The sequence below is a fragment of the Homo sapiens genome, chromosome 12 (assembly GCF_000001405.40).
Source record: "Homo sapiens chromosome 12, GRCh38.p14 Primary Assembly".
NCBI classification, from domain to species: Eukaryota; Metazoa; Chordata; class Mammalia; order Primates; family Hominidae; genus Homo; species Homo sapiens.
The window spans coordinates 87969899-88225995 of NC_000012.12; the positions used below are offsets into that span (position 1 = coordinate 87969899).

The 256097-nt window shown below is 35.5% G+C and overlaps 4 protein-coding genes, 2 long non-coding RNA genes and 2 pseudogenes across 42 annotated transcripts, besides 6 other annotated features; 4 read left to right on the forward strand and 4 right to left on the reverse strand.

The window, feature by feature from the left end:
- Nucleotides 1-10136: 10136 nt before the first annotated feature.
- Nucleotides 10137-60334, reverse strand: C12orf50 (chromosome 12 open reading frame 50). Of its 9 annotated transcripts, none has more exons than XM_017018886.3 (13): nucleotides 60280-60334; nucleotides 57053-57172; nucleotides 56590-56710; nucleotides 28137-28292; nucleotides 26671-26748; nucleotides 26476-26589; nucleotides 24735-24845; nucleotides 19366-19473; nucleotides 17952-18068; nucleotides 16414-16518; nucleotides 15952-16152; nucleotides 13205-13297; nucleotides 10137-10458 (listed from the first exon to the last, which is right to left on the reverse strand). In XM_017018886.3, the coding sequence occupies exons 1-13, from the start codon at nucleotides 60310-60312 to the stop codon at nucleotides 10433-10435; spliced, it is 1383 nt and encodes a 460-aa protein (XP_016874375.2). In that variant the 5' UTR covers nucleotides 60313-60334; the 3' UTR covers nucleotides 10137-10432. The 9 variants fall into 9 exon arrangements, with proteins under 9 accessions (XP_016874375.2, XP_024304633.2, XP_024304634.1 ...); XM_024448865.2 differs by having other exon boundaries at nucleotides 15952-16155; XM_024448866.2 differs by lacking the exon at nucleotides 60280-60334 and adding an exon at nucleotides 59944-60025 and having other exon boundaries at nucleotides 15952-16155.
- Nucleotides 25928-25987: an enhancer, noted in NCBI's record as "active region_6698". NCBI's record gives its function as "activates an Ori minimal core promoter by ATAC-STARR-seq in GM12878 lymphoblastoid cells {active_cell/tissue: GM12878}" and the evidence as "EXISTENCE:reporter gene assay evidence [ECO:0000049][PMID:35858748]".
- Nucleotides 60335-63194: 2860 nt separating the features above from the next.
- On the reverse strand, nucleotides 63195-65598 carry LOC107984542 (uncharacterized). Of its 2 annotated transcripts, none has more exons than XR_007063394.1 (3): nucleotides 65516-65598; nucleotides 63842-64449; nucleotides 63195-63370 (listed from the first exon to the last, which is right to left on the reverse strand). It is a non-coding gene; the product is annotated as an uncharacterized LOC107984542 (long non-coding RNA). The 2 variants fall into 2 exon arrangements; XR_007063395.1 differs by having other exon boundaries at nucleotides 63813-64449.
- Nucleotides 65599-65637: 39 nt separating this feature from the next.
- On the forward strand, nucleotides 65638-80262 carry RLIG1 (RNA 5'-phosphate and 3'-OH ligase 1). Its single transcript, NM_001009894.3, has 7 exons — nucleotides 65638-65840; nucleotides 70250-70367; nucleotides 72927-73022; nucleotides 73701-73817; nucleotides 75684-75881; nucleotides 76909-77078; nucleotides 78336-80262. Exons 1-7 carry the CDS (start codon nucleotides 65751-65753, stop codon nucleotides 78522-78524), a joined length of 978 nt encoding a protein of 325 aa, NP_001009894.2. The 5' UTR covers nucleotides 65638-65750; the 3' UTR covers nucleotides 78525-80262.
- On the reverse strand, nucleotides 79118-172190 carry CEP290 (centrosomal protein 290). Of its 22 annotated transcripts, none has more exons than XM_011538758.4 (57): nucleotides 172002-172190; nucleotides 171308-171436; nucleotides 171058-171135; nucleotides 169597-169666; nucleotides 169247-169293; nucleotides 166745-166888; nucleotides 161267-161320; nucleotides 160647-160667; nucleotides 160370-160522; nucleotides 159796-159978; nucleotides 159048-159137; nucleotides 156418-156540; nucleotides 155348-155471; nucleotides 151099-151268; nucleotides 150216-150378; nucleotides 148745-148845; nucleotides 148585-148672; nucleotides 147135-147247; nucleotides 145868-146635; nucleotides 145580-145672; nucleotides 145200-145284; nucleotides 144522-144664; nucleotides 141796-141960; nucleotides 141304-141453; nucleotides 139168-139283; nucleotides 137098-137200; nucleotides 136777-137007; nucleotides 132940-133113; nucleotides 126990-127101; nucleotides 123872-124077; nucleotides 122783-122934; nucleotides 120830-120941; nucleotides 119134-119589; nucleotides 117882-118046; nucleotides 116493-116600; nucleotides 116141-116275; nucleotides 114688-114954; nucleotides 113949-114056; nucleotides 113133-113332; nucleotides 110284-110497; nucleotides 109194-109331; nucleotides 107799-108020; nucleotides 107324-107446; nucleotides 101883-102028; nucleotides 101396-101551; nucleotides 98624-98747; nucleotides 98140-98145; nucleotides 94083-94217; nucleotides 92794-92880; nucleotides 90932-91096; nucleotides 90000-90122; nucleotides 88950-89122; nucleotides 85678-85819; nucleotides 84442-84515; nucleotides 83754-83848; nucleotides 80456-80535; nucleotides 79118-79516 (listed from the first exon to the last, which is right to left on the reverse strand). In XM_011538758.4, exons 2-57 carry the CDS (start codon nucleotides 171407-171409, stop codon nucleotides 79286-79288), a joined length of 8307 nt encoding a protein of 2768 aa, XP_011537060.1. In that variant the 5' UTR covers nucleotides 171410-171436; nucleotides 172002-172190; the 3' UTR covers nucleotides 79118-79285. The 22 variants fall into 22 exon arrangements, with proteins under 22 accessions (XP_011537060.1, XP_011537058.1, XP_011537059.1 ...); XM_011538756.4 differs by having other exon boundaries at nucleotides 98140-98148; XM_011538757.4 differs by lacking the exon at nucleotides 172002-172190 and adding an exon at nucleotides 171835-171961 and having other exon boundaries at nucleotides 98140-98148.
- On the forward strand, nucleotides 81803-81880 carry RNA5SP364 (RNA, 5S ribosomal pseudogene 364; annotated as a pseudogene).
- On the forward strand, nucleotides 84603-112478 carry LOC124902977 (uncharacterized). Of its 2 annotated transcripts, XR_007063393.1 has the most exons (3): nucleotides 84603-85374; nucleotides 87009-87122; nucleotides 112415-112478. It is a non-coding gene; the product is annotated as an uncharacterized LOC124902977 (long non-coding RNA). The 2 variants fall into 2 exon arrangements; XR_007063392.1 differs by lacking the exon at nucleotides 112415-112478 and having other exon boundaries at nucleotides 87009-88937.
- On the reverse strand, nucleotides 87902-88678 carry LOC100420011 (transmembrane protein 38A pseudogene; annotated as a pseudogene).
- Nucleotides 92741-92941: a silencer, noted in NCBI's record as "peak1864 fragment used in MPRA reporter construct". NCBI's record gives its function as "represses an SCP1 promoter by STARR-seq MPRAs in K562 erythroleukemia cells {active_cell/tissue: K562}" and the evidence as "EXISTENCE:reporter gene assay evidence [ECO:0000049][PMID:32103011]".
- Nucleotides 93730-93789: an enhancer, noted in NCBI's record as "active region_6699". NCBI's record gives its function as "activates an Ori minimal core promoter by ATAC-STARR-seq in GM12878 lymphoblastoid cells {active_cell/tissue: GM12878}" and the evidence as "EXISTENCE:reporter gene assay evidence [ECO:0000049][PMID:35858748]".
- Nucleotides 172030-172469: an enhancer, noted in NCBI's record as "active region_6700". NCBI's record gives its function as "activates an Ori minimal core promoter by ATAC-STARR-seq in GM12878 lymphoblastoid cells {active_cell/tissue: GM12878}" and the evidence as "EXISTENCE:reporter gene assay evidence [ECO:0000049][PMID:35858748]".
- Nucleotides 172030-172779: a biological region, named in NCBI's record as "H3K27ac hESC enhancer GRCh37_chr12:88535951-88536454".
- Nucleotides 172276-172779: an enhancer, noted in NCBI's record as "H3K27ac hESC enhancer chr12:88535951-88536454 (GRCh37/hg19 assembly coordinates)". NCBI's record gives its function as "activates a minimal SCP1, AML or CMV promoter by ChIP-STARR-seq in naive H9 embryonic stem cells {active_cell/tissue: H9 hESC(naive)}" and the evidence as "EXISTENCE:reporter gene assay evidence [ECO:0000049][PMID:30033119]".
- Nucleotides 172409-229989, forward strand: TMTC3 (transmembrane O-mannosyltransferase targeting cadherins 3). Of its 6 annotated transcripts, NR_159381.1 has the most exons (15): nucleotides 172409-172589; nucleotides 178390-178606; nucleotides 183393-183611; nucleotides 184390-184489; nucleotides 190216-190331; nucleotides 190781-190953; nucleotides 196432-196684; nucleotides 202699-202847; nucleotides 203068-203191; nucleotides 204709-204829; nucleotides 206310-206421; nucleotides 218945-219048; nucleotides 220555-220724; nucleotides 222706-222932; nucleotides 224940-229989. NR_159381.1 is itself a non-coding variant. In NM_181783.4 (14 exons), exons 2-14 carry the CDS (start codon nucleotides 178418-178420, stop codon nucleotides 225749-225751), a joined length of 2745 nt encoding a protein of 914 aa, NP_861448.2. In that variant the 5' UTR covers nucleotides 172409-172589; nucleotides 178390-178417; the 3' UTR covers nucleotides 225752-229989. The 6 variants fall into 6 exon arrangements, 5 of the variants coding, with proteins under 5 accessions (NP_861448.2, NP_001353503.1, NP_001353508.1 ...); NM_181783.4 differs by lacking the exon at nucleotides 203068-203191; NM_001366574.1 differs by lacking the exon at nucleotides 203068-203191 and having other exon boundaries at nucleotides 178521-178606.

Genomic DNA, 256097 nt, shown 5'->3' on the forward strand with positions numbered 1-256097 from the left:
ATCCCTTCCCGCTCCCCCCACCCCACAACAGTCCCCAGAGTGTGATGTTCCCCTTCCTGTGTCCATGTGTTCTCATTGTTCAATTCCCACCTATGAGTGAGAATACGCGGTGTTTGGTTTTTTGTTCTTGCGATAGTTTACTGAGAATGATGATTTCCAATTTCATCCATGTCCCTACAAAGGACATGAACTCATCATTTTTTATGGCTGCATAGTATTCCATGGTGTATATGTGCCACATTTTCTTAATCCAGTCTATCATTGTTGGACATTTGGGTCGGTTCCAAGTCTTTGCTATTGTGAATAATGCCGCAATAAACATACGTGTGCATGTGTGTTTATAGCAGCATGATTTATAGTCCTTTGGGTATATACCCAGTAATGGGATGGCTGGGTCAAATGGTATTTCTAGTTCTAGATCCCTGAGGAATCGCCACACTGACTTTCACAATGGTTGAACTAGTTTACAGTCCCACCAACAGTGTAAAAGTGTTCCTATTTCTCCACATCCTCTCCAGCACCTGTTGTTTCCTGACTTTTTAATGATCGCCATTTTAACTGGTGTGAGATGGTATCTCATTGTGGTTTTGATTTGCATTTCTCTGATGGCCAGTGATGATGAGCATTTTTTCATGTGTTTTCTGGCTGCATAAATGTCTTCTTTTGAGAAGTGTCTGTTCATGTCCTTCGCCCACTTTTTGATGGGGTTGTTTGTTTTTTTCTTGTAAATTTGTTGGAGTTCATTGTAGATTCTGGATATTAGCCCTTTGTCAGATGAGTAGGTTGCGAAAATTTTCTCCCATTTTGTAGGTTGCCTGTTCACTCTGATGGTAGTTTCTTTTGCTGTGCAGAAGCTCTTTAGTTTAATTAGATCCCATTTGTCAATTTTGGCTGTGGTTGCCATTGCTTTTGGTGTTTTAGACATGAAGTCCTTGCCCATGCCTATGTCCTGAATGGTAATGCCTAGGTTTTCTTCTAGGGTTTTTATGGTTTTAGGTCTAACGTTTAAGTCTTTAATCCATCTTGAATTGATTTTTGTATAAGGTGTAAGGAAGGGATCCAGTTTCAGCTTTCTACATAGGGCTAGCCAGTTTTCCCAGCACCATTTATTAAATAGGGAATCCTTTCCCCATTGCTTGTTTTTCTCAGGTTTGTCAAAGATCAGATAGTTGTAGATATGCGGCATTATTTCTGAGGGCTCTGTTCTGTTCCATTGATCTATATCTCTGTTTTGGTACCAGTACCATGCTGTTTTGGTTACTGTAGCCTTGTAGTATAGTTTGAAGTCAGGTAGTGTGATGCCTCCAGCTTTGTTCTTTTGGCTGAGGATTGACTTGGCGATGCGGGCTCTTTTTTGGTTCCATATGAACTTTAAAGTAGTTTTTTCCAATTCTGTGAAGAAAGTCATTGGTAGCTTGATGGGGATGGCATTGAATCTGTAAATTACCTTGGGCAGTATGGCCATTTTCACGATATTGATTCTTCCTACACATGAGCATGGAATGATCTTCCATTTATTTGTGTCCTCTTTTATTTCCTTGAGCAGTGGTTTGTAGTTCTCGTTGAAGAGGTCCTTCACATCCCTTGTAAGTTGGATTCCTAGGTATTTTATTCTCTTTGAAGCAACTGTGAATGGGAGTTCTCTCATGATTTGGCTCTCTGTTTGTCTGTTGTTGGTGTATAAGAATGCTTGTGATTTTTGCACATTGATTTTGTATCCTGAGACTTTGCTGAAGTTGCCTATCAGCTTAAGGAGATTTTGGGCTGAGACAATGGGGTTTTCTAGATATACAGTCATGTCGTCTGCAAACAGGGACAATTTGACTTCCTCTTTTCCTAATTGAATACCCTTTATTTCCTTCTCCTGCCTAATTGCCCTGGCCAGAACTTCCAACACTATGTTGAATAGGAGTGGTGAGAGAGGACATCCCTGTCTTGTGCCAGTTTTCAAAGGGAATGCTTCCAGTTTTTGCCCATTCGTTATGATATTGGCTGTGGGTTTGTCATAGATAGCTCTTATTATTTTGAGATACGTCCCATCAATACCTAATTTATTGAGAGTTTTTAGCATGAAGCATTGTTGAATTTTGTCAAAGGCCTGTTCGGCATCTATTGAGATAATCATGTGGTTTTTGTCTTTGGTTCTGTTTATATGCTGGATTACATTTATTGATTTGCATATATTGAACCAGCTTTGCATCCCAGGGAAGAAGCCCACTTGATCATGGTGGATAAGCTTTTTGATGTGCTGCTGGATTTGGTTTGCCAGTATTTTATTGAGGAATTTTGCATCTATGTTCATCAAGGATATTGGTCTAAAATTCTCTTTTTTTGGTTGTGTCTCTGCCCGGCTTTGGTATCAGGATGCTGCTGGCCTCATAAAATGAGTTAGGGAGGATTCCCTCTTTTTCTATTGATTGGAATAGTTTCAGAAGGAATGGTACCAGTTCCTCCTTGTACCTCTGATAGAATTCGGCTGTGAATCCATCTGGTCCTGGACTCTTTTTGGTTGGTAAGCTATTGATTATTGCCACAATTTCAGCTCCTGTTATTGGTCTATTCAGAGATTCAACTTCTTCCTGGTTTAGTCTTGGGAGAGTGTATGTGTCGAGGAATTTATCCATTTCTTCTAGATTTTCTAGTGTATTTGCGTAGAGTTGTTTGTAGTATTCTCTGATGGTAGTTTGTATTTCTGTGGGATTGGTGGTGATATCCCCTTTATCATTTTTTATTGCATCTATTTGATTCTTCTCTCTTTTTTTCTTTATTAGTCTTGCTAGCAGTCTATCAATTTTGTTGATCCTTTCAAAAAACCAGCTCCTGGATTCATTAATTTTTGAAGGGTTTTTTGTGTCTCTATTTACTTCAGTTGTGTTCTGATTTTAGTTATTTCTTGCCTTCTGCTAGCTTTTGAATATGTTTGCTCTTGCTTTTCTAGTTCTTTTAATTGTGATGTTAGGGTGTCAATTTTGGATCTTTCCTGCTTTCTCTTGTGGGCATTTAGTGCTATAAATTTCCCTCTACATACTGCTTTGAATGCATCCCAGAGATTCTGGTATGTTGTGTCTTTGTTCTCATTGGTTTCAAAGAACATCTTTTTTTCTGCCTTCATTTTGTTATGTACCCAGTAGTCATTCAGGAGCAGGTTGTTCAGTTTCCATGTAGTTGAGCGGTTTTGAGTGAGATTCTTAATCCTGAGTTCTAGTTTGATTGCACTGTGGTCTGAGAGACAGTTTGTTATAATTTCTGCTGCTTTACATTTGCTGAGGAGAGCTTTACTTCCAAGTATGTGGTCAATTTTGGAATAGGTATGGTGTGGTGCTGAAAAAATGTATATTCTGTTGATTTGGGGTGGAGAGTTCTGTAGATGTCTATTAGGTCCACTTGGTGCAGAGCTGAGTTCAATTCCTGGGTATCCTTATTGACTTTCTGTCTCGTTGATCTGTCTAATGTTGACAGTGGGGTGTTAAAGTCTCCCATTATTAATGTGTGGGAGTCTAAGTCTCTTTGTAGGTCACTCAGGACTTGCTTTATGAATCTGGGTGCTCCTGTATTGGGTGCATATATATTTAGGATAGTTAGCTCTTCTTGTTGAATTGATCCCTTTACCATTATGTAATGGCCTTCTTTGTCTCTTTTGATCTTTGTTGGTTTAAAGTCTGTTTTATCAGGGACTAGGATTGCAACACCTGCCTTTTTTTGTTTTCCATTTGCTTGGTAGATCTTCCTCCATCCTTTTATTTTGAGCCTATGTGTGTCTCTGCACGTGAGATGGGTTTCCTGAATACAGCACACTGATGGGTCTTGACTCTTTATCCAATTTGCCAGTCTGTGTCTTTTAATTGGAGCATTTAGTCCATTTACATTTAAAGTTAATATTGTTATGTGTGAATTTGATCCTGTCATTATGATGTTGGCTGGTGATTTTGCTCATTAGTTGATGCAGTTTCTTCCTAGCCTCGATGGTCTTTACATTTTGGCATGATTTTGCAGTGGCTGGTACCAGTTGTTCCTTTCCATGTTTAGCGCTTCCTTCAGGAGCTCTTTTAGGGCAGGCCTGGTGGTGACAAAATCTCTCAGCATTTGCTTGTCTGTAAAGTATTTGATTTCTCCTTCATTTATGAAGCTTAGTTTGGCTGGATATGAAATTCTGGGTTGAAAATTCTTTTCTTTAAGAATGTTGAATATTGGCCCCCACTCTCTTCTGGCTTGTAGAGTTTCTGCCGAGAGATCCGCCATTAGTCTGATGGGCTTCCCTTTGAGGGTAACCCGACCTTTCTCTCTGGCTGCCCTTAACATTTTTTCCTTCATTTCAACTTTGGTGAATCTGACAATTGTGTGTCTTCGAGTTACTCTTCTCAAGGAGTATCTTTGCGGCATTCTCTGTATTTCCTGAATCTGAGTGTTGGCCTGCCTTGCTAGATTGGGGAAGTTCTCCTGGATAATATCCTGCAGAGTGTTTTCCACCTTGGTTCCATTCTCCCCGTCTCTTTCAGGTATACCAATCAGACGTAGATTTGGTCTTTTCACATAGTCCCATATTTCTTGGAGGCTTTGCTCGTTTCTTTTTATTCTTTTTTCTCTAAACTTCCCTTCTCGATTCATTTCATTCATTTCATCTTCCATCGCTGATACCCTTTCTTCCATTTGATCACATCGGCTCCGGAGGCTTCTGCATTCTTCAAGTAGTTCTCGAGCCTTGGTTTTCAGCTCCATCAGCTCCTTTAAGCACTTCTCTGTATTGGTTATTCTAGTTATACATTCTTCTAAATTTTTTTCAAAGTTTTCAACTTCTTTGCCTTTGGTTTGAATGTCCTCCCGTAGCTCGGAGTAATTTGATCGTCTGAAGCCTTCTTCTCTCAGCTCGTCAAAGTCATTCTCCGTCCAACTTTGTTCCGTTGCTGGTGAGGAACTGCGTTCCTTTGGAGGAGGAGAGGCGCTCTGCTTTTTAGAGTTTCCAGTTTTTCTGCTCTGTTTTTTCCCCATCTTTGTGGTTTTATCTACTTTTGGTCTTTGATGATGGTGATGTACAGATGGGTTTTTGGTGTGGATGTCCTTTCTGTTTGTTAGTTTTCCTTCTAACAGACAGGATGCTCAGCTGCAGGTCTGTTGGAGTACCTGGCCATGTGAGGTGTCAGTCTGCCCCTGCTCGGGGGTGCCTCCTAGTTAGGCTGCTCGGGGGTCAGGGGTCAGGGGTCAGGGACCCACTTGAGGAGGCAGTCTGCCCGTTCTCAGATCTCCAGCTGCATGCTGGGAGAACCACTGCTCTCTTCAAAGCTGCACCCACTATCTGGCACTCCCTAGTGAGATGAACCTGGTACCTCAGATGGAAATGCAGATATCACCCATCTTCTGCGTCACTCACGCTGGGAGCTGTAGACCTGAACTGTTCCTATTCAGCCATCTTGGCTCCTTCCCCCAGGGAAGAAAACTTGATGAGGAAACTTACCATGATGGTGCCAAGATTGACATCTCTAGCCCAGGGTGGCCCAGGGTGGCTTCTTCCTATCTCATTGTTTGTTTAGGTGAAGAAGAGATTTAATTTTTTAGTGAGTTATTTGATGTAGTATAGTTTCTGCTACATAGTAACAACTATTTTTTATTACGCATATGAAAGGTAGTCGTGTTAGGCAGAAAAAAATGGCTCCCCAAAGATGTCCACATCCTGATCCACAGAACCTGTGAATATATTAGGTTATTTGGCAAAGGGAAACTAAGTTTGCTAACCACCTGCCCTTATATAGTGAAAATACCCTGGATTATCCAGGTCCAATGTGATGGTTAATTTTATGTGCCAACTTGCCTGAGCCATGATGCCCATATATTTAGTCAAACATTATTCTGGATGTTTCTGTGAGGGTGATTTTGGATGTGATTTACATTTAAATTGGTGGGCTTTGAGTAAAGCAGCCCACCTTCCATAATGTGGGTAGGCCTCAACCAGTCAGTTGAAGGCCTGATTAGAATAAAAGACTTGACTTCTCCCCAGCAAGAAGGAAGTTTCCAGCAGACTGCCTTCAGATCTGGACTACAACTATCTTCTGATTCTCCAGCCTGTTGGCCTTCCCCATGAGATTTTAGACTCACTAAGCCTCCACAATCGCACAAGCCCATTTCTTAAAGTGAATTTCTTCCTATACATGTACACACATCCTATTGGTTGCATTTCTCTGGATAATGCTGACTAATACAGATTTTCGTACCAAGTGTAGTTCTAGTGGAGTATAATCCTAAGGATGAGTTTTCTGAATCGGTTCTAGGGTTTCTGGAATTGGCTCTATAATCTGATTAAACACACTAATAACTCTATTTCCAGTTGTAGAAAGAAGATTACTAGTTCATGACATGATGTGGCAATAGAAATAGGCAAAATATCACCACTGGAAACTCCTAATCAACCACTTATAAGAGGCAAGGATCTGTTGACATGTTTACGATACCTTTGAATATTTTTGTCAAACGAACAAGTATAATGAGCTTTGCTGCTTGCCGCTAGTACCCCTGAAGACAGTGGAGAAAGAAAAAGATGAGCTCAAGGATTTGAATTTCCAGTTCAGGTCATTTCCATTCCATAAATGACCTGAAAGTTACATGCCTACCCTGAAAAGAGAGTGTTATTTCCTGTAGCCACAAGGCTGGAATTGCTGAAAACCAAACCCAGGATTTCCTCTTGCAAGTGACTAACTTACAATGCAAATAGAATTCCCAGGCTTGCAGGGGGTGTCAACTAGTGAGGACATTGATTGGGAAGGAATGTGATCCTGAAAGTTGAAATAGGGATATTTAGCAAGACTCTGATAAAGATGGGGACGTTCTGAGTCTTCTTCACCATTAAAAATAGTAGATCCACTCCCAGTAGAAGCAACCTCTCCACCCCTATCTGAGATTAACCCTGAAAGTTGCCTTAAAAGATGCTAATTCCCCTCAAGATCCACCCCACCATCCTTCTTTGATACTAGACTCAGCACCCTAAAGATGAGGTACAAAGTGTGATCCATGAGGAAGTATGCTACACTCCAAAAGAAGTACTTGAGTTTTCTAATTTATACAGATTGAAATACAGAGAATATGTCTGAGAATGGATACTAAAGGTGGTGAATAGTGATGGAAAGAAAATAAAGTTGGACCAAACCAAATTTGTTGACATAGACCCATTGTGCAAAGATTCTGCATTTAATGTGGCAGCTTGGGGAGTTAAAAGGAACTCTAATTGGCTGGGCATGGTGGCCCATCTCTGTCATCCCAGCAGTCTGGGAGGACAAGGTGGGTAGATTTCTTGAGCTCAGAAGTTCAAGACCAGCTTGGACAACACGTTGAAAACCTGTCTCTACAGAAAATACCAAAATTAGCCAGGTGTGGTGGCACATGTCTGTAGCCCCAGCTACTCAGGAGGTGCAGGTAGGAGGATCACTTGGGTCCAGAAGGCCAAGGCTGCAATGAGCCATGAACCTGCCACCGCATTCTAGCCTGAGTGGCAGAGCAAGATGCTGTCTCAAATTTTACAAAAAGAAAAAGGTAGAAAGAAAGAAAGAGTTCTGTTTGGTTTGTTGGCTTAAACATGGGCCCAAAACATGACCAAGAGTGAATGAGTTAGAAATGCCAGATCTGCTTTGTTTACTGTAGATGAAAGGATTTAAAGGCATAGGGAGACTGGAATGTTAACAGTGAATTTGTCTAAGATCTACTCAAAACTATGTCCCCCTCAAAACTCATATGTTGAAGTTCTAATCCTTGTTACCTAAGAATGTGACATTTGGAGACAGGGTCTTTAACAGAGACAAGTTCAAATGGGGTCATTAGGATGGGCCCTAATACAATATACTGGTGTCTCTATGACAAGGGGAAATTTGGACACAGAGACATATATAGAGGGATGATCATGTGAAGAGACACAGGGAAAAGACAGCAATCTACAAGCCAAGGAGAGAGGCCTGGAACAGATCCTTCCCTCACAGCCCTCAGAAAAGAACAACCCTACTAGCAACTTGATTTCAGACTTCTAGCCTCTAGAACTGTTGCTTAAGACACTCAATTTGTGGTACTTTGTTACAGCTGTCTTAGCCAATTAATATACTAAGCATTTAACAGATGCTACCTTTATTATCATTTTTATCAATGCTGCATGTTGAAGAGTAGAGTCATGGAACTCTAGTGAAATGTATCAAAAGCTTTTAGATGTGACACAAAAGCAATTATCCACCCACTGGCATTGTGAAACTTAACTTTAAATGCACTATTTGCATGTTCAGGAATCAGCAAGAATAGGTTTTTGCTAACTAATTTTTTGGTTGTTCACTTATTTTGTTGTCTCCTATATATTCTTACTTTGGGGTTTGCTACCTTCTTCCTCCCTGGTTTGTAATTTACCCCCATTTAAACCAATTGCCTTTTTCCTAAATCACACATATAGAAACACAGTTCGCTAATGCTGTCATCTATGTGTTCCTTTAGACAAAGCTTACCATAATGAACATTTCCATTTATTCAGGAACAACATGTGTACAATCACGTTCAGGACTTCCTTCAGATTTTTCTCATTCCCCATTGATTCTTCAGCATTTAATATACAATAAAGATACACACTAAGAATTTGTACTTCAGGAAGGTCTTTTGGATTATCTTCCTAAGAACTTTTCCTCTTCATAACTAGTTGAAGTTTTAGAAGGACAGAGATCTGTTCATTAAATAGAATTATGTCTCCCATCAGCTTCAATCTAGACAGCCTGTCAACTCAGCTATTTTCTTACATCCCTCTCAAATCTATCTCACAAAGATATTTTGCTGGCAAAGTTTTCATTTATTTTATTTATTTATTTATTTTGTTTTTTGAGACAGGGTCTCACTCTGTCACCTAGGCAGGAGTATAACGGCACAATCTTGGCTCACTGCAACCTCTGGCTGAAGTGATCCTCCCACCCCAGCCTCCCGAGTAGCTAGGGCCACAGGTGTGCACTAACACACCCAGCTAATTTTTGTATTTTTGGTAGAGACGGGGTTTCACCATGTTTCCAAGGTTGGTCTCAAACTCCTGAGCTCAAGCCATCCACCTGCCTCGGCCTCCCAAAGTGCTCTGATTGCAGGCATAAGCCGCTGCACTCAGCCCACAGTTTTCATTTCTATCTGCTCCCTTGTTAAAAAATAAATGACTATATCCCCATTTTCTTGAAAGTGTGTACACAGAGCACCATTAGAAGCCAAAACCTAGGCTTTATTACTCCACATATTATAAAGATACTCTAAAATAAAGTATTTCTAAGAACCCTGATTCCTTCCCTCCAATAAATATTGAAAAAGATGGTATCGATAACCACAAAATTCATGCAAATATAAATATGAGATATCCCAAAGTCTTAGTGAATTTCTAAGCTTTAATAAACTCAGAAGTATAAATACTACACTTACAAAGACATCATTTTAAATGTTACATCATTTTAAATATTAATTACTTATATTGCTTTCAAACATGTTTTTCAATTTAAAGAATAAATTTTTAAGTTTTTGTTTCAGTCACTGCGGGTGGTTCACTTTGATGAAAATTTTAAAAATTAAATTTAAAAGTACTATTCAAAACACAATTCTAAAAAGGGCAGAAAGAAATCAAAATTAGTTTTCAAATGATGTCTCTCTTTCACTTGTAAATATTTATGCTTCTGGAGTTACTAATGCCTTAAAATATCACTAAGACATTTGGAACACCATGTTATTAATACACTTTTTTCTTAAACATGTCCTTTTCTCCAATATAATCATATAATTTTTATTTTCATGGTAGGAAAATGTTTATTTTTCAGTTTGAATCTAGCAAACCTCAGCAGACCGATTTTGTAGCTGCCAATTAAAACATTGTTCAACAACTGCCCTGAATAATAGGCCAATCTTTGTCTCTTTCTACCATGCATTAAAGTGTATTTCTATTGGAATTCCTCTAACATATTCATCACCAAACTGTAATGCTGAAACTTCATTCAATGTATTTACATTTTATATGTTATCATTGCTGAGGGCCCAGCTTAAAATCCAGGTAAAGAAATAAGAAGTGAGGTTTCTTCCATAAGGAATATTGCAAAACAGAAATTAAAGGCACAATTTTACTTCTCAATCTGTGTAATCTAACTTGGTTTACAATTAAAGAATGATTTTAATTGTCAAACTTTTAAATTTTATTAAAATGTTTGGAGTAATGCACGGAATGAATTCCAGACCTACATAAATACACTGGCAGCTGTTGGTAATTTGCATTTTTATCAGTTTTGAAAGAGCACAATGTACTTCCTGCATCTTATTTTCAGAATTTGCATTTTTATCATCTTTGGCTATCCACTACATAACATGGAGTACTTGAGTATCTCATTCTTTGAATTTTCATTTTTGATTGTAAATCAGATGATGTCTGGCAATTTTTTCTCATTTTTCTCTCTCTCAACCTCCAGGTTTACTTGCTCCCATTTCTTCTTGGCTCTAATAATAAAATACACAAAATATTTCAATTATTTTCTTGTTTAGCGCACTGATATTTTGTTCTTCTTTTGCTAATTACTTGCCGTAAATCTAAAGGCAAAGAAAAACTAATCTTACTGTTTTAACTTATAAATTTTCAAAATGCCATTCAAATAGTCCACTTCTTTTTGATTCTTACTATGTTTTGCATTTGGATGGAGGGGTGGAAAAGAATGGAAGTGACACCGTATATAAGGCTGTGCTATGGGACATGCAGAATGAACAGAACGAAGGCTCCATCATATGGAGACAAGCACCTTCACTCGCACCAGCAATATCCCTATTACAAAGGACTTGTGGCCTCAAGAGAAGGTCACCAATGAGAATGACATCTCCAGTTGCCTTCAGCTTCTGCCCCTAATTCCCACAGACATGTGCATTCTCCTCTATTATTGCATTATCCCCACAGTATCCAACAACATTTTTCCAAAAGGCTTCTCCTGTCCGCCAGTGCCCTAGAGGAACAGACTCATGGCAGCTTGTGTTTTCTGCCTCCTTTCCTCCAGTAGTCCATCTGTCCACTGGGAAATGTTGAAAATGTTGCTCTGTGACCTAGCAGGAATATGTGCAGGAAGAAACATAAGCTAATCTTTCTCTTCCTATTCTGGTGATGACAACAATTGGGAAGGATAAGCATTGTGAGGTTATGCATTTCCCAATCAAAAGAAAATAAGAAAACAAACTATTTCATTATAAAATCTAATTTCTTAAGTCCTCATTCTTCCTCTGCATGTAAATTTAGTCCAATTCAGTGATTTATTAGGCATCTCACTTTTACATTTCAGTCACATTCAGATTTAAAATTTTTTCTCAGGGTGTTCTCTGTACCCCACCTCCCTGCTACTGATCCTAATTTCTGGGAATTGGAACAGGAGAGAATGGTTGTGGTTGTGAGAGAGCTAGTAAGAGAATATAATTTCAACAGTCCTGACATGGATGGGTCCTGTGCTGGGCTCTTATTTTTCTTTAATGGTGGCCTAGATACCCAGTCTAAGGTTTCTTGAAATTTAATGTGTATCTTAATCACCTGGGAATGTTGTTAAAATGCAGATTCTGATTCAGCAGGTCTGAGATGGAGATCCTACATTTTAAAAAAGCTCCCAGGTGATGTCATTGCAGCTAGTCCTCAGACCATAGTTTAGTTAACAAGGATTTGGTCAGTGGATGCTGGCTCAGTTTCTCCTTGGCTCTCTGACAGAAGCAATCTGTCAAGATTACAGCTAAATACTGACCCACCCCAATATGGCTCAACAAAGTCCTCTTTCTGGTGCTTATCCTTTTAATCCCAGCCAGAAGACTTCATTTGGACCCACTGTTCCTCTCTCCCATGAACCTTCTCCCACTTGAGGCTCACAGGAATGTGAGATGCCCTCCCACGCAACCTTAGCACTTGAAAAATCTCAAGAAGCTGTCTCCAGTCCTCTCATATTAGACATGGCTTGTCTTCCCCCTAACCCAGATAACAGCAAAAAATTTCTCTTCAAAGCTTTTCTCCCTAGATTGCATCTGGGAACTGCAACACAGCCATACCTCTATGCATTGATTCAGTGCTACACATAGATGGTACATGTATTATGTGCTGAAGTGACCCTTCCTTTCCTAAATGTCTTCTGTAATTCATATTTAACTATCTGGTATGGGAGGTGAGAAGGCTACTGAAAGACAAGAGAAGTCATTAAGACAGGGATAAGGGAGGAGCACATCCCTTAATACTCCAAATATCACTTCACCCATAGGAGGATCATAGGAGAAAAGGCTATAGAGCTCAACAATTTCAAGTTTCACCCAGGATTTTCATCAACTCTTCACCTCTTTCCCCACCCCCCAAATTCAGTGCTATCACATGTGAAAATTCACACAAAGTTAAAAGAAAGTATGATCAATTAAATAGCACTGCAGCAGGGTTCTCTTGCAGCACAGTATGATTTGGGAAAGATGGGGGGAAAATGGAAAACAGTTATCCCCAGTATATAAACATATAACACATATCTGTGCCTTGAGTCACAGTTGTAGTCAGTAGGAGTTCCCTAACTGGAAATTTTTCTGAAATGTTCAGTTGTCTGAGAAGTAATCGAAAGCATTTTATCCCCTGTAGATTTCCAAACCTACTGAACCAGCCCAGGAGAGTCTGGGAAAAGACACCAAGCTGTTTAGCAAAAGAAAAACCTGAGGTCAGGGATACAACAAACCTCTACCCTGAGGAGGTTCCAAGGAACCCCAGTCTCCCAGAGCGCAGAGTTCCACAAGGAGGAGACCACAGTCCCTCAGAAACTACTGGCTGAGAAATTTCATCTTGGATGTCCTGTCAGCCTATACCAGCCAATATTTGTCTATGGTAGATATAGTAAAGCTTTAATGTCTTGTGTTAAAATACAGTTTTACACATTTGCTTCGCAGCACAGCAAAAAAAAAAAAAAATGCATCTTAACGTATTACATGATTGCTGCAATTACTGTTTATTGTCCAGGAAAGAACTGTATAAAAACGTTTTTGGGTAACACATAAAAATAGGCAAAGAGGAACACAGTAAAACAGTAAAATTACATTACTAGTAGACAAGATATCTACTAAACTCCAAGTAATTAAGTGTGCATGTATATCTTGAAATTTTTATTTATCTTCATGTTTTCTAAAACACTCCTTGCACTTGAAAACTTATTCATTTTCAGAATTGCATGATACATTAAAACCACTTATAAATAGTTACCTGGATATATCTTTTCACTTTTTGAATATGTTTTTGAAAAAGGAATTCGTTTTCGCCAGGCTGAATCATTATATGATGTTGACGTATATTTGTCTGAGGGAAAAAAATCCAGAATTAAATATTTTATAACTTTAAAATCATATTCCAAGGGTGTTTCAAAGTTATAAACATCTCAGGGGTGAAGCTATTCTCTAAGTAATTCATTTTACCATTTCAAAGCTAAGGCATCAGGGATACAAGTGAGTTTATTAAGACCATTTAAGTTATAAGTGAGCATGTTTTTTTTTGTTTTTTTTATTATTATTATACTTTAAGTTTTAGGGTACATGTGCACAATGTGCAGGTTAGTTACATATGTATACATGTGCCATGCTGGTGTGCTGCACCCATTAACTCGTCATTTAGCATTGGGATATCTCCTAATGCTATCCCTCCCCCTTCCCCCACCCCACAACAGTCCCCAGAGTGTGGTGTTCCCCTTCCTGTGTCCATGTGTTCTCATTGTTCAATTCCCATCTATGAGTGAGAACATGCGGTGTTTGGTTTTTTGTCCTTGCGATAGTTTACTGAGAATGATGATTTCCAGTTTCATCCATGTCCCTACAAAGGACATGAACTCATCATTTTTTATGGCTGCATAGTATTCCATGGTGTATATGTGCCACATTTTCTTAATCCAGTCTATCATTGTTGGACATTTGGGTCGGTTCCAAGTCTTTGCTATTGTGAATAGTGCCACAATAAACATACGTGTGCATGTGTCTTTATAACAGCATGATTTATAGTCCTTTGGTATATACCCAGTAATGGGATGGCTGGGTCAAATGGTATTTCTAGTTCTAGATCCCTGAGGAATCGCCACACTGACTTCCACAATGGTTGAACTAGTTTACAGTCCCACCAACAGTGTAAAAGTGTTCCTATTTCTCCACATCCTCTCCAGCACCTGTTGTTTCCTGACTTTTTAATGATTGCCATTCTAACTGGTGTGAGATGGTATCTCGTTGTGGTTTTGATTTGCATTTCTCTGATGGCCAGTGATGATGAGCATTTTTTCATGTGTCTTTTGGATGCATAAATGTCTTCTTTTGAGAAGTGTCTGTTCATATACTTTGCCCACTTTTTGATGGGGTTGTTTGTTTGTTTCTTGTAAATTTGTTGGAGTTCACTGTAGATTCTGGATATTAGCCCTTTGTCAGATGAGTAGGTTGCATGGTGACAGATTCTTAATTGGCTGTTCAATGCTTCAAATAAGGGTAAGCTACAGGAGGGTATGATATCTAAATGTAATAAAAATTTTGACTGCATCACTTCATCATAGTTTTGCATAAATTCTGCTAATGTTTATTAGAGCTTTTATTTAAAAACTGTGAAACTATGAGGTACAGCCCAAGTCCCATGTCCTTCCATGAAGTGACTTCCATGTTCGCAGTAATTGGTGTGATGCAATACCGACCTCACTGCCCCAGATAGCCGAAGCATTTATATCCTCACCTGGTCCTTAAATACTTATTTTTCTCTGACATATCTACATTTCTGCTACTGTCTAACAATGTTATATTTGTGTTTTCAAATATTACTATGCAGCTGTGTTCTCAAAGCATGATCCGTAATACCAATAATTTGCATTTCTCTTGTGTTGACATTTGCACTAATGGTGCAAAAGCAATATAGAGTATGAATTCTGGCACCTTCACACAAACCTAGACATTGGCAGCTCTTCTAGTACTCATTGTATTCTTCACAGACATCCAGTTGCAGTAAAATGATAATAACAATAACAATATCAGTAAATAAGATAATAGTAATAAATAAAATTAAAAGCACGTTTCACCTAAGAATATCCTTATTTACAAATACACATCCATATATCATTCTATTTTAAAGCAAAAAGAAAAATAATTTAAATAAGCTAATGTATATTTAAATTGTAAAAGAAATATATATACCTACTGTGTACTCATAATTTTAAAAAATTTATTAAATTATAAAAGAAACTTAGAAAGATATAGTCTTATGTTTCCATAAGTTCAAAATATTCAGAACTCCACTAACTAAACCGTGAACTTAGAAAAATACAAACATGAAATCATATAGAATTGAGCAGCATTTTGTTAAGTTTAGAGAACTGAAACCCAACTTCAAAAGAACAAAATCCATCTGAGACATAGGAAGAAAAAGAGATAAAGAGATTCGGTTCTCTTCTCCCCTGTAACCTTGTACTTCCTGACATATACTATGACTTTGCCTATTACATGATGAAATGATTTAGAAGCAATCTATCCATGGTGAGAGAGATGAGAGGTTGTCAAAAATATGGCAGTTAATCCCCAAACCAACCCTTTCAGAAAATAATCATGAAGGCCTACAGAAAAGTCAAGGCACTAGCCTGACAGTGAAAATTGAACAATGCAGTTAGTGGAACAAGAAAATGTCAGCCATTCAAAAACAGTCCTCCTGAGTGACATGAAGCTGTCCTGGAGGAACAAAGTGCAGTGCTCTGAGAAAAAAACTCTAGGGAGGTGCAATCTGAAGTCATCTGCACACAACATGAGTTTTCTTCCATATCCTTTAAATCATGTGCAGGACTGCACATGGAAGAAATCCTCTCACTAGTTTCTATGGTGGTGATGGCCAGGGTAAAGAAGAGGGGAGTAAGTAGTAGTGAAGTTTAGCCAAGCTGTCAAGAAATTCCATGGGAATGCAAACCACAGACAAGAGTAAACCACATCAACAAAGGACCTCACCTGGACTGAGGTTGGGTTTGGGTTCCCTGTTAGCATGGACTTTATTGTAGGACCCATGCGTGGGCCTGCTGCGGGAAGGTGCATTCAACGCGACAGTCCTGACAGCATCTCTTTGAACGTGGATATAGGATGCATTCTCCGCATTTCGATTTTTATTATTGCGGTGATAACTCATTTTATTTTGGGGTCTTGGGGCCTGTACTGCTGTAAAGAAAGGTGGGAGGGAGTGAGGAATAAAACAGGCTGGTTTCACACCCATAAATAACATATTGCACTGCAAATACTTCATAGCATAATGGAAGCCAATAGAAGCCAAAATAATTAAGTTTAGAGAAGTTGAGTTGACCCCTAAAGTAACATTTACGTCACATGACAGTAATTTGTTTTTCAGGTAGAAGATATTTGATATTTAATCTCTTTTAAAATTACAATTTAGAAATATCAAATATATAGACACCTTACCTCTCTGCATTCCAGAGTTAGGAAAGTTCTGTGGTTCATCATAAATCCATTTTCTTTTCTTCACACCTTTAAAATGAGGCTTCTTCACTGGCTGGACATCATTCACTTAGAAAAGATACAAATTTTACAATTTTTTAAGAGATGCTTTCATCTCTGAAATTACTGTAGGTGATAATTACATATCTGTGCATTCACATGTCAAGCAAGAGGAAAAAATAAATGCACCATCCTAACACTTTACTTTTTAGAACAAAAGGTGATTTATTTTTAAGTGCCAAAAAAATCTATCTTGGAAATAGATTGATGAAATAACTTTCAATAAGTAGCTTTCCTCAAAGAAAAACACTTTCCTCCAAAGGAATGTGTGGATTCTTTTAAAGGAACATAAAATTGCATTCAAAATATAATTATAAATCTCATTATAATGCTATTGTTAAATAGTTTTAGAACTCTTATTTTCAACATGAATTTTTTGTACTTTTTTAGCCAAAACTACTACTTCTTAAGAAGTTGGATTAATGTAAAATACTTTCAGTGAACTTTACCTTATTATTTTAAGCTCTTAAATTGGGTGTACAGATAGTTTGGTCAAGATTGAGCAATCAGAATTTATAAGTTCTAAGAATATTAAATTTTTCACTTTGTATATTTTTACATCAATATTTTATATGTATTCTCAATTTTTCAGGAATTTCTATGGTACATATCTCCAGAGAATCTTAAAACAATTTTGTAGAGGGGGCATTCTGTTACTTCACTGTGCAAGGCTCCTGAAAATTCACAAGTGACCGCTGCACAGAGAAACTGAACATCAAGTGTACAGTGTAGACTACATTAGTTCTCTACAGTAAACTAATTAATCTTTCTGTGCCCTAACTTTCAGCTTTAGCTTTAAGCCCTCAATAAAGCTCTGATTCACTGTCTCCTCCTCAAACATCATGCCCCTGATCCACTCCCAAGCTCCCAGTGCAAGGATTTGGAATCCATATTTTTAACAAGTGCCACTGAACTGGGCTTCTTGAGGGCAAATCACAAGTATTCCCATCAGTGCCAGGCTGCGATCCAAGAATATTATAGGGGTTCAATAAATAAAACAAGGAACAGAAGGAAGAAGGGAAGGGATCAGGAAGATTCACAAGTCTTAACTGTATCAAGAGAAGTAGCTCACTGAACCGAATGTCAGTGAGAAGCCAAACTAATAAAAAATAATCCAAAACATAATAAAAAGCTGCCAATGTATTATTCCACTATGGGCGCAATTTAAAAGGTTATGCTAGTGAATCTTCCAAAAAGGTAGTGTATTATTCATTTTAATACCAAAATTAAACTAGTGGGAGAGCATATAATTTACTAGGACCTACATCACAGCTCATTGTCAGAGTTAGTTAGTAGAGGATATTGTGTCTTTAATTCTTAGTTCTGAATAATTTTTAAACCTTTTTTCTTTCTTTTTTAAAATTCTATTTTAAATAAGCAAAACAAATCCATGGTAAGACAAATATATCTGAGGCCAAAAAGTGATAGAGCTAATGTCTCACTTGAAGAGGGGTCCTCTCTGCACTTCATACTGATATTCTCAGTAGCATTTAATACATGCGTTGTAGGTACTAGTCGGGTAGTTAGGGAATGCTTTGGATGAGGACTGTCCTTGTTATCTTTTAAAGCAAATTAAGAAAATAAAATGTCAATATTAGTTTTTAAAAAAAGCATTTCAGTTGTTATTTCACTATTCAAACATTACATAATGGGAACACCTCTTTAAAATAATATATATATTTATGAATTGAGAGAAAAGCATCATTAACATTCCCTAGTTGCCACGTGGATTTCAAAATGTCATGAGTAACAAAACAAAACTCGGAAACTATAGCCATTATTTTCAATATGTAAATAAAAAATCGTGGCAGTATTTTTACTATCTCCATACAAAAGATTTAAAAGGTTTTACATTTTTACATTGAATGGTCCCATTTAAATTGGGGTTCTGAAAATATTTCAAATGTAACAACTTTAACTTGCTATATGCTTTGGAGCAGGACTCCTTAGTAGGGCTTTCCACAATGATGAAAATGTTCTAAATCTGTGCTGTTCAATATGGCAGCCACTAGCCTCCTGTGACTATTGAGCGCATGGAATGTGGCTAGTGCCAATGAAACACTGAATTTTTTATTTTATTCAGCTTTAACTTAAATTCAAAGAGTCATAAATAGCTGGTGGCTACCATATTAGTATAGCTTTAAGAGTTTCTTTGATGGACTGGGGAAAACCTTTCCATCTCTGACTGAGAAAATGAGAGAAAGATTTACAATTTTCCACGAAAATGATTTGATCACAGGCAACCTTTCCTATGCTTGAGATATTTAATGGTAGAGATGGTAGATAAAATGGGTTTACATTTTGATTGAAAGTATGTGAAGCCCCCTAATTACAGGACAGCTGTACTTTTAGTCTGCGACTGAGAGGCACTCAGCAGAGAGATAACAGCTGGTGGATTTTAAGTACAGTTAAGGGCAGTGTAAAACTATAGAGGATGTATTTTATCATATCTCTTGATTATTCACAGACTAGTGTTAGCAACAATTATAAAATACAAAAGTCTTTTTGAGATTAAACTCTTCACAATGTTCACAAACAACGTTTTCTAACAAAATTCATTTATACTGATATTATAAATTAAAGGACTTGGTATTGCCATTTAAGAGAACCAGTAACTTTAGAACTAGCAATACTAGAAATTATACAGTCCAACAGGCTATTTTTCAGGTAAGAAAACAAAAAAATGGTCATACAGTTAGGGGCAGAGCCAGGACTGGAACCTTAGAGCTCTTGACTCCTATTCAGTGTATATTTTGATTTATTACCATTCCTCTATTGGTTTTTATAACAAGCAAGCTTGTCTTTAACTTGCCTAGCCAAATTACAAATGAATCAAAATTATATAATATTCATTACCTTTAGTATTTGAACATTTTGATATGGTGATTTCTTTCTCTTCAGTTAAAGCTTCACTTTCATCGACTCCAAGAAATATGACCCTCTGTGGAACATAACAGTCACCTCCTATGACAAAACCTTACTGTCAGTGGCAACAATGGCAGAAAGTGATACAAACTAGCTTTCAATACAGGAACATTTTCTACAATACCCCTTTTGTTCACCTTTCTTTGGACACTTCTCAGTGATACCATATCCATCTCCATACATTTATATGCTTAGATTAATACATGAGTATTAATATATATGTATATGAATATGCAGTATGTAAACTTACATATAGATAATTGCAAGAAAATTCAGAGTCAACAAAATTTTCCTTAATGTATAATAATCTTTAGTCCCACCCTTTAGAGATACTCAGAGTAAATGTAATTTATCTTCCATATAACATCTTCAGATATATTAAAGCAGTTTCCATATTTCCCCAAGAACTTCTATTTTCCAGGATAAATATCCATAGTTGCTTTAAATGTTACATACAAAATTCCAAAATTCTTCACCATACATTACCTTTTCTTAACATATTTGTTTCAAATAACCTTATTTTAAAATGACACCCAAATGTGAACTAAGCTGTGGAGAAATCAGCAGAACTAGTAAAATAATACTTGCCATTCATGGAGTAATTTTCTAGGAATCTGACCCTTTACTGAGTACTTTAAATCACATTTAACTATCTTTCTATACTGCCTCTAATAATCCAATGTGACTTTACCATCGCTATTTGGTAGTGAAAACACACGCCTAAATTGTTGTAAAACATTGTGGCCAAAAAAACTCACTCTATTTTCCCCTCAAAAACGCCATCATACTGGGTTTTTCCCAAATTAAAGAAAAGCCACTATTTAATGTTTTGTACCTAAATGTAAGAATGTATGTTTATCATTGCTTGAAGTTACCCTGTAAGATTTGGCTCATTGTTCCAACAGATTAACCTCCAGTTAACTGTAAATTTTATAAACATGTCTACATTCACCCAGTCATTCAATGCATTTGAACATATCATCCTTTATTCTACAAGTATTTACTGAGTGCACATAATGTGCCAGGCATTCTACTACAGAGATTTATCTATAGTGATTGATTATACACAGTTCCTAGCCTCAAGGAGCTTACACAAAACCAGTGATAAAAATGTCAAAAAGATTTTTGGTTTCTACCATGACCAAAATGGCTTTTATTAGAATAACTTTCATCCCAAAAACAACTATAAAATACCAAAACAAACTGATTGGAAAACAACCCAATGCATGTGACTGCAATGCCTGAGAGCAATGGAAGGACACAAAGTCAATTGTATGTTCACATTCACCCTGGCTTTTTTCCCTGAAGGAGTTACGCTCCACACTTACTACGGATTTTTCCCTGAAAGCATGTCTAATTCATCATGTAAGGAAATAACAAGCAGAAAGCGACACCAAGGAGGTGAAAAAGAAAGAGCCGAAAGTCTGGGACTATCTAATTGGTTTGAAATTGAGGGGGAAATGAAAAAAGAAGAACAACAAAGAAGTTCCTCTGAAATAGGCATAAAACTCCCTTTAAACTGTTATCTGACTCCCATACTTTTCAGGTACAGTGTGGAACCCTAGGAAATAAGCAAAAACTGCATCTGGGAGGCTAAAAACTGGTCAGAGATTTCAGCATCTACATACTGCTTGGGAGGTAAAATTTGGCATTCGAGCTTTGCCAGAGTAGAGGTATCTTGGTGAACATCCCATGTCTCAGTTGATAACCCAGTAAAGCAATGCTTTAGGGGTAAGGGTCTTGTCCGAGGAATAAGGACTATACCTTCAAAGAAAGGAAAAATAATGTATCATCTACGGCATCATCCCTAATAAAGCCCAAAGCTAGTCCTTCACAGAATCAAGGTGGTCTGCTGATAGTCTAGCTGCCTGCCAGGAGAAAAGTTTCTCTGTGGAGAAATAACATCATTCATACACTATGTAATTTTTATCCATATTGTTCAGCATCAAATAAAATATTAGAAGGCATAGTAAGACAGGACAATTGAGCAAAAACCTGAGGAAAATGAAAGATATCCAAGCGTAATCAAACAGGAAGTTGCAAAAAATAACAAGAACATTATCAAAATAGAGAACTGATGGAGAATTTAAGTAGAAAATCAATAAGAAGGTCAAATAGAAATTTAGAATTTAAAATACGGATTAAAGAGCAGAGAGGAAGAGAATTAGTGAACAGGACAGTAGGTTGTCAGAAAGTATCCAGATTTATCTAGAGAAGTCAATAAGAAAAAAATATTTTAAATGGGCTAGAGACTTAAAAATGCACCAGACAAAAGAGAAAGTCAAAATGGCCAATAAGTTTATGAAAAGGTGCTAACATTATGAGTCATCAAGGAAATACAAATTAAAACTACAATGATGTACCACTAGCCACTCACCAGAAAGGCTAAAGTTAAAGGACTGAAAATACTAATTGTGGGTAAGGATACAGAGCAAGCTAATCTCAAAGAAAAGGTGTGCATATGGCCTTTAGAAGACATGTACAAGAATGTTAATAATAGTCCCAAACTGGAAATATTGTCTGTCAAATCCCAATATCAATACTCATGGTGCTTTCATGCATTGTTTTTATGTTTGTTTGTTGTTTGCAAACGTACGCAGAGTGGTGAAAATTTTGAGTTGCTGGACCCGCACATTCCTAGCTGAGGTCTAACAATGGCAGTGCTCAGCATTCTCATTTCAGTTCATACAGAGATGATCAGAGAATGGCTGGAGACAGGAGAGGGCAGCACAGCATGGTGGAAGAAGCTCTGGCTCTGGGGAGAGGTGGAAGGGGTTTGAGTCCCAGTTCTGAGGCTTGTTAGTGAGGCAACCTCAAGAGAGTCACTTAAGACTTCTGAACTTTGTTTTCTCTTTTGTAAAATAAGGAAAACAGAATATACCAGGATGAGTAATTTCTACGATTTAAGATTATAATCTGTGTGAGATGTAGGTATATGTGTGTGTGTACATAGTTCCCCGAGGAGCAATGGTTCAGTGTTTGCTAATTCAGTGTTCATGTCAGCTTTATATATAGCAACCAGGAATAACAAGAATCAATTGTGTGTGTGTTTGTGTGTGTATCAACTGTGTGTATATATATACTATATACATAGAGAGAGAAATGCCCACGTTTGTTTTCATATATATGTACACATATACAGTATATGTCTTACATGTAGATATGTGTGTATATATGTGGTATATATCTATCTATCTATAGAGATTTACTGCTACAATCAACATCATGGATCAGTCTAATACAAAGAGCATTAAGTAAAAGAATCCAAACTAAGAGTTCAAACTGTATATTTCCACTTATATAAAGGTCAAAAAATGCAAAATTAGCCTATAGTAATAGCGACCAGAGTACTGGTTACCACTGGGAGAAGACTATTGACTTGGAGAGAAAGAGCCATCTGGAGTACCATAAATATGGTTATATTGATACATACACAAGTAAAATTTTAACAAGCTATTCACTTCAGATCTGTGAACTTTATTAAAGTGCAATAACACATTAAAATAATATTAAGACAAGACAATGCCTCAAGTATTTTTCTTGAAATGAATACTAATTCATTAATTATAATTTCAGTTTTGATCATCTTCATTTCAAAGATGTCTTATGAATGCAGGAGCCTAAATATGTTTAGATATATCTATCATATACACATACCCAGAAGATTATTTTATCTAGTGACACAGAGAACATTATGATGCCTGGAAAATCAATAAGCTTGACTATACCAGAACTTAGTATACCAGATAATGGAATTTTTTAAATATTCTTTTAGTATGGTTTTTCAACTAGTTCATTACTCTAACAATATTATTAATATTAGGCTAATGACAGTATAATGACATTCTCACATTTTCTAACTCCCAACAAAGTAGGTAATATATTATTAATGTTACAACGTGAAGGAAAGTTTATTTTTATATGAAACCATTAGTCTATCAATGGTTAAAAATAACCTTTTATTAACCAAAAAAGCTATCTGATTTAATGATATTTCAACAAACTGTTCGATTAGAACTGCTCGGGTTAAGTGGATCCCACTTATATAGGTTAAATAGACAGTGGGAACTCCGTTAGGAGAGACTGCCAGTGTTTCTAATTTGTAGCTAAAACTTATTGCTTCAAGGCAACCAAACAATTACAGCTAGACTAAAACAATTACAGCTAGACTAAAACAGCTAGACTAAAACTGCTGCAGATGTAAGAAAGGAGAAAAAATAATCAAATTACCTTAGCACCAAAAAAAAAGGGCAGTGGGGGGCACACAGAAGAAAATGGCTGACACCAGGACAGCAGAAAGTATCACCAATATGCCTAAGAGATACTGGTACTTACTGATACCTGCTCTCAACCTCCTTCCTACTCTTCACACACATTCTTCCCATCAGCCACACCTTTCAACCTCCCCACAAAATCTCTATATATTTTCAAAACAAACGCTTGGAATTTTCAGTCAAAGGACAGATTTTCCAACATGTTTATGCTAAAAAGCAGTTCCAAAATATTTAAGCTATAATACACAGTTAGAATGTGATGACAAATGATATATATTTGAATATAGCTCCTTTAAAGTAGACTTTAAGTCCACTGGGCTCGGTGGCTCGTGCCTGTAATCCCAGCACTTTGGGAGGCCAAGGCGGGCAAATCACCTGAGGTAAGGAGTTTGAGGCCAGCCTGACCAACATGGTGAAACCCCGTCTCTACTAAAAATACAAAAATTAGCCGGGTGTGGTGGCACGCACCTGTAGTGCCAGCTACTTAGGAGGCTGAGGCAGGAGAATAGCTTGAACTCGGGAGATGGAGGTTGCAGTGAGCCGAGATCGCACCACTGCACTCCAGCCTAGGTGACAAAGTGAGACTTCCATCTCATAAATAAATAAATAAATAAATAAATAAGTAGATAAATAAAAAGTAGACTTAATCAAATGATTTATTAAGTGCCTCCTTCATTTATAGCTCTGTTATAGTATATTACAGCACATACATAACACCTGAATTCATTATAGTCTGGAGTTGAGCCTACACACAGACACACACACACACACATACATGCACACACACACACAGGTTTCTCATTAAAATATGAAAAATGGAATGTCTTATACACTGAACACAAATTCGCACAAGGTATTTGGCAGAGATTTTGGTCTCTGAAAGCAACTGATTTTGTGATATACCTCCAAACTCTTGTGTTAAACATGACATGGACAAAAAAAGAAAATTAGTTGTAAAAGATAAAATTCAGACTCATTTATTATGTGGTGATATATTCAGGGTCAATCAGTAATAAATTAACTCACCTCCATTTTCAAAAGCAGCAATGTCAGTCTTTGGTTTCCCATGCAATGATGTTTTTATTTCACCTTGCCTTTCATATTGGCTAAGTTTTGTCGGAACTGTAAGACTATCTCCTAGAAATAAGAAGAAAAAAAAGTCACCCCAGAAATTATTAGATGCTTAAATAAGAAATTTATGATAGAATGCATGATGAAAGTAAAAAAGCTTTAAAGTTAATGCAAGTATTGTTTGCACAGTGATCTGATAAACAATAAATTAATAAATACATGAGTTTTAAATTCTGTGTCAACAAAGAAGTAAGCAAGTATATTCTCCTATTTGGATTATTTATTCAATGGCAATTAAAAATTGTAAGCAATCTAACACTATTGTATATACATAATATATCTAGTTTGATATGTTTCTCATATAAGGAATTTTGTAATATTACTTTTGATTTTATCTGTTCACCATGAACAATCAGATAAAAAGTATTAGAGTCACTATTGACTACAAAATGCTAACTACACTGATAATTAAATAATACTCTCAGCTTTCCCCATGCATTTCTGGATAATTTTCTTCTAAAATAAACTATTAAAAGCAAAATAAAAGAGACATGACAACCTAATGCAATGTGTGATTCTGGATTGGATCCTAGACTAGGGGAAAAAATTTATTTTACTATAAAGCACATTAATGGCATAATTGGTAAAATTTGTGGGAAAAGAAGGTTATAAATGATATTCTATCAGTGGTTATTTTCTGATTTTTATATTTATACTACAGTTAATGTAAAAGCAAAGAGGTATCATGTCTGTAACTTATTCTCTCGAACAATTCAGAAGATTATAATAACAATGTGTATATTTAGAGAGAGTGAAAATTCAAATGTGGTAAAATGCTAACGTTTGAAGGAAATCTAGGTGAAGGGTATATAGGAATTAACCAAAACTATTTAAAAATAAACAGCCTTTTAAAGCATAATATAAAGCAAAAGTACATATAATTGTCTTTATAATCTGCCCTTTTTAATGTTCATTGCTAACTTGTTTTCTTCTTTTGTTTTTGTTTCCTTTTGTTTTTTCTTCTCTGAGCAGTGCTGGCCTGCAATCTGTCCTTCCCTATATGGTTCCCAAGGTTTGCGGGCTCTTCTCCGTCTGATGGTGTGTTGCTGCCACCTATCGCCACGTTTGAATAGTTCGCTACAAAACAGACTTGCACAACATATTGCAGATGTTCATCCACAGTAAATCAGATTCTCCAAAGGTAAGCGCCATAAAAAGCAGAGCCTTCGATTTGTTCTCCAGCATGGCCTCTGAAATAGTCTGGTCCACAGAAGACTTTCATTCAATGACCAAATAATCTCTGTTCTGCCACTAGTGTCATTCTGTGATCTCTCTTTTGTTCTTCTTGGGCTAGTCTTACTTTTCTATTCAGAAAGAAAAATCTAGACCTCTTTGGCAGGGGGATTTATTTCAAAGACAAATAAAATGGTAAAAGCAAATTATTTACAGCATTACCCCATGGAGTGTGTAGTGTCATTACGTGTTAATGAAGTCTATTCATTCTGTCACCTCTCTAGGATAACATAATCCCATTAATAGCAGCTTTGGGTCATCCAATACAAACACTTTCTTCTAGTGCTCAATTACGATGTATTATTTATCACTTTATTCTTCTGTACATCATACTAAATAATTCAGTCTATCACACCAAGTATATGTTATAGATCACTATGAATGCTGCCTTTTCATTTCTTACCTTCTTGCAATTCACTGCCATTTTCCAAAGGCTTTTCTAACTGTTTTTCTGCTGTAGGTGTCATGCTTTTTGATGACAAAATATCTGGAGGAGTATGAAATCTGTAGTATTCCCCTAATCAACCATAAGAAAAGTAATGGTTAGTATATTTATCACATCAAGTATTAGAAAATACAAAAATGTTTGATTTCTTACCAGATTTATAACACATCTCCTTTATTGCTCTTTTTTCTTCAATTTCTTCAGGGGTCTTTGTCCATAAACTAGAAGCATCTATAGGATATAGATTTTTTAAATTAAATTGTCCCAAAGCCAATTAATCTGAAAATTTATAAACCAGAAAGGAAAACCCCAAATACTGTTCTCATGGATAGATTACTTTTTTATATTTCTAAAATCAATAATTTTACATACTAGTACATGTTTCAAATTGCTACATTTTAAGTATTCAAAACAATGTCAAGAGAAAACAAAGGGCTATGTATTATGTACTTTGAAATGAGACGCTGAATGTACAGACTCAATGTTGAGATGGTGTATGTTTATTTCGAGGTTGATGTAGGCATGAGAGACATGGAGCTGCAGCACACAGAAATAGTAATAAATAGCTCAGTGTACTCCTAAGCACAGAAACTATGGTGTCCCGTAGTCCATAGAAGGACATATTCCAGCACAAAGACAGATCGAGAGTTTTTCTTCATGTTTATCTTGTATATACACACTTTCTGGCACCACTGTGCTGGGTTGATATGGGAGGCAAAGGATGAACTAAAATGCAAAAGACATGGGTCCTAAGCCTGTTCATACTCTTGTGAGGATGACTTAGAATAATGCAGATGACAGTGATTTATAGATTATTAACTACTACATAGATCTCTATAACTTCCAGGATTAAATGTGAAACTGATATATTATTAATACATATGTAGATAAACAGATACACTTGTGCATCAATGTTTTAGAAACATATATAAAAAACATAGCTTATTAGTATCTCTATAAGCATCTGTAGATATATAAATATCTATATATATACATTTATATAGATATACATTTTACTTTAAGTTCTGGGATACATGTACAGAACGTGCAGGTTTGTTACATAGGTAAACACATGCCATGGTGGTTTGCTGCACCCATCAACCCGTCATCTACATTAGGTATCACTCCTGATGTTATCCCTCCCCTGGCCCTCCACCCCACAACAGGCCCTAGTGTGTGACATTCCCCTCCCTGTGTCCATGTGTTCTCATTGTTCAACTCCCACCTATGAGTGAGAACATGTGGTGTTTGGTTTTCCATTCTTGTGTTAGTTTGCTGAGAATGATGGTTTCCAGCTTCATCCATGTCCCTGCAAAGGACATGAACTCATCCTTTTTATGACTGCATAGTATTCCATGGTGTATATGAAGCACCTAAATATACTTAAGCATCAGATCTGTCTCCCAGCTATCGTACAACAAAAACTTTCCAATCCAAAAGATCATAAATATGTAGCAAATTAGAACATAATGAATTAAATTAGTTTAATACAATTATAGTTATTTTCTCAGCAAAATCTGCCTTATATATTACATCATAAACCTTTACAGTTAAACACATATGTAAAAAATGTGAGGTTTTTGAATGTGTATTGTAAACCTGAAAAAAGTTCTACTAACCATTTTGTTCATCTACTTCCTCTTCTTCCTCAAAATTAGTTTTTAAAACTAAAGGATGGTGGATGGGTCGTGATATATTTTCCTGAGGTTTCAGAGGTTCTTGACTCTGGGACTGGAGTGGAATTCCTTCCTGAATTTCTTTCTGTAGTGTGATATCTGCAGAGAAAATGCAACATTTCAGTCTGTTCAAGATATATGTGATGATAAGTAGATGTAACAATCAATCATTGCCCTCCTAATTAACTATATATTATTTTAAAATGTGTACAATAATAATACATTAATGGATTGTGTTTCTACACACTAGCAATGATTAAACTGAAAATGAAATGAAAAATAATCCCACTTACAATAGCATCAAAGAGAAAAAAGTATTTAGGAATTAATTTTAACATAAGATGTGCAAAATTTATATTCTGAAAAAGATTCTGAAAATATATATATTGAAAAAGATTTTTATCTTATTTCAATAAAATAAAAATATTGTTGAAAGAAGTTAAAGAAATGTTGAAATGGAAAGATATCCTTGTTTATGGACTGATTTGTATTTGGTATGGCAATATTTTCCGAATTAATCTATAGGTATGATACAACTCTTATCAAAATCCCAATGGACTTATTTGCAAAAATTGAGAAGCTGATTCTAAAATTTATATGGACATTACTACAAAACTAAAGTAATCAAGACTATCTGGACTAGCATAAAAATAAAAGTAGATCGATGTATCATTGGAATAGGACTGCAAGACCAGAACTAAATCTTTATATGAATCAATTTATGCTCAGCTGATTTTCAAAAAGGGTACATAGACCATTCAATGGGGGAAAAAATAGTATTTTCAACAAATGTTGCCGGGACGACTAGATTGCCACATGCAAAGTAATTAAGTTGCACAACTTCATCACATTAGAAACAAAAATTCATGCAAAGTGGATGTAAGAACAAAATGAAAGATCTGACACTATAAAACTCATAGAAGAACCCTTAGGTCATGAAAAGTTTTTTAGATATGACACCAAAAGAAAAAGCAGTCAATGAAAAGTAGCCAGCCCCCTGGCACATGGGGGTGAGCCATGATAACACCTGCCAACAAGTCCCAGATTTTGCTGGAAAGCAGTTCCCAGCCCTCTCAGCCAGATAATGAAGAAACACTCAGAACCCCAAGGTGACACAGAAAGAATAAATAAGATCCAGCCTGGGCAACATGGCTAAACCCTATCTCCACAAAAAAATACAAAAATTAGCCAAGTGTGATGGCGCACACCTGTAGTCCCAGCTACTCAGGAGGCTGAGGTGGAAGCATCACTTAAGCCTGAGAGGTTAAGGCTGCATTTAGCCGAGATCATGCCACTGCACTCTAGCCTCAGCAACAGAGCAAGACTCTGTTTCAAAACAAAAACAAAAACAAACAAAACCAAATGAGATATCACTTCATACTACAACGATTACAATGATTAATTTCTTTACTAAAAAGACAATAACAAGTGTTGTCAAGGATGTGAAGAAACTAGAATCTTTGTACACTGCAGTTGGGAATGAAAAATGCTGCAGCTACTTTAGAAAACAATTAGGCAGTTCCTCAAAAGGTTAAATATGGAGTCATCACATGTCCCATCTATTCCATTTTTAGCTACATACCAAGAGGTGTGAAAATATATGTCTATATTATACAAATGTAATCATTTGTACACAAATGTTTATATCAACATTATTTATAATAGTCAAAAAGTGGAAACAACCTAAATTTCCATTGTCTGATAAATGGATAAATAAAATGTGGCATATCCATAGAATGGAGTGCTATCTGGCTATAAAAAGTAATAAAGTACTGTTGCATGTGAGAGCATGGATGAATTTTGAAAACATGCTAAGAGGAAAAAGTCATTCACAAAAAATAATATATTATATGATTCCATTTATACAAAATATCAAAAATAGATATATTTATAGAAACAAGAAGTAAAGTAGTGACTGTGTAGGTTTTGGGAATTGGAAAAAAATGAGGAGTAACTGTTAATGAATGTGAGTTTGTTTTTTGGAGTGATCCAATGTTTCATTGGAAAGAAATGAGAGGTAACCGTTAATGGGTGTGGATTTCCTTTTTAAAGTGATCCAATGTTCCAAAATGGAATATTGTTCTTTGATCCATTTTGAGTTAATTTTTGTTTATGATGTGATGCAGTTGTGCTACTTAATTACTTTGCATGTGACTATCTAGTTGTCTTAGCACCATTTGTCGAAAATACTATTCTTTTCCCCATTGAATGATCTATATGCCCTTGTTGAAAATCAATTGAGCATAAACTGATTGATATAAAAGTTTATTTCTGGTCTTACAATCCTGTCTCAATGACATATAGATCAATTTTTATGCTAGTCCATATAGTCTTGATTACTTCAGTTTTGTAGTAACTTGTAGATTTTGAAATCAGGAAGTGTAAGTCCTCCAAATTTGGTTTCCATTTTCCTGATTTTTTTTCACTATTCTGGGTCCCTTAAATTTCCATATAAATTTTAGAATCAGCTTCTCAATTTCTGCAAATAGGTCCATTGGGATTTTGATAAATTCTACATTAAACCTGTGGATCAATTTGGAGAATACTGGCATACCAACCACAAAGTCAGTCTATGAACAAGGATATCTCTGTTTTTCAAGGTTTTCTTTAATTTCTTTCAACAATCTTTTGTAGTTTTCGAATATAAACTTTGCACATCTTATGTTAAATTAATTCCTAAATATTTTTTCCTCTTTGATGCTATTGTAAGTGGGATTTTTCTCATTTCACTTTCAGTTTGTTCACTGCTACTGTAAAGAAACACAATCCATTACTGTATATTAATATTGTATCCTGCAATGTTGCTAAATTTATTTCTAATAATTTTTAGATTTCTAGAATTTTCTAAATAAAAGATCATGCCATATGCAAATAGAGATAATGTTGCTCTTTCTTTCCAATACAGAAGCCTTTTAGCTGATGATGTTGCAACAATTTCCCTGTCTTGACTGCAAATGACAAGAATGAACAACCTTGTCTTCTTCCCAATCTTAGGGGTAAAGCTTTCAGTATTTCATCAAGTATGCTATCAGCTGTGGATTTTTCATATATATTCTTTATCAGGTTGAAGAAGTTTTCTTCTGTTTCTAGCTTGTGGAATATTTTTTATAACGTATGTGTGTCAAATTTTTATCAACTGTTTTTTATTCATCTGTTAAGATGATCATGTGTCTTTTGCTCTTTATTATATTATTGTGGGTATATTATTATTATTATTATTATTACAGAAATTGATTTTGGGAAGTTAAACCAACCTTGTTTCTGAGTTAATCTCACTTAGTTATGGAATATAATCCCATTTTAAAGCTGTCAGATTTAGTGTAATCGAATTTTGTTGAGTATTTTTCAGTGTCTATATTCATAGGAAAAGTTTGGTCTGCAGTTTTCGTCTGATGTCTTAGAACATCTCATAGACATGAGTTGGAAAGTGTTGCATCATCTTTTTTTTTTTTTGGAAGAATTTATGACAAATTAGTACTAATTTTTCTTTAAATGTTGGTTACAATTCAGTATTGGAGCCATCTGAGCCCAGATTTTAATTGTGGCAATGTTTTCAAATACCCAATCAATCTCTTTATTCCTATAGATGTATTCAATTTTTTTCTTTTTTTCTAGAGTCAGTGATGGTAGTTTGTGTCTTTCTAGAAATTTGTCTATTTTATATAAGTTATCTAATTTGTTGAAATATAGTTGTCCACATTATTCCCTTTTAATTCTTTTTATTTTCATAATATTGGGAGTGATGTCTCATTTTTTATTTCTGATTTTAGTAATTTCAACCTATCTCTTTTTTTCTTGGTCAGTCAAGTTAAAGATTTTTAATTTTCCTGATTTTATCAAATAACCAACTTTTGATTTCCCTGATTTTCTCTATTGGTTTTCTTTATTCATATTCTCTAGTTCATTAATTCCTGCTTTAATTTTTATTATGTGCTTCATTCTGTTTGCTTTAGGTTTAATGTGCTTTTCTTTTTCCAGTGTCTTAAGGTATAAGTCTAGGTTATCTATTCGAGATTTTTAAAAAATATATAGGCATTTACAACTTATATTCTTCTAAGCACTGCTTTACTTCATGTCATGAGTTTTGGTATGCTATGTTTTACTTTTACTAAACACAAAGTATTGGCTGATTACCCTTGTAATTTTCTTGTGATTTCTTGGTTATTTACATGTGTGCTATTTAATTTCCATATATTTGTAAATGTCTCAATTTTTTTCTCTCAACTTTTAAAACCATTATATTCAGAAGACATACACAGCACAATTTCAATCATTTTAAATTTATTCAGGCTTACCTTATCACCTAGAATGTGATCTATACTGGAAAATGTTTCTTGTGCACTAGAGAAAAATGTGTATTTTACAATTGTTAAATGGAGTGTTTTGCTGATGTCTGTTAGGTCTAGTTGCTTTACAGTTGTTCGAGTCTTTTATTTTCTTGTTTATAATTGTTTGCATGGTATATATTTTCCATTCTTTTATTTTCAGCTTGTTTGGGCTATTGAATTTAAAAAGTGTTTTCTGTAGACAGCATATAGTTTTATCTTTAATTTTATTTTCACAATCTCTGCCTTTTGATTGAATTTTTTACCCATTCACATTTAATATAATTATTGATATAGTTGGATTTAGGTACACTATTTTACTTTGTTTTCTATATGTTTCATGTTCTGCTGTTTCTCTTTCTTTTACACTGATGAATATTTTCTAGTATAATATTAAATTCCTTTAATTCTTCATTTTTATAATATTTTCTTAGGTTGCTCTATGGCTTACTATATGCTTCTTAACATCAGAATCTATTTCACTTTTATACTAATTTAACATCAGTGAGATAGATATAAGAGGTTACTCCTATATAGCTCTATGCCCTCTTCCTCCTTTCTGTGCTACTATTGTAACATATATTACATTTCTATACATGACAAACCCAGTAATACATTGTTATAATTATTACTTAAGATAATTGTATGTTTCTTAAAGGAGCTAAGAGGGGAAAAAGATCAAGTAGGTATTTATAGTTTGTTCTATAAACAGAGACTATTAACCTTTTTATTTATAATTTCTAATTCTCATCATTTGTTCCTATGGATTTGTGTTACTATCTGGTGTCATTTCTTTGTCATCATACAGTTTTGCTTCCATCTGCCTCTTTTGTGTGGCTATTATTAAATATATTACATTTCTAAATGTAACAGACTAAAAAAAATTGTATGTATTGTTTTATAAAATTTTAAAATCAGATTATAGAAGGAAAAGAAATATGCCCTTATGATAGTTTTATACTTACACAACTACCTTTATCAGCATACTTTGTTTCTTCATATGGATTTGAAATACTGACTCAGGTCACTTGCTTTCCACCTGAAAGTTTTCCTTTAGTATTTCTTTTAAGGTAGACAAACTGGCAACAAATTCTCTCAGTTTTTGTTTTCTTTGAATGTCTTTGTTTGCCTTTTTATTTTTGAAATACAGCATTTAAAACTAGTTTTCTGGACAAAGATTCTCGATTGCCACAATTTTTTTTCTTTCAGTCTACAGTGATTACTGCCTGTATTGTTTCTGACGGGAAGGTAGCTGTTAATCATACTGGGGTTCTATTATATGCAATAAAACATTTTTATCTTGTTGTTCTCCAGAATTTGCCTTTATCACTGGTATTTATCTTTTTTCATATGATGTGTCTGGCTGCAGGTATATTTGTGTATATCCAACTTAGAGTTTGTTGAGCTTCTTGTATATGCAGATTAATTTTTTAATTAAATCTGGGGAATTTCAGCCATTATTTTTTCTTTCCTTACATTTTGGTAAAATGCCTCATATTTCTCTTAGGCTTTGTTCATCTTTTTTTTCATTTATTTTTCTCTTGATTTTTCAGATTGTATAATCTCCGTTGATTTATCTTCAAATCTACTGGTTCTTTCTTTTGCAGTTCTCAAATCTACCCTTGATCCCTTATAGTATTTTTTTCCCATTTCAGATATTGTGTGTTCAACTCCAAAATTTCAATTTGTTAGGGTTTTTTCGTAGTTTTTACCCATTGATAGTCTCTATTGTTGAGATGTTGTCATAATACCGTTCTTTACTTCTTTATGCAGGAGTTTAGGTCTTTGGACATATTATAATTACTGCTTTAAATCATTGTCTGCTCATGAACACTTTTCAAAAGAAGACATATACGCAGCCAACAAGCATATGAAAAAATGCTCATAGTCACTAATCATTAGAGAAATGCAACTCAAAACCACAATGAGATACTATCTCACACTAATCAGAATGGCTATTATTAAAAAGCTAAAAAAATAGCAGATGCTGGCAAGGCTGCAGAAAAAAAGGAATGCTTATACACTGCTAGTGGGAATGTAAAATTAGTTCAGCCATTGTGGAGAGCAGTTTGGCAATTTCTCAAAGAACTTAAAACAGAAATACCATTTGACCCAGCAATCCCATTATTGGGTATATACAGTCTACCATGAAGACACATGCATGTGTATGTTCATCACAGCACTATTCACAATAGCAAAGACATGGAGTCAACCTAAATGCCCAACAATGGTAGACTGGATAAAGAAAATGTGGCACATATACACCATGAAATACTACATAGCCATAAAAGAGAATGAGATAATGTCCTTTGCAGCAACATGAACGGAGCTGGAGGCCATTATCCTAAGCGAACTGACACAGTAATAGAAAACAAAACACTGCACCTTCTCACTTACAAGTGGGAGCTGAACATTGAGTACACATGGACACAAACAAGGGAAGAACAGACACTGGGTCCAACTTGAGGGTGGAGGGTGAGAGGAGGGTGAGGATTGAAAAACTACCTATCAGGTACTATGCTTATAACCTGGGTGACGAAATAATATGTACATCAAACCCCAGGACATGCAATTTATCTTTAGAACCAACTTGCACAAACAAACCTGTACCCCTGAAGTCAAAATAAAAGTTAAAAAAAAAATCAATGCATAGTTGAACATCACAATCCTCTCATAAGCATTCTGTTGCCTCCTTTATTTCTGTATGTGGATTATAATTTTCTGTTTCTTTGCATGTCTTATAATTTTTATTGAAAGCTCAACATGTGTGATAATACATTGTAGCAACTCTGAATATTGACTTCTCATCCTAAACCTGAAGCTTGTTGTTTGCTTTTTAATTTTTGAGTGACTTTGTTGGAATATTTTAGTAAAATTTATTTTCTCCCACAATATGCAGCCTCTGTTGTCATTCCTCAGAGGATGTAGCCTTGGCATGTCCACAGTTAACAGGGATAACACGGACTTTAGCAGGGCTCATTTTGCTCCATTCCCTGGTTTCTCTGTTAAGCTGTCCACCTCTGTTGGTATCACACTGAGATGTTAGCTTCCATTCATTGCTGGTGTAATGCCCCATTGTTTTCATCAATGCACTAGGGCATAAATTGCTCCACAGTTTAACCCAAGTAAATTGACTCCTTTGCAGAGCTAAGCTTTGAGCCCAATCTTTCAAGTTTGTTCCAATCCCAAAAGAACTCTTTTTATTTTATGTTATTTATTTTATTTATTTATTTATTTTTTGGAGACGGAGTCTCGCTCTGTCGCCCAGGCTGGAGTGCAGTGGCGCTATCTTGGCTCACTGCAAGCTCCGCCTCCCCGGTTCAAGCGAGAATCCATGTTTTTAAACACCAGGCGAAATTGCCTGCCCAGTAGTTACCTGCAAGGTGTTCCAGTATCCCCTTCTGGGATAACTAGAAATGGAAGGCCAGGAGCTGTTAATAGATCAGAAGTAGTAGACTAAAGATTGACAAAGGACTATGTTTTTTTGTTTTTTTGGTTTTTTTTTTTTTTTTTTTTTTGAGACGGAGTCTTGCTCAGTCGCCCAGGCTGGAGTGCAGTGGCGCAATCTCGGCTCACTGCAAGCTCCGCCTCCCGGGTTCACGCCATTCTCCTGCCTCAGCCTCCCTAGTAGTTGGGACTACAGGCGCCCGCCACCACGCCCCGCTAATTTTTTGTATTTTTAGTAGAGACAGGGTTTCACCGTGTTAGCTGGGATGGTCTCGATCTCCTGACCTCGTGATCCGCCCACATCGGCCTCCCAAAGTGCTGGGATTACAGGCGTGAGCCACCGCGCCTGGCCCAAAAGAACTCTTTTTAACTGTGTCTTTACCGGGTTGTCTTTGGTAAACTTCTAGCTGGTTTACAGTTTAGTTTGCTGCTCTCATGGAGCTACTAGCCTCCTCTTAATTGCTTATCCCCAATCACCATTGTTTTCAGAGCGTCCCTAATCTTAAACTTCCCCACACTATGTTCTATTCCAAATAAATTCAGTTCTCTTTCCGAGAGCTTCAGAGTTTTCTACTCTCTGCCTGCACAAAATCTCAGTGCTAATGCTAAGAGCAAGGACAGTCACTTAATTCTTTTGGAGTGACGCCCTGTTTTAAAATTGGGGCACAAAGCAGGGGTGGTAATTTCTGGTGTTTACAACTTGTGCCTCCTGGCATGGGACCTCTATCCATGCTCCAACTGAGGCAAAGGTAATTGAGGTCCTGTTATTCCTAGCCTGCTGCACGTGGGATAGAACTTTTGCTTTATGCTTGGGGCTGGATGAAAACAAGATTCAGGCCTGAAAAATAGAGCTCTAGCAACATGGAGTTGGGAATTGGAGAGGATGAGAAATGTTAGCAGCTTTCTCCCCCCAGAAAGGTACTATAGTTCTTGACTGGAAGCTGGACGTAGAAAGAGCTCTGTGTTCTTGGCTGTATCCATTCAGAGTAGAGCTTCTGTCACACTAAACAGAGAGGTGGTGAAAGGAGTGGGTGGTGGTTCCAATACAACTGACTTGCCATTTTTACTGGCTTTAGTATATTTTATTGAATTAATACGATTTCATTTGCTGTATGCCCTTAGGACAATTTCTTAACACTTGGAAACATTTTTAACATATAATTTTCATCAACCATTGAAATCAATTGTTATTTCACTAGGGAACAGGTTCATGGAATTCTTCGCAACATCATTCTGAAAGTAATCTAGTCATCACAATTTTTTAAATGCAAGTAGAATTATTTACAAGTTTGCCAAATTGTTCACAATATCTTAGAAAAAAACCCATAGATACAATTTTCAAATAAAATCTTCCAATTGAGATAGTTAAGATCTCTTTTATAATATTGTGAAATCTTCTAATTGAAGTGAGTCCTCATCTTATTTAAGTTTATAAAATGTTTACTATATTGTAACTGACTTAGCAAATATTAGAACAACCTGCTCGTTCTGAATATTAGTTTTTAGCAAGTGTCTTAGTCCATTTGTGCTGCTGTAACAAAATATCTGGGTAATTTATAAACAACAGAAATTTATTTATCACAGTACTGGAGGTTGAGAAGTCTAAGGTCAAGGCACTGGCAGGCTTGGTCTCTATTGAGGACTCCCTGCTTCCAAGATGGTGCCTCGTTACTGTGCCCTCTGGAGGGGATAAATGCTGTGTCCTCACACAGAAGAAGGCAGAAGGGCAAAAGGGCAAAAAGGGCCAAGCCCTGTGTGAAGCCTCTTTTATGAAGGCCTTAATCCTATTCATATTCAACATGGATTTTGGAGAAATACAAACAAGCCATGGCAGCAATATATACCTTTTTTTGTTTTATAAACAGATAAGAATAATTTTGATCATTAATTCACCTAATGAAGAGGTAATTTTCTTATATAATTGTACTTTGATATGCAATAATTATCAATATTTGTAATGTAATTGTTGTTTTAATAAATTAAATGCCAGTGATAATTGTAATAATAATTCAATCCTAAAGGCATGTTAAAGACCATATGGCTTTAAAAGTGGAACTTTATCATCGTTTAAAAAAATGAAAATTTAAATTTATATATATTTTTGTTATATTAATTTTAATAGGTGATCAATAAACTCAAGCATAAAAATATTAGGTTAGGGTAAAGATATGTGAAGAAAGTTAAACAGCAATAGCTTTTTTTTTTATCTTTTCTTTTCAGTTCAGGGGTACACGTGCAGGTTTGTTATATAGGTAAACTTGTACCATGGGGGTTTGTTGTACAAATTATTTCATCACCCAGGTATTAAGCCTAGTACTCATTAGTTATTTTTCCTGATCCTCTCCCTCCTCCAACCCTCTACCCTCTGGTAGACCCCAGTGTGTGTTGTTCTCCTCTATGTGTCCATTTTTCTCATCATTTAGCTCCCATTTGTAAGTCAGAACATGCAGTATTTGTTTTTCTGTTACTGCATTAGTTTGCTAAGGATGATGGCCTCCAACTCCATCCGTGTCCCTGCAAAGAATATGATCTCATTCTTTTTTATGGCTGCATGGTATTCTATGGTGTATATGTATTAATACCACATTTTCTTTATCCAGTCTATCATTGTTGGGCATGTAGCTTGATTCCCATGTCTTTGCTATTGTGAATAGTCCTAAGTGGCAATAGTTTTAACAGAAGGAAATAAAGAATTGTTTCTTAATATAAAGAATTATTTATATAATTCTTAAATAAAGAATTGTTTGCTTAAGCATTTTTTACCTATTTAAAACTGTGAAATATAACACATACACAGAAAAGTACAGAAACTATAAAATATATATTGTAACAAGTATCACAAAGCCAACACCTAAGTCATGTAATAATAGCCTCCTAAACATCCTCTTCATTCACACAATTTTCCTTCCCCATACCCACAATAGGTATCTTCATCCTAACCTATTGTAATCACTTTTTGTTTGTCCTTATGATCTCACTACCAAGTATGCATCCCTAAACATAAAGTTTAATTTTGCTTATGTTTGAACATTTTATAAATAGAGTTAAGCCATATCTATTCTTTCTTGCCTTCTTTCATTTAATTTTATCTGTTAAATACATCCTTACTCACCTGTTTCTCCTATTTTCATCACTGTCTAGTATTGAATGAATGTACCACACTTTATTTATGCATTCCACTGTTGTTGCACATTTGACGGTTTCTAGCCTTTGGCCATTACAAACTGCTGTTACGTGCATTCTTGTATTTAATACATGTATCCAGATGTACACAGTAATGGATTTCTCTAGGATATATGCTTCAAAAGTGGAATTGCTTGGTCCTAAGTTATGCATAATTTTAACTGGACAAGATAATGTTAGGCTGTTTTCCAAAGTACTCGTATCCGTTTATATATCCTTCTACAGTGCACAATAATTCCTAATGTTCTTTGTCTTCACCAAGAATTGATAGAATTTTTGATATTTGCCAATAATATGGGTATATTATATCTCAAAGTGCTTTCTGTTTGGATTTCCCTAACTATTAATAAGACTGATCATCTTGTTTGTTTACATTTTAATTTCTTCCTTTTCAAATGCCTGTTTATAAGCTTTCTGTTTATTGTTCTATGATAGCAGTTCTCAAGCAGAGACAATTTTACTCCCTACGTACTAGGAAATATTTGACAATGTCTGGATATATTTTTGGTTGTTACAACGAGGAGATTTCTATTAGAATCTAGTAGGTAGAAGCTAAAGATGCTGCTAAACAATCTACAATACATAAGATAGGTTCCAACAACAAAGAACTATCCAGTCCAAAATCTCAATAGTGGTAAAACAGAAAAACCTATTCCATTAGGTTCTCTGGCCTTTCTTGTTGATTTGTATTCAAGTATTGACTTCAGGTCTTTCCTTGGAGTCACATAAGCACACATGCTGCAAATATTATCTTATTTGGTGGTTTATCTTTTTACTTTTTTATGGTGTTTTTGATAAATACAAATTTTAATTTCAGTGCAGCCAAATTTATTCATATTCTCTGAAATGGTCAATATTTTGTGACCTTATTATCTTTTGAAGTATTCAAATATTGGCCTTTTACATTTTGATCAATAATTGACTCAAATTGATTTGTATCTATTGTGTGAGAGAGAAGTCCATTTTTCCCTCATTAACTGAAAAGACCACCCATTACTCATCCATGCTACCTACTACAAATCAAGTGTCCAATCCGTTTCCATAATGTAGTGGTTATCATGTTCACCTAACAAATCAAGTGTCCATCTATGGAAAGGTCTGTTTCCATCTACTCTGTCCCACTCACCAATTTGTTTATCCTGTGGCCAGTGCTAGACTGTCCTAATCTCTATCACTTCATAGGCCTTGAAATCTGGTTGAACAAGTTCTATTATTTTGCTCTTCTTCAAGCATCTCTTGACTATTTCTGGCTCTTTGCACTTCCATGTAAGTCTTAGAACCTGTTTAGTTGTAATTGAGATTATTATTCTTGTATTTTTTAAATAGATTATAAGATTAAAATTATTATAATCTTATAATAAGATTATAAGATTAAAATTATTATAATCTTATAATAAGATTATAAGATTAAAATTATTATAATCTTATAATAAGATTATAAGATTATTCCATTTATAAGATTATAAATGGAATCATTACGGCAAGATGTCATTAGATACATTTATAATGAGAAAATTTTTACTTTTAAAGCCAATATTGATAAAATGTTGAAAGTTACACCATTTCAACTAAACTTATAATGAAAAAATTTAATCAAAAATGTTGTAGTGGATATTTCATCAAAAATAAAGACCACTGCTCATCACACCTTTCTATTTAATGTGTTTAAATACATATCAGAAGGAGAAAGAGATAGGATGGGAAAGAGCACATATAGTTAACAGAAACTACCCAATTAGAAATATGAAATAAATAATTCAAGTGCATTACTTGACAACCAAGTAATGCAGTAAAACTTCAGACACTGGTTAAGTTTACCTCTCTACAATGGTTGAAACAAAAGGGTGCTGAATTTGACATGTATTATTATATCTTCATTGATTTGAGCAACTTTCCTATGAGATCACAAATACTAATGGTCTTTGCATTTTAAGAAACTACTATAATGTACTTTACATGAATTTACACATAGATAATTTTTGTCACCTTGATTTTTCTACCAAAAGCATAACTTCATGTCACTATGATCAACTTTGGGGTGATCACATATATTTCATATGATTCTTCTGAAAGACATATTTTTTATATATTATGTAGTGATTACCTATTATTTTTGCTTGTCCTGTAATCATTTTATTTCTCTTAGGTAAAGTGTATCAGAGTTTTTTTTAAGGGAATAACCTTTTTCCCATTTTCAATCAACTTAGTGTGAGTGAGGATGACCCCTGGGACCCAAAGATTAGCTCATCCCCTAGCTTGAACAACTATTAGGGATGAGCACATTTTCTACACCATTAGATGACATTCAATAATTGGGCTTTAGTTGCAGAAGGACTTACTTCTTCTGAGATTAATTTAGAATGATGATGATAATGATAACACTGATTACTCACTCTTTGCCAAGAATTCTAAACAATTGATAATGATAACACTGATTACTCACTCTTTGCCAAGAATTCTAAACAATTGAGTATTAATCTGTTAAATGTCTAAAACCCAATGCAGGTACTATTACTATCTCTACCATACAGATGAAGAAATTGGGCCAGAGAGACATTAAGTTGCCCATGTTTACAGTGGCAAATATGTGGTAGGTTGATATTTCAAACTAATCTGAGCTAGAGCTACTATTCTTAATATTTGCCTATTCTGCTTCCAAAATCTAGTTCTGGAGCTTCTGGAGTAACTGTAGTACATAGAGAAGGACACCTAGCTCAGAACTAAGGGTTGGTGAAGGAAACACGGATCCAGCTGGGTCTGAGGTCAGTTCTGTCCCTAATCTCTTTAATTATATAAGCCAAGAATTCCAGTTTTCCCTTAAATCAAATTGAGTTGGGTTTCTCTCCTTAAAACCGGTAATATACTGGAGTGGGCTCAGATAAGCACGTAGAATTGGCAAATTTTCAGGAATTTTGCAAGAATACTGACGTCACATTTATAGTTTGAAATTGGCCGTAGAGAAAATATTTGCTTCACAGCAAATGACAAATGTGAACCAACAGAGCTGTTTTGTTTTGCATTTTTTCCCATTTGTTTTTTGGGGTAGGGGAACAAGGTGGGGGAAAGGAGCCAGTTAAAACATTTAGCACTACTCCACTCTTTATGACCAAGGGAGTCGGAGTCTCTACAAGGGAGTACTTATGAGAGACTACTATATCGCATCATGCCAGGGCATTTCATACATGAACATCTACTTTCTATGCTTTGTCAATTTTCAAAACAAATTCAGTTTTTTTTAAACAGATGTCATAAATGCAATCATAATGCAGTATTTCCTACTCCCATAAATACCTCCATAGCTAGAACACACATGCAGTACAAAACACATAGGTTAAAAGAGCCTTTTGTATAAACGAATTATTTATAACTAAACAAATTGTTTTCATTTAGACTCACAGGAATTGGGCACTGTTCTTCTCTTGTCCTTCAAAGAGTACAAGAAATGCTAATTTTTGTAAAATTCACAGAGCAGAGGTTCTTCGCAAATTATTTTTCTTCCCTTTTCACTAATTCTTTAAGAGCACCTCCATGGAATAGTTTGGTTAGGGCATTAGGGCAAATCTATACAACACTTGTGTAAATTTTAAAATAACTGACTGATCTTCTTTGTACTATTTTTGCAAAACAAAAGTTTAATCTAAAAGTAATTAGGAGGAAATAAATGAACAAATCCCCAATTTAAAAGATATCCTACAAAGCAACTAACCTGAACTCTTTTAAAATGTATATGACATGGGGAAGGGTGCAGTGGTTCATGCCTGTAATCCTAGCACTTTGGGAGGCCAAGGTGAGTGAATTGCTTGAATCCAGGAGTTGAGACCGGCCTACATAATATGGTGAGATACCATCTCTACCAAAAATTACAAAATTAGTCGGGCATGGCGTCATGAGCCTGTGGTCCCAGCTACTCAGGAGGCTGAGGTGAGAGGATCACTTGGGCCCAGGAGGAAAAGGAAGCAGTGAGCTGTGTTCACACCACTGCACTCTGGCCTGGGCAACAGAGCAAGATCCTGTCTCCAAAAAATACACATGTATATGACAAGGAAGAAAAAAAAATCCTGGGATTTTTTTTAAAGAGACATCAGATTTTTAAAAAGAGATTAAATAAAGAGACATGACAACCAATTGCAATGAATGATGCTTAATTGTAAATTGGATGGGGGAAAAAAAATAAAACTAACAATTTTAAGGCTGCTCTACCCAACACTTGGTCCCAAGAACCTATGAGCTTATTAGAAATTCAGAACCTCAGGCTCCAGCCCAGATATACTGAATCAGACAGCAGTTTAAACAAGATTGTCAGGTGATTCCTATACGTACTAAATTTTGAGGAAGCATTGCTATTACAAGTATTATTGGACAATTAGGAAAATTTGATACAGACTGAATATTACACATTGTTGATTCTATCATGTTAAATTCCCTACATATGATAGTCATGTGCAGTTATATAGGAGAATGCTCTTGAACTTAGAAGGTACATGCTGAAGTATTTAGCAATGAAGTGTGAGGATATTTGCAACTAACTCCCAAATGGTTCCAAAAAAACAAAAATAAAGAAATGTATATTTATACCTTATATGCAGATATGTAAATACAGTAAAGAAAAAAGAGAAAGTAAATGTGACAAAATGTTAATTGGTGAAGATAGGTGAAGAATACATGGACAGCTGGTGTTCACTGAACTATTCTTGCAAATTTTCTGTAAGTTACAAAATGTCTTAAAAAGTTGGGGGGAAAACAAAAGTATAATGAAGCATCAGTTTAATTGGTGGTTTAGGTGGTGGCTGAGAACTGTTTGGTTTTTGGTGGTTGTTGTTTTAAGCTCCCCAGGTAATTCTAACGTGGAGCCAGAACTGAGAGCCTGTGGGTGAGACAAACTTCAGATTGGGTATCCGGGCTTCTGAGCTTCACGTGATATAAGAGAACAAGTTTCAGAAAAGACAGGGAAATATAAATTGAGAAAGAGAAAAGAAGCCTTATTCAATGGAAGTACACATAACTCAGAAGTGCTAGAATATCTCACTCTAATACTGTAAATTAAAGGGGAAAGGCAGTCTTCTATAAAATATAAAAAACTTTAATAGCTTTGAAAAGAAGTCTATGGGGTAGAGTGGAATAGAATTAGCCCCTCAGAAGGCAGAAGACAGATCAGGAGGTCTGATGCATGGGTCATTCAAATGACAAAAAGCATTGGAGTATACTTTAAATGTTACGTCTGATTTTTGTGAGATACTTTTTTTAATTTTTATTTATTATTTATTTATTTTTTAGAGACAGAGTCTCGCTCTGTTGCCCAGGCTGGAGTGCAGTGGCGCGATTTCGGCTCACTGCAAGCTCTGCCTCCCAGGTTCATGCCATTCTCCTGCCTCAGCCTCCTGAGTAGCTGGGACTACAGGCATCTGCCACTACGTCCGGCTAATTTTTGTATTTTTAGTAGAGACGGGTTTCACCGTATGAGCCAGGATGGTCTCGATCTCCTGACCTCATGATCCGCCCGCCTCGGCCTCCCAAAGTGCTGGGATTGCAGGCGTGAGCCACCGCGCCTGGCTGAGATACTTCTAGAGTCAGACAGCACTATGTTTGAATTCAGAAACTGCCACTTATTGAGAGGTATTATCTTGCCTAAGATATCTGGCCTCTGTGGACCTCATTGTCTTCATCTGTAAAATCGGGAGATTAACTGTATCTATTCGGCCAGTTTTTATGATGATTAAATAAAATCAGGCACGAAAATTATCCAGCATAGCGCTGCCACACGTAATACACTTAACAGATTATTCTAAAACACTGGGTATGTGATTTTCTAATCTCTTATAACTCCACTTCATTTTTAAAAGCCATAATTAAACTGCAAGTTTATAAGTCCTAAAAAGCAAGATGTGGAGTTCTTAAACATGACTAACAAATGTTAAGCCTGAAGAAGTAATATTTGAGTTCCTGCCTTTATTTTTTTGCATGTTTTGATGCTCTTTGGACCTTGGATGAGAACAGAAGCAGTATGTAGTCAGGATAAAGAATCTGCCATCCAACACAAATTATCTCGGGGGCTACCATTTGATGTGCTATGGCATTTTCTTATCCCCTCTCTTCCTTCCCCAGAGAGGAAAGAACTAAGCTGAAGAACTTTTATCCTTATAACCATTATGAATTGTCTTCTTTTCTAAAACACACACGCACAAAAATTAGTGTGTGTGTACTGACTGAAATATTCAAGTCAAAGTGTTTATTAAATTATTTAAAAACAATTTATTAGCAAGTGGCTTTTCAAAACTTTAACTAAAAGGCAGATAATAAACACAGAGGCTAGACATTCTAAAGAAAGCTGACCAAAGTTTAATTTAAAGTGGCCAAATCAGTTGTCCAAGGCATCACTGGACACTGACCTAGAATAAATAAAAATCAAATGATCCTATTCAATTGTTCATTACAGAATAAAGTGGCAACTAGCCAAGGAAAGATGAGCAATTTCCATGTTCAAGCTAGCTACTGTGTTTGGAACAAATTTTTCTTCAGCAAAATATAAGAACTTTTTTAAAACAAGTTTGTCTAAGAGATTACACTAACTTCTAGTGCATACCATAGGAGAAAGAATAAGTGCCTACCAGGCTTGCAAAAAAGTACGAACTGTACTCAGAAAATGTCTAGGGAATTTTTATGGTAAATATTAACAGAATTATGTTTTCTTAGCATTCTCAATTGGTTTAGCAGCTATTTGCTTTTAAACTTAGAAATGATAACCAGAGAGATTATGTCTTTTAAAATTCCATGGTTTATAAACATGTAAATAAAATATATTTTAAAAGAGTCCAAAACCTTTTAAAATTCACTAGCAGGTTGAAGTTTAAATTGCAAAGAGAGTAACTGGCAGTTTTATACCCCTAGACAAAAAAATGTAGGACTCCTGATAATTGCACTTAGTGCTTAAAGATAACAACATACAATGGCAAATCATCTAATAGGAAATTGCCTTTGGCAAGTGCCTCATACTGGAAGAACACAGCCGGTGATTTAGATAGCACTGCTGTGGCTCCAACTCATCTACTTAATATGGACTATGTGACAGGTCTCAATTCATCAAGCAGAAGCCCTAAAGTTTCACAGGTTGCACATTTAAATATCTAAATTTTATCTTATTTTAACCTGAGACAAAATTACACACATTTGTACAATGCTCTGTATGAACCTATACTTAGCCAGTTACAGTTTGCTATGAAATGGTTTGTAATAACCTCACCCTAAATTTATCAATTAATCATATGCATTTACCGACACTCATAAAGGTAGATATTCACAAAGGTATTACTTTATAATTTAATCTTTGTCTAAGGTGAAAAGATTTATGGCCCCAGTTTTGGTTATTATGGGCATTGGTAGATAGAAGTTCCTGGAAATATCATAGGAAATATTAGGTCTGCCAGGAATCAAATTATTACTTCTGAGGTATTGAAATATTTCCAAATAAAGAAGCAATGCAGTAGTTCAATACATATTTCAGCTGAGCTTGTTAGTTTATCTACAGTCTGGAAATTGAATCCTTTTTCCTAGAGTACAGAAATGTGTCAAGCAGCGGGAAAATAGTTAACAGATTTAACATAAATAAATGCTGTTCATGGATTCCCGGAGTAGAACTGGCCACTATGTGAGAGCCAGTACTATGTGGCTATGTTAGGTGCTTGAGATTCATCAGTGAACAAAATAAAGATTCTTGCTCTTATGGTACTTTCATTCTATAGGGAGGAGTCACACAACAAATAGACATATTAAACCAGTAAATTATATTGTATCTGAGAAATCATAGGGAGTATGGCAATAAGAAAGTAGAACAAGGCAAGGAAGTTTGGAAGTGTGTAAGGCATGCTTGGGAAGGCTGACTACATTTCAAATACAGTGTTCAGAATAGTGTTATGTAAAACATATTTTAGCAAGGCTGTGAAGAAATGATGGAATTAGCCATGAAGATATTGAGGGAAGAGTGTTTTGCACAAAGCCCCTAAAGCAGGAACATGCTAATATGCACTAGGAAAAGCAAGTATACAGTATGATTTGAGTAGAGCAAGCAAGCATACGGGTGTGTGATATAGTTTGACTATGTCCCTACCCAAATCTCATCTTGAATTGTAACTTCCCAAATTCCCACATATCATGGAAGGAACCTGGTGAGAGGTAATTGAATCATGGGGGCGGGTCTTTTCTGTGCCGTTCTCATGATAGTGAATAAGTCTCATGAGACCTGACAGTTTTAAAAACAAGAGTTTCCCTACACAAGCTCTCTCTCTTTGCCTGCTGCCATACATGTAAGATGTGACTTGCTCCTCCTTGCCTTCCACCATGATTGTGAGGCCTCCCCAGCCATGTGGAACTGTAAGTCCATTAAATCTCTTTCTTTTGTAAATTGCTCAGTCTCAAGTATGTCTTTATCTGCAGCATGTCTTTATCTGCAGAATAAAAACAGACTAATACAGTAAACTGGTGCCAGTAGAGTGGAGCACTGCTGGAAAGATACCCAAAAATGTGGAAGCAACTTTGGAACTGGGTAACAGGCAGAGGTTGGAACAGTTTGAAGGGCTCAGAATAACACAGAAAAATGTGGGAAAGTTTGGAACCTCCTAGATACTTGTTGAATGGCTTTGACCAAAATGCTGATAATGATATGGACAATGAAATCCAGGCTGAGGTATTCTCAGTTAGAGATGAGGAACTTGTTGGGAACTGGAGCAAAGGTGACTCTTATTAAGTTTTAGCAAAGAGACTGGCAGCACTTTGCCCCTTCCCTAGAGATTTGTGGAACTTTGAATTTAAGAGAGATAATTTAAGGTATCTGGCAGAAGAAATTTCTAAGCAGCAAAGCATTCAAGAGGTGACTTGGGTGCTGCTAAAGGCATTCAGTTCTAAAAAGAAAACAGCATAAAAGTTTGGAAAATTTGCAGCCTGACAATAAGATACAAAAGAAAATCCTATTTTCTGAGGGGAAATTCAAGCTGGCTGCAGAAATTTTCATAATTAACAATAAGCCGAATGTTAATCCCCAAGATAATGGGGAAAATGTCTCCAATGTATGTCAGGGACCTTCTTGGCAGCCCCTCCTATCACAGGCCCAGAGACCTAGGAGGACAAAATGGTTTCATGGGCTAGGCCCAGGGTCCCCATGCTGTGTGCAGCCTATGGACTTGGTGCCCTGTGTCCCAGTCACTCCAATCACGGCTGAAAGGGGCCAAGATACAGCTCAGGCCGTGGTTTCAGAGGGTGCAGACCCCAAGCCTTGACAGCTTCCATGTGGTGTTGAGACTGCAAGAGCACAGAATTTAAGAATTGGGGTTTGGGAACCTCTGCCTAGATTTCAGAGGGCGTGTGGAAATGCCTGGATGCCCAGGCAAAAGTTTGTTGCAGGGGCAGGGCCCTCATGAAGAACCTCTGCTAGGGCAGTGTGGAAGGGAAATGTGGGGCCAGAGCTGCTACACAAAGTCCCTACTGGAGCACTGCTTAGTGGAGCTGTGAGAAGAGGGCCACTGTCCTCTAGACCCCAGAATGGGTAGATTCACTGACAGCTTGCACCGTGTGCCTGGAAAAGCCACAGACACTTAACACCAGCCAGTGAAAGCAGCCAGGAGCAGGGGCTCTACCCTGCAAAGCCACAGGGGCAGAGCAACCCAAGACCATGGGACCCCACCTTTTGCCTCAGTGGGACCTGGATGTGAGACCTGGAGTCAAAGGAGATCATTTTGAGCTTTAAGATTTGTCTGCCCTGCTGGATTTTGGACTTGCATAGGGCCTGTAGCCCCTTTGTTTTGCCCAGTTTCTCCCATTTCGAATGGCTGTACCTACCCAATGCCTGTAACCCCATTGTATGTAGGAAGTAACTAACTTGTTTTTGATTTTACAGGATCACAGGCAGAAGGGACTTGCCTTGTCTCAGATGAGACTTTGGACTGTGGACTTTTAAGTTAATGTTAAAATGAGTTAAGACTTTTGGGGAATGTTGGGAAAGCATGATTGGTTTTAAATGTGAGGACATGAGATTTGGGAGGGGCCAGGGATGGAATGATATGGTTTGGCTCTTTCCCCACCCAAATCTCATCTTGAATTGTAACTCCCACAATTCCCATATGTTGTGGGAGGAATTCGATGGGAGGTAATTGAATCATGGGGCAGGTATTTCCCATGCTGTTCTCGTGATAGTGAGTAAGTCTCATGAGATCTGACGATTTCAAAAAGGGGACTTTCCCTGCACAAACTCTCTTTCTTTGCTGCTGCCATCCATGTAAGACGTGACTTTCTCCTCCTAGCCTTCCTCAATGATTTGGAGGCCTCCCCAGACATGTGGAACTATAAGTCCATTAAACTTCCTTCTTGTAAATTGCCCAGTCTTGGGTATGTCTTTTGTAAATTGCCCAGTCTTGGGTATCTCTTTATCAGCAGTGCAAAAGAAGTGTAAAAGCAGACTAATATAGTGTGGTAGAAAACTTCAGAGAGCTAACAGGGCACTAGATCAAATAGAGTCTCTTGTTACATTTGGGAGTCACTGACATGTGGATCATATTCAAAATCATAAGGCTAGATGAGACTACCAAGAAAGTAAACAGAGAAAAAAAAAACCAAGAACTAACTCTGCACATGTAAGAGATTGGGGAAAAGAGGAAGAACAATCCAGGGAGAGTGATAACAAAGCACTAGGAAGGTAGAAGAAAAACAAAGAAACCAAGTTTGAAACAAAAGAAAAAAAATGTTAAAGACAGCTGGAGAGAAGGGTAGGTTACCTACAAAGCGAAGTCCATCAGGCTAACAGTGAACCTTTCAGAAGAAACCCTACAAGCCAGAAAAGATTGGAAGCCTACATTCAGCATTCTTAGAGAAAAAAAAATTCCAACCAAGAATATCACATCCAGGCAAACTAAACTGCATAAGTGAAGGATAAATAAGATCCTTTTCAGACAAGCAAGTGCTGAGGGAATTTTTTACCACCAGACATGCCTTACAAGAGGTCCTGAAAGATACACTAAATACGGAAAGGAAAGACAGTTACCAGTCACTACAAAAACACACTTAAGAATGCAGACCAGTGACACTATAAAGTAACCACACAAACAAGTGTGCACACAAACCAGCTAACAACATGATGACAGGATCAAATCCACACATATCAATGTAACCTTGAATGTAAAGGAGCTAAATGCACCAATTAAAAGGCACAGAGTTGCAAGCTCGATAAAGAAGCAAGACCCACTAACATGCTGTCTTCAAGACACCCATTGCACATATTATACAATGATACCCATAGGCTCAAAATAAAGAAATTGTGAAAAATCTACCAAGCAAATGGAAAACAAAAAATATCAGGGGTTGCAATCCTAATTTCAGGCCAAAAAGACTTAAACCAACAAGATTAAAAAACATAAACACATTATACAATGGTAAAGGGTTCAATTCAACAAGAAGACCTTACTATCCTAAATATATACACATCCAACACAGGAGCACCCAGATCCATAAAGCAAGTTCTTAGAGACCTACAAAAAGACTTAGATTCCCATACCATAATAGTGGGAGACTTCAACACTCCACTGACAGCATTACACAGATTGTCAATGCAGAAAAGCAAAGATATTAAGGACCTAAACTCAAAACTTGACCAAATGGATTTAATAAACATCTACAGAACTCTCCACCCCAAAACAACAGAATATACATTCTTCTCATCATCACATGACACATCCTCCAAAACTGACCATACATTTGGACATAAAACAATACTCAGCAAATTAAAAAAAAAAAATACATCATACCAACCATGCCCTCAGGCCACAGCACAATAAATATAGGAATCAATACTAAGAAAATCACTCACTACCATACAATTACATGGAAATTAAACAACCTGCTCCTGAATGACTTTTGGGTAAACAATGAAATTATGGCAGAAATCAAGAAATTCTTTGAAACTTTTGAGAACAGATACAACATACCAGATTCTCTGAGATACAGCTAACTCAGTATTAAGAGGGAAGTTTATAGCACTAAATGACCACATCAGAAAGAAAGATCTCAAATTAACAACTTAACATCACAACTAGAAGAACTAGAGAAGTAAGAGAAAACCAACCCTAAAGCTGGCAGAAGACAAGAAATTACCAAAATTAGGGCTGAACTGAAGGAAATGGAGACACAAAAAGCCATACAAAAGACCAGCAAACCCAGGAGTTGATTTTTTGAAAAAATTAATAAGAAAGATAGACTGCTACCTAGACTAATAAAGACAAAAAAAAAAAAAGAGAAGATCCAAGTAAACACAATTAGAAATGACAAAGGGAGGCCAGCTTCAGTGGCTCACGCCTATAATCCCAGCACTTTGGGAGGGCCAAGGCAGGCAGATCACTTGAGGCCAGGAGTTCGAGACCAGCCTGGCCAACATGGTGAAACCCAGTCTCTACTAAAAATACAAAAATTAGTCAGGCATGGTGGTGCATGCCTGTTATCCCAGCTACTTGGGAGGCTGAAGGAGGAGAATCACTTGAACCCTGGAACCAGAGGTTGCAGTGAGCCAAGATCGCACCACTGCATTCCAGTCTGGGTGACAGAGTGAGACTCTGTTTCAAAAAAAAAAGACAAAAGGGACATTACCACTGACCCCACAGAAATACAAAAACCTATCAGACACTACTATAAACACCTCTATGGGTACAAACTAGAAAATTTAGAAGAAATGAATATATTCCTAAACACATGCAACCTCCCAAGACTGAACAAGGAAGAAACTGAATCCCTGAAGAGACCAATACTGAGTTCTATAACTGTATAAGTAAGAAAAAGCCTACCAACCAAAAAAAACCCAGGGCCAGATAGATTCATAGCCGAGTTATATCAGATTTATAAAGAAGAGCTGGTGCCATTCCTACTGAGACTATTTCAAAAAATTGAGGATGAAGGACTCCTCCCTAACTCATTCTATGAGGCCAGCATCATTCTGATACCAAAATGTGGCAGAAAGAAAACCAAAAAAAAAAAAATTTCAGGCCAATATTCTCAGTGAACACAGATGTCAAAATCCTCAACAAAATACTAGCAAATCAAATTCAGCAGCACATCAAAAAGCTAATCCATCATGATCAAGTATGCCATATCCTTGGGATGCAAGGTTGGTTCAACATATACAAATCAATAAATGTGACTGACTACATAAACAGAACTAAAAGTAAAAACCATATTGAGATATGATTACCTCAATAGATGCAGAAAAGGCTTTTAATAAAATTCAACATCCCTTCATGCTAAAAACCCTCAATAAGCTAGGAATTGAAGAAACGTACTTCAAAATAATAAGACCCATCTATGTAAAACCCACAGCCTACATCAGACTGAATAAGCAAAAACTGGAAGCATTCCCCCTTGAAAACTGGAAGAAGACAAGTATACCCTCTGTCACCACTCCTACTCACCATAGTATTGAAAAGTCCTGGCCAGAGCAAACAGGCAAGAGAAAGAAAGAAAAGACATCCAAATAGGAATCAAGGAAGTCAAATTATCCCTGTTTGCAGATGACATAATTCTATATCTAGAAAACCTCATAATCTCTGCCCAAAAGTGCTTTGATCTGATAAACAATTTCAGCAAAGTTTCAGGATACAAAATTAACATACAAATATCAGTAGCATTCCTATACAACAACAACATCCAAGCCAAGAGTCAAATCAGGAATGCAATTCCATTAATAACTGCCACAAAAAGAATAATATATCTAGGAATACAGCTAACCAGAGAGGTGAAAGATCTTTACAATGAGAATTACAAAACACTGCCCAAAGAAAGCAGAGATGATGCAAACAAATGGAAAAACATTCCATGCTCATGGATAGGAAGAATCAACACCATGAAAATGGCAATGATGCCCAAAGAAATTCACAGATTCGAAGTTATTTCTATCAAACTACCAATAACATTCTTCACAGAATTAGAAAAATATATTTTAAAATTAATGTGGAACCCAAAAGGAGCCTAAAGAGCCAAGGCAATCTTAAAGCAAAAAGTTCAAAAAGGGAGGCATCATGTTACCCAACTTCAAACTATACTACAGGTCTACGGTAACCAAAACAGCATGATACTGGCACAAAAAAACACACATAGACCAATGGAATAGAATAGAAAGTCTAGAAATAAAAGCCTCATGCCTGCAACCATCTAATCTTTGACAAAGGTGACAAAAATAAGAAACAGGGAGAGGACTCCCCTTTCAATAAATGATGCTGGAATAACTGGCTTGCCATATGTAGAAAATGGAAACTGAACCCCTACCTTATACCACATACAAAAATTCACTCAAGATAGATTAAAGACTTAAATGTAGGCCAGGCACGGTGGCTCATGCCTATAATCCCAGCACTTTGGGAGGTTGAGGTGGGTGGATCACAAGGTCAGGAGATTGTACCGTCCTGGCCAACATGGTGAAACTTCGTCTCTACTAAAAAAAAAAAAAAAAATTTAGCCTGGCATGGTGGCACGTGCCTGTGGTCTCAGCTACTTGGGAGGCTGGGGCAGGGGAATCACTTGAACCCAGGAGGCGGAGGTTGTAGTGGGCGGAGATCACACCGTTGCACTCCAGCCTGGCAACAGAGTGAGACTCCATCTCAAAAAAAAAAAAAAAGACTTAAAAAACCCTGGAAGATAACCTAGGAAATACCATTCTGGATATAGGACATGACAAAGATTTCATGACAAAGATGCCAAAAGCATACAACAAAAAAGTTAACAAAAAGGATTTAATTAAACTAAAGAGTTTCTGCACAGCAAAAGAAACTACCAACAGAGTAAACAGACAATCTACAGAATGAGAAAAAATATTTGCAAACTATATATCCAACAAAGGTCTAATATCCAGAATTTATAAGGGACTTAACAAGCAAAAACTAACAACTTCATTAAAAAGTGGGAAAAGCACGTGAACGCTTTTCAAAAGAAGACATAAATGTGGCCAAAGCATAGGAAAAAATGCTCAACATCACTAATCATCACAGAACCACAAATCAAAACCATAATGAAATACCACCTCATACCAATAAGAATGGCTATTTATTAAAAAGTCAAAAAATAACAGATGCTGATGAGGTTACAGAGAAAAGGGAACACTTATATACTGCTGGTAGGAATGTAAATTGGTCCAGCCACTGTGCAAAGCAATGTAGCAATTATTTGAAGAACTTAGAAGAGAATTACCATTTGACCCAGCAACCCTATTATTGGGTATATACACACAGGAATATAAATCATTCTACCATAAAGACACATGTACCTGCATGTTCATCACAGCACTATTCACAATAGCAAAGACATGAAATTAACCTAAATGCCCATCAATGGTAGAACGAATAAGGAAAATGTGGTATATATATGCCATGGATTACTACACGCCATAAAACAAGAATGACATCATGTCCTTTGCAAGAACATTGATGGAGCTGGAGGCCATCATCCTTAGCAAACTAATGCAGGAACAAAATCCAAATGCCACATGTTCTAACTTATAAGTGAGAGCTAAATGATAACCCAAAGAGAGGGACAACAGATACTGTGGCCTATTTGAGGGTGGAGGCTGGTAGAAGGGAGAGGATCAGAAAAAATATCTATCAGATAGTATGCTTATTACCCAGGTGATGAAATTATCTGTCCACCAAATCTCCATGACACACAGTTTACCTATATAACAATCCTGCACATGTACCCCAGAACCTAAAATAAAAGTTAAAGAAAAAAAAGAAAGATAAATGAAGAGAATGTGTCCTGCAAGCTAGATAGGAAAATTATGTCAAGAAGGAAGGGGTGATTAAATGTGTCAAATCCTGCTCGTGGTTCAAGTTACATAAGGACTGGAAATTGGCCACTGGATTTAATAATGTGTATGTGACAGGTGAAAGGAGTGAATAAGCCTGATTTGCATGGGATTAAGAAAGAATGGGGGAAGGATTTGGTGACAGCAATAATAAATAACCACTTTGAAGAGAATTATTGCAACGGGAAAAAAACATGGGGTGGTAGCTTGTGAGAGAATAGATCAAAATGGAGAATTCCATAAATAAATAAATACATGTTTGTATACTGATAGAAATGATTCAGTAAGAGTGAATAATGTTTATGTAGAAAAAGAGGGAAGAATCATTAACTCAATGTCTTAGAGTAGACAAGAGAAGGCAATGTCTAGTTACCAAGTGGAAGGATAGGCTTAGATAGGAGTATGGATGATTCATGGTAAGAGCAGGGAAGAAGTTAAGTACCAATGCTACTAGGTGGGTGGATGTGGTGACAGAAATATGCAGAAGTTCTCTTCTTATTAAAAGTTTCTCAGTTCGTAAGACATAAAGTCATCATCAAAGAGGAGGTGGCAATGGAGGTTTAAGGAGAGGGAAGGAGGTATAAAAAGCAGTCTGGGAGAATAGGAATGAACTGGGGGAGTACCATGTAGTGTTATTGGCAGTCAGCAGTAAGGGCTCATTTGAGATTTGTGATCATGAATTTAACCCAACCAGCATGGTTGTATATTTTTCTGCAAATACAAAAATTAGCTGGGTGTGGCGGTGCGTGCCTGTAGTCCCAGCTACTCAGGAGGCTGAGGCATGAGAATTGCTTGAACCCGGGAGGTGGAGGCTGCAATGAGCTGAGAGCGCACCACTGCACTCCAGCCTGGGTGACAGAGCGAGACTCCGTCTCAAAAAACAAACAAACAAACAAACAAAAAACCATTCCATCAGAGAAACTTGGTGGCCATAGAAGGAAAGTAGAGTAGTTACAAGCATCAGGGAAACCTAATAGCCCAACCTTCTTCAGCAAGGTTCTTACCATTCACTGGTTTACACTGTGGTGTCTTCTGTATCCACTTCCCAGAACCAACTTTAAGGTACATCACATGGTAGAGTCTCAGTACCATTTAGTTAGACTGAATTGTGCCACGGCTTTTGTAGCAATGGCATTGCATTTTTTCCACAATTAAAGTGTTAGAAAGAACCATCACACATAGCTGTTCTGCTAGAAACAGAAGTGTGTAACCCAGATCCTGCCCTTGCTCTCTCCACCTACGAGATAGCTTTCCGCACATTCACAGAGACCACCAGTGAAGGTATGACCTCTAAGCTTGGCTTCAGTTGTGCGATACTTTGCTGAGACACAGCCTCCTTCTATTTAGTGAGGTCAGTAGCTGTCTTACTTTTCATATGAATAAAATCCATTTTAGATACACATAGAGAAAGTTTAACTTGCTCTTTGTTCATTTCATCTTGTTAGTTACTTAATGGTTCATTCTAAGCTTTCTCTTGTCTCATGTAGAATCATTCCAAATTACCCATTGGCTATTAAATTGCATTGCTCACCTTGTCATACTTTTTAAATGTGTCATTCTATGCTGCTAGTCCAAAACCAGATTAGAATATGGTAAGTCTATGTTATTCAAAAAATGTACTCACTGCTACTTGGTGGCAAAAATAATCCATTGATATTTCGAGGTTTGCTGTGATAAAAGATACAGCTGATCTTCACACAACCAAGAGGCTGAGTTTCCCAGAAGCATGAAATGCTGCAGTTTTGCTAGATAAAAGGAGATTGGGGGAAATGTAATGATTAGATGCCATATTTACAACAAATACAATGTGCTACAATACAGCACAAGGACACAAAAACAATTATAGTTAACTGATTTAGGATCATGTGTGTCTTCCAGCTTTCAGTGTTTCTAAGCCCTGCTATTCAAAAGATGGAATGGGTATTTCTAAAACATGTTCCTCCATTAAGTTGAAAAAATTGCAAAATGCCTAAAATCAAATAGTAGAAGGAAGAATGATTTCTTCCATATTGTTTTGAAAAAGTATAATTCAGCATTATTGAAGGGAAATACTTTTTGACAAAAATGATGACGCCAAGTAATTCTACCTGCATTTCCATGTGTCTAAATCTGCAAAGTGGATCTAAACATTTCCTCTCTCTCCATAATGAGCACACAGTGTCACTGCCAAGGGCCTCTTCACAGTGTCGGAATCGGCACTGGGAACCCTAAAAGAAAAAGTAAACAGTGTAGAAAGCTCAATATGTTGACATTAGTGTTCAACAACAATAGGTTGCTAATTAGTTAAACGAAATATGAGTAGATTACACTAGAATCACAAAGATATACACTATCAATTTTAGGCCATAAGTCTAAATTTTAGCAAATTAGTCTAACTTTAGTGAGAAAGCAACAAGATAGTCTAATGGTTACATAGTACAACATGCCACAAATCACTGATAAAATGCTACCTTTTGTTATTCGTTAATCCATATGGTTCACTAGGAATAGAGATATAAGAATCCAGTGACACTTTGATCACAATTCAATGACAGAACAACTTAATTTCTCTTTTGGAAGAAAGCCAGATGAAATTTTTAAGAATCTCTACCTACATTCTAATTGTGAAAATGATTTCTATTAATCAATCCTTTTATTAGATAATCTATTTTCTCAGTCTATGGAGATACTGTTAAGTTTTTATGGAGCTTAAAATTTATGTTATTGTGGAATTTTAATTATTGTATTATGATATACTACATTAAATATATGTGCTTTGTGCCTTTGGCTTAGAAAGATAAACAATTGCCTATACATATACTCACTGACTTGTTAATATGCCAACAAAAGTAGATGTGGATTGTTTTAATGGGCCGCTATTACTTCTTAAAAATTCTATGTTCTTTTAAATGTAAATGCACATTTGGTAAAAACTACAAGCCCCTGTTGTGTGGGAAGAGAGGTGGATAACATTCTTCCCTCTTTTGACACATGTTCCATGGTTGTTCTTTATCTTTTATCTCTCTCCTACTTCCATCTTCACTCTCTCCCCCTTGTTAAAGTAGATCCATATACTCTCATAGCACGGGTTAGTAGGCAGGGGTTTTCAAGTCAATAAACTGGTATTTGAAACCCTGGGCGCCACCACTTGCCCATTGTCACAAAGTTAATACTTAACTCATACTCTCTGTGCTTCAGTTTTCTCATCTGTATACAGGAAATAAAAACTACTTTCCTTACAGGTTAGCTGTAAAAATGATGTGATATAAGGTATTGTGAGCTATTATTATTATTTATTCATTTAATTATTTACTGGTAACTTACTCATTAGCCACTCTGCTAAGTACTTGGGGATACAGCAGTGAAATAGACAAAACACTCTGCCCACCTGGGACATGAAATCTGTTATTATTCTTTATTATCCTAGCATTTAATCTAACAGGTAATAGAAGTGAATCCAATTTCTGTGGTCAGAGAGGTTGACTCCATTCAGGTTTCCTAACAGAGAGGAAACACTTGAAACCAGACATATCATCTTTTTCACTGGATTATTTCTTGCATGAGCACAAAGCTCCAAATATTGAGTTTCTACCTTTATCTGGTTTTACTAAGATCTATACATCCTAATACATTGGAGGAATTCTCAGTTTTTCCCATTTAACTTTATAAAGTTTAATTTATATGTGGCCAATTTGTTTATATTAATTTTCTTTTTTAATGATATTTAAATATTTGTTATTACTTAGACTTTTGACAGAGGAAAATTCAGTAATTGGGTTAATAAATTTCAAATAGGAAAACAGATTTATTACACTAAGATTGACACTTACCTGAATTCAACTATTTGAATTATAATGACTGGAATCATATTAACTAAAACAATATCTTGTAACCTATGATGTTTTAATATTAGGAATTTAATGTCTCAAGGTGTCATAATATAGGCAAAAGTGCCACATGAAGATTCAAAAGCTATAGACATATAACTGGTATATATAAGGGTAGTTTCAAACAAATAATAATTTTAAATTATCTCAGATTTCTTCAGAGAAATTCAGTATGTCAAAAATACATGATAAGCTGTTACTCCAGATTTTACAAATATAAGATATCTTGCAAGAAAATAGTAAATTTTTGTTCAGCAATACAAGTTATTGCCATATCTCCCTTCATTCTACTAAAAAGATTAAGCATGTGAAGTACTGTCAATTGTACAATATTTACCTTTATGCATGTGGAATTAAAAAAGAAATAGCAGTCATTCCCAACTTCTGCCATTTTCAACTCTCTTGCTGCTAATCCAATGGTTTTTTTTTTTTGAAAAATATATATGAATTTCAGGAATGCAAATACAAGAACTATCAGTGTGTAAGGGGGAAAAATAATTTCTTTTCCACAGTCTTTCAGGCTATCAGTAGTATTCCTTTAAAACTGACCTCCTGTTGACAGTATATTACGCAATAGATAATTCTTAAAGACATTTAAATTAGAAGATACCTTCTCTAGCTTTGCAGAAACGCTGAAAGTGGTTGCTAGTAAGCACACAAACTCAAACTTCTAGAATTTTCCTCATTGTTACCTAATCCATTGTTTGCTCATCATAAATGACCTCACATGTAACTGCAGGCCAATGTTCACTCAGGTAAACTACAGTTTACCTGAGTGAACACTGTATTTCCCTTACTCAGTTTTAGCATATTAACTACAAAGGACTAGCAAAAATAAAATAGCATACTTTAATCTTTCAATGTTCTCGTTGAATATGGACTATAAACTAGTTTATACTTTTATAATAGAAAGTGATAAGTATTTCACAAGTAAACAGCTATTTCTAAATCTTCGTTTCTATAGAGGTTTTGGGAATAACACTAAAAATTTGCCATAGGTAAATGAGCTACTCATATTCTAAGATAATAAAAACAATTATTTAAATATGTACTCTCTACTATCCATTGATTTGGGAAAAATCATATTCAAATTGTGATATATTAATAGGTACCTGAAAATATATTGGGCTACTTATTCATCTTGTGGCTATATTCCATTTATTTTTCATCCATCATAAAAAGAGGAATATCTTCTTCCTATAGCAGAAAGTTTCCAGAGTGCTTGAAGGCTTTGAGAATTTGTTGAAAACAAGGGAAATACTCTGATTTCCAGAATGAAACATTTCAATCAGCAGTTATTTATATCTTCCTCTTAGTATCTTTAATCAAATAATTAAAACCCAGCAGAAATTAATAAAAAATATTCCTCATAAATGTATTAGTCCGTTTTCATGCTGCTGATAAAAGCATACCCAACTGGGAAGAAAAAGAGGTTTAATTGGACTTACAGTTCCACATGGCTGGGGAGGCCTCAGAATCATGGCAGGAGGTGAAAGGCACTTCTTACACTGCGGTGGCAAGAGAAAATGAGGAGAAAGTAAAGGTAGAATCCCCTGATAAACTGATCAGATCTTATGAGACTTATTCACTATCATGAGATTAGCATGGGAAAAACCCGTACCCATGATTCAATTACCTCCCCCTGAATCCCTCCCACAACATGTGGGAATTCTGGGAGATACAATTCAAGTTGATATTTGGGTGGAGACAGAGCCAAACCATATCATTCCACCACTTGTCCCTCCAAACTTCATGTCCTCACATTTCAAAACCAATCATGCCTTTCCAATAGTCCCCCAAAGTCTTAACTCATTTCAGTATTAATCCAAAAGTCCACAGTCCAGTGTCTCATCTGAGACAAGGCAAATCCCTTCCACCTATGAGTCTGTAAAATCAAAAACAAGCTAGTTACTTCCTAGATACAATGGGGATACTGGTATTGGGCAAAGCCACTGCAAGTGGGATAAGTTGGCCAAAACAAAGGAGTTACAGGACCCCTGCATGTCCTAATTCCAGCAGGGCAGTCAAATTTTAAAGCTCCAAAATGATGTCCTTTGACTCCAGGTCTCACATCCAGGTCATGTGGATGCAAAAGGTGGGTTCCCATGGTCTTGGGCACTCTGACCCTGTGGCTTTGCAGGGTACAGCCTCCCTCCTGGCTGCTTTCACAGGCTGGCATTAAGTGTCTGTGGCTTTTCCAGGTGCATGGCACAAGCTGTCAGTGGAGCTACCATTCTGGGGTTTGGAGGATGGTGGCTCTCTTCTAAAAGCTCCACTAGGCAGTGCCCCAGGAGGGACTCTGTGTGGGGGCTCCAGCCCACATTTCCCTTCCACACTGCCCTAGCAGGGGTTCTCCATGAGGTCCTTACTTCTGCAGCAAACTTTTACCTAAGCATCCAGGTGTTTCCATACATCTTCTGAAATCTAAGTGGAGGTTTCCAAACCTCAATTCTTGCCTTCTGTGCTCCTGCAGGCTCAACAGCAATGTGGAAGCTGCCAAGGCTTGGGGCCTGCACCCTCTGAAGCCACAGCTCGAGCTCTATGTTGGCCCCTTTCAGTCATGGCTAGATTGGCTGAGACACAGGGCACCAAGTCCCTAGGCTACAGATGGCACGGGGACCCTGGGCCTAGCCCATAAAACCACTTTTTCCTCCTGGGCCTCTGGGCCTGTGATGGGAGGGGCTGCCGTGAAGGTCTCTGACATACCCTGGAGACATTTTCCCCATGGTCTTGGGGATCAACATTAGGCTCCTTGCTACTTATACAAATTTCTGCAGCTGGCTTGAATTTCTCCTCAAAAAATGGGTTTTTCTTTTCTACTGCATCATCAGGCTGCAAATTTCTAAACTTTCATGCTCTGTTTCCCTTTTAAAATGGAATGCTTTTAACAGCACCCAAGTCACCTTTTGAATGCTTTGCTAAGCATTCAATCTTCCAGATTCAGCAATACCAGATACCTGAAATCATCTCTCAGGTACTTTGTTCAAAGTTCCACAAATCTCTAGGGCAGGGGCAAAATGCTGCCAGTCTCTTTGCTAAAATATAACGAGAATCACCTTTGCTCCAGTTCCCAACAAGTTCCTCATCTCTGTCTGAGACCACCTCAGCCTGGACCTTATTGTTCATATCACTATCAGCATTTTTGTCAAAGCCATTCAACAAGTCTCTAGGAGGTTCAAACTTTCTCACATTTTCCTGTCTCTTCTGAGCCCTCCAAACTGTTCCAACCTCTGCCTGTTACCCAGTTCTGAAGTCACTTCCACATTTTTGGGTATCTTTTCAGCAACACCCCACTCTACTAGTACCAATTTACTGTATTAGTCTGCTTTCACACTGCTGATAAAGACTGGGAAGAAAAAGAGGTTTAATTGGACTTACAGTTCCACATGGCTAGAGAGGCCTCAGAATCATGGTGGGAGGTAAAAGGCACTTCTTACATGGTGGCAGCAAGATAAAATGAGGAGGAAGCAGAAGTGGAAACCCCTGAGAAAACTATCAGATCTTGTGAGACTTATTCACTACCATGAGATTAGCATGGGAAAGACCCACCCCCATGATTCAATTACTTCCCCTGGGTCCCTCCCACAACACATAGGAATTCTGGTGGATATGATTCAAGTTGAGATTTGGGTGGGGACACAGCCAAGTCATATCAATAAATAACATAAAAGGTGCCATGAAAATCACACATTACTCTAGATAAAAACGTATTTTTAAATTGTCATGTATGTTTAATTAGAAATGTAAAAGACTAAGACAAATATGAATTCCCACTTCGGTTATGTAAAACAAGCTAAGCTGCTGGGAACTTTTGGAAGACAATGTTTTAGGATAAAAATCTGATATGTAAAATAAAATAAAATATAGAAAAAAGTTTTTAAATGTAAATTGAACATAATTAAAAAAACGAGGTAGTGTGAGAGGTAAATGAAGTAGAGAATAAAGATTTGGCTAAACCCTTGAAAATACTGGCAAAGATACATAGAAAAATATAACTACATTTTGTTTTGCCCTATCTTCTAACTCTAGAACAAAGCACCCATGAAGTAAGCACTTAAGCTACTGGGAGAAACATCCCTAAGAAATATTTTAAGTGTGTTTTGCCTCCAGATAAACACTGTCTACACCTGCGAACTTGTAGCTTCATTGGACTGTTTTCAAATATTCTTACCAAACACTATTATTGCATGTTACATGTAACATCATGATTAAAGTCATTGTGAGAATTCCTGTTTTACAAAGGAGAAAGTCTGAAAAAAAGTGTTTACTTCTTGAAGTTAGGTGCAAACAGCTACATTCCAGTAGACACAGCAAAAACAGGTCAAACTCACATGGGATTTTTTTTTTTTTTTTTTTTTTTTTTTGTCATTGCAGAGCACATAAAATAGATCTGTACATTTTGGTAGTGTTTAGAATGCCTGGAGTCTTACCTTCTCTACCTTTTTAAACTCTCTTTTCTTTTCCTTCTCCCTCAGCCCCTTTTTTCTTTTCCTTATTCTCTTCAGTTCTATTCTTTACTGTTGTGAATTTCATTCTGGTCTTAAAAAAAAAAAAAGCTGTTACGGCCAGGCGTGGTGGCTCACACCTGTAATCCTAGCACTTTGGGAGGCAGAGGTGGGCAGATCATGAGGTCAGGGGTTCAAGACCAGCCTGACCAACATGATGAAACACTGTCTCTACTAAAAAAAATACAAAACCTAGCTGGGCGTGGTGGCACACGCCTGTAATCCCAGCTACTCAGGAGACTGAGGCGGGAGAATCGCTTGAACCCAAGCCGTGGAGATTGCAGTGAGCCAAGATTGAGCCACTGCACTCCAGCTTGGGTGATAGAGCGAGACTCCATCTAAAAAAAAAAAAAAGCTATTACAGCCCTATGAGGATGATTACTCCTGTAATGAAGAATGATGGGAAATTTGTCTCCAGGGCTGGAAGTAGGCCTGAAAATTCTGTAAGTACTTTGTGTTGGCCAAAGCAGGCTCACATTGTGTGTCTTTCATCTTTGATGCTTACTAGAGCACTAACATATTAGTCAGAGAAGAAAGACTTTCTTCTATTTTGTAATCCTGTGACACCACTTTAAGTACAGTGGCTGGTAGCAACTCCTTGGTGACCCTTCAGAATTATGAGAATCGGGCAAAGTTGATGGCTGCTACCCGTCAGAGCAGGAGTCCAGTTTATAACCGTGAGTTGATCCTGTGCCTCTCCCCTGATGAGGATTTGTGTTTCTGCCAGAAGCTTTGCTCCAGGTACTGATGAAACCAAAGTTTTGGAAATAGAAAGTGCTTCCTGAGAGATGACTAGCTTTGCAACTACTATTCAAAGAATAAGTAGAGTGTGTTTTAGAAGATGAGTATTTCCCACAAATGACAGAATGTTGGACTTAAAAGGTTCTGTGGCAGTTTGGGAGGTGACAGTTGATAGTTGTGAAAGTTGTTGTCTCTGAGATTCGTGAAACACGCCGCTTTTTAGAATGCCTCTGAAAGAACAAAGAAGTCACTGGCACTCGACTATAATATGCTAAAAAGTTTCTGGTTCCAACAGCACACAGCCAGCATCAGGTGTTTTCTTTTTTGATAAATGCAGGCGGGGTGTGATGTGGGAGAACATTTTGTGTTTTCCTGTGAGAAAAAGATAGTAGAAAAGAAAGTAAACACTTTGAAATGGCAAATCTCTTTCTTCCTCCCTCCCCTCTGAATCCAGTAATCAAAAAACTGTGAACTTTTTTTAAATTTTATTTTTTTTCACTGTCAGTATTCAATATAACTGTGAACTTTTTAAAGGAAGATGTTTTATTCTTTGAGAACCCCCTTACTAGTTAGATACCTCTAAGTGAGATATAGTTGTTTAATTTTTCCAAGGGCTAAGTCAGTAACATGCTGGACAGTTGAGTACATGCAGATAAGACAAAGAAATGAGACCTGGGCCTAGTCCAAGCCCATAAAGGATGGCAGTAAAGTCAAAATTCCCCTACAACTTCAGGCTAGGAACTACTACATTCAATGAGATGGAAAGGCTACTATTCCTAAATATTTAGTATTTATTTTATTTAGTCATTGTCCATCTTATCACTTACCCTCAAAATATTCTTTTGAGCAGTAAGTTAAGGCTGTTTTTAGCTCGCAGTTGATTGACTACCATTACTCAAGCCATTTGGGCTGTTGGAGCTCACCTTTAATTAAACAAGATTCTTATGAAAAACTTGAGAATGAAATCTGGTTGTAGGTATTCCTGTACTTTTGGATTAGTCTAAGGCTGAAATTTCGCACTCACTCCGAAAAGAACATCAGAATCATTTCGACCATGCTATGCTGCACAATAAGGAGTAGTTCAAACGACAACTTTTTTTGATCCCAGGTGTTTTATTATAGGGTTTTCTGATAGTCTTACCGGAAAGGAAGTTTTCATTCTGCTTGGGAATCTGGGGATGTCTCTAGCCATTTCTAAACTTCTACAGTGCTTCCCCCACGAACTAAAGATAACAGGCAAGCAGTTTCCATTGGAACTGTGTTAAATCGACATCTGAAATGTTCATTGCTTATAATTTGATCTTATTTAATTTCCCAAAAAATCATTAGTTACTAGGTATTGCTAAGTACCCACGTTCGGGAAACGCATCTTTTTTTTTTTTTTTTCACGGTTATTAAAACCGAGGGTGGGGGGCGGAGGACGCACGTGGGAACCCACCAGGCGCCTCAGCTTCTGCACTACAACTCCCAGAAGGCGCCGCGGCCAGGAAGCCGCTTCTGGACGGGCGTTCCCGCCCCTCGCTGGGCTTGGTAGTTGGGGCGCAGCCGCGGTGGCTGGGCGCGGAGTGTGCGTGGCCTGAGCCGTGCGGGTGACTGCTTCAGGGCTTCTCCGCGACTGGACCGGGCGCCGCTCGAAAGCACGCCCTCCATTCGCACTGCTTGTTGGGCTCATCATGAAGCGCTTGGGCTCCGTGCAGCGGAAAATGCCGTGTGTGTTTGTGACGGAGGTGAAAGAGGAGCCTTCCTCCAAAAGGGAGCATCAGGTACGGAGGAGCGCCGGGCAGGCTTGGCGGCCCGCGTGGGCTCCTCCCCGCGGCGCTGGCTCAGTGCGAACCCGGCGAGGGCGGCTGGGCGCTTTAGAACTGCCCTGCAGGCCAGGAACCTCTGTAGGTTTCCCTGGGGAGGTCTGGGGTGGGAGTTCCGTACGCCCTGAGCTCCAGGTTCTTGTACTTTTCTTAGTTGTGAGGGAGGGAATTTGCGAAAGAATTTTCCTTATCAGGAGATTCAAACTTGTCCTCGCAAGGAAATGGATAACTCACATCCACAGCATGTCCCTTCCTTTTCAGGTCAGCACCTTTTGGGGAAACCCCCTAATCAGGTAATTGCCACAGTCCAAGCTTTACTACTTTTCAAGAGTGCAGTAAGAAAGGGTGGATATTAGAAGACTTGCTTTACCTGTTCTGTCCGAACCAGTGGCGGTGTTGACAGTAGCCTAATTAGGTCACTGAAGTTCACACCTCATATTACCAGTAATTACTTAATTTATTCTAACTTTGGTGTTCTCAAGGTTTTCTGTTGCAGCAACGTGTTTTCCATAGTGTGCCCTCGGTAAATGCTAGTGAGTAACCTATATTTGGGTAATTTTTTCATATTGTACTATAAAACGTTGTAGTCTTTGATCAGTAGAATCCCCAGTGATTAGTTGGGTGCTTCCCAACTTTGCTGATTTCAAACAAAACCAACATGTCCATTGGAAATCCACCTCACTTGAGTTTCATCATTGGCACTGGCTTTCTCGTCTTCTGGACTAAAACTTGTTTAAGGCAAAGATTGCCCTGTTATCTTTAGTCCCAGCTTCTAGGACCTGGCACGTGGTAGGCACTGGATAAATATTTGTTGAATTAAAGAATGAACCCTGGAATCATTTCATGCCAGTTTTCCATTCACCTTGATGCTTTTTACCTTATAGCATCTGATCTTTTCCTGCTTTCTAGTGCTGTCACAGCTGTTACAGTTAATATTTCATGTCCTGCTCATTGCACCACCTAACTGGTCTTACTTGCCACTCAGACTGATCATCACCATGTTCTTTCCTCGTCAGAATACCACAGTTATTACTCAATGTTTGTAGCAGTAATTGGCTTTTTTTTTTAGCTGTAACAAATGTAATCCATATGAAACATTATCATCTGTTTTAGTATTTCACTCTACTGTGATTTTCAACTTCGTATGTTTGAGGGGAGTAGTTTGTGAAAGTATTCTCCACCAGGGAAAATAAGCAGCCCCTTCTCTTACCTCTCTGCAGTTAAGAACAGCTTACAGTATCGTTTATAGCATAGCATCCACATTCTTAATTATAATTCAGGGCCTCCCACTAATGAGGCTCAATCTACCTTCCATCGTCCTTAAAGTGGATTCTGTTTTAACCATCTATTTCATCCTGTGAACATATCAACCACAATCCTGTCTCATATTTTTGCTCAGACTGTTCACTCTGGATCACCTCTAGAGTGTTTTTAATTTTTCAAGTCAGTTCTTCTCCATAAAATCTTATCAATTTAGCCATTTCAGTGATTTCCCCTACCCAGAAATTGTAGAGGGCCACTCAATTGATATTCACTATTTTAATACACGTACCTTGTTTTTCCGGTAATAGTCTAAAGCCTTTTATGACAGGTGGAGAAGGAGAACTTTGTGTACCCCTCAGTGTCTCGTGTTGTCCTTTGGATATGTCGATAGCAAAGAGCAGATGATTGATTTTTATGGAAGGAATGTTTATACTCATCAGGAGCTCCATGGGGCAGAGTAATCTTCCCCCCCACATAGGATCTTTGATAAATTTAGATACACACACACTGCTATTGGACCAGACCCTGTGGCTCTACCACCCTGGGTTAAATTGATATCCTTTGAAACCAGCATCATAAGTTAGTGAAAACCAGTTGTATTTTTAAAGTACTGAATCCCTACTAGACGATTATATTTTAAAAGTATTGAATCAGTACTAGAAGGGGCTAATTTCTTAGTTTACCTGTTTGCAATAGTGCATAAGTCTTAAGCTCACACACAGCAGTATGTTTATATTGTACAGTGTTGTTTCACTTTGTAAGATGATGCTACTTCAGATACAGACTATAGAAGTGGCATAAGTCTTTTTCAGAAATGAAAATAAATTATAGATAAAAAGTTAGTAGGAACCCAAGAAACTGCCTTTTCCTCATCCTTGGTGCCCTTCTTCTTCCTGACAGTAGAAAAACCATAAATTAAATATGTAAACAGCTGACTACTGATAAAGCTGAAAGGGACAAAAAGTGAGTACTCTCAAAGCAAACAAACTCAAAGGAAAAACAAAAGGCAAGTGATTCTTACTAGTTTTAACGGTGAAAATTGTTAGGGGAAAAACATGAAAAAAACAAAATCAACTTCAAATCTTGAGTACTCATGGTGCAAAGACATAGAACTAAAATGGTTCTGAAGTATACGGTATAACATCTCTAAGATGGCATAGTGGGCCAGCTTGTGCTATCAGTGGGGCTGTATTTACAGGAGTGCTAATATGAGGTCTCGTCTAAGAGGTGATGCCAGCGGGTTTTACTCCTTTTTTTATATTCTGCCTGCATAGTCTAGGACAAGGCCGTTCACAAACTAGATGCTCAAGCTTTGTTGAATGAGTTACCACAAAGATTTTTAGATCAACATAGACTCCTAAATACAACTTTCAAAGTAAACAATTCATCAGACTACATGGGGATGTCAGGTAACTGTGAAGAAAACTGTTGTCAAAGTGAAGCCTAACTCAAGAGTCAAGAGATTTGTTTTATAGAGGCAATTTTTCTTTTGCCATCTTGAACATTTTTTAAGTAAATAAACCATAGCTGATACAGCTCAGAAATTTAAGTTTGTAGTACTGTCATGTCTAATATAAATCACTATTAATGGTAGGAAACCATCGGGGTGAACTTTCCTTTCAGGCAGATAATATATTTTCCTAAGAGTATTTGTTGAACTTTATGATGATACATCTGAAGATTTTTAGGATATAAAACTGAATCAAGGATAGAATAGTTCTGAAAATTAAGATGCTTTTAAAGTCTGTGATCTGTTATGTTTAGACAGAGATGCAAGCTCTGTGACAATGAAGGTATACTAATGATAATTGCTTCATGAAAAGGATGAAGATCATTAGTTTTTCAGCCTGTGCTTATAATAGCACTTGTTTATCATGCAGTTGAGGAGGAAAAACATGAAAAAAGTAAATCCAGAAACCATTTGATTTTGGCTCTTAAAGAAACTTCTTGGTAGCAAATAGAAACTGATGTCAATTATATTGAGAAAAATGCACTGAAAAAGAGACAAGAAGTATGCCAAAACGTTCTTTGTGATACATCTGAAGGGTGATGACGTGGGTGATTCATTTATGCCTTTGTATATTTCATTTACAAATTTTCTATAATGAGCATCTATTAGCTTTGCAAGGAAAAAAAGGTTAAAAAAGGCAAAAACAAAGTATGAACTATCTTCCGTCTCTTTTGCCTGCTCCCTGAGAATGTGACCTGAGACAGGAGTACATTACCACATCCTTGCTAAGACTCCTTATGAACCAAGTCTTAATTAAAAAACAAGTTTTGTAAATCACAAAAATGTTTGTGCTTATAAAACAGGGGGAAAGTCTCATGTACTGAAGAGTAGATTGACTCTTGGGAAAACTGAAAATTACAATTGAAAGATACTTGTATTGAACTACCAGAAGCACTTATGAAGTTTAAGTTAATTAAGCATACAATCTAGTTTTACTTCACGCAGATCCAGACTCAATGTCTGCCTTGCATTCTTCAGACACATCAAGAAACCTTACCTTTTGTTTTTTTCCTCAGATATTTACATGGTATTCCTTTGCTTCAAATTTGGTTAAAGGTTGCCTCCTCAAAGTTTCCCTTTCCACCGTATCCAAAATAGCACCTCATCCCTCTTTCCTTTACCCATTTGTTTTTAGCACTTGCTTGTCATAGCTAACATTATATTATGCATTGTGCTTCTTTTGTCTCCCTCATTAAAATGCAAGTTTCACCCAAGGCAGGTACTTTTTTGTTCACCTCTGTATTTCCAGTGCTGAAGACAATGCTTAATCTTAGGCATTTAGTAAATAATTGCAGGTATATGATTAAATATACTGAATGCCTTTGCTAGGGATGCAGCATTGCAAAGAACAAAGGTGGATAAAGAAACGTAAATAACTACAGAATTGTGTAGAAAATCAGGTGTTGCTGTGATAGTACAGAAGGGAGCAAACAATTCGGAACTTCACAGAATAAATATTTTTAAATCATTCTGAAAGATGAACTGGAGATCATTCCTTAAAACTAATGAAATTAAGAAGATTTCAGGTGAGCATGTGTGCAAAGACATAGAGGCTATCTATCTTAAACCGGTTTTCTCTCTCTCTTTTTTTAAGCCATTTAAAGTTTTGGCAACTGAAACTGTAAGTCACAAGGCATTAGATGCAGATATATACAGTGCAATTCCAACAGAAAAAGTGGATGGAACATGTTGTTATGTTACTACCTATAAAGGTAAAATAAAACTATAATATTTACTACAAATATTACTTATTTTTCTTAATCACTTTACAGTCTATCTGAAATGAGGCATTTGCTCTTCATAAACACTTGGAAACCTAAGTATAGTAGCAAAACAAAAAGGTCACAATTGTTATAGTTCACTTATGTTACTGTATTTTCTTCCTGGTGGAAAAAAGAAAGGTAACTAAAATATTTACTTAATACCCTTAAGGGCTCAGGCAGTATGGTGCTTGACATATATTATCTCCAATTTGTACAAGTAGCCTCTCCATTTCACAGACAATAAAAATGAGGTTTAGCAAACTTAAATAATTTGTCCAAGACCCAATAGTGACTGAATGGCTGAACTGGCAATGGGACCTATGTTCGTGTGACCCTTAAGCTTGTTCTTCCTGCACTGATTCCAGGGGCTTTATTCCTCTTGGCAGTGTCTCTAATTAATTTCACTTTAATGTAGTTTAAAAGGTAGAAATGCAAATAGAAATTGTCAGTCATTTTAAGAAGAAATGTACGGAAAAGAGATTTTTTTTTTTGCAATTATTTTTGGACGGTGAGATTACCTCTCACTTCCAGAAAAAAATAGCATCTGGACACATTCCTGGGGCATTAAATGGACATCTGGACACATTCCTTGTATCAGGAAATTTATTCTGAAATGCAGTAAAATAACTGGGCTAAAGCATACATAATATTTGCCATCTTAACCATTTTTAAGTATGCAGTTCAGTGGCATTAAGTATGTTTACATTGTTGTGCTACTATCATCACCTTCCATCTCAAGAATTGTTTTCATTTTATAAAACTGAAATGCTACCCATGAAACAACTCCTTATTCTCCCACCACCAGCCCCTTGTAACCAGCATTCTCCTGTCTCTATGAATTTGACTACTCTAGGTATTTCATATAAGTAGAATCATACAGTGTTTATTTTTTGTGACTGGCTTATTTCACTTAGCATAATGTCCTTAAGGTTCATTCATGTTGGTTGCATGTATCAGAATTTTATTCCTTTTTAAAGCTGAGTAATATTCCATTGCATGTATCTAGCACATCTTGTTTATCCAGTCAACCATTGCTGGACAGTTGGGTTGCTTTCATCTTTTGACTATTGCGAATAATGCCACTGTAAACAGGCATGAACAGATATCTGAGGCTGTGCTTCCACAGAAGTGGAATTACTGGATGATATGGAAATTCTGATTTTTTGAGGAGCCACTATACTGTTTTGCATAGTGGCTGCAGACATTTACCTTTCTACCAACAGTGCACAAAGGTTCCAGTTTTTCAATTTCCTCACCAGCACTTATTTTCTGCTTTTTTCTGTTTGGATTTTTGTTTTTGTTTTTGGATAGTAGCCATTCTAATGGATGTAAATAAATTGCATTTTTTATGTTTACTGGTAAAAAAGAAACAAAAGGTCCATTGAACCAGAAACGATAATACAGTTTTAATCTGGTTCTTCATATTATTTATCTGGATAGCTAATAAGTAGTACAGAATATTTGGACCACTGTGCAGCAGTTTCTTTATAAACCTTGGATTTGTATACTTGAGAAAACTGTAAAAGATTTTTTAGACTTTGATGTCTATTAAGAAACTATAGTGTGTATCATTATGCGTGAGGACGGCAAACTGGGTTAGAATTTAACTGCTAAACTCAAGTCACAGAACCCAAAGTGACAATGCTTACAAATCCACATTTATTACTACTAAAGAATTACTACTAAATTATTACTACTAAGGCATTAAAAGTAAAGATGTGTATTATAGCCAAGGACTGTCTCACAGTAAGGAGTATGGAGAGGCCAAGTAAAAGCTACTATTGTTCCCTGCTTTAGAGCCTTGGCAGGACACATTTTCTTAGATCAGGAACCACTTATGTGTGCAGGCAAACAGCTTGGAACCAGGGAATGCAAAATGGACTCACAGCTGGAGATTTTTATATTTTTGCTGGTCACGTAGGTAGGCAGCTGATGCTCAGCTTCAACAGCAGAGCCCTCCAGGGTTCTCAGACCAAGCTATCAGTCTCACTCCTACCAATAAAGAATACTAGCACAGTGCCCTGCAACTCCTCAGATCCATGAGTACAAATCAACATTATTAGTATTTTCATGCCTTGATCAGGGGTCAGTGCCATGCAGAACAGCTCAGCCTGATTCCAGATGTGTCAGAATTAACCCTTACAGCACAGTGTTATGTTTGGGGGGAAGGGGTGGGGTAAATACAGTTATCTGGTTATGTTTCCATTTTGAAGAGGTAGCTTCAGTTGTCCATAAATGCTGCTAACTCATACAATATGACTATGCAGTGTCCTTATAAAAAAGATCATATATTTACTTTTTGTCTCATCCCCCTCATTCTTTAACCAGAGAAATAAGTCTTCTCATAGCATCAGGTACTGCTAGGAGGTATATATTCTTAGACTCCATATTTCCCTTTGTCTTCTTTGAGAAATTAGCCTCCTGTTTGTTGACAAACTGTATTCTGAAATGTCTTTCAAGATAAGTTTTGTTTGCATCATACTTTTCCTTTTGTTATTACTTTTTTAGATCAGCCATACCTTTGGGCTCGACTAGATAGAAAACCCAACAAACAAGCTGAAAAAAGATTTAAAAATTTTCTACATTCAAAAGAAAACCCAAAAGGTTAGTTTTTTTTTAACTTTTCATGTTTAAATAGCTGAAATTTGTGGCATATTTATTGCTGTGGTATTTCTATACATTATATCCTTCTGTGTAATTTAAGCAATTTAGGAAAACTATAATTGAATACTTTTATATATAAAAGGATATTATTGAAAAATATTGTAAAATATTTTTGTAATATTTGTCACTTCTTTATAGTATGAGTCTATTAAAACATACAAATTACTGCATATTGAAATGAGTGACATTTTGTGTAAGAGACAAATACGTAATTTTATAAATCAAGTACAAATCTCAGGAAATTAATATTTTTAATTATTAAAATGCTTTTAAATATCTGTAGTAGATACTCATTGTATATCTATGCATTCATGTATTTATGTTTATATTTGTATTCATAGTATATTAAAAATTCATAAATCTAATACTTAATGGAATATGATTACTTTAGTTTGACTGTTAAATACTGTATACAAATGGCGTATATGAAATTGAATATTTAAATTGTTAGTACCCTAATCTTAAGTACAGTCATGTTGTGGTGATAATGAATGGAGAATAATTGTATCACACCTGATATTATGAGGTTTTAGTAGCTGTTCCCATTTTGAGTCTGTTTAGTATTTTACGTTTTTTAAGTATCACCACATACAATATTATCTTTTTAATATTTTTTAGAATTTTTTTGGAACGTTGAGGAGGACTTCAAACCAGCTCCGGAGTGCTGGATACCAGCAAAGGAGACAGAACAAATAAATGGGAACCCAGTGCCTGATGAAAATGGACACATTCCTGGTATCATGATATCTCTTCTAGTGCAGTTTTGTGTTTACTAGTAAAATGATCAAAATATCCATTCAATCAGAAATTACAGAATTTTAATCTGGGTCTTCATTAATATGTATAGCACAGAATTTCTGAATCAAATTTATGTAAAGTCCTACATACATTTTATATCAAAGATGTTTCATATCAAGAATGTCCTCTTAGGTTTAGAATCTTTTCTAAGATGGGCATTTTTTACTAGCTGTAGTCTGTGACAATAAAGCGTCAAAAGAGAATAGCCTTGAGGCCAGGTGCAGTGGTCACACCTGTAATCCCAGCACTTTGGGAGGCTGAGGTGGGTGGATTGCTTGAGCCTAGGAGTTTTAAGACTAACCTGGGCAACATGGCAAAACCCTGTCTCTACCAAAAATACAAAAAATTAGTTGGGCATGGCATTGTGCGCCTGTAGTCTCAGCTACTCGGGAGACTAATGTGGGAAACACCTAAGCCCCGGAAGTTGAGACTGCAGTGAACCATGATCGTGCCACTGCACTCTAGCCTGAGAGTTGGACTGTGACCTTGTCTCAAAAAAACAACAAAAGAAGAGGGAATAGCTTCCAAGTTCTTGTCAGGATAGATGAGATGATCTAGTCTGAAATGAGATTTCAAGAAGTGGCTATACCTTTAGATTAGGGATGGGAAAATTTTGCGAAGGTATGCTGAATAGGAAGATATCCCAGATTAAGGTTATAGGTTCTCAACCGGCATGTCTTGAGTGCCCATTATGTGCAAAGTCCTCTTAGTTTCTGGTAATACAAAAATGAAGGTCAGAACCCTTGTCCTCAATGATCTTTAATTAGACATTGGGAGAAATTAACCAATAATAGTATGATTTAAGAACTAACAGGAATGAATACATCAGGTGCCACTGGAGAAAAGAGGAATTCCTCATTCAGCTTGTGGTTAGTGGAGGCTCCCAAGAGGAGTAGACATCTGTACTGAAGCTTAAGGACCAGGAAGTCAGCTGACAAGGAAGAGGGAAGATCAGCTTAGGCAAACTCCCAGGAAGAGGGAATATCAGCTTAGGCAAACTCCCAGGAAGAGGAGAGGGCATGGGGTATTTTGAATATTTTATGTAACACTTTATTGCAGCTAGAATGTTCAGGGTATATGACATCATGAAGTGGCTGTAAAAGTTGAGGCTAGAAGTGTGGTGGGCTCAGATCGGAAAGGCCCTTTTATTCCATCTAAAGGAGTTTGAAGTTTATCCTGAAGATAATGGTTTTTAATCAGTGGTACAGCAAAAGCAAATTTAAGTTTTAGAAATAGAACTATGATAAAAGTGGGTTGGATTTCACTGGAGGCTAGGTGACCAGCAAAGAAGTTATTACAGTAATCTAGTGTGAGTAATGAAGGAATTCTGGCAATAAGAATGAGAAGGGTAATAGCAATAACATTCAATAAACGTGGCATCAGTAAATTGTTCGGTATATATTGGAACATTTTAATAAACTTGGAACACTTAACTGCATTATGTCCATTGTCCCTGAAGCTTGAGAGAAGGCAGAGAGAAAACTTATTTTATATAAAAAATTTTGAGTGCTGTGTCTTAGAATAATGTTCAGTTCTTAATGAATAAGGGTGAATTTTCTAGTAAGAGAATGCTAGGTGCTGTGTAGTGAATAATAGGTTAATTCTACAGAATAAAAAATGAACCCTTATGATTTTTTAAAAAGTAATAAACTGTTAACTTTCCCACTGAATTTTAAAGTAATATCTCTTTGCGATAGACACCCAGAAAACATGAGAAATTTACAACAAAAATATAAATTACCTGTAGTGTCAGTCCAAAGAAAAACGATCTAATAACAAATAATTTTCTTCTTTATATGATAGGTTGGGTACCAGTAGAGAAAAACAACAAACAGTATTGCTGGCATTCCTCTGTAGTTAATTATGAATTTGAAATTGCCCTGGTACTAAAACATCATCCTGATGATTCTGGACTTTTGGAAATTAGTGCAGTGCCACTTTCAGATCTCTTAGAACAAACACTGGAACTCATAGGAACAAATATCAATGGAAACCCATATGGTGAGTGAAGACTTTTTCTTGTTCAGTTATTGTAACTGACATTTATAAAGAGAACTTTCTAGGTCAACTTAAAAAACATACACACACTAAAGAAATGACTAACAAATTTGAGTTAGTTTCCTAGGATTATATCCATTTCTGTTAACTTTACATTCACAGAGAAATGAAACCATTTTATTAATCCAAAAGGTTGATTTTTATCCTCATTCTTTCCTGTAATAACATTACACAACTATATATGAAAAGTAATGACTCAGTTGTAACCCCCTTGCTTTTAAAAATTCAGGTGAGTTGAGTCGATTGATGAAAATGCACTTTTCATGGTTATTATAGCATCAATTTAAATAGCCAACGGTATAAAGAATTGGCAATGAATAATACCATGTTAAGTATCAAAATATATATCATGATGAATTGAGTGCAAGTACTGAGAGCACTATGGGTTACACCTTGCTGACAAGGGGATGGGAAGACAGACCTAAGGATGCTAAAGCTATAATAGGAAAATCCTATATGGAGATCAAAAGAAGACTGCCAGGTGTAAAGAAGCTAAGATGGTAGTTAGACAAGTTATCAGAGATACAGTGCAGCTGTTTGGCAAACGTTGAAGAATAGTTGAATGTGGCCAGTGCCACACTGGTACCAAAGGTTGGTAGACTTTTTCTGCCAAATGCCAGAGTAGGTATTTTAAGTTTTGTAGGCCACTCTTCTGAAAGGAGCTACAGACAGTACTTACATGAGTGGGTGCGGCTGTGTTCATGGAAAACTATTTACAAAAAAAGTATCTGTCCAGACTTGACCTGCAGGTCATAGTTTGCTGAACCGTGGTGGAGAGTACACCAAGGTGGAATTTAGAGTTATTGGAATAAGGTGCCAGTGCACTGGGTTATATTCTTTTTAAGGAAACCAACCAGCCTTTCTACCTTTATTCCTAAGTGTTTCAAAAGACTTTATTTGAAGAGGTACGTTTTCTAGTTCTGAAAGTTCCTTTAAATGAATATGGCTAATGGCAAATTTTCCCACTTAGGGTTAGGGAGCAAGAAACATCCATTACATCTTCTTATACCACATGGAGCATTTCAAATAAGAAATCTACCTTCATTGAAGCACAATGATCTCGTGTCCTGGTTTGAAGATTGCAAAGAGGGTAAAATTGAAGGAATAGTGTGGCATTGCAGTGATGGCTGTTTAATAAAGGTAATGGCAAAAATAGCTCCGGTGGGGTTATGTCATCTTATATTCCTACAATAGAGTAGAAGTGACACTAAAATTCTCTCTACAAATGGCAGCAATTCTTATTTGCAGTAAAGAAATTTAATTTTCTCATCCCATGTACCACCATTTTTTAAGAGGTAAAACAGTGCTTCCCAGTGTGTATTGTGTGGGGCATCGATCATAACAGGTGTGCTTCAGAATTAAAGTGATAACTATATATCCCCTGCGTGGAAATTCATGTTGCACAGTAGTGCTCTCAGAGACATCTTGTACTAACTTAACTCAGCATCTCCCAGACTTGAGTGTAGAATCTGTTGAGTAAAAAGAGTGCCAAGGTAGCAGTTGATATATACAGAATGAATTATCTTATACTTTGTTCCCTTTCTGTCTCCTGGACTTGTCTGTTTGATTTCTCACAGGTACCTGAAATTCATAATATTCAAAACTGGGCCTAGTTGTAACTCTCTGAGTCCACATAATTCACTGAAGTAAAAACTTGGATATTAATTTTAACCCCTCTTTTCATTACTTCATACATCCAGTTATCAATTCCTAACAGTTCTAATCTATGTACTTCTTCCCAACTGTTAATTTTAATTTAAGCCAAGATTCATGCTTTAACTATCATATCACCCTCCAAAAATAGTATCTTTCAGTTTTAGCCCTGTCCTCTCCATTCTTCACAAATGAATGAGCATATTACTTTCCTGCATAAATCTGTTCAGTTACATTAAACATTCATGATCTGGCCCCTACTTAATTTCCCAGAACTGCTCTCCACCTCTGCCCCCGCAAACACACTCACACTGTGTTTGCTGTAACCATATTTACATGATTGCAATTAGAGCAAAAAACTCCATTCTATCATATAACATTCCTTTCAATTAGAATGCCTCCTTGCCCACATTTTTCAGGTAGCTAGTCTGTACTCAGCAACAGGCTCTATGATTCATAACATTTTATGGAGCCCCTGATAATGTTCCTGGCATGTTTCCAGGTGCTGGACATACACAGTCAACAAAACAAGGTGTCTGCCTTCATGAAGCTCACATTCTAATGGGGAAGATAGACAATAAACAAATATGTAATATGTCAGGAGAAGACCAGCTATAAAAAAAAAAACAGTAAGATAAAGTGGAGTCTTACCCAGTACCTGGCAGACAGTGGGCACTCAAATATTTCTAAGTGAATGAAGATAGTATCTGTATGCTAAAGCTAATACCTTTTTTCTCTTTCCAGGTCCATCGCCATCATCTTGGCTTATGCTGGCCAATTCCAGATACTTACATGAATTCAAGACCAGTTATTATCAACATGAACCTGAACAAATGTGACTCTGCCTTTGATATTAAGTGTTTGTTTAATCATTTTTTAAAAATAGATAATCAGAAATTTGTTAGACTCAAAGATATAATATTTGATGTATAAAATGCAAATAAAATTAGTTTATCATTATATTCTAATCTTGAATATTCTACCATATTTAAAAATATCTCAAGGTTTCTGTTCATTATGAAACATCAATATGTTTTCTACCATTTGTGAAGAAATGAATTTTCCAGTTTCAAGTACCTATTCAAAATTTTATTAAAAACCAGCAAATTAATTTTAATCTCTAGCCATAAAAACATAAGTAATAGTAAGCTCCTAAGCTTGGACAAAGGCTGGATTCTCTTCACTATAACTGAGTGGTAATTTAAAGACAACAATTTAATGTCACTAATTTTCAAAATTAAATAGTTTAAGCTCAATTTAATTTTGCTAGATATTTAACAAAACATACGGCTCAACCTCATAACCTATATGTGTGTATGTCTACATCTGTGTATATATCATAGGATTTGAGAATCTTAACACATGTATAAATAAGTATATATAAACTCCAATTTTAAATCTTAAAATTGCTGAATTTACCCTCATATTCTTTAAAAAACTTAAAGCATTATGAATGTAGAGAAATTCACCAGAGCTCACTGCCTATTTGATGGCTGTAACAAGTCTTCAAGTATATACTTTTATAATAAGTTGAAAATTTCATATAATTTTATTTATTAAGAATTCCAATCTAAGTATAAAGGTACAAGGTAGTGAGAAGGAAATACTACAGTTCGGAGAACTGCTTATTTCCAAGTATATTTAACTTATAAAGTTAATAAATAGTTAAATGAAACAAAGTTTATAGGTGACCTTTAGTAAATGGGGAAATTAACAGGACTTTCTTCTTCATCTTCAAACTCTTCAGAAGCAGCAACAGGGCTAGTTAATTCAACTCCCAATTGTTCTGAAAGTTTTTTTACCTTCTCTTCTAAGAGAATATTCTTCTTCACTTCTTCCTTGTAATTATACTTAAGATCTTCAATTTCTTCAAAAAATGAAGGATCAAAATTTTCCAGTTCTTTTTTCAGCTTCTTTATTTCCTCCTAATGGAAACATTATCTTTAAAAGTTGCATATAGGAAATATACATATTTTACGTTTGAACAAGGAGATTTAATTGTAAATATGAAAGCCAAAGTATTCCTGAATGGTCAAATACAGCAATAAAGGCAGAAGAATTAAGATTTTTCTTTGTTCCATTGTACAGTGTAAATAACTAAGTTGTTAACTGTCAAGTCCAGTTATGTATTCTGTAAGTTGTGTTCTAGTCTTTGACTAAAATTTATCATCTCTTATAATGGGACTTAATCTTTCTCTAAAAGCATATAAGAGCTTGTCAATAGAGCAATCAATCAAAAAGATTTTGTGATTCATAACATTGAAGTTAGTCTGGTTAAGAGTTTTGGTTTAGACTTCATTTATATTTTCCTTACTAATATCTAATATTTAATGAATAATGATCAATTTTTTATAAAGTTATTAATATGATCAGGGAAACCTTTGGGACTTCTGACAGGCATCTGGTGAAGAGACAATTCAAGCCTTAGTGACTATTTAGAATAGCCAGTGATCACTAGCTAATTCTCATATCCATGCCTTTTTGTCCTGTTTACAGTCTTAAAAGAGGTAAAACAGCAAATATTTTTTTAAGGGAACTATAACCTTAGGATTCCTGAAAAGAATTTCAAAAAAAAAATAAAGACACTGTTGCCAATGTGACCCAAAACTTAAGAACATACTAATGGCATATATTTGTTACAATTAAAAAATAAATTTACTACTTAATCCTATGTTGAGTCTGAATTTTTTGTTAACTCTAATATGTTAGGAATAGTCAGATGAACATAATTAACTTTGCAATATAAAGGTCAAATATAAGATGTTATTACTGAATTTTTTAGGATACGTAGTTAAAGATGGTAATGAAAATAGTTTTCAACAGCTGTTTTCACAAAACGATACTAAAATATAATTAAATATTACCTTCAAATGCTGCTTTTCTAGATCTGACATTTTGAGCTGTGTCTCTAGATCTTTTATTTTTTCCTTTAGTTGATCAGCATCTGTTGAAAAAGTCATACAAATTAGACTCAGCTTTTTCCCACTACGAATGAGTTCAAGGTAATGGATTTGTTCTAGAGAACAGAGATACATTTTATGAAACCTAGAACCTGGAAAACACTGGATGTTATGGCTGAAATACTTCAGGATGTAAACACTTAATGCTGCCTCCCTCCATCAAGTATTATAATTTCATAGCAGGCAGAAAGAGGTATGTGCTAGGTATTAGAAGTGTAGGCCAAGTTATTTTTTCTTCACATGATAGAAATTTTACATGGAAAAAATCCTAAAGCCAGGGAAACTTGTTAGGTACTAAAAGTACAACAGAAGAAAAGCAGACTGTTGGGTAAGGGACTATAACCATAAGCTAGCCAAATGCTCCCGCTATCCAACACAACACTGGCTATTCCATGTAGGTTATTACACATTTACTGTGCAATTACTATGTGCAAAACGTGTCATGCAGGCTGTGTAATACAAAGATAAGTAAGACATAGCCCTGATACTTTGGTAGGAAAACAAAAGTCTCCAAATATAGCACAAAAGTTCTAATTTATTGGATTCACCCTCCAAGTTAACACCTCTAACTTTATCAGCAGGCAAATAGGATTTTTGCTTTAATGCTATCTTTGCTAGATATCTCTTTTCTTTATATTATACTACATTTAATAAGTCATATTTTACAGCCATTGAAAAATAATAAAATACTAAAAGTTTGCGAAAGTAAGGGGCAGCAAACATTTTCATGGCTGGGACAAGTATCTTTTTTTTTTTTTTTTTTTTTGAGACAGTCTCACTCTGTCGCCCAGGCTAGAGTGCAGTGGTGCAATCTTGGCTCACTGCAACAACCACTGCCTCCCAGGTTAAAGCGATTCTCCTGCCTTAGCCTCCCTTGTAGCTGGGATAACAGGCAAGTGCCACCATGCCTGGCTAATTTTTATATTTTTAGTAGAGACAGGGTTTCACCATGTTGGCCAGAGTGGTCTCGAACTCCTGACCTCATGTGATCCACCCACTTCAGCCTCCCAAAGTGCTGGGATTACAGGTGTGGTGTGCTACTGTACTGGGCTTGGTATAAATATCTTAAAAGTTATCTTGCCATTTATATAGACAGTGATTTAGAATTTCCAAAACAGTTCTGGTTTGATCTTAAGCCTTAATCTTTGAAAAATGACAGGTAATCTGTCTACTTAGGAAATAAGGAATTTTGAGGGTTCAGAAATTCCCTTAAGAAACTGAGGAATGGAAAGATTAGAGAACTATCTATGGCCATATGACCCTTAATGCACATGCACCTGATCTCTGATCTCAGAAGCTAAGCACTGTTGGGCCTGGTTAGTATATGGATGGAAGGAAAATTATAAAATTTTCCTCACATCAACAGCATTAATACTGTGTCTAGTGTACATACCAAGCTGGCTGCTATGAGACATATTTTGAGAGTATTTAATATGTACTTTTAGTTACCAAGACGTAGCATAGCATAGCGGGTTAAGGACTAGGAATGCCAAGGAGCTGTGGAGTTTCATACATTTAGATTTTAATCCTGCCTCTATTTCCTAGCTGGCTTAGGGAATGGTTACTTAACCACTTTGAATTTGTTTATCACATAAAATGGAGACAGTAATACCTATCATATATGGTTGTAAATATAGAATGCTTGTAAGGCAATTAGCATAGTGTCTAGTACAACTCACACATGATGGCTTTTATTACAAATTAGTAATAGGACTACATAGCATACTGAAAAAGCTACAAGAGATAGTCAAAGATAGTTCAGATATAAATTGGTATAATCCTTTGGAGAGAATGGCATCTCTATCATCCTATCACAATGGCATAATTAGGTCAATAGATTAATCATATTTTATAGAAGCAGAAACTTGGAAGCAAACTAAATATCCATCAAAACATAAATGGTTCGATGTGCTTATACATGCAATAATACACTATGGAATTATTAAATGGATGAGATAATTTATGAACAGACCTCAAAAGATGTCCATGATAAACTGTTAAAGGCAAATATGCTAGAAATGTGTATAGTATTAGTTCAATTTTATGTTACTTGCCAAGAAAATATATATACGTAAATGCAAACAAAGTATTCTCTATCCATAGTAGTTTTGGTCTATAAAGTTAGCCCAATTAGTGAATATCAAACCACTGCTGCTACGGGAAATATGTACAGACATGCATATATATACATACACGCATATATATACATACACGCATATATATACATACACCTACATATCTCACACAGATGATAATCTTAAATCCTAAAGATAACTCATCCTGGTAAATTCTATTTATTTACATAAGAAAACAAGATTCAGAAGTGTTACATGACTCTCCTAAGGCTAGAGCAGTAACAAGCCTCAGAATTGGGATTCAAATCCCTTCCACCAGGCCCCAGAGCCACAGCTTCTTGCACTATGCTGTGCTGCCCTCTACTGTCTCCATCCTCTGCTCATTTCTCTATGAAAACTGAAATGAGGATACTGAGCACTGCCTTGTTGGACTTCTGCTGGGGACATGTAGGTTGGATTATTCAAACTTTCCAAGGCTCTGTGGATGTTTGCAAATGTGCTGCGAGTGTTGATTTGGGATTACATACACACTTTAGTGAGGAGGTGATTTAGAAAATACAGAATCCACAAATAATGAGGATATGTACATTGTACATATGAACATACAAACACATGTATGCATATGTGTGATATATATGTATACAAAATATGTGTGTATGTATATGCAGGAATGAGGAATGATTAGTAATCACTTTTGAATGGGAATGGAAGGGAGCAGAAAGATTTTCTTTTTACTTTGTAAACGGAAAAAAATATAGGCAGTATTTACTTATTTGCAGTTTTTAAAAATGTTCAGAGGACTTGAAAGAGCCTATACTTAGAAACTGGAAGCAACAGATTTAGTATTCATTGCTTAGCACTGTATTGTGATTAAATCTGTAACACCCAGATGGAGAACAAAGAGAAGAACACTTGGGTACTTGCTACTCTATAGTATAAACAACACAAAGAGAAAAATGGGAATATTTTTATATTAATAGCACAGAGAGACAAAAGACCCAAAGCTTATCAGGAATTCGATTTTACAGGGAGACAATGATCAGAAATCTGAGCCAAAAAAAAAAAAAAAAGGCAAACCCAAATTCAAAAACTTGGGGGTAGCTAACATGTTTTTTAAAATACATTACCAGGTATGGTGCTTTCAGCTCCACTTTGGTCCTTGTTAGCTTCTATCTGATGGATTAATTCTGCTTTCTCTTTATCCAGCTGATGATTAGCTAATCTAGAACACAATGATAATGTGTTAAAAAAATAAAGCAGATATTGCTTCATAAAATATATGGGCATTTCTTATGAACTAGTGATGTACAGTAATCAGAACAAGCTAGCCTTTATCGAAGTAAACATTTACTCTCAATGCTACAATGTCACCATTCTCAAACAAAAAGCCTGGAATACAAAAGCCTTCACGTTTTTCTTAATATCTGACCTGATGGCATTTGCAAGTGTGGTTTCGTTATAAGAGGAGCTTAATGAAAGCAGGCTACAGAGACCCCTGAAAGTAAAAAAATTACTTGTTCTCTTTCATTAGTATTTTCCTCTGGGAAGCTAAGGTTTAACTCATTCTATGCTCTTAGAAAAGTTTAAACTAAATTACAAACTGGAAACTTAGAGTTGGGTTTATCCTTTTTTTCTAGTGTGTATTATGAAAAAGAGTGATTAGCATTAGAGGGAAGAAATAAGGACCTAATAAGCCTGTTAGGCAGTAAAGTCGAAAAATGCTTGTCTCTAGTTGTAGCAATTCGGAGTATATAAAAACTAATAATTTTTTTTTTAAAGAAAAAAACAAAGTAGTCATATGAATACATGATGTACCTAAGAACTTGAAGCTCCCGTTTAAGGCCTTGCTCTGTCTCAGCACCTTCAGGAACATGTTTAAGAATCTTAATCTTTGAGGACAATGAAAAGTTAGAAGATAAGGTTTGCCATGGAAATATGAGGATTTATAAAGATACACATTTTTAACAAAGCGTAATATTAAAATATGGTTTTCAAAAGCACGCATAGGCAAATTTCTATGTTCTATTCACCATTCATTCAACAAGTATTGAGTAACTACTGCATAACTGGCATTGTCCTAGGCACAGAGGCTAACAGCAGTGAACAAAATGGCAATGTTCCATCTTGCATGGTCCTTGTTTAGTGGGGAAGCACAAAGAATGTGTGTTTAATATGATATGATGTAATATAGTGCCAGATGGTAGGAAGAGCTATCAAGAAAAAATAATCCAGGGTAAGAGGATAAAGAGTGATGGCAAGTAGTATAGGGTTAGGGTTAGGGTTAGGGAAGGTCTCTCTAAGGAGCCTCTATTTCAGCAGAGACATGAAGTCTGGGAGCAAGCTATGAGAATATTTGGGTGAACAGTATTCTAAACAAAGGAAACAAGTATAAGGACTTGACGCTTAAACGAGTTTGGATTGTTTAAAGTACTGAAAGAAGGTTACTGTGGTTAAAACATTGTGAATGAAATGAAGGGAAAAGTAGTAGAAGATGAGATTGGGAAGAAAACTGGGTGCCAGACCTCATATGTTGTTTTGGGATATGAAAAGAACTTTTAAGTTTTATTTTAGGGTGATGGAGAACCACTGGAAGATTCTGAGGATAGGACTTTGTGCTTTGTGATGTGCTTTATGTTTTAAAAGGGTTACCTGGCAACTGTGTGGAGACAGCCCAGAAATAGAAATAGGGTGAAATAATCCAAGAGTGGAAGCTGAGATACCAGCTTGGAAATTATTGCAGTTATTCAGGTATAAAACAATAGCTTGGACAAGACTGGTAGTGATGTCTCAAGATACCAAGAAGTGGTCATATTTAGGATATAGTTTGAAAATAGAGCTGACATGATTTAATGATAGAAAATGTGGAGAATGAAAAGAATGAAGTCGTTGATGATCCAAAGTTTCTGGCTTAAGCAAATGGGTGAATGGGGTGCCCTTCAGTTAGATGGGTCTTCTTAATAGAGTCCATTTTTATCTATATAAGACAATGCAAGGAACATCTTGCGATATTATGCATTATTTTATCATGTAAAGAAAAATTACGTTACTTACCTGTTGTTCAAGGTCTTCATTGTATTTGTTAACTTTTTGTTCTCTCTCTGTTGCTTCTTTTACAAGCTGTTTAAGGTCAGTAATGCTTTGATTTTTTTTGGCAATATCAGTTTCCAATTCTTTTAACTTGGTTTCATACATTCTAAAAGTATAAGGAAAAAAAGTATAGACATGGCAAATAATTTATGTCACTGATTTAAAAGTCAGTTCAAATAACTGTACTAAAAATAAGCAAGAATATCTTATTTTACTGTTTCTTCTAGTCAAAGTTTTAGCTACATATTTATTTAGCATTAAAAAGTGGTGGCAAGAGATAAGGTATCCCTAATTAACAGATGGCCCAATCAAAATAAAGGATTTGGGTATTTTCCAAGGATGGAGCCTGATTTGACCATTTTAAAATTAATACCTTTTTTCAATCACAAAATAAGAAAATGCAAAGTAAAATTCTTCAGAATATAAAATTCTGTATTACTAGATATTCTTAGAAATATAAAGATGGCAAATAAAAAGCTTTTCTCACATACACAGACACACATAGGAGGTATCTAGGTAGGAAAACACTAAGGGAGAGGAAAAAATTGTGCAAAAGCATGGGTAAGAAAAATAGTGTATGATGGGAGAGGGATAAAGCTTGTAAAAATCTGAATAGATTTATAATCATTAAAGAAATGATTAATAGTTCAAAAAAATACAGACTCCAGAAAAAAAAAATTCATAATTGAACCAAACAGTTCTGCAGGTTCATCATACCTAAAGAAAAATAATGCTTACAATATCCAAACTTTTCCAGAGAAATGAATAGAAAGACTGCATTCTAAGTTAAAATGGCCAGTATAGCTTTGGCAACAAAATCTGCTAGGATAATACAAGAAAGGAAAATTATGATTGTCTAAATATATTCAAACAGCTTTTGATAGATCTTAGAAACTTAGATTAGAAGGGAATGTTTTTAACCTGACAGAGATTATCACAGATCTACCACAAGTAAACAGTGAAATATCAGAAGCTTACTCCTTCACTTCATCTAATTTTCTATTCAAAAGCCACCCAAACAGAGAGGCCTCCTCTGATCACCCTATCTAAAACAGCCCCCACATCACCCTGGTTTGTCCCAGTAGTCAGGAAAAGGCCTGACATAGAATACGTGTTACTAAGTTTGTTGAATAAATAATAAAGCAACTATAAAGATGTCAGCATGAGCAAGACCTGTGTCATGGGTCCCAAAAGAGATCTCTCTAAACTGCTTTATTGAGAAGGGTATATAATCCTCCCAGATTTAAACTTTAGTAACTTTTTTTCTTTTTCTTTCTCTTTTTTAATGGATTTAGGGAACCTAAATTTGAGGTCAAGGATCAAAACGAGCCTTCTCTCTGTCAAGAGATTTCTACTTAGACTTATGTCTTCTGCAATGTCTTCTGCAAATGATTTACTGAAGGCTTATGGTATGCTCAGTGACCTGTATCGTTCTCAGACGAAAAACACGTATATGATCTAAAATGCAAAGTCATCTTCAATTATGGTTAAATATCATCATCACCTCTACTAACCATTTATAAACCTTATAAACTCTTTTTGCACTAACAATTTCTTTTGTAGCCCCAAAGAGCCCTCTTAGAAAGAACTTGAGCCCACAGAAAGGATATAATTTACTTAAGATCATAGTAAGAATTAGGGTCTTTCAAAACCAGGGAAGCCACCTGGTCCTTTGAGGAAATCTAGGCAAGGTGGGCTTTTAAAAAATAATATCCAACATAAAGCAGAGTCTGGCAATAGGAGGTACTAAGTAAATATCTGTTGAATAAATAGATTTCAGAGTAACTCAAAATTCATTCTGAGTCCACATGTGATTATAGAAGAAAACAAAGGAACGACCAAGAAATCAACTGACAGGACTGCTGGCTCAGAGCCACTGCTAGGGTCCAATAAGACAGTAGAAGAGACCCCTTCTCCCACTCCATATCATCACATTTGTTATTTGTTCTCACCTTGACACTGGCTTTCTGACAGAATAATTTTTCCCAGTGTGTAGATGGGAAAAGTGAGAGCTAGAGTGGAGAAGTGTGGATTCTGGGTACTCTAGGTTTAGTATTAGGACAGGAACCAAGGCCTCCTCCAGGACTTCATGTCCATCTGGGCTGTCCTTTAATATGCCTGCTTAATCTTTCTCCTTAGACTTGGTTGACAGAGGCAAGTACAGTGCAGCAGGCCCTCTGTGGGACTTGCTGTAGCCTCACGGTACTAAGACTCCCATCCTAGTTGTAGTGATCACTATCTTGCCTCCCATCAAGACCATTCCAAATAGCAGACATGGAAGATGAAAACCTCAAAGACATCAAAGGGGACATTGGAGGTGCATGGACATAAGGAACTGTATGAGAATGTTGAGATAAAGATGAGTATGCCTTTTGAAATGGGGGCGGCAGATGTGCTAGATGGTAAAGGATACCACTTCATACAGGATGGCTTTAATGGGAAAAGACACAGGCAGGATCCCACTGGTCAATGACTTCCAGACTCCTTGAAGCAGCTGCTTAAAATTGGAAATGAGAATGACACAAAGAGCCTTTTACCTACTCATCACAGTCATGATGAACCACACATGATGATAGTGGCAACAGACTGAATGTTTACTCATAAACTACCACTACCTCTTTCATAGCCACAAAAATTAGTTTCACAGGTTGGAATCCCATGTGTTCGGGGTGGGAGAAAATCAAGTACCAGAAAGCAGAAGCTAGTAAAACATCAAAGCTGGTGCTGAATTCATCTCTTGGGGCTATCTGAAGAGAAAGTTGCCCAGGATATAACTCTAAAAGCATTGCAGCACAGCCTAGATCCAGTATGCCACACATTGTGACAAGACAGCTCAATTATTCCTGGCTCATACTTGAGGAAGCAAATTATACAATCAAGAAGCTGAAGCTGCAGTTGGAGAAAAATAGCACCCAGGAGAAGCTGAGCAGCCTCAGCCCAGGCTCATAGCTGATGACAGCTTCATGACGCACACACAGCTCCAACTCCTTCGCCCAGCCCCAGCTCTACACTGTTCCATGCCCTGCCACCCAAACAAGGTTAAACAAGTTAAACATTTCAAGGAAGAAAAAGTCTCCAACAATACTACAACAGAAAAAAAGTATTATGTTAAAACAACAACCAAACAAACTGTTCATCAGGAAGAAACCAGGTTATCCAGAATAGTGTTGTCTTTTAAAACAATGCCAAAATTTGAAATGATTAAACTTTGTACAAGTTTAAAACTCTGTTCCTACCTTGTAACCACAATGGATTTCCAGCTCTTACTGTCAGCACCTTCAAGCTGTGGACCTCTGCTTTCTGCAAACTGCAATCTCTTACCAGTCTCTTCTAGTTGAACTGTCATCTTCTCATTTAATATCTCTAAATTATTCTTTGCTATCCGTAATTTCTCTGCAGCATCAGTTTCCTATCATTAAATGCTAATTAGTATTTTATGAGAAAACATAATACTGTTCTCATAGATTCAGTGTATTCAAAATTATCATTACAAATTGGAAAACAAAAATAACCTGGGGCTCTAAATGCTGATTAAAATTTCAACAAATTCAACATCTCTCCTTTAAAGCAGCAATATGGCCAATAATAATTAGAACAACAGATCACGAAAATGAGGTCAGAGGAATATATTTAGTTACTAGTGATTACTTTAAATTTGACACTTTGTTCCTCTATATTTTTAGAAAAATGGGATAGTTTATACCTTTACACATGTAAAAGATTCTTTGTTTTGACTTCCTAATGCTTACGAGACCTAGCTATAAGCATAAGGTATGTGTAAGCAACGTAGATCATTTCTTTTTTTTGTTTGTTTGAGATGGAGTCTCGCTCTGTTGCCCAGGCTGGAGTGTAGTGGTGCGATCTCGGCTCACTGCAACCTCTGCCTCCCGGGTTCAAGCGATTCTCCTGCCTCAGCTTCCCGAGTAGCTGGGACTACAGGCGCCCGCCACCACGCCCGGCTAATTTTTTGTATTTTTAGTAGAGACGGGGTTTCACCGTGTTAGCCAGGATGGTCTCGATCTCCTGACCTCGTGATCCACCCGCCTTGGCCTCCCAAAGTGCTGGGATTACAGGCGTGAGCCACCGTGCCCAGCCTAAATGTATTAACTTTTATTATCAATGTTTTTCATGGTGGAATGTGATGACAGCAGGCATAGAAACACAATTCCTCAATCTCTTAATATCTACCTTTACAGACACTCTCATCAAGGATCTACTTCCAGTTTTTCCAAGAGGTATTAAGTAAAATAAAAATCAAAAGTTATAATCAGTCATAAAAGTCATACTTTTTTAAGTTCTTTACGAAGCCTTTCATTTTCAGCAATAATTTTTTCTGTGCCTTTGGTCTTGGATTCATAGTGCATGCTCAACTGATGCCCAAGATGAGCTTTAAGTTTTTCTAATTCAGCCTAGTAAAAAAACAAACAAAATAAAAAGTATACATTATCAAAACAAGGAAATAAAAGATAATCTTATAAACTCATAAATCTTCAAAGTAGTTTTAGAAACCATATTTGATATGATTAGAATTAAAGTCTTCATTTGAATATTAGTGAGAACGAAGTTCCCAACGTTGGCTACATATTAGAATAAATTGATGACTTAAAATAACAACAACATACATATCTGTGTCAGGACCCACCCTAAAATAATTAAATCAATTTCAGGGATGGGAGCTTGGGCATCTGTATTTTCACAAAGAGACACAGAGGCCGCAGTGGGCGGATCACGAGGTCAGGAGATCGAGACAGTCCTGGTTAACATGGTGAAACCCCATCTCTACTAAAAATACGAAAAGTTAGCCAGGCGTGGTGGTGGGCACCTGTAGTCCCAGCTACTGGGGGAGGCTGAGGCAGGAGAATGGCATGAACCCGGGAGGCAGAGCTTGCAGTGAGTCAAGATTGCACCACTGCATTCCAGCCTGGGTGACAAAGCAGTACTCCATCTCAAAAGAAAAAAAAAAGAGAGACACAGGTAATTAATCTATGCTGTCAGAGAGAAAAGTGAAAAGTATTGGTCTTGAAATAACAAGAAAGATCAGGTAGACCTACTCTATAACCCTTAGCCTTGCCTCTCATAAGTTTTTTTCTATATTTATAAAATATGTATTGTATTCATTAAAGCCATTTTATATAGTAATGAGCATATTTGAAATTTTCCTAAATAGTAACAAAACGTAAAATATTCCCCTAAAAATGATCACATTAAAAAAAATTACCTTCAATTTTTCATTTTCCTGCTCAATATTAGCCATTTTTTCACTAGTCAATATTCCTGATGCTTTTTTCAACTGTTCATTTTCTCTCTGGACTTTTTCAACTACTTTTTTCATTAAACCAATGGTTTTTTCCAGTTCTGGGATTGTCTTTCCACTTCTACCAGACTACGAAAGAATATGTTAAATCTTTAATCAAATATTTTAGTAAGTATAATACGAAGTACCAACAATACAACAGGCTTATTATACTCAATAATTCCTAATATTTGAAGTCAAAACTGTATTAATTCAATTCATCCTTAAAACAATTCTATGAGATAGGAATTATAATTTCCATTTTAAATACAAGAAAACCAAGACTTAGGAAATTTGACATTCCTAAAATCATGCAGCTAATAAGTAACAGCTTAAATAGTCTAGCCTTGATGTCTGATCAAAATGATTAAGTCTAAATAGTCTATTTAGCTAATGTTCTCTCCAGTATATCAGAGTTTTTCTTTATATGAAATAAAACCACACAAGAGAAATTGTGTCTTTAAAGAGCTCATGAGTAATTAAATTTTAATTGCAACATAATAGAGGCAATTTTCTCTAAGAAATGCTATTGCTTAGAAATACAGTTTCTGTTTAATATAAATAGAAGAGTTATCTGAAATAAAAAACCTTGCATAAATATATCAGCAGAGATGAGTCATCACTTAATAAGTTTAACTGCTTATCATTTAAAATAAAAATAATTTTTAACAGTTTAGCCAAACAGTATGCTTAATTTCTTTTTGCATTTTAGTTAATCATCCATGAATAAGAATAATCCTGAAATATAAACTTTTACATCATTTTAGTATGCACTTTCATAATTAACTTAGATAGAAAAGGTCAAATTAACACATATTTTCATTGATGAAACAAATGTTGCTGCCAGCAAGATACTGTTCTGAATATTTTTCCTTTTTTTTTTTTGTTTTAAAAGATGGAGTCTCGCTCTGTCGCCCAGGCTGGAGTACAGTTGTGTGACCATGGCTCACTGTAACCTCCGCCTGCCAGGTTCAAGCAATTCTCCTGCCTCAACCTCCTGAGTAGCTAGGATTACAGGCATGAGCCACCATGCCCAGCTAATTTTCATATTTTTAGTAGAGATGGGGTTTCACCATGTCGGCCAGGCTGGTCTTGAACTCCTGACTTCCAGTGATCTGCCCGCCTCGGCCTCCCAAATTGCTGGGATTACAGGTGTGAGCCACTGCCCCCGGCCTGTTCTGAATATTTTTCTAATAACACATAATATTTTCACTGAATCCATCATATATTTAATATTACTACCAGAATGACTCTGCATTATGATTGCTTCCATTTATGACACTCAGCAACATGAAATCAACAGGAGCTTAAGTCTTTGGCCTTGACCTCATAAGCAACATTTATTCATTATATAAAATGAATACAAAATAACATAGGGAGAAAATTACAAGAACACAAAAAAAGAGGGGGAGGAACAATGTAATTATAAAACATTATACCAAGCTGGGAAGATATCATAACAAATGGTTACAAAATGGCAGCATTGGACCAAGGACCAGTTAGCAGTTACCTCCATAAACAAAAGGATTCCTGGAAGTTAAATGTTTTCAAGGTATGGAGGCATATTCAATAAAAAGAGAGATGAAAGTATGTAAGGTATAACAGATGATAAAATACTTTGAGACACATAGAAATGCTTACTGTTTTATATTACAGATGCAGAATAAACACTGAAACTACAGGGCACTTGTAGAGGCATATCAGTACTTTTACAACATATCTAAACTTTTCATTTCTGGCTTATCACTGCTGAAACCAAAACAAATGTATGGTAAATTCTCACATACCCCTCTAACATGGCCAAGTTTCCGCTGAACTTCTGCTTTTTCTTTCTTAAGAAATTCACACATTTCCTTCAAATCTCTGACTTGATTCTGAAAGATAACAAGCAAACATGTAATAATTTAACATAGCTACAGCCATTGAAAAGAAAAGGCAAACAATTCATAAGAACCATCAATCTCTTCAACTGTATTGCCAAACCAAATAATAGGGTCTCTATATTAACAAGGAAGATTTTGAACTAAGACGTTAAATTAATACAAGAATATTGTGTATATGAAATGTCAAGGTATTTCCCACATTATTGCCTGATGCAATAATACAAATTTAGAATTCTGATTTTAACTGTCCCATATATTGCACATATAGATCCTTACCCAAATATACACAGCAAAAGGCAAATGAACGTCTAACATTGGTTCTATCAATGTAAAAACCAGAATAAGAAGCAGTACCAAAAAAAAAAAAAAGGAAAAAAAGTGCGAAAAAATGGCAGATTAGTGCCCTGAGTAAATAAATAAATAAAGTGTGAGAAGCAAGACATAGCTTAACTATATCATTACCAGTGGAATTAACAGATTGCTAACATTCTAGATTAGAAAACAAAACTGAAGCAATTAGCTAGCCAAAAGAAAAAAAAGATTCCCATAAATAGGGTAAGACTTGGAAAACCAAAGATTAAAAAATCATTATTAATATCAGAATAAAGTAAAATTTCTAAAAGAAACAAATTATTCTTATATTTTACAGTGTGATAATTTTTAATGAAATATACCACGCATCCTCCCACCTTAGGACATCTGAACTTGCTATTTCTGTTGTCTGTAATTATTTTTCTAGTATCTGTATGACTCACTTCCTTTACCCCTCCTTAGCTCTCTGTTCATATATCATCTTATTAAGGAAGACCTCCCTTACTACTCTATTTTCAGTTACACCCCTTCTCTCTCCCCATACTCTTTACACCAATCATGCTTTATTTCTCTCCTTAGCACTAACATCAGATGACATACTATTTAGTGACTTGTTTATTGTCAGTCTTCTCCACTAGAACGTAAGTCCTATGAGTATAAGGAATTTTTTGACTGCTGTTTCCCAGCATCTGGAGGAGTGTTTAATATAAAGTAGGCCTTCAACAAATAAATGCTAAAGAGCAAATGTATAAAGTATACCATCACCATGATATATTAGGAATATGCATTTTTGACTTCTTAATAAGCTAATAAAAGTAAACATAACAACTAAGGAAGGAGTTTTAGGCATTAGATTTCCTAATAAAAAACATTAAATTCACCTTTAATCTTGGCAAATCTTTATTTGCTTGTTCAAGCTGAAATTTCAGTTCAATATTTTCAGATGACAACTTCAAGTTTTCCTTCTGAAGCTCCTGTTCTCTCTGACAATGATCATCTGACTCTATTCCTGAAATCTTCAGGGAAATGAAATTAGGAATATTTTTAAAGTTTAATAAATAAAAGCCATAAAAGACATACTGGATAAGAAAATACTGTCAAAAGGTAACTTTTTTTCCTCAAAGGAATATGAGAAAATCGGAGTGTTCTGGTGAAAGCCAAAAATAAATAAGTTAGAATACAAAACTTGCAGAACAAAGGTAGTATGGTTTGTTTTAATTACAATGGAAGCAAAGCAAGTATGACTTAATAATGTCCATACATATAATGCCTTCATGTATAATTTCATAATGGTTAAACTGATCTATGGTGGTTTTACTAGTCCAAAATAAAGCACGATTGTTATCTAACCGTTATGGGTTGAACTGTGTTCCCCTTACCCTCCACATTTATATATTAAAGTCATAATTTCCAGTACCTCAGAATGTGACTTTATTTGGAGACTGGGTCTTTACAGAGGTATTCAAGTTAAAATGAGATTTCAGGGTAAACCCTATTCGACTGTGACTGGTATCCTTATGAAAAGAGAAAATTTGGGGATTTAGACACAGAGACATGTACAGAAGGAAGATGATAAAAAGAAACAGGGAAAACATGGACATTTATAAGCCAAGGAGAGAGGATTGGGAAAGATCTTTCCCTCTGATTGTGCAGAGGAAATCAACCCTGCTGATGTCTTGATTTTGGACTTCTAGGTCTCCAGAACTAAGACCATAAATTTCTATTGTTTAAGCCACCAAATCTGTAGTAGTCTGTTACAGCCACCTTAGCAAATGAATACACTAGGCTACAAAAGAACTGCCATAATTCTTTACTCCTTCGGAAAGCCCTCCTTCATTCTTTGAGCTAAAGTAATGGTTCCCTCTTTGAAAACCATTAATATTATATTTTCATTTCTTTTGACCTGAATCTACATTGGGTCATTATTTATGTTGTTACTTCTCATTCTAAACTTTATTTTTTTTAACTGTGCTTAATTATATTTTTCTATGCATTTTTTCTATAAATTAGAATACCACCTACCTCATAGGACTGTTATAAGCATCATAGGAAATAATTTTTTTTAATTATTCAGCACAACTTTCATTTTTTTCTCCTTTCTCTCTCTATTGGCTTGATGGGCTGTAAAGTCAGTTACTCCACCGACATTATGGGTCTTAAAATATATTATTATAAAATACCTATTATACACAACTTTATAACATCTTTTAGATCCAATGACTGCATGTGTCCATCTGATTTTTGTTTGAGGAGATGTGTGTGCACATGCACATATGTCGTAGCAAAAAAAAGAAGACAAACATTTTTGTTGATATATGTAAATCACAGGAATACATTTCCACTTAATAAGAAAGCCCAAGTATACATTCAAATCTACCACTATTAGGTTAATACTAGGCAAATTCTACCACTACAGTTTATAAGTGAAGGCATTAGACAGGATAACTTTTAAGGTTATTTCAGATATGGACATCTGTGATTTCCTGTCCCTGAGCTCTTCTATCTCCCAAACTTCCTGTCTTCTGTTGTACCTATTTGATTCAGCAAATGATAAACACCTATTAATATCACTGATTGGTAGATATAAAATATATTAAATATTAGAGTAGAGGGTAATTCTATCTAAGGAAGATCTCACATGAGGATATTTTTAACACATTTCTCACTAAAATATGATGCAGTTACTATTAGTGATTATGGCTCATTTTTTCCCTTGCATTTTGAAATAATAAAACTAAAGGTATTCGTTGAGATAGTCCAAATTTCTGAAAAACAAATTCTAATGTAATGCTCTCTTGTAAACAGAATTCTTGTATAACGAACTTCACGAGACTTCCAAACTCTTACAGAAGAATAATCCGGTTAAAAGCCATCAACTACTTAAAATCAAATTCTTAGTGGATAGGAGTTAGAGATAATGCCTAGTGGAAGTCTCAAACTCTTATTTATTAGCATGTGAAAAAAAGTGTTATGAATTAAATCACTTTCAGCCATTTTCTCTTAACATAGATATTTAATTTTAGTTGATGTTTCCATGACTTAGGTGACTGGAATATCTCAGGTGGACAGTATAAAGAAAAAAACGATAAATGCTATGAACAAACTTTTATTCTGTATCTCAATGTAAGCTAGCCAAAAGTAGTACGTACATAAAAAGTCCATAAACTGTAGAGTTAGACTGATATTCTGCAAAGTGCTTTTTGTTTGTTTGTTTTTGTTTGAGACAGTCTTGCTCTGTTGCCCAGTCTGGAGTGCAGTGGCACAATCTTAGCTCACTATAACCTCAAACTCCTGGGCTCAAGTGATCTGCCCACCTCTGCCTCCCGAGTAGCTAGGACTACAGGTGTGCACAATCACACCCAGCTAATTGTTTCTTTTTTTTTTTTTTTCTGGTAGAGATGGGGTCTCTCAAGGCTGGTCTTTGACTCCTGGCCTCAAATGCTCCTGCTGCCTTGGCCTCCCAAAGTGCTGGGATTGCAGGCATGAGCCACTTTACCCAGCCTATGTGAAAAATATACTTAGGCACAGAGCCTAACACCATTTATCATTATCATTATTATTATTTTAGAGACAGGTCTCACTCTGTTGCCCAGTCTGGAGTGCAATAGGGCAATGTAACATCAAACTCCTGGGCTCAAATGATCCTCCCACCACAGCCTCCCTAATAGCTAGGACTACAAATGTGTTCCACCACATCTGTCTAAATTTTTTGTAGAGACAGGGTCTGGCTATGCTGCCCAAGCTGATCTCAAACTCTTGGCCTCAAGCAATCTTCCTGCCCCTGCCTCCCAAAGTGATTAAATGAGTAAGCCACAGCATCCTGCCTGAGCCTAACACAATATAGACAGCAACACATCCAAGTTTCCTTTTCTCATTATAACAAAATTATCTGTTATAAAACATGGCAAAAAAAGCCACTGAAGGAACTTAGTATACATCTTAGGACACTGCACAACACTGTAACAAAATTTTACTGATATAATTCGCTGTAGTGAGATCTTACTTCTAAATACAGCTGGATGGATTAGAAGTTTGTAAGGCAAAACAATCAACTCTAAAGTACCTTATTTTTGCTATTCATTTATCTAATATAACATTAAGTGAACACCAATTGTAAAAAAAAAAAAAGCACTAAATTAGAAAATGCATATTCACTAATTTTTGTAGGAACTAATCAAAAGTTAGAGCTTAAGATAAAGTTTACTAATAGTTAATGCTTTTTCTAAATCTTACACACTTTCCCATTTGCACTATATATGTACGTAAGCTACTTACTATAAGAAAATTCAGTTAACAAAGAAATAAAGGACGGCCACGTAGCCAAACCAGGGACGCGTCCTTTCTTGGCTGGACTGACGCATCAGTTACATCGCCTGCCTGTGCATCACCCTCAGCTCACTAAGCCACGGCATCAGCAACTGTCACATAATCACAGTCCTCCATAGCAGATTCTACGGATCTATGTAGTTGTTGTGACTCACATTTTCAGCTATGTGTCTCTTTCCTTTCTCACTCTTGCCTATCTTATTCTCTTCCTCATTTTTATCTTTATCATTTTGACAACATTCTTGATTAATTTTACCAACCTTAGGATCATGGTTCATTTTCAAAAAGGGAGTTAAAATCTGCCAACTTACCATTTGTTGACGTAAATTGACTTTATTTATTGTTTGGTCTTGACTCTGATTTATTTAACTCAATAGGATCTAAAATGTGTTCTAATTTGTATTTTTCATCATTACTGTAATACCATAGAATATTTCTAGGTACCCAATTATGTAAGTCATCTTTGGCACCTAGTCTTTTACCATTTTTAATTCTGACTGTTGCCATGATCTTTTTTGGTTCTGAACAAAGTGTTTCTTTTGTGAAAAATATCATGCCCTTGTATTTATTAATAATGGTAACAAGGATAGAAAACATAGTTGTGTCACACACCTGATTCTGCTTAAGGTGGAAGAATGAAGAAACATGGAAAGAAAAAAGAAACAAAAATAATACACTAAATATTTAAAAAATCCAACAAATAATTTTACATTAATGATTAATGAGTTTTTATAAGCTAAAAATATAGCATAAATATTTGAATGAAAACAGTCTTGGAACATGTTTTCCTATTTTATTTAACTGTATACTGCTGCTACAGCAAAATACATAATGATAACTACATATTTAAAATTTCTAGAAATCATTTATGAGCTTTATGAAAAGCTTAAGAATCTTAAGTTTACTGTTATTATGTTAAAAAGGATTAAATAAATTATTACACATCACTACCTGTTAAAAATAAAAGTTGAATTTACTGTATTACTATTAATGAGAAAGATGTAATGCTTTTGGCCAGATTAAGAAAGAAGTTGATTTCACTTTCATGCATTTTAACATGGAAAAAAGAAAAAAATAATAAAAGATATACACTTACTGAAGGCTTAGAATATGTATCCTTTGAAAACTGTTTTTCTAAAGCATGAAGTTTTTCTTGGAGGTATCTATTTTGTAAATGTAAATCTTCTACAACAGAATCTCGAGGAAGAGCTTGGTGGGCCCTATGAACAACAATCACAGACTCTTTACTATTCACATTTCATCTTTTTTCTGTTGTACTATATAAAAATACAAGATAAAAAAAGAAAAGTTCAGTGTGTTTATTAACACTATATTTTAAATTCTTCAAACCTTCTAAACTTTATAACAAATAAATTAGGATATCAAAATTAGTATTATAAAATAATCCTCTACAGAGCATTCACTGAAGGCCTCCTTTAAATGATGAGTCAAAAAGTATATTTTGATTTACTGAAATACATTAACATTTTTAAAGAACATGCATCCATTTATATGGAATTACATAAGACAGTTAAACTAAAATACTTACTATTTTAAAACATTATATAATAACTGCATAATATCCATGGTCTTCTCAAGAAGCTCAAGGATCTAAAAAGACTCTTAATGATTTCAGATAATAATTTAACACTTCAAGTCTAAAAACATCCACTTGACCTACAAGACCCTCCATGGTTTGCCACCTCCACATCTATCCAACCTTATTGTCCAGGGTCTACCTTTACTTAGGTAAATACAAATCCACTCTTACCCATACATGAAACATTTACTCTTGCCTCTTATCTCTGCTAGGGTTCTCCTCTTTGATATGCCCCTCCTCTTTAATATCTAGATGATTCATAAAATTTAGAAATTCAAACTAGAGTTCAGAGAGAAGACAAATTCAATCTTTTCTATAAAGTATTCCAATTACTTCAGCCCGCATGAACTCACATTATTAGAGAAAAAAAAAATGGCCTCTAAAAGTAATAGCAGGTTTCAAAACTAAAAGTTGATCCTTGTAAAACCTGCAAAGAAGAATAAAAGTGTTTTGTTTTGAACATATGTTTAGACAAAGAAAAACATGGAGGGGAAATATCCACTGCTGGAACAAGAGAGTAACTATAAACAGATGTCAAGAGAAAGAAAAATTCCTCAATAATTTGTGTTTTCCCTATCAAGGAAACTTCTAAAAGATTTTTAAGAAATGGTAACTTAGAAGGAAAAGGAAGGAATGTGGATTAGAAGCTCATGAGAGTGTTCGTTTAAATAAGTTCAACTTCGTATGTTCACATCACATTCATAATGACACAATAGTAAACAGACATTAACACAGACTAATGAATGGTAATTTTTGAAGATAAATAGAAAATGTGTATTTACAAAGGGTAAATACTGTCATATCCAAATGTTGCAGGTAGATATTAGCCCTTTACAAAGATCAGTAATATGATCACAGATCATTTGTAAATGCAAAGAAGAAGAAATAGCAAATCACGTAAAACCAACTGAAGTTTACCTTGGAAGAAATGAGCGAAACAGAAGATTAAATAGTTTTAGCTGTTGTCAGAATAAAATTAAAAAGTTTTAAATGTTAACACATGATTTTATTTTGCTTTTCACGACCATGACTGTATCAGAAGATATAACTTGGAAAGAGATTGTAAAGCACACACACACAAAAATCTCAAAGGCTCTGCTAAGAAATGACATGGGGTGATGCAGGGCAAGGGCATCTGGTTCCAGGTACAATGGAGTAAATACATTCAATCTTCTCTCTCCTAAATGCATGGAGCAACCATTTGAGGACTTTGCAAAGGAGTAGAAGGCAGATTACAATAGAATACCAGGACTTAAAGTAGCAGCAAACAGGTGATGAATTTACCTTTTCTTTTATTCTGTTACTGCCTGCCCTGAAGACAACATTATTTGAAACCTGAAGATGGGTGTCTGCACTGACAGAGAGAGCTCCAGGTAAACCTTCTAATTCTAGCTCGAGTAAAGAGAAAGGGAATCTTTTAACACTCAAGAGACAATATGAAAACACCTCACTTTTTTTTTCTTCTATCTGTTCTTTCATGCCCCAACCCTTAAGCCATCCCATAGCAGTGGTAATAGAGGCTGCAATGGGAACTCACAGAAGCTAATATTTTTTGGGAGGGAAATCTCCAATTGGTAGAGCTATGATACTAAGAGGGTAAGGTAAAAGTCGTTTTTTTCTTCCTCTTTCTACTCTCCTCTTGCTTGCTTGGCTGCAGAAGTGTGCAATTCCTGAAGTACATGGCATCACTGGGTAACTAAAGCCCCAAATGGAAATCCCTAGGGAAACAAAGTATCAGAGAGATGGCAAAGAGGGAGGAGCTCAAGAAAGGGACCCTATAAAGTTGTTTATGAACTTCTGGGCTCACTCTTGAGCTGCAAATGTATGGATCGATCCTAATCAGAATACCAAAGTTTCTAAGAACTGAACTAATGGTACATAGCTCACATACCAGATCACCTATTGTGAGGTACACAGGCAGGACAGATCTGAAGAGTATTGAAAAGGCTTTGAAAAATGGAACCACAGCCCAAGAAATGAGGTTGGAACTTGTGGCCTGAACCTAATTAGACCGATTGCATGCTAAAACAAAAGTATCTACATTTTCCCATAGAATTTAAACAAGAACCAGAGTCTCACAATATAATATTCAAAAGATCAAAAATACACCAAAATTATGTGGCATATGAAGAACCAGGAATATCTCAATTCACATGGGAAAAGAAAACATAACCCAAGCTTAAGACAACACACATTTATTATTTCAATTTCTAGGGGTCAACCAGTTTTTCATTACAATGGGTGGCACATTTCCACATAATAGCTTACCTCATATACAATATATCATTTTCTAAGTCAAGATTTCTCTTTTTTAATTCTTCCAATTCTTTTTCTGACTCCAAAGCTCGTATTCCCAAAACCTGATCAACAGTCATGCCAGTTGTTTTTAGTTTCCTCTGCAAAGTAAGTTTCTCTTTATCGGCTCTGTGGAATTTAATATAGAATCATGAAATATACCATTCAGTGTTTGGCTTTTCAATTGCATACTCATTACCAAACCAAATTACAATAATTGTAACACCCTATATTTGTCATAAGCTAATTTACAACGAGATCACAGGAAAATCCATCTATAATTGTTACAATATATTTAAAACAGATTTTAAAGAAAATAAAAAGTAAGTAAATCATAGATAATAAATGATCATTTAAACTAGACCATTTCTCATATTATCAACTATGATAAAGCTATATAATTTCCAGGTCACTAAAGGATTTTACACATAATTAGTTTTATAATGATATTTAAACTCACTTGGCAAAAAGATCCTTCAAAGTATTCAACTGCTTTGTTAAAGTAAAGACTTCCCCCTCTTTCTCTTTTAACTTGTTTCGAATTCCTTCTATTTTGGCTTGCCACTTTTTACCTTCTTCCCACCTAATTAATTCTTCTTTAGCATTCTGTAACAATAACGAAGGAGGTAGGAAAATTACCAGTGTTATTTTAAATTTTCTTTATGATTTATCAATTATAATTTGCCTAGAAAAATTGTAAACTAATATTTCCTAGAGAATATGTAAATATGTTCATTTTGCTATACAGGTTGAGTATCCCTTACGAAACGCTTGGAACCAGCCGTGTTTTAGAATTTGGATTTTTTTAAAAAATATTTTTGGAATATTTGCATATACATAATGAGATATCTTAGGGATGGGTCCCAAGTCCAAACACAAAATTCACTTATGTTTCACATACACCTTCTACACATAGCTTGGAGGTAGTATTATACAATATTTTTTAATAATTTTGTACATGAAACAAAGTTTTGACTGTGTTTTGACTGTGACTCATCATATGAGGTCACATCAGAATTTTCCACTTGTGGCATCATATTGGTGCTCAAAAAATTTTGTATCTTGGAGCATTTCAGATTTTTGGATTAGATGTTCAACCTGTATAACTCCTAGAATCTTTGGGCATGCCGAGCTATTAGGAAAACTGCTCTTTAGGCTAACTATGCTTTATTCTATCACAAGACAAATAAAATTCTGGGAGACAGTTCTGACTAATGCCAACACCCTTCAGGAGCCTTTAAATGAAGATTCTAATACAATCATGACTAGAGTAAGCTTCTAACAAGAATCCTCTGTACAAACGACCAACCTCATCTATTATCCCATGACAATTTCCTAGCATCAGAGCCCCTTCAAGTCTTCAATGCACATTACTTCACTCATTTGACAGGTACTTATTTAGTGCTAACCATGTGCCAAGTACTACTCTAGAGGCAATAGGAATAGAACAAATGAATAAAATCAGATAAAAAAGTGTATCTTCATGAATCTTACTATCTAGTTTATACTAGTTGGTTAGATAGATTGGGGAGAAGGGAGCAAACGATACAGATAACAAAACAAGAAATAAATCTAAATCTATTTTGTAGTAAGTTAGCTAGTTTTAAGTGCTAAAAAGAAAAAAGAAAAAGAAACGGAAGGGAATTAGGGCATTTCAGGGGTAGGTGTCATGGTTTATTATAACTATGATAAAGGAGCCAAAGAAAGCCTATCCAATGCAGAATAGTCTCATGCACTGAACAACTTTCAAATGTTCTACTGGATATTAATACAGTAAAAAATTCTGCTTACACTGGTCTGAGCTAAGAATTTATCTCCAACTAACATATTCACACTAAGTAATTTTTTAATGGTTTTACTATACACTAAGTTTTCTAGGAATACAACAGTCTTATAAAAGGTAAGATTATAGACATTGTTTTGCTGAGAACTGCACCAACAATTTGTTTACCATTTTGGAAATCAAATTACAAATGGCAATACCATCATGACCCATCAGTTGCCAATAGAACACATTTGTGTCAGTCTGCAATCGTAGCTTTGAACTCACATTAATGAAGGTGCAAGCACATGACTAGTTCATTATATTTTCCAATGGAGTCATGCCAAAGCATTTACATGTTGAAATATGAATATTCCTTTTATGTTCCCCCTATATATTTCATTTAGGACATTCATAATGACATTTTTGAAATTATGTAAGTAGGTAGAGTTTATGTTAACTATGCATTTCAATTATAATAGTAAAGGGGAAATTATGAAACATTATATTTTTTATTAAAGGGAATGTTGAATCTGAAAGGGTTGAGAACCATGGTTTAAAGTCAAATTCCTGGGGAGATGGCTCATGCTTATAATCTCAGCACTTTGGGAGGCCGAGGCAGGAAGATTGTTTGAGCCCAGAGTTCAAAGACCAGCCAGGGCAACATAGTAAGACGTCATCTCAAAAAATTAAAAAAATATGAAATAAAGCCAAATTCTCACTAAGATTAGTTGTCCTATCAAAACGACTTTCTCGAATACTAGAGAACTATATTCTCCAATTCTTGTCTCTAATACTAGTCAATTTTTTACCTTATTTAATTCAGCTAATAAGTGCCCTTTAAAAAATGTAAAAACTTCAGTCTGGGTGTGGTGGCTCATACCTGTAATCCAGCACTTTGGGGGGCCAAGGCGGGCAGATCACCTGAGGTCAGGAGTTTGAGACTAGCCTGGCCAACATGGTGAAACCCCATCTTTACTAAAAATTCAAAAATTAGCCAGTCGTGGTGCCAGGCACCTGTAATCCCAGCTACTTGGGAGGTTGATGCAGGAGAATCACTTGAACCCAGGAGGCGGAGGTTGCAGTGAGCTGAGATTGCGCCATTGCACTCCAGCCTGGGTGACAAGAATAAAACTCCATCTCAAAAAAAAAAGTAAAAACTTCACTAAGTGGTTGATAGTTATTAATTTCATTTTTTCTGAAATATGTACAAGAATTTTTCTGTACTCCCAGAAATGTAAATACTAGTGGGGGACATAAGGTATGTCATTAAATAATCCTGCAGCACACAGTACTTTGTTGGGTTTGGGCAATTTTATCCCACCTGGCATTACTTGCTAAATTAAGATTAAGGGAACCAAGACTGAAAGAACAATTGAAAAACAGAAAAACAACAAACGTGAATGGTACCATGGGTATTGTGGTGTTATTACATATAGGCTTTTTTCCATGGTTCCTGGCTTATAACTCTCATAGCCCTTGTCCTCATCTTTAGTTATAATATTGAGTGTGTTAGGCCTTCCGAGCACACCTCAGAAAAGAGTCTCTCTGACCTTCTCCCATCCTCCTTTCACCTGCCCTAAGGCAGGACTGTAATCTTCCCCTGCCTTTCTGACTGTGGGTCTTAAAACCCTAATACGAGGGGGTCCTGCCCCATACCCTAGGAGAAGAAATACTGATGTCATGAAGCTTCCCTAAAAACCAAGAGGACTGGGTTCAGAGAGGTTCTGGAGAACTGAACATGTGGAGGTTTCTAGAGGAAGGTGGCACCCCAGAAAGGCATGGAAGGTCCACACCCCTTCCCCCATATCTCTTCTTACACATCTCTTAACCTGTATCCTTTGTAATAACCTTTATTATAAACTGGTAAATGTAAGTAAATGTTTCCCTGAGTTCTGTGAGCCACTCCAGGAAATTAATCAAACCCAAAGCTGGGGGCTGGGGATGTGGGAACTTCGGAAGTCACGGAGGCCTGGACTTGTGATTTGATCGAAGTAAGATATCTGTGGGATCTGACACTATCTCCAGGTAGATGATGAATTGAATTGGACGACACCCAGTTGGTGTCTGCTACAAAACCAACTGCTTGCTTGCTGATGTGGAGAAATCCCCACATATTCTGGGGGTCACAGAAGTCTTTTGCATTGATTGTTGTTATGGTTTGAGGGCAAGATAAACATATGGTTTGAGAACTTTTTCCAAAACAGGTTATGTTCTAGACTGAATGAGAAGAGGGAAGAAGACTGGATGATAAGGCAGTAGTTCTCTTTTCATGTTTTCTGTACCAAAAGCTTCGTATGCATAGATTTCAGAATAATATTATTATAACATTTAAAAATTTATATTCATTCAACAAATACTGAGCATCTACTATGTGCCAGCGATTGTTCTAGGTGCTGGGAATACAATAATAAATAAAATAGGCAAAGTTCCTGCCATCAAAGTTTATGGTCTAATAAAAAAAGAAAAAAAAAAGATGAACAAAAGACAAGTACATGTCTAGTATGTTAAGATAGTAATAAATGCTAAGGAGAATGAAATGCAAGGCACAGGGGTGGGTTTTGTTACATAGGTAGACTACAAATTCTGTTTACAGAGAAAAGGGTACTAAAATTTCCAAACAATATGAAAGCATTTCTTGAGTATAAATTAGAAATGCCCAAGCAATGAACCTGAAAAAATATTCTCACTAGATTCCTGAATGCCAATTTTAATACTGGGCATAGACCCCTGTTTTCTCTTTCTAGTTAGTAGTAATATCTTATACTGCTATGGATGTGATGGCTTACAAAAGACTTCCGCATATCATATCATTTTATGTAAAATAATCCTGAGAAACTGGCAATACAGATAGTATTATTCCCACTTTAAGGAGGAATAAACTGAATAAATAAACTAAATAAACTGTAGCATAGAAGAGTCCAGGCAAAGCCACAAGGCTCTTAAAACATTCTGATAGGAATCAGGTTAGAAACTGGTATAGAAACACACCAGTTAGGAACAAACATACCAGTTTCTAACCTATCCCCATTTAGGGATAAGATCAGGCCTATCCCCAATTAGGGAGTTAGAAAGATGGAAATCCAAAAGATTAAGGACACTTTGATCTTACAGTTTTCACCAGCAAAGCTTCTGACAGCAAGCATGTTGTGACTCCACGCAAATAGTGTCAATAAATTACACTGACATTAATGAATTTTCATAGAAAATAATTTTGGGAGCATACTCTATTAAGAAATTTGAATTCCATTACCTATTTTCTATTCAATGCCTTTAAAGACAGAATTTTCTTTTCCATTTTCATGTGATTGAAATTATTTTATAGACATTAAATATTTTCTGGGTAAATTTTATAATAAAAATTTTCCTAACCATAGCTCCTCCATACTGATTTTCTTCAATGGCAAATATTACTGCTAACATCAACATTTCCCAGTTCACTTTCGATATTTTGAATGTTACCAACAAGTTATCTCCAATTTATTGTCCATAACAAATTTAATTACACGCATTTTAGCCAATTTTAGTTTTTTTTGGGGTTATTTCAATCAGTAATTTTTATTACAAAACAGTTTACTATGAACTATAAAATTTTAAGCAATTTCTCCCACAGAATTAATCTATGAGCAGATTGGTTACTGATTATTACTGCAAATACTGAAGATATTCCAAATAACTTTGCTATCTGAAATAACAGCCTAGTCTCCTGAAGGATTAAAAAGGACCTATTTGGGTCAAAGTGGGGTATCTTAAAATGTCTATCTTTCTGTCCCAAAAGTCAAAAGCACCAACCTGTGTAAATGATTACTTTGGAGAGAAATGATACACAGTTGAATATGTTAAGGTGTGAAGGAACTTCAGAGGTACTCTAATGTCAGAAAGATGAATGAAATTGATGTAGTAATTTCCAAATAAGAGTTACATTATAGGTATCTCCTCAAGTAGACTCTAAATTCCTACAGAACAGAAACTTAGACTTTTCTACGTTATTCAATACTGCTTATAGTCCTCAAAATTAATACAGAATTAATACAGCCAGGTCATCAAATTAAGGCAGTATATTAACTGTTAATCAGCTATGTATTTAACTTACTCTGTCACTACCTTAAGCATATAAGTCAGTATGTTTCTTCACATACCTTTTCTTTCATAGGTTTTAGGTCTACTTCCTCCACCTTTCCCTCTAATTGGTTCTCTAGTTTTTTAACTTTCCTTTGGAGTTCTTCAATTAGACTTTGTTTATTATCTGTCAGGGGTTTGCCCTAAAAAATAAAATGTAACTTTATATTTTTACAAATAAATGTAAAACAAAATAGACAGTAAATATTTCAATTATATAATAGCAACTTTCTGAAGCTATCACTGACCATACTTTCTAAATGACACTTAATACATAAGATAATCTGGTAGCTGCTTCTGCATTTTAATACAACATACTAATATGCTACTCTAGAACTATAAACACAATAGAAGTCACAAAAGAAATTAATTACATTAATCAAAGTGATTTGAAAGTCAGTTTTAACAAATACCATAGATAAAATGATAAAGTAGAAATAAACTACTACCTCTATATTGTAAATCAGACATTATCAGAGTTAAATATAAAATTACCTGTAATCCACTGGTTAGTCTTTTAATTTGCCTTTTCAGTTCATCATTCTCTTGATCAATTTCCTCTTTCTCTCTAAGTATTTTATTATAGGCTTTTTGTTTCTTTTGCAGTTCATTATTTAAGTCATTCAAATTATCAGTTAGTGAGTTTTCTCTGTTTTTACTTGTTTTAAGTGCTTCTTTCAATTTTAAAAGATTTTCATTTAAATCTTCAACTTGTGTCTAATAAGAGAAAAAGAAAGGTATTATTCATGACTCTTCAAGAAGTATCAATGATAAAAGGAACATAAAACAGAAAATATACCATTATAAGAAAAATTCAGTCTGAATTTTTAAGTACACAAGAGAAAAAAAATAACCACAAACTACATATATTTTTCCATATTCATGTCAAGTCTACCTTGAGGAAAAAAGTCGACTTTGAGAAAAAAAAAAAAAACTAGTGTAAAGCAATTCATCTTCAACAAACACCCACAAACAAAATTTTATCAAATATGCACGTTTCATTTTGGCTGAATTAATTAAACAAACAAGTATATAACAATATATATGACAACGTTTTAAACACTATGAAGCATAAGAGTAGTACAGAACAAATCTCTGACTTGAAGTAATTTCTAACCTAGTTTACAAAGATAAGATATAAAAGGGTAACTTACAATACTAGACAATATGTATGCCACTAGAAAGGAGTTCCTAGCTGTCCTATGGTGAGAATGATGGGGACACACTGTATGTTTCCATCTATAACATATTCTGGAAAAGGTGAAACTATGGAGACAGTAAAAAGATCACTGGTTGCCAGGGGTTTGGTGAGGTGCAGAGGAAGGAATGAAGAAGAGAGGCACAGAAGATTTTTAGGGCAGTGAAAATACCCTGTATAATACTATAATGATGGATACATATCATTATACATTTGTCTAAACACACAGAGTGTAAAATACCAAGAGCTAAAATAGAGGTAAACTTGGACTTTGGGTGATTATGATGTATCAATATAGGTTCATCAATTTTAACAAATGTACCACTTTCAGGGTAGGAGATATACAGGAAATCTCTGTACCTTCCTCTCAATTTTGCTGTGAACCTAAAATTGCTCTAAAAAAATAATAAAGTCTTAAAAAAAATCCTAAGTAAAATATTTCTTAAATTTAATTTCATTAGAAACAGTAGTTCATAATGGCCTATCCTTTCCTAATCCCCAAGATGATAATCAGTAAATGAGTATCATAAAGAGACTTATTGTTGAAAAATGCATGTGTGTGTCTATGTCTAGCCACCAACAGTGCATTATAAATTCCCTATTCATCAACAAAATTACTATATATCATAGTGAATTCTCTTCCAATAGGAATTATCAGAAATTTTGTTACATTAACACGTGTTGATGTTCACCTTTAGCTCTCTAGTATGTCGATCAACGATTTGTTGAACATTGAGATGGGCCTCTTTTTGAGAAGTTGCAGAAATAATACGTTCTTCAGCAGCTGCTGTCATTTCTGCCCGGAGTTCTAAAAGTGCCCGACTAAGTGCCTAAAAATTAACCAAAAAAAAAATGTAATTTTTAAAGGAAAACTGACATTTTATATGAATATATGATATAAAAAATAAACAAGCTTTATTACTTCCTACTATTTTTCTAAAATATTATGAGTTTAATGGAACATATTTCACAAATTAACAACTCAACTTTTTCAAATAAATCTTTTGTAATTACACTCAATTCTTTCCACATTGAATGTGAAAGTTCAAAATCTTAATAATGATTTTGAGAACTCAGCATTAAATCAAGCTATTACAAAAAACAGGTATGTTTTGTTTTCAAACATCCAATTTTAGATATTTATATTACTCACTTACTACATCCTTCCATATGAAATTAATTGAATTTAGGTAGACAACAAAAGGACTAGGAAAGGCTTAAAGTTTACCCATAAATTTCATAGCTAGCACAGAAAAACACCAGCATCTTCTAAAACAATTTAAATAGATCAAATCTGAGATAAACTAAAAAAAACCCTAATAAATCAGAATACACTGACCAACTCCTTCTCACAAAAACATCTCTATGACCCCCTTTTTTCATCCCTTTTTGTCATTATCATACTTCCCTCAATCCCTCAAATTGTTCAAAATTGTTCATTTGTTAAAAATAGCCTCAGTAGCATAAAATTCCAGTAGAAAAAAAGAAAATACAATGTAATATATATTATATTTTTGTAATGTACATTAAGATTTTTCCTAACTTCATATAGATAATTCACAAATCAGATTGACGAAAACATAAAAAGATAAATTGGACTATATCTGCCCACAAAAACAGCATTGTCTAAAATACCTTGTTTAACAGCATAAGATAAAGCTCATACTTTTTATTACAACACGGAGATTTATACTACCATCTTTTATAAATTTACAAATCTTCTCTAAAAGCAATCTACCACATATTTTTCCTAAATGTTGATAATTTTCTGTTGTTACTTACTTTCTGTTGTTTCTCCTTCAAGGCTAATTGGCTCTTTAGCCGTTCTACTAGATTTCTCATTGTAGTTGTTGGAGCTCTTGAATTTGCTTCTTTTTGAGCCTGAAGTTCAGATTTTAAACACTGTGACTCCTTTTGTGACTGGTCCAGAAGATACTTTAAATCCTCTACTTCCGCTTTTACTTTTTTCACTTCATCTTCATGGTTTTCTTGAAGCCTGATGTAAATAAACATATGTGTGTGTGTGTTTTTTAATTTTTAATTTTTTTGAGACCCAGTCTCACTCTGTCACCCAGGCTGGAGTGCAGCAGCGCAATCTCGGCTGACTGCAACCTCTGCCTCCCAGATTCAAGTGATTTTTTTGCCTCAACTTCCTGAGTAGCTGGGACTACGGGCGTGCACCATCAGGCCCAGCTAATTTTTGTATTTTTAGTAGAGATGGGGTTTCACCATGTTGGCCAGGCCAGTTTGAACGCATGACCTCAGGTGATAAGCCCGCTTTGGCATCCCAAATTGCTGGGATTACAGGTGTGAGCCACCACACCTGGCCAAACATATGTAATTAATAGAGTGGTTGCTGCAATTCATACCTTGATTAATACAAATTTCATATAGAGCAAATGTTCAGTCCTAAGTATCCTTACAATCTAAATCTTGATGCAGGCATCCAAATCCAAAGAAGAATAATTCTTTATTTCATTTAACTACTCTTAGACTTAACAACACATTTTTCTTCTAGTTTCTAATATTTTTGGCAACAATCTTATCAAGTTATTTTGTGACTCTAGTCAAATATACAGAGAATGAACAAAAAGGCATTTTAAATATTATGGCTCTTGTAAAATGTGATTGCTTCCTCTATATGATAGTTTCCTAACCATACTACTAGTAACATTTTTGACTGGATAATTCTTTGTTGGTGGTGGGGCTGCCTTGTGCATGATAGGATGTTTAGCAGCATCTTTTGATTCTACCCACTGGATACCAGTAGCACCCCCGAGCCATGACAATCAAAAATGTCTCCAGACATCGCCAAATGTCCCCAAGAGGGACAATGGTGAAAAACTGATCCTCTATATTTGAGAAATACTGCCCTATATTGACATATTGAAAAGACTAATATAAATTTTCACAGAAATCACATGTATTATTAATTTGTTTATGGTTCAAATTCACTAGCATTATATCTATAACTATATATATGGAAGTGGATACTATCAAAAGATTTAGTTAATTCAATTAATCTTATTGCTTATTCAGCATTAAGTCTGTTAAACTGAATTAATATATTGTTGTGCATATGGACACTGCATCCATACTGAGATTCTGACCAATAAGAGGGAGATAGTGTTAAGACATGAACAAATGTTACTCTTTGAGGCTTCTTGCTTTTGGCAAAACTTAAGTCTAACTTTAAAGAGTCATCATCAAATTGTGAAAATATCAGGATTTACTTAAGAAATCACACAGATCCATAATCTCCTAATACATATCAAAATATGCACACAGAGAACACAAGTATAATTTTGGACTAAAATGACGTAAGGTACACAACAATAACTTCAAGTATTTCCTGTGGCAAAAAAATGTATTATATAAGGTATTTCAAAAGATTATGATTTTCTACACCCACAAATTAGATGCAAAAGCACAAGTAATTTTATACTCCAAAACATGACAGAAATTTACTAGACCAAAAATAACATCTCTTGTACAAAATTTAATAGAGTGAGGAAAAGAGACTGAAAATACACATATGCTGTTGCCAATTTTCTTTCTTTTAGAGAGTAATTTCTTAACAGTGGCAGCTCCTTAGCAAAGCAAAAATAGTGTTAATTCTGTCAGAGGCATTTGAATAAGTGAGTAAAGAATCAAAGACTCTAGCAGGGGCTTGAGAGCTGAAATGGAATTATAAGTCAAGCAGTTCAATTTTCTCATGTTTTTTCAGATAATAAAATTTAGGCCCATAGAGATAATATTATAATGATTAGAAACTACCTAACTATAAACCTATTTTGAGTTTAAAATCTACGTTCTGATAAAGTGGTTGAACAATGTTTAGAATCTCTATTATATGACAGACACTCTTATAAGTGTGTAATCAAAAGTTTTCTATCTGTATGTTATTTTACAGTTTTCAAATTACTTTCATACACGGTATAATTTGACCTTCATATAACCACCCTGAAAGGGCCAGGGTAAGTATTATTATTTCCATTTTAAAGATGATGAGGCTGGGTGCAATGGCTCAGGCCTGTAATCCCAGCACTTTGGGAGGCCGAAGTGGGCGGATCACTTGAGCTCACGAGTTCAAGACCAGCCTGGGCAACATGGAGAAACCTTGTCTCTACAAAAATACAAAAAAACTACCCAGGTGTGGTGGCACCTGCCTGTAGTGCCAGCTACTCTGCAGGCTGAGGTGGGAAGATGGTTTGAGCCTGGAAGGTCAAGGTTGCAGTGAGCTGAGATTATGTCACTGCACTCCAGCCTAGGAAATAGAGCCAGACCTTGTCTCAAAAATAAAAATAAATAAATAAGATGAAACTGAGGCTCAAAGAAGGTAAAAATGAGATTCTGGAAAAGAATTTGTATTGGCTTTTGAGTCAGACTGACTAGTTTCAAATTATGGCTTTCCCATCTACCCCCAGACATGCTATTAAGCATTCCTGAGGCCATATCCTCTCTTTAAAATGGGGAAAATGATAACATATGTAACCAGCAGTCCTGAGGATAAAAATGAGACAATATACTTAAAAGTCTTAGAACAGTGCCTGGCATAGCAAACACTTATGTTTATCTTCATTATATCACTTATCATTTGCCTATTTTTACAATACATTTCGAAGACTTACTGTAATTTGATATTTTCAAATTCTTTTACTTTTAATTCAGTGATTTCTCTTTGTCTCTCCAAATCTTGTGATACTTTCTTTAGTTTGACCAAGAGTGAGGAAAGAGAGTCATCTTGTTCTGCTACTGTCTGTTCCATCTCAGCCAGACGAATAAAATGCTTGTTGGTAGGAACTGGAGTGGGAGACTGTTTCATTAAATCCTATAAAATATGAATATATTAGCAATAGGCATGTATAATTCAATGCCATACTTATTCCATATTTTTAATTTGGTTCCTCAAATGATCAAAATATAATATCTAATCTAAAATGTAATGATTTAATAGGCAATGAAGGCTTAAAGAAGACAGGAAATGCAGACTTTATTATTTGTATTTACAATAGCTAGCAAAATGTCTGCACGTAGCAGGAGATCAATAAGTGTTGACCGAATTAACGAGGTAATGCTCAAATATGCTAAGGTTACACATTAAAAGATGAAAGACATGTCATTTCATACATATGGAACAGAATGGTCAAAAGAGGCAAATATGAGCTGAATTCTGGAAGTTAGATATAGCTAAACTCACAGTGAGTAGAATTTGAAAAGAAAGGCAGGTAGGTTCATAGCAGATTGAGTACATGGCTAAGAATTATAAATATAATTTTGTGAACAGCGGTGAGCTACAGGAGGAAGAATGATCAGAGCTATGTTTTCAGAAGATTATTTTGGCAACAAAAAGGGTAACTTCCATTCCAAAAAAGAAGAGAGCTGAATTTTAATTTACATGGTCACAAAAATCAATAAAGAATGGAACAAAGTTCTTAGAATCTTACCCAAGCCGTTTGTTTGAATTTATTTAGTGAACTATCAGCCTGTAGTTCTAATCTGTGATGAAGAATATGAAGGTCTTCCTCATGTTTCTTCACAATTTCTCTTTGCTCCTGTTTTACAGAAAATCGAAACTATATCTTAAATTGTGATTAAAACAAATTCACATTTTGAAGACCTTATATATTTTCTCTTCAATCTTCTAAAATTCCTTTGAGATGAGGAAGAAACAGTATCTCCATATATGTATGTATCTAGACTGGTATGCATGTCCCCTCAGACAATGTTCAAGTTGACAAGCCCAGCCTCAGTTCATAATTTATTCTTAACATTAGAATGACATGTATCTATCATCTTTTAACTTACTTCTAGAAAAAATTAAATGTTAGCTTTCCCCCACGAAGTTCTAACAAATCTGATTTCTACTGATTACCGGTGTGATATATTTCATTCCACCCTATTGCCTCAATCCTCACCTATAAACTCAATTAAAATATTTTTCAAAATCATATGATTTCACCATGATAGCTACTCGTGGTTTAGTCAGTGTATAATAGAAAGATACATGTACACAAACTTCCAGTTTTACTGACAGAGGTGTAATCCAATCACATGCAAGTAACAATTCTTAAATAGAATCATTTGAAAGCAAGAAAAGAAATACCACTTTAGGGTAAAATAATATTTAGCATTTGCTTAAAAAAACTAATGGATAACAGCATAACTCATAATATAATAAAATACCTCTCTGGCTTTTTCTAGAAGACGTTGATACTTCTTTAATACTTCTTCTTTTTGATTTAACCTTGCTTGCATGTTTGCAATGGTTTGATGAGCAATTTTCAATGTGTGGTGAGATTTTGGTTCCATCTCTTTTCTGCCTAGCTCAGCTATGAGCTTTTCTCTTTCTGCAGTGGCAGGCAATCGAAGCCTCAGTTCATTGATTACTTTGTCTCTTGACAGTATATTTTGTTCTGCTAACCTTAAAGCAGATTCTTTCTCTTTTAGTTTCTGCAATGATTAAATTATAATAAATCATTAAAGTATCTTTTTCCCTTTAAAATGCTTCATCTGAATTTTAGATTAGTTATTAGCCAAAAAAAATTCACTTTATTTTTCACATCATATGTACAATAGCCATTTGATACTTAATAAGGTTAAACTGACTAATTCTAATTGACAGCAGTTATTTGCATGCTTATTTATAAGACTATTACATATGCTAGAAACTTCATTGTTATGATGAACATAAAATTTAATTAAGGTACTTTATTGAGATATTACAGTTTAGAATTATACATGTATGGTGGTACTAGATTTAGGAAGAATATGTAATAAATTATTTCTTTTATTTTGGTCCATTGACTAGCAGAGCATTAGGAGACTAATCTATAAGTCAGTTAAGTACAAAACTGGAATTTTAGAGGCCCAACTCAATAAATTACGAATATAAAATCCGCAGCTTATTAAAACAAAGAGAAAAAAACAGAAAAATTTTTACTCTTCAAGAGGATTAAGGTGAGTATTTTAAATTAAGTAATTCAATGGCAATTCACATAAATGACAAATCTTAAAATTACTGAAGAAAATCTACGTTTCCTGAAATGATTAAAAATGTACAGTTTTACTTGAAAAACTTCTTTATGTATATTTTAAATGTATTTGCAGTTTATTTAGATGAAAACTAAAATGAAAACACATTCAGTTTACATTATTTTCTGAATAATTTAATGAAGATGACAGATTTGATCACCTACTAATCAAATTCAAGATCTAGGTTAAAACAGAAAGTAATTTCTAATTTACCTTCAACCCTTTAACCATGCATTAAAGGCAATGAACTGAAAATTGATTCATAGATTATGTAACATGCACTTCAAAATAAAACCAAAAAAGTAAGAATAAAGAGATCATATAAGAGAATATATTGCTCATAGAACTACAATTAAATGCTTTTTATTTCCTTTCATATTCAGTGTACCGAAAGGTACCAACTAATAATTAAATAGTGAATTCAAATTAACTATATCTGCTGTTCATTATTGGCTATTAGAAACATTATAGGAGAATAGAAAAATAGTGAAATTAGCAATAGATTCATCATTCTATGCATTGCCCTCATAAAGAAATATTATTTAGAAAGCCCCCCAAACATACCAAATAATACACTAATCAAAATGCAAATTCTTCTAATTACCTCTTCTAGTGATTTGCAAGTTGCCCGTGTTTCTAGAATTATTCGAATGTTCTCCTTAATTTTCCTTAGAGCGATCTCAAGTTGATTTGGAAGGGGCAAACTAGGGTCAGGGATTGATCCTGTAGCTTCTTCAAACTATTAAGAAATAGTATGTTTTTTAAAAAAGCAGTTGCAGCATTGAGAGTAACTATTAATTTTTACAGCTGTATGATAAAACATAGATTAAACCCCTCTTATATTTTAAATATACAATATAACATCAATTAAAATTACATCTGATACAGGAAATATTTCTGTGAGTTAACACTCTAGACTATGCTACAGAGTAACAAACAAGATTAATCATTCATACCTTTTGTGCCGCATTTAGTATTTCATTTTGCTGACGGTCAAAAATGTCTAGTTGGCGTTCCAGGTCAACTTCTCTTTGATCCCAGGCCATTTGTCTTTCTTCATGAAACTAAAAAAAGGACAATTTGTGTCAGACACATACACGAAGACATCAGGCACATAACAGGCATTTTATATATATTTTCTTATCTAATCCTCACAACACATTGAAGAAACTGTAATTATTTTCCTTTTATGGAAAAAAATACAAACTCAGAGAGGTGAAGTAACTTGTGTAAGATCACAAAGGCAGATGTGAAGTAAGGATTTCAGTCTATCCATCCATCCATCCATCCATCCATCCATCCGTTCAGCTATACGAAAGATATTTGATGACATATATTATGTGCCAAGCATCATTCTAGGAAATACAAACATGGCAGTAAACAAAACCAAGTCCGTGTCACCACGGAACTTGCATTCTGGCGAAGGAAAGACAGTCAATAATAAACCAGTAAGTATGTAATACGTCAGAAGGTTACAAGCACTTTGGAGAAAAATTAAGTTAATTAATCTCTATTTAGGAATCTGGATAGTAGGATTTACTGTTGTATATTAGGTGGCTGGTGAAGGATACACTGATAAGGTAAGACATTTGAGCTAAGACCTGCAGGCACTGACAGTGTAAATACCAAAGGTATCTAGGGTAAGAACAATTTAAGCAGGGGGAACAATCTCTGAGACAGTCATATGTTTGACGAATTTCATCTGTCTCTGAAGTATATACTTTATTCTATAAGAAGCTGACTTCTTACTCTATCAGTGAGAGCCAGTAGAAACGTGGAACTGTGAAAAGTCAAATAACCAATATCAAAATAAAAATTAACTTACCAAATGAGGTTGCTTATGTATTGCCGTTTTTAAGATTAAGACTACTGTTATAAAAGCTAAATAAATATGAATTTTTAGAATAGTTTAGAAAATAAAAAACAAATTATTATATAATCAATTAGTAATGGAAGGTGCACTTAATTAGAAGGATAACATAGTCATTTGTGCAATATTCTTGTTTAAAATCTTAGGGGCTCACGCCTGTAATCCCAGCACTTTGGGAGGCCGAGGCGGGCGGATCATGAGGTCAGGAGATCAAGACCATCCTGGCTAATATGGTGAAACCCCGTCTCTACTAAAAATACAAAAAATTAGCCAGGCACGGTGGCGGGTGCCTGTAGTCCCAGCTACTTGGGAGGCTGAGGCAGGAGAATGGCATGAACCCGGGAGGCAGAGCTTGCAGTGAGCCGAGATCACGCCACTGCACTCCAGTCTGGGCGACAGAGTGAGACTCCATCTCAAAAAAAAAAAAAAAAAAAAAAAACTTAGGGAAAAAAATGAAATAAATATAAAATAAAACCTTGTTCTGTTGCACAATTTCTTCTTCAAGACTGCTGATTGTACGTTCATATTCAGAAATTATGTTATTCAAATATTTTATTTCTTCTTTATCCTTGACTAATTCCCGATTTAGTTTAAGTTCTTGAAGACGAAGTTCTTCTATTTTCATATGCCAGTTGATTACCTAAGATTTACAATTTATATACACAAATATAAATGCTATATTAACAAATAACATTCCTCCATTGATGATAATGATTTTAATTGAAAGTAATGGCCATTCTAAAATAAAATAAGACACAATGTTATCTTTTGTCAAACTACATGACAAAATCTTATTTAGGATTTCCATAGACTTTTCTACAAATATGTGGGATTTTACAATAAAAATCTTCAAATTATGTTGGAATGGACATCACTAATATTCACTTTCATTTGTTATACGTTTATTGAACACTGACTATAAGCAGGTCATTGGAACTTTGGTATTACTTTCAAAAACAGAAATCCTAAATGTTTCTAGCCTAGAGAACAGGATGTAGTTGCAAGATAATTATTTTTCATTTAATTCTTTCTAAATGAAGATTAAACCATATTAAAAGTAAATGTGGGCCCACTACTTGTAGATCAAAGATAATTATGAACAGTAGAAATCAACTGATAACTACTACAATGTTTAAATATAATAATTAGTGTTTAATTAATATAAATTTTCCTATAGTAATTAAAATTCTTTGCTATTATACAATCTGAACATTCCCACTAAAATCTTTGGTTAGAAAAGCCTAATTTTATTTTTACGTATAATAGACATTCAAATAGCCAACACTGCTAAGTTATAAAATCTAAATTAATGAATCATAATTGGAATTTGTATCTTAAGCATTTTTCATATAGGCATATATTAAGAAATTATCATGTAACTCTTTTGAAGATAATGAATTTAAAATTGGCTGGGCACAGTGGCTCATGCCTGTAATCTCAGCACTTTTGAGAGACCAAAGCAGGAGGATTACTTGAAGCCAGGAGTTCAAGGCCAGCCTGGGTGACAAAGTGAGACCTTGTCTCTACAAAAAAATTTAAAAATTTTAAAAAATTAGGTAGGTATGGTGGTGTGCACCTGTACTGCCAGCTACAACTACTCAGGAGGCTGAGGCTAGAGAGTCCCTTGAGCCCAGGAGTTCCAGCTATGTTTGCACCACTGAACTCCAGCCTGGGAAACAGATCAAGATACTGTCTCTTAAAAAAAAAAATCAAGTTTAAATGTTTACCTTTTGGGCTCCTTTGGTATCCTTTAAAGTGCTTATTAACTCTTCCAGGCCCTTTAATTTTAATTCCATCTCCAATGTTTTGTTCTCCATATTTCTATGTTCTTGTTGAGAATTTTTCATTTCTTGCATTATCTTAAGTTTGTCATTTTGTAGTTGAATCATTGTTTTGGAGAACTTTTCCTGTTGTGCCAAGGGTAAAGCTCCACTAAACTGTCGTCGTAGAGACTGAATTGTTTGGCGCAGATGTTTTGCTCTGTTTCTTCCCTCCAAACGAGCATAATAGAGAGCCTGTTCTTTTTCATCAAGTTTCTGCTCTAAGCGCAAGTTGTAGGCCTCCATCTTCTGCAGTTTAGATGTAATTGACTCCAACTTACCAAGAGCAGTAGCCTCACTCAGTTGAAGAGAGACATTATGTTGGTGCAACTTGGCAATGAGCGACTTTTCATCAGACTGTGCCTGATATTAAAAAAAATATATATTTGTAGTAAGTTTCAAATTTTTCCAGTGAAAGTTATCACAGATTTAAAATTCACAATTTACTAAGCAAAGTTTTAACACAGTGGCACATGAGATCTACAAAAATGTAACTTTGCTTTAATACAAATAATTACCAAAGAACTGTAAAAGAAAAAACCTAGAATCAAACAAACTTAAAATCCAAATGTAACTGAATAACAGTGGGTATGTTACTGGTGTTTTTTTTTTTTTTTTTTGAGACAGAGTTTCACTCTGTCACCCAAGCTGGAGTGCAATGGCGTGATTTTGGCTCACTGCAACCTCCACCTCCCGGGTTCAAGCAATTCTCCTGCCTCAGCCTCCTGGGTAGCTGGGATTACAGGCACATGCCACCACGCCTGGCTAACTTTTGTATTTTTAGTAGGGACGGGGTTTCACCATATTGGTCAGGCTGGTCTCGAACTCCTGACCTCGTGATCCGCCTGCCTCGGCCTCCCAGAGTGCTGGGATTACAGGCGTGAGCCACCATGCCTGACTGTTACAGTTTTTTTTTAACCTCCATTGCAAGTAACATAATACTGATCAGGACAATGTGTATGTTTTTATAATTCCCAACATATATAACGTAAGAATATGTAAAAAGTTACATATAAATACAAGAGAAAATATTGTTATTAAAGATTTACTAACTACAATTCTCAGTGTCCTAATTTTGATCAGCAGCATAATTCATCTATAGGCATTTAAATGCTGTACTGGATTACTGAACAATATTTCAAATTAAAGAGCTTTCTAATCAGGTTCCAACTAACAAGAATAACAGCCTCTGGTTGGTATATCTTTTGATTAAAAATGTAACAATGGCCCAGCATGGTGGCTCATACCTGTAATCCCAGCATTCTGGGAAGTCAAGGTGGGCAGATCATTTTAACCCAGGAGTTTGGGACCAGCCTAGGCAACATGGTGAAACCCTGTCTCTACAAAAAATGCAAAAAAATTAGGTGTGGTGGCACGTGCCTGTAGTCCCAGCTGTCTAAGAGGCTGAGGTGGGAGGATCACCTGAACCCAGGTGGTGAAGGCTGCAATGAGCCTTGAATGTACCACTGCACTCCACCCTGGGCAACAGAATGAGACCCTATCTCGAAACAAACAAAAAGTATAACATATCCCACTCCCAACATCTAATGTAAATTTAGGGAAAAAAGTGGATTCTATGTAGAAGAGCCAATACTGCACATACCTGATAGTCTAGCAGTTGCATTCTGAGGGACTCTACTTCCTTGTCCCTAGATTGTTGTTGTGCATTCAAAATTTCAACTTGTCTTCTGGCAATATCAGAAATCTCTCTCAGTCTAGGAAATGATAAGGTATTTCAGGAACAATTAAGTACACTTTCTAAGTAAATGCCAAAATTCAAAATTTCTAGACCCTTTTTCAAAAAGCCATTCGTTTTCAGCATCTATCTCTTCTTTGTATGAAATATTAAAACAGGATTTCCTAAACTGTTTCATGAAACATAATTCCATCAGAGGTTATCATGTTTGCTATATAAAAAAAACTTCATTCTCAACATCCCTCCTCCCTCTTGAATATTCCTAACATATATTCAGTGCTCCCAGAGGTTCTATCATATATAATTATCTCAAATCATACTTACTATATAGTATTTTCCAAATGTATATAGCCAAAGAACTTCTGTTCCCATACTTTTTTCCATAAAACATTTATTGTCATAATTTGGAATATGCTAGGATAAGGTATTTAGTACATTTATCTAAGACCATCACACAGTTAAGAACACAGAAATGTAAAATTTCTAGGATCCTTAGATGGATTAATGCATGTTTTGATTTGTTTTAATCTACAAGTTATCAGTAATGTGAAAAGAAACAAAACATGCATTTAATAAAATTACAAAAAAAAAAAAAAAGAGATAGCCTAATGGTAATAAGTCCTTCAAATTCCCTCATGAATACTGTGATAAGCTAATACAGGCAAAGCAAAATGTAAAGTTTCTTTGCTTTGGGTTAGAATAATTTTAGTTCAGTATTATAGATAAGGCAGGTTTCCTCATACTGATGAGAGGCTCTCATTGCCAGTTGCATGATTAACAAAATATGATTAAAATGAACTATTATAAGTTAGTTTATATCAAAAGAGGTCCATGAGAAGAAAGGATCAATTTTTTTAAAAAAAAGGGTCTTTCATAGTGAAAAAGATGTCAAAAACTGATATTCCCAAGAGAACTATCAAGGCTCCAAAGGAATGGTTATATTTTTATGAGTAGGCCATAAAATATTTTTACTATTTATGCTTGACAGATTAACTAAGTGCTCCTTATACTTTTCTACTGAAATATCACCTAATTACAAAAGAGAATGAAAATACAGCATATAGCTGGCACACGGTTTTTTTGTTTTGTTTTTCTTTGTTTGTTTGTTTGTTTGACAGAGTCTCGCTCTGTCACCAGGCAGGAGTGCAGTGGCGCGATCTCGGCTCACTGCAACCTCCACCTCCCGGGATCAAGCGATTCTCCTGCCTCTGCCTCCCGAGTAGCTGGGGCTACAGGCACATGTCACCACGCCCAGCCAGCACGCAGTATTTACTCCTTATATATATTTTGTGTTCTAAACTAGCTGGGCATATTTCTTCATGTAAAATGAAAACAAAAATATAACCTCAAGGTTAAGTATAATTGTACAAGTCAATATATGTTTAATACCTTGCACCGTGACTAGTACATAGTAGATGCCCGATAAATGTAAACTAAATCAAAATCTGAATTTTTTATTATATTCTTACAGCAACCTTATGAAACAGGTAGAAGAGGTACTATTACTCCCTTATTAAAATGAAGAAACTTAAGTTTAAATACAATAAACAACCATTCCTCCTCCATCACCCCTTCCCCAAAAAATCAATATGTGGAGGAACTGGACCTTTCTGCAATAATATTCCTGAACTCTAAAAAATGCAAATCTTGAGAGGTCACTTCCTCTTTAACAATATTATTCTCGTCAATATTATTATTTAACCCTGTTAAAACCGATCTTAATATTACTTAATCCTGTTCTTATAAAAAGAAATCAGTATCAATTACTACTAAGAATTGTATACCTGTAATTGGGTTTCTTAAAGACAAATTAAAGAAGATACATCTAGTCAAATGGCTAAAATGCTTATATGCACTTACTTTGACACTTCAACTTTTAGTTCCATTTCATTCTTCTCTAATTCTAGAATCCGTTGCCTATCAGCATCACTTACTGCCTTGCTCACACTATCAGCTAATTCATCTCTTAACATCTGTTCCACCTTCTGTGCATCCAAATTGATTTTGGTAAGCTAAGGAAATGTAACAAAAAATGTTCAGATACATCAATTTTTGGTGAGGTTTTCTTTGTAATTTAGCTTTTAAAGTACTGCAATCCTCTTTACTTGGCCTTAGTTCACATATTATATTAAGTGTGAAGTGTTAAGAACAGACTGAAGGAGGGTAAAAAATATGAAAGAATCAGAAACAAACTATGGAAACTCTGGTTATATTCCAATCCACCAAAAGTCATTTTTATTAGGCAACTCATTATCTAATAATATCTGAACTTGCAATATTCTTACTTTGCTTAGAATGCAATCTGCTCATTATATTTTACTTCAATTGTATCATCTATAAATAAATCCAAATGAGTTAATAAAATCTTACTCATATAGATTTAGTGACATAGTTAAAACAAAAATGATATAAATGCTTTGAAAATATATTAAATCTCAAGGTAAGCAAACACTGTAAGAGTTGTGTTTAATCATAAATTGTTAAATACTTGCAAACTATATTTACTGCCACACAGTTTAATGATTCTGACCACATCAAAAATATATAAAACCACCAATTAGAATGTAAAGTCCCTGAAAGTAGAGATTATTGTCTATTTTGTTTCTTGCTATACTGCCAGTCCCAACACAGGGTCTGACATGTAATAGGCAATGAATAAATATTTGTTAAATGAAGGGATGGTGGTGAAAGGCAATTCCATTGTTTAGTAAATAACATTTCATAAATTAAATCTAATAATATAACATTGGTGAGAAAAACTTACAGAAATATCTGCTTTCCTTTTAAACAATTCAGATTTAAATCTTTTATTTATTTATTACACAAAACATAGGCACTATATTAATAAGATATTTCAGAGATCCAGACAAACCACTTAACAATAATACAATGTCTACCAAAACTAATTCTTTATTCTATAATTGTATGATAAAACTTATAATATCAAACCTCAGCAAATTTGGTTTCCAATTCAAAATTACGTTCCTCCATTTGCTTTAACGAAGTCCGTAAGTGTTCATACATTTTTTGACAATGTTCAGCCCGCTGCCTTTCATTTAATTCCTTCATTTCCAGCATAGTTATTTTTTTTGAAATGGAAACAATGTCACTGTTGGTTATTGATTTCTTTGCCTTATCCATGCTAGATTCATTACCTACATGCAATAATATTTAAGTCAATCTCATGCTGTTTATATTAAAATTACCTCAGATATTTTAGATGCTGTATATTAGAAAGCATTATAGTTCCATGGAAAGCACATTAGCTTTCTGAATTCCATCAGACCTGGACTCTAATCTTAGCTCTGTTACTTCCTGCCTGTGTGATGCCTGTACCATTTAATCTCTGTGGAACTTAATGTTCTTCATCAATCAAATGATTAAAAAAAAAAACCTATTCCTCACAGAATTGTGGAACTAACAACATAAAGGACTTAGTGTAGAAGTGTCACATATAAGAAATTTTAAAAATGGCAAGTAAACATTTTACTGAAAGGAGATAAACTGTATGAGAAGCAATGCAGTAAAGCAATGTGACTTTGTGAATATAAGTGCAATGACTTGATTTTTAAAGTCTCACAAAGCCAAGCTGAAAAGTAAAATCTGAAGCCATATGATGGATAGATTCTACCAAATATAATCTTGTCTAATCATGAGTATTATTTGGTCTTTGTACAGACCTAATATCAAATATTTTACATTCTTTTATTAGTAGTTATGCCTTAACCTTATATATGCAGTTACGCAGCTTGTCTTTGGACACAAAAGTCTGTGGCTAAATGGAAAGAGAACTAAAAGCCTCAATTTACCATAAAAAGGCATCGCATAGGAGTGTCATTAGTCATTTTTTGAGGGGGGGGGAAGAAAACATACTTTTGCTTTGTAAACATGGTCTAGAAAAAAAACAAAATTTGGTAGAGTGTTTTGCTTTTCAGCAACTTAAAACTGATGTGTTTAGGGTAGCCAATTACTTAAAGGAACTAAGCAGCAACTCACTTTGTAAACAGCCTTTTACAATACCAATAATGCCCCCTCCTGTTTTTCCAGCTTCATAAGTTCAAGTTTTATAACTGAGTTTTCTCAAAGTAATATACATTTCCTGAAAAAAAAATTGGTCTCTATCTCAGTTTTAAAAAGTACTTCATTATGTTCTGTATTTATCTTTAAAATGTATTATTTTAGAATAGCTGTGGCAAGCAGTAATCAAGTAACTAACAATAATGGATCACTAACAGGTGCTAAAAGCATTAGTAAATCAGTTCATTATGGAATAAAGACTCATTCAAGTAACCTTAGGCACCATGTAGAAAAATACTGCAATAAATACCAATATATAAAGGAGTCCTTCTCCATTCTGTATTGTGCTAAACTCTGATTAGAAGAGAAAAGCACATCACAAAGGCTGAAGCAGACTAGCCATCTTGTATGTTTTTGGGTTTGGAGTTTTCTTAAAGAGAGGGTAGAGCACAACAGCCCAACACTAACAAATTCCTAGATGAAAAAAAGCTAATGATGTGACATTTTTAAACAAAGATATAAGGGCAACAGGGAATAGGGAAACACTCTTAAAACTTCGGTGATATAAATCCATATATGAAAGAGATCAAGATATGTAAAAATTAAAGAATTTCTGTAGGGAATTCAGCATTTATTAAAAATAAAGATGATAAAATAAAAAGAACCTACTAAAATTGTACGTAATACTCTCATGTCTTCATTTAAATGGTACCTTCTTCCATGCAAATACTACACAAAAGTCAATTCATATTTAATCTCTTATTGAGCTAAAAATTACATTTCTAAAAGTAGCTTATGTAAGATTTCCCAGTGTTAGGCTTCTCTAAACCAAGTATCTCATTACCAATTTAAGAGAACAGCTCTATTTAGTAATAAAAACCTTGAATAGCTCTAACGTCTAGGAAACAAATACATGAAAATACATTATCGAAAGCAGCAAATTTATTTGAAAATTATGAAGCACAATATATGAGATAAAATTATGAAAATCTTATAAACTATATAACTGTTTGAAAAATTAATATGGAAAACTCTAATGAGAGCAACAAAGATTTCAATACCTTCTGAGACAGTAATATCTCTGTTAGATATACATGAAAATGTTCACTGTGGCACTATAAGCAATAGCAAAAATATAAAAAGCTAGTGATTTAATCACTCAAACACATTAGGCTATTGTATAAGTATTTATAAGTATGATGAATAAAACAAATTTTTTTTTTTTTTTGAGACGGAGTCTCACTCTTATCGCCTAGGCTGGAGTGCTGTGGTATGATCTTGGCTCACTGCAACCTCTGACTCCTAGGTTCAAGCAATTCTCCTGCCTCAGCCTCCTGAGTAGATGGAATTACAGGCAACTGCCACCACGCCTGGCTAATTTTTGTACTTTTAGTAGAGATGGGGTTTTGCCATGTTGGCCAGGCTGGTCTCGAACTCCTGACCCCAGGGGATCTGCTCTCCTCAGCCTCCCAAGTGCTGGAATTACAGGTGTGAGCCACTGCGCCGGCCATAAAAATATTTTTGATATTACTATCTAAATACAGTATAAAACCATGTTTATAATAATTTAAAATATATAAAATATGTAAGCATATAGGAGCAAAAATATACAGTAATATAGTAGTAAAACTATGAGAAATACAACTTCTTTTCACATTTTCTTTGCTGTTTCCTGGTATCTTTTAATTTAAAAATATCAAGTGATATATAACTAATATAACTTGCACTCAGTGAAAGAACTCATAATACCATTAATAAAATATCATCAGTTTTAATTGTTAAACGGTTCAAAGTAGCTAATACTTAGTCATAAATTTTTAACATATATGATTTCATTAGAAACAAATCTAACTTAAGGACTGAAAACTAAACTTTGGTGGGGTTAAGTACAGGATTATTCATCTGCCTAAGTTAAATTATTAGGCAGAAAGTTCTTTCTTTTTTTAGTCAAAATACTTCCTTTTAATCTAGCATAAAAAAGGAACTTTAAATAAGAAATATTCATTATTAGATGTTAATCATTTTATATTATCAGAGTCATAAAACTTACCTAATTTAGTTTCCTGTTCCCAGGCTTGTTCAATAGTGTGAAGTTTTTCCTTGGTAATCTCCAGTTCTTTATTTATAGACTCCACTTGTTCTTTTAAGGAGATGTTTTCACACTGAATAAAGGAAAAATATCACTAAGAAACTACATTGTAATTCAGACCAATACCACAAAATGACATTGTCTTAACTTTATATAACATCTCCTTAAAACTCACAATCCAGTTTTTTACAAAATTAGAATTTCCTCCATATATAATACATGTATGCATACAAACACATACATATATATATAATACTTGTATACATATACATACTGATATGGTTTGGCTGTGTCCCTACCCAAATCTCATCTTGAATCATAGTTCCCATAATCCTCATATGTCATGGGAGGGATTTGGTGGGAGGTAATTGAATCGTGGGGGTGGTTTCCCCCACGCTATTCTCATAATAGTAAGTTCTCACGATGTCTGATGGTTTTATAAGGGGCTTTCCCCTTTGCTCGGCTCACATTCTTCTAATTCCGGCCACCATGTGAAGAAAAATGTGTTTGCTTCCCCTTCTGCCATAACTGTTAAGTTTTCTGAGGCCTCCCCAGCTCTGTGGAACTGTGAGTCAATTAAACCTCTTTCCTTTATAAATTACCCAGTCTCAGGTATTTCTTCATAGCAGCATGAGAACGGACTAATACACATACATACATATATATATACACACACACACACATACACACACACACACACACACACACACACATATATACAATGTAAAATATTATTTTAAAATAATCATCCAAATCCTGTGTTATCCAATATACGGCCTCAATTTCTGAGTATTAGCTTCTGCCACTAAAGCTGTACATTCATTTTGGCCAAAACTCTTAGAATACTCAAGAGTTTTGCAGCCTTCACAAACTAGTGCTTACTTCCTTCATGCACACAGTTGCTGAGCATCCTAGTGTGCCATCAGTGACAGATGATGATGTTTACAGTGAAAAGAAATATAAAATTCTGGCCTTCAGAGTTCTGCCCATTCAGTGCCTATGTGTGTGTGGGTGGGTGGCAGGATTTCGCCAGAGTGTGGAAGGCAGCAGATAATAAGCAAGTAAACAAACAAAAAGTCTACTAAAAATGTCAATGTTGGCCGATTACGGTGGCTCACACCTGTAATCCCAGCACTTTGGGAGGCTGAGGTGGGTGGATCACTTGAGGTCAGGAGTTCGAGACAAGCCTGGCCAACACAGTACTAAACATAGTGCTAAAAATACAAAAATTAGCCAGTCATGATGGCACTTGCCTGTAATCCCAGCTACTCAGGAGACTGAGGCAGAAGAATCCCTTTAACCTGGGAGGTGGAGGTTGCAGTGAGCTGAGATCACACCACTGCGCTCTAGCCTGGGCAACAGAGCAAAACTCCATCTCAAAAAAAAAAAAAAGTCAGTATCGACCAGGTGCAGTGGCTCACACCTGTAACCCCAGCACTTTGGGAGGCTGAGGTGGGAGAATCACTTGAGTCCAGGAGTTTGAGACCAGCCTGGGCAACAAAGTGAGACCTCATCTCTACAAAAAAACACAAAAAATTAGCTGAGCATGGTGATGCATACCTGTAATCCCAGCTATTTTGGAGGCTGAGGTGGGAGAATTACTTGATCCCAGGAGGGCAAGGCTGCAATGAGCTATGATTGTGCAACTGCACTCGAGCCTGGGCAACAGTGAGACCCTGACTCAAAAAAAAAAAAGTTGACATTTAGAAAGAAAATAAAAACAGAGTACTGAGCCAGTGAATAATAGAAAGGAACATTTAGATAGAGCGGTTGAAGGATGTCTTAACCACCAAATAATTGATATTTAAGCTGAACTGTGAGGTACGAAGTATTTATTAGTAAACCCAGATGCTCCAAAGGAAGAAAGCATTTGGAATACTATAAGATCTGAGAGGAAAAAATGATTGAAATGATTGGAGCAGGAAATGATTTGGAGGACTGGAGCACCCAAGCAGAGTAAGCAAAAATAAGAGTCAATAGTAGTAAAACATGAAGTTGGAGAGACCATCAGGGGCCACACCAGGCAGGGCATGGCATGCCAAGACAAGGAACTGGAATTTAACTTAACGTATAAAAGAAAACAATTTAAAGATTTTAAGGAGGAAGTTTTAAACAATCATTCTGGCTGCACTGTGGAGAATAAAGGGGTCAATAGAGAAATCAGGGAAACTAGCCAGAAAGACATTGTGGAACTCCAGATGAGTGATGATGCTGGTTTGGACAAGGGTTAGAGCTGCGAGGATGAAGAAGACACACATAAATTACATTTGGAAAACAAAAATGGTAGGGAAAAAGAATGACTACAGAATAACTCTAAAGTATCTGCCTTGACTAGCTGGTTAGGTAACTGAACATATATTGAAATAAGAATGACTAGGAGAGAAACAGAAATCAGGAGTTCATTGTGGACACGTTAAATTTGAGATCCCCTTGAAACACAGGAATTGTAAAGTAGGTAATTCTGTACAACAGAATAGAGCTGTGAGGAAAAAGGCTGGCGATATAACATAAATATATATCTTAAGTTCCTTTATTTTTTATTTGAAAAAACAGAATGCCTATTTACTACATGCCAGGTACTCTAAGCAATGGATTTCAGTGATAAATAAATTATATCCTAGAACTTATATTTGAGTGGAGTACCTGGAAAATAAGCCAATATATAATACAATGTCAGGTATTAAGTGTTATGAAGAATAATACAAACAGGGTAATGAGACTAAAAAGAGGACATGCTATGATTAAATAAGCACGATAAGGTAATAATAATATATTTTTTAAGTAAAGTACATAATTATAGTTTTATATACTATGAATACACAGGAGGGAAAACAGGAGGCTGAGGGTGTTTTAAATATCTTTCTATCCATTTTTTTCTTCCTTTCATCCTTTTTCACAGGATAATCCTATTGTTTGTTACAAATCTCTTTTTCTCCCACCTACCCTGATATTTTGCTATTTCCCTTATTACCACTTTCATCTCTTATCTTCATCACTCTCTCCCTAGTAACTCTAAATTTTCTTTCCCTCCTCCTGAAACTTCACTGGTCTCCTTTAAAAAAAAAAAAACAGGCTGGGCACAGTGGCTCATGCCTGTAATCCCAGCACTTTGGGAAGTTGAGGCTGGCGGATTACCTGAGATCCAAAGTTTGAGACCAGCCCGGCCAACATGGCAAAACCCTGTCTCTACTAAATTAGCCGGCCGTGCTGGTGGGCACCTGTAATTCCAGCTACTCGGGAGACTGAAGCAGAAGAATCGCTTGAACCTGGGAGGCAGAGGTTGCAGTAAGCCAAGATCACTCCACTGCACTCCAGCCTGGGCAACACAGTGAGACTCTGTTTCAAAAAAAAAAACAACAAAAAAAGAATCCTCTTCTTGATTCTACCTCAATCTACATCTATTTCTTTTTTCTTCTACTATCAAATTTCAAGTTTTTCTTTTGCTTTATTACCCATCCAGTTTTTGTATTTCCTTATTATCTATTCCATTCTTCACACATGAAATCTGATTTTCGTGACCTCTAGTCTCATGAACCTTTACCTCTCAAAAAGCAACAATAATTTCCTAAGCACCATATTTGACACCACATGCACTGTGGCTCTCCACCACTAATCACTCTCATGTATTAGCTTGAACTCTGTGCCAAACAGGAGATACTCAACACACAGAAACAAATTAAATAGTTCCTTATATCAAAAGACTTATATTCCATTAAGGAAGACAGATATGTAAACACATATAATTTGATGTGATATAAATATGTACTATGTACAAAACCTATGTATAAGATGCAGAACTAGTGTAGACAGGAGTGACTTTGTTCCATTAAAAAAAGTATGCTTAAGAAAAAAAAGGTAATGCCTGAACAAGTTTTGAAACAGGAATAGAAATTCACTGAGCAAAACAACTGGAAGAGAGAAATGGTTCCCTATATATAGAAAAGAGCACGTACAAAAGAACATACATAAGAAAGAACACTGTGGTCAGAAAACTCAGCTAGTTCATCTCTTGCTCTAGATGACATGAGGTAAGTAGGGGACTTGACTTTTACCCTTCAGGTAACCGGTAGCTTTTGACAGTTTTTAAGGCGGGGAGTCACATGGGAGTCACAGGGTAGGATTCATGTTTAGAATGATCATTCTTGTGGCAGTAAGGAGGATGTAAGACTGGAGATAGAGACAGGAATAATGGCTGCCACAATAAAGATAATAAAAAATAAAACTAAGACACTGCCAATAGGGATAGGTATGAGATATTCACAATTACAACTGGGGCCAGGTGCGGTGGCTCACATCTGTAATCCCAGCACTTTAGGAGGCCGAGGCGGGTGGATCACGAGTTCAGGAGATCGACACCATCCTGGCTAACAAGGTGAAACCCCATCTCTACTAAAAATACAAAAAATTAGCCGGGCATGATGGTGGGTGCCTGTGGTACCAGCTACTCAGGAGGCTGAGGCAGGAGAACGGCCTGAACCCGGGAGGTGGAGCTTGCAGTGAGCCAAGATGGCGCCACTGCACTCCAGCCTGGGTGACAGAGCGAGACTCTGCCTCAAAAAAAAAAAAAAAAAAAAAAAAATTAGCTGGTGTGGTGGTGCACACCTGTAATCCCAGCTACTCAGAGGCTGAGGCAGGAGAACTGCTTGAATCTGGGAGGCAGAGGATGCAGTAAGCGTTAAGCCGAGATCGTGCCACTGCACTCAGCCTGGGTGACAGAATGAAACTCCATCTCAAAAAAAAAAAAAAAAAATCTTTAGGAAAGATGAAAAATACTCTTTGGGAAAATGATAACGTTAAACATCACTCATTGATACATTATCCACAAGATGTCTCTTGCCTAGGACTTTCTAATGCTGGAGAGGATAGGACAGAGGACATGGAGAATGGAAAAAAATAAATTATCACCACACTAAATAGGCATAATTTTCTATAAAAAGTAACATAATCACCTCTCTTTGGCAAAAGCAGCAGAAAGCAAACTGATTATGATTACTTCTAAATAATATTGATAAACATGACTCATAATTTAGTAGGAATCCTGAAAGCTACTCAGAACAACGTTTTCATTTACTGAATGTGTCTCTATGAGCCAGCAAAAGCTTTTGAGCTAATAGAATTAGATCTTATTCTACTCCTGTGAAAGGATCTTAGATAAGAATAATCCAAAATCCATAAGCCTCTATTTCTGATGAGGAAGATGAACAAATCAGGAGCTTGTTCTGTCCTCAGTAAAAGGTATAGAGTTCAAGTGGCTGTAAGATAACTACAAAGGGTCTGGTCCATATTCACAGATTGTAACTTATGATATTCTACTCTAGTTTTTTTATTTTTTATTCTACATTAAATAAATTTATTCTACATTAAAATTCTACATTTATTCTACAATAAAAAATGATGAGAATTTACAGAGTGCATCCATGGTCCAGGAAGAGCCCTTAATATTTCAGCTACTGTTGGCTACATCCATTCCAAGGAACAAAAGCCAGGGACCATGGGAGAATAGTTTGTTCTGGGTACAGGGGTAAGAGAAAGGGATGGGCACTTAATGAGTGCTTCCCTCCTTTGATTACAATATTCTACCTGTTTCATGCTCCTTTTTCTCTTAGATGTCTGGTTAAAAGAGGTTTGATTCAGCTAAATCATGCAAGTGACCTAAGGAGAATGATCTAGATAATCATTCAGAAGTCATTCAGCCACTATAAATAGATAATATATTGTGTGTGTGTGTGTGTGTTATGTGGGAACAAAATATTTATAACTAAACTGAATGAATAATATGGATAATTATATCTCTGTTAAATTTATATAAATGCAGGCAAACTTTAATTAAAATCTGCCAAATCCCCCCAAACACAAAAATATTGAAGAAAAATGGCTAATTTCACAAGGTTCAAGAATCACACAAACTTACCTCCAGGTGTTCCAAGTTACTTGTTCTTTGAACAAGCATATTATCTTTTTGCAAGATGTCCCTGTACTTAGCAGTCAGTTCATTGTACTGTTTATTAGCCAGTTCTAGTTCAGACAAAGAAACACTATTATCTACAACTTTTTGGAGAGCTGCAATCTTGAAAATGGCCATTTCCTATGTAAATAAAGATACACTGAGTTATGCTGGTGTCTTTTTTTCTGGTCAAGCACTAGCCACTTTTGAGAAAGATAATACAACTTAAAGTAAAACGAATTTTAAAATCATTTTTAAAATATATGATTTCCCATGTAAGAAAAACATGCATTAACATAATTTCTTTCATATAAGAAATGTTACTTTGAAAATCTTAATCATAATAAAAATAAAATACTTTAATAACTCCTGTCATTGTAAAATAAAACTCAATTAATTTGAGAAAACATAACAAACAGCAGGAATATATCACTCGGAATTTATCTTTGGATGGCTTTTCTAAATTTCTTATGATCGGAAAACAACTTGCCTTTTAATAAATGGGAAAATTAGCATTATCACAGGTAACTTTCACAGCTTAGCTATTTATGCTTATTGTAAGTTAAACGGACTAGCTTTAATAACAAGAAAACTTTTTGTACACATGATGGAAACATTAGCGGGAGAGCTTCTATTATAGTTCTCTGTAATAAATAACATCAAGGACTTTAAGTTACTTGGTTCATGGTTCTACTCATCAACTATAGAACTATTCAAAGATATTCTATTATCAACACCAAAATGAAATGTCCAAACTTACAGTTCTCTTAAGTTGCTGTATAATAGGCAAACATTACATAGAAAAGTACAATAAAGAATGATGAAAGCTGAGAAGTGGTATAAGGAATAATCAAATTTATGAATGAGGAAGTAAAAAAACTTACGGTTGTAATTCATTCTGAAGTACAGTAACGATGGAAATATTTGTAATAGCGCTTCAGATCTCATTTTGGCAGCCTTTCTTCTCCATCTAAGTTAAGTACACACTATTCTATCTTACCCTTAAGATTCAGTTTCACTGTTCTGGGGGAAACAGGGGTAGATGAGATTCTATTTCCCATCTCTTAAGAATCTCCCTTTTTCTTGGCTCTTCAATTGTTGGGAGAAAAAAATCAAGTTCATGAGCAGGTAGAAGAGGAAGAAAACTAATTCTTTTCTCTTTCTATCTCAAACACTAACTGTATTTATAAAACTCTAACAAAAGTAGATTCTAAAAAAATCTAACACAAAAATAAGACATGAACATTTCCTTATTACATGTCTGAATAAATATCACTTATATTTATTAAAGAATTTCTTGATGCTCAGTATTAAGCTTTAGATCAAGCTGAAAATAGGTTTATTAGCCTGACATCACCCATTACAACCTTTAAAGTGGAAAGTAAAGAACCCAAGCCCATTTTAATTTCACTTTGAATTCTGTGTTCCTATGATCCTGTCCAAATTTAGTCATGAACATTGAACATTTACATGCTTAAAAATAAACTACAAGGTAAGGTATAAAACTAGGTGCAGAAGGGTATACATGTCATGTAACCTGTCTTGTCTTTGTTTATGTTTCCAAAAAGGAAACATGAGAAAGATAATAAGTTACCTACAGAGGGTGGAGCAGAATAATATGAAAGGCGTAAGACCAGAATTAAGATTTCTCTGATTAAATATTTTGCATATATAAATATTGTATATATTAAAATTCAATAAAGGAAAAAAATCCCTAAAATAAAAAAAATGAAAAACAAATGAGCCTAACTATATATCAAATGTATAACATAACCGCATGAAGACAATTATTTCAAGTAAGTGTAGAATACTTTGCCTATACATTCTCAGCAAGATATATTCTGAAGAAAATAAGACCTGAAATAAAACTTTAAACTATGTTTGGCAGCAGTGCTGTTGTTGTTACTATTAATATCAATTCAAGTATTATTTTTCAAATTATTGTATGTATATTGTAGGATAAAACAAATATTTTAATGTTAATAATAAAGGTTTTCTATGTAAGAAAAAAATACAAGTGCAAAATCAAAGAAGCTTAGTAAAAATCCGATACTATTTACTTACCCCATAATGTTATAATTAAACTGGAAATAACAATATGAACTCATGGTTTAAATATATACATATTTTTCTAACTTGTCTACTGAGAGACTAGTGGCAATGATACTCTGAGAGCAATGATGCCCAGTGGCCAGTTTTTGGTATCTAAATGCCTTCCCCACTAAAAGGAACCTGGGCTCTTTAAAGAAATGGTTTATTCCAAGTATGGGCATGAAGTATGTAGGTAAGTCTAAGACATCTTATGCTAGAAAACAAGTCAAGCTTTGAGGCTTCGTTCAAAAGACTAATGAATTTTTGTCAAGACAATATAAGAGTCAACTTTAAAGGACTCTCTTTGGCTAAAGTTGAGACAAAAGAATATGACTCCAACTAAAACACATGGAATATTTAAAAATCTGTGAGTCTAATCTGATACTTAAAAAAGAGAAAGCGGAGGGGACAAAAAAAGCAGGTAGTGCAGAGTACACCAAGTGTGTATTCTGAAAACTGGTAATTAAAGAGAAAAGCATTTATCTTGCCTTTGTAGTAGGAGCTAAACTTCAAGATAAACAAATAGCCTGGGCTAATGAGGAAACGCTATTTATTTTACAAAAGCATGTCTGTTAATAAATGTAAGTGCATAATATAACTAGAAAATTATGATGTTTGCAACTTTTAATAATTGGGTTAGGCAACAATCATCAGCAGATGCTAAAATCATTAGGACTGACAAATAATTTGTTATTTGTATGGTACCAAAATATCACCAGTTAGCTAAATTGCTTAATAATGGAGGTATATGGTTATCTTTTCTTCTTCTTCTTCTTCTTTTTTTCTTTTAAGAGAGAGACTCGCTCTGTTATACAGGCACATAGGCTGGAGATCAGTGGCACATGATCACAGCTCACTGCAGCCCCCAACTTCCTGGGCTCAAGCGATCCTCCCACCTCAATGTCCCAGGTAGCTGGGATTACAAGCATGTGCCACTACACCAAGCTAATTAAAAACAAACAAACAAAAAAAAAAACATTTTTTGTAGAGACGGAGTCTCACTATATTGCCTAGGCTGGTCTGGGCTCAGGAAATTTTCCTGCCTGGGCCTTCCAAAATGTTGGAATTATAGGCATGAGCCACCATACTTGGTCTGCTTGTCTTTTCCTTAACAGAGTAATCAATTACAAAACATGGAACAACCAGATACTCTTGAAGTGATGCAATATAAAGTATAGAACACTACTTATGAAGTATTCTTGCCAAAAATGTTTAAACCTGAATGTAACTTAGGGTTCTGACCTAACTTTTAGTAATACAAGGGACACAGGAACAAGTAAAATGACACACACACAAAAGTTAGATACATCTTCAAACATTTTTTGGAGAAAAAGAAAACCAAGGGGATTCTATATTAAAAAGATTTATGAGATGTAACATCCAAATGCTTATTCTTTGATCAAAAAATGTAAAAAATGTGACTATAATCAGGGTATTAGGCGATATTAGAAAATTACTGTCATTTTGTTAGGTATAATAAAGTTACTATGGTTAGTTAAAGAAAAAAGCCTTTTTCAAAAGGGTACATTAAATATTTAGGGGAGGAATGTCTGCAATTCAAACATCCCACAAAAATCAGAAGAAGCAATTATGACAAAATGTTAATAAATGTTAACTATTAATTCAGGTGATGAGCATTATTGATACCATCCTATCTTCTGCATATTTGAAATTTTTCATAGTCAGAAAAAGCAAAATAAGAATCAGATGTACCTTAAATCTTTGCAAACACCCAATTTTTTCACAAACTTCAGCCTCCATTGACAACAATTCATTCTTTTGCTTCTCATTTTCTTTTCTAAGTTGTCGCTCCAATTCTACTAAGGTTGTATATTGCCTTATAAGTGATTTTTCATTCACTTGCAAAACAGTAATTTTCCTACTATTTTCTGCAAGTATTTTTTTCATTTCATCCGAATCCATCTGAAGAGCATTGAGCAAATTCTGCACAAAGACACATCCATATTACTTGTTGAATCTAGCTATCCTACTTTGTACAATATTGCATACTAATGTTAAAAATGTTTTACTTACATTATATTCTTTTACTTTTATAGCATCTTGTTGGACTTGATCCTCAAGTTTTCTCTTTTCCTCTTTTATTGTTTTAGATTCTGTTTTCCAGGTCTCCTTTTCACTAAAAACAAAACAAAACAAAAAGACAATACTGTAAACCTAATAAAATGTTTATAAGAAAAGATAACTTCAGATTATGCAAATTTAAAGTTTTCTCAACACAAGAGGTATCATAGCTATTCAGTATCTGAAAACACAAGAAGTTAAACTTTCATTTAAAAAGGGTTTAGCCTAGAATTAAAAATTTTTTAAATAAATGCAAGGCAACAAAGTTATCAAATTATTTTCATTCTTCCCTGATTCACCACTAAATGGGTTATAATATAATTGAAGCTGAATCTTATAAACATTTTATTGAACACAGAAAAAAAGTAGGAAAATAATACCCTATACTAATTCTAGAAATCAAATTCCAACATTCTGACCCCACTCTCAAATTTGGGTGTTAAATGCTTACAAAATAATTTGAATACAAACACATCTTAAGTCTAATTAAAATAGTGACCAAAGTTAATAACAGTATATTATATACTTTAAAATTGCTAAGAGAGTAAATTTTAAGTGTTCTTAGTGCAAAAAAAAAAAAAAATAAGAAGAAGTATGCTGTAATCCCAGCACTTTGGGAGGCCAAGGTGGGCAGATTGCTTGAGGCTAGGAATTTTGAGACTAGCGTGGACAATATGGCAAAACTCCGTCTTTACCAAAAATACAAAAATTAGCCAGGCGTGGTGGCACATGCCTGTAATCTCAGCTACTTGGGAGGCTGAGGCAAGAAAATAACTTGGACCCAGGAGGCAGAGGTTGCAGTGAGCCAAGATAGCGCCACTGCACTCCAGCCTGGGTGACAGAGCAAGACTCTGTCTCAAGGAAAAAAAAAAAAAAGTATGCGAGGTAATACATATGTTAAGTAGCTTGATTTAGCCATTCCACAGTATATACATATATAGAACACCATGTTGTATAGCATAGTATATACATATATAGAACACCATGTTGTATAGCATAGTATATACATATATAGAACACCATGTTGTATACCATAAATTCTTGTGAATTTAAAAAGTAATTTAAAACATATTTATATATAAATTATTTTTTTGAAGTTGTGTAAGACACTGTTGTCTACACATGAGCATTCCACAAACATGTGTAATGTTCTTGGCATAAACCCAGTATAGCGGTATCATTCTCTTTGCAACTGAATGGTTCAGACTTGGACATGTGATCCAATTCTAGCAAATGAGATCGGAGTCAATGTCTGCCAGGTATCACCAGAAAAAAATGTTTATTTAAAAATAAAAGCTATGTAGAAAAAAATGCTCCTCTTCTTCAATGGGCACATCATCTTTCTTGAATTCATGCAGCTATTTTACAACCATCATAGGCGATAACAACAACCTTCAAATATGACCTGCCCTACAACTAGCTTTGTGGTTCTGGTTAGGTCAGATAATAATTATTCTTAGTGTTTAAATCACCTTTGATTAGGTATTCTAATTCCTATTAAGGAAATCATTCTATTGATTTAGATGAGATGACAGAAATAAGGAGAAATATGTTAGTTCCCTATAAACATATATGAACAATGATGATTGTGATGATGATGAATGATGCTAACAACAGCTAACATTTACAAACTGTTCATATGTGCCACACACTAGTCCGAGCATTTTCATCTAATAATTCATTTACGTTTTACAATAATCCTATGAAAAGGGTATTACTTACAAAGTAACTTACAGATAAGGAAACTGAGACACAGATAGGTAAGATGACTTGCTCAAGCTCTTACAAAAAGCAAACGTTAAATGACTCAAACCCAGGCAGGATAATCCCAGGCTTAATGTAATCATTAAGCTACACTGTCTCCATAAATAAGTTCCTAACAGTAGTTACCAGAGTAAAAAAAAATACAATTGCAAAGGAAGAAGAAGAAGGGAAGAACAAAACATAAATTATTCTTACGTTACTTTCACAATTAACAAGAATATACTGCAATTATATTTATAGTTTTGCTAATACCTATACCTTAGGTATTCTTTATACAACAAACTTTGTTGATGACGAATTACAGCAAATTTTCTGTTGTAATCTTCAAGAGAATCTTCTAAATTCTTTAACTTTTTTTCTTTATTTTCTAGTTCCTGAAAAGTGGTTTAGAAATAAGAATGCAAAAAAAAACACAATAGAATAAATGCTGAATTTGAAAGTATAAATTCATATTCTGACAACATTATAGGAAAGTTAAAAGTCACCAAATCTGTAAGCAACACAGATCATTTTTCCATGATATTTTGAACACTTTAGTTTAAGGCATAAAAAAAGAGTACTATACAACAGGTAAAGTTATTTTTAGCACACAAATTACCAGATTACAAAGTTTTATTAGATAGAATAGTTATAAACTCGCCTCTAGTCACTCGGCCACATACCCTCTCTTATGAACACATAATTTCATACCCTCACTCAAATTATCCTTTCCAATTATTTCATTTTAAAGATGAAATTGAAATTTAAATAACTTACTCAATATCCAAAAACTCATTAACACTACACTTGGCAATCATTTTTACCAAGTACATATGCTAGGCTTGTTGTCAGGTGCTTTCCATATACATGGATCCAACATTTGAGTTTGGGTCTGTCTGACTCCAAAGGTCTTGCCACGTTTATAGCTCTATACAGCCTTAGGATTGAGAGTCTAAGTACCTGTTTTGCCACTTTGGACAGCTTTTCAGACTCCCAGTTGGTACTCTCTAATCTACTACAAACTTCTGATATATTTCTTATACAAAGATTAAAAATCATGAATTTTATCTCAAAAAATACGACAATGCCATACTACCAATATTTGCTGATAGTGTTCCTATACCTCAGGTAAATAAGAGAAATAATAATGTTAAAATTATACATTTAAAAATAATAATATCACATACAAAGCAATATTCTAATAAGTAGTTAAGGCTGTCCTTAGACAACATAAAATAATAATAAAAATCCCAATATTGAGAAAAAGATGAATTACTGTAATTTCCAAAATAAAAATGAGTACTTAATAATTATAACTCAAGTATACTCACAAATGGATCACCTAGCAGAGAGAAATAGTGGCCCATATAATCAAAAATATATTTTCATTGATTCTGAACATATATTTGTAATTATATTTATAATGTATGTGATGTTATAGATAGTCAAATTTCAAATAAAATAATGAAAAGGATCTGTCATTAGGACATTCATAACGACCATTATATAGACAGCAAAACTGAGAAACCCAGGGCAGGTAGTATAGTAGAGTACCCTTTCCTCTTTGGTGGTAGATTAACATTTTATTGCGTAAAGGGAAGACAAAGATGAAGAATAATTTGGTTTAGAAGTTTTTGCTTATGGCTGTGTGCAGTGGCTCACGTCTGTAACCCTAGCACCTTGGGAGGCCAAGGCAGGCGAATCACTTGAGACCAGGAGTTTGAGACCAGCCTGGCCAATATGACGACACACCATCTCTACTAAAAAAAAATACAAAAATTAGCCAGGGATGCATGCCTGTAGTCCCAGCTACTCAGGAGGCTGAGGCATGAGAATCACTTAAACTCAGGAGGTGGAAGTTGCAGTGAGCCAAGATAGCGCAACTGCACTCCAGCCTGAGTGACAGAGTGAGGCTCTGTCTCAAAAAAAAAGTAGTTTTTACTTGTGAATGCAAAAAGGGGAACAATTCTATCATGACACTAAAAAGCCTTGACAGACTTTATTCTTTTGTTTTCCACCCAGCAAGAAATAAAAGTGCTCATTTACTTAACACTGCTTTATAATAGCTGCTTGTTGTTCTGCTTGTGAACCATATATTTCACATGAATGACAGGTGTGCGAACAAGATGTATGAACATGCTGCTCATGCAGATGAATGGAATGAATGGTATAAATTGCTTTTATTTATAATCCATCTAACATCAAAATCCATAAAAAATATATTTCACTGTTACTATTTTGAGAACTCAGGAATACATGAAGACTAAATATTGAGAAAAGTACTATCTGCATGCTTTGGTGATGGAAAAATTAAAATAAAGTAAAATAAAAATAAAAACATAAAGAAACATACTACCAATGATTTTTGTTATTCACATGTAAAATTTTCAATACCTGTAACAAAATTTTCAATACCTGTAACAAATGTATTAAATATTCATTCTGAGAATTAATGATACTGGCACTAGATGGTGCTATCCCATCAGGTAAGTCAATTCCTTTAAAAACAACATTTGATCCTTCTGATTGTCGTAAAAGACTAGTTTCTTTTTCAAGATGGTCTATCTGGAAAAAAAAATCCAGCAATGAGAATCACAACTCTTACACCCAAAGAAAGACAAATTGACAGATATGTGAATGCCCTGCCAGGAATTTTACCTCAACCATACTTCAGTTTCTGCTTAGAAATGCCTAGGTATGAGATTTAGAATTTTTGTATTCTTTTCAATCTTATAAGGCACTTATTTTCCACTTATAATTTTATAAGAGAAATCCAGTTTCTTAATATTGAAAGAATTAATTCAAGGGGCATTTTCTCATAAAGCATTCTTTTTAAAAAATTAAAAATTTCCTATTAAATCTACATTCTTATGTTTAGCATTTTCTTTTATTTAATAAAATTCTCACCTTTAAATTAGCTTTTGCCAACTGCTGTGAATAATTTATAGCCTCTTTCCGAGATTCCCTGAGCTCCTGTCTTAATTCTTCATTTCTTCCGGTAAGCTGATCAACTTGGGCTTTCAAATGCAGACTCGCATCAAAGATTCCTTCTGCATTCTTTGATTCTATAGCCTAGCAAATTTATATTATATATTAGAAATGTGGAGAAAAACAGTAAAATCATAGTAAAAAACAGTCTGTCTTTAAATAAAATGGACATTTAAGCATTTTCCTATTTTCATTGCCAAGCATGATAATAAAGTATGCCAATTCAAATTCTTATTTATGAATCTATAAAACTTTCATTTACATTACCAAGCATAGTAATTACTTCATTAAAACAATTAAAAAACACCTAGCTAATCTTAATAGACTGGTAGACTAGAAAAACAACCAGACGGGAATAAGATGACCAGGGTTCAAATTTTAATCAGTCACTTAACAGCTGGGCAAGTGACTTAAATTCTCTGTATCTTAGTTTTCTTGTCTCTAAAAGGGGAAAACAATGTGAGCTCTGCTCCCTACATGGGGTTTTTGTACAGTCAAAATGAGGTATTTTTCTCTGAAATTATATAGCACCTGCATTCAAAGCATGCGCAAAGGAATGGAATACAATATTGAACAATTGATCAATACAACATTCAATTAAGTGAATTTTTCAGTGCTTCCTCTCCACATAGTTGAAGCATAAATAAAAATAAAGGCAAGGTATCATAACATGATATTATCTAAGAATAATGAGTAAGCAAAAATAATATGTCAAATATTAAAATATTATCAGAGTGGCATCACTGGCCCGAAATCTCCAACAGTGGCATATCTAAGTATATACACACAATGCACACATCTAATAAATATATTTGGACTTTAGATGAACTGTATGGAAAAAACTGTTAAAGGCAAAGTAAGTCTTAAAAAGTGAAGGTAGAAGCCAAATAAGGTAAAATGAATAGAACCAAATGCAATCTCCTACTCAGGAAGGTGATCTGGGGTTTAACTCTAGGTAGTAGATTTGTAAAAGCCTTCCCCTGAAGGAGATTAGAGCAGGTCATGCAGAGTAATAACTTATACTAACTCAAAGAGGATATAAGGAAGATAAAAGTAGGTAGAGGAAGGTACTCTGACTGACAACAAGGTGGTCTAGTTAGTTGTCTCATTGAGGAATAGTGCCGTGTCTACATGGACTTTGGTAAAATGAGAATGAGTTAAGATAGCTGTTGGGGGCACTGAAAAATACCTTGTAGTAACAAAAAGTGAACTGAAGTGCATAATCCAGCATTGTCTGGTCTAAATTGTCATGGATTCTGAAGATTTCTTAGAGAAGTATTGCTAGGTGATTTGTGAATTTCAGATAGGGCCTATGAATCTGAAAAAACAATGACAATCCCGGATAAAAGTAAATGAAGTCTATGCAAACAGTGGCTTCAGGAAGGTCCAGAGATTGTCAACATAAATAGAAGTTAGGATTTCTTGGGCTATTCACTGTGTTTTCATTTGGTCACTAAGTAGAGCTGCCCTTGGAAAATTAAGTTTGATCTGGGACACAGTATCAGTAGTGGGCATCATCACGGACAAAAGATGTTCACATAAAAAAAGCATAAAGAATCATTTTAGACATTCAAAGTGGCAGAGGCAAAACAAAATCACCAATCAGAGAAGGAAAGTCAGTATGAGAAAGATATAATGGGAATCAAATTATTTTCTTGCCTCAGGAAGTTTTTAACATACCAGTATCACTCTCATTCTCTGTTAACAATTATAGTGTTATTTTAAAAAGTATCCAATTACTGATTAATCATGATTTTTTTAAAAAAACAATTCAATAAATAATAAGAATTTTTTTCCCATTTGAAATCAAGCACAAATTTGGGAAATAATATGACAATGTACGCTAAATATGTTCAGATAACATAAATGACATATACTTAAATATTAACAATCTAAAATGTGTATATTATTCAAGTTTATATACAGATACTGAATCCTGTGAAATTCTCAAGTCCCTATATGGTAAATATATATAGAATATTAGTGATGGCTAAATCTTTCTTGTAGCAATGAGTAAATCTTTAAACATTTAGAATAAAGCCATTTCATAATACTTCTGATGGCATAAGTTCCTAAGAGATCTACACTCCCATAAATAAAAAATGAATGAAAAAAAACTACCTAGATGTTCTAGAAAATGAACAAAAGCAAGCAGATTTTGGGAAAAAACCCCTCAAATACGGAAGACAGGACCAGCAAAGATTGACTTTGCCATTTTTAAAGATTTAGTCATAGGGCAGGGTGCAATTGCAGAGATCTATCATCTTTCTCATCTAGAAAACCACAGGATACAGCCCAAAGCCATGGGATAAGTGAAAGGAAAATCCCAATAAGAAAAGAGTCAGCAAAAACGAGCTCCAAAGTCGGTGTAAAAAACTCCTCAAGGTCTCAAGCTGACCCTTGAACCAAAAGAACACAGATAAAGAGGAAAATGTCAGTGAACTTGAAGACAGATTAATAACAATTATCCAATTGGTAGAAGAAAAGTATTGAAAGCAGCTCAAGAAAAACTACACTTTACATACAGGGAAACAATGATTCAAATGACTAAAAATATCTCATCAGAAACTATGGAGATCTGTACACAGCAGAAAATCTCTCTAAAGTGATAGGGGAAAAACATTAACATGAAAAAAATAACTTACATTAACTAGTCTTTCAAGGCTAGGGATAATTAGAGATGTTTCTCCTCCTTTAACATCAGGATCTTTCTGCATTTCCTTAATTGCTTGCAATATTTCTTTCATACCTTCTTCAAGTTGCTTATTTTCTTCAACTAATTCTTTTACTGTAATTACACAGTTTTCTCATTGGATGATCAGATCTTTTTCACAATTTACACTATGCTATACAGATGACAAATATTTCACATATACCAAAGACATCATTGGAAAAATCCAAATGTAAATAAACATACAAAAAAATTCAACTATAAATCCAACGTGAATAGTTGAGTTAAATGACAGACCTATTTATATCACGTGCATATACACACGTATATAAGGCATACTTCTGCCTTAACTTAAACTATGCTTTATATTAAAGTATTTTAAATTTGGTGTTCTAACTTCATTTTGATTGAAGAACACACAAGAAAAAGGAGTTATATATTCTCACAAAAAATTCATATTAGTAACATTCTCTCACAATGAAAACAGCAAGGCAAATCAACTGGATAGTGACAGACTGAAGTATATACAGTACAGAGGTAATTAGGAGTAAAGCAGATTAGAAAACAGAGAATGTGTTAACGCCCTTTTAGGCCCATGATTTTAAGTATAGGAAAAATAAGAACAGAAAAGTAAAAGATAATTGTAACTTACATTTATTCTGAAATTTGGCTATCACTGTCCTACTCCTTTCTAAATCTCTTTCTTTTTCAATTAGTTCTCTTGAAAGAAATTCATTCTGAAAAAAGCAGAGAGAATAAAATTGATTTTTTTCAACAAAATATCACAAGTCTATAATTTTCAAGTTAAGAAAAGTTTGATCAATTAAGTATAACAAAACAAAACAAAAAAAACGAGCTATGAAGACATAGCAGCAATCATAAAAATAAACTAAAATCTAAACAGTAAAGCAGATGGTGATCTTAATCCCACTTTCTCCCTCTCCCAACATCCATGGTAAGAGGCAAAAAGATATAACGGTTTTTGTCTTTAGTACCACAATCATCTCTTTTAATGTTCTGCCTTTACACTACCTGTTCTGCCTGGCTTCTGTGATGTTCAAGCTCTATATCTGCATTTCTACACTCTGCTTCTTTGATCAAGAATTCCTGTGCTATGATTTCATTCTAAAGAAAAATTTAATAAATTAGACAAGTCAATGAGTTCATATCAATGTACTGCATTTTAGATTTTAAAAAGTACAATGTGTATAACTGATGTTAAAGTGCAAACAAAAATATTCTAACTATAATTGTTACAGAACTTTGTTAGAGACGTCATAAAAGAACAACCACAGAAATATAATTTGGAGAAAAACTCACCTGAGATCTAAGAAATACTAGCTCTCTCCGTAACTGTTCTATAAGATTTTCAAGAGAATTTATCTGAGATAATTTTGATTGTGCAGTAATAGACACAGGGTCTGGAAGATTAACCTTAAGCTTATTTTTCAATATCTCTGTCTGTAAGGGTACTTCACTTTTTATTATATCTTCTTTCAAATTGATATCAGCATACTTTACTTGGGAATGAACCTGTTCTTCTTCTAATGTTGCTACTTGTGATTTATCCATGTCAGCTCTATTTTCATGAATTTGTTGACAAAATATTGCAGATTTTTGCCTAAGTGATAACTTCTGCATTATGTCTGAAGCTGTTGATAAGCCATGAAAAGATGAATTGCTTTTTTGTACAAAACTAGTCTTCTCTAGTGCTTGATGGCTTCTTGACACCTTCTTCATACAGTCATCAGAAAAAAGGCATATGTCATTTATTTCTTCATGGCTTTCCCTACTAAAGGTGCTGACTAACGATTCTAGATTTCTTGAAGACTGCAGACATGGTGCTTTAAAAATCTCTCTTATTGTAATAGTTTCTGGAGTTGAATTCTCTTTAACTTGCATGGATGAAGAAAGTCTAGTTAAAGGGACAAAAGGATGCATTCCACTTTCTACACTATGGTGAATTTCAGATAACATTCTTGATAATGATCCTATGGTCATATTCTCTTCTGTCTCATTCTGATCTGACTGTGGGGTATTGAATGATGATCTCCTATGCAGCAGCTCTGCTTTATCTGAACTCCTAATCTGTATTCAGAGTAAATAATGTCTCATTAATCAATCTTTGAATCAACAGGTTAAATAAGCAAATATTTCCCTCTACTTATTTAACAACAATAATAAGATTAGATGTTCAAGAATGAGATAAAGGGGGAAGAAATGAAAACACAATAAAAATATTTTCCTGGCCGGGCGCGGTGGCTCACGCCTGTAATCCCAGCACTTTGGGAGGCCGAGGCGGGCGGATCACGAGGTCAGAAGATCGAGACCATCCCGGCTAAAACGGTGAAACCCCGTCTCTACTAAAAATACAAAAAATTAGCCGGGCGTGGTGGCGGGCGCCTGTAGTCCCAGCTACTTGGGAGGCTGAGGCAGGAGAATGGCATGAACCCGGGAGGCGGAGCTTGCAGTGAGCCGAGATCGCGCCACTGCACTCCAGCCTGGGAGACAGAGCGAGACTCCGTCTCAAAAAAAAAAAAAAAAAAAAATATTTTCCTTTACTCTCTTTGCAATACTTTACTATTACCTTTGATTGTGCTTCACTCATATTTTTGAGGCTCAATAAATCCAATTTTCTTTCACTTATTCTATCTCCTTGAGAAATGTTTTCAGTTAGGTTCAGGTCCTCAGTGGTTAATCCTATATATAAGAGAATTAACAAACTAAAAACATTAAAATAACCCTCCTACTATTCCAACACTTTAATTCTTAAAACCTACAATCAAGTTTTAATGCAAAGGTAGAATAATTGTTTCCAAAATCCCTCCAAAATTCTACATAGCCAATACAAGCTTCTCATTTAGCTCACTTTTAATGAACTATTAATAATGTGAGAACCTAATTTTTGAATTTCATCTTCTCTACCATTCTTTGCCTATTCTATATTAAAGTGCTACTTAATAAGCACCAGTTAAAAGACATATAAAGTAAATATAAATGATGAGTAATGAGTAAACTGATTATTGTACTAATAAATCATGAAGTTTTTTCTTGAGAAAGTTTTGGATGTATTATAGAAATCATAATGCTAAAAAGAACCACTCTGCTATTACTCATATACGTGCTTGGGGATTTGGGGCAAGTGAAAAAGACAGTCCTTCTGTGTGGTCTTCTTACAAAAAAGCACTGCAATGGCTATTATAAAACTTAACCAACTGTTCTCTTTAGCTCAAGTAAAATAAACCCAAGAAAGATGTTAATTTATATTCAATAAAACATTACTTTCACTTAGAAAAGAATAATTTAAGGCCAGGCATGGTGGCTCACGCCTATAATTCCAGCACTTTGGGGAGCCAAAGTGGATGGATCACTTGAGGTCAGGAGTTCAAGACCAGCCTGGGCCAACATGGTGAAACCCTGTTTCTACTAAAAATACAAAAATAAGTCAGGCGTGGTGGCTCACGCCTGTAGTCTCAACTACTCAGGAGGCTGAAGCACAAGAATCACTAGAACCCGGGAGGCGGAGGTTGCAATGAGCAAGATCGCACCAGTGCACTCCAGCCTGGGCAATAGAACAAGACAGACTCCATCTCAAATATTAATAATAATAATAATAATAATAACTTACAAGAAAAGCTTTTCAATGCATAGTCCTTAAGGAAAGGGAAAATGTTGAGTAACATATATTAACATAAAAACTACTAAGTTTTATTATTATTAATAACAACATATTGGTGCTGTCTAGAAATTAAAATACTATACTATAAAACTTTTCAAAAATTCCATAATTCTAAGGTTTTTTTCTTTTTTGTTTGCTTGGTTTTTGTTATTTTGTTTTGTTTTGTTTTTGTCTATTTCAGATTCAGGACTGAACCCACTGACACTCACTTATCTCCTTCAGGTTATTATTGTCATTTATTAAATTTGTAGCAGATCCACAATAGAACAGCAAAAACAGCTAAGACACAAATAATTTCATATCCAGACAACTCACTTATCAATAATTCTTTTTAAAGGTTTAGAATAACTGAGTATACCTGAAGTTGCACTTCTTTTTCCTCTTTCTTGAGCCATTTGACGAATTTTTTTTTTCAGATCAAGTCGTTCTTCCTCTAGACTTTCAATCTGCAAAGTATAAATTATTAGTATTTCTCTATAGTTCAGCCAAGAAAATAATCAACTGACTACCACACTTGCCTCTTTCAAAAGAATCTGGTTTTCAGCTCTGTACTGCTGCTGTTTTAAGTGTTTGCTATTTCTAAATTCAGTTAAATCAATCATTGTCTTTGGTTCAAGGCCTACAATAGAAAGCAATATAATTAAAAACTTAAAAACATTCAAATAAGCTGCAAAAATGTCATATACCATCAAGCAACTGGTTATAATTCACTTAGCCAGTATCACTGAAGAATGAGGTAACTTTCTGTGAAAGAATTTTCCAGATATTTAAACTGTAACCCAAGTTAAAATTTTATCACAATTATTAATGGAAATCCTAACAAAAACCTAAATGAAATTATAAACCAAGATTTGGAGCTTTTTAAGCACAGAAAATATGATGTCTATGACAGCTACCTAGACGGGCCAGAAGTCATCTTTAGGAACTTCCAGATTCTTGGCTGTGATCTGATAGTCCAAGTTGATCAGAAGGCTGTGATCTGATAGTCCAAGTTGATCAGAAGTCTAATTTGGGGTCCTAGCACAACTACGGATCCAAGTTAGATACTTTTCACACATATATATCTGTATAAAATACTTATTTGTCTATTTGTCTTTTCTTTAGATAATAGTTTTTACAAATGATCATTTTTAACTAAGAAAGCATTAAATGAAATTTAGCAATAATGAAATTGATATTTAGATATTTATTTTCATTTTAAAGCAGCAACTTAGTCTGCACTATCATAACACTCAAATTAGTAATATTAACTAATAGGCTATTTATTAAAATAAATATATAAACTCTCAAGCTATATTACTAATTACTCCTTAAAATACTCGAACAAAGTAAAACGTAAGTAGTCTAAATTATAAAAATCAAGTACTTAAAAATCTTTAAAAGATTTTAACAGGCCAGGCGCGGTGGCTCATGCCTATTATCCCAGCACTTTGGGAGGCCAAGGCGGGTGGATCACTTAAGGTCAGGAGTTGGAGACCAGCCTAGCCAACATGGTGAAATCCCATCTCTACCAAAAATACAAAAATTAGCCGGGCATAGTGGTGCACACCTGTAATCCCAGCTACTCAGGAGGCAGAGGCAGGAGAATCACAACACAGAGCAAGAAGTTTAAATATCTCATCTGTTACAAGAGCATTTTGCAAACAAACATGGGTAATACAGACCCTACTTTTGTTGGGAAAAAAAAAGGTTAATCTCTGATATGTGGTATTAATAAACTTTCATCTTTTTAAACAAGCAGCTATTACTGAGGAGATGCTAGACCAAATAAAGCAATGTTCCAGCCCTGCCCACCCACCACTCCAACCCCATAAAATCTGATTCCACTTCAATCAGGTTAGCTCCACTTTTATTTGTATTAAATGTTTTATAAAAGCATTTGAAAAAAGCATTAAACTACTTAATAAATAATAATAAACAAAATTTAAATTAAAAAAAAAGACTTGTAAATCAGGTTGCGCAAACTATGTAACTTAAAACATGGCTTACCCACACGCTCTCTAAGTGCCTCATTTTCATCAAGGAAATCACTGATCTTCAATTCAAGTTTATTGATTTCCTTTGTTAATATTTCAATCTCTCGATCTCTTATTTTAATTTGGTTTTTACAATTCTTTATTTCAACGACAGCATCTTCTAAACCATATACTCCCTGAAAAATATCCAATTTAATTTAAAATATAACATGGTTTACTTGAATAAATTTATCAAGTTCATGATTTTTTTTTTACTAAGTCTAAAGGAAAATGTACATATGCCTATAATTTATATCATTACACTGGTTTTTTATTGTGCTTTTATAAACCAAATCCAGTAATAATAATGATGTAATATGCAACAGTTAAAACTTTCCAGTATAATATCCTAAAGGCAAAGTGACTCTGAATATGCATTACATATAAAAAACACTTACCAAAATACTAAAAGAATTAGTAAAAGCAAATCAGCAATACCAGTAGAATAAGTAAGTCATTAGTTGCTTGAATTAGTTGTAACCAATGAAAAAGTATAAAAAGTGGAGAGCAGGTTGTATTGACACAGTATGTTCCTGTCATAAATTCTGTCAAATTGGCCAGTGGTGTCACATCTACATGGTGGCCCAATGAACACAGATAATAAAAAAAAGTAATCCTGCTGCTTCACCAAAACTGATTATTTGGACAAATCACTGTGATCAAAAGTTTGAAAACAATTCTGGCAAAAAGTAAATGCTCAAAGGTTTCAATAGTTTAGTATAAATTAATGAGGATAATCTTTATCAAAAGATACTTATGGAATGTTTTTTAAATGGTATGCAGTAAATAGCACAGAATAGTCTGTGAATGGCAAGAATAATTCTAAGCTCCTTGAATGACAAGATAAAAATACATACCGATTCATAATCTTTTAACCTCTTCAGAGCCTCAACTAATTCTTTATCCTTTTCCCTAGCATCAGCCTCAGCCAGTTCAGCTGTTCTCTCAGCCTCTTTAGTTTTCTCTTTTAAAATGTCTAACGTTGACTGAATTTTCATATGAGTCTGTTGAGAAAGGGTTGAAGCACCTACAGAGTAAAAACAAAAATCATGAATTGAATTGACTACTTATTCCTTCAAATCAGTGATCCCAACATGGTGGCAAGAAAAGTGGTATGCCATTAAAAAAAAATCCTTTAAAGTTGTCATTTTATATTTGTAAGATGAAAGTTTTGTTTTGGTTTTACTAATACAATTTACTAAAAAACTGAAGTTCAGTAAAACCTTCTTAGCTGAAGGGGTATGGATTTTAAAAGGTTGCAAAATACTGCTTTACAAAAAATGATCATTGTGATACAGACTGCTAGCTGTTCCTAATATTTAACCTCCCTTTTGTCCACTGTACTAAAACTATGGATTTTTAGCTTGACACGTGGCCATTTGAAATAAAGAACTAAATTTCCACTTACACACAAGCAGCTATGTGTGGTCATGTCAGTAATGGAATATAAACGCAAAGTTCATATGTGAATTTCAAAAAAAAAAAAAAAAATGTTTTTAAAATAAAGGAGTAATCTCTCTTCTCTTTCCTCCTTCCTGCTAGCTGAAATCCACATGGATATGAGGGTGGCAACTTCACATGAGTTAGAAACCACATGTTGAGATAGGCACAGCAACAAGAGACAGGGTTCCTGATAGGGGATATTTGAGCATCTGTCACACAAATCCTGCCCTAGTTGCTTCAACTTTGTCTATATTATAGAGAAATAAATTTCTATCTTGTTTAAATTATTGTATTATGCTTGATTTTTCTGTCACTTGCAGCTAAATTTAATCCAAACTAAGCTAAAAACTTCCTAAATGCCTACTTGTAATATCTTACTAAATTGTTAAAAGACCAAAACATAATATTGCTATCATTCCAAAATTGATTGACAGATCATTCTCACACTCATTCATTATAAGCATTTACTAATATATAGGTTATATATTTAATATTGGACTTAGGCATAAAACTAGTACGTTTGAGATCACAAAAGTTTTTAAGAAATGAGCACAGCTGTCTGGAGCTAACATCTAAGCTGTGGAACATGACACAGGCTGAGTTGTCCCCCAGTATCTATTCTCCCTTCCATCCACATATCTATTCTCCTATCATTCTTCCACATGGCCCTACACAATAAACACTATATTTACCTGCCTATCCTTCAGCACATGCTTTTAACTCTTGCCCCTCTTCCTCTGTCTTGCTGTTTGGGACACAGACATGAGATAAAGCTGCATTCCATCCATTTTGGATGGGGCAGATGAAGGCAACACCCTGGAATGCTTAATTCTAGGCCATTACATAGATGAGAAATAAATGTCTATCTTGATTTTGCCATTATTCTTCAGCTCTCTGTTCCTGATAACTAAACCTAATCCTAATCTTATGAAGGAAGAATACCATTAGCCATTACGTTTTACAAGTTAAGTTCAAGATGTAGAGTACAGTCTAGTACACACACCTTCTGTGAGCTTTAGGGATTATATAACTACGGACTGACTAAAGTGTTATCAGATAAGTCCTTTTCCTTATTTGACAGCAGAGATCAATTGCCACTTTTTCTCCTAGTAATTAGAATACGCACAATCCATACTATTAGTCATCCTTTTAAAGCAGTTTAAACTACTTTCAAAGTGTTCTGATACAAATATAATAAACACATAAATAGAAATACATATATATATCGTGGGCTCTTGAAGTTACTCAACAGTCATACCACATTCTCCACGTCTTCAATCTTTCAGATGACCATTTTATACTTTCACTTCTCTTCTTTCTCCTCAAACTTATGAAACATCTTCTCCTATCCTCACCTTCAGCTAAGAACCTTGCTCCCTTGTTCACTGAGAAAAAAGCAGCAACCAGTTTAGAACTTCCACAAATTCCCATTACCAGGATGTCTACCAAGCCACCTACATCGATATCTATACACTCTACCTTCTTTTCTACAATTATGGATGAACTCTGTGTTCCTAGTTAAGGCCAACCTCTTCACTGGCACACTAGGATCCCATCCCATTGCATTCTTAAAAATATTATTGTTCCAGAAGTTCTCTCTCTCCACTTCATTGATTCATTAATGTTTCTTCTTTAATGGAGCTCTCCTATTAACCTAAAATCATGAGTTATTTCTTCCATCTTAAAGAGAAAAATGTTTTCTTAATCCCTCTTTCCCCTCAAGCTACCACCTTGTTTTCTCCTTCTCTTTATAGAAACAGTCCTGGAAAAGGGTTCCTATATTTCTTTATTACATTTCCTCTCTACCCATTTTCTCTTGAACCAAAAATGACCATTGCTAAGTCCAATAGTCAACTTTTAGTGATCATCTTGACCTATCAGCAGCAATGAACACAGCTCTGAAAGCAGTTGTTTCTTCTTCCTTGGTTACATTCCTCATGTGGTTTTCAGGGCTCTCCATACTCCTGCTTTTCCTCCTAGCTCTCTGGGCTTTCCTTTTCAGTCTCCTTTGGTAGCTCCTTTTTATCTCCCCAGCTGCTAAAGTAGAAGCTCTTTAGATTTTTCTTCTTAACCTACATTTACTCCCTTGGTGATCTTAGCCAGCCTCATTATTTCAATTACTTTTACAGAGACAGTTACCAAACATATCTTTAGCCTAGATTGTTGTCCTAAACCTTAAACTTTTATATACAAGTGCCTACTTAACACCTTCACTTGAATGTCTAATAAGCATCTCAAACCTAACATGTCTAAAATTAAGTACCTGATTATCTCTCAACCTGCTCTTCCCACAACCCCACCATGACCAAAACTTTTGGTTCAGACCAAGAGTTCTCTCTCTCTCACATCCTACATCTGATCTGTTAGCAAATTCCATTTTTATCACTTTCAAAATACATCCAGAACTGCTGCATCCAGTAACTCCACTGCTACCACCATGCCCCAAACCACCATCACTTTTCTCCAGATTATTGCAATAGTCTTCTAACAGGTCTCCCTGATTCTTATTTACCACTCCTACAGTCTACTGCAAACACAGCCTAAGTCAAATTATATCATTTCTATCTTCAGAAACTTTCCCCGGTGTCCCTTCTCACTTAAAAGCCAAGTCTGCACAATGAACTATAAGGCCCCATATGATATGGCCTCTGTTTACCTCTCTGGTCTTATCACTGCCTCACTTGCTGACTCTACTCCAGCCAAAAAGACTTCTTTGTTGTTCTCAGACATGATTGGTACACTCCTGCTTTACTGCCTTTGAACTTATTCCCACTGCTTAGAGCCATCTGCATGTTTCACTCCTTTACTTCCTTTAAGTATTGGTTCAATTATCTCCTGAGCAAGGCTTTTGCTTCATTTTTGAAATTACAACCGTACCTGCAAACACATCACTACACTTACACACACATATGTGCACGGAATCACTATTTCTTCTTCATGTCATATATACAAATATATATATATACACACACACATATGACATGTATATATATGTGTATATATGTATATATATATGACATGAAGAAGAAATAGTGATTCCATGCGCGTGTGTATAAATGTAGTGTATACATATATACATAGTCACCAATTATAATAAACATGTCCATGAATTTCCCATGAACAGTTCGCACTAGTGTGCCCTGGCATAACTATAGTATGTAGTGCTATGGAAATATAACAACACAGATATTGTAAGAACTTATATTCATAGAATTTGATGTGTTAAAAAAGGTAATATGGCTCAGGGTAAGGAGAATATGATGAAACATTAATTTGGGTAAGATTAATGTGAAATTACCTCTGAAAACTATCTGCAATGCTGTTACACTGGTCAAAATTTTATTATCTTCCATTCTTTGTTAATTATAAAAAGTTAAATAAAAATAATTGTATCACAATTTTTCATTTCTTTCATACCAGTGACCTGGTAATAAACGTTAATGTAATTTTCACCAGAGGAGAAAAATAATAGAAAATGCATCCATCATTTACAAATGTAAGCACTAGTAATATAAGTATAATAATAAATATCTTGTACAATTTTTTGAAAATATAAAATTCAAATGGAGAAAACTCAATATTGACTTGACATTTTATTTTAATAAAAATAAAGTCGTTAAAAACATAATTGTATATAAAATAACTATATATTTATAAAAATACCTTTGTTTCTTTGGAGCTCATTTTTCAAATCTTCAATAATACAAGTATTCTTTTCCATTTCTTTTGTATATTGTTCTACTTGTTCGGTGAGCATCTTAATTTGACTGTCTCGTTCCTGTATACCCTATAAAATATTTTAAAACAATATATATCCCTTCATGAATATTAACCTAAAAAGGTAAGGAAAAAAGTACGTCTGATTTTTTTCAACAAGACTGTAGAACATATTTTCTTGTGGGTACAAGTATGCCTTTTACCATTTTGTACACTTCAACTGTAATACACAATGATAGGTACACTGCTGTTACTCCAATACTGAAAGATGGATATAATGGCTAACACTCTGGAAAATAGGATTTCCAGAACTCCCTAATGTTTATGGCTTCTATACTTCCTTATATGTTACTTTCCTCATCCTCCATTCAATTCCACCTTTTTACCATTTTGTATGTTTCTGTTTTGCTCTGTGCTTTCTCTTTTATTCAACTTAGCTTTTTCCCCTTTCGTACTTTATTAAAAAATGTTGTCCCCTGTAATTGTTCTTATTCAGCATACACTTTTCAAATCATCTTCTTACTTGTGGACTATAACTACAGCACAAATAATAAAAGTATTACTTCCTTTTATTTGGGTTATTTTCACTAAAAATAAAATAGGTAGCACAGTCAAATTATAACCATGCTTTTAGCTTATTTCACATTGTATAGGGTATGTTAGGACTAAGATACAGTAAAATAAACCTTAAAAGAGTATAAAATTATTTTAAATTTCTAAAAGTTTTTAATCATTTCTTGTTAAATAATTTCTAACCAAAACAATGTGTGTACTATCCACATAAACATAGAAAAATAAACACAGTAACTCTAGTTCTAAGTCTAATCCGTGATCTAAACTTAATTCTAATTTTTTATTGGGACCAGGTGGTAGAAGAAATTTCAAAAGACATTATTATACACTTGGTAGTACCAGCCGCTACACTAGGCACTGATGATATAATAAATAAAAGACATCGTTCAGAGTTCCAACTGTAATAAAACTGGTTGATAAACAAAATTCTGTTAAGATTTTACCTGCTGTAGAGCCATAACATTACTTTTATCAGCATCAAGCTGAGCATTCTTAAGTTTCTCCCTTAGGTTATGTAACATTTGCTGATACTCAATAATTTCATCATCTTTAGAAGACAAAATTAGCTAGAAATAAACACAATAGAATCTGTTATGCAAAAGGAAAGTTAATAAAACATTCTTCATTATCATAAATAATAAACACCGTTAGTAGATTTATGATACAGAAAATAAAAATTATTTGAAATGAGAAAGTATGAGCAACTACTGGCATAATCTCTGTTCCTTTTGTATATACAACCTGAAATTCAAATAGAAAATGATTTTAAAATATATACCGAATTTTCTTTTTTTATAATTCAATCTTTAAAAATATTTCAACCTTTCAAAACTCATTTATAAACAAGAAGTACTTCCATACAACTGTGAAAAGTTTTATACAATTGATCTTTATGAAGTATGCATTAAAATGCAACCAAGAGGCATAAAATATCTTGAATGAATGAAAGAAAAGGTATCTTGTGTTCTTTAGCTAGAAGGACCAAATAACATAAAAAGGTTTATCCTAAATCAATCTATAAAACAATTTATAACTTTAACACATACCCAATAAAAATCCACAAGATATTTTTTAAGAACTGGACAAGCCAGTTCTATAATTCACATTAAAAATATTCATAAAGAAGTCTAAAAGCAGAAAAATAATAACGTTTTTAGATATTAAAACATACACAAATTAAAACAAGTATACACTGCTAGAAAATAGATCAATCAATTCAATAAAAGATGAAATAATCAATAAAAGATGTTTGGACAACAGAGTAGCTCTGTTGAATCCACATGATACTCCTTACATCAAAATGAATTATATGTTTCGAAGATTTAAATGTAAAAAAAGGCCAGGCAGAGTCACACCTGTAATTCCAGCACTTTGGGAGGCCCAGGCAGGAGGATCACTTGAGGCCAGGGGTTCAAGACCAGCCTGGCCAACACAGTGTGACCCCATGTCTACTAAAACTACAAAAATTAGCTGCGCATGGCGGCACATGCCTGTAATCCCAGCTACTCAGGAGGCTGAGGCACAAGAACCACCTGAACCCAGGAGGTGGCATTTGCAGTGAGCTGAGATTGTACCATTGCACTCCAGCCTAAGCAACTGAGTGAGACTCTGTCTCAAAAACAAAAACAAAAACAAAAACAAAACAAGATATTAGGAGAAAAGATGAGAAAACAAGTTTATACTCAGAAGCCTTTCTCATTATAACAAATGTCAAAAGTCATTAAAAAATAATAAATTTAACTAAGCATAAAAAGAAATATTTCACAGCAAAAAATGCCATAAAGCAAAAAAAGTGACAAACTGTTAGAATGTATTTGCAACATACATGACAATTACAACACTTGCAGCAATTTATTCCACAGATATACTTGTACATTTGCAAAATAACATATATAAGGATATTCATTAAAACAGTTTACAACCCCAAAATTGGAAACTTCATAAACTTCACAAATTATCAAATTAACACCTGTATAAAAAGAAAAATTACATAGCCTTTAAAAAGAACAGCAATACTATACGTACTGATATAAAATAATTATGAAATGGTATTAAGTCAAAACAAAGTACAGAATACATATAACATGTCACCATTTACCCTGCCAACATTCAATCTGGTAAAGACAACTGTTTTTTCCAGGGGTTGGTAGACTATGGCCCAAAGGTCAAATCTGGCCTCCCATCTGCTTTTGTAAATAAAATTTTACCGGAAAACCACCTTGCTCACTCATTTACGTATTGTCAATGGCTGCTTTCATGCTATAAGCAGAGTTTAGTTATAGCAGAGACCAGGTGGTCTAAAATATTCACTGTCTGGCCCTTTATATAAAGTTTATGGAGACATGACTGATTCTATAGGCCTTATTTCCATTGCTAATGCTTTTGTTTAAAATATAGGTTATCTGAGCTCCCTAGATGCTAACCAGTTCCAAACTGCCCACAAGATTTATGTGAACCATACTAGAAAGCAATGACTCTAGAAGTGATAGTTTTTAAAATTAGAATTATTCATTCAGAATAATCTCTGATGTTTTTCAAGTATACAACCATCATAATCCCAGCTTCTAATATGGTAAGGCCTGACAATTTGGTTAAGGTTGGAGAGTGGTGGTGAGGAAGAAAAGTGTATTTTGAAAAGGCTTCCCAAGTTATTCTGATCCCTTTGCTTATTCCCATTCCCACTGATGAACCTGACATTTAGTTAGAAAAACTAAAATTAAACCTGCAACTATTTAACTAATGTATATAAGGTAACTATGAGTTAAGTAAAAAAATTTAAATTATATTTCGAATTATATATTTTAGATGCCAAATATATTTTGGAGTTAGACTTCTATCAAAAAGTTTAAAGTTAAACTCATTGATGTGAAAGAGGTCATTCAATAACAAATTAGCTAGAGATCAAAAAGGACAGTTCTAGAGCTTTTCTAACCAATAAATAAAATAAACTTATGTTTAAAAACCCTAATAAACGTGTTATAAACCAGTATAAGACATTTAAAGAAAAATAAGACTAAAATTTAAATCTAAAATACAAAAAGAAAAAGTTATTATGTCAATTGAAAAAAAATACCTTCCATTCTTCTACTTTTGCATTGACAGCTACCATAATTGGATCATCTTCTTCATTTTTTGATTTCAGAAGATCTGTAAGCTCCTGCACCTAAAAGACAAAGTTATTTCAAGAGTTGTTGCAAACTGATGTAACATATATTTACACCTGTGCATATTTACATATACATTATATATATAAATATATCTACATACACACACATACGTATTCATACTTATATACACATACATACGGATACATTACATTACATATGTGTATTTATCATTGAAGTCATCCTGGAATTATAGGTGACATTTAATAGTTTCTGCATCTTATAATTGCATAATTATCTTTCATTACTAGAAAATTTTATTTTTAAACATTATTCTACCTTTTAAACAAATTTAATCCACATAAATACTGAACAATGTATTGGTTTCTAATACATTTATAATGTATTTATTTTAAGATAAAATGAAATGTTATGATCCACAGGATTTTCAGTAGTCTTTTATAGAAAACCCCATAATGACTGCTATCTACACATTCATTCAAGTATCATTTATATATCCTAAATTGCAAAAATTAGTGTTTGTGAGGTGATTGGAGAAACACATATGGACAAATATACCAACATGACAAGATATTACACTATTAAAAAGACAGACAAAAATTCACATCCTAGAAAAAGTACTTTCTAGTGTCAAATAAATAGTAATGAGATAATATGAAGTCTGAATAAATAAGTTATTCTAAAAGTAATTCTTACTTGAAGTTGATAATGATCGTTTTCTTTTTTTAACTGATCTATTACATTATCTGTCTGATGCACAATAGCTTTCATTCTATTATATTCATCAGTCATCTTCTCCATTTCCTGTACAGACTCTTCTAAATTTTTTCTCATTTCTTGATTCTGAACTTCAATTTTCTCATTAGCTTCTGTTAAAGTCTAAAAAAGTTAAAGACACTATAATTAAAAAGTAATTTTAAAAAAACTGAAATTTAAACCAAATTAAAATTAAACGCAGCCATAAGTGTCCTCTAGAAAAAAAGAGAATTCTTTATAGACCTTTACTAATTGGCATTGACCAATTAAATCAAATTGAATCAAGAAAATAGTACATAAGGACCTCAATTGTTCTTAATGACCAAGACAGGCAAATATAAAAATGGCTAAAAAGTTGCAACTTCAAAGATGTAATTTATTTCACATTTTACAAGTACATAGTGACAGATTTATACCAGGGAATTTACATGTAGGGCTAAATATTATATTTACATTGTAATGAAATTAAAGTTTTTAGGAACCATTGCTCTGAATTGACTTCTAGCCATTTTACCTGAATTTCATCAAGATATTGGATAAGCTCATAGTTTTTTTTAGACAACTGTGATCGGTAGTCACTGTCTTCCCCTCTTCTTGATAAAAGTGTTTCTTTCTGTGAATCTATTTGTTTCTGGTAGTCAATAATATCCTGACAAAGTTGTTCATTCTGAAGGTAACCAAACACAACATTCAATTACAAAACTATTCAGAATAACAAAATCATATCCTCTAAATAGTGCTCTCACAACATATTTTAAATTCCCAAGATTTCACCACACTTAAAGCCTCACCTTTTTCTTTAGACGTTTGTTCTACAGAAAAGGACAGGAAAACGGTAATTAGAAATGAGAAAGGTAATACATAATTAAAAATAATAATCAGAAACTAAAGAAAACAAAAAAATTTTGGGAAAATGATGCATATTATCTTGAATAACCAAAGAAAGAATACTAATTATCTACCAAAACAAATAATATTTCAATTATGTTAGAAACTTAAGAACTTCTATCAGAATAAACAATGTACAAACATTATTTGGCTCAGTAGAACCAAATGATAATCAGAATTTATAAGATTCCACAAGTAACAAAAAATTTTAAAGGATTCTGGGTAAGAGAAATAAGAATAGAAATCCAGTCATCTATTCAATTAGAAAACTAGCAAAGAATGGCTTATAAAACAACAAAAAAAGATTTACCCGCATAGACCTGAGATGAATGTAATACTTAATGGCCTCACATTTTGCTTTGTTTTCTATTTCCCTGAGACAAAGTCATACCATAAAATCAGTCTGAAAACATCAGTTACTTAGAAGACTCCAGTCCTGGTTAAAATATAAATTTATGTAAACTTAGGTACTTATTTTAATAAGTACCTTTGTTGAACCACCACAACTACTAAAATTTTTTACCTCTCTTCTTAATTTGCTGTTTTCATTTTCTGCCTCCTCATTTCGAAGAGCCAACTAAAATAGTAAAAAAAAAAAATAAATAAGAAGAAGATAAAATTCAGCAGTAATTTTTTTTTTTTTTGAGACAAAGTCTTTGTCGCCTAGGCTGGAGTACAGTGGTGCGATCTCGGCTCACTGCAACCTCTGCCTCCCGGTTCAAGCAATTCTCCCACCTCAGCCTACCGAGTAGCTGGAATTACTGGCATGCATTACCATAACTGGCTAATTTTTGTATTTTTAGTAGAGACGGGGTTTCACTGTGTTAGCCAGGCTGGTCTTGAACTCCTGGCCTCAAGTGATCCATCTGCCTCAACCTCCCAAAGTGCTAGGATTTCAGACATGAGCCACTGTGCCTGGCCATCAGCAGTAATTTAATATAAAGCCAGATATTCAGCTTATCTACTTAAATTTTAAATCCTCTCTAACAAAGTAGAAAATGTTAAAGCTATTAAGGATTTAATATCAACCTAACACATAAATAATAGGCCAAAATTTTCAAAACTTAAGGATTTAAGGATTAAACAGTTTCATTTTAAAGAATTAAAAAGAACACACACACAAACTAACCAAAGAATACAGAAACAAATTAATCTGCTCCTCCAAAAAAACCCCTAATAAAATGGTTTTCTGCCCAACATCTTTATTTTACTTTTCTAAGTCATAGCTAGACTATTATTTGCTCTCAGTGAACATAAATTACTTAGAAATATAAGGCAATACAACACAATGGTTAAAAGAAGCAATCTAAAATCACACCGGCCTAGGTTTATGTCCCTCATCAACCAATTTCTAGTAAAGCATGAATGAGTTACTTAACATCTCTTTAACTCAGTTTTCTCATACATGCTGACATAAGAGTTAAACAAGAAGCATACAGAGTTCTTAGAAAAATGATCAGTGAATAGAATAGCAAAAAGTAATACAGCATTCTCTTATCTACATATAAGTGACTTTATCTGTGATTCTTGTTTCTCTGAACAGGCAAACATTATTATAAACATTATGATGCCTTTTTTCACCTATTCTCCAAACCTCATTCCTCTTATGACCTTTCATTTTTCTGGTTCTCCTCTTTATTAAAGGAGACGATAGAATCACAATGGTATACAACGATATTTAAAAAGTCTATAATAAAGAACCAAATGTAGTATGTGATCCTTGACAGAACTTTGGATATTGGAGGTGGGGAGACTGAAGGATATTATTGGGCCATTAGAAGAAATCTCATTATGGACTAGATAATGGTGTTGAATCAATATTAAAATTCCTGAGCATGACAATTATATTGTGTTCATTGTAGGAGAACATCTTTCTTTTTCAAACAGACAAGCTGAAATATTTAAGTGCAAAGTATCATATCTGCAATTAGCTCTTAAATGACTCAGCAAAAAATGTGATTGAACAAACAAGAGACAGAGAAATACATGTGTGTGTAAAAATACTGACAAAAAGATAAAGCAAAGTTGGCACAACATTAAGAACTGGTGAATCTATATGAAGGGTATGTGGGTGGTTATTGTTTTTCTTTTTCCCATCAACTTTTAAGTTCTGGGGTACATGTGTAAGATGTGCAGGTTTGTTACTTAGGTAAATGTGTACAATGGTGGCTTGCTGCACAGATCAACCCATAACCTAGATATTAAGCCCAGCATCCATTAGCTATTCTTCCTGATGTTCTCCCACCCCGACCCCTTGACGGGTCCCAGTGTGTGTTGTTCCCCACCATGTGTCCATGTGTTCTCATTGTTCAGCTCCCACTTATAAGTGAGAACATGCAGTGTTTGGTTTTCTGTTCCTGTGTGAGTTTGCTGAGGATAATGGCTTCCACCTCCATCCCATGTCCCTGCAAAGGACATGATCTTGTTCCGGTTTTTTTTTTTTTTTTTTTTTGAGACAAACTCTAGTTTTGTTGCTAAGGCTAGAGTCCAGTGGTGCGATCTCAGCTCACTGCAACCTCTGCCTTCTGGGTTCAAGTCATTCTCCTGCCTCAGCCTCCCAAGTAGCTGGGACTGCAGGCATACAGTACCATGACCAGTTAATTTTTGTTTGTTTTGTTTTGTTTTTGTAGAGATGGGGTTTCACCATACTGGCCAGGCTGGTCTTGAACTCCTGACCTCAAGTGATCTGCCTGCCTCGGCCTCCCAAAGTGCTGGGACTGTAGGCATGAGTCACCACGCTTGACCTCTCATTCTCTTTTGATGGCTGCATAGTATTCTATGATGTATATGTTCCACATTTTCATTATCCAGTCTATCATTGATGAGCATTTGGGTTGATTCCATGTCTTTGCTATTGTGAATAGTGCTGCAATGAACATATGTGTGCAAGTATCTTTATAAGAAAATGATTTATATTCTTTTGGGTATATACCCAGTAATGGGATTGCTGGGTCAAGTGGTATTTCTGCTTCTAGATCTTCGAGGAATTGCCACACTGTCTCCCACAATGGTTGAACTAATTTACATTAACACCAACAGTGTGTTTCTTACAATCTTTATGAAGATATGACATTTTTCAAAATAAAAATTTAAAGAAAGTTTATAATAAAATGCAAACTACAATACAAATTTTAGAAGTTTGCCTATCATTATTATTATCAATTGAAAGTTAATAATCCCACTGTGTTCTGAATTGGGAAATTTTTACAAGAAGAGAAGCCAAGAACTTAATGCTAAAGCATTTAATGCTATTAATGTTTTTTTCCCTTGTCTTCTCAAACATCACACTCTGTTTCTCCTTTCTTGAGCTTTTCCTTGAAGCACTCTTCCTATTTCATTGCTTTATTAGACATTTCTCAGAGACGTGCCTTACAATCACTTCTCTGGCTTCAATAATGTCTACATTGATGATTCATAAATCCTCATCATCTGTACAGGGTCTCTTGTGAATTCCATATCCACAGATACCCTTTTTGAATATGCCCAGAAGAACCTCAAACTCAACATCTACAAAACTGAAATAATCTCAAGCTTTCCAAATTCCTCTTGTGTTCCTCCTTAATGAATGGCACTATCTACCTATTTAGTGGCCCAACCCACAAAATTAGGCAGACTCTCCATCCTCCCTCTCCTCCAACAACCAATTACATTCACCACATCCAATTACATCTACTTCTCTCACACTTGTCTTTCTCAGGCAAATGCCATCATTAGCACTTCCCTGAATTAACACAAATGTTTCCTTACTAGTCTTGGCCCTTTTCAATCCACTCTCTACAAAGTACAGTAAACTTTTAAAGTATAGATCTGATCATGATATCCTGTGCTCAAAACTCTTCACTGGCTCCTTTCAGGAAAAGAACCAAATTCATTAGGAACTGGCCCTTGCTTATCTCTCCAGAGGATCATAAAAAATAAAACTGGGAAGGCAAGATAGCACAGACTCTTGAGTAAGACTGTTTTCAAATCCTACCTTTACCATTTATAAGCTGTGCAACCATGGGCAATTACTCTTTCTGTGTCTCCATTTCTTCATCTGTATCATGGCAGAAATGACAACTATCTCATATGACAAGTATCAAATAAGCAATAATGAATTAATGCATATGAAGTGCCTGGCACATAGTAAGGACTCTATGAAAGCTATTTTCACTTATATTTCAGTCAAAATGAATAACTGTAGTTTCCTAAATACTCCATAACATCTCTTACCTCTAGGTCTTAGCAAATGCTATATCTTCTACCCAGAATGTTCTTTTATTAACCACCATATATATCCTCATTCCTCTTACCAGTCTAACTATACTTCAGGTCTCAGTTTACAGATCACATCCTGCACCTCAAGGCTGATTACGGTATCTCTCTCCAGAGTATGCCAGAATATGACCTTATGTATCTCCCTAAGTATCATATTATCACTATGTTATGCTTATTATTGACTATGAATATTCTTGAGAACCAGAACATAGTTGCCCACTATATCACTAGTAACTAGCAGCCTCTGGTATGCTGTAAAGACTCAATAAAACTGAATGACTGGTTAACGGCAAAGAAGTAATTGCCAAAGCAACCCATACCCATATTTCATCTCAAGGAATTGAGCAGCCAAAAAGGAACACAGGCCATATATTCAAGTTTTCTCTGTGTGTGACTATGAAAAAAGACAATAGTCTAAGATATAAATGGACAAGGTAGTTCTGATTAGCTAAGGGTGTGTGGTATGAATGATAAGTCAACTGATACAGGTCTATATAGAAGAACAAAAGTCCAGAAAACCACAGACATCCCCCTAAGCAATTCTACCAGTGTATATTATAAGTTAGATCCTTGATGACTATTAAAAAATCCACATGTCTGCTATGTTTTGCAGTTAGCTAAACAGATAATGCTCTAAGAGCTTCTTCCTAACATTTAAGTGGCATCGATCCATACTTTCTCTACCACATTGTTTTCATAGCTAACTTCTATATGATTCTTCAACATTTTAGAGTAAAATACATACATGAAGAATGGGGATACTTTTCCTTACAAATCAATTTATGATACATTCTCTTAAATAGCATATCATTGTTTTCTTAAAATGTATGACCCTCAATTTCTGAGAGAACAATGGACAAAATAAAATAAATGGAATATAACACAACAATGACCTAAAGGACACAAAGGTGGAAAACGTTTCTGAGTATAAGGGACAGGACAGTTACCACATGTAGGCACCAAATTTTACTAAGTTTACTAACAGTTCAGGTGAAATAAAAAACAAATAAATGTTAAGTAAATAAATAAATAATACATTAAATAGGAAGCTGAGGTAAAATAGGAAATTTTCTTCCAGGAAATACAAGTTGATCTGCAAAAAACTTTTTTCCTAAAACTAAATTCAAGTGAACACTGCAAGAATTATTAGTTTATAACAAGGAATAACGAGGTAATAAAAACTATGCATTAAAAATGTTATTTTAAATATGTGATTTATAAACTGCTGACATGAACACAACTTTTCAAAAACTATACATATATATATATATCTCACATAAAATAAGGTACAACCAAAAACAAGATATTTAATTAACCATTATTGAATATATCGAAAGATTCATTTGCGAATCTACTAATCATATAAATACATTGAAATGAACAAATATAACTTTTACCCAAAATAAACTATGGCACTAGAAAGATCACTTCTTTATGAAAATCTATTAGTTACTTGATACCAATCTTCCAGACAAAAGCATTAATTTTAGGTAACAAGTTTGATGTCCTGAGAAAAATGTACTTCCAAATATAAAGAATTAATCTTCAAGTCATATTCACTAGAAGTACCATTATATTTTAAAATTGGTGATGACAAAATGAACAGTGATATAAAACCTTAGAGATAAGTGTACATCATTTTTCAAATATAACATACAATATAAAAATTGATATTGTTACCAATAATAATAAAAAGCCAGGTAACTTGAACAGTGAAGATTCATGGAAAAAAAAAGTGCTTTACTTGCTCATTAACTTTCTTCTCTTTCTCCAACTCCTTTTCCATGTCCTCCAATTCTCTATCTTTTTGTTCTAATTGTTTTTCAAGTTGGCAAATTTCATTACGTAAAAACCGAGTATCTCGTCCACCTGCAGACTGCTGAGCCATCTTAAAGTAATAAACCCAAAGTATAAATTAATCCCATTATATTTTGAGGTTCAAATGAGTCAACAACAAGCAAATAATTATGCTGAATTTAAATTTGCATTATACTTCAGTGCAGATATTTAAAATCATATTAGCTTAAGAACTTTTTTTTTTTTAATTTAACTTACTTAAGGTTAGTTCACAGCTAATAACTCCTTAAATTTTTCCTGAGCCACCCAGAGATGCAAAGAATTGACTGTTAATCATTCTGTTGTAACCACTGGGCCACAGGTAACCAGACTAAACTGCAAAGGTTCCTGAGCCTCAGGGATCTGGAACCTGAGTACAAACCATCAGAATCTCCACCCCAGTCAGTGAAGCTGAGTGCCTTAACCTGCCCTTTCTCTCATACCATGCACTGTTTAGACCAGTGCTGTCCCATAGGACTTTCTAGCATAATGGACATGCTGTCAGTGCTGTCCAGTTCAATAGCCACTCGCTACATGTAGCTATGTTCGGGCATTTGAAGTGTGGCTAGTGCAACTGAAGAACTAAATTTTTCATTTTAATTTTAACCAATGTAAATATAAATAGCTACAAGTGGTTAGTGCTAGTGCTACCATATTAAACAGCTCAGGTTTTGGTTATCTTAAGATTTGTAGCCGATTAAATCCATTTTACCTCACAGTCTTGTTAATTCAGGTCATGGCCAAGAACATCAAATCATTTGGTCATCTAATGTGTCTCACATTCATTTCTTCACCTTATAGTTCTGTTATTCCTCTACCTTAACCAAATTGTTCTTACTCTTTCTCTCCTCCAAAAAGCATTCCATTGTGCTCTCTAAAATTCTCTTCCAAGATAAATTAATATTTCACATCCTCAGATTCTTTACTGAATCCTCCTTTCCATCTCCTTGGCTTAGCTGCAATTTGGATCCTTTAGTATACTAATGCCCTTGGAACTCTTTCAATTGGAAGGTGCTCATTCTTTCAGATTCCAAATACATGAGGGTCAGAAGAAGGTGTTGGTGCTTCTAGGTTTACCCCACCCTGCAACTTCAGGTGATCATTCCTATCATTCCTCCATCATCCTATAGAAACTTCAGCTGCTTTCTCACAAAATATCCTGCTCTCCATCTTTACCTACTCATGGTAGAAACAAGCCACCAACCTTCCAGTAACTCCGCAAAATGCACTGGGAATTTAAGCATGTGGCCCACAGATGTCTATCAAATGCCCACTAAGCAATCTCCACATAACTTTTGTTCTAGTCTATTTTTTTCTTGAATTCACTATAGTCTCTCACTCCCACACCCACATCAGATCCTTGTCCAACCAGAACATTCTTTCAATTATTCCCACTATGCCTGTCCTTCGACCTCACAGGACACTCTAACCCCTCATCTTCTCCCTCCATATCCCTACCCTTCTGCCCACCCAACCCCAATCTTGATTTTATCTATTCAGTTAAGACTTCATAATCATCACTTCAACCACTTTCCTACCAATATCTTCAACTGTGCTACCCTTCTATTCTACAGCAGCTACCTAGCTAAACACTAACACAGAACTGATCCAACTCCATAATTCATTTAGTATTTATTGAAAGTGCTTGGCATTTTCCCAGGAGCTGGATATACAATCAAAAACAATAGGTCATCCAAGTTCAGAGAGTTAACGAGTAGAAGAATCAGGACTAGAACTCAAATCTGTCTGACTCCAGATCCCCAACTCTCCAGTCCTGTCTCCAATATATTTCAAATTTTACCTAATTTCCTTAAAATGTGACCACACCATTTCCCACTCTTTTTAACAGAAGATGTCATCACCAACCCCTCAACTTCCAAGCATTATGCCTACAAACATAAAAGCCTCTATACACATCCACTCTTCCCACGCTCATCCACTCATCCTCCTCTCCTAACACAAAGGAAAAGGGTATTCCTCCTTTCAAAGGCTGATCCATTTGTATCACATTCCTACCTTCTCAGGAATCTCAATGTATTTTGTTCTTCAACAATACATTCATATTTTAGCCTTCAGCTTTGTCAAAAATTACTTCTATAACACCCTTTCGTCACTATTCCTCAAATCCCCACCCACCCTCCACCTCAGTTACTAGTAATCTTTCTGTATATTTCCCAAGACTATAAGCTCCATCCAGCAGTTAACTTCTTATTTTGTTCACAACCATATGCTCAGTCCTTAGTACTATATAAGGCACATAATAGGCATGTAGAACATATACAGAATAAACAAATAACCATGATTACAATCATCCTTATAATTTTTCCAGCCAACAATAATTTTAAAATTTGAAAACAATTCAAAATAAAATTAATGACAATTACATCCTAGGGAATACAAAAAGACATACCTCCAGTTCATTTTCCAGTTTCATTACTTTAGTTTTTAATTGATTTTCTATTTTTTTAAAAAAAAAGAAAAACGTTTTAATTGATTAGTTACCACAAAACAAACTTTTAAATAAATTTCAATAACAAAATTAATTCTTTTAAAAGAGTCCATCATGATTATAAGGTAACAAAAAGTATTATATGGCAGATCCATAAAATAGGAGTCTAGAAATATTTATTATTAAATGTTATATATTAAAAATAAACTGAATATATATATTTTATAGAATATAATTTAATTTTCTACAGTTTAATGAACAAATGGAATTCATTATTTAATACCATAATAAACTTTTTCCAAGGTGCTTACCAAATTTTGCTTGTTCTTCTCCAGCTTTTTCTACTTCTTCCAAAGCCAGCTCCACTTCTTGAGCTTTCATCTAAACATTAAAAAAAGGTTATTTCAATATGCCTTTATACTGGAATGTAAGCACTGAAAATAAAAATTCTGTTTTATTTGTTATGATCCTTAGTGCCAGCAATGGCTGGCACATGGAGACGTTCAGTAAATATTTGCTGAATAAATAGTTTTTGGTTTTTGTTTTTGTTTTTTTTGCTTTTGAGATAGGGCCTCACTTTGTCACCCAGGCTGGAGTGCAGTGGCACAATCTCAGCTCACTGCAACCTCCTGCCTCCTGGGCTCAAGCAATCTTCCCATCTCAGTCTCCTGAGTAGCTGGGACTACAGGTGCATGCCATCATGCTTGGCGTGCCATCATGCTTGGTGTGCCATCATGCTCGGCAAATTTTTTCGTACAGGCAAGGACTCACTATATTATCCAGGCTAGTCTTGAACTCCCAGGCTCAAGCAATCCTCCTGCCTTGGCCTCCCAAAGTGCTGGGATTACAGACGTGAGCCACCATGCCAGGCAATTTTCTTACTTAAGACTACAATTTCTAGATTTTTAATAGCATGAAACATTTTTGATTCTCCTTTTTACCTCAAGTCCTCAAGTCTTATATCCAGTAATGCAACATCTCCCTTTGTAATGTCTTTCCACTACTTTTTTTCTGTTCCAATTGCTATTATTCTAATCCATAATTTCAGGTTTAAACTCCGCTATAATGTGATGTCTACAAAGCTCCAATTTCCTTCAGTTTGTCCTACATAATATACTCAGTTTTGCCTTCTTAAGGTGTATTTTTGTACCTATCAATTGTGTTTCGAAAACCTTTACTGCCTTCTCAATTGCTGATAGCATAAAATACACCTTTAAGGCCCTCAACAACCTATCTCAAAGTACTTACCCAAGATTTGTTTTCTCTACAGTCTGCTACAAACTTGCTGCACCTTGTTTCCTCAAATATAAAGAATAAACATATTTCCTGTTCTCAGTATTTATTTATGGTAACCAACAGCTCTAGAATTCCCTTACTATCTTACCACTGCATTGCCTTCCACTTATCTAACACTACTCCTCAGTATTGATCCTTTGTGAAGTCTTCTGACATCTCTTAAATCATTTCCCCTCTTAACAAATCCCTATAGCAGTCATTGTCTGCATTTGTCATTTGGACCTCAAGATATATTTCCTTATGTTACTTTTCAACATACTCATTCTATTTCCCCTACACACCCTTTTAGAAACTTTAAGTAGAAACTAGCAATGTTTTATACACTAAAATACTTAATTCACATTTAAATATATTGCATTTTTTAGTGGTGATGTAGATATTACCAGGTATTTTCACAAAGATTACCTTATATAAGAACAGATTTTTATAGTTCCACTAATAGCCAAACCTATAGTTAAAACCTACTACATACAAACCTTCATTAGTGACTGAGTAATTCTGAAAAGGTGTATCACATTTTCTTGCTTTTCACTTTTTAGCTCATTTACTTCCACCTAAGTAAACAGAAAAGCAACTGTTTTATATTTTATAACCTTCAAGCAAAATATAAGAACACTTCCAGATTGTGACAATTATAGTTGTCCCTGAAAAAAATAAATTCATATTTTATTAATAAATTAATCATAAGTTAATGTATATATCTATTATTATTGACCAATTAAGCACCTTGGATAAGGAAATCAATAAATTATCTGCCAGTTCTTCTTGACGGGGCAGGTCATCTGGGTCAACTTTCATTATTTCTTTCCAGTTTATATTAGGTGGCATCTTGAATTCTTTCACTGTGCTCCACCTCTGTAACAAAACAGGTGTATATTAGCATTTTCAAGGTACACAGTATTATTGGTTTTCTAGCACCTTACATTTTTTGCAGATTATTTCATTATAACTTTCTGATGTTAGCAAAACAGACAATTGGGCCACAAAATAGACAAGTGGGCAAAATAGCCTTGATCAAAAATAGCAGTCGGCACAAACTGTCAGAGTGTCCCGGCTAAATAAAATGTGACGGCTTCCTTGCTAACACTAATCTAAGTTAATACTTAAGATTTCTGGATCCCTTCCTCCACACCCCTACCCACAATGCGCGCGAACACCCTAATCCTGGCAAGCGCGAGGGTCTGTGGAAGGCCGACAATCATCCCTGATTTGGAGAAACAGAATTGGGGCTGAAAAAAAACGCAGAAATTAACATTTGGAATGAGTGAAGTTGTGCGGCGGAAACTGGAACCGAAGCAAGGCAGTATTAGGGACCCGAGGCTGGAAGGGCGGGGTAGCTATGCTGTGGCACACGGGCCCTCAGGCTAAAGAACCTGAGCGTGGAGTGACTCGCTAATCCTGCTTACAAGGATCCACCCACCTAGACCAAGCCTGGCAACCAGCGGAGGCCTCTCACTACCGCAACCACCAAGCTGGACCCGGCCGCGGGCCCTGACAGATCCCTATCGCGGTTCCACGCGGACTCTGGGTCCAGCCAAATGGTCCCGAGCAAGCCAAAGCGGCAGCGGCTGCTAGGCGACACCATCCCCAACTCCGCCAAGGCCAGAATAAGATCCCGGATGCCAGGAGAGCCTACAGTTCACGACCGTGGGTGATGCTTTACGTTTAGATTCTCCGCCGGAGTCCCAGAGCTCGGTGTTCAGGATGATGAGAAGGCGTGGAACGAGGACTTCAAATCCCAGAGTGCAGTTCTGCCTGAGGCTTCTGCATGCTGGGAACTGAAGTCCCTGAGAAGAGGAGGTAAGGCGCTCCCGGCATGCAACGCGTAAGACTGCGACGGTACCGGGGCGGCGGGGAAGGACCGAGAGGCGGGAGGAGCAGCGGCTCAGGCGCCTGCAAACTGGTGGCCTGAACGAGGTAGACCATGACTGTGGTTTCAGTGGCGTCACTCGCTGGGCTGCTCTTCCTGAGGTTTTCCTAAGCCATCCCCTGGCGGAACCGCCCCCAGGTGAGGTCGAGCTGTCGGTCAGCATATTGGGAGGAATTGAGGGGAGCAGTCCTGGGTTAGAGAAGCTTCTGCTATTGGGGCCGTAGGGCCTGGTCCCATTCTGAAAAAGTGGGAACACCCTGCCTTCTCTTCAGGCGTTTGCAAGCGGCGTCCAGGGTAGTGCCTTCTGTAAGAAGGAAAAAACAAAAAGTTTTAGCCTTGTTTAGTATCAGAATCTGTCTTGATAGTTAGAGTGAGAGCCGCGCAGCCGTGATCCTCGTTTGGGGGCGAGCGAAGAATTGACAAGAGGTCTCGGCATCCCGACCCCGCCCGCCTTACCTGTAGCACCATTCCTTTCGCGGATCGTGGGGCTTGATGGTTGTGGAGCTAGTATAAAGTCAAGGCTCTAGAGAGGAGAGGTTAGTACTTGTCCGGACCACTGCCGGGGGTGGAGAGAGAAGGGATCCAAGGACTCACCTGTACTATTGTTGCCACTTGCTTGGTTACCTAGGGTGCCCTTCCATGAAAGCGCCTTCTCTGGTGTTTACCACTCTTACTCGTGCAAGTTTTGCTCATCCTGCTCGTCTGCTCACAATCATGCTGGAGTATGATACATCTCTACCTAACTTTCCTAAGAAGCTGTAGACTTAAATCTAAATGACATTTCCAACTATCTGGACCAGTGCTTTGTCTTTTTTTTTTTTTAAACGCTGCTTTAAAAAAAAAATTACTGTACTTGACAGTAAATTTTCCTTTCGAAAATAAGTAATGAGTTTCTTTTTAAACCCCCAATTTGGGTAAAATAAGTAGCTCAGTACAAAATAAAAAGATACTGATTTTGTGAGATGAATTTTAAAGACATTAGTTAGATTTATAGGAATGACAATTTTACTACTTTTCTGAAAGATTATATGCCAAATACTATTCATTATCTTGTTTATTCTTCCTTACAATCCAGTGAAATAGGTGCTTACATTGTCCTCATTTTCCATCTGAGTTAAGAAACTGAGGCTTGGAGAAGCTAAGTAACTTAAATAGTGTGATTGAACACAGATCTCTCTGGCTGGAGGACATATTCTTAACTTCTATACACCTCCTCAGACATTCTGGGAAACCAATATTTGTGAAGTGCTTGTTCCTCAATCTTGCTATTTTTATTAAATGTTATATTTTAATTTTGTAAGTGTTTACTCAATAATTTGAATTAAACATTCTTCATGTTCAGTGTTCTTAATTCATAATTTAACATGGGATGGTGTTTCTGGAAAGGTGTTCTGATCTGGACCCCAGGAGAGGGCTCCTGGATCTCGCCAAGAAAGAATTGGAGGTGCATACACCCCCATTGGAGGTGGTAGACTAAGGATTGTTATAGTTATTTCTTGATTATATGCTAAACAAGGGGTGGGTTATTCATGAGTTTTCTGGGAAGAGGGTAGGCCATTCCTAGATCTGAGTGTTCCTCCCCTTTTTAGACTATATAGAGTAACTTCTTCACATTGCCATGGCATCTGTAAACTGTCATAGCACTGGTGGGAGTGTCTTTTAGGATGCTAATGCATTATAATTAGTGTATAATGAGCAGTGAGAACGAGCAGACGTCCCACCTTTCTCGCCATCTTGGATTTGGTGGGATTTGGCTGGCTTCTTTACTGCATGCTGTTTTATCAGCAAAGTCTTTATGATCAGTATCTTGTGCCCACCTCCTATCTCATCCTGTGACTTAGAATGACTGACAGACATCCTGAGAATGCAGCCCAGTAGGTCTCACCCTTATTTTACCCAGCCCCTATTCAAGATGGAGTTGTTGTGATTCAAATACCTCTGACAATGGTAGGAATGAAATTTAATAGTTACTGAGCACATGTTATGTCATACACTATGCTGACTACTGCGTGTTTGTTTTCATAATAGAAGTCTGTTTTCTCTAACACCTTTTCTTCTGTTTTTTTTTTCATTCGTTATAACTTATTTTTATGTATTCACTTACAAGTTTCGTTTGTCTGTATTACTCTTTTCTACCCTTCTGCCACCACCCTCTTGCTCACATTCATAAACTCAAGGTGCCTGGTCTCTAATGGTAAATTTTATTCTAATTTTTCAGAAGTGAGAACAAGTTCATAGAAGTTAAGTAATAATTGATGAAGCTAAGATTGTAACCTAGATCTCAGTGACAATTGTAACTAAAAGCAAAATCTTACCTAAATTTTATTCTTTAACTCATTCTAACAGTATTTTTTATCCTGTTTCCTGTGCTAGGCACTGGGGATACAGCAGTGAACAAGTCAGCTCTGGCTTGAACAAGTCAACTAAGTTTTTATGCATTGTCGTCTGTACCTAAGTGTGAGTCAGGAAATTTAACTCAGGTTCTAGTTCAATAACTCACTGTATATTTTTGAGGAAAATTGGCAAAACTATTATTTTTCGTCAGATTTTCTGCACCTGTCAGTTTTCATCAAGAAATGGGACTTATGTGACAATGTTGTAAGTGGCCTTGTTATAAGAACACTTGTCTGGACCTGCCTTCTTTCTGCCCTAGGCTTTTGTGAACAGTTTTATCTGACCAAAATCACTTCACAAGAAGGCCTCACCTTTTATTATTGCTTACCTTTGTTCTCTGTAGCAATGAATTTATATTCCTTGGATGTTACTTCTAGTTCCTTTTTGCTGACTTACCAAGAAAAGTCATAGTAGCTTACTTCTCCGATCTCTAAAACAAAGCATGGCCATTTTGTATCCATTGTGTGTCCTAAACATTTTGTTTTGCCTTATCTTCATGGCAAATTAAGCCATGGTTAATGGCTTAATTCACACTGACTCCCTACTGATCTTTCCAGTTTCCTCATGTTGAAGGAAGACAAGTATCTGCTTGCTGCACACTCATTCTTGTCCATGAAATTAAGGCAAAACAATTTGCCTTAATACAATTTACAGTTTTATTGAAGGGATTGTATTTAGTTTTGTATATCTATAATGTAGCTCATGAGAAGTCTTTGTGAACCAAAAAGTGTCTAAGACGGGTCTCAATCAATTTAGAAGTTTATTTTGCCAAGGTTAGGGACATGCCGAAAAGAAATAAACACTGAATCACAGAAACAGTCTGTAGTCTCTTCCTTTCTCTAAGATGATTTTGAGGGCTTCAGTATTTAAAGGGGAAAAATCCATTGGAAGAGAAAAAGGGTAGATATGGTAATCTATGTGTTGCAAGAGAAAAAGAGCAGAGAGGGAAATAGATATTATGTATTCACGTGGGGTGGTAAATCAGCACTTTACGTGAGATAAGATGAATGTCCTAAAGTAGCTACCTGTGGAGATATTTAACATTTGATGTGTAGCTGTCTGCTAAGAACAAAAGGAGAGCAGTTTCTTGCATGACTCAGCTTTCACCCTAATTTTTTCTTATAGACATAATGAATTGAGATCCCAAGTTTTATTTTCCTTTCACATTTCCAATTGCACTTGGATTTTGTGCACATATATAGTAACACCCCATTTTTGTAAGCAAACAGAAATCAGTCATCCCATCCACTTAAACTGCATCTGTAAGTCTGCTTCTGTGCCTAGGAAAAATTAGAAGTTCTCACAACTAACAAGAATAGTGTGTTACATGTTTGCAATAATGGCCCCCAGTGAGTCAGGTCCCCGTCTGCCTATGCCTTTGTGTAAATCTGTCCCTTCCCTGCAACCTCTACTTTGCAGGTGGCTCTTGGAAGTAACCTAAGATGACTCCACAACTGAGCTCGTAACATGCTCTCTCTCCCTTTCTCTCATACTATGCTCCCTTGGGGAATCTTAAAAATTCTGTTATCTTGGCCCTTTTATAACTTCTTCCCCATTGATTCAGGATGTACCTTGCTTGAATAATAATTTTTAAAATACGCACTAAATAGAGCCTTATAAAGAGCTTGTGCATTGAACCTTGCCCTCCTGTTGTCCTGAGATCATCATTTAAGAAGCCTAAGATAACCTATTAGAGGATGTGTTAATAAGTAGCAGAGACTAGTTTTCAAAGCTGAGAAATCTACCCTTTAAAAGCCATCCAGCCCTAATCAAGCCACTGGATAACTATAAGCACATGAGTGACCCCAGGCACAACTAACAGAAGAACCATATACATACCTATATATTTGTGTGTGTGTGTGTGTGTGTATATATATATATACATATATATGTATATATATGTAAAATAAAGATATATTGAAGAATTGAATTATTTTGAATGTATTCATTTTTAAGTACTTCAGATGCCTAACTTAACAAAGAAAACTTTCTCAGTACTTAAATAACTGATTAAATTTAGGAAATAAAACTTGAAACTATAGCAAATCCCAAGTTCTTATAAAAATTCCAATACTATTTGTGTATTTAGCTAATTATTATACTTTTCAACTATAGTTGTGAATCCAGAAACTACATAGTCAGTAGTTTAATATGTTTATTATGTTTAATATGTTTATTATACGTATTATTGTATATTTTAAAATTATAGTTATGCAGCTAATATATCAAAGTCTCCAGGATGTCAGATTCTCTTAAAGGTTGCAGTTACTCTAAAAAATCAGATGCATAATTTAATATTGTTTATTATGCATATTATTGTATATTTTTATATATTTTTAAATTATTTAATTTATTTTAAATTATTTAATTTAACAATAATTTAACAGCTAATGTATCAAGTCTCCAGGATGTTAGATTCTCTTAAACATTGCAAGTACTCTAAAAATTAGATACATAAGTTGTTCCCAAGTATAACTTTAAAGCACTGAAACCACAGGTTTAATTTACTTTTTTCTTCTATTAATTTTAAACTTTCCTGTGGTTAGAACATTTAACCAAACAACAGTTTGTCACCCCAAGTGAATTGATGTTACCAAGCCAGTGGCCTGAGGTTATTTATGGGAAGAGAGGTTTCTGACCTGTACACAAAACTTGATTTTTACCTACCCAAAGGTAGATATCCTGAGTTGTTTCATTCGGTTTTTCTAAATTACAACATGTATATATAGCTGTCCTATATTGGATCCCATTTCCTGATTTCTGTATCTTTGTTTCTTAATATACTGTTTCATTTTACTAGTGTACCTTTTCTCCTAGTTTCTTGAAAAGGAACATCAGAGGTAAATTTTTTGAGACCTTTAATGACTTAGGTTTTTATTCTACTTTCCCACCTGGAAAACTTAGGTTTATTAATATAGAATTTTAGTTTAGAAATCAATATGCCTCAGAAGTTTGAAGCATTACTCCTTTTTTATTTTGGAAGGGAATTTTTTGTTTTGTTTTGTTTCTAACAGCATTTTGGGTGAAAAAAAAAAGATTTTTGATTCCTGATCCTTACTCTGGAACCTTTTTTATTTCCAGAAGCTTTTAGAATCCTATTTGTTTTCAGTGTTGTAAAGTTTTACAGAATTTTGTGCCCAGTAGAAAAGGGATGGAGGGTCTCAACCTAAAATATATGGACAGACTTTTTTTTACTTAGCCTTTATTTTCAATATGCTGCCTTTTCCCTGTTATCAGAGACCCTATGTTTTAAATAATCCACAGAGGAAACCTCCAGTCTTCTGCCTTGGAATAGGAGAGGTTACTTGGCTTTATCCCGTAAGAGAGGGGGCTGACATAATGTCCCCGTTATCAGGGACATTATCCAGTAAGAGATGGGGCTGAGTTTCAACAATGTGACTAGCTTATGCTTCTTAGAAGTGGATGGCATTTTAGCTGCGCTTTTCTCTGGAGAATTAATATGCAATTACTTACCCACCTACTAAAATTGAACTTACTTGGAATAAATATGTTCCTTATTTTATCTTCATGATTTTTTTTCCAGTTTTTGTCCAGAAGTGCTTATAGAAAAGATGGCTAATATTAACCTAAAAGAAATAACCTTAATAGTAGGTGTGGTTACTGCCTGCTATTGGAACAGCCTCTTTTGTGGTTTTGTTTTTGATGATGTTTCAGCAATACTGGATAACAAAGACTTGCATCCATCTACACCTTTAAAAACTTTATTTCAAAATGACTTCTGGGGAACCCCTATGTCTGAGGTAAGTAATTACTTACATATTACTTGTACATGTCTCAGATTTTGAAATATTCTGGTATTTTATTACTTCTAATTCTTTATCAACATTATCATCACAACAGTTACAGATTTTTAACCCTAAAATGTTTATATGAAACGTAACATGTTTGTAATAAATTGAACAGGAAGCTGAGGATGAGTACTTTAAAGCAGTACTTGGTTATTTCTTTGCCTGTGTACCTTGGCTGCTGCTTTTTTTTTTTTAACTTTTATTTTAGATACAGGGCTACATATGCAGATTTGTCACGTGGGTATATTGCGTTATGCTGATGTTTGGGGTACCAATCTGTCACCCAGACAGCGAGTATAGTACCCAATAGGTAGTTTTGGCTTAACTTCTTAAAAATAATATATATTTATGTGAAAACCAAATGTATAGGGAGAGCAATAGGTGTAATACATGCCTGTTTCTTGCTAATTGACTTTATTTCTCTTTTTTCTGTCTTGTGAGTAAGGCAAAAGAGATGTGATATATTTCAACATTTTAAAATATGGCAACTTCAATATAAATAGATAAGAATTTAAGAGTAAAAATAGTAAGTACACATATTGCCAATTTCTCTTGCAGAAGAAGTGGTTATTACAAATTTTGAATCTTTGTCCTATCTCTTACATAATAGTTATTTAGGTTATATATCGAGAACCCAAAAGTTTAGTTCAATAATTTAATATTTTATTCATCCATATGGTTCATTTTTATGAGGGTATTTTTACTGTTTTGAAGGTCACTGTTAAACTGTTGGGATTAAACCCTTATCAGCTTGATATCATATAGAATGGATTCTAATTTTAGTTATGTCATATATTAACTGTGTGAAATAGGTGAGAATACATCTTTCAGATGGAAAGTAATTTTCCTGATCTGTAAAAGAGGATAATTCCTTTCCAAAATAAAAAAGAGAGTAATGCTTCAAATTTCTGGGGGATATTGATTTCTAAACTAAAATTCTATATTAATAAACCTAAATTTCCCAGGTGGAAAAGTAGAATAAAAACATAAGTCATTTAAGGTCTCAAGTAATAAATGAATTATTTTATCTACACTACCTGGCACATAGATATTGAATAAATTGTTGAAACATAACATGTAACTCTCTGCAATGTTAACAGTATGTTTCTCGGTCATTGTGGCCTCTTTCCCCATTCCCCAAATTTGGAAGCCTCTCAAGGTTAGGGATGGAATCTTTCATTCCTCTGATCACAAGCACATATAATTATTTTGTCTTATTTAGTAAGAAGACTTTATTCGCCTTTTTGTTCTCACCCAATTCTAGCTTTTGAAAAAAAATCTTTTGATAGTAAGGGGGAAAATATGGCCCTATTATACATTATTCTACACAGCTTGTCCTCCTCTATACCTACCTTTGATCTCCAGAGACCCTCAGAACTATGTGTCCATTCCCTCAATTTATGCTAGTATCTGTTATGATTTTAATCATAATGTTGAGGTTTTGAACTGATGGTTTAGCTGGCCATATTAAATGGTCTCATTTTCTAGATTAGGCTATTCTTGTATTGCTACGAAGAAATACCTGAGACAGGGTAATATATAAGAAAAGAGGTTTTATTGGCTCACAGTTCTGTCAGCTGTACAAGAAGCATAGCAGCATCTGCTTCTGGGGAGGCCTCAAGAAGCTTGCAGTCATGGCAGAAGGGGAAGCAGGAGCAGGCACTTCACATAGCAAAAGCAGGAGCAAGAGGAGTACGGTGGGAGGTGCTACACAGTTTTGAACAGCCAGCTCTCTCAAGAACTCATTGTAGCAAATACAGTACCAAGTGGGGTGGTGCTAAACCATTCATAGGAAATCCACCCTAATAATCCAATCATTTCCCACCAGGCCCCACTTCCAATATTGGGGATTACATTTTGATATAAGATTTGGGCAGGGACACACACATATCACATACCATGGTGTCAGTGATCTGTTCAGTGATTTTCTCAGCTTTGCAGATTGAAAATTTGATTTTGTTCAGAAAGCCCGTAAGCAGATGGACTAAGAAAAAGACTCATATGTTCTGACAGAATGGATGAACAAACTAGAATAACAGTTTATTAAGAGTGAAGAGTGTAGTTGTGTAGTTTCCTTGTATTTTCTGATGGGCATATTCTCTCCCTGAAGGCAAATGTGACACTAGGGAAAATTATTCTAGGTAATCCTTAGGTGTCATAGGTTTCATGATAAGCCTGGAATTAGCATATTCAAAGATCTAATCATTGATATCATCAAGTTATGATAGCCTAGAAGATACGTGTCCACACGTATCTTACAAGAATTTTTGTACCAATGCAGGTCTTAAAGACACATTTTGGGCTTAGGACATTCTCCTAAGCCATATAAATACTGCCGTATTAGGGGTCTTTGGACTCATGTGAACCTCTCAGTGTTTAGATTATCTCTCTAGTAGGCTTATGCTATAGATATGTGCTGCTCTATTTATTGATAATTCATTGGATCTCAACCCTGACTGCCGTATTAGAATTTGCCTGGGGCATTTAAAAGAATGAAAACATATTACCAAGGCTCTGTCCAAACCTGTTATTTCAGATAATCTCAGAGTGGGATATAGGTATCAATATTTTTGTCTTATTTTGTGTGTGTGTGTTTAGTTGTTTTGTGTGGGAGGGAGGGTGGGGCTTTTGTTTAAGTCATCCAGGTGATTCTTTGGTATAGCCGTGGCTGAGAGCGAGGGGGCTGTAATGAGCCACCTTCCTCTGGCATTTGGCCTATAAAGTACCTTGTGCTAAGGTAACTTCTGCAAATATTTTATCTCATTATGATTTTGCCATCCCTATATTGAGATTCACATTAACAGGGAACTGTTAGCTTAATCATTCATTACACTGTTGTGTATTTTTATTGCCAACTAATATCATGAGTAATTTTTTCTTTAATATGCCCGAAAGTAATAATGATCTGAATTGTTTTATTCATAATGGCCCTAGGTGTTTTCACAAAGTAAACTTAGTATCTAATAGGCTGATGATGATTTGTCACAGTGGAATCTGAAATAGATCCCTAATGAGTTATGTGAATAATTATGTTAATAATTGGTCTGTCTGTTAGTTGGTCATCACCTATAGTATATGTATGTCTAATAGTCCTAACTGAACAATTATGTATACTGCAATTCAAAATACATATTCCCTTCTACTTTCTGAGTACATCCTTTCACCTAGAATATATGTTCCATTGTAGCCACAGTGACATTTCAGGTACTCGAAGGGTTTCTAGAGTCCTTTTCTACTTTCTAGTACAAATCATGTCAGTTCAGTACAGTGCCTTAAAAATAGCTTTATATGCCTGAGATGAAATTTGAAGGATGTAAAGGAATTAGGCAAGCAGGAAAGAACATTCTAAGTAGATAGTACATTATGGAGTATATAGTCAGTACAGAGATACTAAAATGTTCCTAATTTCAAGATGAGAAAGATTTATTCTTTGTGTTTCCTAATGTTCCCTACTAAGGATGAACAGGCTTAAGTCTACTTGTGTGCCAGAAAGTTACAGCAAAATATGATAGGAAGTAGAAGAGCAAAGAAGCTGAATATGGATGCGTATATTAGTCTGTTTTGCGTTAGTATAAAGGAATACCTGGTAATTTATAAGGAAAATATGTTTATTTGGCATATGGATCTGCACACTGTACAAGCATGGCAACAGCGTCTTCTTGGCTTCTGGTGAGGCCTTGAAAGTTTTACTACCTGTAGAAGGTGAAGGGGGAGCAGGTGTATCACATGGTGAGAGGGGGAGCAAGAGGGAGGAGAGGAGGTTCCAGGCTCTTTTAAGCAACCAGCTTTCACATGAACTCATTACAGTGGGGAAGACACCAAACCATTCATAAAGGACCCAACCCCAATGACCCAAACATCTCCCACCAGGCCCAACCTTCAACATTTCAACCTCCTCATATTTCAGCATGAGATTTGGAGGGGACAAACATCCAAACTATGTCAATGCCCTTTGTATAAAACTACAAAAAATAACTTTATTAATATTTTATATATATTCGAACTGTGTGTTTTATTCTTAAATCTGGTTTGGTTTTGTGTTAGGGAAAGAAGTATTTCTGATTAAATGTAACTTATAATTTAAAAAGAGATTCAGTACTTTACATGAAATTTTATTTATTACCAAAGGAGAATACCACAAGAATGGTGTCTATTTGCATATTCTAAGAAAGTTTTTACTCTTGTATTACTCTCTGTAATTTGGGAATTCCTAGTTTAATATATTCAGATTTACACATTATGGAGATGTTTTTCATAAAACAGCTAGACAGTACCTTTTTGAGTCATCACTATTTTAATTGAACTGGTAAGCATTCTGTTCTTACATTTCCTTTTGAAGATCTAGCCAGTAGTTACATGAACTTTTGTATTGCTGATAGATATGGAGGCAGGCTTTGGAGAGAATCCTGTGCTCTAACTTGACCAATGCCGGCATTGTCTTTTTTTAAAATTGTTATATTGAAGAGGAATTAATTGTCAAATGTCCTTTTACTGTTAGTTCTCTGACCACTGTATATCCAGGAGGAAATTAACCTTGTTTGTGGCCTAAGGAAATAGAAAAACACAGATTATAAAACTGTATTTTATTTTTGTGTTACTCTTACGACATTTCATATTTTATTGTTATTTCTCAGTAAAATGTAGATATTAATATCTTTAATGGTAAATGCAGTGATGAGCTTTTGTACCCTGTTGGACCAAGGTACTTTAATAATCACTGATCGTTTTTTCCTTGTAGGAGAGAAGCCACAAGTCTTACCGTCCCTTAACAGTATTGACATTTCGCTTAAATTATTTGTTAAGTGAACTAAAACCAATGTCATATCATCTCCTGAATATGATTTTTCATGCTGTGGTTAGTGTGATATTTCTCAAAGTATGCAAACTTTTTCTGGACAACAAGAGTAGTGTGATTGCTTCTTTACTTTTTGCAGTGCACCCAATACACACAGAAGCAGTAAGTAAAACTATGAACTGACTTTTTTTCTTTTTCCTTTTTTACAAATCCTGCACAGTGATTATAATGGTATATATTTTTAAGAAAAAAAAAAATTAACCCTGACTTTAATCCAAATATTTGAAGACTCTTAAATTCGTACAGTTAATTCTTAACTTCCTAGTATGCAAAGTATAACTTCCTACTGTGTAAAATTTTTAAATTTAACATTTTTGAAACATAAACATTTTTCATTCAATAATATAAAATCTGTTTAGAAATATATACATGAATACAGTTCTTCGGTCACTTTTTTTAATGAACAAGATTTCTAAGGACTATTTAAAGTTTATTGTCTTTTTAAACTTTATTTTTCAGATTTATTATGAGATGTAACTTTTTGAATTTATGGTGCCTTTGTATATTAAGAACATTCGTATTTTAAGAAAATATGTAAGAAGTACTTAAGTTCTAGATATTCTACCATATTTACGTGGTTACCATTGGAGAAAGCTGGATAAAGAGTACGCAAGATCTCTCTTTACTAGTTTTGAAACTTCCTATAAGTCTTATTATTATTTCAAAATAAATTTAAAAAAGTATAAACTGTTAAGAGTCACTAATAAATGTCTATTTATGTAAGATTCACAAATTCACCACCTGAGGGCACCCAAAGAATGTTTAAGAAACAAATGTGCACTTGAAAAGTTACGGAAATTAAAGTATTTTTACCATTATATATAGTAATTTTTCAAGATATTCTTTATTAATATGAACCCCCTTCATTTTTCCTTTCTAGGTAACAGGAGTTGTTGGAAGAGCAGAACTTTTGTCATCTATCTTTTTTCTAGCAGCTTTTTTGTCATATACCAGATCAAAAGGACCAGACAATTCCATAAGTACATGTCTCACATTTGATTTTTTTTTAATAGTGCTAAAACTTGATTAAGGAATTTTTATTTACTCCAAGTGCTTCTTATAACACATTATATACCACATTTGGGATTTATCTTTATGTATTGTTTTACTTTAGCATATGTGAAAATATGAAATATGTAACATTGCTAGTATTTAGGAAGTTTGTGTATAATTTATATTTTTATCTTGAGCTAATAGATTTTATATGATCTAATTTTAAAAACCAAATAACCTTAGAATAGAAGAGTTTTAGAGTTAGTCCTAGTTCCATCTTCTGTTATCTATTAATGATATAGATTCCAGTATTTCAGTTGTCTTTGGATAAATAACACCTGGTAGACTGTCATATTGTTTAGGTAAGGTTAAAAGCCTCCTAGAATATAACTTTTATTGTGTGTTGATCATAGCTATTTATTGAGCTCCTACCTTGTGACCTACCCTGGAAAGTGCTTCGAATACATTAGCTCATTACTCTTAATGATTCCTGGCATTATCAGAAAACAAGTTCTAGGCAATAAAAATGATTTTTTTCAAGTGTGGGCACAGTGGGCACAAACCTTTAAGTTCTTGGGGAAGGGGCAGATTTTCTCACTGTAGTTCCAAGGTACTCATGACAAGAAGACTAGTTTTATGTGTGGAAACTGAGGTTCAAGAAACACATGATTTAGCCAAACATCTTAAGAGTGTTCTGGATTTGTAATAGTAGGTTTGCCTTTGCTGCTCTGCATAATGCCTTCTTAAAACAATTTGAGTGGCAGCATAGCATAGTACTTAAAAGCATGGACTAAAGAGTCTGGTTTCAAATTCTAGCTCCACTGTTTATTTACTAGTTCCATTCACCGTAACACATCAGGCAAATTAACCTCTCTGTGCTTAACATTTCTTTATCTGTTAAATGTGCATAATAATAGTCCCCTACCTGTGCAGTGCATCATGTAGTAGGAGGTACTTTTGTAACTAATATGGAATTGCAGACCAGTATCCTCTTTAAGTACCATCCTCACCAAAGCCTGAATGGTAAAGTTAGAAAATACTGTGGCCTACAGGATTATAATCAGGCTCTCAATTACCTGTCTAATCATATCTTCTGCCATTCTTGCCCTAGCTGTCTTCACTATAGCTAGATAGACCTTCTTGCTGTTCCCAAACAGGCAGAGCACCCACCTTTATACCTGCATTTCCCATTATTGAATTTTCTTCCCTTAGATCTTTATGTAGTAGTCTCATTTATACACTATTCTATATTATCAGGCCTCAGCTTAAGTATTTCTGTCTTAGAAAAGCCTTCCCTGTTCTAACTGAAATAGCTTTTCACCATATTATATCTTTTGTTCCAAATACTTGTACTTGGTGCTTTTTAATGATTTCTTATTCTTTACAATTCTAATATCTTGCTGTATTTCCTTAAGAATTACTTATTTGGGCTGGGTGCAGTGGTTCACGTCTGTAATCCCAGCACTTTGGGAGGCTGAGGTGGGCGGATCACATTGTCAGGAGTTTGAGACCAGCCTGGGCCATTGTGGTGAAATCCTGTCTCTACTAACAATACAAAAATTAGCCAGGCGTAGTGGCAGGCACCTGCAGTCCCACCTACCCGGAAGAATGAGGCAGGAGAATCGCTTGAACCTGGGAGGCGGAGGTAGCAGTGAGTCGAGATCACGCCACCGCACTCCAGCCTGGGAGACAGAATCCATCTCAAAACAAAAAAAAAGAATTATTTGAAATTCTTGGTCTGTCTCTTTAAGTAATTCTGATTTAGTAGTATATGTTATTATGTTTGTTCTCTCTGTTTTATGATTGTTGTATCCTTCAGATATTGAGTTGTTTTGGCTTGTGAGCTCAAGCACATGTTCTTCTAAAGTTATAAACTACTGTGCCTGTTAAAGGGAAAGGCCAGGGCCACTCTTTGTTCATCCTGTGAGTCTGAAGGGATGAAAGGAATTATAAACCAGGATATAAAGTTCCAGGTTCCGCAGAGCTGCTGTGGATCACTGTTGTTCCTACCAGTGCTACTAGGCACACTCTCTGTTTTCTTTAAGAGAATCAGCATTAAGAGGCCAGTCCACCATCCCTCTGCATTTAAATGGTAGCTCTGTAGAAGTTACTGCCTAGGAGTGATTGGTTGGTTTGTACCTTTTAAAAAATATCTACCTCTTACCCCATCAAGACTTCTGAAGTGCTCTGCTTTTACCTCTGGAACACCCACTAGCCATTGTAGCTGTGGATTTCTGCAGTAACAGAGTAGAGAGTGATCTACCCAAAGCAGTCAGGAGAGGATAAAACAAAAGTTAAAAAAAAAAATTCCCACTCTTGTCTTCTGCCTTAAATGTAATCCCTCATAACACTCACAGAACCACACATGCTTAAAATAACCTCGAAATGCTAAGGTTTTGTGTGTGTGTGTGTTTTTTTTTTTTTTTTTACAAAAAGTGTCTTAGAAACTATTTTTCCCTCTTACTTACCTTTTTCTAGGGTTGATTTTTGGGGAAAGGACCAACAGGTCAAGCTAGTTCACCATTTGAGCGAAACAAAAACAGAGTAATGTTGTTTTCTATACCTTTAACTTGCATTTCTGAAAATACTCATTTCTAACCTGAAAATACATAGTTTACATTTTTCTTTTGTTTATTGCTTTCTCACAATAGAACGTGACCTTCCTTAGGGTAGGTAACTTTTTCTCCATTTTTTGATCTTCATTTCCTAAAATGATTCCTAGTTTACAGTAGGTGTTTAGTATGAGTATATTGAAGAAATAAGTAAGTGAATGAATGTAATGTATTTTAAATTCTAATTGAAAAAATACTGAAATCTACCTTGGACCTCTCTTTATCCTCTTAACCACTGTGATACTTTGTACTCTTAGTAATTTTACCCTTGAAGCCACAGTTTCCACATCATCTTTGTATTCCCTATTGTATCTAGTATACACTGGCCTGTGCAAAGGTTTTCAAGTTGTAATTCTTTATATTCATTTTAACTTCTATATTCATGTCCCATACCCCTTTTGTAAATATGGTGATCCAATTTCAGGGCTTTACACTTGATTTTTTATTACTTTGGGTTTCTGCTTAAATATCCACTTAAATGTCATCAATATCACTACTCATCTTTCCCAGTGGTACTATTTTTATTTCCCTTCATCCTCTTTTTTTCTCTATAACACTTAAACGTTGTCACCATTTGACAGAGTATATTATTACTTGTCTCTCTTCCCTATACCCTTGAAATGTAGTAGATACTTAAAATAACTGTTTGAATAAGTGATTGCTGAAGATGTGTTTCTTTTACACATGTAGAGTCAGTTTAGAAGCCTGTATTTTGAAATGGGAATAGATTTAAGTGTCCTTAACTTATTTACCAGGTGTACTTGTTTTGGACAAAATCACATGTAACTTTTAACCACAGTGATCTGATTGTAAAATCAAAGTGTTTATATAGTAATATAGTCACTAGAGGCTGAAGAACTGAAGTGATTGGTTTCAGTAAGACATTTGCATTTATTACTCTTAGTTGAGATGGAATTCAAGTTTGTAAAAGGTAACCATTTGCTTGTTCTTCCTTGAAGTAGAAATACAAATTACTGAGAAGCTCTGACTTTAAAATCAGAAGAACCATGTTAAAGTCTTGGTCTCCTTATTCTTTGTTACTTTTTAAAAAATACCTCTACAATTCTTTCCTCATCTTAAAAATGGGTATGATTACATCCATGTTCTTACTCCATAGAGTGATTTTAAGATTCAGTGAAATAATATATGCCAAACTGGCTATATAAACTGTTTAAAATATCTGCTTTCAATGCTATTATTTCCTATGAGTTTTTATGTAGACATACACATCCATTCATACTATTCTCTATATCCTTCATTTGCTTAGCTTACTCTCACCCCTATTTATTTCTACATCCACCTTTCCCAATTTTTCCATGGCTTCTATATCCTTCAAGGGCCAACATTAGGTCCAGCCTGTTTTGTAAATAACCATCTTCTGATTTCTTCCTCTATGAAGTTCTTGTTGAATTTAGCATTGTAGTGTAATATAATCTATTATATTAGTATTGATGTTTTGGCCTAATGAGATTATAAGATTTTTTTTTTTAAGGAAAGAGTATTATTATACTTAGTATCTGCAATAGTTTCATGGGTTTGGTTTTTTTCATTTATTTCTTTGTTTTCGGTTATTTTTTCCTTCAGTAATTTTAGTCTACAGAGTACTTTGAAAACAATTTCAAAAATATGTATTTCTATATTAAGCCCAGTGACAGAAGAAAATGTATTCATGAATTCTGTTCTTGTTTATATTTAGATTTAAGTCAATTATTTGAATTTTTGCTTTAGTTAATAGTCTTAATAAAAACCGAGGTCACGGCCGGGCACAGTGGCTCACGCCTGTAATCCCAGCACTTTGGGAGGCCGAGGTGGGCGGATCAGCTGAGGTCGGGAGTTCAAGACCAGCCTGACCAACATGGAGAAATCCCGTCTCTACTAAAAAATACAAAATTAGCCAGGCATGGTGGTGCATGCCTGTAATCCCAGCTACTCGGGAGGCTGAGGCAGGAGAATCACTCAAAGCTGGGAGGCAGAGGTTGCAGTGAACTGAGACCGTGCCATTGCACTGTAGCCTGGGCAACAAGAGCGAAACTCTGTCTCAAAAAAAAAAAAAGGAAAAAAAAAAAAAAGAAAACCAAACTGAGATCACACAGTCATACTACCAGATCTTTTTTTAAACTAGAAAAGAATTAGAGATTATAGTTTTTCATAAGAAAACTGAAGCCTGGAAAAGCTGCCCAAACTCACAAGTTCACAATGAACTTTCACAGTTCATTACTCTTTAGTCAAATTACTACTACATGGTAGACACTTACTTAAAGTTGATGAAGTATGTTTTTCATTTAAATAGAACTTATAGTCTATTGCAAATTTTTTGAAGAATAGTATTTATTTAAGTGCCTATTGTTAACCACTTTCATTTTAGTTTTTATAAAAATGGGCTAGACACAATGGCTCGTGCCTGGAATCCCAGCATGGTGGGAGGATGGCTTGAGGCCAAGAGTTTGAGACCAGCCTGAGCAGCATAGCAACACCCTGTCTCTACAGAAATAAAAAAAAAAATAGCCAGATGTGGTGGCACATGCCTGTAGTCCTATTTGGGAGGCTGAGGCAGATGGATTGCCTGAACTTCAGAATTCAAGGCAGTAGTGAGCTATGTTCACACCACTGTACTTACTCCAGCCTGAGTGACAGGGCCAGACCCTGTCTTAAAAAAAAAAAAAAAGTATAGTACCCTACTTTTCCCAATACTTTTAAATTTTAAGTTTTTAATAATTTATCAGTTTAATAAGGTATAAAGATATCTGTCATAATTTCAGGAATTTGTCTTCATTTCAGAATGATAGCTCATTAATTATGACACACAAACCTGTAAATTTCTCTTCTCCAAATTCACCACCCTACCTTTGTTTTAAAAGTTAGTATTTGATGAAATAATTTTTCTCTTTGTAAAAAATTTCAGTTCAAATTATACATGTTGATATTTTGCTTTGAATGTATAAAGTAAAAATTATTAAATTTAAGTATATTTTAAAGTATGTACTACTAATTAATGAGAAATAGCACTCATATGGATATGGAATCACAAAGTTTAAAATATCTTTTTTTGATATTATAAAATTGTTTTCTGAATTTTTATATTTTCTGTTCTCAAATTGCAGTATGGACTCCAATTGCCTTGACAGTGTTTTTAGTGGCTGTTGCAACATTATGTAAAGAACAAGGAATAACAGTTGTAGGAATTTGCTGTGTGTATGAAGTGTTTATTGCCCAGGGGGTAAGCCAAACTATAAATATATAAATTTTCTTATTGATATATTTTATCCTAGTTGAATCAAATTTTATTTATTTTTATTTTCTAAATGTATCATTATGTAAATTAATGTGTTTACCAATAATAATACCAGAAATCATGTTTTATCCTCATACCTACTGAAAATTACTTAACATTTTATGATACTTTAAGTGTTTTAAGAACTGTGTTTTAAATTTCAATAATGGAATCATTAGGCAGCTTGGAAAAGTATGCAATAGTACTGTACAGTATAATTCATTATTAGGTAAGACTGTTGAGCTCAGTTTTATTCATTATTAGCTTCACACATTCTTCCACATTAATTTTATAATTATACTTGTATCTAATCTTGCAATTAGAAAGTACTACAGTATTGAAAACATTGAGATATGTCGTTATTTGTTGCTTAAAACATTTCTTTTCTTTTTCAGTATACTTTGCCATTACTATGTACTACTGCTGGACAGTTTCTCCGTGGAAAGGGTAGCATTCCATTTTCTATGCTGCAGACACTAGTAAAACTCATTGTCTTGATGTTCAGTACATTATTACTTGTTGTGATTAGAGTCCAGGTTATTCAATCCCAACTTCCAGTATTCACCAGGTATGAAATTCTGGTTCTTTGTTTTCTCCATTCTTTTTTTTAACTTTGGATTTTAATGATCATAAATGTTGAAGAAAGTATTTTATTTTGTTTTTTAACAGTTTTATTAAGCTATAATTAACATTTTTTAAACTGCATATATTTAAAATTTATGTACTGATAATTTTTGACATATGTATACACCCTTAAAGCCCCCACAATAAAGATAATGAATGACCCATCCCAAACTGGTTAAGTGTTAAGGTTAGTGTTAATTTAGTCTCCTATATCCTTAGTGATTTTTGTCTACTCATTCTGTCAGTTACTGAGAGATGTTGAAATCTCTGACTATACTTGTAGATTTCGCTATTTCTCCTTGCACTTCTGTCGGTTTTTGTTTTGTGCGTTTTTGAAGCTCTGCTATTAGGTGCGTAAACAACTAGGATTGTCAAGTCATCTTGAGGAACTGATCCCTTTGTCATTATTAAATGAGCTTCATCCCTAGTAATAGTCTTTACTCAGAAATTCACTTTTTCTTATCACAGCTGTCTTTCGTTAGTGTTAGGTGGTGTATCTTTTTCCATCTTTTTACTTTTTACCTGTCTATGCTTTTATTTATAAAGAGGATTTCTTGTAGCATCCATACAATTTGGTCTTCTTTTGTTGTTTGGTCAGATAATCTGACTTTTAGATGGGATATATCATTGATTTATATTTAATTTGATAATTGATATAGTTTGATGGAAATCTTTCATCTTGATAAAATTGTTTTCTCTTTGTCTCATCTAATCTTTGTTCCTTTTTTCTCTCTTTCCACCTTCCTTTGGATTCTTTTTTTAATATTTCATTTTATCTCCTTGTTGGCTTATTAGCTATAAATCTTTGTTGTTTTAGTGTTGCTTTAGGGATTTTAGAACATCCTCTGCTTATCACAGTTTACCTTCAAGGAATATTCTAATTTCGAATATATATATAAAATAAAAATATCAGTGTATATATAGTATAAATATATGTAATATACATTTTATATATGTAAGAACTTAACTTTTGTGCAGTTTGCATATGTTTTCCTTGAACATACATTGCTTTAAACAATTGTCTTGGAGGAATTTAAATAATAAAAAAGTATTTTACATTAACCATGAGTCACCATTTCCAGTGTTCTTTATTCCTTTGTTGGATAAGATTTTTATCTGGTACTATTTTTCCTTTTACCTGAAGGAATTTCTTTAGCACTTCTGATTAAAAATATCAGGTTTTGAAAGATACCTTCTCTGGGTGGAGAATTCTACACTGGCTTTTTCATTCAGTATTCTGAAAATGTAAATCTACTGTCTTCCGGCTTTTATTGTTTTCAGTGGGAAAACCTCTATCATCCTTATCTCTTTATGCTAATGTATGTTATGTGTATTTTTTCTATGCCTGTTTTTAATATTTCCTGTTTACCATTGTTTCTTATGTATTTATGTTTCTTGTGCTTAGGTAAACTGAGCTTCTTGAAATCTGTAGATTTTAATTTTGTAAAAATTTTGGAAAATGTTTAGCTAGTCTTCAAATATTTTTGCCATCTTTTCTTTTTCCTATTTTTCTTGTATGTCAGTTAAGTATATTTAAGTTTCTTGAAGTTGTTGCACTGATGCTCTGTTTTTTTCCCTCAATCTTTTACCATTTTTAGTTTGGATAGTTTCTTTTGCTATATCAAGTTCACTAATCTTTTTTCTGCAATATCTAATCTACTCTTAATTTCATCTAGTTGTTTCTTACCTCTGAATCTGTTTTCATCTTCAGAAGGAAGTCTGATTTGAGTATTCTTTTATATCTTCTATATCTCTACATGTTCTATTGCTTTAATGTCCTTGCCTACTAATTCTATCATCTGTGTCATTCCTTGGTCAGTTTTTATTGAATAAATTTTCTCTTCATTATAGGTTGTATTTCTCTGCTTCTTTGCATGTCGGGAAATTGTTGAACAGATACCATTTGTGAATTTTACCTTAATGTATTCTATAAATTTTGAGTTTTATTCTGGAATGCATTTAAGTTACTTGGAAAATGTTTTATCTTTCAGTCTTGCTTTTTTTCTTTCTTCTTTTTTTTTTTGAGATTAGAGTTTCGCTTTTGTTGCCCAGGGCTGGAGTGCAATGGCGCAATCTCGGCTCACCGCAACCTCCACCTCCCAGGTTTAAACGATTCTCCTGCCTCAGCCTACTGAGTAGCTGAGACTACAGGCATGCGCCACCACGCCCAGCTGATTTTTGTATTTTTAGTAGAGATAGGGTTTCTCCATATTGGTCAGGCTGATCTTGAACTCCTGACCTGAGGTGATCCGCCCACCTCAGCCTCCCAAAGTGCTGAGATTACAGGCATGAGCCACTGCACCCAGCCCAGTCTTGCTTTTAAGCTTTGTTTTGTGGGACCACAATAGCATTTAGGATAAGACTAATTTCACTTCACTACTGATGCAAGATCTTTTTGACTATTGGATGTGAACTGTAAATTACGAAGATTTCCACACTGTCTGCCGAGGAACTATTCCTGGCTCGGTATATTTGGGAATTTTTAGCTCTAATGCATTCAGGAGGTTTTTGCCTGATTGTATTAGTTTTCTGAAGGCTGCTGTAACAAATAACTACAAACTGAATAGCTTAAAATAACAGAAATTTGTTCCCTCACAGTTCAAGAGGCCAGAAATACCAAATCAGTATGTCAGCACAATTGGTTCCTTCTGGAGGCTCTAAGGAAGAATTTGTTCCATAACTGTCTGCTGGTTTCTGGTGGTTGCTAGCAGTCTTTGGCATTCCTTGGCTTGTAACTCCATCACTTCAATCTACTTTGTCTTCACATTGCCTTCTTTTCCAGTGTATCTCTTTCTTCTCTTTTTATGAGGACCCCAGTCGTTGGATTTAGGGCCCACCCTAACCCAGTGTGACCTCATCTTAACTAATATTGGCAGAAACTATTTTCAAATAACACCACATTCTGAAGTTAGGGTAGACATGAATTTTTTAGAAATATGATTCAACCCACTACACCGACCATGGGTATTTCCTCACATATATGTGCTGATTTGAACTCATCAAAATCAGGCCAGGTGTGGTGGCTCACGCCTGTAATCCCAGCACTTTGAGAGGCTGAGGTGATCACTTGAGGTCAGGAGTTTGAGACCAGCCTGGCCAACATGGGGAAACCTCATCTCTACTAAAAATAGAAAAATTAGCCAGCGTGGTGGTGCACGACTGATCCCACCTACTCGGGAGGCTGAGGCACAAGAATCGTTTGAACCTGGGAGGCAGAGGTTGCAGTGAGCCAAGACTGTGCCATGGCATTCCAGCCTGGGTGACAAAGCAAGACTTTGTCTCAAAAAAAAAAAAAAAAAAAAAAGAACTCATCAATATTGAAAACTGGAGAGAGACCCTCTACAGATGTCTCAGGTTCTCTTTCTCAGCAGCTTTCTTCTGTCTGGATTCTTCCTCACTAATTCTAGCCCCCGCACTCCTAGGGCTCCCAACTTCATACTCTCAATTCAGTATACCACTGGGCTCAGCCTGGGTTCCCTCTTGCTGTTTTACTGACTAAAAACTCTATCCAGGTACTAAACTCTTTCCAGAAAAAGCTCCCCTTATTTGTTTTTCTTCTCTCAGGTATTACAGTCCTTTTTCACCTTATGCTCAGTATGTTTAAAAAAAAATTATACCTCTTATACAGTTTTTTAGTTGTTTAAGGCTAGAAAGCAGAAGATATAGTGAATTTTAAGTCTGCATATCATATTTATCTACTTTAACATTTAGCCTTTTTTCATTTCACCTGACTTGGCTAAAATTTAAAATGAAATTTATACTATTTCCCTGTTCAATTTTAAGTTATTGCCATTACATGCAAGAACTTTTATTTTTAACAAAAGGCCAACATGTTATTCACATTATGTTACATGATCGTGCATTGCTGGCGCTGGGTAGAATAAATTTTATTCAGATAATTTTTAAACCCAAAACTGTGTGATATTTTCACATAACTATCCTCCCTAGCATTTTTTTTTCTTTAAAGAATAATTACTTGTTAATATCCTGGATTTTTATCTCTGAGTCTAGCCGTGCTAAAATGAACTTGTGCAGATATTACAGTATTGGAAATAGAGAAGATTGAATTGTTTATATAAGACTTCGGATTTCCTTCTTAGTTTCATTGGTTTTCTGTTATTCCTTTTAGAGAATTTGAATCAACTATTTTCTATTTCCCTATCTACAGTCTAAAAATATAGTTTATAGGTGTGAATTTATGTATGTGTTAGTAGGTATGAATATGGTGCTTATAGCATATAAATATTTTCCAAATAAAGCATTTCAACATTGTGTATATATGTTTGTGTATGTGTGTATAAATTCTATTACCCTCTGAAGTTGGATTTAATATAATTTGATTTATTTTGACATTAACTCTTTCTTTAAATCAGCTATCCTAAATAAACTGTAATTTTTAAAACTAAATTCCGAATAGTGAATTATAGGCAAAAAGATAACTTTTTATTCAGTTCTGCTGGTTATTTTGAGAATTCAAGTTCAGACTCAAGATTTATTATTTTATCTGAAAAATAATATGTAAGTTGTGAGATTCCGTATGAAAATTTTGAAATGATATTATTTGTTCAAATAGTATTTATTTTTATCAAATATTTGATATGTTTTCAGAAAATCAAGTCAAATAAGTGGCAGTAGTTGATTTTCCTTGGCTTACTCATCTTAAAATGAGAAAATGGGTCTTTTAAGTACTATATATTATAACCAATATAATTTAGAACACAGACTAAACTAATGAAATGTATATATGTTGTGGCCTGGGAAAAGATAAACTATGATATAAGCTTATATTAGTATTTACTAAGAGAGAAAGTAGAACACAAATTCTTACACAGGCCTACACAGTTACTACTTTGTACTAGAAATTTGGTTTTTAGCTTCCTAGGAGTCAAAGAAAAGAGGGAAGGAAGCTAGGTGATATGGTTTTCTCTCTCCATGACAGAAGAAAAATATACGAATTTTTTCCAGGAAGCATAATTTTTAATTAGCATTTAGCTCTAAAAGAAATGTCTCATGTAGGAAAGCATTGGTGAGTGTTTTCAAAAGTGATTCATACAACACATACAACCATAAATCTTATACAACTTTTTGTTACTACTTTTAATCAAAAGGTTTAATGGAACACTTTTGCAGTGTTGTAATATTATAGGATGCATGTCTGAATTATTCTAATAATAAACAGAAATGGATGACCTGCTTGCCTTTCAAACAGTCCTTCATAAATATCACTTCTCTGAAGTAGATGTTTCATAAAGTTTTGATAGTTTGAACTCTAGCAAGAGTCTGAGGTACACATAACATTTGTCTGTGTCTTCTGTTTAATAAGATGATATATAAAATGTTTATTGTTTAGTGTTTTACTTATGTAAATAATTCTGTACTTTAAAAGTTTTATTTGTAATCTTTTTTTTAATCCTTTATACAGGTTTGATAACCCAGCTGCTGTAAGCCCAACTCCTACAAGGCAACTAACTTTTAACTACCTCCTTCCTGTGAATGCTTGGTTGTTATTAAATCCTTCAGAGCTCTGCTGTGATTGGACCATGGGAACAATACCACTTATAGAGTCATTACTAGATATTCGAAATCTGGCCACATTTACTTTCTTTTGTTTTCTGGGGATGTTGGGAGTATTCAGTATCAGATACTCTGGTGATTCCTCCAAGACTGTTTTAATGGTAAGAAACTTTTCTTAACTTCCAAATGATGTTAACATTCAGTTGAATAAGTAAGAAACTACCTTTAATTCAGCAAAAGCATCTTTTTAGAAGCACTCCTTTCTTTGTTCAACGGCATCCCAATTTATAAACGTATTTGAGTTTATCCCAAAATTCTCAGTTAATTTGCAGGCATAATTTGACATATGTTCAGCACATAAAATATTTGTTACCTTTATCCAACTAGATTATACACTTTTTGAAGAAATTGATTATATTGTATATTATTTGTTTTCTTGGCACAGAGAAGAACATCATATAAGATATACAACTAGAAATATAGAGCTTTTCAGTTCTCATGAGCAAGGTGGTTTTTATTACTCCCTTAGATAGCTTTCACTATGTTCGGAGAACTCTGATTATTTGAACAGTTTTTTTTTTTTTTTTTTGGTGGTGGTTTTTCTGTACTGTTTTTCTTCTTATTTTCTTACCCTGTGTCACTTCATACTCATAAGAGTTATGTTTTCTCTCCCTTTTAATTATTGAAGACAGGCTGGGTGCGTTGGTTCTTGCCTGTAATCCCAGCACTTTGAGAGGCCAAGGCAGGTGGATCATTTGAGGCCAGGAGTTTGAGACCAGCCTGGTCAACCTGGTGAAACTCTCGTCTCTACTAAAAATACAAAAATTAGCTGGGTAGCTGGGTGTGGTAGTGGGTGCCTGTAATCCCAGCCACTCAGGAGGCGGAGGCACAAGAATCACTTGAACCAGGGAGGTGGAATTTGCAGTGAGCTGAGATTGCGCCACTGCACTCTAGTCTGGGCGACAGAGCAATACTCTTTCTCAAAAAAACAAAAATAAAAATAAAAGTTTATTGAAGACAATAGTACATTTTCTCAGGCATTTATTATATGTCAGAAAGTATGTTTAATGAATTGCAGATACATAATTTTTTGCTGTAGCTGCTAGATTGATTTATTCATTCAATAAAAACTTAGACTTTACCCTTTGTACAGTGCAGCATTTTAGGTGCTGAGGTTATGATAGTAAATACACAGTTCACGTTTCCAGAGAACTTACACAGTTCACGTTTCCAGAGAACTTACATTCTAGAGAAATTTGGATGTCTGAGATACAGAGTAGATTTAAAGATTGTGTTGTCTATTATCCTTGAACATGTTGAGTTTGCATTACTGTTGAAACATCCTGTTGGACATTTTGAACAGCACTTTATGTCTGGAGTTCATAGAAGATAGTTAAGTTACACATAGAAATCTTATCCATTAACATAGAGGTGGTAATTGAAACCAGGATGTAGATAAGGTGAAATGTAGATGAGGTTATAGAGCAGCCTTTCTCAACTGGGGTTTTGTCAATTCTGTCAAAGATGGTAGCTGTTAACATTCTAGATGCACAGAAGTTCACTCATACTCATAATGGAAGCCTTAGGGTATTTGGTCTTAATTCTCCCCAGAAAACAGTTGAGTGGGCTAAATACAGTGAAAAGAGAAGATACCTACTACTAGGTCTTGAGAAACTCCTATATTTAGATGTTGAAGAGAAGGATCCTGAATAGAAGACATATCGAATGAAGAGAAAAGTAGGAAAGTGTATTACAGACCAAATGGTTAACACTAACAGATGCTCTTGAGGGGGAAAGTGAGATCTAGAATCTGTTGGATTGGACTTCTTTTAGTCTGTAGGTACTTAAATGAAATTTGTTTATGTGCAGTGAGTGATTTGATGAGGAAGTGAAGAGAGCTAGTATAGACCTGTAGGAATAATTTAACTTTGACTGTTTCAAAGGATGGGATAAACTTGATTAATTCCTCCCTAAGGGAAGACTATGCTGGTCAGGCAATGGTTTCAAGTATAACAAACTGCTTATCTTATGTAGGGCCTGGGGAAGCATTGAGATCTGGCATTGGTAGACCTTCAGAGGTAGGAGGGAGCAATGTCAGGGAGAGACTGTTGATTGGTTGGCATATAGAAGCATTTTTATTGGCGTACTCAGCTACTCAGCTGACTTTTTTGAATGCGGATATCCCTGATGGGTTGGCTTGCAGGAACATATTTATTAAGCTGAAATGTTGATTGGTTAAGTGGTAGACTTAAGTTGATTAGTTAAGTGGGCTACTTGATACTATGGCAACAAAATCTTTTCCTAAGATCATGAGAACTTGTTTTGTACCTGAGGTATGTAACGAATAGGGAAGGTAGCTTAAAAAATGTATTGTTAAAGATGTTTAAGGCTGGAGAGACAAGAGCATGTTTAAATATAGATAGGAAGAATACAGTTGATTAGAAAGTGGTTAATAAATTAGAGAAGGGATAATTGTTAGTGAAGTTTATGAGGAGCAGGAGATAGGGAGCACAGGTTTGGCCTGAGATAGAAGAGACACCCCTTATGTTACAAGAAGAAATGAATGTGGATGTTGGTAGGTTTAGTAGCAGGAAATTAAAGAAATTCTTGTTTTATGGCTTCAGCTTTCATTGTAAATTAGGAAATGTAGTTGCCTGCTAAAACTGACATGGGTCAAAAATTTGAGAAAAGTAGTGAAGATTCAAAGCAGTCAAGAAGAGTGGAAGGAACTTTCCAGAGAAACCTAGAAATCCCAAACAGTCTTAAGGATAAATTTGAACTTGGTGCTCATGCTTTTATGACAGTATTAATCTGTTCAGCTTTGGGACTTTCTCTAGCAGTGCGTTGCCACTCTGGTAAATACAGACAAAAGAAATAAACGGTAGAATACATCTAAAGCTGGAGTTTTCCTAAAAGAAAGGTTAAAAAAAAAGGAGAGGTAGGGGAATTAAGGTTTCAGCAAATAAAATAATGGTGTATGTAATGTAAGCTGAATTTTAAATGTATATAAAAATGGAACAGCTGTGGCCTTAAGCATAACTCTATTTTCAGTATAGTCCTAATAAAGGTGCTATTTTTTTTATGGTGATGTTTTCTGAAGATCTCTGGAAGGGATAAGTAGAACAAAGGAGCACCTACCAGATACCATGTTAAGCACTTATTAGATAAGATGTCATATATATGTCAACAGCATAATGTAAGTTGTTATTAATCCCCATTTTATTTGTAAAGAACTAACTGGGTTCAATCGCTCATGCCTGTAATCCCAGTGCCTTGGGAGGCAGAAATGGGAAGATCACTGGAGGCCAGGAGTTTGGGACAAACCTGGGCAAGACAGTGAGATCCCACCTCTAAAAAAAATTTTTAAATTAGCCAGGCATGGTAGTGCATACCTGTAGTCCTAGGTGTTTGGGAGGCTGAGGCAGGAGGATTGCTTGAGCCCAAGAGTTCAAGAATGCAGTAGACTATGATCATGCCACTATACTCTATCCTGGATGACAGACAAGACCCTGTCAGAAAAAAAAAAAAAGGAAGAAGAAAAAAAGAAAGAAAGACTCTGGAGGTGACTGAGTGGTTTGCCGTATGTAGGAAATGAGAAGTAAAGCAGATTTGTCTCGAACTCTTTGCTCTTTCTACTAATATCCTAACATTTAAGGACAGTTTATGCTACTGGAAGAAGGAAATTACAAGAGAGTGATAGTTAACTAGGTTGGCATACATTATTAGAGAGCATATTAGGACCTGTGAATAAGTTAATCATTAGAGACATTTCTTATCCCAGAACCTATAGATTTTTCCTGAGAGATTTTTTTTGTTTTGTATAGTTTATGCATCAGTCTACAATACACTTTTGAGTGAATTTAACACTTAATTCCCTCAAGTGAAATTGCCTTGGGGCGGCCATGAATTAATAGGTATAATTTTTTTTTCAATGAACTACATACATATTCAGGAACTTTTCTTTATCTGTTTCACATTTTTTGCTGATTATTTTTGTCAAGCATCTCTGGGAAATGGAAAGTGAATTCTATGCACTCTTAGTTATTCTTACCTTTTTGATTTAAAAAAACTGAAGTGTCAGACCTATAAATTGGTATGATGGTGACCAGTTTGATGGTAGTGATTTTCCTCAGATTCAGTGTTGCCTTATTACAAATCATTAATGTGTGAACATTTGTGGAGAGTATTCTTTTCAATGTATACACCTCTATATTTCACAAATTAAGTCAAATAGAAAAAAAGGACATTCTTTCACCTTAGCCCATTAGAAGAGTCTCAAACTTGTGAAGCTAAAGGTTTAACTTGTTTATTCAATTAAGTACTGTAAAACAAATCGGGGTAACAAAATATGGAAGCAGATGTCCATAGAAACAGATTTCCTAATAACGACCAAACTTATTTCCTTCACAAGCTATTTATGTGCTAGTTTTTTATGGGTGTATAATGTGGAAACCACATGTCATCCCATTTTCAAAATGGTAAGAAATCTAAACATTTTTATGATGTTTCATTTCAATGTTCAGTGTTATATTAATAATTTTAGAAATTCTTGTAGAATGAAAGACTGTTGATTTAAAGGGGGGCAGTTTTATTTTTATGCATACACTAAGCTTCTAGTTAAATACATTTAACCTTTCAGGATGTTATGTGAAGTAATGCTAAGGTACAGTAGTCTGCTATCTTGTCTGAACGACACCTGATTTCATTCCCTCAGTTTCCAATATCATGTGGTTTCTTAAAGTAGTAAAGTTGTAAAAACTGACATGTTTAGCTTTTTTTTAATCAGCATTTGTGGTTTTGTTTTGTTGAAAAACCTATTAGCATATTTCATTATCATCTTATTTTTACCACACGCACATAAGTTAGATGTGTAAAATTTTTATTTATTTAATTTGTATTCCTCCTAACTGAAGTTTTATGCCTTTTGACCAACCTCTCCCCAACCTTCTCCCTCCAACCCTGGTGACCACCATGTACTGTACTTCTGTGAGTTCAACTTTTACAAATTCTACATACAAGTGAGATCATGCGTTGTTTGTCTTTCTGTGGCTGGCTTATTTCTCTTAACATGGTGTCCTCCGGGTTTATCCATGTCAGAAATGACAGGATTTCCTTCTGTTTTAAGGCTAAATAGTATTCTAAAGTGTATATGTACCACATTTTTTTCATCCAGTAATCTGTTGATGGATACTTAGGTTGTTCCCATATCTTGGCTATTGTAAATTGAATAATGCTGCAATGAACAGGGGAGGTCAGATCTCTCTTCAACATACTGACTTCATTTCCTTTGGATCTATACCCAGTAGTGAGGATGCTGGGTCACATGGTAGTTCTATTTTTAATTTTTTGAGAAGCCTTCCTACTGTTTGCTTAATGGCAATGCTAATTTACATCCCACCAACAGTGTGCAAGTGTTTCCTTTACGTTCTTGCCAACATTTGTTATCTTTTGACTTTTTGATAATAGCCATTCTTACAGGTGTGCGATGACATCTCATTGTGGTTTTAATTTTCACTTCCTTAATGATAGTGATGTTGAACATTTATATACTTGATGGCCATTGGCATGTTGTCTTCTGAGGAATATCTATTTAGCTACTTTGCCCATTTTTTAAATTGGGTTGTTTTCTTATGATTGTTTGAGTGTGTTATTTTAGATAGAATTTCAAAAAGTACTTCCACTATTTAACTGGATGAACCTTTATTGTTTAATTTTTGCTTAAAGATGTGAATATTTACATTTATTAAAGTTTTTATATTTTACTATGCAAGCATATTCTTTACAGAAAACCAGTGAGATATAGCTAATTATGCTTCTCAAATTTAAAATGCTGTAATGGTTTAGATTTTAATTTCAAGGAGTAATCACTCCCAAACACACCTAGAAATCTTGTTTTCAAAGTTCATAGATATCCTCTAATTTTAACTTTTAGAATTCAAGATTTCCATTTCACCTTGCTTACGTACATCCTGATGTTTGTTAATGTCTAAGTTGCCTTCTTTATGTTTAAATTAATATTCTTCACAGTATTATTAAAAATAGTTTAGCAGTACACTATCCAGGTTAAATGATAAAATATTTGGATTCAAGTATCAGATGCCCATATATTTCTTAATTTATTATAAATTATTTTAAATTTATTATAAATTATTAAATCTTCTTTTTTTTTTTGTAGGCGCTTTGTTTAATGGCATTACCATTTATTCCTGCATCGAACCTTTTTTTTCCAGTTGGATTTGTTGTTGCCGAGCGAGTATTATATGTTCCCAGCATGGGGTTCTGTATTTTGGTAGCCCATGGATGGCAGAAAATATCAACAAAAAGGTGAATTTAAATGTCAGTTCATGTAATGCTTACTATGGAATTAAGTGTGACACATTTTAAAATTTAAATATTTAGTTCAGTTTTCTAAGTCATGCTTTTGTATCTTTTGGTTTTTCATCTCCATAGTCTCCTCATTTGTCTTGTAAGTCAAGTTAGGAAAGCTCCATGGCACCTACTTATTCTGTGTTCTTCCCTATATTTATGTAATTTGATTTTACAGCCTGAGACAGAACAAACTTTGAGTCAGATCCAAATGAAAACAAGGATGTTACTGAGAATAAAGTCTCAAATGACCATTGCCACTTCCATATTCAGTGAACTAAGATAATAGTCATCCTACTTAAGTGAGTCATATTGAGTTAATATATATAAAATGCATATAGTAAGCAATCTGTAATTTCTTGCTATCATCACTATCTTCATTATAATCTTTGTATCCTAGTTGCCTCAAACTAACAGTTAAGGAACAGCATAGTCACACTGTATATATGCTTAGGAACTATAATTGTTATAGGTATTATCTCATTGTATACTTATGCTGTGGCACTAAAATTATCAAATCAAGCAAATTGTTAAAGGTCAAGTAATACTAATGTAATAATATTGAGTTTGCAACTTGAAAAAGAAATAGTCACTTCTTTCACTTTCCTATTTTCCAGTCATCCCTCACCCCACAGAATTCTGACTTCTCTCCACTTCACCCTTAAGCATATAACAAAGTGCCTCCTAGTAGCTAAACTAAGTCAACTCTTTTAATTTAAAGTTTATTTCCCTAGTGTCTGTAAAAAGTATTTGTCCTGATTAATTCTTCTGGCTGCACCTGCTCTTTGAATATTTACATTTTTCAAAGTCTTATGGCCACTTTTTTCACACCGCATGTGTTCCACAGATAATCTCATCCCTGTCTGCAATATTTAACTGCCATCTACCAAACCTGTTCTCTTAGCTTTTACCCATATATCCATTTATAATCACTACCCATTTTTGAATGCCTGCCATGTACCAAGGGCCATGATAGACACTTTAGATTTCTTTTCTCATTTAATCTTGACACTTCTTAAGTCTGCTTTGCAGATGTGAACATTGAAGCCATATAGGTTATCCAAGATCACACAGCTAGTAAATAACAGTCTTGTTTCAGATTCACATCTGACTGCTTCCAATGACCATGTTCTTTCACATCCATACTTGTGTGTTCTAGTTAAGTGGATCTATCAAAATGAAATAAATTAAACCATGTTACAGGAACAAAAACACAGACTCAGAGACTATTAATACTAAACAAGATCATAAAGATTATAGGTGAAGAATTGAGCCCTCAAATAATTAACCTAAAGTTGTATAAGTAATTTGCCTCTGTTTAATGAAGAGTCACTTTTACTATGCCTGTTAATAGACAATTCTAGCTTTACAATAGAGAAATAAACCAAAAATATCATGATAGTCTTGGTATAAATTGTAAGTAAAACATTTTCAAATGTGATCAGTGATAAGGTTGACCCCTTTCTAAACTCAATTAAGAATACTCAGTTGTAGAAAATGGCACAAAGGACTGTAAGTGTAAAAAGTCACGTTTAAAAATTGGTTTTTTCCATTTTTTATCATTTATTTTAAACAGAGCTTTTGAAATATAGCCAATATTAGCATATATAATGTAATTGACTGGAAGGTCATATTCACAGTATTTAATTTTTTTGGTGTTGTATCCTCTAAAGTTGGGTGTTCATTAGAATGAATTAGAATAAATTAACATATGATATTTTAGGAGCATTTAAGATACTTCTTACCTCTGTTCTAAAAGGTAAAATGCTTTTGGTGATGAAGACAATTTTTTTTGTTTTGCTTTTTTTCTCTTAAACAGTGTATTTAAAAAGCTATCCTGGATTTGTCTGTCTATGGTGATACTCACTCATTCCTTAAAAACATTCCACAGAAATTGGGATTGGGAGTCTGAATATACATTGTTTATGTCAGCCTTGAAGGTAAAGTGTTGTTCAGAATGACAGGAAAGTATGTCATCAGTGATTTCTTGGAACAATTTCTAAGCTGTTTTAACTTTGTTTTTAATTAGACATTTAACAGTCAATATTAAGTACTTTACTAAAAGATTAATGAAAATAATTTGTTGTTTAACATAATGCCATAACCAAATGCTCTGAATAATACTTAGCTATATGTCCAAAGCATATATGATAATTCCCTAAATGCTATACAGTTATTGGAAGCTCAAATGACACAATGTTTAAATCAGAATACTATATTTCATTGGTTCTAAAGGTGCTTATATTTTTCCTTTTTTATATCTCTGAAATCAAATAAGTCTTACAGTGAAAAGCATCTTAAATTAGTGGCCTTTTTTCTCTCTTAATGGTACTTAAAATAATGATGTTATAATCGATGGCATCAATTCAGTAAAATAAAATGTACAGCGAAAAAAAAAAGGCACCCAATGATGTGGAAGATAACCAGTGGTTACAATACTATCAGAAAGATAAGAATTGGCAGAAAGAAAGGATCAAGATTTCTATAGAATGGACATTATAAATCGGAAAAAGGTCTTTTAAAAAACAAAAATTTGTTTTCTTTAAAGGTTATCCGCAAAGATTTTTTCAAGCTCTCCCTTACCAGTACCCCTCTTCAGATATCTGAATTTTTACTTCCTTTGGACTGTTTCTTAACTCTTCATTACTTAGCTTTATTGGATTGCTGCTTCATTCCAGTGGTCTGTGTGATTTCTTGGTTCCCCATCTCCCTAAGATCAGATGAGTCTCTTCTTATACAACTCAGTAGCTCTACTCTCTCTCCCAACTCAGAAGTCTGCCAACAAGTGAGACCTCATTACCATGCTTATTAATCCATACTCCTAGGATACCAGTGGAGCCCCATAATTTTCCAGAATTTTGCTTATACTCACTCCCAGGACAGTGGTTGGAACCTATAGCCACAACGACTGCAATTAGTTCCTTGGCTAGGTGTCATCTATCTGCAAGAACACTACGGCAATCTGCGAACTCTGAAAGCACAGATTGACTCAGAGCTTTAATCTCAGGTTTTCCATTACCATAATGGACTACATAAATAATTTTAAATATGTCAAGTCTAAAAATAAGTCATCAGTGCAACATTTAAACATATTCTCATGTTCCAGTGCTTTTGCTCCTAAAAATACAAATGGCAGAGCAGAAGTTTTGAAACACCACTGTGCTTTCATCAAATAACATTTTCAGTAAAATGTTAATATATAACGTGAATGAAATAAGACACTGCTGTGGTTTTAGTATGTTGGTGTTCAGGTTCAGGGAGAGTAAATTTGGTGAAGCAGTCTTTATTTGACTCCTGTGTCATCCCCAGAGACATTTCCATAGAACATTATTTTCTTAATAGTATACCAAACAAATATCTGTATGAACTGGAGTCATTTTTTTTTAATTGTAACTTTTTCTATCTGTGCTTGTATTTAAGGTAAATAAAAATAATGCCAAACTTTGGAATAATGTGGGTCATGCTCTGGAAAATGAAAAGAACTTTGAGAGAGCTTTGAAATACTTCTTACAGGCTACCCATGTTCAGCCAGGTAAGCATTATTAACTAATAAAATCATGAATTTTATTTTTTAAAAAGTTTTGATTATCCTTGGGGGAAATAAGGTAGTTTATTTACTAGCTTTATTCTGAGTGACTTGAATACTAGAGTTCAGTGCTTATTTTGAACTGGATTACATATAACAGCCACTTAATATCAGACTCTGTTACCAGGCTGGTGGCTCACACCTGTATTCCCAGCACTTTGGGAGGCTGACACAGGAGGGTCACACCAGGAGTTCATGACCAGCCTAGGCAACAAAGCAAGATCCTGTCTTTACAAAATAAAAATTAAAAAATTAGCCAGGCATGGTGGTGTGGGCATGTAAACTCGGCTACTTGGGAGGCTCAGGTGGGAGGATTCCTTGAGCCCAGGAGTTCAAGGCTGCAGTGAGCTATGATCACATGATTATACCACTGTACTCCAGCCTGGGTGACAGAGTGAGACTGTGTCTCAAAAACAAACAAAAACATTTATGGATTTTTTCTTAACATAGAGTTGTTGTGTGGCATGGATATGGATAAGCAGTTTTGGTGGAATGATGGGTGCAAAAGCCTGATAGTAGTGAGCTTAAGAGAATGGGGAAAGAATACTTGGAGACAATTCGTATAGAAAACTCTTTTGAAGGGTGTTGATAAGAAATGGTGGCAGTGCTGGGTATGTGGTCAAGAAAGGATGGTAAGATAAGAGGGTTTTGGCTTTTTTAAACCAGTTTGGGCCAGACACAGTAGCTCAAGTCTGTAATCCCAGCACTTTGGGAGGCCAAGGTGGGCAGATCACTTGAGGTCAGGAGTTTGAGACCAGCCTGGGCAACATGGTGAAACCCCATCTCTACTAAAAATACAAAAATTAGCCAGGTATTGTGGTGGGCGCCTGTAATTCCAGCTACTTAGGTGGCTGAGGCACAAGAATCGCTGGAACCTGGGAGGCAGAGGTTGCAGTGAGCCAAGATCGCACCACTGCACTCCAGCCTGGGTGACAGAGTGATATACTCTGTCTCAAAAAAAAAAAATAGTTACATGTTTTTCTGTTGCAACTTTTTAGCTATAATAGTGATGGCATAGACATGGAAAATTCTGTTAAATAGGATTAAAGTTTTTTCAGTTGTGTATTACTCATCAAGAAAGGGTTTAAGGAGTGAATAAATGATGAGCCACAGAATCTAAGCTGGTTAAGAAGGGATGTGAGAGAGGATGAGGGATGGAGGAAAGGTAACAAGATCAGTGGATCTGAGGAATTGTTGGTTTCTGAGTAGGATGTAGCTAGAGCAGCAGTATTTTTCGACAGGAGTGCTATTGGCGTTTTGAGTGCAGAACTGTATTACAGGATATGTACTAGACATGGCCCCCCATCCACCAAATGCCATCATTATTTTCCATTCAGAGTGATGACCAAAAAGAAACCCCTGCACATTACTAAATATCCTTGAAGGGGTGCAGAGTGTCAGACACTGTTGTTTTTTTCTAGTAAGTACAACTATGACCACTGCACTAACTGGCTAAGGTAGAAAGGAGGTGAAAATCATTTGGAAAAAAGGTCATCAAGACCACAGTATTCAAAGATTAATATCTATATGGATTATGAAATCACTAAATCATTAAGAATTTTGACAAAAGTAATGTTAGAGAAAGCAACAGGGAGCCAGGGTCTGTGATCCAGGAATCAAAGACTACAACACTGATAAGAATAGCAGATAATAGAGTTAAATTACAATCAGACATGAGTATGGTAAAAAGGAGAGAGAATTGTCCAAAAATGGCAACATGGATCAAGGAAGAAGATACCTGTTCTTCCCCCAGGCCCAGTGTGGCAAAGGATAGAAAAGAACACAGTCACCACTTGAAAGGGCTAAAGGTAACCATGTCTCCAAAACAAAGCTAAGTTTCAATTAGAGAAAGGTGAAGAAAAAGTTGTGAAAATATAACTGATGGTCTAGCCTTTCAGTTTTATCTCTCTTAGCCCTTCATGTAGTTTAGTTTTTCTTGGAATGTGGGATTAATGTCCTGTACTTCCTTACTTCTTTGCCTTTATTTTCTTCCTTGAGACTAGAATTTCTCCCTTCTCCCTTTCCTCCCATTTTCCAGTGACTTCTCTTGTAAAAACTCTTCCTATCTTTCCAGCTGTAAGCAAATAGTTTTCATATGTAAAACCCCTTAACTTCCTCTGTATCTTTCCTATATTTGTAATTTTCTATTTAGTGCTATATTTTATTTATTTAAATACAAATTTATTTAAAATATTTATTTATTTAAACTGTGGAGCTTCCTTGGGGTAGCAGGAACATCTGATTCATTTTTGTACCCCTGCATCATCAAGTAGGGTCCTATACGCAGTCAGCAGTCTCTAAATATTTTAATTAATTACTTTCTTAAGTCTTGAGATGTGCAATGCATGGATTAATTATATTCTAAGAGTTTTTAGAGAAGCAGCCATCTTTGATTGTCAGGCACACAAGGGCTTTGAGACTGAGATGTTACTTAGGCCCCTCAGACTCTTCTTTCTTGTTTCTAAAATGGGATAGTAATTTCTGTCTCACAGTATTGTTGTAAATACTAAGTTAAGTGTGTGTGGGGTGTGTGTACACATTCAGTTTTGTCTAGTGAATAGTGTGCCTATCACAGGATGTTGCAGACATGGACACTCAGTTTTTAAATAATTTTTCCCCCTCATTGTCAATTGTCACTAATTGCTGTTTTTGAGATATTTGCTGAACCTTTCTTCAGTTTGACTTCACTATCACACTTTGAGAATTGCTGTTTCTATTAATCATAAGCCATGAGATAGGAAAACAAGTAAACCAGTTTATTATATTATGAATAAAGCGTTTTTTAAACTTAGAAATATTGAATGTGGCATCTGAGGTTTCTTGGCTTATTCCATGTTTTTTTAAGCTGTATTCTTCCTAGATGGGTTTGACAGATGAAATGACATGTTATTTTACTGTATCTTAGATAGTTTAGACGGGGCAAGACAGTGACCAGGATAAGGTTAAGAGGGACAACTAGTGTGATGGTTAGTTAAAAGTTTGGACTCTGGCATCAGACCTTTTCTCAAATTTAGTTCAATCACTCTAAGTTTTCTATCTATAAATTTGGAGTAATAATACCTCCATTCTTTTGTATGGGTTATGTTAAATACTGGTTATATAAGACTTAGGCCAGTTTCTAGGCAATAATGTATATTCAATAAATATGAGCTGGTAAGTATTAATGGCATTATTTTCACTGGAGCCAGGAAAGGAGGTTGCTGAGTCTGTCCTGCAGACTCTGGCTGAGTGATGGATGAAAGAGGTATGCTGACACAGGTATTTTGCCTGACAGTGTGGCTAGGAGACTGCACAGCTTAGCACCGCCAATGAGAGAGTGCAGCAGCCACCAAGAGAGTGCAGCCCCCGTAAGCAGGCCCCGGTCGCATTTATTTAATACAGATTTAATGACACAGGCTTGGAGCAAACACAATTTGTGGGTAATAAACATTGTCAACCCCCGGAGTAGAGAGCAGTCCTGTGCGCAAATGATCAAAGATTGGTTTCTGGAGACAGGAGTAAACAAATTTATCTAGATAAGTTCCTTTACATTCCCTTGTTATCTACCCTTTGCTCTCAGGCTCTGGATAAGAGAATCTGGCTGCCTTCAGCCATAATTCTCTTCTGAAGCTTTTGCAAAACCTCCTGGCCTTCCAAAAAGATTTGCATCTTTCCCTATAACTTTTTCTTACAACTTTTCCCACTACCCTGACCGAACTCCTACATCTCACCCTTTTCTGTTTTTTGCATCAGGTTTTGTTGATTGAAGAGTACAGATGTGTGCAGCAACAGGTTTGTCAGGCACAGCAGTTAACACTCGTATTCCGGCTTTGCATCCTAGAATTAGTAAATAACATAAGACAAACATGAGTATAATCAGTAATATTCTTTTCCAATTAAGGAGTGACATGTAGTGTTACTTGGCACCTCAGTCCAGTGTGTGTCATTACTAAGGAACCCCACTGGGGGTATGTTAATCCCTCCTAGCCAAGCAGTTACGTTATTAGAGGCCGGGAAGGGGGTGTCTGCCCAGGTAACAGGGTGAAAGAAAGGCGGATTTAGAAGATGGGCCTAATAGAGAGTAGCAGGTACAGATAGCAGGAAAAGTGAGAGAATAAGAAAAACCAATGTCCTATGAGAGTTGTAATGTACAACAGAAAGCATAGTAAGGAACAAATTATCTGGAGTGAATGGTGTCTGTGTCCAGAACAGGATTCCCTCAGCCTCCTGAGTTATCTTCTTCAGCATCCCGCAGGTAATGTTTGGGGCTTGTGTCATTCAAGAAAACCGCATCTTCTGGGGCTGCAGGTGCTGCAGGGTCGTTTCCTTCATTTCTGGTACCAGGTTGGGTCCTAGCGACACCATAGTATGGTTTGATGCATCATGCTGGAATCCATAGAGGACTTGAGGGGGTGTGAACACAAGCATATTCTCTTCCCCATGTCAACAAATCATTTGGACCACACCATACATTACTATTTACATCTTTCCATAAAACCACAGGTTTTATGTTTTGAAGAACTTTAGTGAAATGCTTTTCTATGGCTGATTGAAATTTATCATCTAAATTTTAAAAATTAAGGGTAAATAAGGCTTGTGCCAATAGTGTTGCAGGATCCTTACTCATATTCCCCCTTTTTAGTTTCTTGAGCATATTTTTAAGGGTAGAGTGGACACGTTCTACTATGGCCTGTCCTTGAGGTTATAAGGGATACCTGTGGAATGTTGGATGTTCCACGTGTGACAAAATTGTTGACATTGTGAGCTGGCATAAGCCAGACCATTATCAGTTTTAATTTTTGTGGGCCACCCCATAAACACAAAAGTTAAGAGAAAATGTTTAATAACATATTGGGAGGACTCTTCAGGAAGAGCATGTGTGCTAATTAGGTGAGAATTGGTATCAATGGATACATGTATATCTAAGTTTTCCAAATTCAAGGATGTGAATAACATTTGTTTGCCATAACCGATTAGGTTCTAGTCCTCTAGGGTTAACACCTGTTGAAGGAGGAGACATGCCTGTGAGTTGGCAATGTGGGCATTGTAAAATAATTTGTTTAGCTAGTCTTTGGGTAGGTTGAAATTGTTTAGTTAAGTTTCTTCAGTTTTGGTGGAAAAATTGATGCAATTGGGTGGTTTGGTCAAGCAGTGACGTCATAACTTGCAGGTCTGCTTGTTCATTGCCATAAGCCAGTGGGCCAGGCAGTGAGCTGTGGGCTCGAGTATGTGTGTTAAAAATAGGATATGTACATTGATCCAGCAATTGCTGAAGTTGAAGAAAAAGTGTACACAGGTGGGCTCGAGAGTGGACTTAATGAGGGCTGTCTTAAGCTTCTGTAATAAATAGAGTAAGCAGAGTCATTAACAATATTGATAAGCTGAGCAGAAAAGGTCTCCAGGGCCAATATTAAGGCTCCAACCTCAGCTCTCTGAGTGCTGGTAAATCCAGAACAAGTGAGGGAATTATGCAGTTTCCACCAAATAGCCACTTTTCCATTTTTACCAGAGCCATCAGTGAAAAGCGTTAAAGCATTGGGTATGGGGGAGTGAACTACTTGTGTAGACACAACTACAGGAGTACGAGAAAAGAACTGAAGTAGTTTGTCAGCAGGAAGGGCATGCTCTGCATGGCCTGCATAATTAGAGAGTGCTATCTGAAGATCTAGAGATAGGGGCAATATTGCTTCGAGTTGCTTTTTACTCAAAGGAATTCTTATGACATCAGGGTCATAACCTAGAAACTGATTGCATCATCTGCAGCCTGTATAGGTGACTTTACTAACTAGCTGGATATAGGGAGATAGTGTTTTAGTCCCAGTACGTGAGCAAAAAACCCATCCTAGGAAGCATAGCCCTGGGGCTGTCTGTCCTATTAATCCTGTTGGGGAATGTTTAGTAGGGAAAACAAACAATTGAACTGAATATTGCAGGTCTGTGCAATCTAGTTACCTCTGAGAAACAGCTTGCTCTATTTTTTCAATTTCCCTTTTTGCTGCAGGAGTTAAATACCTGAGAGAGTCTAAGGCTGTATTGCCCTTTAGGATAGAAAACAGGTTATGTAACTTATCAGTAGTTATGCCCAAGATGGGGCAAAGCCAATTAATATCGCCCAGTAATTTTTGATAATCATTTAAGATATGCAAGTTGATAGTATTTAATTTAACCTTTTGAGGTCTAACTGACCAGGAAGTTAGTATGTATCCAAGATATTTTCAAGGAGAAGACAATTGTACTTTTTCAGGTGCTATGACTAAACCTCTTAGCTATGTATTCTTTACGACAGAGGCTTATAAACTTAAAAGTACTGGCTCCGTTGGGGATGCTAGTAAAATATCATCTATAAAATGAATAATCTTGTATTTAGGAAATTCTTTTCTACTTGGGAGCAAAGCCTGATTTACATGATACTGACACATGGTAGGACTGTTCAGCATCCCTTGAGGAAGCACTTCCCAATGAAATCAGTGAGCTGGCCTTTCATTATTGATAGCTGGTATTGTAAACACAAATTTTTCTCTGTCCTGTTCTGCAAGGGGAATAGTACAAAAACAGTCCTTTAAGTTCATAATGACTACAGGCCAATCTTGAGGAATCGCCACGGGGGAAGGGAGACCCTGTTGAAGGGGCCCTATAGGTTACAAATTAGCACTGATAGCCCGTAAGTCATGCAGAAATCTCCATTTGCCAGACTTTTGGGAAATGATGAAAATGGGCGAATTCCAAGGGCTGTTTGACGGTTCTGTATGGCTGGCTTTTAATTGCTCCTCAACTAATTCATGGGCCAACTAATTCATGGGCTCTTTGTAATTTTTCTCCCTTTAAAGGCTACTGTTCTACCCAAATAGGATTTTGAGAGAGCCATGTCAGGGGGAGGAGAGGAATAACAGTGGCCATTATTAGAAAGAGGTCTGCAGAATGACCTCAGTTAACCCTCTCATAAATGGGCTAGCAGCTGTTTTCTTTAATGCTTTTCCTTATCTCTTTATAAGTGCCGAAAGTAATGAGTTCATATACCCCATTGCCTTGTTGATCTTGCATTGCCAGGCAGGCTAAGAGCTCCCCTTCTAATGCTGCTACCTAAGACAGGGTCCCATAGCTATAGTGTATCCCTTGTCTTTCTTCCAATTTATTGGAGGAGGGGCCTCAGGCAAAACCTCTGTTTCCCCTTTGGTATTTTTGCCCTTTACTGGTGGGGCTGAGGGAGAAGGAGGAGGCGGTAAGGTAGGTGACGGTTTCTCCTCCCTTCCCTTTTTAGGTTATTCTGTGTAGTGCGGGACCAAAGCAGCCCTAACTAAGGGCCATAACATTAGAGATGCTACTGGGACCTGATATCCTTGGGCATGATGTTAAGATTTCTCCACACTTGTTCTCAGAGCCCTATGTCTAGCATACCTTCTTCTGGGAACCATGGGTTATGGGAAACAGCAGTTTGCATTATGTCCCTTAATTGAGCCTGCGAAACTGGGGCTCCACTAGCTTTAAGCAGCTGTTTCAGTACTTTTATATACTGTTTCTGTTGAGCTGACAACCACTGTCCCATGATGAAACCCTAGCCTGAACAATTCCCTCGAACTTGGAAATCCCAAGCGGGCACCAATGACTTACTGTGCAGTCTCTTAACCTTCGTTTTTGAGGGTTCCATCGCAATCCATTGCAGCCTTCCTCACACGGGGCACCACCTGCCGAGTCTGTCCCACAGACTCTGGCCGAGTGATGGATGAAAGAAGTACACTGACACAGGAATTTTGCGTGACAGCGTGGCTAGGGGACCGCATGGCTCAGCACCACCAACAAGAGAGTGCAGCAGCCACCAAGAGAGTGCAGCCCCCCTAAGCCAGCCCTGCTAGCATTTATTTAGTTCAGATTTAATGATAAAGGCTTGGAGCAAACACAATTTGTGGGTAATGAACATTGTCGACCCCCCAAGTAGAGAGCAGTCCTGTGCATGAATAATCAAAGGTTGATTTCTAGAGAAAGGAGTAAACAAATTTATCTAGATAAATTCCTTTACATTCCCTTATCTACTCTTTTCTCTCAGACTCCTGATAAGAGAATCTGGCGGCCTTCAGCCATAATTCCCTTCGGAAGCTTTTGCAAAGCCTCCTGGCCTTCCAAGAAGGTTTGCATCTTTCCCTATAACTTTTTCTTACAACTTTTCCCACCACCCTGACCAAACTCCTACAGGAGGTGGCAAAAAAGTGATGTATAATGCAGGGAAGAAGGCTGAAAGAGAATGGATAGCAAATGGCTCTGTAGGTATATTTGTTCATTGGGCACGTATTTGAGAATTTACCATGTGTCAAGACACTGTTTTAAGTGCTGGGGAATCCAGAAGAAATAAAACAAATTTCCTCCCTTCGTGGAGTTTCCATTCTAAATAAAGGCATAAACATAAGTAAACAAATACACACCACATGTAAATATATATATATATACACACACACAAAATATATATATACACACACACATATGCATGCACATGTGTATTTATATGAAAGTGATAAAAGCTATAAAAAGGGCATAGAGATTAGAAATTTTCAGAGAAAGTCTCTTCGAGATGATAATAAACAGAGCAACCTTCGCACATATACTCTGGTGTAATTTTAAGTATCACTGGCTATGCAGAAAACAGTGAAGAAAAGCAGGAAGATCATTTAGAAGGCTTTTGCAGTAACCCAAAGACATGATTGAGTTGTAATTTTTTAATAGCAATCTTGAAGTACATGTGACATACAATAGACTATACATGTTTAAAATACATAATTTGATAAGTTTCGGCATATGTATATTATCTGTGAGACCATAATTACAATTAAGATACTGAAAATATCCATCAACCCCTCAAATTCCTTGGATCCTTTTCTGATACCTCCCTCTTACCCCTTTTCACCCCAGCCTTCTCTAAGCAAAAGCTTTCTATCACTACAGATAATGTGCTTTTTCTAAAATTGTGTATGAATGGAATTATACTCTATGGACTCTCTCTTTTTTTTTTTTCTTGGCTTTTTTACTCTGCACAGTTATTTTGATACTCATTCATGTTGTTGTATGAATCAAAAACCCATACCTTGGTATGGCTGAGTAGTATTCCTTCACGTAGATATACCACAGTTTGTTTATCCATTTACCTGTTGATGGATGTTTGGATTGTTCACAGTTTGGAGCTGTTACAAACATGGCTGTTACGAACATTCATATACCAGTCTTTATGGATATATGTTTTCATTTCTCTTAGGTAAAAACCTGAGAGAAAAATGGCATGGTCATATGATTTCTGTATGTTTAACTTTTTAAAGGCTGCTAAATTATGTTCCAAAAAATGTATTTCCCACCAGCAGTATAGGAGAGCTCTCCTGCCTTTCTTAATTCTTCATTTGCTGAGAATTTTTAACACAAGTAAATGTTGGATTCTGTCAAATGCTTTTGTGCACCATTTGAGATGATGATAAGGTTTTTATTTTTTTTGTCTGTTAATACAGTGGATATCATCAATTGATTTCATAATGTTAAAACAACCTTGCCTTCAGTAATACACAATTTGATTGTGACTTATTATCTTTATTATATTTTATTTGTTAAAATGCTATTAGTAATTTTTACATCTATATTTATGAAGGATAGAGAGTTCCTAGGAGATTCCAGATATTTATAAATTTATTTTTTTAAATAAATTGATAATTTTGTGGACAGGAAATACTGAAACTCTACATAATTGCCTAAGCCATCAATGTGAGAATACTTCACTGTTGGGCAGCTAATATTTCACTGTTGGGCAGCTGTGTATTAGTCATACACAGTTGCCTGAAAACTTCCCAGCCACATCACATTTGCATCCCTAGGCAGGATGACTGAGATCATATGTGAACCAGTGTCTAATAACTACTGTCATTTCAAATAAATGGTGACTGTAAACCTGTGTACACAGGTGTTTGTTACTATTAAAAACACATGCAAACATTCATGCAGGTAAGTTGATAACCTTTAGCAGTGAGGTAAGTTCCCTTCTAAACAAAGTTCCTTTGTTTTCCTAGTGAAAATATGATATTAGAGATGTGAGGAGAGATAAGAAATGAAAGAGACTCAACTAGGATTCTGGAAAAATTAACTGATTATAGAAACCTAGTATTGACAAACTGAGACTACATTTGAGATTTGTGAGGTCCTCATTTACCATTGAATTAAAAGCTAGATTGTTAACTCATGCTGCTGTTGTTTTGGATAGGTACTGGTAAGAGTGGGCTTGTTCTTTGAAGTTCCTTTAGTTTCTTTAGTCATTTAAATGTCATTGATTTTTTACATCTTGCCTTCTTTTCTTACCTTTTGTTAATACTTAAATTTATCTTAAAAGTGATACTATTTTACCCTCTAGAATCTTAAAACTTTGTAAATTATAAAGAATTGCTTAGAAATTAGGTCTTTCATTTTATTAGCTGTATTGAGTGGCCTTTTTGATGCTAAACAATATCTAATTGCATCTCTGCTCTTTGAAAACATAGGGCTGCTATACTCTAGTGTCTGAAGTCTACATTAATGACAATATCTCCTGGCCTTAATTCTAAGAGCATGATTTCAATGGATAGTAATTCACCTCATTTTTTATCTAAGTATATAACCTCTTTCTTTTCTAACATTGGTTGGGGATAATTTCAATAACATTTTAAATACTCAGCTGGCATAATTACAGTTTTATTTTAACAAATTTTCAGTTTATTCTTAAATTCTTAGTGTATAATTTTTTCAGGTTCTATGTACCTTAGCTTTTCCTAAATAACATTCTGAGCTCTATAAACATATGGTATGGATTTATCTGGTAAAAAAAAAAAAAAAGATATAAAAGCAAAGACTACCCCATATTTTTAATTGACAATAATAGTACATATTCATGGGATATATAGTGATGTTTTGATACATATAATGCAAGCAAATACCCTGATCTAATCACTATACTGCATATTTTATATGCAATTGGATAATACAATGATTTTCAGCCCTGATTCTACATCAGAATTGCCTTTGACACTTTTTATGAACATATTTTTGCAGATTTCATTTCTGAACATTATGTTTTGATGGACCTAGGTGGGGCTGAAGTATCTGACTTTTTTTTAAACTACACAGGTATTCTGATTTGCAGCCAGAATTAAGAATGGCTAGCTTAAACGTTTTTTTTGCTTGACCCCTCCTGGCTCCATGAGACTCAGCAATACATCTAAAAAGAAAAAAATCTACTTCCTTACTCCTAAACTTATCTATAATCAAACCTGGACCGCATCTGCCAGTTTTTGTGCAGTGCACACAATTGCCAGCCTAAAACATTATATAGCAAGTTCTTAGGACTGTTACTCAGGGAATGCCCAAGATATATATGCTTGGCCCCTATGTGTCCTAGGAGTTGCAGGCAAAGAATTATTGCACAATTGCAAAATAATTGGTATCACAAGGCAAGTAGTAATCATAATGAACCTTTTCATGTATTTTAGTTCGTGTTGAGTATAAACTGTCTGATTTAAGATCTTCTACCTTCCTTCTATCATTATTCCAAACCTTTGAAATATTTACTGGCAAGTATATCTTTTTAAAAAGCTACTGTACAATGAATCCTCATCTCTTTCCTATTTCAGCTACATTTTTTTTCCTATCCCTGAATAAATTTGCTGGGATTTTTACTTTCCACATCAGAAAATGAGACATAAGTTCCTGACATTCTAAAATTAACACAACCTTTTAAAAAAATCTAAAATTAATTTTAAGGAGTTAATTATCATTTAAAAGAGCTGGGCCACTGCATCTTAAGTAATACTATTATCATTATGTTCCATTATACTCTCATTCTAGCCACAGTCACAAAAATTTTTAAAAATCGAATGGCAAAGTTTTTTTTCAGTCTCTTTGCCCCTGTTCCACCATGATGCATATTTGTTATAACACTTGAAATAATTCTAAAAATCCTGATGATTCATTTTACTTGTAGAGTTGAGCTGTACCTTTTGAGTGAATTCCTAAGCTATGAGATTAAGTAAATGGAAGCAAGCTTTAGTGTAGTAAAATACAATGAAGGAAGGTAATAAAAATTTCTTCATTACCTTTATCTCTGGAAGCAAGCTTTAGTGTAGTAAAATACAATGAAGGAAGGTAATAAAAATTTCTTCATTACCTTTATCTCTCTTATGTCTCAACTCTTCAAAAATCCATTCAAATAGTTTTTTCATGCCATGTATGTATTTTCTGTCTTTACATGCTTTAAGTAATTTTGTGTATACCATTGGTTTTAAGTTATAACAAGTTAAATTACAAGAACTTTAAGGAAGAAGCAGGACCTGTTGCCTGCTTTTGCATTTTTGCCTAGTGTGTTTGTTTCTGGAAATATGTCTTCTCATTAGTTACATTGAATACTTGTTTATATATCAAATACATTTAATCATTTCATTGAGTATATTGAATATATCAGTTGTATACTTGCCAACAAATGATTGTTTTAAAATTTTAGATGATATTGGTGCCCATATGAATGTAGGAAGAACTTATAAAAATTTAAATAGAACCAAAGAAGCTGAAGAATCTTACATGATGGCTAAATCACTGATGCCTCAAGTAAGTTGCCATAATTTATCTATTGTGTCATATCTATTAGATGTCCATATTGAATAGAATTATCTAGAAGGAAAATCTTTATCTTTTCTTCAGTTAGTTGATATAAAAGTAAGTTTTATAAAGAATTACATTTTTCTAGCTTACTTAATTTTTTTTTTTTTTTTGGAGACGGAGTCTTGCTGTATTGCCCAGACTGGAGTGCAGTGGCACGATCTCAGCTCACTGCAACCTCTGCCTCCCAGGTTTAAGTGATTCTTCTGCCTCAGCCTCCCAAGTAGCTGGGACTACAGGTGCCTGCCACCACACCCGGCTAATTTTTGTATTTTTAGTAGAGACAGGGTTTCACCATATTGGCCAGGCTGGTCTCGAACTCCAGACCTCGTGATCTGCCCACCTCAGCCTCCCAAAGTGCTGGGATTACAGGCATGAGCCACTGCGCCCGGCCGTAGCTCACTTAATTTTAAAAATTGTTTTTATAGTCCATTTGTAAAAACTAAATTCATAAAGTATGAATTTTAGATATTCTTGATTATGAGTTATCAGCAAGTTAATGACTTTAAATAAATATAATTTTATTTATGTATATTAAGCATACAGTTCAACATTATTCCTATCAAAAAATAAAGTGATAAAATTAGTAGATACATCTCTTACTATATTGTGTCCATCAGTTGTTAGAATAAGATTCATTAAATATAAGGTAGTATCGAAATTGGAAGATCTTACCCTATGTCAATTTTCATGTTATCAGCAAAATATTTCTGGGTTGTGACCGTAGGATAGTTAATTTATTCCAGAATACTAAGGACTCACTTGTCTGGTGAAGTTTGGAAATTAAACAGTCTGATTATTAAGTTAAGGTTTTTATAATACATAGTATATATGGATCGAGACTTCCAGTGAACACAATAAATTAGATATGATAAAAACCAATAACAAATACAATTTAACTGTTACAGTTAAGGATTAAAATAATCCTTAAAATGTCATACAGTTCAACTTTAAAAAAAATTAACTATCCTATCACTATTAATATTACTATAAATATTATTACAATTGAGAAAACTTCAGCCCAGCTTAAGCTATTTTTTCTGAGGACATAAGACTATGCCACTAATTTTACCACTTTGTTAAAAATAAATAATAAAAATGTAAAAGAAAACACACACAAAAATGTGAATAAAAATATTTTACTTACAGTATCCTCAAAAATGTAAATAAAATAGTACTTTGTGGCATTAAGGATATATTTTTTCATTCATGCCACCTCAGTGGATTATTAGCTTTTTATTTGTATCTGTCTTTTTCTGAAGTCAAACAAATCAGAACTTTTAGAAGTCAAGGTATCTTAGGTTTAGTCAAAACAGGAGTAGAACCCTGATCTCTCAGTCCAGTGTATTTTTTACAGTATGTTCTGAGTTATTTTGAATTAGCCAATAGGAATATGTACTTTTGATTTTTGATACTGAAATATCAAATCATGAAAATGCCTTTTCTTCTAAACAGATTATTCCTGGTAAAAAATATGCAGCCAGAATTGCCCCTAACCACCTAAATGTTTATATCAATCTGGCTAACCTGATCCGAGCAAATGAGTCCCGACTGGAAGAAGCAGATCAGCTGTACCGTCAAGCAATAAGCATGAGGCCCGACTTCAAGCAGGCTTACATTAGCAGGTATCCCAGTTCAACTTTAAGCTATCATTATGGAATATTGAAACTGCATCTCCATGTACATTTTGAATGAATTGGTTTTTTTTGAAAAAAAATTATGTTTTTAATAATCTTACTTAGCAACCAAGTGCATAGAAGAGCATAACTTTTTAGACTGACAGTCAGATTTTATTGATTTGAAATTAACAAGGGGAATCCCTAACTTGTAATAGCCAACTTAGGTTTTGTATTAAGGAAAGGGTAGAAGCAGCTCTGTCTTAGTTGCATTTTCTTCCCATCACCAAAATTGTTCTTTTCCTATTTAAATTAAAACTTGAAACTTACATTTTATAATAGTTACTTCTAATATCAAACTCTCAGGAACTTTCTTGTTTTTAGAGTTGATTGGTTATTGATGCCTTTGACACAAAGAAAACATCTTGGTTCTCAGCAAAAAAAAAAGTTTTCTGGCACCACATGTTAAAACTTCATTTATTTTCTCATGTATGTGTTATCATTTGTATTACTTTTGAGGAAAAATGTGTTTTTAAACTTCGTTTTGTAGCCTGGTCCAGAAAACTAATAGTAATTTGTAACATTTTTTCCTTTGGGGAAAGTACATTCTGAATTTAAGTTTTTGAGATAAAATCTGTTTGTAAGTTGGGGTTTTCTTTGTTCCGCCGTGCCTATTGAGTTTATTAGCAGGGTTGTATCTATAAATAACACCTGTCATGTATTAATTCATAAAGAACTATTCAACAATCTCTACATTAAAAAAATAATATTTTGGACAAACATTCATTCTAGAAGTGGTTTTAATGAGAATATTAATTGTTGTTCCTTTTATTTCTGTGCTGATACTATAGGAAAGAGTAGTATTATAAGAACAACTCTCATATCACTACTTAAATATTATTTGTACATATGTAAAAATAATTCTTTAAGCAAAATTACTTTTTAAAATTTTCTAACAGAAAATAGAACCACACTAGAAAGATTTATACAATGGTTTCTTAACTGGTCCTCAATTCTAAGTGTGTTCCTCAAAGTTATCTACAGGTCAGATTAATCCCTCCCACTCTACCTGTTCAGCTTTTTTTTAGTCCTTTTTCTGTTTGTTTGTTTGTTTGTGACAGAGTCTCACATTGTTACCCAGGCTGGAGTGCAGTGGTGTGATCTCGGCTAACTGCTACCTCTGCCTCCTGGGTTCAAGTAATTCTTGTTCCTCAGCCTCACTATTAGCTGGGACTACAGGCGCGTGCCACCATGCCTGGCAAATTTCTGTATTTTTAGTAGAGACAGAGTTTTGCCATGTTGGTCAGCTGGTCTCCAACTCCTGACCTCAAGTGATCTGCCCACCTCAGCCTCCCAAAGTGCTGGGATTACAGGAACGAGCCACCATGCCCAGCATTTTTCTTTTTTTTTTTTTCTTTTTTTTTTTTAAGAATGGTCGTATTATAAGAAGACATTGATGAGGACTAAATTAATATAAGAAGGGGTTACAGATTTTTAATATTTTGGTTTTTTGCATAGTGAGCCTTCTATTATACATTCAAATATTGGAATTTCTCTTACCACTACTATATGTCATTTTTTTCTTCTAATGCTGTTATTTTGTCACCTGACAAATTCATTAATCTTTCACTCTGGCTAGCTGCCCTTTTTCTGATGCAGTTTAGTCTGTCTCCTTTTTAAGATAAAGTCAAAGAATATATTTGCTCTGTCCTCCTTCCTGGATTCCTCCTGATAGGTTGCCCTCTGAAATCAGGCATAATTTTTTTCTTCTTAAATAATATTTGAAAATATATCAAGCCAAATATACTGAACTAAGGAGTTCAGATTTGAGGACAGTTTCAAAGAGTTGTTTTCGAAAGAGAGTTTTTTAAGAGTCTGAGTTAAGAGAAAAAAAAGCTGTATGTGGAAAGGCTTAAAACTTGGCAAAAATTGTATCTACAAACTGAGATGGTAATGTTGTAAGTAAAGCTTGTGTTTGATTTTTCCACAGAGGAGAATTGCTTTTAAAAATGAATAAACCTCTTAAAGCAAAGGAAGCATATCTTAAAGCACTAGAGCTGGACAGAAATAATGCAGATCTTTGGTACAACTTGGCAATTGTACATATTGAACTTAAAGAACCAAATGAAGCCCTAAAAAACTTTAATCGTGCTCTGGAACTAAATCCAAAGCATAAACTAGCATTATTCAACTCTGCTATAGTAATGCAAGAATCAGGTATGTTTTCTCAAAATATTTCTGTTTATATAAATTGTAGTTTATAATATAATAAGACCTTAATTTAACTTTATTACCCATAGCAAACACTTTATGTATTGACAGTTTATAGCAATACTGTGCTTAACTGATTTATAGAAAGAATATTTAAAATACTTGAAGTAAACTATTTTCAAGTAACATGCATTCTAACATATGATAATACTGATTTTTAATTCTTCTGGCATGTGTTAAGACTAATTTTTCAGGCAGTCTATTAAGCAACATTAACTATTTTGTCATTTTATATACATAAACATAATGTAACTTATATATAAACTCTCCAAATAATATGAACTTGTGAAATTTTTTACATAATTGGCTGTGAGGAGCCAAGAGCATATGTTTTCAAAAAAATAGCATTTTATTTTCTTTTGATTCATAAGAGCAAATACTTTTGGCACCATTTTATATCCAGTTTTACTACGTTTTCTGAGATGTTGTAATTTTTTATATTTCCTATAATTTAGCAAAACTAAATTATTAACCACAGTAAATCTGGATCCTTCATCCATATTTTATATAGGAATTTCAGTTCTGCCTCATAAGATAGTGTATATGATTTATAATCTTTTTAATTTATAAATTAGAAAAATCTATTATAATGTTTAGTTATTTCTTAGATACATTTCGTAAAACTTTTGTAAAATATGAAAGAATCATAAAGTCGTAGTATTTTAGAGCTAAAGAGGACCTTTGAGTTTGCATTTGCCAGTCTTCTATTTAGTAGAGTGAAAACCAAATAGATTTTATGACTGCCCCAAAGTCATATGGCTAAATAGGTAACCCAAGACAAGAACTGAAGCCTCCTGATTTATTTTCAAATTTTCTTTATCCATCGTGCTGCCAAATAAAAGAATAGAGAGAAGTCTTTATGCCTGGTGTCCAAAAAAGTAGAAATTTGGAGAAAAGCTAATATTTTTGTAAGGTTTTCTACCTTGATAATCATGAAGGATGCTCATTATTCGACACAAGATTGTACTATAAGGTTTGTAATTGTAGAACTTGAACTTTTTTGTTTTTTTGGCTTTTTTTTTGCAATAGAAATTATCTCAATGGAGATTTGTTTCCTGCCAGGCAGTGGCTGATGCCTGTAATCCTAACACTTAGGGAGGCCAGGGTGGGGAGGATCACTAGAGGCCAAGAGTTTGAGAATAGCCTAGGCAACATAGTAAAACTCTGTCTCCACAAAAAATTTTAAAATCAGCAAGAAATGATGGCACATGCCTGTAGTCCCAGCTACTCGGGAAGCCAAGGTGGGAGGATTGCTTGAGCCCAGGAGTTTGAGGTTACAGTGACCTGTGGACACAGCACTGCCCTCCAGCCTGAGTGACATAGTGAGACCCTGTCTCAAAAAAAAGAAGATACATGTTTCCTAAATCCTAATTTTATAGCCCTATATTTAATGGTATGTTTTTGTCCTCGAAACATTCCTAAAACTTTGAAGTAACATTTTTTAAAATGTGATACAGTCATTCTGAAGCTTTTTTCTACCCAGTAATAGTTACTATTTGCTGAACATTTTTTCGATATACAACATACAATTATTAGAAAACTCAGTTAACCCAGAGAAGTTAAGTAACATGTTCAGTGTATAAAGTCATAATGTTATCAGAATCAAGATTGAATACATGTCTTTGTTGGCAAATCCCATGCTTCTTTTTCTGAATTCTCTATTTTCCTTCTATTTCCAATTGAATTCTAAATTATAAGAGACATTTCTCTCCTTTTGGTTTCTGAAGCACTGTTACTGCTTTAAAGGAAAAGAAATAAGCTATCTTTTTACTGTTTCAAATATTTTGCTTTTCCTATGAAGACTTCGAGATTTTTGCTTTCTACTTTTTTTAACTATGGAAATTAGTTGTTTTGAAGCTGTCTTTTTGTAATCTAAGTATTTGAAAATGGCTTTGTTCCTCACATTTAATTATTTTATTAACAATATATTTTTTCTTTAAAAAAACTTTCTAGGTGAGGTTAAACTCAGACCTGAAGCTAGAAAACGACTTCTAAGTTATATAAATGAAGAGCCACTAGATGCTAATGGGTATTTCAATTTGGGAATGCTTGCCATGGATGACAAAAAGGACAATGAAGCAGAGATTTGGATGAAGAAAGCCATAAAGTTACAAGCCGACTTCCGAAGTGCTTTGTTTAATCTGGCTCTCCTGTATTCCCAGACTGCAAAGGAATTAAAGGCTTTGCCAATTTTGGAGGAGTTACTCAGATACTACCCTGATCATATCAAGGGCCTCATTTTAAAAGGAGACATTCTGATGAATCAAAAGAAAGATATACTAGGAGCAAAAAAATGTTTTGAAAGGATTTTGGAGATGGATCCAAGCAATGTGCAAGGAAAACACAATCTTTGTGTTGTTTATTTTGAAGAAAAAGACTTATTAAAAGCTGAAAGATGCCTTCTTGAAACACTGGCATTAGCACCACATGAAGAATATATTCAGCGCCATTTGAATATAGTCAGGGATAAGATTTCCTCATCTAGTTTTATAGAGCCAATATTCCCAACCAGTAAGATTTCAAGTGTGGAAGGAAAGAAAATTCCAACTGAAAGTGTAAAAGAAATTAGAGGTGAATCCAGACAAACACAAATAGTAAAAACAAGTGATAATAAAAGTCAGTCTAAATCCAACAAACAATTAGGAAAAAATGGAGACGAAGAGACACCCCACAAAACAACAAAAGACATCAAAGAAATTGAGAAGAAAAGAGTTGCTGCTTTAAAAAGACTAGAAGAGATTGAACGTATTTTAAATGGTGAATAACATTAATATTTATCGTGACAATGGTATCAAAGAACATCAATCCGTATCATGTGATTGCTTTTACTGGGAGCTTTGAAAAAAAGTTCAAGGGTTCCTAATGGTCAATCATGAGCTGCCTTGAAGTAGGATCAAAATAAGATTTTCATTAAAGACCTGTATTATCCCAGGATGTATATTATGTATCGCTGTTTTCAGAGTGTGGGTGAATATAGCAGAAATATTACAGCGGAAGTGACAAATTTACAACTTTTATTATAGAAAGAAGGTGTTTCTGGCAATGTAATCTTTACTGCTCTCAATTAAAAATAATTTTGAGGCCTGAATGATAATCCCTTGAGGACAAATCCAACATGTGCTGGTTTATTCTGTTAATTCCCATTTATTTGCCTACTTCATTTTTCTTGCACCTCTTAGAATCTAACTATGAATTGAAAACACTTAAGTAATTCTGTTTAATCAAGGGATTTACACTACAAAAGAATGCTGGCTTTTTTTATGTTGTATTCCTTAGTTGAGTTTTAGAAGGAATGCTTGATGAAACATTTTAAAATAAGTCATGACATGTTAGCTTGAGAATGTATTTTCATAATTGTATACTTGTTTTTAACTTTAAATGTAATTTTTAATCAGGTAAAGTTTGACACATGTATAGCTACATACACACATTTTTAATGGTGCTCATATATACTGTATTTTTTGTTGTTTAGTTTTACTTATTGAGAGTGTCACAACATGAATCACATAATCATGATTTTTTTTTTTTACTTTTACTCCCCAAATTATTCATGTTTCTTAGATCGTAGTCATTGAGAAGTCCCAATAACTCTAAACTTTTGAGTTATAACGTAGTAAACTTCTCTTTCATCTTTGTGTTAGCTCTGTAGTCTTAACCTGGATTTTAATTTTTTTGTTTCCAAAGTCACAATTGAATTATTCTTAGATACCTTAAGCCACTGAATTCAGTTCTGTTTGACTGAAAGCAAAACAACGTGACAGTTTATTTTCAAACACTAACTTCTTGATATTTTGTTATGGTATATCTTTTTATTAAATATTTATTTTGACTAAGCTTTCATAAAATATTTGAAGCTATTTTAATCATCAAGTATGGAAAACAAATTACTATTGCATTTTCCTATATATGCATATATTATGGATTAACCAGAATTGTATCATTTTTGGCCTAATGTCTGGATATAAAAGATAATTAGCCTACTATAGTATTAATAAATTTTTCAGTTGGTTTGGGCAAATTTAAACCTGAAAAATAGGTTAAAAAGTAGTTACAAATTAAACTTACTAATTTATACCTGATTTTTTTTCTTGAATTAAAGTACATTTTAAATGAGCTTTATAATACCTTAAAAAGTTGGTTCTAATTTAAAATATGAAAGCTCTGGCTATCATCCTGGGATAGTAATTTCTAATTATATAGTATTTCAAAACTATATATTTTTTAGTTCCTTTGAGATAACTAATTTCTAATTATATATGTTTCAAAAACCATATCCTGTATTTTTTTTAAGAATTGTTTTATAAATAGGTCATAAGATACAAGGTCTGCATTAGAAGACCCACTCTTACTAGGTTCCCTAAGGATCTGCCATAGATTTTTTTTTTTTTTTTTTTTTTTTTAGGTAGTTTAAAGCAAGCACTGATACCAGTGGGAGTTGGTCTTGATCTAGGAGATTCTGTTAAGCATCCAAAAACAATGCCTAATTTCAGTTCTTAGGTTATGGCTTGTGACTCCAGATAAAAGATGGAGAATACCTCATGTACTGTGACTTGAAAATGAATTCTTAAAATTCTTAGGCTCTCTCCATGTATCTTTCTTAAGGAAAAGTTTCTGAGTGTGATCTCTCTTTTGCCATAGTATCAAGTGGAGGGTAGTTCAGAAAAGTTAATAGGAAATCTTTTGTGACAGCAGACTATAATAGAAGTTTGAGTAATATTTTAATAAATTTATATAATTCAAATGATAAAAATGTATCAATGTTATCCAATGATTTTTATTAAAAAATTACCTTATTATTAGAACTGTGCCTATTACATAAAAAGTGCTCATGTATTTGAATTTTAAATAATTTATTTAAATCAAGACCACCATAAGTCATTAATAATTTAATAATTGTTTTAAATCAGTGGTTTTCAACCCTCACTTCATATTAGAATCATCTGAGGACTTTTAATATGGAATCCACCTCATAACAATTAAGTCTAAATTTCTGGAAGATGGAGCCATGCTTGTTTTTCCAAAAGCTCTTTGAGTGATTCTAATTTGTAGTCAGAGTTGAAGACCACTGCTCTAAATTAGTGCAGGAAAATGCTTTTATTTCTCCCATGTTAACTTTTAAAACTAGTAATGTACCCAGTTAAGTTTTGATGGTTTAAATTCCACTAAAGAACATATTCTTCTAATAACTAGCATTTATTACATGAAATTTAAGAGTTTAAGTTCCATCAAACTAGCCCTTGTGTAAGATTATTATTTCTTCTCTATAACTTCAAAATAGATATTTCATTCAAACTGTTCAGGTGAGAAAACATAATGGATTTTTTTTTTTTTCCTCTGGAGCTGCCTGTTCAGTGAGATGGAGGAGGTGGGCACATTTAAGGTCAGTTCACTAACCTATGGTTCAGAGTTCTGATCATATGGAAGTTTGGAAAAGAGAGCTTATCACAGGTTTGTATGCTGGTGAATGGATAGTTTTAATTCTCACTGTCTCAAAAGAGAATCAGCTCTCCAGCAGTTCTAGAAAAGCTTTGACAATCCCCAAGGGGCAGTGTTACCTTACTCCTTCACTGCTTCTTAGAAGGTAGAATTAAGTTTCTGGAATTGCACCTACATGTTTTCTTATTAACATTCAGAATTGGGAATATTAATTTTTCCAGTGAGTAGTTTTCTGAAATTGGTAACTTGGAGAGTAAAATAACGTATTTTGCTTTTCAATTTTGTGTTTGTTTACTTTTATGTAAAAATTTGATATGTGAATTACACAGTTCTAATAAAACCTCATGCCTTTTCATTACATCTAATTTGAACTCTCAACTTCATGTTACAGAATGCTTTAAAGATGCTTTAATGAAAAGTATTAAGAAAATATATAGATTTGTATGTCAGTTTATACTTCAGAAATCCATATATTTGTCATATTTATTTTTTTAGAAACCTCCTAATTGGATAACTAGATGGTATTTAAAATGAATGCCCAAAAATATCTTGTACCTTTGTCCAAAAGTTTATCTGTTGGAAGCCGCCAGCCATTCATGTAGAGAGTTTATAAGAAAATAATTTAAAATTGTATGCATTTTATATTACTATGGTATCTGTGTACCATATTTCTAAGTATTCATTATTAAATTGGTACTTCTTAAAACCATAACCTGGCTTGCCTTTTAGTGTTAAAAAAATACAACATTGTATATAGAGATTTCTTTTATGAAGAAGAGCTGACGTAATTTATTAGCAGTGATCTGAGAAAGACATTAAATAAGTTTCTGAGAGTGATACATTTTCAAACATGAGGAGTGACAACCACCAAATTAAGAAAAGGAAACAACTCAGACTTGGAATTTTATACGAATTTCATTTCTATATGTGCCTGGTATTGCCTCTGGCATAACTTAGAGGAAATTGTTCTACCTATATGTCCTCAGTTTCTTCATCTACAAGTTGGGAAAAACATTTTCCTCTTAAAATTGTGAAGAGGATTTATATATTTATATGATATATTGTATATATTAATATATTTAAATTGCTTAGAGTTTCTAGCACATAGCAAATAATAAATATTAGTTATTAGTATAAACATAAGGCTTAAAGTCTTGGATTTGATGCATATGACTTAATTTGTATTTGTGCTAGTAGCTGTAATGTCAGTGACAGGATAACAAGCAAATGATTAGAAATCTAATAGTAATGCTTGTTCCTTTGCTATCTATGCTAACAAGTACATAGATAGCCTAAGATAAATTATACTTAGGATGAAGCTAAAATGCATAACTGAGACACCTTAAAATTGTACTACCTTGTGCTGTTCACTGCCATCAGGGAGGTAGCATAAAATGAAAGATAAAGTCTGAAGACTGGATCCAGGCAAATTCATGTTCTTTCTTTGTAACTCACTTTCTTCGTCAACATTTCTGTGACTCAATGGATAGCATATTTCCATCAAGTAGCACGTATAACGTGATGCTTTCATGTTTCTGCCTTAAATAAAATAACCCTCAAAAAACCATTCTAGTTTGCCCTTTCTTAAAGACGCATGGTCAAAATTTTGTCTTTATTGCTTGCCTCCATGGTTTAGTTTCAAATATTGGGACCATACACTGACTAAACAAACCCATACTAAAGTATAAATGATGGGTGAATCTTATTAGCCATATCAAAGGTTAAGTCAAGTGAACCACTTTCTTTGTAAAGTTTCAGGCAGTAGAATGGGTTTCGTGGATGTGGCGTTTCTCTACCATTCTTGCTTTCTAACTAAATTAGGTCTCAAAAAGCTTGCTAACTGCAACAAACACTTCTGACCAGGTAACTGTTTTGGATTGGCCCTGACAGGCCAGGTTACTGACCTTTGAGAGTGGGATTGAGTAACCAGATTGTTAGCAGAATCAGATCTAGTTTTAACAGTGATGTGTGTAAAAGTCCTGGGCAGTGGACAGCATGGAAATTTTTAACATGATTTCCTTTATGACTATTTGCTTCAGTGATCTATAGTTTTCATTGCAGGCTTCTTTTTCTCTGCCTATCACTTAAATACTAGTGAATACTAGTGTTCTTTTTCCACTCTTCTTTTTCTCTTTCTGTGGAGCAGTAGTTTCAGCTGTATATATTCCAGATCTCTAGCCCAGATTTTCTCCAAGCCCCGGAACTGTGAACCCAATGGTTTACTAAGCATCATATTCTCAGGCATTCATTGCCCCCAACCTCTTCCAAATGCACGGCCAGTGGATAAAAAGTTTACTGTAAGAAAGAAAAAAAAGTATGTACAATGTGAAGCCGGGAAGAGACGTAGGGGAGAGAGACCAAAGGATTATAAAAGCTTGCCAATGGTTTACCTACTCAAAATAATGACAAAGTTTAAGGGCAAATAAGCATGATTATGGGCTTAGGTTAAAACATACTACAAAAATACATAAAGACTCTACACCTCGTGGCCTATAATCCTAGCACTTTGGGAGGTTGAGGTGGGCAGATCACTTGAGCTCAGGAGTTCGAGACCAGCCTGGCCAACATTGTGAAATCCCATCTCTACTAAAAATACAAAAATTAGCCGGGAGTGGTGGTGCATGCCTATAGTCCCAGCTACTTGGGAGGCTGACGCAGGAATATCACTTGAACCTGGGAGGTGGAAGTTGCAGTGAGCTGAGATTGCACCACTGCACTCTAGCCTGGGTGGCCAAGGGAGACTTCGTCTCAAAAAAAAAAGGATCTAGAACTTTTAAATCATCAGAAGAAAATTCTGATGGAATATAATGGGAGAAGGGAAAATTTAAAAATGCAGTACTACAGAAGCTGTTAGACTTAATTAATATAGCAATAATTACAGTGAATAAATGGGTTAAATAAAAAGGGGCTCTTGATGTTTATGTTTGAATATTTAAATATATAACATTTAATTATAAATGTGTTGTAAAGCTTCAACAATATGCTGTTTCAAAACACACGATATAGAGAAGTTAAATAAAAGCATGACAGTCTAACAGGAAATATGAACCAAAAGCAAGCTAGTGTAGGAATTTTGATACATGACAAGATAGAACTTAAAGCTAAAGGGAAGAAAAGGAATAAGGGAAACATGAATAATGTGTACTGGTGGAATAATAGAACAAGAAGATATGTTTATCATAAATACATATGCCACCTAATGATACAGTCTAAAAATAGATCAAGCAACAATAGACAATAGTACAAGACAGTAGATAAATCAAAAAATGTAGCTGGAGATTTTAACAAAACCCTTGAAGAAACTAATGGATCAAGCAGAAAGAAAAATCAGGTGTCCTAAGGCTTAAACAATAAATAATGGTAAGTTTGAACTATAAATTTGTATGTAATTTTACAATTGATGCAGAGATTATGCCTTATTTCTTAATACTTATAGGAGAAGTAGAGTAAGTATTAGACCACAAAAGAAACCTTAGTAAATTCCAGAATACTATGACCATAATACAACAAAATTAGAAATCAATACCAAAAGAGTGGAGGAGAACTTCTTAGGGAGGATATAGTTGGTCATGGCATGACAAAATTCTCACAGCTACAACTATTTTTTTAAAAGACACATTAAAGGGCATATTTTAAAATATATTGGAGAGTTACAGCCAGGCGCAGTGGCTCACATCTGTAATTCCAGCACTTTGGGAGGCTGGGGAAGGTGGATTGCTTGAGGTCAGGAGTTCAAGATCAGCCTGGCCAACATAGTGAAACCCTGTCTCTACTAAAAATACAAAAATTAGCCAGGCGTGGTGATGCCTGCCTGTAGTCCCAGCTGCTCAGGAGGCTGAGGCACGAGAATCACTTGAACCTGGGAGGCGGAGGTTGCAGTGAGTCAAGATAGCGCCACTGCACTCCAGCCTAGGCGACAGAGTGAGACCCTGTCTCCAAAAATAATAATAAATAAAATGAAATAAAATAAAATGTATTAGAGAGCTATGAATAAAAGCAATTCAAACCATGAAAATTAAAATCCAGAGAAAAGAGTCCTTCCAAGGAGAGCCATTCGCCATTTCCAGCTAATTTCTTCTTTTGGAGCATTTCCAAATTCTGCATATGGAATGAAACTTTGGATTGTCCTGAGCAGAGGAAACTTACCAGGAGAAAGAGAAACTGGCAGAACTTTGGGTAATCACGTGGGAATGGCATTATATATTGAAAACTAGAAGAGACCAAACACAAGGCTGGTTCATCCCATGAGCTATATACTGAGTTCTCCATTGACACAGGAGATTGTTGGCCTTGACTGTAAAAGTACAGTAAAATCTCCCATATTTTTGCCTTGCTATGGTGACAAAATCCTGTAGAGGGGAGCCTGCATCAAACCTAAAACTGATCTCTGTTGTACCCCATATACACTTATCTGATTTTGAGTTACATATCCAAAAATGCAGAAAAATATGACTAATAAGACAAAAATAGCAGCATACATACCAATTATCCGAATAAATACTAAGGTTACCAAATACTTTAAAATAACTATAGTAAAAAGAAAAGACTATTAGGGCATTCTTGCATTGGTGTGGAAAAAAAAAACAGACTGAGTAATTTATTTTAAAAGAGAGGTTTAATTGGCTCACAATGTATAAGCATGGTGCTGGCATCTGCTTGGCTTCTATGGAGGGCTCAGGGAGCTTTTACTTATGGTAGAAGGTGAAGCAGGAGCAGGCACACCATATGGCAAGAGCAGGAGCAATAGGAGTGGGGGAAGCACCACACACTTTTTAAACAACTAAATCTCATGATAACTCACTCACTAGTGAGGAGATCACCAAGTGGATGGTGCTAAACCATTAATAAGAAATTCACCTTTATGGTCCAGTCACCTCCCACATTAGAGATTACAGTTGAACATGAGATTTGGGGGGACAAATATCAAAATTATGTCAATCCATCCCTGGCCCCCCAAATTTCATGTTCTTCTCACATTGCTAAATATAATCATGCCTCCCCAATAGTCCGCAAAAGTCTTAACTCATTCCAGCATTAACTCAAAATTTCCAGGTCAAGTCCCTTCTACCTATGAGCCTGTAAAATCAAAACAAATTATTTACTTCCAAGATACAATGGAGATACAGACATTGGGTAAACATTCCCATTCCAAAAGGGAGAAAATGCCCAAAAGAAAGGAGCTACAGGCCCCTCACAACTGCGAAATCCAGCAGGCCCATCATTAAATCATAAAACTCCAACATAATCTCCTTTGACTCCATGTCCCATATCCAGGGCACACTGATATGAGGGGTGGGCTCCCAAGACCTTGGGCACCTCTACCCAATGGAGCTTTGCAGGATTTAGCCCCTGAGGCTGCTCTCATGGGTTGGAGTCAAGTGTCTGTGGCTTTCCAAATGAAGGGTGAAAGTCTCCAGTGGATCAACCATGTTCAGGCCTGGAAGATACTGGTCTTCTTCCCTTCCCACAGTTTCACTAAGCAGTGTCCCAAGTGAAAATTCTGGGTGGGGCCTCCAACCCCACATTTCCCCTCTGCACTACCTTAGTAGAAGTTCTCTGTGAGGGCTCCACCCATGCAGCAGGCATCTGCCAGGACCCCATGGTTTTCCATACTGATATGGTTTGTCTGGGAGGTAATTGAATCATGGGGGCAGGTCTGTCCTGTGCTGTTCTCATCACAGTGAATACATTTCATGAGACCTAATGATTATATAAGGAGAAGTTTCCCTAAACAAGCTCTCTTCTCTTGTCTGCCACCATGTGAGATGTGCCTTTCATCTCCCGCCATGATTGTGAGGCCTCCCCAGCCACGTGGAACTAAGTCCATTAAACCTCTTTCTTTTGTAAATTGCCCAGTCTCGAGTATGTCTTTATCAGCAGTGTGAAAACAGACTAATACAGTAAATTGGTACCAGTAGAGTGGGGTGCTGCTAAAAAGATACCCAAAGATGTGGAAACAACTTTGGAACTGAGTAACAGGCAGAGGTTGGAACAGTTTGGAGGGCTCAGAAGACAGGAAAATGTGGGAAAGTTTGGAACTCCCTAGAGATTTGTTGAATGGCTTTGACCAAAATGCTGATAATGATATGAGCAATGAAATCCAGGCTGAAGTGGTCTCAGATGGAGATGAGGAACTTGTTGGGAACTGGAGCAAAGGTGACTCTTGTTATGTTTTAGCAAAGAGACTGGAGGCATTTTTCCCCTGTCCTAGAGATCTGTGGAACTTTGACGTTGAGAAAGATGATTTGGGGTATGTGGCAGAAGAAATTTCTAAGCAGCAAAGCATTCAAGAGGTGATTTGTGTGCTGTTAAAGGAATTTAGTTTTTAAAGTGAAAAAGAGCATACATGTTTGCAGAATTTGCAGCCTGACAGTGTAGTAGAAAAGAAAATCCCATTTTCTAAGGAGAAATTCAACCCAGCTGCAGAAATTTACATAAGTAACTAGAAGCCAAATTAATCCCCAAGACAATGTGGGAAATGTCTCCAGGGCATGTCAGAGGTCTTCATGGCAGCCCTTCCCATCATGGACCTGAAGGTCTAGGGAAAAAAAAAATGGTTTAGTGGGCCAAGCCCAGAGTGTCTGTGCTGTGTGTAGCCTAGGGACTTGGTGTCCTGTGTTCCAGCCACTCCAGCCATGACTAAAAGGGACCAAGGTACAGCTCGGGCCATGGCTTCAGAGGCTACAAGCCCCAAGCCTTTGCAACTTTCACATGTTGTTCAGTCTGCAGGTACACAGAAGTCAAGAATTGAGGTTTGGGAACCTCCGAGTAGATTTCAGAAGACGTATGGAAACGCCTGGATGCCCAGGCAGGTTTGCTGCTGGGGCAGGGCCCTCATGGAGAACCTCTGCTAGGGCAGGACAGAAGGGAAATGTGGGGTTGGAGCCTCCACACAGAGTCCCTACTGGGGCACTGCCTAGTGGAGCTGTGAGAAGAGGGCCACCATCCTCCAGAACCCAGAATGGTAGATCTACCAACAGCTTGCATTGTGCACCTGAAAAAGCTGTGGACACTCAACACCAGCCCATGAAAGCAGCCAGGAAGGAGGCTGTACCCCAAAAAGCCACAGAGGCAGAGCTGCCCAGGACCATGAGAACCCATCTCCTGAATCAGTGTGACCTGCATGTGAGACATGGAGTCAAAGGATATCATTTTGGAGCTTTAAGATTTGACTGCCCTGCTGGATTTTGGACTTGCATGGGGCCTTTAGCCCCTTTGTTTTGGCCAATTTCTCCCATTTGGAATGGCTGTATTTACCCAATGCCTGCAGCCCCATTGTATCTAGGAAGTAACTAACTTGCTTTTGATTTTACAGGCTCATAGGTGGAAGACACTTGCCTTGTCACAGATAAGACTTTGGACTGCAGACTTTTGAGTTAATTCTGGAATGAGCTAAGACTTTGGAGGACTGTTGGGAGGGCATGATTACTTTTGAAATGTGAGAACAAGAGATTTGGGAGGGGCCGGGTTGGAATGATATGGTTTTACTGTCTCCCCACCCAAATCTCATCTTGAATTCCCAAGTGTTGTGGGGGGGACCCTGTGGGAGGTAATTGAATCATGGGGGCAGGTTTTTCTTTTGCTGTTCTCATGATAGTGAATAAGTCTCATGAGATCTGATGATTATACAAGGGGAGTTTCCCTGCACAAGCTCTCTTCTCTCGTCTGCTGCCATGTGAGATGTGCCTTTCACCTTCTGCCATGATTGTGAGGCCTCTCCCACCACGTGGAACTGTAAGTCCATTAAACCTCTTTGTTTTGTAAATTGCCCAGTCTTGGGTATGTCTTCAGCAGCAACATGAAAACAGACTAATATATACATTCTCTGAAATCTAGGTGGATACTGCCAAGCATCCTCCTCCCTTGCACTCTGCATGCTCACAGGCTTAAATTAACACCACGAGAAAGCTACTAAAGCTTATGGCTTATGCCCTCCAGAGTGATGACTGGAGCTATGGCTAGGCTGCCTTGAGCTGTGGCTGGAGCTGGAGCAGCTGAGATGTGATGAGCAGTGCCCTGAAGCTGCACAGGACAGCAGGCCCTGGGCCTGTCCAGTAAACCATATCTTCCTCCTAGGCCTTTGGGCCTGTGATGGGAGGAGCTGCCTCATATATCTCTGAAATGTCTGCAAGGCCTTTTTGGCTTTGATGGCTACAAGCACCATTTTCTTGGCTACCAGCACCTGGTTGTATTTTAGTCCTGCAAATCTCTCTAGCAAGTGGTTGCTCCTCAGCCCACTTGTATTACTCCTCTGATAATGCTTTTTCCTTCTCTGCCACATGTCCAGGCTGCAAATTTTCAAAACTTTTATGCTCTGCTCCCCCTGTAAATGTAACTTCCAACTCTTAAGCCATTTCTTGGCTCCCTTATCTGAGCTTATTAGAAGCAACCAGGTCAATCTCAAACACATTGCTGTGTAGAAATTTCTTCTACCAGATACCCTAAATCCTCAATCTTAAGTCCAAACTTCCACAGATTCCTAGGCCATGAATGCAATGCAGTCAAACTCTTTGCTAAGGCATAACATGTGCGACCTTTGCCCCATTTCCCAATAAGTTCCTCATTTCCATCTGAGACTTTGTCAGCCTGAACTTCACAGTTCATATCACTATAAGCATTTTTTGTCACAGCCATTTAACCAGTCTCTAGGAGGTTCTAAACTTTTCCCCCATCTTCCTGTCTTCTTCTGAGTCCTCCAAACACTGTTTGTTACCCAGTTCCAAAGTTGCCTCCACATTTTCAAGTATCTTTACAGCAATGTTCTGCTCCTCAGTACCAATGTTCTGTATTAGGCCATTCTTACATTGCTATTAGCAATACCTGAGACTTGGGTAATTTATTTTAAAAATAGGTTTAATTGGCTCATGGTTCCTCAGGCTGTGCAAACATGGTGGTGGCATCTCCTTGGCTTCTGTGGAGGCCTCAGGGGACTTTTACTCATGATGGAAAGTGAAGCAGGAACAGGCGTGTCACATGGTGACAGTAGGAGCAAGAAAGGGGGAGAAGCGCCAGGCATTTTTAACATTCAGATCTCATGAGAACTCACTCACTCTCATGAGGAGAGCACCAAGGGGACTGTGCTAAAACTTTCATGAGAAATCCATCCCCTAGACCCAATCACCTTCCACCAGGCCCACCTCCAACATTGGGAATAATATTTCAACATGAGATATGGGGAACAAATATCCAAACTATATTATAAAACATGAACAAAATGGATTGAAATATATAGAATTTTAGTATAGAATTGAAATCTATAGGAATGAATCAAATGTACTATTCTTGAACTGAAAAACATATGAAATTAGGCTGACTTAACAGAAGCCTGGACAGAGCAAAAAATAGAATTAGTAAACTCAAAAACACACCTATATAAACTCAACCAGCTGAAATATAAAGAGAAGAAACATAAAGAAAAGAACAGAATGTAAAACACACATGTGATAAGTAAAATAGGGTAACACTCATATAAATGAAGTCCCAGAAGAAGAGAATAAGGCAAAAGCAGTATTTGGGTCAAAGGAGGGGCTTCAAGATTGCTGACTGGTAGCATTTCATGCTCACCTCCTCCACTTAGAAGACCAAAATGGTATATAGTCAGACTTCAAATACAGCATCCAAGAAAAAGCTCTGGAATTCAACAGAGAAGTGACAGGAAACACCAAAAGCAAGGAAGAAGGAAAGGAGGTAGCCTGCTTAGCCCAGATTAGCCGGGAGTAACTTCCCAACTCAAAGGGTGAGTGAGAGATTTCCAGCAGCCCACATCCCCACCGCAGAATAGTAAAATCCTGGCCACAGAATAGTCTCTTGACCCTCCCTATCCCTGAAACTAACATAGGGAGCTGCCAGGAGATGACTGTAGAATAGGATTGCTCCAGGGAGGGATTTCACACTGAGTACCACAACCTTTCTGTGACCTAAGCAGCTACAGCAAGGTGCCATTTTAAAACCTAGCATTTGGTAGACTGCACACTCTCCTGGGACAGCATACCGGGAATGAGGTGTTAGGGAAATTTAGGTTGTTGCTGCTGAGACTAGGGCATGATCTGGGAGTGCTTCTGCAGCCAGGGCTGAGAAGTGAGCAAGGGGTTGGCTGTAGCTGCTGGTGCCAGAAGTGAGTGCTTCCAGGACTGAGACTGTGATGCAATTTGGTGTGAGCTGCCGCTGAGACTTAGTCACAAGATGGATGTGGGTTTCTGCAGCCAGGGCTAGGGTGCAAGCTTAACAGGAGCTGCCAGCCCCAGGGTTCAAGGGGTGAGCCCCTCTGGGAATGGGGCATGAGAGAGATGCATTTTTCTCACCTTGAGGCCCAGGCTGTGGCCATCAAGGCCAACCACACCCTCTCTAGCATTTGCATGGTAGTGACTGCCTCCTCACTCAAACACTCCAGGAAGGGCCTGAGGATCATCAGGCCCCCACCAACTACAACGGGTGCCTGCTCTAACTATTGGGGGGACCTGAACACAAGCCCACCCAGCCCACATTCACCCCACCTCTGAGACAGAGCACATAGCCTGGGGTCCTGGAGATTGCACAATCCAATCCACCAACTTGGGCATCTGAGCACTTCTCCCAGGAACTGGAGGATGGGCCTAAACTCCTGACCACTATCACTTCAGCTGTCACCTACCTGCAAATGCCACCTGCAGGCCTGGAGATGGGCCTGTGCAGCTCATTGCAGCCAACACCAACATCAATGCACACCATTCTGGATGCAGAGAATCATCCTACCACTGCTACTGTCATTGCTCATGCCACATTGGATGCCTCGGTGCCCAAGAACCTATCCACCTGCCCAGTCAACCACTGTCACTACAAGCATCTGAGAAAGACACCTGGAAGCCAAAGAATCAGCCTGCCAGTAACCACCAACACAGGTGCCAGCATATGCCACCTTGGGGCACAAAGTTAATCATGCTCAGACCACCACTGCCACCACTAGGGCCTGAAGACTGGCACAACTGGCATCCCAGTACCCAGGACAACTTCCACTAATAACTGCACCCTAAAAAACTGAGAAAAATCACAGACACCACTAATGCCCTTTGCAGCCAAAGAAAACATTCAGAGACTACACTAATACATGCACTTAAGATCAAAACCAAAGTGCCTTACTGTATTAGTCTGTTTTCACTTTGCTACAAATACCTGAGGCAGGGTAATTTATAAAGACAAGAGGTTTAATTGGCTTACAGTTCTACAGGTTGTACAGGAAATGTGCTGCCAGCATCTGCTCAGCTTCTGATGAAGCCTCAGAAAGATTTTAGTAATGGTAAAAGGTAATACGTGAGCAGGCACATCACATGGCAAGAGCAGAAGCAAGAGAGAGAGGGGGAAGTGCCACACTTTTTTAAACAACCAGATCTCTCGTGAACTCAGAGCAAGAACTCATTCATTGTAGCAAGGGTAGCACCAAGTCATTCCCACCTCCAACACTGGGAATTACATTTTAATATGAGATTTGGAGAGGACAAGCAACCAAACTATATCACCTACCTAACCAACATCATAGGATACAGGGCAGGAAAACATCCTCCTCCTATACACTAGTAAACTCAAATTTGCAAGAAGCAACTATTACACCTGTATTATTCTGGGTTCTCTAGAGGGACAGAATTACTAGGATATATGTATGTCAGAGCCAGTGTCCAGTAGTCCCTGAAATGTTTGATCATTTCCCTTTCCCCAGTGCATATTTACCCTGGGAAAAGGCCAAAGGTCTCCTTGGGGAAGAATGGGAGAAAGATTCACTGCATAAATTATCGGTAATGTAGTGGGGTCCTCCCTCAAGGGGACCTGGTTTTGCCTTCTTTCAAGGAGTTCTGGGTCTGTAAACTGGCTCAAGTCTGGAAATTGATTGAGGGGCCGTGATTCTCTCTTTTTATAATTCAAAGTACTCTTTTGTTCATTCGACCTAGAAGTTTTCTGCTTGTATAAATTAAGTAGGAATGCAGTAGGCTTCCTATCTATTTCACTTTTAGGAACTCTGATTAATTCACCAATGCCAGAGCTCTACACAAGTCAGAATATTCTGATTGCCACTTTGCCTCTGCTGTCCATTGCAGTAGCTATGTCCACCTTGCCTTTGACAGTTGAGTGCCTCCACTTGGCCCCCGCCACCTATGGATCCAACTATTCTCATTGTATTTAAATTTTGTAGTTGAGTGACTGTGGTTCCCACCCTTAGATCTGACATACAGAGAAGAGTAATTACAGGGCTCTTCAAAGATGCAGGTGCTGCCCTCACAAATCTATTTCACAAGGCATTGGTCAAAGGTATATCTTCTGGACCCTCCCTGCTGGGATGAGCAGGTCTAAAGTGACTAATCCATTCCACCATCCTAACTTCCCTAAGCCTTTTGATTCCTTCCTCTACATTAAACCAAGGGAGATCAGGCATTTCCAGCTCACTTACAGTGGGCCATCATTTAATCCATATTTCAGTTAACCAAGCAAATAAACTATTAGAACCCTTTTTAACTCCCTGAACTGCAACATTAAAAGCAGAGTCCCTACTTAGTGGACCCAAATCAATATATTCAGCCTGATCCAACTCTATGTTCCTTTCACCTTTATCCCATACTCCTAATATTCATTCCCATGCCTGTTCTCCAGGTTGATGTTTATATAAATTAGAGAACTCAAACAGTTCTTTTGAGTGCAACACACCTCCTCATGGGTCACACTTTCTACCTCACCTCCTGGGGTCTGCCAGGACTTTAGTTATAGGTCTAGAAGCAAACAGAGGTGTTGGGTGTGGCTCCTAAGGGAGTTGCCTGGCAACTGCATAAGGGGAGGTCATCACTGTTGCCTCAGGCAGCACAGGGTTTATCTCCTCAGACAGAGGTGGAAAGGCTGATAGCAGCATGGGTTGGGGAGGAGACGTTACCACTACTGGGGATGGGGAAGCTGTTTCTTCTGGCAAAAAAGTTCATCAGGGCTTATAAACTCAGTGTCCCCAGCTTCATCAGGGTCCTCCCACACATCTCCATTCCAAGTTTCAGGGTCCCATTCTTTTCCAATCAATGCCCTCACTTTAACAGTGGACACCTGGCAAGTCTGTGCATGCACCTTTCGCTGCAGGTCACCCACTCACATGATAAGAGCTTGTGTCTGTTTTTCTACAATTTCAGCTCTTTCACTACAAGAGATAAGACTCTCACTCAGGGCAATCTTAGCAGATTTGAGGCTCAGTATCTGCTTCTAAAGCTGGGAGACAGAATCCCTGAGTTCATCATTTTCTTTGATCACTTTGTCCACCAAACTTAGGAGCAACCAACCAGCTTCATTATGTTCCTTGATTCTCCACATATGGTTACAGATATTATGTATGTAGCCATTGAACTTCTTGCCTCTTGTGAGCAGTGAATCAGTAGTGTCAAGTGCATTTATTTTGCATAACTCTCTAAAGAGTTAATGCCAAGAACTATCTGTGTTCTCCATACTCTTAGAAATAGAGTCCTTCGCATTTTTGAGTCTAATCATATTAAGCAGCCAACTCCTGAAACCCCAAAACCAATGAGAAAACTCTATCTTTAATATTCTGTTCTTCTAGAACCACTCCCGGTACCAAAATCTGTATTAGTCAGGGTTCTTTAGAGGGACAGAACTAATAGGATATATATATATATATATATATAATATATATATATAGTGTAAGTTAATATTTAATATATATATAGATGTATATAAAGGGGAGTTTATTAAATATTAACTTACACTATCACAAGGTCCCACAATAGGCTGGCTGCATGCTGAGGAGCAAGGAGAGCCAGTCCAAGCCCCAAAGCTTAAGAACTTGGAGTCTGATGCTCAAAGGCAGGAAGCATCCAGCATGGGAGAAAGATGTAGGCTGGGAGCCCAGGACAGTCTCTCCTTTTCACCTTTTTCTGCCTGCTTTGTATTTGCTGGCAGCTGATTAGATTGTGCCCACCAGATTAAGGGTTGATCTGCCTTCACCAGCCCACTGACTCAAACATTATTCTTTCTTGCCTACACCCTCACAGACACACCCAAGATCAATACTTTGTATCCTTCAATCTAATCAAGTTGACACTCAATATTATCCATCACACACCAGATGCATAAATATCAACATAAGGACAAAGAAATCATGAAAAAGCAAGTAAATATGACTCCTCCAAAGGAACAGAATAATTTACCAGAAATAGATATTTTTCTTTTAAAAAAAATTCTTTTTTTTTTTACTGAGGATCATCTTGCTCTAATCAGAAATATATCTTAATTTTAAAAAATCAAAATCCCAAGTAAAGAATTCAAAATATTAATTTTACAGAAGTGCAGTGAGATGCAAGAGAATTCTAAAAAAACAATACAAAGAAATCAGGAAAACAATTCAGGATATAAATGACAAATTTACGAAAAAGATATATACTTTTAATAGAACCAAATAGAAAGTCTGGAACTGAGGAATTCATTAAAGGAAATGCAAAATACATTTGAAAGCTCCAAAAATAGAATAGATCAGGCAGAAGAAAGAATCCCAGAACTTAAAGACAGGTCTTTTGAAATAAATGAGTCAGACAAATATAAAGAAAAAAAAGTATAAACATTGTGAACAAAGCCCTCATGACATTTGGAACAACATAAAGCAACCACATATTTGAATAATCAATATCCTTGAGGGCAAAAGACAAAGAATTATAAAACCTATTTAACAAAATAATAGATGAAAACTTCCTAATGTTAGCAAGAGATTTACACAAATACAAGAAGTTCAGCTATTGCCAAGAATATACAATGCAAAAATGTCTTCTCCACAGTACATTATAGCCAGACTGTCTAAAGTCAAAGATAGTGATTCCCAAAAACAACAAGAGAAAAGTGTGTCTACACATATATAAAAGGAATTGCATCAAACTAACAGCAGATATCTCAACACAAACCTTATAGGTCAGAAGGAAATGGGATGATATATTCAAAGTGCTGAAAGAAAAAAAAAAAACCTGACAGTCAAGAATATTAGATCCAGCAAAATCATCCTTTATAAATGAGAAAAAAATATAGTATTTCCCAGACAAGCAAATGCTGAGGGAATTTGTTGCCACTAGACTGGCTCTACAAGAAATGATCAAGGGAGACCTAAATCTCGAAGTGAAAGAACAACATTTACCTACATTAAAATACAAAAATGTATAAAACTCACTAGTTAATCAATACACAACTGAGGATGAGAAAGAACTCAACTGATACCATTATAGAAATTCACCAAGCCACAAAGACAAACTATAAGAGAAGAAGAAAGGAAGAATAATATATAAAACAATCAATTAACAATATGAAAAAACAAAGCCTCACATATCAATAATAACCTTGAACATAAACAGATTAAATTATTATATTAAAATATTTATAATAGCTAAAAGGATTTTAAAAATTATCCAACTCTATGGTGCTTACAAGAAACTCATGTTACCAGTAAAGACACATATGAAAAGTTAAAGCATCGAAAAAGGTATTCCATGTAATAGATAAAGGGGACATTACCACTAGCCCCACAAAAATACAAAAAAAAATCAGAGACTATTATGAACACCTATATGCACACTAATTACTACAAAACTTTAAATAAATGAATACATCCCTATAAACATACAACCTCCCAAGATTAAACCAGGAAGAAATCGAATCCCAGAACAGTCTAATAATGAGTTCCAAAATTAAATCAGTAATAAAAAGCCTACCAACCAGAAAAAGCCCAGGACCAGATGGATTCATAGCTAAGTTCTACCAGAAGTATAAAGAGCTGTTAGCCTTTCTACTGAAACTATTCCAAAAAATTAAGGAGAAAGGAACTTCCTAACTCATTCTATGAGACCAGCATAATTCTAATATCAAAACCTGACACAGACACACACACATAAAAGGTGAAAACTTGATGTACATAGATGCAAAACTCCTCAAGAAATTAGCAAACTGAATCCAGCAGCACATCCCAAGCTATTCCACCATGATCAAGTAGGCTTTATCCCTGGGATGAAAAGTTGGTTCAACAATAGCAAAGACATGGAATCAACTTAAATGCCCATCAATGGTGACTGGATAAAGAAAATGTGTTACATATACACTGTGGAATACTATGCAGCTATAAAAAAGAATGAGATCATGTTTTTTGCAGAAACATGGATGGAGATGGAGGCCATTATCCTTAGCAAACTTACAGAAACGGAAAACCAAATATGGCATATTCTTATTTGTAAGTGGCAGCTAAAGAGTAAGAATACACGGACACACAGAGAGGAACAACACACACTGGGGCCTATCAGAGGGTGGAGGGTGGGAGGAGGGAGAGGATTGGGAAAAATAACTGATGGGTACTAGGCTTAATACCTGAGTGGTAAAATAATCTGTACAACGAACCCTCACAACACAAGTTTACCTATATAACAAACCTGCATATGTACCTGTGAACTGAAGGAGGGAAGGAAGGAAGGAAGGAAGGAAGGAAGGAAGGAAGGAAGGAAGGAAGGAAAGAAGGAAGGAGGGAAGGAAGGAAGGATGGAAGGAAGGAAAAGATCTCATGTCCTTTGCAGCATCATGAATGCAGCTGGAGACCATTATCCTCAGCAAACTAATGCAGGAACAGGAAACAAAATAACACATGTTCTCACTTATAAGTGGGAGCTAAACATTGAGCACACATAGACACATAGAAGGGAACAATAGACACTGGAGTCTACTTGAGGGTGGAGGATGGGAGGAGGGTGAGGACGAAAAACTACCTATCAGGTACCATGCTTATTACCTGGGTGATGGGATAATCTGTACACAAAACCCCCACAACACATAATTTACCTATATATTAAACTTGCATATATACCCCTGAAACTAAAATAAAATTTTAATAAATAAAAAAGATATTCCATGTAAATGGACACCAAAAGCAGTAAAAATAATGTAGACAATAAAAGTCATTATATAATGTTAATGGAATCAATCTGGCAAGAAGATATAACAGTTCTAAACACTGGATCATTCAGATTCATAAAGCAAATATTAGTAGATCTAAAGAGAGAAGTAGACTGCAATACGAAATAACATGGGTGACTTTAACACCCTACTCTCAGCATTAGACAGAATATCTAGACAGAAAATCAACAAAGAAACATTGGATTTTAACTGGACATTAGACCAAATGGGTATAACAGAAATTTACAGAACATTCCATCAAACAACTGAAGAATGTATACTCTTTTCATCAGCATATGAAGAATTCTCCAGGATAGACAATATGATAGGCTGAAAAGCAATTCTCAACAATTTTTAAAAAATCAAAATCATGTCAGCTATCTTCTTAGACTACAATGAAATAAAACTAGAAATCAGTAACAACAAGAGCTCTGGAAACTGTACAAACACAGAAGAATTAAACATGCTCCTGAATGACCATTGGGTCAGTAGAAAAATTAAAATGGAAATAACAAACTTTGTTGAGGTTGTGCATGGAGGCTCATGCCTGTAATCCCAGCACTTTGGAAAGCCAAGATGGGCAGATCACCTGAGGTTAGGAGTTTGAGGTCAGCCTGGCCAAAATGGCGAAACCCTGTCTCTACCAAAAATATAAAAACTAGCTGGGTGTGGTTGTACACCTCTGTAGTCCCAGCTACTAGGGAGGCAGAGGCAGGAGAATTGCTTGAACCCGGGAGGTGGAGGTTGCAGTGAGCCAAGATTGTGCCACTGAACTTCAGCCTAAGTGACTGAGTGAGACTCCATCTCAAAAAAAAAAATGAAAAACTTTATTGAAACAAATAAAAATGGAAACACAACATATCAAAACCTGTGAGATACAGCAAGAGCAGCGGTAAGAGGGAATTTCACAGCAATAAATGCTTACATAATAAAAGTAGTAAGATTACCAATTAACAATCTAACAATGTACCTCAAGGAACAAGAAACCTAAGAACAAGCAAAATCCCAAATTAGCAGAAGAAAAGAAATGAGAGCAGAACTAAATAAAATGGAGATTAAATAATAGAAATGATTAATGAAACAGAAAGTTAATTATTTGAAAAAATAAAGAAAATTGATAAACTGCTAGCTAGACTAACCAATAAAGTAGAGGAGATTCACTCAAATAAACAAAATCAGAAATGAAAAAGGAAATATTACAACTTGATCTCACAGAAATACAAAAGATCATCAGAGACTATCATGAACAACTATACACTGACAAATTGAAAAACCTAGAGGAAATGGGTAAATTCCTGGACAGATATAACTTACCAAGATTGAATCAGGAAGAAATAGAACTCCTGAACAGACCAATAATGAGTAGCAAGATCGAATCAGTAATACAAATTTTCCCACCAAAAAAAAAGCCCAGGGCTGGATGCAGTCAAAGCCAAATTCTACCAAATCTATAAAAAAGAACTAATATCAATCCTCCTGAAACTATTCCAATAATTTGAAGACAGGAAAATTCTTCATAACTCATTCTACAAGGCCATCGTCACACTGATACCAAAACCAGACAAGGAAAAAACAAGATTAAAAAAACCTACAGGGCGATATTCGTGATGACCATAGACGCAAAAATCCTCAACAAAATACTAGTAAACCATATTCAACAACACTCCCAAAAAATAATACACTACAATCAAGTGGGATTTATTCCAGGGATGCAAAGATGATTCAACATATGCAAATGAAGAAACATGATACATCACATCAACAGAATGAAGAAAAACCATATAATCATCTCAATAGATGCAGAAAAAGCATTTGATAAAATTCAAAATTATTTCATGATAAAAACCTCTTATCAAACTTTCTCTGCCATGTGAAGATACAATAAGAAGGCAATTGTCAGCAAGTCAGGAGGAGGGCACTCACCAAGAACCAAATCTGCCAGCACTTTGATTGTTGACTTCCCAGACTCCAGACTGTGAGAAAAAAAAAGTCTGTTTTTTTTAACTGTTATTTTAAGTTCAGGGGTACATGTGCAGGATGTGCAGTTTTGTTACATAGGTAAACATTTGTCACAGGGGTTTGTTATACAGATTATTTCATCACCCAGGTATTAAGCCTAGTATCCATTAGGTATTTTTCCTGATCCTCTCCCTCCTCCCACCTCCACTCTCTGAAAGCTCCCAGTGTGTGTTGTTTCCTCTATGTGTCCATGTGTTCATCATTTAGCTACCACTTATAAGCAAGAACATGCTATATTTGGTTTTCTGTTTCTGAATAAGTTTACTAAGGATAATGGCCTCCAGCTCCATCCATGTCCCTGCAAAGAACATGATATCATTTTCTTTTTATGGCTTCATAGTACTTCATGATGTATATGTACTGCATTTTCCTTTTTTTAAGCCATTTAGTCTATGGTATTTTGTTACAGCAGCCAGACATGGCTAAGACACACTCAGAATATTTTAGAGTTGAAAGGGAGGAACCAAGATGGCTGACTAGAAGCAGCTAGTGTGTGCCACTGTCACATAGAGGAGAAAGAGTGGTGAGTAAATACCAACTCTTTTACTGGAACATCCAGGTGGACACATTGGGATTCATCAAGGAAACAACTCAATCCATGAAGAATGGAGAAAAGAGAGACAGGACAACCACCCACTCAGGACTGGCACAGAGCTAGGAGAGGTCCCCCCACTGTGGGGAAATTATGAATGAGTGAGTAAGTGAGTGTCCCTGGGAACTCACACTTCTACCATGGAAATTTGCAACCCTGAGCTCAGGAGACTCCCCCATGAGGTCCCCACTGGAGCCTCCTGACTGACACAGAGAGCTATGTGAAGTCTGGGCAGAGCTTCTGCTTAGGCATGCATGGAGTCCTGGGAACCTTATATTTCTAGGAATCCTGACATTAGCAACTGAAGCTCCAGCAACAGGAGAGGTCATGTTCCCTTACACACCTTCATGAAAGGGACCAAATCCAGGAGGCAGAGCAGCAATAAACAGCACACCTCACCTCCACTGCAACTCCCAGGACAAGGGCCTTTGGCCTGAGATCCTAGCATAGCCACACAAACCCCACCTACATTCTTAGGCCAGTAGCAGCTCTGTACTTCCCTGGGATGGAGCTCCCAGAGGGAGAGGCAGGCCATCATTTTTGCTGCAGCCCTCACCACTGTTGCCTTCAGACTCTCCTCCTCACCTGCTCATCACCAGGCAGGGACCCCATGGCTTAGGCTCACAGTGCAGCTGCCCCACCTCAGGCTGACTGCACTGATTGATGGTGCCTCTGAATTTCTCTGGTGTGGATCCCCAAGAGACAAGTGAAATGCTCTCTGCTACCACCACTGTCAAGGTCCCTTCCCTGCTGCCCCTAAGCTTGGGAGGGAACATTAAGCCTGAGCTTGCCCCAGAGCTGTAGTGTGCAGACCAGGAGTGCCAAGCCAAGATGTGAAGCCAGCACTTGAGCAGGCAAGGATTGCACACTTTCAGAAGATTGAAACAGATCATAGCTCCCCCGCCAATGCCCTGTGAAACCAAGGACAAGAATTCAGCTACAAAGAAAGATCCTGCACAAAGCCTTGGCCCTATGAAAACATCCAGAAAAGAAGTCTACTGACTGTATTCCAATTACACTGAAGTTAAATGTATATCAGTCCACACAGATAAGAAAGAACCAGTGCAAGAATATGGCAACTCAGAAAGCCATAGTGTCTTCTTTCCTCAAAACAACTGCACTAGTTCCCAAGCAAGCATTCTTAATCAGGCCTAAATGGCTAAAATGACAGAAATAAAACTCAGAATATGGCTAGCAACAAAGATAATCAAGATTCAGGAGAGAAAGTCAAAACCCAATTCAAGGGAGCTAAGGATTACAAATAAAACAATACAGAACCTGATAGATGAAATGGCCAATATAAGAAATATCTAAACTGATTTGACAGAGCTGAAAAACACATTATAAGAATTTCATAATGCCATAACAAGTATTAATGGCAGAATAGACCAAACTGAGGAAAGAATCTCAGAGCTCAAAGACTGGTTCTCCGAATGAACTCAGATAAAAACAAAGATAAAATAATACAAAAGAATGAAAAAAAAACTGCCAGAAATATGGGATTATGTAAAGTGACCAAATCTTTGACTCATTAGTATCCCTGAAAAAGATGGGGAGAAAGCAAGCATCTTGGAAAACATACTTCAGGATATCATCCATGAAAATTTCTCCAACCTTGCTAGAAAGGCCAATATTCAAATTCAGGAAATGTGAAGAACCTCTGCTATGTTATACACAAAGAGATCATCCCTAGGACACATACTCATAAAATTCTCCAAGATTGAAAAAAAAAATGTTAAAGGTAACTAGAGAAAAGGGTCAGGTCAGCTGAAAAGGGAACCCCATCAGGCTAACAGCAGACTTCTCAGCAGAAACCCTACACGTCAATATTCAGCATTCTTAAAGAAAAGAATTTTCAATCAAAAATTTTATATGCACCCAAACTAAGCTTCATAAGCAGAGGAGAATAAGATCCTTTTTAGACAAGCAAATGTTAAGGGATTTCATTACTACCAGACCTGCCATAAAAGAGGTCCTGAAGGAAATGCTAAACACAAAAGAGAAAGTCCATTACCAGCCACTAGAGAAACACACTTAAGAACATAGACCAGTGAAACTATAAAGCAACTACCCAAACAAATATGCTTAACAACCAGCTAACCTCATGATGACAGGAACAAATATGCACATATCAACACTAACTCTAAATGAAAATGACATAAATGACCCAATGAAAAGGTAAAGAGAGGCAAGTTGGATAAAAAAGCAAGATCCAACAGTATGCTGTCTTCAAGAGACCCAACTCACATGCAATGACACCCATAGTCTCAAAATAAAGGGATGAAGAAAAATCTACCAAGCAAATGGAAAACAGATAAAAATAGGTTTTGGTATTCTAATTTCAGATAAAACAGTCCTTAAACCAACAAATATCATAAAAGACAAAAAAGGGCATTACATATTTGTAAAGGGCTCAATTCAACAAGAAGACTTAACTATCCTAAATATGTACACAGCCAAAATGGAAGCACCTAGACTGATAAAGCAAGTTCTTAGAGAGCTACAAAGAGACGTAGAGAACCACACAATAATATTGAGGGACTTCATCACCCCACTGACAGTATTAGACCGATGAGGCTGAAAACTAACAAAGATATTCAGGACCTCAACTCAACACTTGATCAAATGGACCTAATAGACATCTACATAACACTCCACCCAAAAACTTACCAGGGTGTGTTTCCAGTAGCTTAAAAGGGAGATGAAAGACCTCTACAAAAAGGATCACAAAACACTGCTCAAAGAAATTGGAGATGACACATGTAAATGGAAAAACATTCCATGCTCATGGATAGGAAGAATCTATATGGTTAAAATGGCTATACCACACAAAGCAATTTAAATATTCACTGCTATTCCTATCGAACTACCAAAGACATTCTTCACAGAGCCAGAAAAAACTATGCAAAATTCATATGGAACCAAAAAAGTACCCAAATGATCAAGGCAATCCTAAGAAAAAAGAACAGAGATGGGAACATCACATTATCAAACTTCAAACTATACTATGAAGCTACAGTAACCAAAACAACATGGTACTGGTACAAAAACAGACACATAGACCAATGAAACAGAATAGAAACGCCAGAAATAATGCTGTACACATACAGCCATCTGATCTTTGACAAAGCTAAGAAAAACAATCAAGGGAGAAAGACTCCTTGTTCAGTAGATGGTTCTGGGATAACTGGCTAGTCATATACAGAAGATTGAAACTGGATCAATTGAAACTTTTATTATGCCAAAAGATTATAGAAAAATCAACTCAAGATGGATTAAACACTTAAATGTAAAACCTAAAACTATAAAAATCCTGGAAGATAACCTTGGCAATACCATTCTGGACATAGGACTGGGAAAAGATTTCAATATGAACATGCCAAAAGCAATTGCAACCAGAAGAAAAATTGATGAATGGGACCTAATTAAACTAAATTGCTCCTGCACAGCAAAAGAAACTATTAACATACTAAATAGACAACCTACAGAATTTGAGAAAATTTTTGCAAACTATGCTTCTGATGAAGATCTAATATCCAGAATCTGTAAGGAACTGAAACAATTTTACAAGCAAAAAGCAAATAACCCCATTAATAAGTGGGCAAAGGAACTGAACAGACGCTTTTCAAAAGAAGACATATATTTAGCTAACATCATATGAGAAAATGCTGAACATCACTAATCACAGAAATGCAAACCAAAACAGCAATGAGATACCATCTCACACCAGTCAGAATGGCTATTATTAAAAAGACATAAAATAACAGATTCTGGCCAGGTTGTGGAGAATAGGAAACACTTACACATTGTTGGTGGGAATGTAAATTACTTCAGCCATTGTGGAAAGTAGTTTGGCAATTTCTGAAAGAACTTAAAGCAGAATTACCATTTGACCCAGCAATCCCATTATTTGGTATATACCCAAAGGAATACAAGTCGTTCTACCATAATAACACATGCACTTGTATGTTCATTGCAGCACTATTCACAATAGTAAAGAGAGAATCAACCTAAGTGCCCATAAACTGTAGACTGAATAAAGAAAATGGGGGACATATAAACCATAGAATACTATGCAGCCATAAAAAAGAATAAGATCTTGTCCTTTGCAGCAGCATGGTTGGAGCTGGAGACCACTATCATAAGTGAACTAATTCAAGAACAGGAAACCAAATACCAAATACTGCATGCTCTTATAGTGGGAGATAAACTTTGAGTACAAAGAAGGGAATAACAAATACCAGGGCCTACTAACAGGAAACAGAGCATGAAAGTTTGAAAAATGTTCATCTTAGCCATGTTGCAGAGAAAGAAATAGCTTTTTTGGGAAATGGATTCAAGCATTCTGTGGAGAAAAGACTTACTGGAGATGTTTACATAATTAAAATGGAACCAAGTGCTGATAGCCAAGAGAAAGTGAAAAGGGTCTTGAAGGCCTTTCAGAGACCTTTGCAGTAGCCCCTCATATCATAGGCCCAGAGGCCCAAAAGGACTAAATAGTTTCAGAGGTGTCACTGCTCTGTGCCACCCCAGGAGGCTGCTTCCTACATGTCAGGTGCCCCAGCTCCAGCCCTACATCAAAGGTGCCCAGGTATAGCTTGGGCCTCTGCTCCAGAAGGTGCAAAAGTAAGCCTTGGCAGTTTCCACATGACGTTAAGCCTGCAGGTGTTCAGAGTGCAAGAATGAAGGAAGTTTGATGTCCTCAGCCTAGATTTCAGAGGATGTATAAGAGAGCTTAGGTGCCCAGACAGAAGGCTGCCACAGGGGCAGAGGTCTCACAGAGAACTTTTACTAGGGCAGTGCAGAGGGAAATGTGGAGTTGGAGGCCCCATATAGAGTACCCACCTGGGCACTGCTTAGTGGAGCTGTGAGAATGGGGCCACTGTTCTCTAGACTCCAGAATGGTAGCTCCACTGGCAGCTTGCCTGAATGCCACAGGCATTCAACTCTAGTCCATAATGGCAGCCTCAGGGGCTGAACTCTGCAAACCCACAGGGGCAGAGCTGCCCTTGGGAGCCTACCCCATGCACCAGTGTGCCCTGCATGGGGGACATGGAGTCAAAAGAAATTATGGAATTTTAAGATTTAATGACGGCCCTGCTGGGCTTTTAACTTACACAGGGCCTGTAGCTCCTTTCTTTTGGCTGTTTTCTTTCTTTTGGTGCAGGAATATTCACACAATACTTATAGTCTCATTATATCTTGGAAGTAAATGACTTGTTTTGAAAGCTCATAGGTAAAAGCAAATGAGTCACAGATGGGACTTTGAACTTGGACTTGGAAATTTTAATTTAATGCTGGAATGAGTTAAGACTTTTGAGAGACTATTGAGAGAGATTATTGTATTTTGAAATACGAGAACAACATAAGAATTGGAGGAAAGGGGAAGAATTATATAATTTGGTTATTTGTCCTCACCCAAATCTCATGCTAAATTATAATCCCTAGTATTGGAGGTGGGGCCCAGCAGGAGGTGATTGGAATATGGGATTTGATCTCTCATGAACTGCTTGGACCAACCCCTTGGTGACAAGTGAGCTCTTGCTATGAGTTCACATGAGATCTGGTTTTTGAAAGTGTGTGGCACCTCCCCTCCTCCACTGTCTCTCATCCCTGCCTTCATTATGTGAATTGCCTGCTCCTGTTTTGCTTTCCACCATAAGTAAAAGCTTCCTGAGGCTTCCTCAGAAGCAGATGCTGCTATGCTTCCTGTATAGCTTGTAGAACTATGAGTCATTTAAACTTCTTTTCTTGTATATATTTTTAAAAAGCATAATTATTTTGAAAATGTTTTTGAAAATTATCCTGTTGCTGCATGTATCAATAGTTCATTTTCTTTTATTACTAAGTGGTAGTCCATTGCATGGATATACCACAGTCTGTTTTTTCACCCATCTGTTGATGAACATCAAAATTGTCATTTTTATTTTTGTTTGGTGCAGTAACTCTTCTCTTTCATGTATTATGATTTTTATGTAGAATGTATTTTATGTATTACATAATTTTAAATTGACAGACAAAATTGTATGTATTTGTCATGTATAACATGTTTTACTGTATATATACATTGTGAAAAAATTAAATCTAGCTAATTAACCTATGCATTGCCTCACATAGTTTTGGTTGTGATAATGCTTTATATTCACTGTGTTATTATTTTTCAAGAATACATTATTAATGTATTGTTGAATATATTATTTATATACATTAATATATATATTATTAGATGTAACAACCATATTGTACAATAGATTTCTTGAACTTATTTTTCTTGTCTAACTGATATTTTTTATCTTTTGACAAACATCTTCCCAATGCCCACCTTCAGCCACCAAAACCCCAAGAACTGCTATTCTACTCTCTACTTCTATGACATCAGTTCTTTTGGAGTCCACATATGCACTACTTGTCTTTCTGTTCCTGGATTATTTCACATAATATTCACTTGACAACCTCCAGGTTCATCCATACTGCCACAAGTGACACTACTTATTTTTTGTAAGGCTGTTCCATTGTGTGTGTGTGTGTGTGTGTGTGTGTGTGTGTGTATACACACTATATTTTCTTTATTCACCTATTAATTGTCACTTAGGTTGATTCCTTATCTATTGTAAATAACATTGCAATAAACACGGGAGTGCAGATATCTCTCTGGCATACTGATGTATTGTTATTTCTTATACCCCATAGTGGAACTGCTGGATCATATGATAGTTCTATTTTTAATTATTTTTGAAATTTAAAAAGTTGTTTATAATTGACACATAATAATTGTACATGTTTATGGTGGTATACGTAATGTTTCAATATATTATATGAATACATGTGTAATGATCAAACCAGGGTAGCTGGCATATCCATCACCTCAAACCTTTATCACTTCTTTGTTGTGATAACTTGCAAGATTTTTATTTTTAATTTTTTGATAAATTTCTTTCTCTTTTCCATAATGATTGTTCTAACTTACGTTTCTATCAACAGTGTGCAAGGGTTCCTTTTTCTCCACATCTTTGACAACAATTATCTTTGGTCTTTTTGTTAATAGAATTTGAGCAGATGTGAACTATTTCATTGTGGTTTTAATGTGTATTTCCCTGATGATTGGTGTTGTTGAGCATTTAAAAAATATACTTATTAGTCACTGTATGTTTTCTTTTGATAAATGTCTATTCAGGTATTTTGCCCATTTTTTCAACCAAGTTATTTTCTTCTTATCAAGTTGTTTGAGCTCGTTATATATTTTGGATATTAACTTCTTATCAAATGTACTGTTTGCAAATATTTTCTGCCATTCTGTAGGTTCTCTTCATTCTGTTGATTGTTTTCTTTGCTATACATAACCTTTTTCATTTGATATAACCCCATTTGTCTGTATTGCTTTTGTTCCCTGTGCCTTTAGGGTCATATTAAAAAGTCATTGCTCAGAGTAATGTCAAGGAGCTTTTCCTCTGTGTTTTCTTCTTATAGTTTTATAGTTTTAGGTTTCAAATGTATGCCTTTAGTCCATTTTAATTGATTTTTATATATGGTGTGAAATAAGAGTCTAATTTTATTCTTCTGCATGTGGATATCTAATTTTGCCAATATCACTTATTGAAGAGACTGTTCTTTCTCCATTGTGTGTTCTTGGTAACTTTGTTGAGTGTTAGTTGGCTGTAAATATGTGTATTTATTTCTAGGTTCTCTGTTCTGCTCCATTGGTCTATGTGTCTGTTTTTATACCAGTACCATGCTGCTTTGGTTACCATAGTTATGTAATATATTTTGAAGTCAGGTAGTGTGATACCTCCGGCTTTGCTCTTTCTGCTTAACGTTGCTTTGGCTATATGATGTATTTTCTGGTTCTGCATAAATTTTAGGATTCTTTTTTCTATTTTTGTGAATAATGTCATCTGTATGTTGATAAAAATTGCATTGACTCTTGTATTAGTCTATTCTTACACTGCTGGAAAGATACAACCTGAGACTGGATAATTCATAAATAAAAGATATTTAACTGGCTTACATTTCTGCATGGATGGGAGGCCTCAGAAAACTTACAATGATGGCAGAAGGGGAAGCAGTCACCTTCTTCACAAAGTGGCAGGAAAGACAAGAGCAAATGGGGAAGTGTCCCTTAAAAAGCCATCAAATCT

Excerpts from the sequence above, each read along its gene's own strand:
- RLIG1 (NM_001009894.3), top strand. The coding sequence starts at position 65,751 with ATGAAGCGCTTGGGCTCCGTGCAGCGGAAAATGCCGTGTGTGTTTGTG. Across the intron at positions 70,368-72,926 it reads TTATGTTACTACCTATAAAG|ATCAGCCATACCTTTGGGCT; the intron begins GTAAAATAAAAC and ends TTACTTTTTTAG. Across the intron at positions 75,882-76,908 it reads TATCAATGGAAACCCATATG|GGTTAGGGAGCAAGAAACAT; the intron begins GTGAGTGAAGAC and ends TTTCCCACTTAG.
- C12orf50 (XM_017018887.2), bottom strand. The coding sequence starts at position 59,222 with ATGGCAGAAGTTGGGAATGACTGCTATTTCTTTTTTAATTCCACATGC. Across the intron at positions 26,749-28,136 it reads GGAAGTAGATGAACAAAATG|ATGCTTCTAGTTTATGGACA; the intron begins GTTAGTAGAACT and ends TATATCCTATAG. Across the intron at positions 19,474-24,734 it reads TGCTGCTTTTGAAAATGGAG|GAGGTGACTGTTATGTTCCA; the intron begins GTGAGTTAATTT and ends GTTTTGTCATAG.
- CEP290 (XM_011538756.4), bottom strand. The coding sequence starts at position 171,409 with ATGCCACCTAATATAAACTGGAAAGAAATAATGAAAGTTGACCCAGAT. Across the intron at positions 114,955-116,140 it reads CTTGCAAATCACTAGAAGAG|AAACTAAAAGAGAAAGAATC; the intron begins GTAATTAGAAGA and ends TAATCATTGCAG. Across the intron at positions 92,881-94,082 it reads AAGATTTGCCAAGATTAAAG|AATCAAGTCAGAGATTTGAA; the intron begins GTGAATTTAATG and ends GTTATCTTTCAG.
- TMTC3 (NM_181783.4), top strand. The coding sequence starts at position 178,418 with ATGGCTAATATTAACCTAAAAGAAATAACCTTAATAGTAGGTGTGGTT. Across the intron at positions 204,830-206,309 it reads TGTTTATGTCAGCCTTGAAG|GTAAATAAAAATAATGCCAA; the intron begins GTAAAGTGTTGT and ends CTTGTATTTAAG. Across the intron at positions 220,725-222,705 it reads AAGCAGGCTTACATTAGCAG|AGGAGAATTGCTTTTAAAAA; the intron begins GTATCCCAGTTC and ends ATTTTTCCACAG.